Source organism: Sphaeramia orbicularis, chromosome 11 (genome assembly GCF_902148855.1).
Source record: "Sphaeramia orbicularis chromosome 11, fSphaOr1.1, whole genome shotgun sequence".
In the NCBI taxonomy this organism is placed as follows: domain Eukaryota; kingdom Metazoa; phylum Chordata; class Actinopteri; order Kurtiformes; family Apogonidae; genus Sphaeramia; species Sphaeramia orbicularis.
In genome coordinates this window covers 19,799,025-20,087,382 of record NC_043967.1, presented here as the reverse complement: position 1 = coordinate 20,087,382, position 288,358 = coordinate 19,799,025, and the positions used below count along the sequence as shown (strand labels likewise).

At 36.8% G+C, this 288,358-nt stretch overlaps 4 protein-coding genes across 5 annotated transcripts; 2 read left to right on the top strand and 2 right to left on the bottom strand.

The window, feature by feature from the left end:
* The first annotated feature begins 72,834 nt into the window (after positions 1–72,834).
* Positions 72,835–206,659, top strand: LOC115428563 (retinoic acid receptor beta). The gene is made up of 8 exons (XM_030147676.1): positions 72,835–73,077; positions 93,330–93,478; positions 137,927–138,068; positions 162,035–162,195; positions 181,524–181,700; positions 197,883–198,087; positions 201,611–201,769; positions 204,547–206,659. Exons 1-8 carry the CDS (start codon positions 72,921–72,923, stop codon positions 204,852–204,854), a joined length of 1,458 nt encoding a protein of 485 aa, XP_030003536.1. The 5' UTR covers positions 72,835–72,920; the 3' UTR covers positions 204,855–206,659.
* Positions 206,660–214,432: 7,773 nt separating this feature from the next.
* top2b (DNA topoisomerase II beta) lies at positions 214,433–237,609 on the bottom strand. 2 transcript variants are annotated; one of them, XM_030147110.1, is made up of 36 exons: positions 237,080–237,609; positions 235,281–235,442; positions 233,147–233,237; positions 232,333–232,396; positions 230,697–230,842; positions 230,517–230,614; positions 229,412–229,624; positions 228,951–229,124; positions 228,761–228,862; positions 228,541–228,678; positions 228,288–228,426; positions 227,153–227,310; positions 226,507–226,632; positions 225,726–225,836; positions 225,479–225,584; positions 225,278–225,387; positions 225,081–225,173; positions 224,840–224,954; positions 224,539–224,660; positions 224,281–224,429; positions 223,894–224,125; positions 223,051–223,185; positions 222,756–222,956; positions 222,458–222,653; positions 221,843–221,934; positions 221,578–221,730; positions 221,385–221,468; positions 220,570–220,764; positions 220,203–220,329; positions 219,748–219,906; positions 217,544–217,754; positions 217,284–217,366; positions 216,139–216,234; positions 215,895–216,026; positions 215,712–215,800; positions 214,433–214,911 (listed from the first exon to the last, which is right to left on the bottom strand). In XM_030147110.1, exons 1-36 carry the CDS (start codon positions 237,119–237,121, stop codon positions 214,747–214,749), a joined length of 4,809 nt encoding a protein of 1,602 aa, XP_030002970.1. In that variant the 5' UTR covers positions 237,122–237,609; the 3' UTR covers positions 214,433–214,746. The 2 variants fall into 2 exon arrangements, with proteins under 2 accessions (XP_030002970.1, XP_030002971.1); XM_030147111.1 differs by having other exon boundaries at positions 215,895–216,023.
* A 160-nt stretch (positions 237,610–237,769) lies between these two features.
* On the bottom strand, positions 237,770–243,486 carry ngly1 (N-glycanase 1). The gene is made up of 12 exons (XM_030147878.1): positions 243,386–243,486; positions 242,745–242,859; positions 242,445–242,663; positions 241,889–242,051; positions 241,575–241,794; positions 241,302–241,423; positions 240,924–241,069; positions 240,607–240,717; positions 240,335–240,520; positions 239,599–239,784; positions 239,077–239,254; positions 237,770–238,973 (listed from the first exon to the last, which is right to left on the bottom strand). Exons 1-12 carry the CDS (start codon positions 243,484–243,486, stop codon positions 238,798–238,800), a joined length of 1,923 nt encoding a protein of 640 aa, XP_030003738.1. The 3' UTR covers positions 237,770–238,797.
* A 292-nt stretch (positions 243,487–243,778) lies between these two features.
* On the top strand, positions 243,779–246,459 carry oxsm (3-oxoacyl-ACP synthase, mitochondrial). The gene is made up of 2 exons (XM_030148206.1): positions 243,779–244,961; positions 245,593–246,459. Exons 1-2 carry the CDS (start codon positions 243,967–243,969, stop codon positions 245,993–245,995), a joined length of 1,398 nt encoding a protein of 465 aa, XP_030004066.1. The 5' UTR covers positions 243,779–243,966; the 3' UTR covers positions 245,996–246,459.
* The last annotated feature ends 41,899 nt before the right edge of the window (positions 246,460–288,358 follow it).

The following is a 288,358-nucleotide window of genomic DNA, read 5'->3' as shown; positions in this document are numbered from 1 at the left end:
TACATACATACATACATACATACATACATACATACTGTACATACATACATACATACATACATACATACATACATACATACTGTACATACATGCATACATACTGTACATACATACATACATACATACATACATACATACATACTGTACATACTGTACATACATACATACATACATACATACATACTGTACATACATACATACATACATACATACATACATACATACATACATACATACTGTACATACATACATACATACATACATACATACATACATACATACATACATACTGTACATACATACATACAAATTGCAGAAGGTTGAAAGGTTTAAAACAAATGTTCTTTAAAGACACCATATGGATACTTAATTTGAGCAAATATCTTTTTTATTTAAAGGATTAACATGGAGCCCTTATTTGCATAAACTCATCTGGTTTACTTTAGCCCTCCTATGTGGAGTACTACTGTATGTACTGTAGCTGTCTCACAAATGTCATTTAAAACTACTGAGCAAAAAGAAAACTTAATGTGGTGCATGTCCAGAAGTGCTGTCAACTTCTTTCTCTGAGGCATGTGTGAAAATATCCCTTTTATGCTCTTGGTTAAAACTTGATTTGGAGAATTTTCCATGTCTTAAAAGAGAACTGTAGTGATTCAGGAATATGCAGCTCTCCTGACGTGATAGACATGATTGTTTTAAAAAAAAAATGCTATCAAAGTCAACCAGAGGCACTGTCTTTTTATGTAAGTGCTTCTTTTCTTAGTCAAAAACCCAGCAAGTCCCAGAAAACCCTTTTTATGTTGGTGTGAAGTATGTCTGACACACTCTCACTGTGTGATATGCTTTTATAAATACCAGTTTATGTGAGAGAAATGGTGCATGCATGGTTTTCGTGCATATGCATCATTTATACATTTGGGTGGAAATACGGAGGATGGAATAATGATAATGTTTCTATCTGTGGTGATGATGTTTTCTCCAGCGGTGGCATATCTAGCTGTGATGTTTCTATGCTCTGCAATGACATTTTTATTCATGGTGATGATGTTTCTTCCTTCAGTGTTCTATTTGTCCTGATAATGTGACTCTCCATGGTGACAGACCTGACAAAACATTTCTACCAGTGTTGATAAATGGATCTGGATCCAGCAGCGGTCCCATTTTCCATCACATGGAAACACTGTACGAACTTTATGTTCACCTGTCTTAAATTTGGAGTTGTCTGTGCCGTTCTCTACTCTCTGCTATTTCTCTCAGTGGTATGGTGGTCGTTAATTACAAAGTCTGGTTACGTGTCACTTTAATGTCCTCCTGACTGCAGATTAGAGCATTATGACCGCCATTATATCGTAACAGTTTATAACTCCGCTAAGGAGAACTCAACTGTGAAGACTGATGACCCCTCAGCTCCTCCCCACTCATCTTCCCTGTCACCCACAGCCACAGCGGCGACCTTGGTGTGGGCAGAGTGTCGATGGACAATGGCTAGTACAGGCTGTGGATTTATGATGATAAACTTTCTGTTAGGAATCTCTTGGATAGTATATTCATACATTTTGGCCATGAAATGCATACACTTGGAGTAATGGGCTTGTTTTTGTCCTCATTCAGAAACTAGAGTCTGCATTAGATCCTACTTTCTATGTGTTAACCCTTTAGAGGGTACTCATAGAAATACTCTGAAATTCAGAATTTCAACCTTAGTGTGTTATTGGAGGACCTCAAAAGACTTTATTTCTTGCTTTTTTTTATTGTTGTATAGAAAATCAAGGTCAATGAAGTTACCAGATTTAATTCCTTAAGTGGCAAAAAAAAAATCTAAGAAAAACAGGAACATGCATTTTAGAACATCAATTTTAGAACATTACATCTTAAGTGCTGATCCAGACCCCTGTCCACATCCACATTATCCCTTTGAACATCATTCCTTACATTAGTACCATTACTTCATGGTACCGAACAAAGCACGTACACTCACTGTTCATGCAGAAGTGGACCTTACAGACCCTGTAGACCACATTGGACCTGAGATTGTTGACTCACTGTCCTCACTGTAACTGTTGCTGTCACTGTCTAGTTATGCATGCAGAAAGTACCAAAAATAGTCACTTGCCCGATAAAGGGTTGATATCATGTATACACATTGCTGGGTGTCTGGGTAGCTGAGTTTTTGCATTTCATCCACATTAAAACCCGTTCTGGTCACAAAAAATGATTATCTCTGAAAACTGCAGCCAAAGTGGAGTGATCTACCTCTAATCTCATGATAGCACTCTATGGCATATTTATGAAAACTTTTCTGAAAACGATCAGGGACAATAATAAGCATTTATTCATTTTCTGAACCTGCTTTATCCTCACTAGGGTCACGGGGGTCACTTGAAGCCTATCCCAGCAACATAGGGGCGAAGGCAGGTACACCCCGGACATGTCTCCAGTTCATCACAGGGCTGAACATATAGAGACAAACAATCACTCTCACAATCACACCTATGGGCAATTTAGATTAACCAATTAACCTATCAGTACATGTCTTTGGACGGTGAAAGGAAGCCAGAGTACCCGGAGAGAACCTACGCAGACACAAGGAGAACATGCAAACTCCACACAGAAAGGTCCCACCCCCATCAACTGGTGTTGGAATCAAACCCAGGACCTTCTTGCCGTGAAGCACAAGTGCTAACCACTGTACCACCGTGTTGCCCTAATAATAAACATTATCAAGTAATTACCTGCGCCAGGGAGGTTATGTTTTTGCCAGCGTTGGTTTGTCCGTCTGTCTGTGTGCAAGATAACTCAAAAAGTCATGGACGGATTTGGATGAAAATTCCAGGAAATGTTGATACTGGCACAAGGAACAAATGATTACATTTTGGTGGTGATCGGGGGGGACACTGATCTGCCTTGGCGGAGGTCTGTGCTCTCTGAGTGCTTTTCTAGTTTCAGATAATTAATCATACAGTCATGTTTGATAACTATTGGAGTTTATTGATCTATATATTTTGATGGTGTTTGGTTACACTCACAACACCATCAAATCTTACCATACCAGTGTTTGAAGTTGACTGTTTTCCTAATGTTTAGCATTAGTTCACCCTTATATTTCTTATGTTTGATTATGGTCACCTATGACCACCGTAGACTTCTAGTATTAAAACAGCAGTGAGTGTCAGAACAAATGGATCCCATCATGGAGGCTCCATCTGCGTCATATGAACAGTCTATAACCACTGCATCAAACTGATCCTGCCGACTCCTTCAGATCTTGTTGCCACCTCAGGAGAAGACTAATCTTTGGTCTGATAGTGATATGAACTGAAGGAAGATAAGACCAGAATAAATCTACAGTGTATGTCAGTTGTTCTCTGATCTGGATTTGACAGCTGTGAGCATCACTCGACTGTACATGAGTAACCAAACAGCAATGACACAGAATTGGGCAGCAATATACGCCAACCTGGATATATTCAGCTGGTTCTGATAGTGTTTATGACACAGCATGACTGAATATGTACTGTGTGATCATTTATGGCCTAAAATTAAGACCTGACTAATAACTTAATGTTTTATTTCAGTGTTCCTGGATCAAATATCTGAGTGCCTCTGGGTGACACCATACGCCACCACCATGCATCTCTGGAGTGCCGCAGTGGTACGACGCCTGCTCCAGACCCTCTAACTGCAGCCAGGGGGTCACCCGATGGCCTCCCAGCCTCCCCTCGCCTCAGCTCGCTCCGTGCTCCCGCCGGCACCCCTCGCCCGCCGCCGTGATGAAGACAGCCAGCCGCGCCCAGCCCCGCAGCAGCCCTCCACTGGTCCAGATGAGGCGCTACACCCCCGGGGTATACCCTTTCCTCTTCCCGTCAGTCATCAGCTCCCTGCCACAGCTGCCACCGCCGTCACCACAGCGGCTGCAGGTCCAGCAGCCGTCCAGCAGTGGCAGCACACCATCACCTGTTGGTGAGTGGAGCCTCCACACCAGTTTTATCTCATTTTAGTTCAGGGGTCACATACAGCCCAACATGATCTGAAGTGGACCAGTAAAATAACAACATGAAAATGTATAAATAATGTCAGCACCAAACTTTTCTCTGTGTTTTAGAGCAAAAAATTTTACATAATGAAAGTGTTTACATCTGCTAATCATCCATTAAAAAATGTGAATAACATGAACAACTATGAACAAAGTGCAATTTTAACAGTTTTATGCCTCTGCTTATCATTTACACATGCACATTATAACTTGCAGGTCACAGTGGATCTACAAAGACACAAAATGTTTAGTAACAGGCAGAGTATTGTTCAAATTGCACTTCCTTCTCTTAACCCTTTATAGGGCGCTCATTGAAATACTCTGAAATTCAACATTTCAACCTTAGTGTGTTATTGGAGGACCTAACAAGACTTTATTACTTTTGTGAAATTTTTCAAAAATTTTTTTTGTAGTGTAGAACATCAAGGTCAGTGAAGTTACCGTATTTGGTTTCTTTCCCATAAGTGGCAAAAAAAAAACCCAAAACAAAACAAAACAAAACAAAACAAACAAAAAAAAAACAAGAGGTAAATTAAAAAAAATAAAAAAAAATACAAGAAAAACACTTGTATGGTGAAAGGAACATGTATTTTAGAACATTAGACCAACATAAGTGCAGATCCAGACCCCTGTCCACATCCACATTCTCCCTTTGAACATCATTCCTTACATTAGTACCATTACTTCATGGTACCTAACAAAGCAGGTACACTCACTGTTCATGCAGGGGTGGACCTTACAGACCCTGTAGACCCCATTGGACCTGAGATTGTTGAATTACTGTCTTCACTGTATCTGGTGCTCTCACTGTCTTGTAATATATGCAGAAATTACCAAAAATAGTCACTTGTCTGATAAAGGGTTAAGACATTCAGGTTGTTCATATTTGTTCAGGTTATTCACATTTTTGTGAAAGGATAATTATTTTTTTTTTGTTTGGACTTATTATTTATAAGCTATTTTGATTTTACTTTTTTTTATTTTTTATTTTACTGGTCAGAGCCATTGTATGTGGCCCCTGAACTAAAATGATGTTGACACCCTTGACTGTTAATATCTTCAGTGTAAATTTTTCATTTCACAAATTCATTCCCTGGACCAGACTGGACCACTTGGCAGGCTGGTTTTTCCCACGGGTGCATTTTTGACACCCCTGGACTAGACAGTGAAAATATAGTGAAAGATGCCACTTAAGTAAAATGTTGTTGGCATGACATCAATATATGACTATCAACAGAGTTTTCACAGTCTATATTTACCACAAACCATCTGCTTTAAGCATGAAAAAAAGGCTTCAGTCCTTTACTCTATGTGAATATAAGTGCACTTTTCTTGCTTGTTAAAAGGGTCACGAGAGACAATAAAAGGATGAAGAAGTGTTTGCAATACAAACAACAGTGTAGGTATTTATGGTAAAAAAAAAAAAAAAAAAAAGGTGCTGCTGGTTTTGGATGAATTAGATTATGGTCAGGTTTAGCTTCATCATACATGACACTAACATCAATGATTAATCCAGGTAATTCCACGGCTCCTGGATGAACATCTCCACATTGTAAGAGGACCCTGGTGTTTCCCACAACTGCAGCAATATTTTGACACACTGTGGTTTGTGTTGCCTCAGCCTCTGCTCTCTGGTTTTCAACCTTCAGCTCCACATATTTTCTCCCTCTGTCTCCCCTCCGCCCCCCTCCACCACATCTAAAAGTCTGCTCTGACATGAAAACCAGCAGGCAGGTTCACCCGGGGGGGATTCTCCTCCCAGTGAGGGGCTCATGTGTGAAGCTCTGAGTGCTGCTGAACTCTACAGAGTAAACAGACAGTACACAGGGAGCCAGGCAATTTCAATATTAGTCTGTTTTGCTGTGAACAGTTTTTACTCTTGTTCAAATCACGGTAGTTAGACTGAAATCAAATATAATGCTCAATTGTGCAAAACAAACTGCAAAATTTCCATTCTCATATATGCATTTGGGCTGAAATGGGCTAAAATTGATGGATTGTCAGCAGAGATCAGTGAGCAAATACACTCTGAAATGAGTCTATTTCAGCCTCGCAGACAACAGTAAGCACTATTCGGACTGGATTAGTTCTACATGGGCACGTGGGGTATATCCACTTTACCACAGGACGTTGGTATATTAATGGCCAATTTGAATAAGAAATATCAGTAACACTACCAAAAGAGGGAGGGGTAAATCCATTCACGCACCACCGTCCCCTCCTGTCGTCATGTGCATATGACGTTACTTCCTGGTATCACTGCCAAGAATATTAATGCTGCGTTTCAGGCCAGTTTTTGAGCCCGTAAGTCACGACTTCAAACCATGACTTTGTAGCATTCCTGACAAGTCATGTCAAACTGCCTGAGTGCAAGGAATTGTGGTGCAAGGAATTGTGGTAGTTAGATGTAAACAAACCGTACGTTATGCTCATTTACAATCATTTCTATCGCCAGAGGTGCTTGTTCTTTGCTCATTTGAGGGAAACAGTGGAAATAAAAATGGCGCATAGGGCAAAAGAAGCTGTTATACCTTTTATGTTATATTGTTTGTTTATTTAGATATGTATTTGGTATTAATTTATTCTTGTCCTCAATGCACTGAAAACTAGCTAACGCTAGAGTAGCTGCTGATTTTGCATAACATTTGTGGGGGTGGCCATGGCTCAGGTCCAATAACCGAAGGGTTGGCGGTTCGAATCCCAATCTGTCCTAGTCAGTCTGTTTTGTCCTTGGGCAAGACACTTCACCCACCTTGCCTCCAGTGTCACTCACACTGGTGTATGAATGCATATGAATGTTCGGTGGTGGTCGGAGGCGAATTGGCAGCCACGCTTCCATCAGTCTGCCCCAGGACAGCTGTGGATACAAACGTAGTTTACCACCACCAGAGTGTAAATGTGAGAGCGAATGAATAATGGATCCATAATGTAAAGTGCTTTGGGTGCCTTGAAAAGTGCTAATCTAATCCATTATTATAATTATTATTATTATTATAAATAACATCAGAGCAATACCTTGTTTTAATAAACAATTTGCATAAACACCACATCCATGGGGGCCGCCATTGTTGTTTCACAGGCTATGTGACATCAGAGCTCGGAACTGGGAGTACATCAATCTAGTATGAGTTCACGGGTGGGGTTTGACTGCCATTCCAGTGCATTTTCACCGGTAGAAGGTTGGAAAAACACATGTTAAGAGTTGCCTGGAATGCAGCATAATATTGTCCAACAACAGGATGATTAAGCTACTAACATTTTTATTAGCCACATAGCCCTGCTAAGTTGCTTAGCTTAGCTTACTTTACTTAAAGCAATCAGAAGACCACTCAAGTGCTTTCGACCTTCTTTTGCTTCTTAATCATGTCTGTCATACGCCAATGCCGACAGTACATGAAGTTTCACACGCACTTGTTCAACTGCTTACTGGAAAACTGAGTGCTTCTCCAAGAGCCTCCATGCTTGAAAATCCACAAAAAAACACCACTTTTAAACAGGATATGATGGAATATCTACACACATAATAACTACTGGTCTATTTGCACAGGATTAGTATTTCCTGGCGTCATTTTCCCTGACCCTTTTACAGAAGGTAAAAGTTGCCATAATCTTTACTGACATTGTGCGGTAATGATCACTGACGTAGCACATTCGGATGATACTAGAATCTATGGTGATTATTACTTTACCCCCACATACCTATGTAAAACTAATCCTGTCCAAGTAGCACATAATATACAATAAGGTTTGAAGTTGTTACATCATGTCTAAGTATTTCTCAGATAGATATAGAACGTATGAACTTAAGAGACAAGTCTTGATTTGCAGATGCTGAAAAATGTAATGATTTGATGAATTGATGATTTCCAAAACTATGGTCTCATACTGTGCTAAACCTTTTTATTCTTTCATGTGAAGTTTTCACATTGAGGGTAAAATAAGAACAAAATTTTACCTATAATTCTATTTTCTGCAGCTGCATGTTGCATTGCCTTTATGTTGCTGTGCAGCTTTAGTTTAATCATTTAGTTTTCACTGATTATAGTGATGTATGTAAATCTCCTCCAGATCCTCCCAATCATCTGGTTATTTCTTGCCATGCTTTGGTTTTTGTTATTTTCTTGTGCTTACTGAATATCTTTTTAGAACATGTATTGAAGCATTTTGGCTTTTTTTTTTTGTTTGTTTTTTTTTACCTTCACCAAGTGTAACAGCAGAGGTTATGTTTTCAGCAGGGTTTGTATGTCTGTTTGTCTGTTAGCAAGATAACTCAAAAAGTAACGGACAAATTTGGTTGAAATTTTCAGGAAATGTTGAGACTGGCACAAGGAACAAATGATTAAATTTAGGTGGTGATCGGTGAGTGTGTGTGTGTGTGGGGGGGGTGTTGTTTGTTTGTCTGTCTGTTAGCAAGATAACTCAAAAAGTAGTGGACAAATTTGGATGAAATTTTCAGGAAATGTTGATACTGGCACAAGGAACAAATTATTAAATTTTGGTGGTGATTGGGGGGGGGACTGATCTGCCTTGGTGGAGATCTGTGCTCTCCTCTCCAAGTGCTTTTCTAGGTTTTTATTATTTTGTTGAAAATACAGAGAAAACTAATGCATGTGGTGTGCACACGGGTCAGCTGGGGTGATTCTAGGGGATCCCAGAGTGATATATGATTGTTCCTTGATATTACAAATGTATGTATAGTAAAACTATATCAAAACAGTTTTCTAACAATACCTGCTCATGCTGTTGAAAGTGAGATGAAGAGCGTGTCAGTGCTCTAATACGACGTGGTCTTACTTGCTGGGGCAGGACAAACTTTAGACATGAAATATGCATTCCCATCCACAGAGATAATAAAAACAATAACAAAAAGTAGATAAAAAAAGAAGAAGAAAGAACAGACAACGGGTACTGTCTTCTCCTTGATGGTCCTTTGGTGTGTGTGAAATAGACTGTATTATTTACAACATTAGAGACAAAAGAATAAATCCAAACCTGTGTGATACACATCCGTCTGAACTGTGGACATCAAGGAAATCCACATGAAACAAACAGGAAGGTAATGAGTGTTGCAGGGAGTGTGATTTATGGATTCACACAAATAATCCAGGCTGTTGCAGCGTCTCCAGGGACGCACTCAAACGCACGCTGTTGTCGGGTCAGCGGTCCGGTTTGCCCCGCCTGCTGGCTTTTACCTCCACTGGGGGGATTTGCAAAGGAAACTGAACTCCACCACAAACATGGTGCACCTCCTGGGAACTGCGGCGGCCCAGTCAAATTCACAGACAGGGAGAGTTACACCCAGATATTATAATCAAGCGCACTCATTAATACATTAATTCCAAATTCTCACTCTCACTGCGACTATCACCCGTCTACACAATGGAGCTTTTAGACTGAAACTGTTGGGTTTCAGTATAATATGTTTTGAACAACTTTTACATCAAGTACACACCTGATCAAAATTTTAAATCCAGTTGAAAAATTGCATGAATTTATATTTTGCACTGTTGGATCTTAAGAAGGTTCTAAGTAGAGCTTCAAAATGCAAAAAGAAGAAATGGGAGTGAGACCAAAAACTTTTTTTGAGTGAGCAATTTACTGAAAACAACAATTAAACTGAAATAGGCTGTTCATCAGCCTATCAAAAGTTTAAGACCACAGCCTTTAAAAGCAAAAATCTGTGCAAAAATGTGGATTCAGTGTCATTTTGTGTCAGGTATTCACACTGTCATGACCTCCTGATGACAAGGGCTGAAAAGCTTTTTCTCTTTGAACGTGGTCGGATTGTTGAGCTGCATAAGCAAGACCTCTTACAACGCACCATCACTGCTGAGGTTGGATGCAGTTAGACAGTCAGTCATTTTGAATTTCTTACAAGATCCTGAGGGTTATGGAACAAAAAAGTCAAGTGGTAGACCCAAAAAAGACACGGGATGATCCTCGATCCAAATTAAAGCTGTTACCAATTAAACTTTTGATCAGCTGACGAACAGCCTGTTTCAATTTAACTGTTGTTTTCCATAAATTGCTCACTCATATTTTTTTTTGTCTCCCTCACATTTCTTCTTTTTGCATTTTGAAACTTTACTTAGAACCTTCTTAAGATCCAACAGTGCAAAATGTAAATTCTTGCAATTTTTCAACTGGTCTTAAAATTTTCATCAGGAGTGTATAATCTGATATTAGCACTTTTTAACACTTTTAAGGACTATACCACGTGGTTCTGAAAGTGTTCATCCGTTACATACAATCATATACATGTAAGCAGTCATTGCATTTAAGCATTATGCAAAGAAACTGTAGCAGAAATGTAAACATGTATTTTCCCATAAGTTTCACTGTTAATGCAGTGCTGATTTGTTTTCACCTCTGTGGCTACAACACTATGTTGAATTATGTGACACAAATACATGTCAGTATTGTTACATAGGGAAGGATCATTATATACAGTATTTTAGACATTATTAGTCTTATTTAATGTATGATATTACTGACAAATTTTAAGGAATTACTTTTCATAAACATGAACTTACTATTAAAATGGTAGTACACACACATATGATTTTCTTTTTTCCTTGGTTTAAAAGAAGCTCCAACAGGAAAATCAGGGAATGACTCCAGTAAACACATGATACAGTAAAATTTTTTTTAAAAACTAACAAAAAAAAAAAAACATACATCTTTTAGAAATCTCCTTCAAATATGGTGTATTTAGAAGTGAAAACATGCTGACAGATATTTTTGTTTTGTTTTGTTTTTGTTGTTGTATTTTCCAGAACTTCTTTTGTTTAATAGTAAATTATCAAAAGACACAAAACAATGGTGAAGAATCTTTTGCATCCAGAGCCAGACCAGGTCCTACTAGGTGGGCCAAAGACCAACCTTGTGTAAGATTAAGTCAGAATGAGTGATACAGTTTAAGTATAAGAAGAGGGATTTGTAATAGTTTGCACCAAAAAGTACACTTTTCAACAGACTTTGAAGAAATAATAAGTTTGATGTTGTGTTAAAGACATCAATGTATTATGATGGAGAGGAATCTGCTGTAGTTCACATGCTAACCAGGAAGCTCCATCCTGTTATAATTCCACTTCACATCTAAAGAGAAGCAGTGAAGGACTGTAGCATCCAACTAACAACCTCTTAAACAGAAGTGTTTAACATATACTGTGACTTTTATGGACTGTCTCCATCCACTCTGTATCAAACTACAGTAATTTACTGTAACATCTTGAGGTCATTCATGCATTGGATCGCTCTCTCCTTACTATGTTGTCAGTTTGATTCCCCAGACCGGCAGAGAAACTGTTGGCTGATGTGCCCTTGAGCAAAAAACTTAACCCCCATATGCTTCCCAGGCTCCTGTCATTGAAGCCCACTGCTATGAGTCTGTAGTGTGTGTGTGTGTGTGTGTGTGTGTGTTGTGTGTTCCTGCATGTTCAGCTGGTGTTGAATGAAAGACACAGGTTCATTTTCAGAGTGTTGAATGTATAAAATACTGCCAAAGAAAGATTCCTCATCTTCTAAGGCATCTTCTAAGGTTCCCAACCTTTTTTTTTTTTTTACTCGTGACCCCATTTTAACATCACAAATTTCTGGCGACCCCAGACATTCAAAACAGAGACTTTTTTTTTTTTTTTTTATCAAGTTTTTGATCATGTAATAGTTTGCTATACTATGTTGCAAATAAAAATTAATTTTAGATGGCAATTAGGCTATATAATGTATATTATTATATTATATATTATAGTGTGTAGTACTAAAGTGAATTCCAAAAACAATGTATCTTAGTGAAGAAAATGTCTGAGGGGAGGGATAGGGTTAATATCAGCCAATTAATCAGCAGTTTACCAAACTATAGTTATAATTAGTCAACCTAAATCAGTGGTTTCCAACCTTTTTTGGCTCGTGACCCCATTTTAACATCACACATTTCTGGCGACCCCAGACATTCAAAACGGAGACTTTTTTTTTTTGCTAAAATTAATGTTTTTGGTCATGTAATAGTTTGCTATACTATGTTGCAAATAAACGTTAATCTTAGACACATTTAGTCTATATAATGTATATTATTATGGACAGAGGCAGAAAAGCCAGGTGTAGATTACTGCACAAAGTGAGAATTTTATTTTCCTTGGTCAGGATATGTACAGTCAGTCCAGCTTGGATTTACAAGGCTGACAATTAATACTGAACAAACAAGAACTCAAACTATGAATTATGAAAGAGCTGCAGCATCTGAAACCGACCACAATGAACATTTGAAAGATAAACAGTGCTACAGTGCTTCAGTTTCAGCTTCAGAGTTTGTCATGTTTTTTATGGATTGTGATTGTCTCTCTCACCATATATTTTATTATTATTATTATTATTATTATTATTTTTTTTTTTTTTTTATCAATTACTAGAAATTTCAGGCGACTCCTTTTGAATTCCAGGTAACTCCCACTGTTCTAAAGTAAATGCATGTGATGCTCCACACCAATACTTTCCTTTGCTTCACCACATCTGCAGCTGTGCGTCTGATTTTTCCCTCCACCTTTTTTCGATCCACCTCAGGTTCACCGTGTATGATGCAAGAAGACAAAAGTCGGTGACACTGTCTATAAAAGTTGTTTGAAGCAACAATTTGGTCTGAAGCAAAACAAAGCAAACCCCAGTACAGGCCTTAGTAGCAGAGAAAAAAAAGGCATCACACATGTCAGGAAGCTGCTTAATGGGTCCTGTCATTCACACACTTCATCCTCTCCCCATCTGTCGTATCCCCTCCCTGTACTCTCCTCCCATCTGGCCTTGAGGGGAACAGGGAAGGGGATACCTGTACTTCCAACCTGTCAGTGTCCTCCCCGCTTACAACCACAACATCTTATCAAAGCCTTCATCTGACAGGGGAATGTTGACACGCTCAGCGATACTCGCACAAACATTCCTTCCACTTCACCAGGAAATGTTTCTCTCTCGAGCAACAACGTTTGTAGGACATATTTATGGCAGAGCTCTATGCAAGCAAAAATTTACAACAGCTCGTTCATTTAATCCGGATAATCTACAGGTTCCAGCAGTCTTTACTTTTTACACAGTTTTGCAGTTTCACAGCTAAGGTCAATAAAAGGACATAAATACTTATTTATCTGCACTGTTTCTGCATTGGAACGTCATGGCTCATCATGTAATTCAGTCATTTTAACATTTTATAACCCATAAAGATCCAAACATCCACTGTCGACCAAAAGCATCTATTGATCTAAACTGTTGAGATCCACTAATCCTATCAATACACATAAATAATTGGTGTAAAATGCAGTTTGTCATCTTTTCATGGTCATCAGATATGACCCATTTGGATGTTCAGAGGCTCCGTAGTGAACGTGGAAACACCGTCATCTTCTACAACACTGATTCACCAGTAAAACCCATGGAGCTGGATCAGTGACAGTGGATGGAGACACTTATTTTATGCTCAGTTTATGATATATTTTGCAGAAAAATGTATCTTTTTCTTCAGTCTTCTCTGTGTTGGATATAATAGCCTTCGACTTTAATCTAAGCTTTCATAAACATCAACATAATCAGTACATTAAATATAAGAAAATACCAGGTTTTCACATCAAAATGCAAAATACAGAGGATAATATTAGAGTAAATGGTGATAAATTAGTTAAGAATGGTTAAAAATAGAGAAAGCTTAATTTGAGAACTGCCACAAAAATAACATTGGATTATTTTTATGGGTTAATATTTAAACCATGCATGGAGACACTGGGTTTGTGTTCAGTTAATGAGAGATTTTGCTGAACAAGTCACCTTTTCTTCACTTTTTTCTGTTTTGATACAATAACCTTTGACTTTACTTTGATCATGAAAAAATGACAAACTGCATTTTACACTAATTATTTACATGGATTAGTCGATCGACAGTTTATATCAGTAGATGATTTTGGTAGATGGTGGATGTTTGGGTCTTTATGGGTTAAATTATTATGACACAATACTCATCCTGTGTCCTTTAACACAACTGAACAAATTTAGTTAATTTCAGAGTGAATGTGTCCCCTTTCTGCCACAGAGCACCACTAAAATACATGTGTGTGGTTCCAAAAATGTTTGGGGATCAGGTGACTTGAGGCTGTGATCTCATTGGATGATCAAAGAGTCCTCATAGGGCATCGTTTTAGAGCCAAAGGGAACTGCTTTTATTTTCTGATCCTTATGTGACTGGATCATTTTTGCAGGGATGCAAAGTGGCTTTGAGTGAGATAGAAACACTTTAATGAATCCAAAATGAACATGAAGCAGATGATGAACCTGCTCCAAACATCATGTGTAACAGCGTTTAGTCCTGTTCAGCCTCTTACGTCTCCATTTAGTCTCAACAGACTATGAGGCCAAACACCACTTACTTTACTATTCTGCTCCATACTGCAGGTAATGTAGGAGTCTAGACGAGCAGCTGGTCAGTGGTGAGGTGGTTCAGTTGTGGGTTCACCATGTGGAGACGCATAAGATTGAATTCCATGAGTAACATTAACTTTTCATTCCTCTGTGGAGGCAGACCTCAGTCAAACATTAAAATCAAAGGTGTATGAAGCTTACAAGCACCGAAACATTAACCGTAACCCATAAAGACCTGGTTCTACTTTTGTGGCAGTTCCCAAATAAATTTTTCTCTCTAATTTAATATTTTTTGAGTGGTTTATCACCATTTATTATAATATTATCCTAGCATGTTTCACTGTAAATTCACAGTTTTATGTATATTTTTCATGTATATTTTTAGTGTGGATGTATGGCTGTGATTTCTATTTTGTGTAAGTTCTGCTGCTGTTGCTGCCTTGGCCAGGACACACTTGAAAAAGAGACTTTTAATCTCAATGACCTTTGTTTCTTGATTGAATAAAGGCTATAATAATAATAATAATCATCATCATCATCATCATCATCATCATGTATTTTCCTATATTTAATTTAGATGTTCATGAAAGTAAATTCAAACTTTATCATATCAAAACAGAAAACTGAAGAAAAAGTTACCTTTTCAACAAAATATATCAGTAACTGAACATAAACCAAGTGTCTTCATCCACAATCATTGATTAAACTCCCATGACTTTTTCTGGTGAATCAGTATTGTAGAAGATGACAGTGTTTCCATGGTAACTCCATGGTAACTACGGAGCCTTATAAATTCCTGATCAAATATGTATAATACATGAGTATAAGTTACTCTGCTTACATGATAGAGACTGTTGAACACGAAATGTGTCCACGTTTTACCGCTTGATCAGACCCTGGAGTGAAATTTCTTTAGAGTATTAGTGGGAAACTTTGCAAGAGGTTTTACAGAATACCTTACTAGTAATCGTTTATGATCCAGCGTCAGCCAGTATTTACAGTTACCAACCATGTGATGATACCATCACCTGTTATGGCTGCTCTCTAATTTTCTTGTCTCACACTACGTCTCTTTACAGTCTTTTCTCCTTTTCTTTGCTTTTAATAACTATTCATAACATCCCACCGGTGCAAACTGATTGATAATATGTAAAGAACTAATTGTAACTGATGTGTATTTTCTTGTTTTCAGCAATATTACGACACTTTTTCGTAATTACAGCCTCATGTTTACATGAATTACCTACTTGGAAAAATAAAAGGCTGCTCTGGGAAATGTATTGGATCTGTAAAAAAAACCTGACATGTAGAGGAAAAAAAGGCTGCCATTTTATGTTCTGCAAACTATGTATAATGTCAGCGGAACTTGTCAAGAAATGTTACCATTGTACGTATGTCTCTGAGAGGATCTGCAACTTTTTTGCTTCTACCTCAACAGACAGGCGGTTGCTGGGGTGGAAAACAGATACACAAAATCCAAAAGTTTGCCAAAAGTAACTAAAGTTTGTGTCCTGTCTTCCAAAAGTTTTTTTGGTTTAACAAATAAATGTGGTATGGTTAGAGTAAGCAATATATTGAAGCATGGTTTAAATATTAACCCATAAAAATAATCCAGTGTTTTTTTTGTGGCACTTCTCAAATGAATCTTTCTCTATTTTTAACCATTCTTAAGTAATTTATCACCATTTACTCAATATTATCCTCTGTATTTTGCATTTTAATGTGAAAATCAGCTATTTTCTTATATTTAATGTACTAATAATGTTGATGTTTATGAAAGCTTAGATTAAAGTTGAAGGTTATTATATCCAAAACAGAGAAAACTGAAGAAAAAGATACATTTTTTCTGCAATATCTATCATAAACTGAACATAAAAGACGTGTCTCCATCCACTGTCATTGATTCAACGCCATGAGTTTTACTGGTGAATCAATGTTGGAGAAGATGACGGTGTTTCCACGTTCACGATGGAGCCTCTGAACGTCCAAATGGGTCATATCTGATGACCATGAAAAGATGACAAACTGTATTTTACACCAATTATTTACATGTATTGATAGAATTAGTGGATCAACGGGTATTAAACATTTTATATCAGTGAATGATTATGGTCGCTGGTGAATGTTTGGGTCTTTTTGGGTTAATACAGCATGATTAATTTTTTATCACGTCTTTTTTGTATATTTCACTAAAGCCAAACAAGCTCTGTCAGAGCCTCAACAGAACAATCACTAAACAGTAGTGATGTGCAGATCAATACTGTAACATTGATATCTCCGATACCAGATCTTTACATTCTAGAATCAATTCGCAACTCAAAATATCAATACTTTGATACTTTGAGGTCATGTATATCAGGAACACAGTGCAAAGTAGCTAAACTATTGGAATCTTGTCCAAATGATACGCGATTGGTGGGAACTACTTCTTCTTCCGCCTGGGTAAGTGTGTACTGCGTCACGCTTCTCCGTCAGTCAACTCTGACTCAGTCTGTACTGAGCAAAAAACAGAACAGACTAAAGGGGAAAACAGTAAATATGCTGTTGTTCCTAAACAAAAACTTGTGAATGAGGGAAAGTGTCAGTGTTGGATCCTTTTGTTGAAGTGTTACATGTTTGGTATTTTCATGTTTCATGTAATGTGAATTAAATATGCAAGTTTTCATTTTTATAATAGTTCTTAATAATTAAACAATAATTACTCTCATGTCTTGTATTCTTTATGAAGCTGTTATTTGAAATACATTATTTATTTATTTATTTATTTTTATTTGTTGCAGATTTTCCAGACATTAAGTGTATTTGTACAAAGTATCAGTATGAGATTGATATCGCCAATACCAGCCTGAATTTTACGTGGTATCGCATCGGAAAGGAAATCCATGGAACATCAGTACTAAACACTATACAAGTGTAATTACACATACACACTCCTAAAAATGTTGATGTGAAACATTTTGGGGAGTTGGTTGCTGCAGACATGGTATGCATAACAAATTAAACAGTCGCTGCTGCTGAGTGGCTTGCAGCCTTTGGTTTTCATAGTGTATTGTTGCTTCTATCCCATACGCTGTAAAAGATGCCAGTTTGCCAATAGGCATGTTGGCATGCTCTGCTGGAGACGTCTCATATGGACAGTGCATTCTGGTAACCTCTTCTTCCTTTTTGTTTTGTGTTTGGCGTGCAAATGGAAGCATAATAGAGACAGTTTAGTGTAAATATCTCATGAGAAAATTCAGATGTGATGTGGAAATACCTCGTAAACACAGCTCCCTGCATGTATTTTTGTTGTTTCTTCACATGGGTGTATATTTTTAGAAAAATAAAAAGCCACACTGCATTCTGAGCCGCATGTCACCTTTAAAGTGACATTTTAAGTGTGACATATTACCAAGGAAATTTAAATCGCAAATGCATAAAATAAGAGCTTTTTCAACATATTTCCTTGCAATAAAATCCATCTGCGCAGCACTCGAGCTGCAGAGATGATATATCTATATACTGTACAGTGACATAAATGCATGTACATATATTGCACACGGCATTTGCTTTAATGCTCTTTCCAGTGCTCTAATAACAGGCTAATACAATATCTCTACGCAGCAACTTATCTTAAAAGATGCTCGACTGTCAGTTTGCTCTCAAATTTGGCAGATGCACACTTACACACCTACATGCTACCCCCCCCCCCCCTTTGCCTCCCCTCCCCATTATTTATCCCTTCCTCTCTGCCTACCCCCTCCCTTTGTCTACCTTGCTCATTTCAAGTCACTGTCTGTCTGTCAGTGTTGTTATTTTAGCATCCATTGCAGGGTATTTAGGTCACATGTGGTTTCTAGCCCTGGCAAAGTATGAATAATGTAGACTTCTCTCATTACACCATGTGCTAACCCTCTGGATTGAAAATCAATGTGCACTCAAGTGGCGGGCAAATGAATGGAGCTAACTCGCCAGCCGCTCCGGTAAGAGAAGCAATGAGAGCCGAGGTGTACCCTAAAGGTTTAACAGCATTTTTATTTTAACAGGTTCCAAGCCTTTACCAAATACAATATGCTTTTCATCTGCTGTCTGTGTGAGGCGTCTTGTCTTTATTCACTGAGGGCTGAGTGTGATGAGAACAAGACATGCGGAACAAAAAAAAAAGGCAAGAAAAAGATTATTGGTCATTGACAATGCATAGAGGAATGTTTGAGAACGAGACCATTGTCGGCCCCTATGACTGATTGAAGAAGGGCTGGGAGTTTTTTTTACCCCCACTGCTTCCAACCTTTCAGTGCACTCCCTCCTACAGTTCAACCATAGTTCACATTGCCAGGAGTCTCCTCACCACCTACCCACACCCCCACCTTCCCTTCGCTGTGTAGTGCTTGGGAAATCCTATGCATACACGCAGCCGCACATTCCATACATAGACAAGTGTGTTTACAGCGCAATCCTGCGGTTTGTCTCGGTTTTGTAAAGGTACTCAAGCTGCTGCGAGCGATGCTGGTTACCCACTGTGATTACATTGGCCAAGGGTTTTTTTATGATATGGTTTTTCTTCTTTTTTTTTTTTTTTTAATAGCAGAGACCCCCCGACATCTGGCACACATCTGGAGCTGTTTAATGAGAGGCTCAGTCTGCTCCGACTTAGTCTACTTCAAGCCCACCATCAATCCGTTGCGTTCACAAGCTGTCAAGAGACTTCCACCCTCATCTCCTTTCTGGCAAAGCCAAACGATGTCGATACATAAATGATAAGAGGATAAATCAGTAAAAACCTGCAAGGGGAAAGTTAAAACTGAGCAAAACTAATTGGGAAGGATTCAATTTAGAGATGCATCTAATGGCATTTACTCCCCGAAGCAATAAGCAACCTGTGATGTGAGCTGTGATGATTGCAGAGCTCGCTGTAGTTTATTGATATGATTTCTGTGCCTTGCACCTGTGGGCAGGCCAAGGGCTTTTTCTGCACTTTGTTTGTGTCTCCAAGCCATGAGAATCTGCTCGATAACGGGTAGGAGATTGTTGCTGGGACAGAATCCAAACTCATTTTCGATTGCTCTTCTGGAAAATAAATTGACTCCCTACTCAAACTGATGCAACACTTAAAGCAAGTTCAGTGTTTGGTTAGTTGTCAGAGGCAAATATCCAAATGCACATCTTAACATATGGCCTCCCCTGCCTGTGGTCACAGTGGATTCTCCATGGTAGCCGCCCCTAAATCAAGAAAATGGCTCCTTTTGTATGTTCATTAATAGGCCCAACATGCGTCCATACAAAACTCCAACTATTCTTTGAATGGACTTTGATTGAAAGCCAGCTTTTTTAACAGCGGCATTCTTATTCTCGCCCTGTAGCAGCTTGTCTAGCTGTCCGGCCTCTTATTTATTACCCCTTGAAGATGAGACAATGAAAAAGCAGTTCTCAGAGCTCTGTTTGCGTTGAGAGGCCTGGAGCACAAAGCAGCCGGAGAGCATCTCATTGTTCGACAGGGCCGACAGAGATGCGGCTCGCTTCAAAGATCACTTCTTTTTTGGTGGTGGTGGGTGGTAAAGGGAGTGGAGGAGGGGCTCCGAACTCAACCACGAGGACTAGATTTCATCACAGGAAGGGATGTGGGGGCAGGGAGAGCTGGGTGGAGCCGCATATCCAGGAGTCAAACACAGGCCAACGTGAACTTTCCAGAGCTAAATTTGGTTCACATCTATAGGAGGCTTTGCTGTGCTCAGGTTTGTGCCCTGCAGAGGATGCAAACACTTTGGAATATGACCAAGGCTTGAAATTTAGATAAACGATCACAGGAAGTATATCCTGCTGTTGCAAGTGAGGGTTTTTTAAATAAGAGCCTTAAGTGGAATTGCAAAAAGAGCCTGGTCCTGGCAAAATGAGGAGCAAAGTCCAGTTTTCACACTGTTCCTCTACATTTGATGTGGACTCTGAAATGGAAAAAGAGGGCCTGGAAATGACTAGTATTCTTAAGCCTCCCACAAAGAAGCTATTTAATGTATGTCCGTGAGTTTTGTGTATGACCCTGCAATTATGAGGCAGAGAGCCCAAGTCTGCACTCAGAGATAAGTTGGACGGAGGCTCGCTCTCATTCATAGAGAGCCAATGCGCTTTACCTCGCTAAATGGGCTACGGATACTCCACAACATGCAGCCTGACTCTGAAATACATGCAGATGGAAAACATGAGGATATCAGTGGAAAGGCTCAGACTTGCACATACTCATAGTTCATTATAATTTGCATGCACAGTATATCTGGTGTCATGGAAAATGACTGAACTGAGTATTAGCACATCCAATGAGGTTAAAAATTTCCAAATAATAATAGTAATAATTAAAAAAAATAAAATAAATAAATAAATAATAATAATAATAATAATAATAATGAAGACATTACTGTGATCTCACGTCTGCACACAGGTTAAGGCTTAAGTTGATAATGTGGTGTTAAACAGTTGACATTTCACATATCCCACACATAAGATGCAGCTTTTACATTTTTGCTCTTAACCCTGTAAAGCCTGAACCATTAAGTCATTCACAGAAAATTCCAGTTCTTTGAAACTGGAGCCTTCATTGGTCCCTCAGATCAACCAAAAAAATGTTTTTTCAAATATCCATTTCCATGTATGAGTTTCAATTTTGTATCATATTTGTACATCGGGTCTCAATGCTCAAATATTATTATTTTTTAGTAAACAAAAACATAATATAACACAAACATGTCTAACAAATTGGTAATTCCTTTTCAAAATTGGTAAAGTTCTGCCTCCATCCTCATTAATGACACTCATGTAGTGTCACTGGAAAGGCCTCTGGTGAATGAATTCCTCCCCCCTGGTGGATTATCCATGTATGGCATGTATCTAATTGTATTTATCAGGTTTTTCAAGAAAAAAAAATATCACACTGATCATGAAGAGGGCTTCAAAACTCATGTATCAAATATGATACATTTGGTGTTATAGGGTGAATCACCCAGTTAATTTAAGGCCAAGTTTACACTGATTATAACATTCACTGTGTTGGATTAGGTGATCTATCACAGCCAAATGACAAGACTGACTACACATTGCTTGTTCCCTAAGCAATTTCCATTTTTCATGATGTACATGATGTAATTAGGAGGTAGGTGCTAGTGACTGTCCACAAAAAAGGTAAAAATATATTGTCAGACGCCTGGCCAAGATCTTACTTTAACGCTACTCTTTAATACTGGACATCATGTGTTGGAAACAAGATGAAAAAAGAAACCTATTATAGACTAGTGAGCATTCTTGGGTTGCACAAAGCGGACAGTATAGGCTATAATCCTTCAAAGAGAACTGAAAGTAACAGTACTTATCTTGTCATGTTTAAGGCTGTTGGCTGCACACTCCTCTGTGCTCCTATTCGTCAGTGTCACACTAGTGTCTGAGCTCACTGTGAAGAATCCAAACATGCCAGACTGGTACCTCATATCACATAGTCTAACCCCAGTTCAGTCCTAAATTTACCCAATGCAAATCTCATGATGCAAATATGATCTTTTTTTCTCAAAATCGGGTCATTTAAAGTTTCTGGAACAGTTCTTGAACATTTTCCATTTTCCACTGAGCTCGGTTTTGATCTCTACCAGCGCTTGAGAAAAATGTCTGTTTGTGTAACTGCTAATGTCTTCCTATGTTTATGTGCTAATTGCAACCATCAGCCATCAGTTGTGCAGTGTTGGGCAGTGTAATGGCAAAAAACAAAAAACAAAAAAAACAAAAAAAATGAAATGTTGAATGTTTATTTATTCGAACTGTCTCTGACAAATAAAAAAACACTAAGTTAGGATATTATAAGGCCAGGTAGCATTTAGAAATGAGAATATGGCTACTTCCCACTGACCGCTCATTTCCATCAGGTCTGGAAGCATTTAGTTGTGCTGCGTCACGACCTCTAGAACTGATCACAGTCAGTCTGCACAGTCCTCATGTTTCCACTACAAACTCTGTGGTGCATGTCAGAAGCATCGAAGAATCGGCGAGATACACTATTTATGTACGAATGGCATCAAACAGTAAAATGTACAGGGTTCTCATAGGGTCATAAAAAGTCCTAAAAGTCTTGAATTTTTAAATCTGCATTTAATACCTTGAAAAAGTCTTTAAAATGTATTAAATTTGATATGGTAGGTCTTAAGTTATGTTGCCATGAACTTGTTTGCTGTGATGTGTTTAAATGTGTCTGGGAAATATCCAATCTGCAAAGAAAGTAATGTTAGTTCCACCCGTTCCAACTGAACAATTTATATCGAAATTAGGAACCAACTATCGTTAACTTTGCAGCCCCTGGTGAGAAATGACTCGGAATGGTAGGAATCAAGACACTGAAGTAAATAAATACATTTTCCTAAATTCTAGGTGTCACAAATTTTTGTCAGTATATTGCCGTGAAATAAGTTATGAAATGGACTTTAAAATTCTGTCGTAGAAGTCTCAAGGAGGTCTTAAAAAGTCTTAACTTTAACTTGTAGAAACCTGTAGGAACTCTGGATGTAGATGAGACAGATAGGATGTCAGATGCAAGAAAGGCACAGAGAATTTGCTCCATTTTTTGACATCAGAATGTACAAAACAACTTCATAAACATCAAATATCATATCAGTGCTTCTATGACAATGGTCCCTAAAAACAGGACAGAGGGAGTAAAAATTCAAACCAGTTGTAGACTGATGTTATGAAGCAAGTTTGGAAGCACTTTGGGTCTATTTTAAAAAATAAATATTTACTGAGATGAAAGAGAAACTATTTTTCAGATAAAACACATTTTTATATTATTTTCTACATAAAAATCTGCATGTAACACAGTAAAAAGGACACAAAAATTATGTGTTACTATTTTTTTGAATATCTCTTTATTCTCTCACAGGTACATTTTGGGAATCGAACTAATTATGCAAGGCAGAGTGTTTGACAAAAATGACTGCTGGTGCAAAATCACTTATGATTTATTTGTGTTTAACTGGGCAAGTTCTGCATGTAACACAAATGGGTTACACAGGAAATCTGGAATAAGACTGCCGATTCATGAAAAACCTACTTGTCTGGATTAGAGAAACCACTAGGATCGTCACATTTAACACAGTGTCTTTATTTATAGTGGCATATAAGACCATTTACGACCATGTTTTCCAGATCAAATGCACTGACACCTAGGTAGCTTTTCCTGTCCTAATTTTGGTACTATTTTTGGCCCCAGTATTTTATTAAAAATTCATTAATTATGGGATGGAGTATAATTTTTTTTTTTTTGCATTTTTCTGAGGTCATCATTAGGTACATCCTGGGGGGAAATATGTCTAAATTTCTCTTTTATTATTGGATCTAAAAAGTGCCAGATACCAAAATGAATCGACTTTCATAGAAGCACAAATATGTATTTCTAACAACATAAACACAGGCATAAATATTTGATCCTGTCCTTCTTAACTCCATTTAACCGTATTAACTGACAAAAATAAACCATGTAGCTACGCAGCATGTTTTATCTGTGGTAGAAACACAAAAATCAAGTAAAAATCACCAAATCAGGAGATCAAAAAGACATGACATGCCACTTCTGAAACACTCGGCGTGGACTGAAGCCCTGCAGAGGACGGAACTAAACCACGTCAGAGCCGTAACACGACGCAGCTGCTCCTGGTGGAAAACAGGGGTGAGTCCTGCTGTCTCCGCTGTGAACTGTTCTGTACTGAACGGCTGCGCTCACAGTATGTCCATACCATTGTATAGACACAGAGTTATATTTAGCCCCTGGTCACAACTTAGCTCCTACCTTATCAATTACATTAGGCTGAGCACATTCAGTAAGCATGTGGTTGTTGGTTTAGCAGTACGCCCAAGCGATAACATTATCAGAACTGGAGAGCCATCGCATAGGAGCTGCTTTCTTCGATCTCTCCATTTGCTGCTTGGCTGCAGGTTCCTGGCCTCCACCAGCATGCACAACCCCTTGAACAGATCCTTCTAATCGAGTGAGTTTATCTTGGGGGATAGCCAGCAGACTGTAGAGCCTTTTTTCTTTTTTTTTTTTTTTTTGGTCAAGAGCATGAACAAAAGGTTGTTTATGCGCGGAGGCTGTTCTCTCATAGAGGGAGTCGGCTTGGCTGTGTCTGTTAGTGCCAATGCAGAGAGGAAGGCTTTTGAAAGGCGCTAAGCCACATACTCCTGGGTTCTACACAACAGCAGCAGCAGTAGCAGCAGCAGAGTGTAGAGCTCCAGTGACTGATTAACAACCGCTGGATGTATGGAGCTGAGGCAGAAAACAGCCATGAGAGACAAAAGACAGACGGAGAACAAACAGCTCAGTGACAGATTGATGGCTTCACTCGCAACAACATTGTACTGGACCGGTTCAACATCATTTAAAAAAGACATTAAATGATTTCAATGAGGAATGGCTGACAGGAAAATTGAATACCAAGGAATGATATATCGGTCTGATATTGATTTATTAAGAGCAGACTATTGCTCATGCATTTTTTTAATGTCAGTTTATATCAGAGAAAACCTCTGTAGTTCAGTCAGAGTATATATTTACTCCATCTATTTTCCATCAGATTCCAGACAAAGGTTTGACCCAGTGTCCTGACCTTGTTCATGACTGAGAAACCAGAAAAAAAACCTGTATTTACAAGGCCATATGTACTAGCATTAAGGTAAATGCAGTGGTGGAATGTAAGTATTTGTACTTCATTACTGTTCTCAAGTTAAAAATAATAATGCATACTTTTGATTTTAATTCATTACATTTTGTGGCGATTATCTGTACTTTCTACTCCACTACATTACAATTTATGCCGTTACTCATTACATTTTATGAACACAATCTCATCAAAATCAAAAGTCTGCTCCTGTCTACTTAGGTGCACTAATAAAAGCTTATGTCGCCCCACGACCACTCCGCTCGTCTGGGGAACGTAGTCTGGTGGTCCCCAGACCTTGTACAAGACAATCCAGGCTCTTTTCATGGGTCGTTCCACGTTGGTGGAACGCTCTACCAAGTGCTACAAGAACAGAGTCATCCCTGCCTATCTTCAAGAAGCTCCTGAAGACCCAGCTCTTCCGAGAGCACCTCCTGTCCTAGCACTTTCAAACATTCCATTTTAAATATTCTAATAAGGTTTTTCCCAGGACAACCACAGATTCTTTCACGATTATCTCTGGACCTGCTGCGGTGGTCCGGCCTCTTCCCTGCCCTCATCATCACCACTCATTTATCCTCAACCGCCTCCATGTGTCTCCCCCTACTCCCCCCTTCTCCCCCTCTCCCCCAGTCCCTATCTCTATCGCTCTCTCTTTTTCCCCTTCTCTACTCTCTCTCTTTAACCCCAACTGGTCAAGGCAGATGTCCATCCTCCAGGAGTCTGGGTCTGCTCGAGGTTTCTGCCTGTTAAAGGGAAGTTTTTCCTCGCCACTGTCACCAGTCACAAGTGTTTGCTCCAGGAGGATTCTGTTGGGTTTCTGTAGAATTGACTTAGAGTCTGGTTTTGACCAACTCTATATATAAAATGTCAAGAGATAACTTTTTTGTGATCTGGCGCTATATAAATAAAATTTGATTGATTGAGTGATTTAATTGGTTTTCCCCTGTAAGTCGCTTTGGAAAAAAGCGTCTGCCAAATGCGTAAACATAAACATAAACATAAACATAAAAAATTGATTAAAGGGCTCTGAATGGCCCTCACACCTGTACTGCCATATTGTTGACAGTGCCAGTGCACCACTAGTGTTTGGTCACTGTTGTGTTTTCCTTTCACTGCTCTTAACAGAACACAATGTTTTGAGTAGTTTTACAAGTAAATAAAGGATTTAATCACATATCATGTCTTAACTGGTTTAACTTCATGATAAATTAGTAGGTAATACCTATAGATAACTTGTCCTCCACAAAATTATGAGTTAGAGTACATACAGTACTGCAGAGCACACACACAATAAGTACACCAACCTTTAAAATACACATATACTGTACAGTTGGTTGTAATTATTACAGCAGTGACATCAGCAGAGGCATAAGTCAGTATGTGTACATTCTGTATCAAAATGACACAGCTCAGACATTGAGACAACCCATTGCATGAGTACTTTTACTTACAAAAATATTTTAAATTAAATTCAAAATTACTTAGTACTTTTACTGAAGTAATATTGTTGATATAGTACTTCTACTTTTACTTGAGTATATATTTTGCAGGATATTTATACATTTATTTGAAGGAGTGATATTTTGCTTTTTTTAAAAGGAATTCTGCATATATTTAAACATTTCCCTGTGGTCTACATAAACTGTAAATGCTATGCTTGAGTCCGAATTCTTCATTAATTCAACTCCACAGGTCCATCTTCAACCCTATTTATATGTAATAACAGGAGAGAGGTCATTTTGAGCGCTGGCCCTTTAAATGCAAATAAGCTACATCATGCCCCACCCCCTCCAGGTTGTTGTCTGTGCTGCTCTGTCCCGTTCAACCAACAACTGAACATTTAGGTAATCGGCTTGAAGTTTGGACATATTTTCAGTATGGACTACAACTGCTGCTGCTGATAAACAAATATGTCGTACTCTGAGAAATGTTCGTCAGAAGTCTTGACCTTATATGTGCAAATGTCGTGGCGTAACTAGTTATAAACGTAACAAATTAAGCAGGAATTAAAACGGGTTGTAGAAATCCACTTGATTTTTGCCAAAATGAATATAAAGATAGCTTTGCGGCACCTGGAGGGTTCAAATTCAAACTTTTTGAACTATTAGGGTCCAAATACACAAATAAATGAACCAAAGACTAATAAAAGTGAGTTTAGCAAAATATGACCCCTTTAAGTACTAAGCTTCAGTATTTCCTCCACCAGTGGTTAAATGTAGTGAAAAATGGTGATTTTAAAAGAATAAACATCAGTAGTGTGGCTTTTACTGTATGGTTCAGGTTGCATGAGTCATTTGGAGATCTAATACACTAGACTAATGTGACAGACATGAAAAAAAAAGTTTGTTGGATTTTCAATATGAAGGTGTTTGAGAATCCTACACCAAGCGGAAAGTCTAAGGAAATTACGAGCCAAAAAAAATGAACAACATGAGCAAAAAGGGAGAATAGTATGATGGGAAACAGGATTGTGGAAGACAGCTTGCCGCAAAGGAGAAAAATGAGCGTGGAAGGTTCAGTGTCGAGGTGGGGGTGAGGGGAAGTTAGCCATCCTCTGGGCAGGGCTGTAGTCCGGGTCACTGTTGGCCCACAGGAAGGCCCTTCTGCATTCCTGTCCTCTGGGTGACCCCTCTTCTAGGGCCACAAGACTTATTGGAGTAATCAGCCCCTGTCAGCACCTTGGTTATGCTGCATGGACTCAATCCAATAAATGTGAATGGGACGTGTAATAGCACCTGATGAAAAGTAAGTTTGTTTGCACTGAAAGGAGTCCCTCTGAGTTTTTCCTTTTCTGACCACTTTTTTTCACTCCATGTTTTTGCTACGCTCCCAATAGAACTCTGTGTTTGCTGCAGGAATGGGAAACTACTGGGAGAACAGTCAAAAACAAATCCATGCACCCTTCTGTTGCAAAACCACATTTGTAGGCTCCCACATATTGGTTTCAAACAGATGAAAAATTGTATAAAGGAGGTGTTTGAGGAGGGGGGGGGGGGGGGGGGACCCACTGTAATACCATAGTGAATTATGCTGTAGATGATGATACAAGTTTATTCACCTGTCAGTCAACTATATAGCACTCAGGAGAGAACTGGACAGAAACTGCTCATATTTTCATACCAGAATTTCCTCTTGCAAAACCAAAAGTGTGAATGCAAACCAAAATATAAACTGAAAGTTACTGAGACGAATGAGACATTTCTAGTTCTATGAGCTGCCTTCGTCTGCAACCCAAGTATACACTTTTAGAGAGGATACGTCAAACTCTTTTTAATTCAGGGGTCAAATTCAGCCCAATTTGACCTCAAGTGGGCCCGATTAGTAAAATAACAGCATAATAACCTATAAATAATGACAAGGTTTTATTTAGTTTTAGTGCAAAAAACAAAACAAACCATTAAATTATGAAAAAAATCACAATATTTACAAACTATCAAAACAAAAAGACATTAATAACCTGAATAAACTGAAATTGCATAAGAACAATTGGTAAAATTTTAACAAAATAATGCTTCAACTTATCATTTTTACATGTGCATTCTACACAATGTTGCACAAACATTTGAAAACAGGAATAATATTGTTAAGATGAACTTTAATCAACATCTTCCTTTTTATTTAAAAAGCATCTGAAAAGGACTCTAATTTACAAAAAAAAATGTAAGGCTTTATATCATTTGATTTGTTTATACTTTAGATTATTATTTCAGTTATATTGTATTTTTAATTTACTTGTTTTTCCTGTGTATTGTTTATTTCCGGAGAGATAATTAAATAAGCCTTTTTTGGCTTCCTCTCCTGCACAATGGAGTTACTTGCATGAAAGTTGTTTTTTTGTTGTTGTTTTTTTCTCTTGCTGTCTGTCGTGCAAATAAATCTAAAAAAAATGTAAAAAAAAAAAAAAAAAAAAAAAAAAAAAAAAGGTGTTTGGAACTGAAATAAGAACAACTTCTACAATATTACGTCTCAGCTTATTATTAATATAACTTACAGATCACATTGGATCCACAAATACACAAAATATTTAGTAAGAGGTAGAATATTGTTAAAATTGTAGGCATTCCAGGTTCATATTTGTTCAGGTTAGTCACATTTTATCGTTAAAGGATAGTTTGTTAATGTAAATATTTTCATAGTGTATTATTTTTTTCACATTAAACCATGAACAAAATTTGTAGTTGTCATTATGTACAGGTTATTATTCCATTATTTTACGTGAGATGATGTTGTTCTGTTTGTGGAACCTGTACTAAAACAAGTTTGACACCCTTAATGGTTAATATCTTCAGTGGAATTTTTGGATTTCACAAATTCTAAAAATACTGCAGGCTGGATCGGAACCTTTGGTGGGCCAGTTTTGGTCCACGGGCCGCATGTTTGAAACCTCTGAGATACGTGTTCATGTATGGTCAACTTTCTACATTAACGAGTAAAATTTTTGCAAAATACTGAAGTGGAAATATATTGAACATCATAATGAGGCAAAATGGTTTGAAAGATAGAAATAGTGAAGGCCAATTTCATAAGCAGACCTTCAGACCAACCAGAAAAAGGTTTGTAACCCATAAAGACCCAGTCCTACTTTTGTGGCAGTTCCCAATAGAATTTTTCTCATTATTTAGCCTTTCTTCAGTGGTTTATCATCATTTATTATAAAATTATCCTCTGTATTTTGTGCTTTTTCTGTAATAATCATGTATTTTTCTGTATTTTATTCACTGGTCATGTAGCTGTTCATAGAAGTTCAAATTAAAGTTGAGGGTTATTTTATTAAAAACACTGAAAACTGCAGAAAAAGTGAGTTTTTCAACAAAATCTACCATTAACTGAACATAAACCCAGTGTGTCCATCCACTGTCATTGATCCAACTCCATGGGTTTTACTGGTGAATCAATGTTGTAGAAGATGATGGTGTTTCCACGGTAACTACAGAGCCTCTGAATGTACAAATGGGTCATATCTGATGACCATGAAAAGATGACAAATGTATTTTACACCAGTTATTTACATGTATTGATAGGATTAGTGGATAAACAGGTATTAGACAGCTTAGATCAATAGATGGTTTGTGTCACCGGTGACTGTTTGGGTCTTTATGGGTTAAGCTGCTGTGTCCTGTACCTTCTATATGTATGAACAAAACACATGAACTAAAAAAGTTGAGAGCATAATAAGACAATCTGAGTAAAATGCTCATGTAACAATTGAGAAAGTCCTGATAACTGTCAAATGAGGTCTCTGTTTTTTATCACTGTCAATAGAAGCAACTACCTACAAAGACGACTATCCGAAAGAAGAGTGGAAGGCAAAGGAAATAGGGTACATGTGTATTTGATGTATTGCACTGATGAACATGAAATACCAAGAAGCAGTAAGAACAGCTCAGCAGAGACAAAGATGGACAACCATGACCTCTAAATACCTGATTTGAAACCCAGATGATATGTATCAAATCATACTGCTTGTTATTCTTATTAAAACATTCTGGTACTGGAAACTGAATCCTCTACCAGATTGACTTTTTTCTGAATGAGAGCACATGTGGATATGGTTGTACTTTTCTGGAAATCTTTTCATCTTTTATTCATTCTCTGATCTGTTTAATCCTTGGAACAGTCACAGGGACGCTGGAACCTATAGGAGCTACCGACAGGCGACGACTATCACTGGTTCATCACAAGGGTGACGTATAGAGATGAACAACCATGTGCTCTCACATTCACACTTGTGGGTAATATACATTTACTAATTAAGTGTATTTCTTGCTGAGAGGTGACAGCGCTAACCACTGCAATGCATTTTGATCTCACCTCTGTGAAACTGAGATCAAACTGCAGTGAATATAAACATCAGTCCTGTTTTCTGCTGCTTTTGGTGTATTTTTCCATCTTCAGTTTTACAGACATCATAATGCATTGTTTTTCAATCTTGGGGTCAGGACCCCATGTGGGGTCACCTGGAATTCTAGTAGGGTCGCCGGAAATTTTTAGTAATTGATAAAAATTTTAAAAAAACTTAGAAAAATAAATGTTGAGTTGACAGAGACAATCGCAATGCATAAAAGACAAACTGTGAAGCTGAAACTGAAGCACTGTGGCACTGTTTATCTGTCAAATGTTCATTGTGGTCGGTTTCAGATGCTGCAGCTCTTTCATAATTCCTAGTTTGAGTTCTTGTTTGTTCAGTATTAATTGTCAGCCTTGTAAATCCAAGCTGGACTGACTGTACATATCCTGACCAAGGAAAATAAAATTCTCACTTTGTGCAGTAATCTACACCTGGCTTTTCTGCCTCCGTCCACAATAATATACATTATATAGATTAAATGTCGTCTAAAATTAATGTTTATTTGCAGCATAGTACAGCAAATTATTACAAGATCAAAAACAAATTCATTTTAGCAAAAAAAAAGTCTTTGTTTTGAATGTCTGGGGTCACCAGAAATTTGTGATGTTAAAATGGGGTCATGAGCCAAAAAAAGGTTGGAACCACTGTCATAATGTGTCACATATGTTTGTCTTGATGAATGTCCCAAATATCACAAAAATCATTGTGTTGTGATTCCATCATTTTCGTCAAGGTCAAGTTTTGTTTTTGAGGTTTTTTTATATAGCACATTTACAACAACACAAAGTGCTGTACAAGGTTATAGGTAAAAAGACAAGATATAATAAAAGTAATAAAAATATATAGATATAGAAGATATACTAAAACTGATCAAACAGATACACAATAATAGGATGAATAAATGGTATCTAAAAATATAACCAGAAGATAAAAATAAATAAAAGTCACACACTTGTATTAAATCAGGATGTTTGTACAGGTCTTGAAAGTCTTAAAACATATGTTTTTGAAAAACGATTTATCAGACCTTGAAATGGTGAAAATTTGGTGCAAAAGTCTTAATAAAGTATGGAAAAAAGTTTCTCTCATAGCTGAATTTTAGAGTATGCACAAAGGCACAAAATCGTGTAAGATAAGGAAAGCATAGAAAAAAACTTGATGTGATTTCACTAACTGGTCGGTACTGGAATGATTCTAGTGAAACTTGTTTGTGTGATATCCATGCACTTTTATGATTTTCATATGTTTTGAAAATGTTTCTTTCAGTAAAACATAATTTCCTGTGAATTATACATTCATTCATATGTTTATTAAAATGAACTTTTCTGCTACACAGACCAGGTACAATCTCAACAAAAAAAGTAGGAACACAAGTATGAAAGTACATAAAGTTAAGGTCTACGGGGAAAAAACTGCAGTTTTGAAAAAGTCTGGAATTTTTATTTGGATAAAGAACAAACACCTGTAAAAGCCAGTGCAAATAAGTGTGTCTTTAACATAGTATAGACTGGTATTAAACTTGCATTGGATAAGATTGTATTTCTGGCATTTTGTGATCTCCACTAAAAAGGAAAGGCTCACTTTTGAGTTTGTAGTCAGGATCTTGGATGTTCATGTTCCAGATTTTGTTCTGGATGTTTTCTTCTGTTGCCACAGTCAGCCCCGACCCAAACAGATTTTATAACAGTTCAGCCTCAGTCCATAATGTGGACGACCTAAACAGATAAAAACAGGGCAGAAACACCAACTAACAATGTCCAAATAATATCTGATTTGAGTTCAGTATGATAATCCCCTTCTGGTTGATGCTGTGCTCATTGGGTCTGTTTGGTTTTTACCCCTCAGCCAACTTCAGGCTGAAGGGAAATTGTAATCATTTTGTCATCTATCCGTCCGTCTGTCCACCTGTTGGTCCATTAACGCTGTGGCGTATTAGTGTGCAACACGTTATGTTACCCATTTACACCTGAAAACACAAACCTGCAAAAAATATGACCCCACCTGAAGTGAAAAGAATGAGTTGAATTTCTTCAGAAGTGAACAGAACAGTGAATACGTCTAAAATAAAACCTAAATCGAACACTGAATCCTCTGGAAAATATGTGTTCTTGCTGGCTTTGAAACAAATTTGCCAATGTTTGGAAAATGATTTTTAATCCACTGCATTGTTAATTACTTGCAATATTTGCACAGAATCATAACCGGTACCATTATACCTCACACAAAGCCATTGGTTTTGTCCACATTGTATATTGTATATTTTGAAAAATTTGATAGCTCACTATAACTCCATCTTGTATATTCTCTTTCTTGTTTATTTTTATTTTATTTTATTTTATTTTATTTTATTTTATTTTATTTTATTTATTTTATTTTATTTTATTTTATTTTATTTTATTTTATACCTAATACTTCTTACCTACTCCATGTTCCACATATGCACCAAACCACTGAGGCACATTCCTAGTGATGTCAGCCCTGTTTACTTACATGACAATAAACATGATTCAGATTCTGATTAATACATTAATGTTAACACCTTTTGATCGGTTAAACAAAGACAGCAGTCATCACTGTTTCTTATTTCTAATGAATTATTAAAGTGCTTAGAAAAAAACAGTCTGGTTTTATTCACTGTATCTGTGTTAAACAAATTAAATTAACTTCTACTTATCTAACCCTGTGGGAAACCTCCTTACTTTAGCATTAACCAGCGAAGGTGCAAACATATCAGTAAATGTTAACCTTGTGCTGATACTAGAGGGGAAAAAGTGTCTGCACAGTGGTGTATGTTTTTACTCTGTGCTTCCAGACTGTACACCGCCTGCTCTTGTTATTGTTGACTGTACATTGATGTCTGAGTCCTTTTCTTCAGACTCATGGGGAGAAAACAGCAGAAAAGGAGCACAGCTGAAAAGTATTGATTTTCTGGCACCGCCCTGCTTAGATTAAGAAATGCCAATACGAGGATTCCACCCCGACTCTCTGGTTCATGTCGAGTTCACTTGTCATTTTCTATAATTCTGACAAAATCAAGATGCTTAACCGTGATGTAGTTAGCCTTGCTGGGCCGCCCTAGGGCTTTCTGATTGAATTAGGCGTCTGTGTTCTGCCATTTGGTACCAGTCTGAAGTATTCCCAACACTTAATGGGGGCAGAACTTATTTACTGTTTTCAAAGAGGGGATTGAAAAAAATGAACAATACTACTGTTTATAAATCCACCAATTAGGAGTCTCACAGCTTTCTTACAGCTAATAGAACTTACTTTACCTAACAAACCATGATGTACAGTATCTGTGTACAGTCGTAGAAAAAATTATTAGACCACTCCTTGTTTTCTTCAATTTCTTGTTCATTTTAATGCCTGGTACAACTAAAGGTATATTTGTTTGGACAAATATAATGATAACAACAAAAATAGCTCATAGTAGTTTAATTTCAGAGCTGCTATCTTGTCATTTTCCAAGTTTTTTTTTAATAATAACCAAAATCCCTTCAGTTTTTACATCAATATCTATGACATTGTACTGACAAAAACAGGGCTTTTAGTTATTCCATGTTTTCTTTTCTGTCTGTTTTAGTCACATGATACACACAGGAGTTAGTACTTGATTGCATAACCATTATTTCTGATGACTTTTGATGGTCTAATAATTTTTTCCGTGTCTGTATGTGCGTCACACAACAGCAGAGATTCATGTAGGATTCACCGACAAAGGCTTATACAATGTTGCCATTTCTGAAAATTTAATAAACACAATTCAGAATAAAATGTGGATATAGTGGTTAGCAGCTCCAAACCTCACAGATGCATTTTTGTCCAATATTTATAAGTAAAATAAGAGTTAAAGCATCTGAGTCCAATGGGTGAATAGAATTTGTAGAAAGATATAAAGATACAACTAGATATATAGATGCAGATATCAAGTGTCACTAAAAATTTTAATTTACATTGCAACAAGTTAAAAAAAAATGATGACAGAGGAGAATGGCCCTTTATAAACACTATCGAACACAGGTGAAGCAGATGTTTTAAAGTCTTGCTGAAAAACTGTAAATATATAAAGTCTGTAAAGTTTTCTATTACTATTATTACTTTTTTTTTTGTTTTATATTGTTTATTTTTTTTGCTCTATCTTGTTTTTTTGCACTATCTTTTGCACTTTTTCTCTTGCGCTTTATTCTGTTGCTGCCTTGACCGTTAAATTGCCCCATTGTGGCATCAGTAAAGTCGAATCGAATCGAATCGAATCGAACCGAACCGAATCAAATCAAATCAAATTAAATCAAATCTAATCTAATCTAAGCAGATTCAAAGAATATTTATGTTCTTGTTATAATATAAAATTTTGATAGGTTTTCGGACATTTCTTCCCACGAAAAGAAAAGAAAAGAAAAGAAAAAGACCTTAAGCAGTCAGTTTATAGGAAAATGGGTCCAGGACTGAGTTAATGAGATTGATATCAGTGGAGTCCAAATGCGATTATAGTATCTTCAACTGGAAGAACAGCCCTGTCCAAACACTAACCAAACACATCTATCAACATCCTTAAGCTTCCAACTTCATATGCATCCTTATATAACCTTTACTTGAATAGAAAAATAGCTGTTTGTGAATGTGTGCTCTAACAGTTTCTTGACAAACAGGTTTATCCAACTACTACCTAATGTGGAAGTGTCTTTGTTCAGACCTGACATGTATTTTCATTTCCACTAGACCCATACTGTCCATATGTCAACACTGACCATTTCAGTAAAAGGAAAACGGAGCATTGATCCAGTCCACTAAGACAGGACCAGACAATTACTCATTACTCATAATATATGGTTTTGAGTGGTTTGAAATTTTGTTGTCTTTACTGTGACATGTTTGGTGCTCTGACTTTTATATAATTTCTCATAATATCAACTGAGTAGACCATTTTGCACAACATAACACCAAGCAATTTCAGTACTTTGCGATTTGGCTGCCACCATGTTGTCTTTTTTGGAGCCAGAATTGACCACATTTGGGCAAAAAGGGCAGAACTCTGGGAACCTCTACTTTCCCTGACTGATGGAGGACAAAGATGGATCCAAAAGTCCAAATAAAAGGGATGAGGCTGGAATGACACCTGGAAAACATATACTGACTTAGTATTTTTAGAGGGAAAATTCAGTGTAACTGTGTGTTTATGTGTGTGTATGTGTGTGTGTGTGTGGGGGGGAGGGGGGGGCATCCCAACTGTTTTTTTTTGTGTTTTTTTTTTTCAGCTTTCAAATACTTCCTCAATAGTCACTTTTCCGTTGGACATGTGCGCAAAACTTTACTGATATTTACTAAATGTCGAAAAAACAGAAGTGCGTAATGTCGGTTTTTCCATTACATCACAAATGCAATGATTTGTGTATTTATTATCATAAGATGACACAAGAAGTCATTCCATAAACATGACGATGAACGTAAATATGGTGTTGATTTATAGATATATTCATTATTATTATATATTACCCCTGTATCCTGTACTAAATTAAAAAATGATTGGGTTTTCTGGTGTGTCAGCACATACTGCGACATGTTTCTTCTTCTTCTTCGCTTGTTGTAACGTACGTCAGCATCCGTTTTTTTAATTCACCTGACTCTAGTTGTGAAAAAACCTCTTTCCATTGCATTTTTCTGTGAAATACCATTTTTGCTACACCTGAAAAACCACCTCTTGCCAGCACAAAAACTTTTTATCAAAAAATGAGACTTTTGGTGAAATTATCATTTTTCCATTAGGCAAATTTTTATGCACAAGTTATATTTGCGCAATTTGAGGGTCAATGGAATAGCGACTATTGTCTTCTTTTTGGAGCTGAAGTTCCTGTTGATCCTCAGTGACTGTATCTTGATGCTTTTGACTGTGTTCATACTTTGCATCAGTGCTGGCCTCTTGTAATTAGATCAGTCAGGATGTATTTTAACCCATAAAGACCTAAACATCCACCAACAACCAAAACCGTCTACTGATCTAAACAGTTTAATATCTGCTGATCCACTAATTTGATCAATACATGTAAATAATTGATGTAAAATGCAGTTTGTCATCTTTTCATGGTCATATAAAAGTCACTTTTTCTTCAGTTTTCTCTGTTTTTGATATAATAATCTGAGCTTTATGAACATCAATATAATCACAGTACATTAAATATAGGAAAATACCTCATTTTCACTTAAAATTCCAAAATACTGAGTATAATATTATACTGAACAATGATAAATCACCTAGGAAAGATTAAATATAGAGAAAAATGAATTTGAAAACTGCCACAAAAGTAGCACTGGGTCTTTATCGGTTAATCCCAGGTCTGAGCGGGGCCCATGATGGCCTCCACTGTGGCGGTAGGGTCTTTGGAAAATCGACAAAATGACGGAATCCAGATGTTAGCCACCACAAAATAGCACCAGCCCACTGTCCTGCTATAACATCCCATTGATCTTGCATTTCTGTTTGAATAGACTGAAAAAAACACAAGGGACATTTTGCATGTCAGCATTTTATTAGACTTTTGGAATTATTGTAGGTGCATTTCTGAACTGTGGAAAAGTAGGCTGATTTCATCCTGATTTGCTTTGATTTGCTCATGTCACTCTGAGAAAGTAAGCAAAAAAAAAAAATCTTAAAGGGGTCATATTTCACTAAACCCACTTTTATTAGTCTTTGGTTCATTTATTTGTGTATTTGGACCCTAATAGTTCATAAAGTTTGAATTTTAACCCTCCAGGTGCTGCAAAGCTATCTTTATATTAATTTTGGCAAAAATCGAGTGGATTTCTACAATCCATTTTAATTTTTTCTTAATTTGTTACATCTACAACTAGTTATGTCACGACATTTGCACATATAAGGTCAAGACTTCAGACGCACATTTCTCAGAGCACAACATAATTGTTTGTCAGCAGCAGTGGATGAAGTAAAAGCTGAAAATATGTCCAAACTTCGAGCCGATTACCTAAAATGTTCAGTTGTTGGTTGAATGGACAGAGCAGCACAGCCAACAACCTGGAGGGGGTGGGGCCTGAAGTGGCTGATTTGCATTTAAAGGGCCAGCACTCAAAACAACCTTTCTGGTGTCATTACTCTGAAATAGGGTTGAAGATGGACCTGAGGAGTTGAATTAATGAAGAATTCAGACCCAAGCATAGCATTTACAGTTTATGTAGACAACAGGGAAATGTTTTAAAATGCATAATTCCATTAAAAAAGCAAAATATCACTCCTTTAATGAAAAGTTATTTTAAGATCTTGCAAAAATAAAATTGAATTTGATGTTTTTATCAGACAGCAGGTTCTTAACCCTCTATAGAGCACTCATAGCCTCCTCAGACCCAGCAATGCATTTTTTTTTCCTCTGTAGTGGACAAGAGTTTCACAGCTTTATTTAAAATAAAAAATTACATAATGTCCACTAAAAAGGACATTATATATAAAAAAAAAAAAATGTATCTGAAAAAACCGTGTCATCATGCTGTTTCTAATTAAGGCAATTATTTAATGTAAAATGGCAAAAAATGTTTACATACTGGGTGTCAGGAGGTTAAAAATACTCTAAAAATAAAACCAAAATTTCAACGTTATTGTGTTATTGGAGAACATAACAAAACTTGATTACTTTTGTGAAAGCAAAAAAACTATAAATCGTATTGTCATGTTGAAAATCAAGGTCAATGAAGTTACCATATTTGGTTCCTTGCCTGTAAGTGGTGCAAAAAAAAAAAAAATCCAAGAAGTATGTATAAAAAAACAGAAGAAAAATTCATGTGATGTGATAGGAACATGCATCTTAGGAACACGAGAACAACATTTTTAGAACATTAGAACAACATAAGTGCTGACCCAGACAGCTGTCCACACCCACATTATCCCTCTGAACATCATTCCTTACATTAGTACCATTACTTCATGGTACCTAACAAAGCAGGTACACTCACTGTTCATGCAGAGGTGGACCTTACAGACCCTGTAGACCACATTGGACCTGAGATTGTTGACTCACTGTAACTGTTGCTGTCACTGTTTTGTAATGTGTGTGGAAATTACCAAAAATAAAGGGTTGCTCGATAAAGGGTTAAAATTGGTGAACTTTCTTGCCAACTTGTTGACTCTTCGGTGTGATCTTACAATACCTGTTTGATATAATTTCACAATTTGACATGTCATTTTTCTTTCTGTGTTTCTATGTGTGTGTGTGTGTGTGTGTCGTCTGAATACCAGTGTGTACGTGCGTTCATGTTTGAGATGGCCATCAATAGAAAGAGAATGGAAGGAGAGATTAGGCGACTTTGTGTGCTAATCCCTGTGAAATCACGGGCCCCGGGGGTGAGGTGGGGAGATAGGCGAGTGCATCTCTGATCAGACGGGCTGTGGCTCACCATGTGAAGCCGCCTGAATGCCCGGTAATCCCTCCCCAAGCCACAGAGAAGCCCGCCTGACTGATGGGCAGCTCCCCTCACTGCAAACACCAGGCTTCTGCCTCTAAAACAGTTCATCACAGCCAGGACTGGGAAGACTACAGGCGGGTTAAGGAGGTGAGGCCTGAGGTGATGGTTTAGTGGGGAGAGCTGAGGAGAAAGTAGATTTTCTGTCAAGTAAGGGGTTCAATTACAGTAGTTCTGCTTTCCTTTTGTTCAGTTGAACTGTTTCCTTTCTGGATAGATTTGAAGTAAAGCTTGTTTCATTTTCAAAACAATGATCATGTTACTTTTATTTTTGCTGTGTACTTCTGTAGATTCTGGTGTTTTTGTGTAAATTTACTCAGTTGTGAACAGATCAGCCTGAGCACAATGTCAGGAAAGTTATTTTTGAACTGCAAATGGATATACAGGGTGGGGAAGCAAAATTTACAATATTTTGAGGCAGGGATTGAAAGACAGTGTATGACCAATTAGTTTATTGAAAGTCATGAGAATTTATTTGCCACAAGAAAATGTACATAATAGAAAATGTTTTTATTCTATGTGTCCTCCTTCTTTCTCAATAACTGCCTTCACACGCTTCCTGAAACTTGTGCAAGTGTTCCTCAAATATTCGGGTGACAACTTCTCCCATTCTTCTTTAATAGTATCTTCCAGACTTTCTCGTAATAGTTTTGCTCATAGTCATTCTCTTCTTTCCATTATAAACAGTCTTTATGGACACTCCAACTATTTTTGAAATCTCCTTTGGTGTGACGAGTGCATTCAGCAAATCACACACTCTTTGACGTTTGCTTTCCTGATTACTCATATGGGCAAAAGTTTCTGAAAAGGTATGGATAATAGTGTTAGGTATGATTATGACATCAATATATGTTTGGTTTCAAAACAACTGACGTAGTGCCAGCTGAGAAAAAACAACTAAATGTTCATTGTAAATTTTGCTTCCCCACCCTGTAGATTACCAATAAAACTGTCAAAAATGTCACATTATCAAGTAACAAAGGTGGGTAACTGACATCACCTGACATGACTTAACCCTATAACGCCAAACATATCATATTTGATATATGAGTTTTGAAACCCTCTACATCAGAGGTGTCGAACATGTGGCCCGGGTCCCAAAACTGGCCCGCCAAAGGGTCCAATCCGGCCCGTGGGATGAATTAGAGAAATGCAAAAATTACACTGAAGATATTTACAATCAAGGATGTTAAAATAATTTTAGGTCAGTTCAATCTAAAGTGGGTCAGACCAATAAAATACTATCACAATAAAGTATAAATAATGAAAACCACAATTGTTTTTCTTTGTTTTAATATAAAAAAGTAACATTACACAAACATTTTTACATTTACAGACTAGCCTTTTACAAAAAATGTGAACCTGAACAAATATGAACCTGAAATGTCTCAAGAGAATCAAGTGCAATTGTACCAATATTCTGCCTGTTATTAAATGTTTTGTGTATTTGTAGATCCACTGTGATCTGTAAGTTGTAATAAACACATGAAAATGAGAAGCCGAGGCAAAATAATGGAATAAATAGTTAGATTTGCGCTTTTTTTCCTTAATAAATTTCATTTTGTTCATGTTTTTCAAATTTTTTTAAAGGATAGTTTGTAGATGTAAACATTTTGATAATATAGTTTTCCTTTTTTCACTCTAAAACATAGAAACCAGACATACAAATTTTAGAATTTATGCTATTTATATATTATTATATTAATGTTTTAAAGATCTGTCCCACTTCAGGTCATATTGGGCTGTATGTGGCCTTTGAACTAGAATGAGTTTGACACCCCTGCTCTACATGATCAGTGTGATATTTTTTTTTCTTGAAAAACCTGATGTATACAATTAGATACATGCAATACATGGATAATCCACCAGGGGGAGGAATTCATTCACCAGAGGCCTTTCCAGTGACACTACAAGATTGTCATTAATGAGGAAGGAGGCATTAATGAGGAACTTTGCCAATTTTGAAAAGGAATTACCAATTTGTTAGACATGTTTGTGTTATATTGTGTTTTTGTTTGTTCAAAAATAATAATATTTGAGCATTGAGACCTAATGTATCAAATATAGTACAAAATTGAAACTCATACGTGGAAACTGATATTTGAAAAAAAAACAAAAAAAGTTTTTGGTTGTTTAGAAGGACCAATAAAGGCTCCAGTTTCAAAGACCTGGAATTTTCTGTCAATGATTTAACGGTTCAGGCTTTACACGGTTAAGTCAGACTTATTTGACCTTTTTATGACTTGAGACTTAATTGACTGACAGTGACGAAAGGCACGGCTTGACATAGAGTTAGTATCTTCCTGGCTTGCAGCAGATGTCTTGACAAGTCATCCTGTTTAAGAACATATGGAGAAGTCATGTTTGAGAAACTGGAATATGCTAAGGTGATTTCTAATGCACTGTGTGTCAGTCACTGTAAAGCAGCAAACAGTCGAAATATGGGACAGAGAGGGAATGAACCATACTATTAAGACACCACTCACCATTATTGTTCATCTGGACGTTTGACCAACAGCTCAGCTTTTCATGTAGAATAGATCATGAAAAGTTCACGATTCGTCGTTTGTTTGACCTGAACTTCACTTGTCTTGCTTTGCTTTTAGCAGCGATGCAACTTGTATTTTTTACACCATAGAAACACAGAACTTGATTGAGATTTAATGGTTAAGAGTTAAGACTTATTGTTTGCATATGTATGACTTATTCCCACTTCTTTAACCCTTTATAGAGCACTCACAGAAATACTCTGATTCGCTAATTTTAACCTTAGTGTGTTATTGGAGGACCTGATAAGACTATTATTTTGGTGAAATCTTTCAAAATCTTTTATTATGTAGAAAATCAAGGTCAGTGAAGTTACAATATTTGGTTTCTTACCCATTAGTGGCAAAAAAAAATTTCAAGAAGTAAATAGTAAAAAAAAAAAAAAAATGCAAGAAAAAAAACATGTAAGGTGAAAGGAGCATGTATTTTAGAACATTAGACCAACATAAGTGCTGATCCAGACCCCTGTCCACATCCACATTCTCCCTTTGAACATCATTCCTTACATTAGTACCATTACTTCATGGTACCTAACAAAGCAGGTACACTCACTGTTCATGCAGAGGTGGACCTTACAGACCCTGTAGACCACATTGAACCTGAGATTGTTGACTCACTGTCCTCACTGGAACTGTTGATGTCACTGTCTTGTAATGTGTGTGGAAACAACCAAAAATAGTCACTTGCCTGATAAAAGATTAAATCACTATTGCCACACTTTATCACATGTTTATTATCACACGTAATTGCCTTTTAAGTGCCTTTCAGACTTTTTTTTTTAGAAAACAACAGAACTGAAAAGTCCAGAAAACATCATGTTAACCTCACCACAGTACCCAACACTGACTGGGTACTGCACAGTAATCTTTGTTGATTTCAGAAGAAGTATTGTTAAATTTTCTGCACTGATAAACAGTCTTTTCCAGTGAAACATCTACAGTTGTGGAAAAAATTATTAGACCACCCTTGTTTTCTTCAATTTCTTGTTCATTTTCATGCCTGGTACAACTAAAGGTACATTTGTTTGGACAAATATGATGATAACAACAAAAATAGCTCATAGTAGTTTAATTTCAGAGCTGATATTTAGCCATTTTCCATGTTTTCTCGATAACCAAAATCACTTCAGTTCTTACATCAATAGCTATGGCATTGTACTGCCAAAAACAGTGCTTTTAGGCATTCCATGTTTTCTTTTCTGTCTGTTTTAATCACATGATACACACAGGAGTTAGTACTTGATTGTATTACCATTGTTTGTGATGACTTTTGATGGTCTAATAATTTTTTTTGTGACTGTATGTGCCTTGGTGAGGTCGGAAGGTTGTGCCAAGTCATGATGAACTCACGTCGCTTAGAGCAAAGTACATGTATTTGAGACAAGCTGGTGAATTAATTTGTGAGTTTCAAGGCACAGTGGATAACACTTTCACCTCATGGTAAAAAAGTTCAGAGTTCTGTTCTGTGTGAACTTTGTGTTCTGCTCATGTCATGTGGGTTTCCTCCAGGTCCTCCAGTTTCCTGCTGTCAAAAACATGCATGCTAGATTAATTCTCCTGTCAGGGTCCTGTGACCAAGGTCTTGGTTTATATCTTAAGTTGATCCCATGGCAGCTTCAGTGCTCCTTGTGTGCTAGGATGGGTCAAATGCAGAATTAAAATTTCCCAAGAAACTCAACTTTACTTTACTTTTTATTTTATGAAATTCAAACCAAAAAAAAGAAACAAAACAATGGTCAAACTGTGAATGAATGACACCAAAGATGCAGAGATGATGCCTTGAAAGTCCTACCACCAAAAAATCTGCCAAAAAAAAGGAAACCCCCAGACACAACATGATGAAAAACTGCAAAATAACATAATGAATGTCATATTCTGCAGACATTTTTATTGAAAACAATATATCCAGATGCAACCTCTTCAATTTCAGGAAAAAAATAATTAGTGCCTAATAACTAACTGTTTTAAATGTATGTTGTTATTTAAATTCTGATTAATAATTACACTGCATTTACTTTGTATTTTTGCTGCATTTACATGATGGTGCCTATGAGGAAACTCAAAGGCTTACAGCCAAGTGGAGAATGCATTGAAGTTTGGCCCAGACTAGACGTTGTCTTCCTGATATGTGAACAGATGAATGAAAACTTCTTCAGAACCTCCTTCCTGTGTTTACTTACATGTTCCTGAACCAGACACATCAAACTTTAGTCTGCTTTAATTTTTTTTTTCCAATGTAAACATAATGCACCAACTTTCTGTGAAGTTCCTGGATTGATTCATACCAGAATACATCCGCTAAATATCTGAGAAGTTTGAGGAAGACCCTCATACTTTATTCTTGACATTATACTGGACAATGACGTCCAAATTTGGTAGAACATAAATAAATGCTGATACATGAGTCCCATAGGCTTACGAATAGAATCTTTGACTGAATAGAATCATCCCTGGCTATGAGCTGAAATGAGCTGATTGAAGCAATTATGCTATGAGGCTAATATGTCATATTTACCATGTTCATCTTCCTGTCGTGGTAGCCTTTTTGTCAGCTGTCTTTCTTGTCACCTGCCTAGGGACTACAGATGGAAATTAGCACTGCTGCTACAATCTAGCATATTTACAGCTGTAATTGTTGTAGCTGTTCATTAATATGCACTGTTCCTAATAAATAAATAAATAAATGTCGGCATTCACTAGTTTGGACTAAAAGCTGAGATAAGGCTGATGAGGAAAGTCAAAGGCATTTTGTCATAACTACAATGTGGAACAACATAAAAGTGTAATCTGATGGTACAAAATGTCACCAACTCATGAGGAGATTATAAATGCCTGTGTAAATGCTCATGGCGGTGCATTCAGTGGCTGCTGCAGAAAAGTGCAATAAGTGTAATGCAACCAAAGGGCGAAAAGCAAAATATAGAAATTAAAAAATCAAAACAGATTACCACATTAACCAATTTTCAAGTAAGCCTTTGCCAGAGTGGAAGCAAACAAATTGCGTTAGCTTCATGATAACGTTTTATCGCATTATCTTGGCTACAATATGGAGACAAATACACCCACACACTCATCCACATGCATGTGTTGACACACATACACACATCCAGATTTGATTGGAAATGAAAATGATCCGTCAGCCTGTGTTTTTGCAGGAGACAGAAAAGTAAACAATGGAGGCAGTCACATTAAGACACTTAGACAGAAGTGTAATTACTGCTCCTCCATCGACCCAAATTTCTAGCAGGGGACCCATTGCTGAAGGTACTTAGGCTGTTAGGAGTAAATGAGCTCACTTTATTGCCTTCTAGTTTGTAATGGGTCTCTCTTCCATACCTCTGGCCAGCCGTACACGTCTTTAACCAATCACAATCAGGCGGCACAGTCAATGTTTATTAGCTACTGTCTTGTACTGAGCGGACTGTAATGTGCACTTGACGTGAAATGCCCTGTCACGGCCACGGGAGGCTCATGCTTAGAAGTTCAACTTAGCACAGTTCAAGTGTGCAGCTGAGTTTAAGAGGTGGTTTATCACATCTCTTGATCCATTTCCTCCACACGGCAGCGAGACTAATATATTCATGCATGTGGTTCTGCTTTTGTTTTTAGATTTGTTGGACTAAGAGCTTTATAATGTCTACCACCACCACACCCTGTGGAGAGGGTGAGGGAACAGTACTGAGACAGTGAGCGACGTTTTACAAAAAGTGCACTGGACGGCATAAAGTGTTCTTAAATCTACATGTGCAAAGTATGTTTTTATGCGCCTGTGCAGATTTGTTTCATTTTTTATTGCTGTGGAATAGGAAGCTGAAACCTGACATTAAGATGTTTTAGGAAATGCACAGTAGACTAATGTCGGTGCAAGAATGAAAAATTGCTCAAATTTGCAGCCCAATCAAGCATTTTTGTGTGAACAATTATACAGTTTTCTGCCATTTTATCCTTATACCACACTAGAAAACCCTTTTATCTTCAGAAATTTTACTGTCACCTCCAAAAAAAAAAAAAAGCGGTTGTTTTCAGGAACATGCCTGCTTGTATTTGCCCTCCAGATTTGTCTTCAGTCATGACTCTGGCAGTCCCTGAGTACTTAAGCAAGGAGACTTTCACTTGGATCTTACTCCATTTATTGCATATTATCCTCTTTATTTTGCATTTCCCCAATAAAAATCAGGTATGGTCCCATATGTAATGCGCTGATCATGTAGACGTTCATAAAATCTCAGAGTAAATTCAAAGGTTACTTTATTAGAAACAGAGAAAACTGATGATAAAGTGACTTTTTCAGCAAAGTATATCAATCATTAAACATAAACAAAGTGTTTCCATCCACTGTCTGTTCAGATGACGCCTCATTTTGTCATAAGAGCATATTTTATTTTCCTGTGGATGCCCAATCAGCAATGTGCTTATGCATTAGGGAATGCATACTCAGAGCTGATCAGATCATCAGTACTGAAAATAAAGCATATATACAGTTTTAAGAGTTTTGGCTTGATCAGGAAAGTAGTGGCAGATCTAGAAGTTGTACGTAAGGTGGTAAATGGGTGGCAAAGGGTGTTCACAGAATGAGGTGTGAGGATGGTATGCAGGAATCTCCATATATATGTATGTACATGGATTCAATATGAGATCCACATAAAGTATTTTAGTACCACAAAGACCCAAACATCCACCATCGTCCAAAACCATCTACTGATCTAAAATGTTCAATACCTGTTGATCCACTAATCTTATAAATACATGTAAATAGTTGGTGTAAAATACAGTTTTTCTTCTTTTCATGGTCCTCAGATATGACCCATTTGGACTTTCAGAGGCTCCATAGTGAACGTGGAAACACCATCATCTTCTACAACACTGATTCACCAGTAAAACCCATGGAGTTGGATCAATGACAGTGGATGGAGACACTTGTTTTTATGTTTAGTTAATGATAGATTTTGCTGAAAAAGTCACATTTTCTCCAATTTTCTCTGTTTTTGATAAAACAACCTTTGAATTTACTCTGAGCTTTAATGAACATCTACATGATCAGTGAATTTAATGCAGGAAAATACATGATTATCACAGAAAAAGCACAAAATACAGAGCATATTATTATAATATATGGTGATAAATCACTACCACAAAAGTAGGACTGGGTCTTTATGGGTTACAAACCTTTTCCTGGTTGGTCTGAGGGTCTGCTTATGGAATTGTCTTCATTATTTCTATCTTTCAAACCATTTTGCCTCATGATGTATTATATATTTCCACTTCAATATTTTGCCAAAATTTTACTTATTAATGTGGAAAGTTGACCATAGGTACATGAACATGTGTTCCAGGGTTGTCAATTATGTGGCCCCGTGGACCAAAACTAGCCAAGTTTTTTTACAGTGTTCTCTGTTTTTGATATAAAAACCTTTGAATTTACTCTGAGCTTGAATCAGTGAATTAAATATAGGAAAACAGATTTACACTGAAAAATGCAAAATACAGAGAATAATATTGCAATAAATGGTGATAAATTACTTAAGAAAGGTTAAATAGAGAGAAAAAATCATTTGGGAACTGGCACAAAAGTAGGACTGGGTCTTTGTGAGTTAAAGTGTGTTTTAAGAAGTGATTTAAAAGTGGTAACTGAGTCTACATTTCTTATGTCCTCGTAACCAGGACCCAGACCCAGACGTACTTTAAAAGTGATCAGTAAAATCTTAAAATCACTTCTAAAACAAACAGTGAGCTATTGCAGGGAAGCTAATAGCGGGGTGATGTGAAGCCAGAATGCTGCTGAATATCATCCCTGTTTCCAGACAGTGTAGTGTGTCTAGAACTAGAGCTGCAGTGTACTTTACTAACAAAACAAAGTAGGATAATTATGTTTGAAAAGAGCCTCATTAATGTGTAATCAGTGTAGTTTATGTTTTCTTGAGCTGGAGGGATCTGCAATAAAAATATGAAGCATGCTCTGTACTCTATTATAATAATACCTTCCTAGATGCTTTGACTTTTTGGGATGTAACCTGGTAAATATGTGCTGATATATCTGATAAAGTACGGTGCAGCACCAGTTCACTCTTTTGTGTAAATAATAACTATGTGCTGTAAATAATAACTATGTGCTGCCTCTTTTTTCAATTACCCAGTGCTCTTTAGTGCCTTTCCTCAGCTTAACCCATAAAGACCCGGTGAAATTTTTCAGTAGATTTAACTTTTATTAAATGATTTATCACCATTTATTATATGATCCTCCATATTTTGCATTTTTTTCCATGAAAATCATGTATTTACCTATATTGAATTTACTGATCATGTAGATTTTAATAAAAACTCAAATTAAAGTTGAGGGTTATTATAAAAAAAAAAAAATGGAACAAAAAAGTGACTTTTTCAGCAACACCTATGGTTAACTGAACACAGTGTTGTATAGTAACAAAATAATAATACTTCACAGCTGTACTCAAGTATATTTTGGGAGAATTTGTACTTTACTGAGTATTTTTTATTCTGTTTACTTTCACTTTTACTTCACTACATTTCCTAACTCAGTTGCATACTTCTACTCCAATACCTTTTTAATGCACAGTATTGTTACTCGTTACAAAACATTAATTAAAGGTGTTTTCACTGCTTAGATTACCGATGACTGCAACAAACTCTGGAAGATAATTTGTCATTGGACCAAAAAGTGCAAATGACGGTCCACACTCAACCTGTCAGATATCTGCTGATGTGAGCAGCAGCATGATATTCAATATTCTGACTGCCTTTGGTTGTTATTAACATTTACATATACTTTTGCTTTCATTACTTGAGTACATTTAATTGTAGATTACTTGATATACTTAAATACAGTAAATACTAGATACTTAACCTTCCTTATGTGTTAGGGTCGGCACTGACCCACTTTAGGTTTTAAATGCATAAATGAACCTCAAGGCTTTTTGACTTTGTCAGGAGCCTCTATTTCAGCAAAATAACAACCCCCCCCTAAATTATTAAATGCTTTGGTTGAAATTATGACCTTCGTGTTGTTATGGTCGGTTTGGACCCAGTTATAAAAATAAGATTATAAAGGAGTAATTAGAGCCAAAACTGAAATCTTATGTGTACTGTCAGCCAACACACTAACAGCCAGCTCCTCTAACAATCATGTGAGCTTTTGAGGAATCTCATTTTGTCTTGTTATCCAGTATACCTGCACAAAAACAAAACAAGCAAAGATGGGCATGTCCACACATGTGAGGTCAATTCAGTACAGAGCTGGTGACTGCAGAGTGCACATCGAGGGGTATACTGACAAAAAAAAAAAAAGGCCCAGAGGCCCACATCAAAAATATTAAAACCAATATTTTTATGGATAAGGAAGCCTAACAAGGTAACCAAGAGATGAGAAACAAATTGGATGATAGTGTATTTTACAGCTGATTTAAGACAGGGGTGAAAACTGACTCGTTAACATAAGAGATGGTAACAGAAAGCTAACACAAGAGAAAAGATACAGACTTTAAGTTTAGTAGTATTTCAGTTGGTAACTTGAACTTCTACCAAAGTAATTTTATGGTAGGGTACCTGTACTTCTACTCAAGTGTGATTTTCCAGTACTTTATATAACACTGACTGAACATAAACCAAGTGTTTCCATCCACTGTCATTTATCAAACTCCACTGGTTTTACTGGTAAATCAGTGTTTCCACATTCACTACGGAGCCTCTGAACATCCAAAAAAGACACGTGATGCTGTTGAAAAGCTGAGAAACTGCATTTTACACCAATTGTGTACATGCAGTGATAGGATTAGTGGATCAACAGGTATTAAACAGTTTAGATCGGTAGATGCTTTAAGTTGCCGGTGGCTGTTTGGATCTGTATGGGTTAATTCTCTGGATTTTGAGGATGTATTACCTAGGGAGCACTACATAACACCGCTTCCATTTGCCTGCTTTTCACTATCTGCAAGCAGCAGGGACATTCACAGTTAGGAAAAAGTTAATAATGTAACAATATTGTCAGGGTCACTAACCCTCTTTGGGCTCATCACATCCTCTCATGCCAAATAGGACAAAATAACAAAGCCACTCCTTCATAATTAATAAAGCCTAGGTATCCTGCACCACATTACTCTTAGTGTAATAAATCCCCGCAGCCATCAAACAGCACAAGCTTCCTGTGCATTTAGGCATGTGGCACATCTGTGGTAAATTTATTACTCACCCTATTTTTAATGTTTAATTATGTGGACATGATGACAGCATCGCTCAGTATTTAACAGTAAGTGGTTGGGACTTTTTTATCCTTCAGACATGGAAGGTGTTCTACTCAGACCTCCTTAGGTTGGGTTAAAGCTGTGAGGACATTTAGTTTTTGAAAAGCTGCTTGTGTTCATTGTTTAGTCATCATGGTTTACATCAGGGGTTTCCAAAGTGGGAGGTCACAAGATGATTTTCAGAAGCTTCTTAATGTGATCCCTGAGGTGGTTACAACTGATTAAGGGCAGTACTGTTGCACCAGTAAATAGTATGAAGGATGATGATGTTAGGAGTTGCATAGCACATGGAAAGCACTTTATCTTTGAAGGAGCAAAGGTCTCATCTCCATGGTTTGAAAGTCAGCTTGATAGCAACAAACAGGTAAGGCATTGTTCAGGCTAAATATTTGACTAATGGTGTCACACTAATAAAAATAAAAACAAACATAACTAGAAAAGCAGTCGGAGAGGGCAGACCTCAGCCAAGGCAGATCAGCAACCCCCCCCCCCAATCACCACCAAAACATAATCATTTGTTCCTTGTGCCAGCATCAACATTCATTCATTCATTCATTTTCTGAACCCGCTTTATCCTCACTAGGGTCACGGGGGTCGCCTGGAGCCTATCCCAGCTACATAGGGGCAAAGGCGGGGTATACCCTGGACAAGTCGCCAGTTCATCGCGGGGCTCAGCATCAACATTTCCTGATAATTTCAGCAAAATTTGCCCAACCGATCACCACCGAAATTTAATCCTTTGTTCCTTGTGCCAGTATCCACATTTCCTGAAAATTTCATCCAAATCCATCCATAACTTTTTGAGTTATCTTGCTAACAGACTAATGAATGAACAAACAAACAAACAAACAGACAGACAAACCCTGATGAAAACCTCTGCCGTTCCTTGGTGGAGGTAAGAAGGACAATAAACACTGTAAAACAGACACACTAACCTAAATAAACTTTAACATAACCCCTCCCCCTTGAACCCCTGCACATAAAACAAAACACAATGAGTAAAATAGTACCCACAATGCAGTGCACACAATTTTTTTTGTTTCCGTCACTTCGGGGATAGTGGGGGTCACCAGTCTCTGGCACCGTTATTTTGGGGGTTGTGAGTTTAAAAGTTTGGGAACCCCTGGTTTACATGAGAGTGTTCACATTACAACAAACCAAACAAAGACAAACCACATATGTTTTGAGGCATGAACTGGATTCTGGATTATGTATATTATATATCTGTACTAAAGTGTCATTTTGTACCTTCTTCATACTGAACATTACAGTTTATTTCTGCATCTTAACCCATAAAGACTCAAACCTCCATCGGTGACCAAAAGCATCTACTGATCTAAAATGTTCAAGACCTGTTGATCCATTAACCCTGTCAATCCATGTAAATAATTAGTGTAAAATACAGTTTGTCATCTGTTCATGGTCATCACACATTTGGACGTTCAGAGGCTCCATAGTAAACGTGGAAACACCGTCATCTTCTACAACATTGATTCACTAGTAAAACCCATGGAGTTGGATCAATGACAGTGGATGGAAACACTTGTTTTTATGTTCATTTAATGATATATTTTGCTGAAAAAGTCACTTTTTCTTCAGTTTACTCAGTTTCTGATCTAATAGCGCTCAACTTAAATCGGAGCTTTCATGAACGTCTATATGATCAGTCAATTAAATGTAAGAAAATACTGGATTTACACTGAAAAACCACAAAATACAGAGGATAATACATTTATTATTATAAATATGTATCTATAATAAATGTTAAGCTTTATAGTATATTTTGATTACATTTCAGAGTCCACTTTTGCTGCACTGAACAAGTTGAATCAGTACTTCTACTTTTCTCAACACAAGTACCTGTGCTTCTACTGGAGTCAGGGATACGTGTACTTTTACTGTCCCTCAAACTCACTTTGTAATACTTATTATAACTGCAGAAGACACACTGTACAAATCACCAAAATCAAGACAAAAAAGACTTTCCATAACAGACTGAAGTACACTAGTTTATTTTTATGTTCTGTTTTGCTAAATAATGCCTTCCTCAGTCACAGGTTGTACTGTTTCACAATGATATAGCAGTTTAGAGGAAATAGATGTGTGTAGCAGATCAACAAAAAGCACTGAAAGCGTGTTTTTATTATTGCTGAAGTGTATTATTGTCTCGCAGTCTTTGCTGAGTGAGACGGAAGGGGACACGGAGCCCCTCCAGGGTCAAAGGTCACATGGAGCTGATGAATTGTACGACTGCAACTGGTTCCTACAGTATGTTGTTCTCAGAGGGTGACTAAACCAAGCACACACATAATCACTGGACAGGGTTCACAGCACAGACACACACCACATGATGTAAACACACACACACTGTCCAAAAAACACAACCTGAACTGAGCTGGATGATGTCAATGGCGTGTATGTCTTCTTGTTTTATTAATATAACGGTGAACCAATATGTTGCAACAAAGTAAAGCTAGTTTATAATCTAAAATATGGTTGTTGTTTTTTTTTTTTTTTTTTTTTTTATAGTGCTCTGGAGCAAACTACAGTGATATTATAAAAAGTCTAAGCAGATTCTGAGGTTCTGTCATTTGCTACTGTGGCGTACACAAATATGTGCAACCACATTTGGTATAATATATATTGTATAGTAGAAAAAACCTTTTTATTTTAATTTGATTTGTGCAAATATACTCTGATAATAAAGAGCATTATTATTTTACATTTGCGGGATGTAGCCCTGTGTGAATATTAGTGTGTAAAGGAGTGTAATGGTTGCCTATTGCAGACCCATTTCCTGTTTGGCTTCAGACATAATCTGGAGAAAGATACGGGTGCTTCTGTTTTTCTTGCTCTCAAACTCCACCTTTATTTTACAGATTCTATTCTTTTGTCATTGTGGTCACCACACCTGGGACCTGTAACACTACAGTTATTGTTGCATGTCATATATATTCCTCACATCAATACTATAAAACGGAAGTGGACTGTGTCTGTGTGTCTCGGGCATCACACAAAATCTGGTAAGAGCTGTCTGCTGCAGTTTGACATACTTATGTATTTTTGATTGAGGAAGAGACTAGCGAACACGGCAAGTTGATAGGACCAATATTTTGGGAGATATTAGTAATTTTGGAATACAATTGCCAATCACATTGCTATGCCCAGAATCATAGAAGTGGGTTACCTAGCAACAGATAAACAATAGGGCCACGTTGCCATGGTGTCAAATTTCATGTGCAGAAACAGACATGCCAGCTGAGAGGTTATTTAATGGAAAATGGCAATGGAATTTATCAAGAAAGTAAAGAAAGTAAAGGAATGAACTGTATTAGAGGATCTAGAACGTGCTAGTGTTAATTTGAGCTTCCACCACCACATAAAAAGACAAAAAATTGTATTTGATTTTTATTTGATGAAAAGAAAAGAAAAGAAAAGAAAACAAAACAAAACAAAACAAAGGAAAAGAAAAAGGAAAACCAGTAAAGTCAATTATTTACACAATGGTCAGTATATGTTCAGTATGTGGTCCATCTAGTCTGTCATCATCTAAGGCACACAATCAAACCTTTTCACCTTGAGACCCCCCCCCCCCAAAAAAAAAAATAAAATAAATAAATAAAATAAAATAAAAAATAAAATAATAAAAAGTGAAAAAAAACAACAACAACAAAAAAAGTAAAATTACAATTAAAAAAGTTTCCATGTCTCATAAATTTACCAAAATTTACTGTTCATATCATGAAGTGCCATAATATCTTAATTTTTACTGCCTGGTCCAGTGCCAAAAAAGAATAGAATTTAATGCAATTTTCCATCTTTTTATATCTTTTACATGTTATTTGACATTGTTGATTTTCTTTTCCTTTTATGTTGTTTTCTTTTTTTTTTTTAACTTAAAAAAAAAAACAAACAGTTTTGCTATTTTCTTGCCAATCACACATTGTAATTGGATTTTAAATTGAGTTTTCTTAATTTCATCTTCGCACTTGAACCCTCTACTCTTTGTCTTTTTACATGGTCTAAAGGGTTGGGGAAGGGGCTTTGTGAGAAAGGGGTTGCTGGTTTGATTCCCCAGACTGACAGAGAAATTGCTGGCTGATGTGCCCTTAAGCAAGGCACTAAAATGCATACTATCAAAAAGATATCTTATTCTTTACATGTTAACTTTTATAATTTACCACATTTTAACACTTTAATTAGGAACATGCATTCACATATCATATATTATATTATAACTTTTAATCATTTAGCAGCAGATCTTGGGTCTTTTGTTTGGGAAAGACGAAGGTGTTAAACATTCTGATGTACAGTATAACAGGAGGAAGGATCAGCTGTAACATTCAGTCGTAGTTGTGTGTGTTGTGAGGTTAAACATCCACTCAGCTGCTTCTCTAGTTACCACCAGGGTCCTCGGTACTGTAAGTGATTAGCCTATTTAACAACAGCACTACACCTCCTCCTTTATTTCTGTATTATTCCAACACCTGCGTACTGCCTAGGCTTCATTTCATCATTGTAATGTGGTGATACTCATCTGACTGGAGATCTGTGTATTAATTGTTGTGATGAGAACTGAGGCATACATTTCAATGTCAGCTGAACTGTAATTAAAAGACATAACAAATCCACAAAGACAGATAAGACTACTGTTTGAGATAAGGAAAGGAAAGGAAAGGAAAGGAAAGGAAAGGAAAGGAAAGGAAAGGAAAGGAAAGGAAAGGAAAGGAAAAGTAATGTAAGATAAGATAAGATAAGATAAGATAAGATAAGATAAGATAAGATAAGATAAGATAAGATAAGATAAGATAAGACAAGGAAAAGTAATGTAAGCTAAGATAAGATAAGGTAAGATAAGATAAGGAAAGGTAAGGTAAGGAAAAATAATGTAAGATAAGATAGGAAAAGAAAAGAAAAGAAAAGGAAAAATAAGATAAGAAAAGGAAAGGGTAAGATAAGATAAGATAAGATAAGATAAGATAAGATAAGATAAGATAAGATAAGATAAGATAAGATAAGATAAATCTTTATAGTCATTGCACAGGCATACTAAGTACACGGTATAGTGAAACTGAGTACAGCTCCTCATGGTGCAAAAAAAGAAGGCACACAACAATAAAAACAGATTAATGAACAGAAAATAAGTGGAATTTTAAAAGGAAAAAGTTACTGTGACAGTTCGATGTTAGAATGTGTTCAGTTCATATTAAAACATGTAAAAGCTTAAACATTGTAGGGTTATTTAATAACTTATCTGGAAGGAGATTTTATTTGTCCCAAAAACACAATATGGATTTGTGTTATTGTAGTTATACTTGAAAATAAGACAAATAACCTCCAAAAAAAAAATCATCTTTTGTTGGCGTTATTGGCAGTTATAAATTTATAGACTAAGACAGACAAATCATTTGAGAGCTGAAGCTGGTTTTCTGAGTTGAAGGTAAATCCACCTACACTAACTCCTCTCGGCCTCCACATCCTCTTCCTCCACAGGATCTCAATGTCAAACTACTTCCTGACTTTACTTGAGTATCCTTCACTTTATGTTTACCTGATGGGAAAATTGACTGGTTCTCAAATGTTGTGCAGGCAACACTTTTTTTTTTTTGTAGAAACAACAAAGTTTACAAAGTTTTGGGGAGACTGTTGTTTGCTGGAGCGTGTTCATGTAGTCCTGCTGAAAAACACAACATATTTGTGAAAAAAAAAAACAGACAGTAGTGATGGGATGATGATAAAATATTCTTCCAGCCCTTTGGGTTTGCTTGCATTGTGATTTCAGAACAGAGCCTTGTTGTGTTTTGTGTGTCTCGTCAGACTCACTCCCTTACTCCGACTTGTATCTTTACTCACCTGTGTTCAGCTTGTTTGAATGAGGAAACCAGCCCAGAATAATAAAACACCGAGAGATTTATCTCCCTATATGGATTTATTTTGTTTGTTTTTTTCCCACATTTTTGACAGTGACAGTACTATGGGATTATTATGGGGTATTATGGGGTTAACGCAACTTATTTGCAATTGCTGCAATTTTTTTAACCCATAAAGACCCAAATATCCACCAGTGACCAAAACCATCTACTGATCTAAACTGTTTAATAGCTGTTGATCCACTAATCCCATCAATACATGTAAATAACTGGTGTAAAATACAGTTTGTCATCTTTTCATGGTCATCAGATATGACCCATTTGGCTGTTCAGAGGCTCCGTGGAAACACAATCATCTTCTACAACATTGATTCACCAGTAAAACCCATGGAGTTGGATCAATGACAGTGGATGGAGACACGGTTTATGTTCAGTTAATTATATTTTATTGCTGAAAAAGTCATTTTTTTCTTCATTTTTCTCTGTTGTAAAATAATAACTTTTTAATCTGAGCTTTTATGAACATCTCCATGATCTGTGAATTAAATCTAACTGAAAAACGCAAAATACAGAGAATAATATTAGAATAAATGGTGGCTTAAGAAATATTAAATATAGAGAAAAATTCAGTTGGGAACAGACATAAAAGTAGATTTAGGTCTTTATGGGTTAATGCTTACCTGAGTTTGGCAGGTCAGGTTTTTTTTTTTTTTTGGTCAGAAAAAACAGATACAACACCGCAACAGGTATTTGATTGAGATTTTATTTATAGTAAGAACAGAAAAACTGCTTCCTGCTCCATAGTGAATGTGGAAACACCATCATCTTCTACAGCATTGATTCACCAGTAAAACCCATGGAGTTGGATCAGTGACTTGGGTTACTGATATCTTTGCTGAAAAAAAAAATCACTTTTTCTGCAGTTTCCTCTGTTTCTGATATAGTATTCCTCAACTTTACTCTGAGCTTTTATGAACATCTGCATGATTAGTAAATTAAATATAGAAAACCACCTGATTTTCACTGAAGAAACGCAAAATACAGAGGATAATATTACAATAAATAGTAATAAATCCATTTAGAACTGTTAAATATAGAGAAAAATTAACTTGGGAACTGCCACAAAAGTAACACTGGGTCTGTATGGGTTAATATAACAAGTTCATAGCGTTAAAAGCCAGAATTGAGTTATCCACTTATGTGAGGAATCAGTAATATGAATCAAAATTCTTCAGAGGAACGAGAAAGGAACAATGTGTTGATCCTCTGCCAGCTCACACCTCTGCATATGCTCTGCAACCATGAAGATAAATACACTGTAGATATTGTTAATGGTTATATATATCTCTGCATTTCATTAGTGTACAATAAAAAACGTCTGAAATAGCAAGGTATTAATCCATAACAGCCCACTAACAGTATAAATATTAAGTACTATTTATGCTTAAGATGTGTACTGAAATTAATCCTAATCTTCAGTTTCATTGTGTGGATCATGTTGCTTCACAAAGGCATAATTCTGTTGCACGCTTTGGCATGATACACAACCCGGGTGGAAAATATATTTGCTTCTGCCACGCAGCTTCAATTAAATTACCAATAGGCTAAATGCAAGTGTAACTAAATATAGCTGTTTGAACGGGGTTTGACCCAAAGATGAATTACAGGCACCAAATTCAGCTCTCCTCATAAATATGCCATGGAAAAAGAGTTTCATGTGAAAATAAATGGAAATGAAACGTGTACCTGTAGCTGCAGATTAGTTGGTTAAGTTATCCACTTACTGGTTGTGTTGAATGTCAAAGCAGAGAGAAAATAGCAGCCGCTGCATGTGTGTCGTACTCGAAGCTGTCAGGCTTTACCCGGCCTTATTAAATGATCAGCAACGCTGTGTATTGTCACAGCCTGGTGAGTTTTGGCAGCGGGGGCCACGAGCTGCGGAGCACTGATGCCAAAAAGCGGCTTATCTTGATGGATGGGTTCATTATCACCTTCTAATTACAGGTGGATTTTCAGGTGTATTCATTACCTGCGCTGACCGGGTTGTGTGTACGTGTGTGTGTGCGTGTCCGGGGTTACTGTTACACTGGCTGAACTGCAGGGGGTCAGCTGGTGTGTGTCGGGGGGGTCCAGGGGTTCCTGTTTCAGCTCTGCTGTAGGCTTCCTGCAATATTCATGAGCTCCGTGGGGATCAGTGTGCTGTGCAGCGCCGAGGCCAGCTCTCCCTCTCAATCGCCTTCTTTACTTCATCAAACACTATCACAAGTGTTACCGTGCACCTGGCTTTGAGCACGCTCACTACTGAGCCCACTGTACAACACACACACTGTACACTGGGAAGATGTTCACACACACTGATGTTTCTGGAGGTTCTGACCTGGGTCTTAAATCAGAGAATCAGATATGTGTATAGTGTGGCTGAATTAATCATGGGGCGATTAAGAAGATCATAGAGTTTTAAAGTCACTCTTAACTCAATATCAAGTGTTTATTTCACATTTCACTATGATATTTGAGTTTGTGCAGAAAGATGTCCTGGCACAGTTTGGCACAGTCAGTCCACTGTCACTGTCTTTTTTTTTTTCTCCAAACTTGAATTCATGGTGTGTTTACAGGCTCGATGTTACCTTTTATAGCTCCAAACAATCAGCTCAGAATCAGAAGAGCTTTATCGTCATTGCAGAATTAGAAAGAAAACATCCCATGGAATGTACTCTCTCATACCTGACGTAAAAGTAATAAATACTAAAACTCCAAACATACACGACACAAAATACATATGGAAAATAACCATAAAACTGAATAAAAGCCACAGCACTGATGCCCCCCTATTGCACATTTTACATAAAAGGATCAAGAAATGATCTGGAACATGTGCAATTTTCATGTGAAATGGACTTAAAGTGTAAAAATCTTACTTGAAAATCATTTTATTTCAATTTTTAGAGATTTAGGCTTTTTCATTGACAGAGTTGCCATTTTAATTTCTATCGGGTTATTTCTGTTTGTCACGCAAAAAAGCCCAATGTTTTCATTTTACCTTAAGACTGAAGGACATCTGTAAGAAATTAGTGCCAAACATTTAATTATACATATATTAGTTAATTCAGTTTAAAGTTTAAAGGGGAGTTTCATACATTTCTGTGACTCAGAAGACACAATTTCAAGTGAAACATTTAACATTTATGGGAAACAATGATATGTATTCAACACCTTATTATTATTATTATTATTATTATTATTATTATTATTATTATTATTATTATTATTATTATTATTATTATTATTTTGTTTTTTGTTTTTTTTAACCTACATTCATGATTAAAACCTGTGCACTGATTTTAGTGAAGATGTTGTTCTACAATTATCCTAAACTCTGTTATAACTTCATCTAGCATTATGTGGGAAATGGACTAAACTGAGTGCAACACAAACTCCAACACAAACTTCCCACAGACACACCAGCACATGCAAATACATATTGTGATCACAGCAGCAGCACAGATACCCAGGCTAGAACTTCCTAATATGGACGATACTCTGAACAAACTGGATCTTTCACTTCCCACACTGTAGCTCAGTACCATTTATAGCTTTTCCTTCTCAAACTTGTGAAAGGTCATTGCTGGACTAGGATGCAGACTACACATACTATACAACACAATGAAAAGGTGAAGGTCATCCATGCTGCGTATTCCAACACGGTTTTCTGTTAAACAGGAGTGTCAAGCTCATTTTAGTTCAGGGGCCATTTTTTAGCCCAGTGTGATCTCAAGTAATAAAATAATGACATAATAACCTATAAATAATGAAAGCTCCAAGTTTTTCTCTTGTTTTAGTACAAAAAAAAAACATTAAATTATGAAAATACTTACATCTACAAAAAAAATTGAATAGTCTGAAAAAACTGAGATTTCAATGGAAAAATTTGTGCAATTTTAACATTATTATGCCTCAAGTTATTATTTATACATGTACATTACACACAATGTTACACAAACATTTGGCAACAGGCAGAATATTGTTAAAATTTTGGAGTTTGGAACTAAAATAAGAACAATTTCTAAAATATCACATCTCAGCTTATTATTAATACAACTTGAATCACAGTGGATCTACAAATACACAAAACATTTAGTAACAGGCAGAATATTGGTAAAATTGCACATTTCCGGTTGTTCATTTTGGTTTTTATTTATTTATTTATTTACATGTTATTGTGAAAGGATAGTTTTGCAACAGTAAATATTTTCATAGTGTTATGCAATGTTATTTTTTCACGTACATTTTTTCCAATTTTTCAATGAGAAAATTTGTAGTTGTCATTACCTCCACCAAGTGTAATGACGGAGGGTATGTTTTCATTGGGGTTGGTTTGTTTGTTTGTTTGTTTGTTTGTTTGTTTGTTTGTTTGTTTGACTGTTAGCAAGATAACTCAAAAAGTTACGGACGGATTCGGATGAAATTTTCAGGAAATGTTGATACTGGCAAAATTACATTTTGGTGGTGACTGGGGGGACTGGGGGGACTGGGGGGGGTGGGGTGGTCTGCCTTGGCGGAGGTCTGCTGAGCGCTTTTCTAGTTGTTTTTGGTTTGGTTTGTCTCTTTGTTTGTGAACACTCTAGCAGCAAAACTATTGATTGAATTCATACCAGATTGAGTTTATAGATTGCTAGTGACCCAGAATAGATCTGGTTACATTTTGAGATAAGTAGGTCAAAGTTTAAATTTTTCCTGAATTTTTAAAATCTTTTTTCTTCTCACATTTACTTATACTGGGCAAAATTTCACATCTATAAAAACATTAATTTTGTTTCAATTTACTTCAAACTTGGCACATACAGTCACAGAAAAAATTATTAGACCATCAAAAGTCATCAAAAACAATGGTTCTGCAATCAAGTACTTACTCTTGTGTCTGTTATGTGACTAAAACAGACAGAAAAGAAAACATGGAATGCCTAAAAGCTCTGTTTTTGGTAATACAGTGCCATAGATTTTGATGAAAGAACCGAAGTACTTTTGGTTATTATCAAGAAAAAATGGAAAATGGCTAGATATCAGCTCTGAAATTAAACTCTTATGAGCTATTTTTGTTGGTACCTCCACCAGGAGGTGTTGTGATCGCTTTGCTTTGTGTGTTTGTTTGCGTGTTTGTTTGTTAGCAAGATAACTCAAACAGTTATGGATGGATTTTGATGAAATTTTCAGGAAATGTTGATACTGGCACAAGGAAGAAATAATTAAATTTTGGTTGTCATTGGGGGGGGCACAGATCTGTCTTGGCGGAGGTCTGCACTCTCTGAGTGCTTTTCTTGTTATCATTGTATTTGTCCAAACAAATGTACCTTTAGTAGTACCAGGCATTAAAATGAACAAGAAATTAAAGAAAACAAGGGAGGTTTAACATTTTTTTCCATGACTGTATATAGAGGCAATTGATAAACTGACATCAGCTGGACTGATGCCAAAATAAGCTGCAAAATGTGTGAGGGGCGGGGTTTGTTGTGCCTGGCACCACTTGTTATTACTTTGCTTGAGATCACATTTGTCTGTACATGGAGCCTGAACCACAATGATTTTGACAAGGTCAAATAACCCCGAGGACATCATGGGTTCTTTTCCAACAAGCCTTATGATGAAGCTCCACATGAATACTCCTCTGTGTATGAAAACCATCATCTATAGAAGAAGAGTTTAATATGATGAATCGCTGCAGTCATCCAAAAGAGAAGGAACAAATCAACTGAACTAATGTTGTTTTTAGCTGGATTATCAGCTTTATTAACCTTCATGATGAGCCTTTATGCTACCATGGTTACATTTTAACAGGTATAGTTTTACAAATCCACACAAACAAACCAAATAATTACCACAGTTGGGTTTTGCTTAAGTCCTTTGTTGTAGGTACATAGCAGGCAGTGATTAAATGATGACTGAAAAAAAAACTCAGCAAGGTCTCAGGAGCAAATAATGTTTTATTAACCCATAAAGACCCAAACCTCCACTGATGACCAAAACCATCTGTTGATCTAAAATGTTTAATAATTTCTGATCCACTAATTGTGTCAATACATGTAAATAATTGGTGTAAAATACAGTTTGTCATCTTTTTATGGTCATCAGATATGACCCATTTGGACATTCAAAGGCTCCGTAGTTACTGTGGAAACATCGTCATCTTCTACAACATTGATTCACCAGTAAAACCCATGGAGTTGGATCAAAGACAGTGGATGGACACACTTAGTTTATGTTCAGTTATTGATATTTTTGCAGAAAAAGCCCCTTTTTCTTGAGTTTTTTCTGTTTCTAATATAATAACCCTCAACTTTAATCTGAGCTTTAATAAACATCTATATGATCAGTGAATTAAATGTTAGATAATACTGGATTTACACTGAAAAAACACAAAATACAGATGATAATATTATAATAAATGTTGATTAATCAGTTAAGAAAAGTTAAATATAGAGAAAAAAAGTAGCAGTGGGTCTGACAACAACAGTCTCGACACATTCTGATTTCTCTAGTACCAAAAAACTTAAATTCATGTGAAGTCAGTGTGTGGTACGCAGTCAGTTGCATCTTTACAGCTATACCTTTTTATATCTTCAGCCAATTTTTGCAAACTAGGAACTTATCATTAGTGTTAATGTCCCTGGTGGCTACATGAAAGAGAAAAAGCTCTAAGAGATCTCATTTCTTGGTATAACATGAAACAATGATCAGCATGTATGTTGTATATTCTTCAGCGGGGAAAGCTGCATATGTTTCACTGATTATAGGATCACACTGAATAGCCTATTAATGAATTATAAATGGGTACATGGCCAAGTTAGCAGACAGTGTAAACATGCACCTCCCTCCACTGGAACATTAATGGAAAGCTAGCTTCTGAAAATACTCCCTTAGCAACCCAGCTAACCAGGAAATTAACATCTCCCTTCCTTTTTGTTAAAAATGCATAAGCGGAGAAACAACATGGTTCTCAATGTCTGATATGTCCCGGAAGCTAAAAAATGCAGGAGCTTCCATCGACACAGGATGCAGGGGGTCCAGTGTTTGTGAGGTAACTAGCACACTTACTGAAAAGTTACAAGTAGTCGCTCCACTAAACCACAGTGACCTTTGTGAACACTTTTGGAAGTTGTTGCCAATGTTTCAGCATGTTGTATGTAACTGTTGCCTGTGTGAAGATTGTCGTTTGTTGAAATTACAGCTGTCTCCACTGCCCACAGCTGTATTTCCAAAAGTTGGAGACCAAATGGGTCTCAAATGGAGACTAAAATGGGTTGCAAAGTAGAGGAAAATACTGGTTCATAACAAAAATATGACATGTGAATTGTTTTTTTTAATTGCACGGCTGTTAATTTTTTTAATCTATTCCTGTATTTTATTCTTTAATTCAGGTTTTATCTATTCTTCTGTATTTATTTATTTATTATTTTAATCTATTCTTGTATTTTACTCTGTTATTTTGGTTTCTGTTTATTTTTCTGTACAGTACTTTGGTCCACTGTGGTTGTTTTAAAGTGCTTTACAAAAAAAGTTGGAATGGATTGTATTTCCCAATTAACCCATAAAGACCCAGTGCTACTTTTGTGTCAGTTCCCAAATGAATTTTTTTTCTATGCAACCTTTTTTTTAGGGATTTATCACCATTTATTATAATATTACCCTCTGTATTTTGCTTTTTTTTTTCAGAGAAAATCAGGCATTTTCGATATTTATTGTACTGATTAAATACTTTAATCATTATTCTGATATTACATTTGAGGGTTATCATATCAAAAACAGAGAAAACCTAAGAAAAAGTGACTTTTCCAGTAAAATATGAAATATCATTATTTGAATGTAAAAAGAAATGTCTTCAACAACTGTCATTTATCAAAGTGCATGGATTTTACTGGTGAATGAATAGTGTAGAAGATGATGGTGTTTCCATGGTAACTATGGAGCCTCTGAACATCCAAATGGGTCATATCTGATGACCATGAAAAGATGATAAACTGCATTTTACATAAATTATTTACATGTATTGATAGGATTAGTGGATCGACAGGTATTAAATATTTTACATTAGTAGACGGTTCGAGTCACCGGTGGTTGTTTCGGTCTTATGGGTTAAAAAAAACGTAGCCTTATGAAATCTTTATAAATATTGATTAGTATATGATACTGATGTGAAATGCAGAGGAGAGGCATAAGTTATAAAAGATATAACAAGACAAAAATGAAAAAAAAAAAAAAAAAATTGAAATAATAAGATGTAACAAGATGAAAACGTCACAGGACAAAAATGAAGAAACAATATGGACATAAGATAAAAGACAAAACAAAAACATGATGGAAGGTGTATCACAGTTACAATGATGTAAGAGAAACAACATGGCAAAGGTGATAAAAAAAAGATGAATAATTATATCAGACACATCAAGATAACAAGAAAAGCACTCGGAGAGCGCAGACCTCCTCCAAGACATATCTACCCCCCCCCATCACCACCAAAATTTAATCATTTCTTCCTTGTGCCAGTATCAACATTTCCTGAAAATTTCATGAAAATCTGTCCATAAATTTTTGAGTTATCTTGCTAACAATCAAACAAACAAACACGCACACACGTAGAATGGTAAAAATAGTGTAAGACATAAACAAAGTAGAAAATGAAAAAAATGGACAGTATTTTAACAGTGAATCAGAAAATAAAAGTTTGAATTAAAATTTCAATAAATCGCTGAAAATTCTTCATATATTCCTAAATTTAGGGTCAAAGAAGGTTCCACATTTCTCCAAAGAAAGGTGACATTAAGTACAACACAGACTCCAACACAAACTTCATATAAACACACATCAGTCTTAAATATTAAATCTTTAAAAGGAGATCAAGTTTAGACTCTTTATAGAGTGATCTAAAAGCTAATCACTTACCTCTGCTCATTAAAATGCATGCATTATCGACACATTGGTGCATTTATGCTAGTGATTATAGTGGCGCTTTGGGCTAAAAAATTAGTGTCGGCCATAATGTTAACATCCTAATATTTTGTTATCTATGGTTAAGGTCCTAAAACGGGGTGAAGAGCTGTTTATATCAGGGTGGCCCATTGGCAGAAGAAAATATGCAGCAATAATATGACATATAAGCTGAATTCAAATGATTAAAGTGTTCTCTGGAAGAGTTATAGTCAAGGTCAAGGTCAAGTTCATTTACATATCACATTAAAAATCACACAAAGTGCTCTATGTGCTGTACAAATCTACAGATACAAATACAAGATATGCTAAAACTATTAAAATAAGAATAAAACACAAGATATACTAAAACTGATTAAAACGGATACACATGGAAAAAAAATTATTAGACCACCCCTTGTTTTCTTCAATTTCTTGTTCATTTTAATGCCTGGTACAACTAAAGGTACATTTGTTTGGACAAATATAATGACAGCAACAAAAATAGTTCATAATAGTTTAATTTCAGAGCTAATATGTAGCCATTTTCTATGGTTTTCTTGATAATAACCAAAATTATTTAAGTTCTTATATTAATAACTATGGCATTGTACTGACAAAAACAGTGCTTTTAGGCATTCCATGTTTTCTTTTCTGTCTGTTTTAGTCACATGATACACACAAGAGTTAATATTTGATTGCATAACCATTGTTTCTGTTGACTTTTGATGGTCTAATATTTTTTTCTGGAACTGTAAAACACAAGCAGAAGATAAAAAAAAAAAACAAATAAAACACACACTTGTATTAAAAACCAGTGCAAACAGATGCATCTTTAAAAGATTAAGTCCCAGAGCCAATAAGTTGAAAATGACAAAAACAGAAAGACATGAAATAAAAGACATAAAAAGGTAAAATTATGCAGCAAGTTGGACATTATGTAAAAGATGCAACAACATAAAACTGAGATTAAAGACAAAAAAACATTAGATTTGTGAAAGAAGCAGTAAAAATTTTGATTTATGGCAAATCACGATTTATTTTTGTAAATTTGCAGACACTACATTTCTATTTTTTGTCCTTTAAAGAAGTTTAATGTTCTCTAATGTACTGTAGCATTATGTGTGATTTTTAGCTTAATAACTATAGCTAACACTGCCTTATTGACAATTGGCTTTTGACACCTAACATGAGGTACTCAATCTGAGCTCTATTAAATATTCCACAAACCGTTTCATTATGTGTTAGAATGGGGAGCAGTCACTAGATTAAGATCCATGCAAGGTTAACCCATAAAGGCCCAGCGCTACTTGTGCAGCAATTTCCAAATAGTTTTTTTCTCTACATATAACTTTTCGTCAGTAATTTATCAAGATTTATTATAATATTGTGCTCTGTATTTTGTGCTTTTTCTGTAATAGTCATGTATTTTTCTGTATTTTATTCACTGATCATGTAGATGTTCATAAAAGTTCCGATTAAAGTTAAGGGTTATTATATTTAAACAGAGAAAACTGTAGAAAAAGTGAGTTTTTCCACAAAATCTACCTATAACTGAATGCAATATTTGCCTTTTTTCAGTGAATATCGTATATTTTCCCATATTTAATTCACTGATCAGGTAGATGTTCATTAAAGCTCAGATGAAGTTGAGAGTTATTATATCAGAAACAGACTCAACTCAAGAAAAAGTTACTTTTCCAGCAAAGATATTCATAACTGAACGTAAAAACAATCATCTCCATCCACTGTCATTGATCCAACTCCATGGGTTTTACTGGTGAATCAGTGTTGTAGAAGATGATGGTGTTTCCATGGTAACTACCGAGCCTCGGAACATCCAAATGGGTCATATATGATGACCATGAAAAGATGAAAAACTGCATTTTACCCCAATTATTTACATGTATTGATAGATTTTGTGGGTCAACAGTTATTAAACAGTTTCGATCAGTAGATGGTTTTGATCGTCGGTGGATGTTTGGGTCTTTATGGGTCAATAAATAAATGCAAACACAGGCTTCTTTTTCTCCCTTTAGTGTCTTTCGAACATAAGAAGTTACTAGAAGTGAATTGTTATACCACAATTACATAACATTTGTAAGGTATGATATAATAGGTTACTGTATTTTATGTGCATTATAGGATTATTGGTTCAGAAATGATTCAACATTTTAGATCAGTAGATAATTTTGGTCAGTTTTGGCTGTTTGGGTCTTTATGGGTTAAAATTTTATGGAAATTATACAATATGTTAAAATGTGATCATTGGTTAGGTATTAGTAAATATATGCCCATTTTTGTTGTTTTTCCAGAATGAATATACGAATAGTTTCAAAAGTTTTGGGTACGTTTTGTATGCAATATAAGACTAGGAACAGAAACAGTTTCTTGCTTGTTACTGCTGTTCTGATTAAATGTTGTGTGGTTCCGCTGTGTCCCATGTGGACAGGAGGGAACGGCGACCGCTTGAACAAACTCTGTGCTCTGTGAAGAAGTACAGAACAATTTTTTTTACTCTGATTTCAACTGGAGGGGAAAAAAAATTACTCTAAGTTTCAGACTCAGTTACTCTTCATCTCAATGAGTGTATCCACTTTGCAGATGGAGGGGTGGGATTAGGAGCAGGGGGCTGCAGATTAATTGTGCCCCTGGACCTCGAGGGTTAATCTGATTCTGGACGTTTAGAGGGGATTTCCACATTACTAGTATATTTTCAGATAGTTTTCTATAGAAATATATTAATGTCTTTTTCTGGGAAGTTAAAGTCACTACAATACAGCGGTTGTACTGGGTTTTACAGAATGACATTCTTTAACCCATAAAGACCCAAACATCCACTGGAGACCAACATCATTTACTTATATAAAGTGTCTAATACCTGTTAATCCACTAATCCTATCAACACGTGTAAATAATAGGTGTAAAATATAGTTTTTCATCTTTTCATGGTCATCAGATATGACCCATTTGGACGTTCAGAGGCTCTGTGGTTACCATGGAAACACCATCATCTTTTACAACACTGATTCACCAGTAAAACCCATGGAGTTGGATCAATGACAGTGAACGGAGATGCTTGTTTTTACATTCAGTTATTGGTATTTTTGCTGAAAATGTGGCTTTTTCTTCACCTTCCTCTACTGTGATATAACCACTGACTTTACTCTGAGCTTTTATGAACATCTACATGGTCAGTGAATTAAACAGTTTAAACGTAGGAAATTAAATAAAGAAAAATACATGATTTACAGTGAAAAATGTAAAATACAGAGGACAATATTATAGTAAGTGGTGTTAAATCACTTAAAAAAGGTTAAATAGAGAGAAAAAAAACATTTGAGAACTGTCACAAAAGTAGCACTGGGTCTTTATGGGTTAAATTCTGGGCTATTTGGCATAAAAATACCTCAAAGTGGTGGCCAGCTACAGCTGATAGTAACATCCAACCTGCAGTTCATCACATCACCTATGGAATGAATCAGATTATGATTAAATAAACACACTATTATGTGGATGATGTGTCACTTTCTGATGTTTAGTTAATGATTGTATTGATAGAAACTGCCACTAATGCATGTCCCTATAACCCAGTGTTTTTCAAACTTGGGGTCAGGACTCCTCGTGGGGTCGCCTGGAATTCAAATGGGGTCACCTGAATTTTTTAGTAATTGATAAAAATTAAGAAAAACTTACGAATAAAAATATATGGTGAGTTGATAGAGACAATCCCAATCCATAAAAGACATGACAAACTGTGAAGCTGAAACTGAAGCACTGTGGTACTGTTTATCTGTCAAATGTTCATTGTGGTCGGTTTCAGATGCTGCAGCTCTTTCATAATTCATAGTTTGGGTTATGGTTGTTCAGTATTAATTGTCAGCCTTGTAAATCCAAGCTGGACTGACTGTACATATCCTGACCAAAGAAAATAAAATTCTCCCTTTGTGCAGTAATCTACACCTGGCTTTTCTGCCTCTGTCCATAATAATATACATTATATAGACTAAATGTGTCTAAAATTATCGTTTATTTGCAACATAGTATAGCAAATTTTTACATGATCAATTTTTTTATTTTTATTTTAGCAAAAAAAAAAAAAGTCTGTTTTGAATGTCTGGGGTCGCCAGAAATGTGTGATGTTAAAATGGGGTCACGAGCCAAAAAAGGTTGGGAACCACTGTTATAACCCCTTACAATGAGATTCTGTTAATACGTCATCAGCCTCTACATAAACAGAGTCATGCAGCTTTTTATTCATCTGACTTAGTTCATGCATTGACTGCTCCACATAATGATCCATTAACCCCTCATGCTGATGCAGCTCAGTGAGCAGCACCAACAATGAGGATGTTTCACACTTAAGATGTAAGTTATGTTAAGACACAACACTGCTAACAATGACTTTACAATGAGAGCTTTAGTATGATCTTAAAGGGACAGTCCACAACGTTTTTCTTCATTTTTCTTTCTTTCAAAATAAGGCAGTTTTCTACATTTTAGGATTCATATAATGTCATCTCAGCTGGAGTTTTGAACAGAAAGTCTGGATCACTAAGTTGGGGTGTGGCTGTTGAAAAATGGGGGTAATTACTGACCGGGGAGGACAGACTGAAGACTGGATTTGCACTGCAGGAAATGTAGCTTCCAAATTTTCACCCATAGGAGTTAAAAATCCTGATTTATTATTCCCTGTTGTTTTGACTTTGGGCAGTTGTTGTTGTTCTGTCTCTTCTGAAGCAGCACAAATTCTTGCAGTTTATGGAACTCACTGGAGTAACTTTTAAAAGGCAGCATGTGATGCATGTGGAAGAAGGTAAAACAAAAGTGGTTTTCTTCTCCAGTGTAAATGAATGTTTTTAGTCATTAGCCTTAGACGGATTACGCTTCAAATTATTTACATTTTTCCACTTAGTAACCTCTTATATCATACCATATGTTATGTAATTATGATATAACTATTCTAGTAACTTCTTATGTTAGAAAGACACTAAAGGGAGAAAAACAAGCCTGTGTTTGCATTTGTTTATTGACCCATAAAGACCCAAACATCCACTGACGACCAAAACCATCTACTGATCTAAAATGTTTAATAACTGTTGACCCACAAAATCTATCAATACATGTAAATAATTGGTGTAAAATACAGTTTTTCATCTTTTCATGGTCATCAGATATGACTCATTTGGACGTTCAGAGGCTCCGTAGTTACCGTGGAAACACCATCATCTTCTACAACACTGATTCACCAGTAAAACCCATAGAGTTGGATCAATGACAGTGGATGAACACACTTGGTTTATGTTCAGTTAATGACGGATTTTACTAAAAAAAAGTCAAGTTTTCTTCAGTTTTCTCTGTTTTTGATATAATAACCCTCAACTTCAATCTGAGCGTTTATGGACATCTACATGATCCGTGAATTGAATATAGGACAATATTTGATTTATACTTAAAAATGCTAAATACAGGGCATAATATTAGAATAAATGATGAGAAATTAGTTAAGAAAGGTTAAAAATAGAGAAAAATCCATTTTGGAATTGCCACAAAAGTAACTCTGGGTCTTCGTGGGTTCATTTCATACACTGAACACTATTAAAATAGTTTCTAAAAGCCAAACTGCAGCACATACTAGTAGTGGAATAAGAACTGGGAACATGTTGCGTCTATAAAAGAGTGCAAGAGTATGAGGTCAGACAGCAAATATTCCATAGAAGTACCAACAAATTCTGCTGTTTCATAACGGATCATAAGTGGAGCATTCATTTATATGCACTAACCTGGAGACAGTTTCATTCGTGTGTTGGTACAGCTGCTTTGTAAACTTTTTGCTTTTCTTTTTCTGTGTTAAATTCAGCAGTTATATGAATCTAATTAATCTAAAATGTCCGACAGTGGAAGTATATAAGGTTATATGTTATTATTGAGTAGCAATTATGTTGTAATATCTTGTGTTTTTTCCAGTGTCTGCTTATGTCTAATGATGAAATAGCATTTAATGATAAATAACATAAAGTGTGGATGGTAATTAAATCCTGTTGTGTTTAAAGCTGTTTAGAGATTTAAGAAAATTCACTTCATTACTCCAGTCACCTGTGTGAAGTTTAATACATTCTATCTGTACGCATTAAAAACATGTTCTGTAAAACGTGCTGCACCTTATGACAGACAGCATTAAACCACTATGAAAACACTGAGCAACTCACTGTCTGGAAACACATTTATATGTTCAGTTAAGAACCCACTTCCACATGTTACTCTTTTTGGCTTTTCCTTTGGTTGTAGTTAAAACCTTTTAGACTGAGAGTCATTTTTGTGGCAACATCCAACTGTTTTTTTCCTCTACATTTAATCTTTTCCAAATGATCTTTCACCAGTTTCTTTTTTAATATTACCATCTGCATTGTGTGTTTTCAGTGAAAACAATATTTAATTTAATGATTATATTGATGTAAATTCAATGGCTTTTACATTAAAACTGAGAAAACTGGAGAAAAAGTGATGTTTTCAGGAAAACACATCATTAAGTGAATATAAGAACAAGTGTCTACGACCAGTTAAACATTAAACATAGGTTTTATTAGTGGATCAATGTTGCAGAAGATAATGATGTTTCCACGTTTACTATAGAGCCTTTGAACATCCAAATGGTTCATATCTGATGTCGGTGAAAAGCTGAGAAACTGCATTTTACCTGAATTATTTACATGTATTGACAGGATTAAGGGGTTCAGAAGTTCTTAAACATACGTTTGGTGTTTGGCAGCTGTTGGAGCTTTAAGAAGTCCATATGTTAGACTTAAAATAGATTAATGAACCAATTTTGGAATAAAATTCTCATTAAAAAAAAGGTTAATTAAATAAACTCTGCTTGTTAAGTTAGTGGTCACACTTGGAGTTTGTGCTGTTGCCCATGCAGCTCAGAAAAAACAGTATTATTTATTAATATTTATTATTAAGTGTTTTAATTTAATGGGTGCATAAATCCCTATTTAGCGTCATATATCTGTGGTGGACCGGGCATTTCCCTGTTGTGGAGGATCGCCGTGCGTAAAAAAACCCCCAAAACAAAACAAAACAAAACAAAAAAACGCGCTGACAGACAGAGTCGACGGGTTCTTCTCCAGCTTTAAATAAAAGAATCCATTTTTTCCCATTTCTGGGACTATTGCTGTATTTAGTTTTTCGGGGAGAAGCGCAGATCTTTCTTCTTCCCCTGCGTTTCTTCTCTCCGCCTTGTTCCGCGCTGCGGAGCTGCAGTGATGTCAGCCTGCCTGGGTCATTTGAAGGTCAGCAGCCTCGGAAGGGTTCATACAAAGTTCACTCGCATATATTAGGCAATTCAATCTTTCATTCTCTGTGGCAAAACTAGTTGGAAATGAGCTGCACGGGGGGACGGATAACCCATTCGTCATCCGAGAGGAGAACGCGTGGTTTTAAACGGCGTCCGTGTTATTTTTGATATTAGAAAAGCCAGCTCCAGCACTTCAGGCGGGCTTTAGCGCACAGGACTGCCTCCTCCGGTGTCGCAAACCGGGACGACTCACAGACAACACGTCGGGATATTGTTATGGAGCCTGTCCCGCACGGACGTCCACGGCAGCGCGCACTGTGGACACGGTGCTAAAAATGCCAAATGAGCGTTTAGGAGACACCGGGTTTTATCCGAAATAATTCATGATTCCGGTGCGGGACGAAAGAGAAGAAGAGCAGCGAAATCTGCCAGAAGAAGAAGAAGAGGAGGAGGAGGAGGTGGCGGAGGAGGAGGAGGAGGCGGAGGAGGAGGGGGGAAGTAGCAGAGTTTGATGGAGTTGTGTGCGCTTATGCCGGTGATTTTTATCCATAACGCACAAGAAGACTAGTTGAGCCGTAGCGAAGCGCCGTCATCATGTTTGACTGCATGGACGTGCTGGCGGTGAGTCCCGGACAGATGCTGGATTTCTACACATCCAGCCCGTCCTCCTGCATGCTGCAGGAGAAGGCTCTGAAAGCCTGCATCAGCGGACTGGCGCACAGAGACTGGCAGCACCGCCGGAGCGCACACTGTAGGTCCAACTTCTCCTCATCTGTTGTTTGTTGTTGTTGCTGCTGTTGTGTTTATTGCCTCACTTAGGATGATGGTGATGGGGCTGAGGCTGAGGGTGTGCTCCACACTGTTCACAAGTAGTTGCCATACGAGGCCTGGAGCTACAATTATTTACAAACTGGTGATGCAAACTTAAGTTTGTTTTTTTTTTTCTTTTTTGGCTGAATTACGCATGGATCAGTAGGATATGAAGTAGTCAGAGGAGTGATTATTAAGAAACACATCTGCACATGATCCACATGGAGGGCTATTTAGTGGAGCAACACATGGACAGAGTAATTATTTAGATGCTTGACTTATTAAAAAAAGTTTTCCCCAGATATAAAAAAACAACTTCAAACTCCAAACGTCATATTTCACTCCTACCGTGCGCCTCATAAATTCTCAGCAGTGGAAGCAGCTCCGACCTGCTGATTTATGGCTTGTCTCAGATCAGTTGAGTTCAGAGCCCCCCGGTCAGCCCCTCTTCTCTCTCCCCCCCTCTCTCTCTCTCTTGTCCCCTCTCCCTCTCTCTATCTCCTCGCTGCTGGCTGGAGGAATGCAGAGAGTAAACACAGGCGGCGTTTCCACACCTCCTCCGCGGCCGCACATGACAGGAGGGGCGGCCTGCCGAGTCGCGACCTGCGCTCTCTGACACTGATTTAGATAAATGACCCCGCGGACTTTTCAACAAGATTAGCGGGCTGCTATCGGAACATGTCAGCCTCTTGCGTTTAGAATCGGCCCCGGCTGATGGATCGGCTGCTTCTAGTTTTTGTCCAGGAGAGTAAGTGGATGCACTAAGGGCAGCTGCAACTTATTCCTCCTGGTGCGTAAAATAACGCACGCACAATAAACCTATTTAAAATAATAATAATAACAACAATAAAACTATTAAATAAAACTGACACTTTTAAGATAAAATCAGAACTTTATGGCCTGAAATCAGAGAAAAACAAGGACATTTAAAACAGGGGTGAAAAGCCCACAGGAGAAATTTTACCAAAAAAATTAAATAAATAAATAAAAATCCTGCACATTATATGAGCATGTAAACGCACCTTCAGATGTGCGTAATTATAAGCAGTGTTCATAAGACACTTGTCGGTGTTTGTTTTTCTCTGTCCCCCTGCTGCTACTCCGTGATTTATTCTCATCAGATAAACACCAGCCTCCAGCTGTCATTCCTCAGGAAGTGTTTGCTCAAGGGCACTCAGTCAGAAGTTATCAGTGGAGAGAAAGTGCAGAAGAGACGACCTTTAACAGCAGCTACCACCTATTATTATTATTATTATTATTATTATTATTATTATTATTATTATTATTATTATTATTATATAATTTTTTAAATAGTAATTTTCTCAGTTAAAATGCCACAGAAAAGAAAAATATAGAAATAGCTGCAAATTAAGCATTCAAGAAATTTATCTTGAAAAAAAAACAAACAAAAAAACAGTTCAATGATAATGTTTCAGCAATATTACAATTTCTTTACTCACAAATATTATTAATCTTTTAACAGACCTTTAGTATTAACATCACACAGTACTGAGCCCAGACTTTCTGTCATTTAACTCTATGATAATGGTACTAGAAGAAATTAATATATATAGATTTTTTTTTATGTGAAATGCAGAAAATTCAGTGTTAATTGTAGATCATTGGTCCAATCTTAAAAGAAGCATCTATTTTTTTTTCCAGTATTCTTTTGTAATTTTGTTTTCCTTTTTAAAAACAGTACTGTAGGGTTTTAGAAATGAACTTTTTCATCCGGTTACTCTCAGTGTTGACCAGACAAAAAAAAGATTTCTTACTTTTGGACTTTTTTTTTTTTAGGTTTATCCAGTTTTCCAATAAATCTAATTTAACATTTGTAAATTCTGATCAGTTTGTAAAATTTCATATCAGGGTTTAATCAATAATTGGCCATTCAGAAAAATTGCAGATCTGAGCTGTCATCAATTAACCCATTTGCTGATTTTTGATGAAAAAGCTGCTCTTTAAAATATCTGAAACCTGCTTCTAATGTCATGAGACTGTATAGAAACAGCAGGAAAATATCCATGAAACACCTTAAAACTGCATTAATCATCCCTTAAAAACACCTTTTATACATGAACATTCTCTTAAATCTTACCGTTCAGTTCAATACAAAGTCAGATTAATTTAATTTAGCTGTAATTACTGATCCAGATTTGGAAAGTTTGCTTGTAAACGCAACAAAAAAAGAAAATAAAACTGCAGTGGTTGTAGCTCTTTGACAGGGCCGTATCCATAACTTTAGATGATACCCACAATGCACCTCTTATCCGCCTTTTACAATGTTACAGTGATCAGTTACAGTTCAAATCACTCAAACTGACGCTGAATATTGTCCTGTGATTCCTCTGATATAGACATATTATGTGTAAATATCTTAAAAACAGTCGCCGTGCTTCTTATTTGATTAAATTCCCTTCATTATGTTGTTCCCGTCGCTGTATAATTCAATCAGACCACGAAACACATGCTACGTGTCCTCGATGTATTCAGTATAATGTTTCATGTACACTGGCTAACCAACTTATAGTCATTTCAGTGATCTTCCATGAGCCGACTAATTAAATAAGCAGCACACTTAGGTGCGTTTGATTTGCAGTGTAATTAGAGAATCATTGCCCTTTAACACGTATGCTCACATTGGTGTTTTAAACCAGGACTCGTGAAGTGTCAAATGGCACAGAGGAAGAGGAGGAGGATACTGTTGATTTTCTTTCTTTCTTTCTTTCTTTTTTTTTTTTTTTTTTTAAAGTTTCCTACCATCTAACTCGTCCCAGGCCTGCGTAGCTGCTCTTTGGCCTTTCAAGCCGCCACACAGGACACCCCTGCACTCCTTCCTGTATGAAAACGACCCTGTTTAAATTACACTTTGATTCGTGAAAGCCTCTCCCAGGGTCACCGCGATGCTGCTTTATTCATTTATTTATTCAGGATAATGGAAACCTCCTGGGTGTTAATTAGCCTCATTGACAAGGAGCTGACCATTAACGCACTTCCTTTTCCAGTTTAGATGTTAATTAAGAATGATCAAGGACCTCCTTTACACTGATAAAATGGGCTTTACTGCTGAGGGATTGCTGCATTTGGTTCCTGATGCATGTGCGAGGAAACAAATGATTTTCAGGTTAAAGGTGTGACTTTCATTTTATCTCATCACAACAGAAAGCGGAAAGGGTGATCAGCTATAAACACTCAGCTCCTGTGACTTAAAAACAGAAAATGTGACGTTTCGGTGTGATACGTATTGTACAGCTGATGTGTGTTATGGGATAATTGGGGCTCTTTTTGTCTTCAAGGCTTAAGCGCCTCTGATATGGACATGAAAGGCCATTAGCACAGCTTGCACACTAGGATAATTTAGTGGGCGTGTGAAATGAAAGGCGGACGGGGGGAAATAAAAAGCCATGTACAAGAGTGAAATGAAAGGAGAGTTGTCTGATGCCAGGCTTGTTTAATCGAGATGATTAGGACAGTGTGAGGGTCCCGTCAGGGTTACACTCATACTGCGTATCAGGAGCAACACTGGCCTTTTAATAAATAACACAGTGGAGTAATCACATTCCATGTGTTTTATTTTAATGCTCGGATGTTTTAAGCCTTTAAATCTTAACTATACTTTTCTGCACAGTTTGGCATCCTGGTGATGATCTAATACCTGTATCAGAGGCTTTTCCACTCAACCTATTAAAGAAAAAATAAATAAATAAAAAGACTCAGTTTGGGGAAAGGCAATGCAGGTTTATTTGGAATAATAAGGCTTCTTCAGAGAAACTTATGAAAAACATGCAACTGAAGAGTTCAATAGGAGACAAGATGAAGTTAAAACTAGTATTAATTTAATATAAAGCATAGAAGGGATTTCAGCCTAAATATCAGTCAACCAGTAGTTCTAGTACTGACAGACCTGTAAACCTGTCCTATTACACAGGGCATCCAGAAATGTAGATATCAAGGTCTCATTCATGGAGTTTTTGGCTTTAGGTCTGTGTTTTTCAACCCAGGGGTCGGGACCCCACGTGGGGTCACCTGAAATTTCTAGTAATTGATAAAAAAAAAAAAAAAAACAAAACTTACTAATAAAAAAATATATTGTGAGTTGAGAGAGACAATTCCAATACATAAAAGACATGACAAACTGAAGCTGAAACTGAAGCACTATGGCACTTTTTATCTTTCAAATGTTCATTGTGGTTGGTTTCAGATGCTGCAGCTCTTTCATAATTCATAGTTTGAGTTCTTGTTTGCTCAGTATTAATTTTCAGCCTTGTAAATCCAAGCTGGACTGACTGTACGTATCCTGACCAAGGAAAATAAAATTCTCACTTTGTGCAGTAATCTACACCTGGCTTTTCTGCCTCCGTCCATAATAATATACATTATATAGACTAAATGTTGCCTAAAATTAATGTTGATTTGCAACATAGTATAGCAAACTATTACATGATCAAAAACAAATTGATTTTGGCCCAAAAAAAAAAAAAGTCTCTGTTTTGAATGTCTGGGGTCGCCAGAAATGTGTGATGTTAAAATGGGGTCATGAGCCAAAAAAGGTTGGGAACCACTGATTTAGGTTGACTAATTATAACTATAGTTTGGTAAACTGCTGATTAATTGGCTGATATTAACCCTATCCCTCCCCTCAGACATTTTGTTCATTAAGATACATTGTTTTTGGAATTCACTTTAGTACTACACACTATAAAAAAAACTGGAAAACTGTTGAACTGAACATCTTAATGAAAGTCGTAAATACATAAATCAGTGAATCTAAATTGCTGATAAAGAAACAAACAAAAAATCCAGATTGGAATGAATTTAATAAATAAATAAATTAAATAATTAATTAATTAATTGTTTTATTTGGATTTTTTTTTTTAGCTATTATGTGACCTTAAACTTTTTTGTCCTGTTGCTGTCAGTATTGACCAGACAAAAAAATGTATTACTTTTGGACTTTTTTATGTTTATCCAGTTTCTAATAAATCTAATTTAACATTGTATATTCTGATCAGTTTGTAAAATTTCATATCAGGGTTTTGGTCTTTTGCACACTTGTCAATAATTAGCTATTTAGAAAAATTGCAGATCTAAACTGTCAAAAATCATCCTAATCCCTGTTTTTTGGTGAAAAAGCTGCTCGTTAAAATATCTGAAATGTGCTTCTAAGGCCATAACACTGCGTAGAAACAGCACATGCAGGAAAATATCCATAAAACACTTTAAAACTGCATTAATCATCTGTTAAAACACCTTTTATATGTGAACATTCTCTGTAAATCTTACAGTTCAGTTCAATATGTCAGATTAATTTAATTTAGCTTTTATTATTGATCCAGATTTGGAAAGTTTGCTTGTAAATGCAACAAAAAAGGAAAATCAAACTGCAGTGGTCGTAGCTTTTTGACAGGGCCGTATCCATAACTTTAGCTCATACCCACAATGCACCTCTTATCCGCCTTTTACAATGTTACAGTGATCAGTTACTGTTCAAATCACTTGGCTTTAGGTCAACTCATTTTTAAAGGCCTGTAATTATAACTATAGTTTGGCTGATTAATTGTTTGGAATTCACTTCAGTACTAATCACTATAAAAAATATATATAAAACAACTGAACGGAACATCTTAATCAAAGTGATAAATACATAAATTGCTGAACATGAAACAAACAAAAAAATATAGATAGGAACAAATTTAATTAATCAATTAATAAATTTTTTTGCTGTTAAGCAGTCTTAAATTCACTATTTTCACTGTTGGCATTGACTTCTGCCAATACAGATAGTTCAGAAAATGTCACTACACTAGTAATACAGACTTATACTCAGCAAAAGCAAGCATATTTTGGTTCCGCGTTAACTACAGTTACAATTACAATTCTTGTATAATTTTGTGGATTCTTACTTAATTAAGGGCCAAAGTTTACAGCATCATTATGACAACCATTAGTTTTACCTGTTACGTCTAGTGTTATCTGTGGGGTTTGATTTTGGTTCTTGTTTTACATGCAATTACGTGGTGAAACTTGAAACGCTTTCATTATTTCTAATAAAGTGTGGATGTAAAGTTTTAAAGTTTTTGGTAATACTCAAACAGCCTTAAAGTTACAAAAGCCTGACGTTTTTTTTTTTTTTTTTTTTCTGATTTAATGCAGCTTTAATATAACTTGATGGGCTTTTCATCATCACAAAAACCTTGAAGACTTTTTTAATAATTCATTGTAGAGATTGTGAATACCTGCAGGGATTTCAACAAAGGCTGTGATGTTAGTGCAAAAGTGTCATCCCCAAAAAACAACCAAACAACTTCTGGTATTTTTGTAGTTCTCAGTGAGCATTGAACTTGGTATTTGGGCTGATTTCTCATTTAAACATACAACAAATCTGGATTTTCCTATAAAAACATGTTTTGTCAGTCTTGTCCCTCTTTCTTTGAATTCCATTTTTTCTCGGTCGCCACACCCTCCTCTCAACTCCCAGTTTCAGCTCTTTTTACGTCTTTCAGTGTTTTCTAACAGAGCCGACATCAGCATCGAGTTACATATAAAAGTGCTGGCAGGCGGAGAATAAAATCATAGCGGTGCTGCGCTTTTAAGGCCGCGAATTCCTACAGATTAAAAAGAAACCTATCGCATTTCTTTCCTCAGCCACAGCCGCGTTATTCCTCCTCTGTCATCTACTTTTATGGCTGTCTTAGCTTCTCGCTCAGGTTTTATGGAAGCTTTGAAGTGGCCTGCACCTGTTGTGTCAGAGTCGGCGAGCGCTGCCGCTGCTTCCTGCCGATGTGCACCCTGTCTCCAGTTTGACCCCGGAGCCGCAGCCTCCTTTCGGGGTCATGGAGAACGGTCAAAGGGAGGGATTAGGTCACATGACTGCATGGGAATTTCTACACCCCAACACCTTTGGGCTAATAATATCTGTCAGTGGTGATTTGGAAGTGCTTTCTGACAAATATAGAAAAGATTTGGAAGCTTTGATGAAAAGCAGATACACCTCCCTGCTCTTCCATTCCTCCGGCAGACGTGAAGTCAAATGACCGTTCCTCCTGGTTATTTTCTTTTCCTTCTCTGTTTAAAGCTCTTATAAATATCCCCGTCCATAAAGCGCATTGGAGAGCAGAGCAAAGCTGCTTCTAATTTGGTGTACTCTGGGTGAACTTTGACCATTTCCTCTGACTGGGCCTGGTGTATGTGAGCTATGTGCTGGGTGCTCCTGCAGAGAAAACCTGGAGGAAAAACACTTCCAGACTGGATGGAGCGTCAGCTGAGTGGACGAAAAGGAGGTGGAGGAGGAGGAGGAGGAGGAGAAGGCTTGGATCCACCGACTGGGAGTAATATTCCTCTAATCCTCCTGGGCTATGCCTACCGCTCCACACCCAAATCACCACAGCTTTCTCCTTTAACACAAACCAAATACACAAACACCCAGAGGAGCTTCAGGAAATGCCTCTCCTCCTCCTCTTTCTTGTTTTTTTTCCTCATTCTCTCCAGTTTCTGGTCTGTTCTAATCGTCAGGTTTCCTTCCATCCGCATGATCTATTGTTCTATCACACGACTAGAAGACATGAGATTTTTCCTTAAATTAACCCATAAAGACCCAAACAGCCACTGGCAACCAAAAGCATCTACTGATCTAAACTGTTTAATAGCTATTGATCCACTAATCTTATCAGAACGTGTAAATAGTTGGTGTAAAATGCAGTTTGTCATCTTTTCATGGTCATCAGATATGACCCATTTGGACGTTCAGAGGTTCTGTAGTCAACGTGGAAACACTGATTCACCAGTAAAACCCATGGAGTTGGATCAATGACAATGGATTGAGATGCTTGTTTTAAAATTCAGTTAATGATATTTTCACTGAAAAAGTCACTTTTTTTGTCTCTGTTTCTGATATAATAACCCTCAATTTTAATCTGTGCTTTTATGAACATCTATCTGATCAGTGAATTAGATATTGGAAAATACCAGATTTTCATGGAAAACTGCAAAATGCAGTGGATAATATTATAATAAATAAATCACTTAAGAAACTTTAAATATGGAAAAGAAACTGCCACATAAGTAGCACTGGGTCTTTATGGGTTAAAACCATTTTACACACACCTTTCCTTCTATTATTTGAGGCAGAGAGCAGCTTTGTCCTCATTTCCAAAGCAGCATCATTGTGTTAAATAGCCTGTGTTCAGCGACAGACTTTGCTTCAGGTTCTTTGCCATCTGTTGGTCATGTGGACCATGTGGGCTCAGTTTTACATGTCACTGATTTTCAGACTGGGGGACACTGGATGTAAGGACGGGAAGGGCATGGAATAGAAATATGACGCTGCAGCTCGCCACATTATTTCCACTTTACCTCACATCCTGCCTCAGAGTTAACATTTTGGACTCAGCTAATGTTAACACAGGTCTTAAATATGAAGATTAAAATCCAACATGAATGTCTAAATGTCACAAAAAATAGGTTCGCTCTACCTTTAAGGACTTCGACATTTCCATTGGTCTGAACAGGAAATTAAAGCCATCATAGAGGACCCCTCTACAAGACAAATAACACCGAGTCTACAAAAAATAATATATGGAAAACCCTTCAAGCCCATAGCTGATAAAGACCTACTTTTGGGTCTAATTTGGACGAACTAATCTAAAACTCATATTTATCATCCACCACACTCATTTATCATTTAGTGTTTACACTCAGTCATCCATCTGTGTACGCGCTTCTTCACATTATTTTGGATTCGTCTAATGATCATCTGTGTATTTTATTATTGTTAACCACAGAGCTTGTCCATGAACTTAAAAAAAAGAGATTTACAGACTGTTAGACTGGGTGATGTTTTCTACAAACTCAGTGTTTAGATTTAATCTCACACACACACAGTCCTGCTGCAGAAAATACTTATGAGGTATGAAATATGGATTAATACGCAGATGAAAATAGTCCCTAGCGCAGCCAATTCATCCTGTTTTCAATGCACCAGTACGTTACTACTTTTGCTTAGTAGTAAATATGTAATAGAGTAATAGAGTAATAGAGTAAATATGTAGCAAAATATTTGCATTTTGTTAGAAAAAAATGCATTGTAGATTTAATCATTGCTTCAGTGTCTACATTTTGGCACCAATATTTAACCCTTAAAGACCTAGAACTGTTTTTGTGACAATTTTTACATTTATTTTTCTCTACATTTAATCTTTCTTGTGTTATTTTTCACAATTTACTGCTTTATTCTCAGTGTTTTTCAGTGAAAAGTAAATATTTTTCCATAAACTATTTAATTTACTGACCGTGTAGATGTTCATAAAAGCTCGGAGTAAAGTCAGTGGTTATATCAGCGTAGAGAAAGGTGAAGAAAAAGTGACTTTTCAGCAAAATACATCATTAAATGAACTAAAACACAACGAATATCATTTATCAAACTTGGGACTCTGACCATCCCAATGGGTTGTATCTGATGCCAAGGAAAAACTGAGAAACTGCATTTTACCTGAAGTGGTTAGTAGTTAGTTATTAAATATTTTTAATCAGTATATGCTTTTATTTGCCAGCGGCTGTTTAGGTCTTTGAGGGTTAAGGATTCTACAAACTACAATAATGGAATTAGACAGAAAACAAAAACCCAGTAGATGTTAAATATATGATTGACTGAGTTTAGTGAAGATGTGTTTAATGTCTAAGATGGTTTGGATCAAAATGTTTTATTTTGTTTTGTTTCTTTTAACAATGATAAATCTACATGAACTTATTCAAATTGGCTTCATCTGTGAATTCTTTGAACTAATTTTGGCATGAATTAACATTTTATTTTTTATTTCTTATTTTTATGGCCATTTCTGCATCACCTTATATTAGTAAGCCAGTCATTTCAAAGAGATGCATGTTTGATTAACCAAAACTTTTGTCTGAGCGTTATTGAAAACGTACACACAAAATGCTGTACAAGCAAGATAAAATAAAAATTAACAGACTCCACACTGTTCTGTAATACTAGATCCAGTTTTAGAAGTACAATGATCAAAATCACAATGAAAAACGTGTATTACTTAAACTTATTTGAATTTCAAATTTGGTGACGCACAGCTCAGTCTTCAGGGATTAATGGTTTCAATGATGTGTTAACACTGTAGATTGATACCACCCATTGGAATTTGAAGCCTGGAATTAATGATTTGGTCACTGCCATGGTAGTTTTTTTGCAGCCTCGATAGATCTGGACACATATTTGGAGTAAATGGCAGAATTTGAGAGCTAATGCTAAATGCTCGCTTTATGACACAGTAAGACATTAACTCATTTCTGTAACAAAATTATTTGACAGTTTTGTTGGTGTCACTTACCTACAGCTACGGTCAAAAAATGTCTTATTCATTAAACAGAAGTTCAAAAAATCAGATATGGAATTCTATTATCTCTAAAATATTAGTGGAGCTGTAGTTTATGTAAGGACCACCAGTACTTACTAGAGTAAATAAATAAAGCCAGTGTGACCAGAATCATCCATGTAAATATATTTGACTTTGTATTTGTGCAGAAATGTTCAGTGGGAGTCTATTCAATAACATTCAGACTACAGTTTTGTCTTACAAAGCCTCTGAAATGATGCCTCAGTTTATGTTTTAACCCTTAAAGACCCAAACATCCGCGAACAACCTGGAGCTTCTACTGATCTAATATGTTTAATACCTGTTTATCCATTAATCCTATCAATACATGTTGGTGGTGTTGGTGTAAAATGCAGTTTGTCATCTTTTCATGGTCATCATATATGACCCATTTGGACGTTGAGAGGCTCCGTAGTTGCTGTGGAAACACTGTTGTCTTCTACAACATTGATTCACCAGTGAAACCCATAGAGTTGGATCAAAGACAGTGGATGGAGACACTTGGTTTGTGTTCAGTTTATGACATATTTTGCAGAAAAAGTCACTTTTTCTTGTTTTCTCTGATTTTGATATAATAACCCTAAGGAACATCTATATGTGAATTTCCCTATTGTGGGATCAATAAAGGAATATCTTATCTTATCTTATCTTATGATCAGTAAATATAGAAAAATACCTGATTTTTACTCAAACAATGCAAAACACAAAGGATAATATTACAATAAATGGTGGTAAATCACTTCAGAAAGGTTAAATTCATATGGGAACTGATACAAAAAGTAGCACTGGGTCATTATGGGTTAATTGAAATTCTTAAACTGTGTTGAATGTGGCCATCATGGTGTGTACATGATGGAAACAGTGATGTTATCAGATCCAGATTATAAGAGCTTATCCAGTTAGATAATGTCATTGTGTTCAGAGTCAAAAGAAATTTATAGTTGTTCAGTTTTTCGGAGCTCATCCGGCTCTGTACATTGGCAGACTCCCGGTGTCAATGAGCCAATCAGGAGGGCTGTTTTCTCTAGTCTTTCCCCTCATTCATGCTGCAGCCTCCAGCAGGGAGTGTGTGCTTTCCTGTTTGACCTCACCGGCAGGTTCAGCCAGAGGCTAAGGGTTCAGCAGCCGCCGCAACCGCACATTTTTCTCTGCCTGCTCTTAAGTTAGACCGAGATTTAGCGAGTGCTTGTCTGTCACCAGCCTTTATTCCTCTAATGGCGCTTTCTGTGTATGTTAACATGCAGGGAAGTCGACTCAAAGTTTAATCAGGCAGAAAATGGAAAAAGGCTCCCCTGTACCTGATAGGGCCTAAACACCGCCGCTGTACAGGTACCCATTGACCACCCATCCCCCCCATACACACACACACACACACACACACACACACACACACACACACTCACTCATAAACACACACACTGAGGGGTGTAATGCATCTCCATTTATGCGTCCCATCTGTCTGCAGGTGGCCACACTGCCTCCCAGAAGCAGCCATGAGTTTCAAATAGGCAGAATTGTTGGCGCTGCCTCTGCTCTGTGTGAAACTACCCAGCCGTCACAAATGCTCCTAAGGCATATCAGTAGCAAAAGTATTTTTCCTCTGGATGTATGTTAAAGTGTGTCGCACCACCTGGGGAAGGCTAATATACATTGTTTTTGTGCTCTAGTAGTCACACATACTCATCACCGTCTCATGTGAACACCTTGTTTCACTTATTACATGTGTGATACGGGGCGTTTGATGATATTACTGTGTAAAAGAGAAAGGATGTGTGTCTGTAGTGGAGTCAAATGTACCTGGCTTGTATCTAAAGTACTGTAGCTACAGATAGGTTTCGGAATTTAGGATTTGGACTCTTACTGGGGATGAAATAAAACACACCAACGGAGCACAGAAAGAAAGGAACTGTATTAATTAAGCTGACATTGTCCTAAGGGGTATTGTTTTGGTTCAGTTTGTTTGTTAACACTCTAGCAGCAAAACTATTGGTTGAATTCATACCAAATTGGGTTTATAGATTGCCAGTGACCCAGAATAGATGTCATTACATTTTGGGAAAAGTAGGTCTTAAAATTTTGTATGAATTTTTTAAAGTCTTTTTTTCCCTTCCATTTACTTATAATGGGTGAAATTTCAAATGTCTATAAAAAACAGCAATTTTGTTTCAGTTTACTTCAAACTTGGCGCATATATAGAGGCGATTGATAGTCTGACATCAGCACATGCATAGACATGATGACATCAGCTGGATCGATGCCAAAATAAGCTACAATACATGCAAGGGGTGGGGTTTGTTGTGCCTGGAACCACTCATTCGTCTGATTATGGGTTATAGGGTGGACCTTAATCCTCAAAGACCTAAACAGCTGCCAACAACCAAACTCATTTACTGATCTAAAATGTTTAATACTTGTTGAACCACTACAACAATACATGTAAATAATTCAGGTAAGATGCAGTGTCTCAGTTTTTCATGGTCATCAGATATGACCCATTTGGACGTTCAAAGGGTCTGTAGTGAATGTGGAAACACCGACATCTTCTAAAACATTGTTTCACCAGTAAAACCCATGGAGTTTGATAAATGACAGTGGATGCAGACACTTGCTTTATGTTCAGTTAATTATATATTTTGCTGTTTTCTCTGCTTTGAATTTTTTCTGAGCTTTAATGAACATCGACATGATCAGTAAATTAAATATAGGAAAATGCCTGATCTTTGTTTTTTAAAAAAAGGAAAATGCAGAGGACCACATTAGAATAAATGATGACAGATCATTTAGGAAAGGTGAAATGTAGTCAGAAAAAATTTATTTAGAATTGCCAAAAAATGGTTCTAGGTTTTACAGAGTTAATAGTTTTCTGACACTAACCAAAAACAATGGCTGAGTTTTCAGTTAAATGTATTATATGCAGCTTTTCATCAGATTTTTCAACATTTAAATCAGTCTCGAATGGCAAAAAATTGACTTTTTACTGAGTTTGGACAATTTTTTCTGAGCCTTGCACCTTGAATAAAGTCATCATCTACCCACACTATAACATAATCATAACTAGAAAAGCACTCGGAGAGCGCAGACCTCCGCCAAGCGCAAAAATTCCCCACATAATCGGTGATACAAATCCTACATTTATTTTTTTTAAATAAAATCCGCCTTCTGGATCAGATCCAGATCAGCCTTTGAAATGTGATAGAGGACCCCATTGTCAATTCCTGAGTTAAATTTCATGAGTTTTGGTCAATAATTAAGTGAGATATTGGGAAACGAAAATTTTGGCCCCATTTACCACAATGTTAACGAAAATTTCAAAGTGATCCAGAATCCAGGATTTCTTCCGGATCACCCCCAAAAGTTAATCATTTCTTCCTTATCCCATTTCCAACAAACCCTGAAAATTTCATCCAAATCTGTCCATAACTTTTTGAGTTATGTTGCACACTAACGGACAGACAAACAAACAGACAGACAAACAAACCCTGGCAAAAACATAACCTCCTTGGCGGAGGTAATCAAGTACAAGAGGCGCTCTTTTGCTTTTTGCCTGGACACTGACTGCACTTACCACATAAAACACTGCAGCATACACACTGGAGCTTTATATGGTTTATGTGAGCGCTACAGATAATGTTGCATCTCATTTCTTCTTATGTATGAGCTGGCAATAACCTGTTTGGAGCTTTTATTGAACAAGTGCTGCAACTGTTGCTAGTTCACATCACCACTGGTCTGAGCAGTTCCCTCCTTCTGTCCATTTTCCTACCTTATGGGCGAAGGCGGTGGATGTATCAACAGAGCTGGTTTCAGAAGTTTAAATGCTAAATATTTCCCATATAATTTATGCATCTTGTTGGTTTAAATGCCGCATTAAAAAAACAGATAGAATTATTAAGTTGTTCAGTAAATATAAGAATGGAAACTACACACCTGAACCACCTCTGGATGTAGTAGAAGATACATTCCAGCTAAAGTACAAAGGTCTGTAAAGTAACTTTCAAGGAGGAAAAGCTTTAAGATTCCTGCATTATAGATTTGTACATTGTTGTCCATAAAGTTGGAATTTTTTTTTTTTTTTCTCTTCTGAAACAACAATGATAGTGTGATTCATTCTTGGTAGTTGGTAGATAAAGTAACTGGGACTCAATATGTAATCATTGCACTGGGTCAAAGGTGAATACTGATGTGTACAAATAAGAATAAAAAGGAATGTGATTGAAAACAACATTATTTCAACTTCACGGACAAAAGTGTAGCTATTGTGTTGGTTCTCCTTGATCATACGTTTGTTAGCTCGACTGTAGATGGATGTACCAGATGTGATCACACTGTGTTTTGCTGTGTTCTTATAAACTCAGAGTATTGCTCATTCATTCTATGACCTTTGATTCACCAACAAACATGAGGTCAAGGACAGGGGTCGTCTTCACAGAGAGACCTCACAACAATGAACATATACTCACAGAAAAGGGTTATTCTTGCTACAGCTTTGGTAATGTCACTAGAATGGTCATTTTTATTGTATGAGGAAGACTATTTTCACTTTAAGGTAAGATAGGACTTTATTTATCCCACCATGGGGAAATTTACAGTTAGCAGTAACATACAACATACAATCACAGAGAGAAAAGACAGGTAGAAAAAAAAACACGAGTGAAAATGAAAAAACGTAACGTGAAAATTAAAATAATATGTATAAATATTTATATACATGAAGAAATTGAATTAAAAATTAAATATTATTTACATATTTACATCATCATCATGGCTGCACATGTACATGGTGTGATATAAGGGATGGGGGTGGGGGTCACTGGGAACTGTTATAATCTAATGCAGGGGTGTCAAACTCATTTTAGTTCAGGGGCCACATTCAGCTAAATTTGATCTGCAGTGGGCCGAACCAGTAAATTAATAACATAATAATATATAAATAAAGTCAACTCCAAAGTTTTCTCTATGTTTTAGAGCGAAAAAAGTAAATTTACGTTATGAAAAGTTTTATGTCTACAGACTATCCTTTCAAAAGATGTGAATCACATGAACAAACTGAAAAAATAAGTGTAATTTTAACAATATTATCAGGCAGAATATTGTTAAAATTGTTCTCACTTCTCTTAAGACATTTCAGGTTGTTCATATTTGTTCAGGTTATTCACATTTTTTGCAAAATTATACTTTGAGTGAAACAGAAAAATTTGGAGTTGTCATTATTTCTGTGTTATTATGATAGTATTTTACTGAATTCCGCCCACTTGAGATTGAATTGGTCTGAATGTGGAACCTGAACTAAAAGGATTGTTAATATCTTCGTGTAATTTTTGCATTTCAAAAATTCATCCCAAGGGCCGGACCGGACCCTTTGGCCGGCCGGATTTGGTCCCCGGGCTGCATGTTTGACACCCCTGGTCTAATGCAGTGTTTTTCAACCTTAGGGTTGGGACTCCTCATGGGGTCGCCTGGAGTTCAAATGGGGTCACCTGAATTTTTTAGTAATTGATCAAAATTAAGAAAAACTTACGTATAAAAATATATGGTGAGTTGATAGAGACAATCCCAATACATACAAGACGTGACAAACAGTGACGCTTAAACTGAAGCACTGTGGTACTGTTTATCTTTCAAATGTTCATTGTGGTCGGTTTCAGATGCTGCAGCTCTTTCACAATTCATAGTTTGAGTTCTTGTTTGTTCAGTATTAATTGTCAGCCTTGTAAATCCAAGCTGGACTGACTGTACATATCCTGACCAAGGAAAATAAAATTCTCACTTTGTGCAGTAATCTACACCTGGCTTTTCTGCCTCCGTCCATAATAATATACATTATATAGCCTAAATGTCGTCTAAAATTAACGTTTATTTGCAACATAGTATAGCAAACTATTACATGATCAAACACAAATTAATTGTAGCAAAAAAAAAAGTCTCTGTTCTAGGTTCGCCAGAAATTTGTGATGTTAAAATGCAGTCACGAGCCAAAAAAGTTGGGAACCACTGGTCTAATGGCTGTGTGTCTGATGGCTGTGGGGTTGGCTATGGGTGAATATGAAGAAGGCTTTCAAATTGTTCAGTGTTTTTTCTTTGCAATTGCATTTTCCCTTATAGACCCTTTATATGTTTTTGTTATGTGGATGACCAGCAGTAGCATGGGCTGCACATCATTCAGTATGTAGTAAGGTTTTTCGTAGACTACCACAACCAAAACGGAAGCAGCCATGTTGTCTAAAAACATCCCCCCCCCATCCACACCTCTACAGTTGTGTCTGTTACATAATTAAATTTGTGCAAGACACACAAAAAGCAAACATTACCTCCCCCTTCAAATGTGTACAAATATCAGCATGTCTGCTCTGTTTCTGCCTCCGCCAGCAACTGAGGGAAATCGTTCGGAGCATTCAGAGTGATGAGATGACCTGCCTACAATGAAAACAAATGTCTGTCTGTCCGTCCTAATCAATGAAACCAGGTCGCACTGCACTTGTCTAAATAATGGAGAAATAACATGGATGACTCGCCTTACTCAAGTTGTTTACTCTTCAGCTGAAAACCACTTGAGATTCAGTCTGGCAAACTTTTTAAATCCTAACGCAGCACCATTATGTCAGCTTTATGCAAGGCTACTTAAAGATTCTGCAGAAGTTTTAAGCAGTAGATGCTGTCACTGTTTCATAACGAGTCATAGAGACTTTCTCCTTGCTGCCCAAACTTCATCTCAAGCTCAGATAAGAGTGAGAATCGATAGGTTTGTAAAACATCTTATTCTAATTAACCTCTGCGGTCATCTCACTTTTCAGCCAAACGGGACGCTGACTTGTTAAGTCTTCCCTCGAGCCGCAGAACTCGCTGAATGCAAAGCTGTAAAATTTTTGCAAAAAGTCACACAGGGTGAATGTAGCGGAAGATTAGATTAAACCATCAGGGAATTCCATGCAAGGACGAGGGTCCAGTAATTATAAGAGCTTGTCCCTTACCATCAGTAATTGAGTTTATTCTGATGAAGTACGGAAGAATGTAATCTAATCAGTAGAGATGCTGGAAAGACTGTTTTCCATTTTCTATGCAGATAGGTTGTGTGCATGTGGGCAGCAGTACGGTGGTTCTGGTGCAGATTCACTTCAAGGTGCTAAGTGCACTATGATTGGTCGGACCTGTCTGGAGGGACATTAGTACCTGCAAATGATGACGATATCACCCCTATATAGTACCTGTAGATGTATTAACCCTTTCTTTGACACTCACTGAAATACTCTGAAATTCAAAATTCCAACCTTTGTGTGTTTTTGGACATTGTCATCTACCTCCTCACCGGTTGGCATGACAACAGTCTCCCTCCTCTTGCCGTAAAAAACCCAAGCAGCACTTGCTAAAAAGTAAACACATGCAATAAAACAACTCTTATAAGGTCATAAATTGACAAAAATCACTCATATTCACTATTTGCAGCTTCAGAATTTCTATAAAATCTCTCTTCTTGACCTCACTGCATCACAGGATTGGCCCCATATTTTAAGTTTGTGGAAATTACCAAAAATAGTCACTTGCTCGATAAAGGGTTAAAAGAGTCAGTCACCCTTTCTTCAATACACACAACTTTTTTTTTTTTTTTTTTTTTACTTTTTTCACATTTAAATGCACACATTCATGTCTGTATATATATACACAGAAGGTGATTTTTACATTTACATTCATGTTTTGAAACTCAGACTCTGTTATTTTAGTCATATAACTACAGAGTAATTACAGAAATTGTGTGTGCAGATACTTTGTTGGAACACATTCCTTAAAGACACCAGACCATAGACTCAAAAAGCTGCTTCTGTTCTAATAACATGCTATTGTAGCTGCTTTCACTTGTATAAACATCATGTATGGTGAAGTTTCCAGCTGCTCTGTCCTGTTCAACCAACAACTGAACATTTTAGGACATATTTTCAGTATGGACTACAACCGCTGCTGCTGACAAACAATAATGGCGTACTCTGAGAACTGTTCGTCGGAAGATGAAATGTTGTGATGCATCTAGTTATAGATGTAACAAATTAAGAAAGAATTGAAACAGGTTGTAGAAATCCACTTGATTTTTTGCCAAAATGAATATAAAGATAACTTTGCAGCACCTGGAGGGTTCAAATTCTAACTTCATGAACTATTAGGGTCCAAATACACAAATAAATATACCAAAGACTAATAAAAGTGGGTTTAGCAAAATATGATCCCTTTAAAATGATCTTAGTTTGAGTTAAGTATTTCAGTCATAACCAAGATTTGCATTGGGTAAAAAACTATTAGTGTTCATCACAACAAATCTTCTCAGTTTGATTGGGTTTGTATAAATTAGAACACAGCAAAATTTGCATTTGAAGTGCGTCTGTATTTATTTTTTTTTTTTTATCTTCATGTCATATGTATATTGTGACGTTTGGAATGAATCTCAGTTTGCTTACATTAAATTTTTTGTGCTGCTCCTTTTCTGCTTCTGCTTCTAATTATCTGGGTATAGATATTGTCTTTTGTGTGCAGTTTGAAGCTACGGTGCATCGAGGTCTTTTGCTGTTTTTTAAATTACTAAGCATCCAAGAGAAATTATACAGTTAGCCTTGTGTGAAATGGATATTTTTGAGATGAAGTTGTAGATAAAAACTACATGACTACATTTGGAATGGCTTTATTTTTCTCAATATTTCTTAATGACTTTTTTTTTTTTTGTCTTCTTTTTCTTGTAATGACTTTATGATCTTAAGATACAATTACAAAAAAGTCAGAAGAAATAATGGTCACAGTTAAGCAGAGCCCATTCATCTAGACTGTCAGCCTTTTGTAACTTCACACCCTAAAACCTGCATCCTACATTTCCCACAATGCAACAAAACCAGACCCCCTCATACTGGAAAACCTATTACGTTTAAATGTGCAGCTACTTTCTGTAATCAGTGTATAGCAGTTTATGGAGTTTAAGTAAAAAAACTTTTACCACCTCAATAATTTTGAAATAAATAGTTATACGTATTTTTTATATTTATTTTTTATTTTTGTGGTCCAGCAATCAAGCATTTACTTCTGCCAACATTAGCAGGTGAGCTAATAGCAGCTAACGTTAGCATGTTGCTTTGTATTGGAAAACTCTATTGGGGAAAAAAAAAAAAAAAAAAAAAGGAAAACTCAATAATCTTCTTAGCAACATATTTTATATGAGATAGCCAATCCTTATTCTAAGAAGGAAAAAAAAAGTTTATAGGCACTAAGACTACTTTTTTAAAACCTAGAAATAGCTGTAAATAACTTTCATAGCTACTGGTGATGAAAAACACCTGTATTTTTTTTTTTTGTATTTTTGTATTGTTATTTATTTATTTTAGAAATCAGGTGTCTGGAATGGTTCAGGTGGTGAAAAGGCCTTCTCTACTTGATAAATATTTGTGGCTTTTGACTCCTGATCTGTAATGAGTCTCCAAGCCCACGTCGAGACATTACAGGTGACATCACCAGGGTTACATTTCTCATTTCGAGCCACAGGAGACATTTTACAGCTGTTTTTATAGACTGATTTTGACATGTTAAACCTGTGGAGTTCCCCTTTGCTGGTTAAAGCGGTCTAACCATTACCATTCAGGAATTAGTCTGTAACAGTATCCACGTCTATAAAATGAACATCTGAACAGTCTTTTTTGGAGGCCCGGGCAGTTTTCACTAATGTCTTGTTTTCTCGTTTTAAATGCAAATGCTCTTCTGTAACTGTAGATGTTGAAATGAATGTTTTAATCATTTGAAAACCAAGCATCTTCATCTTTCTCCCTTTCGTTTGCGTTTCCTACAGCCATTGAAACACAGAGCACCAGTTCTGAGGAGCTCGTCCCCAGTCCGCCGTCTCCACCACCCCCTCCCAGAGTCTACAAGCCCTGCTTCGTCTGCCAGGACAAGTCCTCTGGATACCACTATGGGGTCAGCGCCTGTGAGGGCTGCAAGGTATGAATGACAAGCTGTGTTTATCCTCTCTGATGCTGAGACAAAGGCTATTTGTTGTTTTCAGTTTGTGGTAACAGGTTTTAATTAGCTTTCTGAAATGGAGCAGCAACATCGAACTAAGAGGGGTTTTTTGTTGTTTTTTTTTTTTTCTTCTGTCTGGTTGGGTAGTTTCTCTGTGGGCTTATTGTAGATGCATAATGATCTGGTAAATTAGTTGCTACAATGAAACAGCATCTGCAAAGTTCCAAATTCATGAGTAGTTTAACCCTTTGTAGGTCACTCATATAAATATGAAACTCAAAATTTCAACCTGTGTGTTATTGGAGGACATTACAAGTGTTTCTTACTTTTGTGAAATTTTTAGATTTTTTTATTGTTATGTAGGAAATCAAGGTGAATGAAGTTACCACATTTGGGTCCTTACCCGTAAGTGGCAATAAATAAATAAATAAATAAATAAATATCCATGAATTATATATATATATATGTATATATGTGTGTGTGTGTGTGTGTGTGTGTGTGTGTGTATATATATATATATATATATATATATATATATATATATATATATATATATATATATATATGTATAATTTTGTTGTGGTTGTAAAATGTTGAAAACATCATGAAAAAAATACTGGAAATACAAATATTACAGTCAAATAGCATTCACACAATGTCTTTCAGTGTTTTACACCTTAATAAAATACACTATAGACATATTTATGAGGCAGTTGCTTAGTGTTAAGTGCAAGATGTGGATATGGTTGGAGTTTAACACAGAAAAAAAAAAATTCTCTGAGTTCTTTGAATTATGTGTTTTTTTTTAACATTAGAACATCACTTTTAGAACATTACACCAACATAAGTGCTGATCCAGACCCCTGTCCACATCCACATTATCCCTTTGAACATCATTCCTTACATTAGTACCATTACTTCATGGTACCTAACAAAGCAGGTACACTCACTGTTCATGCAGAGGTGGACCTTACAGACCCTGTAGACCACATTGGACCTGAGATTGTTGACTCGCTGTCCTCACTGGAACTGTTGCTGTCACTGTCTTGTATGTGGAAATTACCAAAAATAGCCACTTGCCCAGTAAACGGTTAACATGCATTCTATTTACAGATGACATGTCACCAATTGTCCCTAAACTGATTCCTGTTAGTGTTTTGCTGTTATATATGATGTTTTTGGATTCATATTATTGCTGCATTAATGCGTAGGTAGCATTTATCACTGCACATGTTGAATTTTGTGGTAATGTTAACAACTGTGCTGTTCTATCAGCACCAACACACCATACTCTATATAATCATCACATGTTTGTAGCACTGCTGTCCCATGAGAACCATTGATCTCTTAAAGGTCAACTTTTCACAAGCTCTAAAAAACAGGCCTGGTTTTAGCTGTGACAACACATTTTCCATAGAATCCAAACCAGCTTAGTGGAACATTTTTTTTCTAAACACAAGAAGGACCACTTGATCCTTCAGTTTATCACAAAATCAACACATTTGGAGACACATGTTTCTCACTGGACAAGGAAAGGAACTTACTAAAGTGGTCAGACAAGAGCAGTGGAGTCAGCAGCTGAGATATAGTTGAGCAGAAAAGTACCTCAAATTTAAGACAGTTACAGATTATAGACCCTTTTCTCTTCATCCTATGTCCACCACACCGAATAACCTATTCCACCTAAAACCCTTAACCCATAAAGACCCAAGCAGCCACTGGCAACCAAAACCATCTACTGAGCTAAACTGTTTAATACCTGTTGATTCACTAATCCTATCAATACATGTAAATAATTGGTGTAAAATACAGTTTGTCATCTTTTCATGGTCATCAGATATGACCCATTTGAATGTTCAGAGGCTCTGTAGTTACCATGGAAACACCGTCATCTTCTACAACATTCATTCACCAGTAAAACCCATGGAGTTGGATCAATGGCAGTGGATGGAGACGCTTGTTTTTTGCTCAGTTAATGATATATTTTACTGAAAAAGTCACTTTTTCTTCAGTTTTTTCTGTTCATGATATAATAACCTTTGAATTTACTTTGAGCTTTTATGAACATCTACATGATCAGTGAATTGGATATAGGAAAATACATGATTTACACTCAAAATAAAGAGGATAATATTACAGTGAATGGTGATAAATTACTTAAAAAAGGTTAAATAAAGAGAATAATTCATTTGGGATCTGCCACAGAAGTAGCACAGGGTCTTTATGGGTTAAAACTTACTCTAAAGATGTGGATTTGTGTTTCTGTCACCAATTATTGTGAAGTTACCTGGGGTAGAACAGATGTGATTTAGACATCAATACTGTTCTATTATCAGAGTGTGTACGAAAATGAAGAAGAGGAATGAAGAGTGAGTGGAAATGCCAAATCTGAAGTTACTGCCTTCAAAACTTGGTCAGAAACGCCCATCAAATATGACAAATTTAAGTGAAAATATGCTTTCAGTGTTGGATCAGGAAGACCCGGATCATGCTGACAGATACTGTCATGCAGCATGGGTGTGATTTTATTTTTCTTTAGAGGAATAGCTGCCCTTATTTCAGTGAAAATGACAAAAATGTCCAAAGGTGTCCCAGCAGTGAGGAATCCTTATCTTAAAATATAAAATCAGGATCCTGACATGCTTTGAAATAAGGTAGAGCCCGCCTTTTTATGTCGAAATGTGTTGACGATTTGGAGTTATAAGTGTGGACAGAGAGATATTCACACATGCAGACTGACAGAGGCCTTTGTAACACCCTTGTGGGGGTAAAAGGAGCACTTACATTCCAAAGCTCCTAGTGAAGATTCATGTGTGTGTATGTGAGTGATTGGAGGAAGTGACCCTTTACGTATCTTCTCTGCTGTTCTTAAATGCTCTACTTTTAGAAATTCCTTCCAACATCTGTCCTGCCAACACTTGTCTGTCTTATCCCACTTACAGCAGCTGTTGCCTAGCAACATCACACACCCGCATGCACATAGATGTACACATGTACATAAACAATATTTAGCAGTCTGCGAACTGGCTACAAAATATGCATTTTAAAGTGTTTTAGGGCCCACTTTATATGTAAACAAGCTGAAAATAAAAAGTAATGCTATGTGTTATGTTGGGAATAATAATGGATTATGGTAATGTCTTCAGAGTTGCACATGCATTCCCTCCACACAGCCTGCATAATTTCTTCCCAGGCGATGCTGCTTTCTCCCATGCAGCCAGGCTGTGGTGTAACGGCCCGCCTCTGTAATTGAAGCGGTGGTATGCCAGGAATCCTTTGGAGTTTTTGGCCCAGGGGGAGGTGGTGATCAGCTCACTCACTAGGCTTTGGGTCAAACTAAGTTCTCCGTGCGGACTCCCATGTTGTTCATGTTCCAATATAAGCCTCATCGTAAAAAGGCCTGTCATGACCTCTGACCTCTGTGCTCTTGCCTGCAGTTAAGTGAGGCCCACTATAAAAAAGATGGAATTTATCTGCTCTGTTTGTAAAATAAATAGAGCAGTGAGCGCTGTGGTAGATAAGTGAAGAATCATCGCTGTATCATTGGATCACAATGCTCTGGGGCTGAGCAGTGTGAGCGCAGATTGTGCTTCGCTAATGACAGATGTGGATGTGAATGCAGTGAAATCACAGTCGGGGGATACAGACAATGTGGCCGAGTTTCATCCCATCCCATCCATCCATCCGCCTGATCGTGCTGATGTAAAAATAGTTCAGTTCACGGCAGAATGGCCTTGATTTTTGTGACATCCTGACTCAAGAGGATTAAGCGGCGGATTATAGTTTTTCTCCTGTGTTGCATTTCTGTCTCCATGGTGAAGGCATTGTTGTCAGTGGTGCGAGGGGCAAGCCCCTTCTATTGGAGGGATGCAACCAAGCATGCTCTACAGCTGTAGGCTTTTAGCCAGCAAGAAGAGCCTTTTACTGCCCAGTGAATGTGCCAATTAGAGCCACAAATAGACTCAAAGACGGACCGAGGGAGAGTGTCTGAGTGTTGTAAGCTCCGTAAACGGGTGTAAGACGCACTCAGGAAAGACAATTCATACACGTTAACATGCAGGCAGGATTAAATAAATGCATTTTCCATATAGGGTTACTAGCAACTCTGTAAATAATTAGTAATGTTTTAGCAGAGTGTCCAAACATTTTCTGTTTTTTGCACGTCACATAGGAATCATGTGATTATTTCTGTGTAAATGGGACAAATGTAGAATACAGACTTCCCACAGAAATGGTCAGTGATGTTTACCGTCGTTAACGCAGAAGACATATATTACACGACTTTAACTGGATGCCTTTTACTGCTTATTCTGATAAATATCCATAGTTGAACACTAAGAAACCGGGTAAAAAATGAAAGCTGCACTATTTGGTGGAAAAGTTATTTTGTAATTACTGTGGATAATGTTGTGATCATGATTTTTTATTTGATCAAGGTCTTTTTTATTTTCAATTTTCAACTACACAACAAGAAACATACAACTTGAACATGAAACACTTGTACCCAGTTCCTATCCTCCCACCCACCCCACCCCACTCACCTACTGGTCCTTCGTTAAGTTTATGTACAGCCAGACATAATATACTTATGTACAGAAATATATAAACCCCCTTCAAACACATACATACACAATGTGATCATGATTTTACAAACTTGGTTCTTATGGGAAATTCATATTAATAATGTAGACATGTCAGGTCAAACATACAAACTCAACTAGGATAAAACATTTAATTAACTACAAGCACTCGGAGAGCGCAGACCTCCGCCAAGGCTGATCAATGGGCCCCCCTGTGGGCCCCCCCACCCCCGATCACCCCCAAAAGTTAATCATTTCTTCCTTATCCCATTTCCAACAAACCCTGAAAATTTCATCAAAATCTGTCCATAACTTTTTGAGTTATGTTGTACACTAACGGACAGACAAACAAACAAACCCTGGCAAAAACATAACCTCCTTGGCGGAGGTAAATATAAGAACATCTTTCATTTTGCATGTTTTACTCTGATCTGTGTCATTTAATCCAAAACATCCCCATATGACACACATTATCTGTATTAAGTCTTTTTTTTCCTCCATTTTTTAAAAAATATTCAATTTTGACATCAAAATTTCTAAAAGCTGTCTGTTTCATTCAGCTATGTTGTTTGTTGCAATGTTATGACTTTGGTGCTTAAAGGGTTAAATTACTCTTACTATGATATAATTGCACAGGCAGATATTATGGTTGGAATTTGATTAATTGTGCAGCCTCATAAAAATATAATGACACAAACACTGCAGAGTTTCAGTGTAATTAATGCTAACAAGTTAAGATTGATACAAGTTAATCATATCTTACCTTAGATTCCGACTCTTGAACCTGAATTATGTTTGAAATAATAGTTGATTTTGGAAAACTACACCTGATATGTTAAAGCAAATAATATCCAACCAGTAAAAGTGATGAAACTATGACATCCTTTTTTCCTACCAATGCAAACTCTTGTGTTCGTTCCGAGCTTGTATGACTTCAGAGCGTTTCCACAGGCTATAGAGACCCTATATAGAGCCACATCATCGTGTCACTATATATATCTGTAGACATGATTGCTTTACCAGCAGCACAAGTCCCAACTTCAAGTACAAAAACAACAACAGTGAACTGCAACATCTCTACAGTGCTGCTTACATTTCAGATCCAGGTTGATGCGTATGTTTTTCTTGTTTTCTTGGATTAGCGGAGTCGACCAGAGTCCTGCTCCAGGTCAGATCCCTGTAGGCACCTGTTAGATAACACTGGTCTAGAAATTCTTTTTTAGAAATGATCTGCTTCATAGATTAAATGTGCTAAATCTTACATATTTTAATAAGAATTGGAAAACAAATGACAAAAGTGCTGGTTTGCTGATGTTTTCAAAGTATATGATAAAGTGTTATTGCATATAGTCACTGAAAAAAATTATTGTACCATCAAAAGTCATCAAAACCAATGAAGTACAAACTCCTGTGTGTATCATGTGACTAAAACAGACAGAAAAGAAAACATGGAATGCCTAAAAGCACTGTTTTTGTCAGTACAATGGCATAGCTATTGATGTACGAATTTCAGTGATTTTGGTTGTTATCAAGAAAACATGGAAAATTGCAAGATATCCACTCTTGAATTAAACTCTTATGAGCTATTTTTTGTTCTTATCATTATATTTGTCCAAACAAATGTACCTTTAGTTGTACCCGGCATTAAAATGAACAAGAAATTGAAGAAAACAAGGGGTGGTCTAATAATTTTTTCAGCAACTGTATATATTGTACATTTATACAGTAGATTTATAAATCTTACACAAGATAGAACCTGTAAAGTGAATGTATTGTCATGTGCAAACAATAGTCGCTTTTCCATTGACCCTCAAATTGCGCAAAAATAACTTGTGCATAAAAATTTACCTAATGGAAAAACAACAATTTCGCCAAAAGTCTCATTTTTCGATTAAAAGTTTTTGCGCTGGCAAGAGGTGGTTTTTCAGGCATAGCGCAAACAGTATATCACGCAAAACTGCAATGGAAAGACCTTTCTTCGCAACTAGAGACAGGTGAATTTAAAAAACGGATGTTGACGTACGTTACAACAAGTGAAGAAGAAGAAAAAACACATCGCGGACACACCATGAAACCCAATCATTTTTTAATTTAGTAGGAGATAGAGGGGTAATATATAATAACAATGATATATTTGTAAATCAACACCATATTTACGTTCGTCGCCATGTTTATGGAATGACTTCTCGTGTCATCTCGCAATAATAAATAAACAAATCATTGCATTTGTGATTTAATGGAAAAGCCGACATTACGCACTTCTGTTTTTTCAACATTTAGTAAATATCTGTAAAGTTTCGTGCAGATGTCCAATGGAAAAGTGACTAGTGTTATGAAGTAGATCTGGTAGCTCTGAGACAAATATTCCTTTTGAGTTAAACACATTTTCTCGTTAATTCTCGAATTTTACATTTTGACCTAAGACTGCATCTTGGAAATTTCATCCAACCAGCATTTTTGACTGGATTTTTCTTTATCAGTGACTCACATGTGGCAAAATTTCACTACTTTTATTCTGAAACCATTTTACTTGTAGACCAGTGTAACCTGCAAAAAAGTTGTATACGGGGTAAAAAAATAAGTGTATGTTAATTCATGGGTATGGGTAGGGTTAAATGAATTCAAAGACAGAAATGGCAAATCTAAGGATGTGTTTTTGTGATGAATTCAGTTAAATTGAAGTGAATTTAGGTTTTATGTTGGTGTGGGAGACATGCTAAAATGGAACTAATTGGGCACATATTGTAATATTTTAAGATATATCTTTTAGTATGACTGGATTTGGGGCTCAAAAGGCAAAATATGCTGCAAAAAAAGGTGTCTAAAAAGATAAAAACACTAAATCTGGGTTAAAAGGTACCCAAGACAAATGAAATTATCTGTCCATAAAGCAAGATAATTTGACAATTTGACAAGACTCTTGAATTAAGATTGCAAATCTAGAAATAAGCATGTCTACAGATGTATGAACACTTAAAATAAGACTCTTAAAATGAGATAAACTATCTAAAACTTCTAAATCTACGTTTTTGTTTTTGTTTTTTTTATTTTGGTAAGAACTAAATTACTTGTGTACATGATGAATCAAGGATTGACAGGGATATTCTGTACTGTAACCTCAAGAACAATTAAACACCAACATAATGTAGCAATAGGGGCTTAATGTTGCATTCAAGTGCACCTTGTAAAGTCTGAAATCTCATTCATTTTATGCATGAAAACATGGATGCTTTCGGATTTGATGGAACATTCAAATGCATGTTGGGAATTCAGAAATTTCTGGTGAAATAGCCCCAAACACTGTACAAAACTGCAAACTTTGTCTTTTTTCTCCTTCGTTTCCTTTATCTAAATACTTGGGCTTGTATCTGTCATTACACTGCTGCTGCTTTCTCACTCCCACTTATCAGCTCAACTCACTTTGACTCAGCACAGCATTTTCTGCCTTTCCATTACATGAAAACAGGGACCACCAGATACTGTTTCTACTATCAGCATCCACAAGGGTCCAAGTGAGCTAACGAGATACTGAAGGTCGACAAAACACCACATATTTGGTGTCTAAACAACTAAAACATACAGTGTTGCCTCACTCGTACCTACAGTCGTTCTGTAGATGACATCACATTATTTTTTACATTGCATTGCTATGACAACCAGCCATGCTGAGGGGGTCCAGCAGAGGAAATGTAGCACGTTCATAGTAATCGAGTAAATTCAAGGCTAATTCAGCAACAACAAATTTGAATAAAGTTTAGCCAATGAACCATCTTTATTGAATATTAAGGTATTATTAAAATACCCTCCCAACTGGCAGCGTTATCAAATTATATATTGTAATTTCCAGTATATAAGCCGCTATTTTATTCCACACGCTGTGCACCCGTGGCTCAAAAATGATTTAATGATTAATTTAAGTTTTCCGGGCTAATGATCGATCTGGCTGTTGAAGAAGGAAACAGAGCTGCTGCACATAAGCTTGGCATCAATGACTGGATGGTGAGACGTTGGAGACGAGGTGGGTGCGACTTATAGTCAGGTGCAGCCAGTAGTCCAGAAAGTACGGTATTGTGGTTAATATCCATACTAGGGTGGTCCAAAAAAATTTTTTTTTAAGATTCTCTGGATTAGAACCTTGCATTTGGTTCCATATCTGGCCAAATTATGTCGGTCCAAATTTTATGCAAATTAATTATTATTTAGAGGTTGCACAAGACACATGAAGGTTGCTCTATGTACTATAACATAACTAGCCAAATGAATAAGGCATGTTAGAATAATTTGTAATTTTATTCTCAAAATCAAACTGCAATTCGAATAAAACTGTTACTTAGAAAGTCCAGCAACCACTGTTGCTTTATTGAAATTATAAAAAAATGTTCCTGTGTTCTTTGACAACTTGGAGCAAGTACTGTTTCTGATCTTCATTTTTTGTTCAGCTACAGTTGAAGTCTTGAATAAGCTTCACCCCTCTTTCAGCAACATCATTAACAACTTTTCTGGAATGCACAGTTTTAGCAGCCTTCTGAAAGTCTGCATCATCAGCCCAGTCTTCTGGAGGAATTCTGAAGAATGTTTGTGGCAGATCCAAAGTTTCAAAGAAACGCATGGTGCTGGTGGTGACAACATCACTGATCTGCTTCCCTTCATAATCTGCTTTATTAAGGGCATCCCAACGCTTTAGTGGAACCTCTGAATTCATTTTCCATCATGTTGTGAACCATCACCTGCTTCTGCTCTGGTGTCACACTGGAGTCCAAGAATGCCAGGCCACCCAATTCTTCACTCAAGTACCAAAGATATCGGCGGCCTTACTTAATACATATATTGCTAGATGAAACACTAAAACCTTGGTTTTGATAGTACTGCTGCTTCTGTTACAGGTCAGCTTGGCTATGCTGAAAATGCAAAATTAGTCAATTTCCAGGAAACTTCCAGCAACTTGTGCAACCTCTAAAACATCTCTTTTTTCTCCCAAATTTTTTCCTAAATCATCTTTTGAATGCCAAAACCTAATGCAGGGTTCTAATTGAGGTTATCTGAAACTTTATTTATTACCATAATTGTTGGACCACCCTAATCCATACTGATCAATATGTATGCCATAAAAACATGTTTGACACAGTGATTGATTCTGCAAAAATGTTTATAACGATTTTGCTTAATATTGTGAAAATGCTGAATTCAAGATTTAGTGATCAGTTACTTTTAGTTGGATACTTATCCATCCAGATTTATTATTTTATTTTATTTTATTTTATTTTATTCTTGAATTTTATCTCTTTTTTATCCTTAAATCATTTTCTGAAACCACTCGACTATCTTGCTGTCATGGAAGTTAAACTGAACAAGCACCACTTGGCTCGTGTTTGTTAAGGGATTCACTACTTTGACATGTACATTTCAACAGTTACTCTTCAAGATAAAGATAATTAATTTCCAACAGTCAGTTGTTTTTTTTTTTACATGGGTTGATATCAACTGATTAATCGGCTGTCGGCCTCTTTAATTAATGGTTTTATCCTTTCAGCTCTGACTTAACTCACCACCCACGGTAAAAACAGTCTTATCTGGTCAGAGCACTTTTAGCTGTGTTTGATTCCAGCACCGGTTTGTTACTGCAGTTCCTACCCTCTGCAGATTGTCTGTATGGATAGAGCTGATTTGAATTGTTAAAACAAGGTGCCGGCATATGGACCTCCAGAAGCACATGCATATATGCAACACATGACAGTTTCATCTGTGTCGACCCAAAGTCAAGGAATCCTTTAAAGTCAGGGCAGCCTTCACACTCTGTCACCCCTACACTTCCTGCTCAGTGGACAACTTTAACACTGTCCTTCAACTAACAAAAAAAAAAAAAAACACTCTACAAACCAGCCCTGGTTACTGTGGGACCCTTTTAAAGATGCCTGGACCAGTGTGATTCACTCTCTGTAACCCTATCTGAACATGATGGACTGGGCTTACTGTTAACTGTAACTGAGCCTGTCAGCTGGTCATACCAAAAAGGAACGCATAAAGAAAAAGCTAAACATGAGCATCAGTCTGGGCTTCAGATTTAAGCTCAATTCTCCACGCATGAGGAAGTTGTTGCTATTAGATTTCTTTCCCTGTTAACTTTTGCATTTCGGGATCATTTCCTGCAGTTAGTGTTTCACCTTGAGTTGAATGTACTGCAGTTCTCACAGAAGATGAAGGAATAAACATGTATAAAAATAAAACAGAAGCATTTCTTTTCCAAAACAGCCTTGGTCATATAAACAGTTTTACACTTTAACTCAGTGTTTTTCAACCTTGGGGTCGGGACCCCACGTGGGGTTGCCTGGAATTCAAATGGAGTCACATGAAATTTCTAGTAATTGATAAAAAAAAAAAAAAAAAAAAAAAAACCTTACAAAAAAACTTACTAGTAAAAAATATATGGTGAGTTGAGAGAGACAATCCCCATACATACACAATACATGACAAACTGTGAAGCTGAAACTGAAGCACTGTGCTACTGTTTATCTTTCAAATGTTCATTGTGGTCAGTTTCAGACGCTGCAGCTCTTTCATAATTCATAGTTTGAGTTATTGTTTATTCAGTATTAATTGTCAGCCTTGTAAATCCAAGCTGGACTGACTGTACATATCCTGACCAAGGAAAATAAAATTCTCCCTTTGTGCAGTAATCTACACCTGGCTTTTCTGCCTCCGTCCATAATAATATACATTATATAGACTAAATGTCATCTAAAATTAACGTTTATTTGCAACATAGTATAGCAAACTGTTACATGATCAAAAACAAATTAATTTTGTAAAAAAAAAAAAAAAAAAAAGGCTCCGTTTTAAATGTCTGGGGTCGCCAGAAATTTATGATGTTAAAATGGGGTCACGAGGCAAAAAAGGTTGGGAACCACTGCCTTAAATACTCAAAGACTCTTCTGCAAAAGTACATGAATGGATCTCATGTCAAAGATTTGACCTAGAACTCCAGAAAACTTATAACAGCGATATGACCAGACCTGACCTGCAGCACTTCAATCACATGTTAAATAAACAATTTTTATCAGATTTAATACAACTACAGTGGAATCAATTAATATTTTATCCACTAAAAATACATTAATTCAGCATGGCACAGTGTGATTGAGTCAAATTTAAGGTGAGTTATATCCCTTTGCAGCAAAAAGTACAGTATTATAAAGTGTATTTTTGTTTCACTTCATTGTTACTGCTGGGATCAAATTAGAAACACCCAAAAGCCCCTAATATACCATGTGATCACACAAATTACTGTATTTTATGCTTTGAAGACTTGTAACCTGCATTGTGGGGCACTTTCACCATATTGTTATGCTACTGACATTATTTACATTGTTCATATTGATTGGGGGCAACACGGTGGTGCAGTGGATAGCACTCGTGCCTCACAGCAAGAAGGTCCTGGGTTCAATTCCAACATGGGGGGGGGGCTATCTGTGTGGAGTTATCATGTTCTCCCCGTGTCTGCGTGGGTTCTCTCCAGATACTCCGGCTTCCTCCCACCATCCAAAGACATGCACTGATAGGTTAATCGCTTAATCTAAATTGCCCATAGGTGTAAATGTGAGAGTGATTGTTTGTCAGAACTGCGATGAACTGGTGACATGTCCAGGGTGTACCCCGCCTACGCCCATAAGTAGCTGGGATAGGCTCCAGCGACCCCTGTGACCCCAGTGAGGATAAAACGGGTTCAGAAAATGAATGAATGACATATTGATTTGGTGTTTAAGGGATGTTTTAGTTGTTTTGTTTGCATACATTAGGGTATTTTAAGATATAGCATCTCTTTGATTGTGTGTTAGGGCCTACATTGTGCCTTTTTGAAGCCAAAAACCACCAACTGAAATTCTGCTAAGTGTCTGCATAATGACTATAAAGAATTCCAACGTCTTATGTCCCAACATTACCTGTCACTCACCATTTCAACCACCTGAAATACAGAGCACTTCTCTAGACATCAGCTGGAATGATTACAGTTATGATCTTATGCTGAGGAGAAAAATTAACAATGCAGAAAATGATATATGATGTTGAAAATGTAAGCTACAAAGGTCACATTATATATAAATAATCCTGAAAAATAGAGGCCAAAACTGTATAGCTCAAATATGTGAATGTCTGGGAGTTGTACCTGTTAGAGCTCTCTTTTGTCATATACCCACCCAGTACGTGCTTCTAGCCATTCTCACACTTAAAAGAAAATTCACACGGCTGTGAACAATGCTGTCTAAACCCTCACTGCTCATATAACAAGGTCATGTATGCACTGACAGGAACAGTGTCCCTGAGGCAAGTAATGCTAATGCTAGCAGCTACTTCCTCATGGTAACTAAAGCCTTGAACTGTTTTCATTCACGGATGCTTTGACATTTTTTTAAAAAGTATCAAATATGAATGAAAAACACACCTGAAAAGTAAAGTGAATATTACCGTAGAATGTAGAAGCTTTGGTGGTTTTTTGACAGTAGCTGTTACAGATATAGGTCTGCTGCTTCACATTAAAATGTAAGTTGTAGATATTAATAAAGACATTTGATGAAGTGTGTAACTGTGGTGCTTTCGGAGAGATTTTTTCAGTCCATAATTGGGGGTGTAAGAAAATATCAGTTCTGCAATATATTGCGATATTTCATGTCACGATACTGTAATGAGATAAAAAAGTACTGTATCAATATTTTTAGGTATTTATTCAAATGCAGATATGGCGGAGGTTCATTGTTGTTTTTTTGTTTTCTTTTTTGTTTAGACTTTATTCATTATTATTTAATGCTGTTTTATTAAATAATGGTTATTTGTAAAGTAAAAGCACTTTTTATTGTCTGAGAGTGGCAGATTTTAGTTCCTTTGGAAACTAGGAGAATTAGAAAGATTTTGTGGTGTAGTATTAAATCCTGTTCTGATCAAATAAAAATGTGTGTAGTATTTGTACATATTTCTGGTGTAATTCAATTCTTCCAGAAAATAACCTCAAAAAAAAAGAAACAAACAAAAAATTGCTTTTTTTTTAACATTATCATGATATATCGTGATATATTGTATTGTGATCCTAGTATTTTGATTTGTATTGTATCGCCAATACACACCCCTATTCATAATAGTGGGGAGTAGCTCTATTTCTGTGTGGGCCCAATATTAATGCAAAATAGTGAAAAATTATCCCCATAAACTACTAAACATGGTACATTTTGTGATGTTTACTTCTGTTGAGCATGTAAAATAGGTCCTGTGTATTTATGATTTTAGCGTTCAAAGCACAGAGTGTAACTAATTAGTAGAAGGAGGAACCATGATGCCACCCTTTGGTTTCTGAAATGCTGTTCTGAGGTCAGTAGTTTTTGATTTTGGTCACTGACATGTTGGCATTTTTAGCACCAGAAGTGACCATATTTGAGCAAACTAGTCACCACTAAAACAGGAACCTAAGGGATCAGAAATGAACTAATTGCAAACACAAATAAAATGGATGAGTCTTAAGTGAGTCCTAAAAATAACAACAACAACAAAAAAAAAGAAACCTTTGTATTTTTAGTTAATTTAAGTTCAGTGTAAGTCTGTGAGAGCCAGTATGGCTTTTCGGTAGTACAACTTTATAAAACTACCTAGGGATGGTTAAAGTATCTTTAAGATTTTACCGATATTACTATTGTTGTATATCCAGTGCCTTAAAGGTTTTCTTTTTCTTTTTTTTTAACTTGTCTTGTCCAGCATCATAACAGCAGAATGGTGGTCCGGCTGCCTTTTGGTGCTGAGGAAAGTATTTGAGGCTCTCAATATTCTGCTGTCTTTATTTTGAGTTTTGTTGAATCACATTTTGATGCCGGACCTGACATGAAGGAACAAGGGGAAGGAGAAGAAAGGGGGGAGAGAGAAGGGGGGAGAAAAAGGAAGAAGGTGGCAAAGACCCTCAGAAGAACATATCAACAATACTAACAATAACAACCATGGTGATGATTAGAATGGTAATAATAACTAGAACCAGAACTGAGTAAACTAGAAAGAAGAAAAAAAAAAAAATTCCAATAAAGTAAAATAGAATAAATAAGACCTATTAAATTAACAATACAAGAAAAGAAAACATGAACAGAATATCATAAACAATGACAGCACAAATAATACCAGCAACATAGCCACAGAGCATCAGTTGTTCACATTAATCTCTCGCGACAGAGTGACTGCACCCGAGTAAAGCAAAGAGAAAAAGGCAAAGAGACTGAGGTTTTCTTATCCATTCTTTTTTTAGGTTAGGGTTAGTGTACAGTTTAGCTTTCTTTTTTTTACGGTTCTACCTGTAGTGTATATTGCTAATATAAATAATATTCTTTATTATGGAAGTGTAAAAGCATTGTTTTGAACTAATCACCGTCACAGATTTTTATGTTTTGAGTTATAGTATTATGAAACAAATATATATATAATTGTATACTGCAGCAGAAATGTCCTCCATTCAACATTTGTACGGATAAAACTGGGCTGTCAGTATCTTATCTATGAACAACAGACCTGATGATGCTCTGACCAGTAATATCACAGATGTCTTAATAAGAAACACAGCTGCTGAGAAAAATTAGCCAAACAACTTTTTTACTATCTTTTCTCCAGTATCGTTATCAAAATGCTAACATCTGATCTTATTGATACTCAGTCTCTAATAATTTGGCCTGTTTAGTACAGGGGGTCAGTACCTATCTGTAATACTGCATCTCTGATTTCATTTTGGACATGAAGCCCTTGCCCCTTGGCCTGAAGTAAAACTTATGAAAACAAAGGATTCACTAGTAATTGAACTGATTACAAATCTACACAGTGGAGTCTTTGCAGACAAAAAAAAAAAAAACACAAAAAACCCCTGAAAATATGCACCTTTCAGCATACAGAATACCAAATACTATGCCACACAAGCACTAAATTGTCCAACTGTGTCTGAATAACACTGTGATGTGCATTTACATTTACAATAGTGCATTTGAATGCCTTTTTTTCCTTGTGATACCAACTCCAACTTAACTTCAATTTTAATTAATTTTATTCACTAGACTACAATCAGACAAAAAATAATTTGTGTACAGTTGAGTATGAGTAGACATGCTAAAAACATACTAGTTATTTAGTTTCTTTTTACTAAGTGTATGCAGAACAGTTAAGAAAATGACGTCTAAAAGTTGTTTTGCATAAGCCCTGAAATGTCCAGAAAGGGAGACAGCTTAAATCTGTACGCATGTCGCTGGTGCTGACAGCCCTTTGGGGACCAAGACAAAACTTTGTGCACCGAGCGCTCCTCCCCCTCTCGCTTTTACTTGTTCGGGTCCTGAGGTGGTGACACAACAGGATTAGTTTGATGGAACTGGTTTGACAAGCGGGAGACCATAACCTCTGTGAATAAAACACAATTCAGAATACTCACATTGAGATGAAGAAAAAAAAAAAGAAAACCCACATACTCCTCTTTCTGAAAACCGGCACTCTGGGACCTTGTTGTTCCATCTCAATGGGGATGGAGGAACAATCTCGCCTACATCACTGATTTCTTAATAAACTACCATTTTTAGGTTGGTACACTTACTGCAGGGGACAGGGGATGCTAACATGTGGCCCCTCATATTATTATTAAAACACATGTATTTATGGAGTTGTGTTAAATTAATCCTAGACCCAAATATTTGTAATCATAAGACCATTTTGATCAAATTTGTGTCAGTAATAATGATAGACTTGGATATTTTTACACTATATCCATTAATCTAACAGCCTATGACACGGGGTTGACTCTGTTTGAGTAAATCTTATAGGTGAACTGGCACACTGACAGATACATTTTTACTCATGTACATACAAGTAGAAAGTGTGTAAAAAACCTGTGGTACGTTTGGGTCTGATTCACTGGAACGCTAATTCTGTCCTGTAGCTGTCTGAGTATGACACTGTAACAAGGACTTAATGGTGTGTTCGAGTGCACCTTGTAAATTCTGAAGTCTGCATCATTTTGTACATCAAAATATGTGAACATTAGTCACTTTTCCATTGACCCTCACATTGCACAAATATAACTTGAAATATAACTATCCTTCTTACTATGCTTGTGTTTCACCTTTCTGCACGAGACATAAAATGGATCAGATGTCTCATCCCACACATTTCAGTTATCATAATATTTTAAAATGTTGAATTATGCCTTTAAATGTTACTTTTATTTTAGTTTAAAGTGTGTATTCATAGTACCATATGTTATAGATTAAATACGCAGTGAAAGCACCAATAATAGACTCCCTACACTGCAATAATAACTGTTCACAAAACATTTAAGATGCCAGCTCTACGTGTGGGTAAGTGTGGCTGTAGTTGTGCAGGCTTTTGCACATATAGGTGATTTCAGAATAATATAATCTAAAATTAGAAAGCACTTAAAAGCATGGACACAATACCTCTGTCAGGGCTACTAATAAATACATGTAGTATGTTACATAATACATTTGATTTCTGTTTAGACCTACATCAGAAAGGACATCAGTTTTACCCTGATATTGCTATCCTGGATTATACAGCAGCCAAGACAGTTAATCTAAAATGTCATAAGCATTTATTTATATGCATTAATGATTTATTCTATGATCCATGGGCTGTTTTCACTACATTTAAGTGAAAATTGTTGGCAATCCTCCTGACTAAAAAGCAAAACACAAGCAAGACCAAAAATATAAGCCCCTATGGTGTAAGAAGTGTAAATCAGGTAACAAAATTGCATATTTATATTTCTGTTTTTGCAGTTTTTAATCTGCTGTGTCAGTGTGAATCACCCCCAGGTTGAGCACAATTCTTTACTTTTTTGTCTCCAGGGATTTTAGGTTCTCATTGGTGGTGTTGAAACCTTCAGCCGTCCTGTTTATTTCTCTGTACTGTACATTAACCCTTTCATGCATAGTGGTCACTACAGTGGACAGCTATTCTACAGCTGTTCTCTTGTATATTCATGGGTTTTGTTGTTTTAGTTCCATATCAGCCAACACAGTGGATGCTCATGCATCATCTCATACACTGAAATTCATACCATTATTCTAACTTTACTGTTCTTGATAAAGCTGATCTGCAGTAACATGTTTAAGTGTAAAGCAATTGCTTCTTATTGTTATTAGACTGTAATTAACAACAAAAAGGTTTTCTTTTGCACATTATCTCCGTGAAATGTGTAAGGACTAGTATTAGAGCAATGTTTGCCTGGAATTCAAATGGGGTCGCCTGAAATTTCTAGTAATTGATAAAAAATCAAAATAAAAAAAAACTTACTAATAAAAAATATACGGTGAGTATAGAGAGACGATCACGATACATACTGTACTTTCTGGACTGTAAGCCGCACCCACCCTGTTTCCAGCGTCTCACCATCGATTCATTGACGGCAAGCTTATGCGTAGCAGCTCTATTTCCTTCTTTGACAGCCGGATCGATCATTAGCCCATAAAATATAAATTAGCCTCATCATTTTTGAGTCACAGGTTCACAGCATGTGGAAAAAAGTACCAGCTTATAGACCTTAAATTATGGTAAAAGACATGACAAACTCTGAAGCTGAAACTGAAGCACTGTGGTACTGTTTATCTTTCAAATGTTCATTGTGGTCAGTTTCAGATGCTACAGCTCTTTCATAATTCATAGTTTGAGTTCTTGTTTGTTCAGTATTAATTGTCAGCCTTGTAAATCCAAGCTGGACTGACTGTACATATCCTGACCAAGGAAAATAAAATTCTCACTTTGTGCAGTAATCTACACCTGGCTTTTCTGCCTCCATCCATAATAATATACATTATGTAGACTAAATATAATCTAAAATTAATGCTTATTTGCAACATAGAATAGCAAACTATTACATGATCAAAAACAAATTAATTTTAGCAAAAAAAAAAAAAAGTCTCAGTTTTGAATTTCTGGGGTCGCCAGAAATGTGTGATGTTAAAATGGGGTCACAAGCCAAAAAAAGTTGGGAACCACTGTATTAGAGTATGTTAAAATGTGAGAAAACATTGGATTAGCAGCATTAAAAATATATTTATTTCATAGTTTTCACACATTATATCACTAAATACGTGTTTCTTTGCTTCAGAAATTAAACACATAGTGTCCAACTGAGTGGACATTTTTGCAACTTCATGAAAAATAGGTTCATTAAAAAAAAAAAAAAATCAATCACATTGTTTTTTTCTTGCCTAAAGAGAAATAAAAATACTCAGGAAAAAAAAAAAAAAAATCTTGATTAAGGTTCTCATAATTAATGTATGAAAGGATTAAAGTGCGTGGTCCAGCAGCACCATCCCCAGATCTCCAGAGCCTCCTCCTCCCTTGTCCTTTTCATATCTTTATTTACTCCCTGCTGTCCGCTGTTGTTGCAGGACGGTGATGATGAAGAGCCCAGTTGAGCTGACAGTTTACTGCAGAGATAGAAAGCAAAAAGACGACATGGATCTGCTGGGGCCTTTCTGTGCCTGCGTTCTGCCTGTCATGATAATCTATACAGCTCCCCCCGCTGCTAACACACAGTCCATAATGTGATTTGTCAACGTTGTACAACATAAAAGAAGCGTGAGCGCTAATAGAGAGAGAAAAATCAAATGCAGAGGGTCAGCGCTGCTCGAAGCTCGCAGAGATGTGACGCAAAATGGATCTGATGTGGAATCCACCGCTCCACTGGTGGAGTTAAAACACATGGCTGTTGGTGTGGTTGTGTATTTAGACGGAGCACAGGCTGTTAGGAATGTGTGAGTGAAGTATGTGAAGTGTCCTTTCACATATTAACTGTGGAAGGTGATGGTTTTTGTTTTATGTTTGACAGCAGAATTAGGCCAGGCTTGTCCAAACAGGGTTTACCAGCTGTGAATCATGGAATTTTAGAGCTTTAGTTCAGTCTGGAGTTTATCATTAAAGGTACCCTGAGCACTTTTATTTGCTTTTCTAACATAGAAAGTAGATTAGAAAAGTGATGTAGTACTATATAATGTTGCACAAGAAGTAAACTATAGTGCAATAGCAATAACATGCAGATTTGCTCATATTTGGTTGTAAACTCTTATGTTTTGTTATACTACTTTCTAGTCTTGTATAAAGCAAGGTTAATATTATGAACGACAGCTAATGAAATGATGAAAACTAGAATTTAAAAAACATTTTCATTAATTGAAATAAATAAAAACTATAATTAAAAGAAAAAAATATAACTAACTGAAACTATATTGTGTGCTTACAAAACTAACTAAAACGTTTACAAATTATGAATAAAATTCCCTCCGTTCTTTGTTCTTGTCAGTGTCAGATTGATATGAAATCAATTTATTTAGCTCGCAGCAGTTTTAGCTGGCTTCTCGTCCCCACTCTACCTGCAACATGGAGACTAAAGTTGGGATAAAGCAGCAGAGTCCTGTATGAGATTTCTTTGAATTCAATGGCGAGGAACATAAAAGATATGAAAAAACTAAAACTAAACTAAAACTAAGCATTTAGAAAAAAAAAAAGGAAACTAATAAAAACTAGCAAGCCTGCTGTAAAAACTAATTAAAACAAACTGAATTAGAGGAAAAAAAAGTTAAAACTAAATAAAACTAAACTATGATGAAAAATCCAAAACTATTATAACCTTGGTATAAAGTACTGGAAAGTTACAGTTGAGTAGAAGTACAGGTACTCTACCAAAAAATTACTTTGGTAGAAGTTCAAGTCACCAGCTGAAATACTACTCAAGTTAAAGTATTTAAGTATCTAGTATTTACTCTACTTAAGTGTATCAAGTAATCTACAATTAAATGTACTCAAGTAATGAAAGTAAAAGCACAAGTAAATGTTAATAACCAAAGACAGTCCGAATTTGAATATTATAAAGTTTATCCAGGATTTTAAAACATGGTAAAGTCAAAAACAAGAAGTCAAAATATCGAAAGTGATGCAAAAACCTAAATATTAGTAAACTACTGCTGTTATTAGAGATGTCAGAATTAAACAAGAAAAGCACTCGAAGAGCGCAGACCTCCGCCAAGGCAGATCAGTCCCCCCCCCCCGATCACCACCAAAATGTAATCATTTGTTCCTTGTGCCAGTATCAACATTTCCAGAAAATTTCATCCAAATCTGTCCATAACTTTTTGAGTTATCTTGCTAACAAATAAACACACAAAGCAAAGTGATCACAATACCTCCTTGCGGGGGTAAAAAAAAAAAAAAAGCTTATATGGCACCTCAAAACATCTAGCCTACATTACACTTCATGAGCAAGGAATTCAAAGTCTAAACCACTGATGTAAAACCAACCTGTTTATGGCAGAGCTTTATTCAACTCTCCCTCACATCAACAGAGATCCGACAGGTTGAGTATGTGGACCGTCATTTGCACTTTCAGGCAAAATGACAAATCATTTCCTGACTCTGTTGAAACTTCGTGAAAACACCAAATTACTTTTCATTTATTTTTTGTCAGGCATAGTATATGCCTGATTTTTTATCTTCATGTGTGGGGTCTGTAACAGATAAAAAATCTCTTCAGATTTAGAAAATGCTAATGTGTGTACCCCGCTTAAGCAGGAAAAACGCTGTATCTAAAACCCTTATGTTGCTTTCAAACTGCAATAACACACATAGTTGCAATGCTACAGACATGAGTCTATCCATAGAGATTTAGCAATACAGATTACACATCATTGTGTAATCTTGCATGGTTTCACATTATCAGGATTCCAGCTGCCTTGTAAGCAGAAGTGAGTGGGACAACATGACAACATGGCTGCGTAGTGTTAAAAAAACAGCTCAACTCACTCAACTTGGATTGAAGCTCAGCATATCATTATAAAACTCGACGTCCTGCAATAGCGGATTTTAACCGTATCATTTTAAGGTTTGACTAAACTCTGCCTGCGTTTTGGTTCTTTTGTGAGAAAAGAAATTAAAGCTTATGTAACTTCCAAGAACCAAATCCTGGTGTTCCAACTGACAACCCTGCATCCAATTCACTTAACGACAGACTAGCTGATATAACATTACATATGTTGTTGACATTCTAAGTGATGACTCCTGGACTCGCAATAAAGGAAGTCAAGCACCCACAGAGGAAAGACTCAAAAAATCCACTGCTAGAACTATTTATAGACTTTTAAACAGATTTCAGACTTTTAAAACAGATTTTTAAAATAGTTTTTAAAATGCACTGTTATTTTGCATGTGTCCTGGAATAAAGAGATCTATCTATCTATCTATCTATCTATCTATCTATCTATCTATCTATCTATCTATCTATCTATCTATCTATCTATCTATCTATCTATCTATCTATCTATCTATCTATCTATCTATCTATCTATGTTTTGCCTCATCTGTTAAACTACAGTTGCTGCATCAAACAGAAGAGATGGAGGCAACTAAACAAGTTTAACTTTGTCTGTATCATGTGCAAGTGTGTGCATTTCATTTAGGACAACTTGGCAACCCACCCTCCAGTTTCATAAGGACAAGGAAATAAAAATTATTTTGAATGGCTCTAGGGTGTAACTTGATGTACAGCCTCACGACACTTATTTTAGGGTGTACATACACACTCGTTTGACCTGTTTGTTCCAACCAGGAAGTGAGCATATTTACACAAAAATTAAGTAATTACAGTAAAGACTTTCTGCAATAAAAATCATGAACCAAGGACAAGTATTAAATCAGAATAGTTCAAACATTTAATGAGAGAAAAAGCTTGTTGTGCTTGAGAAACCCAATCAATTAGGCTGTTAAAAATAGGATTCTACGGGGTTAATTTTCAAGGTTTTCTACCTAATGTTTTTCCATGGTTGTCATGGTATCCCCTTAAATGTTCCAAGCCATTTAGGAGGCTGTTTACATCTAATGACAGGTCAGTCATCTCCATGACAACTGAGCCAAGACCAATGAGATGTGGTTGAAAGTATAAGAGCTAAAATACATAGATATTAAGTTAAGATTTATTGACTTGTGCTCAGCTATAAGGGGACACAAACATATACTATATGAAGATACAAATCCTGTATTTGCTGGCTTTGCGAATCCTAACATGTGACTGGTGGATCACATGTATCCATGGATTACAGCATCAAATGCCTTTCTAGGTTTTGCTTATAGTTTCAAATTGTGGACTCTTTCATGGAACTTGATATTGGTATTTTCTCTCGATTAAAAGGGATTAGAAACAGAGTCGGCTGAATCATTGTCAGGCTTACAGTTCAGTTAGCACCTGGTGGTGGAGCTGATGGTGTAGTAGAGTCATATGCAACACTAATGAGGGTTTACAAAGATACACCGACCACAGTTTTCACAGTTTCACAGACTGTAACAACTAAAATCCTTATTAGCTGGAAAGGCAGCTCTAGATGAAGTAGGAAAACACCAAGTTATGTAATAGTGGTCATTTTTATTGTTAAATATCTAAAAATGAACAAATTAATGTACATTCTCCCAAAACAAATAGCTCTGGAACTTTTGTGATGTATTTACATTATGGGAAACCTCTTAAAGCTGCAGTACTTGATAGATTTTTGGCATCACTGGACAAATATTCTGAAACTACTTTTGAGCAAAGTGGAAGTCAAGTGATGTGACAGTCATCAAGTTCATCTAGACTCTGTTTTCAGGCTAGAGAACATTTACCCTGTGTTAAGTTTTGGTGTTTTGTAAAAAAAGTCTGTAGATCTGTATTATGGTATGATCAAGTTTTCTTCTTCAAACAAAAACTCAGACAGTTATTTTGACAGTCATAATAAAACGAGGGATGTCCCAATCCGATCTAAAGATTGGTATTGGCTGCTGATCTGGCATTTTTTAGAAGATCAGATCAGATTTAGTCATGAGCTTGGGCCGATCTGGGCCTGGTTCTAGGTGGGGGCAATGCCCTCTAAAGCAAACGTCCTGCCCCCTGAAATGAAAGTTTCTGAAGGTAGGGAAAAGGAAAATGAGCTGCACAACAGCAGGAGACTTAAGGCTCCCACAGGGTCAGGTGTACTGTGCGCATACTGTGAGCGGCGTGGACTCCACGTGCGCTGTCCGCAGACATTTGAGGTTTCATAGTTGAATGTACCAATTTCACATTTAAAACAGGTCAATGTGAAGACTTCCCGCTGAGCAGTCTATTGTATGACACTTGCAGCCCATATGGTCGCAAAAATTGAGCTTTGCACGCACGTGTCTGGCACAGATCCTCTATGAGTCCGCACTGAGTCCACCTTGAGTATGTGCGGATGTCCACGGAGTCAAGTACTCTGTGGGGACTATAAGTTTCACTTTCAGTTTGTACGGTTGTATGGTCTGCGTGTACTCATTGTGAGGTACGTACGGCATGGAACGCACCCCCGTATAATCCTTGGATGGATCTTTCCATAGACGCACTATAGCAGGGGTGGCAAACATGCAAAACCAGCCTGCCAAAGGTTCTAATTTGACCCACAGTATGAATTTGTAAAGTGCAAAAATTATACTAAAAATATTAAGAGTCAAAGGTGTCATACTTGTTTTAATTCAGGGTCCACATTCAGCCCAGATGTGATCTCAAGAAAAATTATAGCATAATGACCTATAAATAATGACTCAAAATGTAAAGAAAAATTTCATTGTAAAAAGGATCAGTATTGGATTGGTATTAGCAAAACCAAAACCAATCATAGAAAAAACTGAATCGTATTGGAAGCAAAAAAATCCAGATCAGGACATCACTAATTAATACTGTGTTTTATAGTCTTCACTTTTCTGATAGTTGACATTATAGCTCTGTTAGCTTAGTTCTGTTTTTAGGCAGAAAACAGCCACAGTAAAACCACAAATCACCTCTGTTTTCTGAACAGTTTGTGTTGTCAATAGCTGCACTAAAGATCTGTTTAGAAACAGGACTGTGACTGTTTAGTCTGAGTCCTGGATCAACAAACAGTGAACTTACCAAAGATAATAACATCCCATAATAACTTTATACCTTCATAATCAAACTCACCTGTGTAGAGCTGAGTCCAGTGGAGAAAACAATAACAGTTCCTCTAGATTTGATCACTTTGTCCGTTTCTTTGACTCTAAAAGCTGTTTTTTAATGGTTCTCATCCCATATTGTCACTTTCTGACTCTTTGGTCAAAGGCTTCGTGGGGTTAGCTTTCTTCACCCAGACAGACCTGCAGAGTGGCTCGCTACTCCCTCTAGTGGTCACATAAATCCGCCGGACAAGTGGTGTAAATAAATGCACTTTATATCTCTGTAATCCAGTTCATTGACGTCTTTGGCAGAACGTCAGAGCTCTTTTCTTCTAAACACTAGGTCATTAAATGAAAATGTTTTCCTGTTTTAGTTGTATTCAAGGAGCTTTTACCTGTCCAAGCAGACTCACAAACACACATATTCACACACCAGTGACTCATCTCAGATACTTAAGGGTTTAGAGTCTTACCTAAAGACACTTGGACATTTGGACAGATCCATTAGACTGTCTGGCTTGTGGACAGTCCTCTTTACTTCCAAGAGGCTGTGGCTGGAAAGTGAACAGTTCAGGAGAGTTTTGTACTGTTTAGATTCGGTCTCAATTAACTCATAAAGACCCAAACATCCACCATCGACCAAAAGCATCTACTGTTGTAAATGTTCAATACCTGTTGATCCACTAATACTATCAAAACATGTAAATAATTGGTGTAAAATGCAGTTTGCCATCTTTTCGTGATCCTCAGATATGACCCATTTGGACGTGGAAACACCGTCATCTTCTACAGCATTGATTCACCAGTAAAACCCATGGAGTTTGATAAATGACAGTGGATAGAGACATTGTTTATGTTCAGTTAATTATATTTTTTTTGCTGAAAAAGTCACTTTTTCTTCATTTTTCTCTGTTGTAAAATAATAACTTTTGAATTTAATCTGAGCTTTTATAAACATCTACATGATCCGTGAATTCAATATAACTGAAAAACGCAAAATACAGAGGATAACATTAGAATAAATGGTGATAAACCACTTAAGAAAGGTTAAATATAGAGAAAAATTAATTTGGGAACAGACATAAAAGTGGATTCGGGTCTTTCTGGGTTAATGCTACCTGAGTCAGGTTTGTTTTTTTTTTTTTTGGTCAGAAACAACAGATACAACACTACGACAGGTATTTGTTTGAGGTTTTGTTTATAGTAAGAGGAGAAAAATCTGCTTCCTGCTCCACAGAGGTGCAGAGAGAGATAACGCACTGTTGATGCAACACTTTATTTCTCATAGAAAATATGTTTTACAAAAGGTCTTCACGTGGATGTCGAAGTGAAATTAAAATCTTGTTGTCATTTCTTTATTTTCTCTTTATGGGAAGGATAAATTTGTGAAGCACTTTAGTTATTACTATAGTTCTTAATAAAACAATATAAATAATGATAATATGAACAATAATAACTATATGAATAAAAAGAATATGAATAGTAATAAAAAAAATAAAAAAAAGAGTTAGAATATGCCATTACTCCACCATGTTTCAATGGTGGTGAGAATACTATGTATCCTGTGTCTTTAAAAAAGTGAATTACTGATCAATCCCCCTCAGTCGTGAATCATACATCAGTATTAGCCTAATTCTACACATGATCCATGACGATGAAAACAAAGAAAATGCAAATGCATTGCAAGGAGAGCGTATCATTAATGTTTTATATGATGTTTTAGAAATTTCATATATTTTCAGTGGAGCTTGTGTTTCCTCTAGAGCAGAGTCTTCGAGGGTTCCCTGTAGTTTGCACTCTGGTGCTTTGTTTTTTGTTTTTTTTTTGAATGCAGTTTTCCATTAAAAAAAAAGGAAATAGAAAAGGAAGGATTTTTCCCACTATATAGACAAAAGTATTGGGACACAGTGAATTCAGGTGTTTCTTTTCTAACGGGTCTGGGATACGAAAACAATACTGAAAAATATCATAATATAGTTTTATATTTTAATAAATATCATTGCATTGGTTATTTTGGTTTAAATTATCTTTGCCTCCAATATGCCTCATAGATCATTTTTACTTACATTCTGAACACTGATTTTGCTTCTTTTTTTTTTTCAATTCATGACTATGATTTTAATGTTCTACCTCTAAATTTCTAAAATATTCATGCTCTGTCTGTAATTAATAATTTTCTACCATAACTAACCATCTATTTTCTTAACATCTCACTTAGGAAGAAAAATCTCCCATTAAACTTTAAGGAAATATTGATGTTTATATATTATATGGGCAAAAATATTGTGACAAATCATGGCTACAGCTCATAAGATGACGTGCTCATGCTGATTTGAGAAATAAACATCAATATTAATAAACAATACGATATATTTCTCATTATTGTTTTGTATCCCAGACCCCTGTTAGAAAAGAAACACCTGAATTCACTGTGTCCCGATACTTTTGTCTATATAGTGTATAATTTAGGCTATTACGCTATGAGGCTAATGATTTACCAAAATGTAAACATACAGTAAGTCCTTGCAGACAGAGGTTAGTGCAGGACGGGACGGGTCAGCGACAGGTCTGAGTGTGGTTTGCAACAGCAGACAGAAGACTTTCCATCCCATCGACCGGCGACAGGGCTTAAAGATGGCTTCTGATCGCTCCGGGGGCCCCCGACAGGTCTGGGGGCCGAAAGACGAGCGCTGAATAGCAAGCGGCAACCTGAAGAATAGGGCCTCAGTGGGACGTCTGTGGAGGACCGGGTGATCTGAAACCTCTTCATTCTCTGGTCCGTTGTCTTTTATGCCTCTCGCTCTCCAGTTCTCTGTCTCTGCTGCTATTCAGAGCAGGTAGGCTGAGTCACACAGCTCCTCTGTTCAGGCCTCTTACTGCCTGTCTCGCTCTTTTCTTCCTCCTCTTGTTCTCTTCCTCTTTTTTTCTGCGCCCTCTCCCTTCTACTTTTCCCTTATTCGCCTTTCAGACTCTACTGTATCTAGTGCTCCATCTGTGGACTTCAGGTGCTCGGATCGACCGATAAGCTCTGATTAGGTTTCGGGGTGGGGGGGTGGGGGGTGGGGTGGTTGTGTGTTGTTGTGGGGTGGAGATGGAACAGAGGAGAGGAGTGGGGGGTCTGAGAGAGCTGTCTCTTGTTTTCCGTGTTGTAGCTGTTGACTGCCGCTCTGTTTGGCCTTATCTGTTGAGGTTTCACGTTTGCCACAGTAACAATGCGGGGCTTTGTGCGGCCCTGGCTTCTTTTTGTCCTGTTGTTCTGTATTTTCAGTCGATACACCAGGTGAACCACAACAACACCGCTGTCCCTAGTTTGTGTTTCCAAAATGTCAACTTTTAACCTTTACAAAACACATATCGTTAGCCTCATAGCATATTTATTTACATAGCATAATCTACAACAGTTCCCTCCATATCACTCCATATACATGTGCAGCCATGATGATGCAAATATGTAAATAATATAAAATTTTTAATTCAAAGTCCTTATTTTTACAAATATTTATATAAATACCAAATTTGGTATTTTTCTCTTTATATTTTCATTTTCACTTGTTTGTGGTTTTTCTATCTGTTTTTTTCTCTGCACTTGCTTGTTGTTTGTTGCTGCTGTTAACTGTGAAATTTCCCCACAGTGGAATGAATAAAGTTTTATCTTATCTTATCTTATCTTATCTTATCTTAATTATCGAAGTCATATTTTGTGACCAAATTGTGATATATGCATACATTTATTTTCCTAACACCGCTGCTTCATTTGCATCATTGGCAATGACCTGAAAAAAATACAACTTTAGGCAATTAAGCTACGAGACTAACGATATGATGCACTTGACACTGATGCAGACATTTATTTGTCTGTTTTTTTAGTATTTGTTGAATTCATCTACATATAAAAACTAAAAACTATCCTATAATACACCCATAGATTAATTTATATAGCAACTTTACCAGTCATCTTTATTTGTGGCACTAGTTTAACAAATACACACAAAAATCTAATATTTGTATACACATTAACGAAAACAAAAGTTACCTAGAGACAAATAGTTGTTTCCCGACTCTGATGACTTTAAAGCAGCTGGCATTTTTTAGGAAATGAAGGAAAATTCCAGAGGTTATTATCCCACACTCTTCACTTCTGCCTATTCTATGGATGCTGTTTGTGACATTAAACTTTCTCTATTCAGTGTTAAACTCCATCGTCTATGGCCACATGTTGCAAATGTAGTATCTTCTGCATTTATGTTCATGCATGTGTACATTTATTCAACCAGTTAGGATGAAGCTGAGACTCAATTTGCTGTTGACATAAATTATTGTGAATATTATTGTTTGTTTTATAATTTTATAATTTTGTTGTGGTTGTAAAATGTTGAAAACATCATGAAAAAAATACTGGAAATACAAATATTACAGTCAAATAGGGATCACACAATTAATGTCTTTCAGTGTTTTGCACCTTAATAAAATACACTATAGACATATTTATGAGGCAGTTGCTCTTTAGTTGCTTAGTGTTAAGTGCAAGATGTGGGTATGGTTGGAGTTTAAAACAGAACAAAAAAAAATCTCTGAGTTCTTTGAATTATGTTTTTTTTTTTTTTTTTTCAGTCTTTTGTTGCTGGGCCCTTTTACACATCAGTTAAGTCATTTTTGGGATGGACTAGTTTTATCTTTCTTTTTACAAAAGTTCTGGGGATTACACAAATGGATTCTTTGCTTGAATGTGATTTATTTGTCAATGTATTTCTTTGAAACCATTCTAATGTTTCTAATTGAACTGAAAACAAATGGAAATTAAAAAAAAGAGAGAGAGATTTCATTCTTGCACACCTTGCAGTTCCATTTCATTTTTTGTTGCTGTTGTATTGTTCATAATAGCTTTTATTTAGTTTTTGTGTCATATTTGCTTCTATTTCAGTTCAACTTATTTTTTTATTGCTACTTTAATTTTCGATCATACCTTGCATCAAAAATAATCACACTATAAACAATAAAGTGAACATAAAAGTTTCTGCTTTTTCTTATTGTTATACATTTTATTAATAATAGTTAGTTATGTTATACTTTTGTGGATCATTTCTATATATAAAATCATTCATCGTTGTGACTTTTTTCTTATTTTTTGGAGTTTCAAAATAAAAAAGTTAGACTCCAGCTGTTACTGCCCTATTACCTCACATTACAAACTCAGCCTTCATCATCTTTCCTCTTCTTCATCCTCTCTCTTTCTCTCTCCCTCTCTCTCTCTCTCTCTCTCTCACCTGTCTATTAACCCATGCTCGCTCGCCCGCCTCGGTCCCTTCCCTGAACTCTGTTGTGTCTTTCCAGTGAACTGCAGGTGTAAGTAATAGCCTGGACTGGATAAACTGGATAAATATCACCCCCTCCTCCCCCCGTACCACTGCCCACCTCTTCCTACTCCGACCCGTCTACCTCTCCTCCTCATTTTTCTGGAACCCCCTAGGGTCTCCAGTGTCCTCTCCACTTTCCACGGCAGTGATAAGATGTCGACACGATTAAGAGCGAAAGCTAATCCGCCTCTCTGCCTCTCTCTCTCTCCCCTCGGCTGTACTGAATGCTCAGGCAACACAAAACGCTGCGGCGGAATCGAAAGAGCTCGGACAGCCAGTCGATGGCAAGAGCAGAGAGAGAGAGAGAGAGAGAGAGAGAGAAAGAGGAGGAGGCCAGGTGGACAAGGGGTTGGATTGTAGCTAAATAATTAATGGGCGGCACTTTCGTTTTTTAATCTGTAAATGAGAAGGCCTAAGATGGCGGGGCCGTCCTCTGACATCCTATCCCTGGCCCATTAAGATAACAAGATGTTGGATAATGATCTCAGTTAAGGTGCAGTTTATCAGTCCAGGGGGAAGTGGCCTCGTCTCCCAGGTGGCTAGGCCCGTGTCCCCTGATGCCCCGACGCTACAGCTCAACCAGGTCTTATCTACAGAAACAGCAAAGATAGAGAGGACTGGGATGTGTATGTCCAACAACCAGTGGTCTGAATGGAAACTCAATGTATCGAGCAGGGGTGTCAAACATACGGCCAGAAGGCCAAAACAGGCCCACCGAAGGGTCCAATCCAACCTCTGGGATGAATTTGTGATATGTAGTAATTACACTGAAGATATTGACATTCAAGGATGTCAAAGTCATTTTAGTTCAGGGGCCACAAACAGACTAATTCAACTGGGTCGGAACAGCATATACTATTATAAAATTATGCCTATAAGTAATAATAATGCCAAATTTGTCTGTGTTTTAGTGTAAAAATGTAAAACGACATGAAAATGCTGACATTTACAAACGATCCTTCCAAAAAAATGTAAATGAATATGGACAACTTGAAATGTCTTAAGAGAAATAAGTGCAATTTTACCAATATTCTGCCTGTTACTAAAAGTTGTCTGTCTTTGTAGATCCACTGTGATCTGTAAGTTGTAATGTACATGTGTAAATGATAAACTGAGACATAGTACTGGTAAAATTACTTAAGAAAAAATTACTTAATTAATTAAGTTGCTTGTGGTTGTTAATGTTATTCACATTGTTTAAAAATATACTTTGTAAATGTAAACATTTTCATCATCTGATTTTACTTTTTTCACCACTCGAGATCATATTGGGCTGTATGTGTCCCCTGATGCCCTGACGCTACAGCTCAACCAGGTCTTATCTACAGAAACAGCAAAAACACAGAGGACTGGGATGTGTATGTTCAACAACCAGTGGTCTGAATGAAAACCCAATGTATAGATCAGGGGTGTCAAACATACAGCTCGAGGGCCAAAACAGGCCCACTGAAGGGTCCAATCCAACCCCTGGGATGAATTTGTGACATGCAATAATTACACTGAAGATATTAAAATTCATGGATGTCAAAGTTATTTTAGTTCAGGGGCCACAAACAGACTATTTCAAGAGTAATATACTATTATAAAAGTATACCTATAAGTAATGATAATGCCGAATTTGTCTTTGTTTTAGTTTTAGTTTTTTTTTCCTAAACCCACCACCACTACCCCTCTTCGGAGGACAACTGTATTTTTACTTACAGCTTGTGTTAAGTAACAATCTCCGACTTCATATTCACATGTTAATTCATTCCTTGCTTGAATACATATACATAGGGGGAGGGCTCATATAGTCCAAAGTATACAGAGACTATACATTGTTTTAGTGTAAAAAAGTAAAATGACATAAAAATGCTGACCGTTACAAACTATCCTTCCAAAAAATGTGAATGAATATGGACAACATGAAATGTCTTAAGACAAATAAGTGCAATTTTACCAATATTCTGCCTGTTACTAAATGTTGTCTGTCTTTGTAGATCCACTGTGATCTGTAAGTTGTGATGAACATGTGTAAATGATAAACTGAGACATAATACTGGTAAAATTGCACTTGTTTTTTATAACAAATTTCAAGTTGCTCGTGGTTGTTCATGTTATTCACATTTTTTAAAAAAGATACTTTGTAAAGGTAAACATTTTTAGGATCTGATTTTACTGTTTTCACTACTTGAGATCTTATTGGGCTGTATGTGGTCCCTGAACTAGAATGAGTTTGACAGCCCTGGTATAGAGGCTTAAGGTGCACAGAGAAACTGTCAGATACCAGATGATGTTTGATGTTGGATTACATCATGTGGGTTTTAGTCTTACCTCTGTCCATGGTTTCCTATGCAGTGTAACAAACCATTTTTACTCTGAAATCAGTATTGTCTTACATAGTTGAATTTTGAGGAAATGCTTCTGAAGACCACCTCAGACTCCACCGCTGTATAACAGAGACTTAACCTTTTTTTTTTTTTTTTTTTTGGGGTGGGGTGGGGTGGGGGGGTTGCCTTAGAAGCTTCTTCTTCTTTGTCTCTCTCTCTCTCCACTTCAGTGCTTTCTCCCCATTTCACCACTGATCAAACATATTTCCTCATATGCAAAAGTGGGGCTACTTTCCTTTTTTTGTCAAACTCAACCCTTTACATAGACATTACAAAGTCAGAAATAAGGAAATGAAACTGATTAATTGGTCTAAGTTGAAGAAACAAAGTAAAGAAAATGAGTGGTGAACAATTAAAGGTGCTTGTTCAGAGCTTAAAAGCTTTTAAAACTGAAAGAAAGTTCTTATAAAACTCTTACTGTCAGACTATTCCAGCCTCTTAATGCAATAAAATGTATAAAACAGAAGTTTAAACATTATTTTGAAAAATGTTTAGTCTGTGAATTGTTTTCTGAAATATTATAAATAGATACAGAAATAGAAATTGACTGATTAATATAGTATGAGAAGACACTATTTTGTTGTATTTTTGTCTGTCCAACAGTGTAAAACTCAAACACATTCAGTCAGTTTTCTTCCAAATAAGACAGGAAGTCCAAGATAGTGTTTTCCATGGGTTTCTGAGGTACACTGAAGAGCAATTAGAAACATTATATAGATCTTAAAGCTGCTGACAACGTTCAGAGTGCAGAATTCTGACCACAGCACTCAATACACAGGACTGATACAGAACTGAGAGGTCACATGGCACACTGCCACATCTAACATGTAGCTCCGCCCACCTTCTCTAGCCTCACTGACTGCACAGAGCAGAGAACACCATAAAACAACATATAGAGCATTTCTAACAATAATTCTAATTGTATACTATATACTGTCACTAATTTGTCGTTTCTTCCATCAATTGCCACAGTACTGTAGTAGCAAAATGTACAAAAGAATGCACTGAAGTATACATCATATATCACCAAAATACTATGGCAACAAGAGGATAATGAGTTCATGTAACAGTATCCATGATTGGATCTAGTACAATTGCTAACATTTGATTGGTATGTAGCAATAGACAAACTGATATTTTGTGCCACAGTACTGTGGCAGTACCCATTGTCTTAAGTTATTGTTATTGGTTAATCTAAATTGTCCATAGGTGTGAATGTGAGAGTGATTGGTTGTTCGTCTCTATATGTCCAGGTCATTACTGAAATCAGTTCTCAACTAACTTACCTGGTTAAATAAAGGTTAAATAATAAATGAATAAATAAAGCAGTTGTGAAGCATTGAAGATAAAATACCAGAACAACACACTTACACCAAACTGAGATAGATTTTAACACCACATCTTTAAAATTGTACCTGTAATATTTATGCACAGATATATTCCGAAGAATTCTGAAAGTTGTTTATTGGACACATACTCCAAAAAAATCTTGCTTTCTTAATGTTTACACTTCTTTTCAGCACATAGAGCAGGCACAACAGGCTTTCCACCTGCAGAAGCGACTGACTTCCTGTCAGCACCGTACACATGTGTAGAAGAAAATAAGGCTCCTCTAGATTGTTGATAATATCAATTTCCTCAGTTTCTAAAAAAAAAGGTGTTTGGATCCACAAACACCATTCAGTGGCTTCACTACAATATTAACATTACCTTGAAGAAATAACAGCGGTTGAGGTGTCGTACTGTACAGGCTTTAGCAGCTGTGGCCTTCTCTGCATGCCTGTGCTCATGGGATGATTCATTCTCAGTGTGTCCCTGCAGCTGAAAGCTCTGATCCTATCATTTATTTAGCCCAGCAGCAGCCCCCCCTCACTCTACCTAGGTAAACACCACTGAACAAAACTCAGCTCAAGGGTGTCCTTTGGTTGCACATTTATAAGCTTCAAATGAGTAAACCCACAGGACAAGCGCTGGCAAGTATCAAAGTGGTCTGCAGTCTCAGGTCAACACTGCTCTGTCTTGTGGCAGCGGAAGGGAATGAAAAGAGAAAGAAGGAAAAGACGAGACAGAGAGGAGATTAAGTACTGATGGACGGAAAAATAAGAAAGACGAACAGGAGGGGGATAAGACAAAGGAGCAGATGTGATGATTGTGTGTGTCTCCGTGTCATCTATGCCACTGATGGTGTTTCCCTGGAGGCTTGTAGAGATGAAGTGCTCTGAGTCACAGCATCTGTTCGCCGCTGCTGCTCGGAAACCATCGCAAATACAGCATGTTACACAAACGGCCTTTTCTAACGCACATCAACGTAATTACAGCCTGTACACTCTGCCCACTGTACCTACAACAACAACAGGCAGTGGTTGAATTCACACTCAGGGCCATGGGTAACAAAGGTAGAGACCTGGTTGGATGACAGGTTTTTATTTGTCTCTATAGTTATGTTTACACATAAAAGGGTATCTGGCAAAACTGAGATTTTTCTCCGCGTTTGTGTTTATTGTTTACACCAGTGGCTCTCAACTGGTCTGGTTTCAGGACCCACTAACACCCCTCAATGACAAGCTGCGACCCAAAATGATAAAAGTAAAACGTCTCAAATGTATTTAATGAAAAGATTGTGTGTTTTGAACCTGAGATAATGCAGAATATCACAGTATGAAAACACAAAGGACAAGTTTAATGATAAGTCAAACTGACCAGGAGGTGGTGATGATAAATATGGAAATATTCACTTTAACACTAAATTAGGTCTATTTTAACCAAAACTATGAAGTGTACTCAGTTTAAAATTGAAAGTGCATTCAGTCACTTATTCAAGCCTTAATCGTAAAGCTGACATAACAATCAGAACATTTCAGTAACAGTCATTTTTAACATGCTTGGTGTTTTCATGCAAAAGGAATTCAATTAATAAAGTGAAACTAGTGTTTCTTAACATAAATTTTTCCCCCAAGGAAAAGGCCTACGACCCACTGAAAATGGGTTTGCGACACACTTTGGATCACAACCCCCCAGTTGAGAATAACTGGTTTACACAACAAGGACGGGTACGTGCACCAAAAATAATGGTTTCTAAAAACTCTGGCGAAAGTTGAGTTTTCTGCAAATCTCCGTTTGCGTGTTTGCGTGTAAACAGAGGGAAACGGAGATCTCAGACGGACGTTACAGTTTTCAAAGGAAATATTCTACCACTTCACATATGATGATGCAGTTTAGAGGAAGAGGATGGAGCTGATAAGTGAAGTTACATGTAATAAATAAGAAAATAAGAGAGTTTGGTGCAAGTGAATGTTAGCATCTTCGCTAATTTTCGCCCACTGCATCTGCTTAACAGGATCTTGGTGTATTTAGTTCATATAGAATAAGGCTTTTATGAGGTGTTTCCACATCTTTGTACTTCATATTTTATTTATTAGTCCTATATTTGTTCTGTCCAGTTCAGTTTAAAATAAATGAAGTAATAATTTATGGTCATGCACAGCAGTCTTCATGAACTTAAGACAAAACCTGACTGAGGCAGTTAACGACTACAGAACTAACATGGTTCGACTCAGCAGAGTTCAAACCCTTTGTCATGCACTCTGGCACATCAGAAAAGCAGTTTGTGGTTGTAAAAAGTCTTCAGCTCAGACATTTGCATTGTAGGTTCCCTGTCTCAGATTCGTCTGGACCCAAAACTAAGAAAACAAGTGACGGTTACATCATCACTTACAGCTCCACAGGTTCATAATTGAAGTAACATTTTGTTGTGATTCTTTTGAGGATTCTGATTGGTTAATGGTACTCAACCGTCTCACTACATGACCATCTACAGGCCTTACATGTTCTTAACGGTGTAGATTTACAGGGCCGGGTAAGCACAGGTTTTTCTGGAAACAGTCACATGTGCACAAAGTTGTTTTTTTTTAAACGGAGAAATACCCAGCTTCATGTAAACATAGTGTATATCCAGTGTAATGCTTCAGTTCTAAGACTGGAATGAGCTGAGTGTTTTAGAAACAAACACCAAATGGATTTCTGTGTGAACTCAAGCATGGTTACTTAGTAAGAAAACTGAAAAATTGATAATTTTAAGAAAATACCTGGAATGGAATGAGCTCAAGTACAATCAGAAAACTACATACAAACAGATCTGATCTGTTGCTGTGCAAGACATTTCTAAAAGGAATCTACAACAAGCAAAATTTTCTGGACAAAACACCAAAATAGAAAAACAAGCAGATCTAGAACATTTACATACGATGGCAAAGGAGGATGGTACTAGGGAATCCCCGTTTACACTGTTGCCTATGAAGTTGGAAAAATTGTGTTTTCAGACACATTCCTCTTTTTATTCCCGTTCATAGACATCTGTAATCACCTTTGACCTGATACAGTGATTACATACTGAATCCATTTAATCTATCAGGAATAAATTACTTTGTCTCAATCACTTCATTAGAAGAGGTAAATTATTTTATTTCAACTTTATGGGCAACAGTGCAAATGGTTTCACATAAGAGAAAAAGCAGCATTTAAACAAAAATATGAAAGTCTTAAAAAGTAAAATGTAAAATAAAGGTAACAGTTACTGGAATAGATTGATGTAACACTTAAAAAAATCACTTGTGATCAATTTATTGTTCATTTCAATGCCGTAAGAAGGTCTGTTCTTCCACGTACAGTTAGGAGAAAACAGAAAGTAAGGGGGCAAGGCTTTACAGTAACTCTAACTCCCACCCCACCCACCCCCCAGTCCACCCCAGTACCCTGACACTAACCCCAGATGAAGAGCTAAAGACATTCTACCTTTATTTACAAGAAGTAACATGACACAGTACTTGGATGAAATTATTTCATTATGCCGTCAGCCTTAATCCTACAGTGATATCAACCTTGAAGATGTGTTGCCATAATAATAATAACACATGTTCACATAATCAGATATTAAAATGTCATTGTAACTATAGTATTTTACAGTGTGTTGCATTCTCTGTTGTTTGTAGCCTTAACCCATAAAGACCCAGAACAATTTTTTGTGGTTATTTCTACATTTAACCTTTAAAAAGTGATTTATTCCCATTTATTATATTATCCTTTGAAGTTTTTCAGTGAAAATCAAGCATTTTCCTATATTTAATGTAGTGATGTTCATAAAAGCTCAGAGTAAATTCAAAGGTTAATTTACCGAAACAGAGAAAACTGAAGAAAACATGACCTTTTCAGCAAAATGTATTATTAATTCTGCATAAAAACAAGCATCTACAACCCCTCAATTATGAAACTACAAGGATTTTACTGGTGAAACAAAGTTGCAGAGGGTGACATTGTTTTTGTGTTCTCTTCAAACACGATGGATGCATCAAAAAAAGACATCTAACGGTGAAAATGTGACAAACTGCATCTTACCTCAATTATAGGATTAGTATACAGGGTGGGGAAGCAAAATTTACAATATTTTGAGGCAGGGATTGAAAGACAGTGTATGACCAATTAGTTTATTGAAAGTCATGAGAATTTATTTGACACAAGAAAATTTACATAATAGAAAATGTTTTTATTCTATGTGTCCTTCTTTCTCAATAACCGCCTTCACACGCTTCCTGAAACTTGCGCAAGTGTTCCTCAAATATTCGGTTGACAACTTCTCCCATTCTTCATTAATAGTATCTTCCAGACTTTCTCGTAATAGTTTTGCTCATAGTCATTCTCTTCTTTACATTATAAACAGTCTTTATGGACACTCCAACTATTTTTGAAATCTCCTTTGGTGTGACGAGTGCATTCAGCAAATCACACACTCTTTGACGTTTGCTTTCCTGATTACTCATATGGGCAAAAGTTTCTGAAAAGATATGGATAATAGTGTTAGGTATGATTATGACATCAATATATGTTTGGTTTTAAAACAAGTGACGTAGTGCCTGCTGAGAAAAAACAACTAAATGTTGATTGTAAATTTTGCTTCCCCACCCTGTATAGTATTTTTTAGTATTTATTTATTTAGTTACAGGACAGTGTGTATTGGCATTAGTTGCAAAGAACAAGATGCGTGCACCAGATTTAGCAGAGAAGTTAATGATAACTGTTAACGGCCTATATAATAAAGCGTCACATGAATTACGAAGTACTAATAATACTGGAAGAAAGGTCTGTGGATCAAAAGGTACTAAACATTTTAGATCAGGAGATGCTTTTGGGTCTTTAAAGGTTGCTATTGCAAAGGTATTTCAAGTCTGTAGAAATATTCCATCCTGAATTTATTAGTAACTGGATCTGTTGAACTGAACATCAAATTAACTGTAAAGAAAAAGAGGTGGTAGAACTATTATTTCCCCTCAAAGTCATAATACTACATCAGCCTAATGTTAACCATCAGTAACTATCGGAGCCATGTTCTGCCAATGCTGATAATTCTGAAAACATCCTATTAGTGCTGATTAATCGGTCAAACAAATGAATCTCTAATGTATAGTGAGTCTCTTGGAGTAAGTCAACTGTAAAATAGAGTTTGTCTTATAATCAGGATTTTTATTTGTCAGAAATTGCCTCATGAGAGTGTAAAAGTGTGGAAGTATTTTTTGAAAAATCTTGCAATCTGCTGTTATTTTCCTGAAACAGCTAAATGAAGTGAAAGGAGGAATGGATTATCAACATACCATACAAACATCTATCTAAACCATCATGTCTTATGAATTACTCAAATACATCTCCTCAGGTTGGTAACTTGACCTAAATGTTTAGTTTATGCAAATAACAGATGACTATATTTTATTTAATTCCCAGCTCTTTCTACACTCTTGTATCTGAATGTTCAGGTTTAATGTGTTTTTAACCTCATTTCAGTAGAAGGTGCTGAATTGTATTTAGCTGATTCAGTTCCAACATTGTATAATTATTGTGCCTGTGCCAGGGCAAGCTGTCAAAAACGATTTCTTTGGTAGAAAGAAGTTCCAATAAGTACTCTTCACCTTTTTTTTATAACCTGATTAGGTCTGATTCCAGCTGCAAAGATGTGCAAAAATGCAGCTAATGGTCCTGTCATAACAACGACAGGTTAAACTAACTAAGTCATTAACTGGCTGCAAAAGCTGCTTCTCTCTTAATATAAGGCAGAAAACTAAACTTGTGGAAAAAGTAGATAACCTGTAACTTTCTCCCAGTGTTGTGTATCTTTTCCCCATCTGTATGTATAATGTAATACATCCATAATGTGAATGAGGAAAGTTTAAATGAGGAGCATCGCAGCTCAAGCCTTGAACTGTCAACAAACCTTCCACAAATGGCTGAAGCTCACAAAATGCAAATCTATCTTGGGAAGTAGTCTGCGTTAAGAGTACAACACACTGCAGCAGCTCCAAGCCCCAGCAAACTGTACCGCACTTATCACGCACACATAGATTTCCAAGGCTAAGTGACCTGCATGCTCTCAGCTTTGAATGACATAAGTACCTGAGCAGCCTTGAGTTCTGCGCCCAACCTGAACACACTTATATGGCGGTTGATGGCGATGCAGGCCTCTTCCATGGTCATCTATCAGACCTCTCTGGTAATGTCTAAGTACTCACTCGGCTTACATCAGCCAGGATAAAGGCCTCTATTAAGAAAATGAATAATACCAACTGAGGAGGTGACCTCAGACCTGTCACATGTCATCTACGCTGGGACACGATTGGCTGCTTTTCGCCCCTATCTGCTACCGTGGGGGCGGTCCGGCTGTTGACGGATGCTCGAGGCCGAGGCAAGATGGGCTACAGAGTCAGCCGTTTCAGTCCTGTGATCTAATCTGTTACCCATCATGCATCCTGCCTCGCTAATGAAAAGGCAAGGTCCCATCAGTCACAGGCAGCTGTGTAAATGGAATTTTAACCCCCCTCTCCTTATACCCGACGAAGCTCCTCCGGCACAAACGCCCGCAAGCGTGCAAAAAGGGTCTGGATGATGGACGATCATTGCAAAAGACCCCAGAGTGGCAGCAAATTAATATCAAGAGGAGAAAATCAGTGAAGATTCTTGCTTCCTGCATATGAATGCTCCTCTGCTTTCTGTCACAAACATACTGAAGACAGCTCTGCTTCTGTTTCTGCTTTACCGTTACCGTCCAGCGAACAGGGAGCAGCGTGGCTTTGGAATGTTCCAGCACATGACTAAAGGTGTTTCAGGACAAGTGGCTGGTGTTTTCTGCAGAATAATACCTTGTAAAATAGTTTTGATCAGCGTATAATTTCTGTCTTCATTGTGACATAAACGTGAGAAGCAGAGATTAAGGAAATTAATTTTATTTAGACGCTCAGTGGGTGAAAATTTGATCTCAGATGGAAGTGGCTCTCAGGTTCCCTTGGATTAACTGATGTCAGTGGGACTGCAAGATTAATTTGTTTAAGTCCAATCATATTTGCAATACTGAATTATATTTACATAAAATGCATGTCACAGTTATCATTGTCCTTTTGGGGTCATCACATCCCTACACTTATCTGCTATATTTAAAAACGGTTTAAACTAAAGGGATGTAACTAGTATTTGTGCTGTAAATAATATTATCATAATCCCTTCATGTAAGACTGAATTTTTAGATTTTGGTGCACAATGACACAACATTTTTTCTGTCACAAGAATCAGAACTTTTCTGTGCTTTGCATTGTGGGGAAAGTACCATCTATCACCCTTTTTAACCCTTTGGCCTCTTTTCACTCGCTCACTGGAGCAAAAACAATATCTCTGAACTTCAGCACAACCCAGCAGCAGGCTCTCTGTTAATATTAAGCTAAATATTAATGAAAATGCACAAAAAAATTATGTATTTCATGAAATGTCAAATGTAGGAGGGTAATATAAAGACCCAAACAGCCACTGTCGAGCAAAACCATCTACTGATCTAAGATGTTTGATACCTGCTGATCCACTAATCTTATCAATACATGTAAACAATTGGTGTAAAATACAGTTTTCACGGTTATCAGATATGACCCATTTGGACGTTCAGAGACTCCATTGTGAACATGGAAACACCATCATCTTCTACAATATTGATTCACTAGTAAAACCCATGGAGCAAAATCAATATCCAGTAGATAGAGATACTTGATTTTATGTTTAGTTAATGATATATTTTGCTGAATTTTTTTCTTTTTCTTCAGTTTTCTCTGTTTTGACCTCATAACCTTTGAATTTACTTTGAGTTTTCATGAGCACCTAAATAAAATATAGGAAATTAAATATAGGAAAATACATGATTTACAGTGAATAGTCAAAAATGCATAGGATATTATAATAGTGATTAATCACATAAGAAAGGTTCAATAGACAGAAATAAAAAAAAAAAATTTAACAACTGATTCAAAAAAAATCCCTCAAATCCTAGCACTGGGTCTTTATGGGTTAACATTGAAAAGCCTTAATGTTGCTTTAATCTGTATGTATGTGATGGTGAGCATTTCTTTTAGTAACAAATAGATGAATGCTTCTCTCCACTTAGGCTGCAAAGATGTTTTTTTTTTGTCTTTTTTTTTGTTAGTTTCACTATCCACTGCTGCAAAATTCCTGAAATTAGCCCACTGTTCATTTCCTGTTCAGTGTCGGCATTACACAGTCTTAACTGAAAAATGAAGTGGTTAATTCAGCTGTTGATGTTTCAGACATTTCCTGTGGTTGGTAGACGACCAAATGAAAGAAGAAATGAGAGGAGAGTCTTAGCTATGTGTCAGGTAGTCTAAGACATTACTCATGCCTCACAATGTTTTTACCCCACCCCTCAAAGGGGAGGCAAGGGGTGTTGTTTTTGGTTGTGTTTGTTTGTTTGTTTGTTAACATTCTAGCAGCAAAACTATTGGTTGAACTCGTATCAAATTTGGTTTATAGATTGCCAGTGACCCAGAATAGATCTCATTACATTTTGGGAAAAGTAGGTCAAAGTTAAGATTTTTTCTGAATTTTTAAAATCTTTTTTTCCGATTTACATATAATGGGTGAAATTTCAAATGTTTGTAGCAGCAAAACAATTGGTTGATTTCATACCAAATTTGGTTAATAGATTACCGGTGACCCAGAATACATGTCATTGCATTTTGAGAACAGTAGGTCAAAGTTTTTATGGATTTTTTAATCTTTTTTTTTTCCATTTACTTATAGTGGGTGAAATTTTAGATGTCTGTAGCAGCAAAAGTGTTGGGTGAATTCATACCAAATTTGGTTTATAGATTGCCAGTGACCTAGAATTAGATGTCATTACACTTTGGGAAACGTACATAAAAGTTTACATTTTTTATGAATTTTTAAAATAATTTTTTTTTCCCTATTTACTTATAATGGGCAACATTTCACATGTCTGCAGCAGCAAAAGTATTGGGTAAATTCATACCATATTTGGTTATACATTGCCAGTGACCCAGAATAGATGTCATTACATTTTGGGAACAATAGATCAACGTTCAAATTTGTTATGAATTTTTAAAATCTTCTCATTTACTTCTAATGGGTGAAATATGTGCGAGGGGCGGGGTTTGTTGTGCTTGGCACCACTAGTTAGTTATGTGCAGCTTAGTCATTATTAGAGTTGGAGCTGTTTTATCAATAACTGTTACTAGAATCAGAATCGTGTTTATTGCCATCTAAGTAAACTGGGTTCACATTACTAGCAATTTGTTTCAGTGGTTTGGTGCATACGTAGAAGCATGCAGTAAAAAATAAAATAGAATAAAATAAATAAACAAGTAAGATAGAGTTAATTTAGCAAAATATACAATATGCAATGTGGACAAAACCTATGAGTTTGAGTGAGTTTTAACAGTACCGGTTATGGTTCTGGTGCAAATAGTGCAAGTAGTTAACAGTACTATATGGGATTGGTGATGACATTCTATAATCTCTTATAGAAGATTACATCATCAGGCTGTTGTTTGAATAACAGTGTTCCTGTGCCATATATAATTCTAACCATAGAATCTAATGGACTAGAGGCAATAAAATCCCATTTCGATTTAAAAAAAAAAATGAAGTCATATTTTTTGACAAATAATTTATGTATTTTTTCCATTAGTAGCTGTGTAATAGGTGGGATAATGTTCACAGCCGTCATGAAGCCAGTCACTGATGCAAAATAAACCCCTACAGGGTGATTTAAGACCTGTCATCACCCTGTCTGGCTTTATTTCTCAATAATGACCGACCTGTGTGTTACCCCTGAAGTGTTACCTTCCATTTTGTAAAGAAACAAAATGTCACCCAGTGCAACAAAGAGGCTCGGCGATGGGTTTTTATTTGTTTTGGGGGAAAACAAAGGACGAATAAGCTGGAATAGTCAGGATTTCACAGACAGCGCTGCTTTGTGGAATGAATTCACTGCTGGTGTGACTTTCCAGAGTTTATTAACAATAACACAAGTACGGAAACTCACCAAGACTTTTTCCATTTCAAGTGATTGTTTTTTTAGTGATAGCACATGACCAGATAGTTTCAGGTAATACAGTGGCCACAGAGTGACTCTCATATAGTGAATCTAAAGCCTTTAGGCCCCAAGGAATGATTGATGTGAATCCCTGAGCTCAACGTCCACATTCCAAAGATCCCATTTCTCAACGCAGAGCTCTTACGCTATTGTAAGTGTTGATGGCGCTACATGATTTTGTACTCACGCATGTCTCTTAACACTGAATGAGCCCAATTAAGACCCATCACTTCAGTATTCTACCTCTGAATCACAATGAAAGCATTCATTTGAAAGACAAAGGCTTTGGTCTTTAACAAACGCTCAATGTCACCTTGTCAAGTTCAGACGTGATGTTCCAAACCAAAGTCCTCACTTATTCTTCCATAGTTACACCAGCAGCCTGACTGTTTGATACCCTGAGGTTCTCCACTCTCTGTTCCCACTAGTACCTTGTTTCTGAGCTTAAATCCAGCATTTGAAGCTCCACAGATCTCCCAGCAGGGACGCACTGACTCTTTTCTCTCAGCCTTAATGGCAATGAAAAGGAAAAAAAAAAACATCTAGCACATTATTATACTGAGTGTTGTGACATTATGATATCCAGTGGCAGGAGAATTTTCATTGAGCTGTGTGGATGTTTTAGAAAATAGTCTGCTACAGAAGATTAGAAGCAAAATGAGGTTAACGTGACAGTCTTCTTTTCATGAACCAACCCCTCCTCGTCTCTGCCTCTGTGTCTGTCTCCTCAGGGTTTTTTCCGCCGAAGCATCCAGAAGAACATGGTGTACACATGTCACCGGGACAAGAACTGCATTATCAACAAGGTGACAAGGAACCGCTGTCAGTACTGCCGCCTGCAGAAGTGTTTCACAGTGGGAATGTCCAAAGAGTGTGAGTTTCAGTCCCAGTTTACACTATTTCCTTAAATGGACATTTTGATGTGCAGTAGTACAAAAATATCAAGGGATGAAGCAATTTATCCAGTACCGATAACTCTGCACGTTCTATCACTCCAAGGTAAAAACAAACAAACAAACAAAAAAAACTTGGCTATGTTTGAGACTAAAACACTGATGTTACTTGCATAAACCTGCCTTCCCAAACTTAAGGTCAACTGTGTGTAGTCTGTCATTAGTAAAATACTCAAAGCCAGTGAGATGTGAGGAAACCATGTGAGGAACAGATTAACCATAAATACCCAGTGATACCTTTGTGGCAGTTCACAAATTAAGTTTTCTTTATATTTAACCTTTGTAATATTATCTTCTTTAGTTTGAGTTTTTTTTCAGTGTAATTCAAATATTCTCCTATATTTAATTCACTGATCATGTGTTCATTAAAACTCAGAGTAAATTCAAAGGTAATTATATCAAATGCAAAGAAAACTGAAGAAAAAGTGACTTTTTTTTTTTTAGGTAAAATCTATCATTAACTGAACATAAAAACAAGTGTTTCCATCCACTGTCATTGATCCAACTCCATGGATTTTACAAGTGAATCAATGTTGTAGAAGGTGACGGCGTTTCCACGGTAACTACTGAGTGTCTGAACGTCCAAATGGGTCATATCTGATGACCATGAAAAGATGACAAACTGCATTTTACACCAATTATTTACATGTATTGATAGGATTAGTGGATCGACAGGTATTAAACAGTTTAAATCAGTAGTTAGTTTTGGTCTCCAGTGTCTGTTTGGGTCTTAATGGGTTAATAGTGGAGAAGGAACCAGGGCAAACAACATGAACCCACAATTAAATATGGTATCTCCTGAAAATAAATCTGTTATCAATGAACCCTCAACAATTGCTAGTGATTAAAAGCATCTACTGATGTAAACCGTTTAATAAATTGTTAACTACTGATCCTGTACATTGGAGTAATTCGGGAGAAATGCAGTTTTTCAGCTTTTTTATCAGTAGCATCAGATGGTCTTTTCTGGACATTCAGTGACTCCATAGTGAACATGGAAACACCATCATCTTCTGCAACACTAATTCTCCCAAAACAAACAAAAAAAAAAACATGTTGCAGATGCTTGTTTTTATGTTCAGTTAATGATATATTTTGCTGCAAAAGTCACTTTTTCTTCAGTTTTCTCAGTTTTGATGTAATAACTTTTGAATTAACTCTGAGCTTTTATGACAACATACACTGCAGGTGAATTAACTTTCACTATTAAAATAGAATAAGAGTTTGAGAACGCCTGCTGAAATGCAGAGGAGCACCTTGGTCATAAAAGGCATACCAAAACAAAACAAACACAGAATAATGTAAAAGAACAAAACAATGTGAAATATTAAAAAAAAAAAAAGTTGTAGAAATGATGTAAAATGGAAACAAACATAATGCAACATGATGATAGGCTTGTTATCTGTGATTGATAGTCTGACGGTTCAGTTAGATTGTATTGTGTGTTTGTTCATTTGGGTTCTGAGGGGAAATGAAACTGATCATCGGAATCTTGAGCTCAAAAGTTTAGAAACCACTGGTATAGGGTGGCACAGTGGTTAGAACTCTAGCTTCATATCAAGTTCTGAGATCGGTTACCACTTGGATCAATGTCTTTCTGTGTGGAGTCTACATGTTCTTGTGTTGTGTAGTCTCTTCCAGGTACTGAAGTTTGCCCCTAACCAAAATTATATATCAATATATCAAATACATGTATGCTAGGTTTATTCTCCTGTCAGTGTCGTTAAAGCTACTGGTTTAGATCTCTCCTTGTACTAGAACGTAAGTGTCAAACATCCACCCCCGGCCCAAAACCAGCCCACCATGAGGTCTAAGCCTGCAGGATGAATATGTGAAATGCAAAATTTACACTGAAGATATTAACAATCACCGATGTCAAAATTATTTTATTTCAGGTTCCACATACAGACCAATATGATCTAAAGTGGATCAGACCACTAAAATACTATCAGAATAACAAGTCCACATTTTTTTCTGTTAGTGAAAAAAAGTAAAATTACATGAAGATATTTGCATTTACAAACTATCTTTCCTTTTTTTTCTTTTTTTTTCTTTTTTCTTTTTCACATGTTCACAAACATAAAATACAGCAAACAGTGCCGCAAGGCCAGTTGAGGATTACAGTATTCACCAAAAGATATCCATAAATAATACAATAAAAGGAAAAAAAGGGCATCGCATTACCATTTCATTGCTGATATCTTTGTTTTTAAATCCAATCCATTTGTCCCATTTTCTATCAAACTCGTCTTTTTTTAATCTTAAGGCATAAGTCATTTTTTCCATTACCCATATTTCCTGTACTATATCTAACCATTGTTTGTATGTAGGTGGGTCCGTACCAACCCAGTTTCTTGCTATGGGCTTCCTGCCAGCTGTGAGAAGAATTTTGACTAAGTAATTATCTTCTTTCAGAATAACTGTACTTATATTTCCCAAATATACAATATATTTACAAACTATCCTTTCACAAATAATGTGAATAATCTGAACAAATATGAACAACCTGAAATATCTTCAGAAAAAGAAGTACAATTTTAACAATATTCTGCCTGTTACTTAATGTTTTGTGTATTTGTAGATCCAGTGTGATTTGTAAGTTGTAATGCATGTGTGTAAATGAGAAGCTGAGGCATAATATTGTTAAAATTGCATTTATTTTTCTTAACACATTTCAGGTTGTTCATGTTATTCACACTTTTAAGGAAACTTTGTAGATGTAAACATTTTCATAATGTAATTGTACTTTTTCCACTGTTATTTTTCTGGTGTGGTCTGTTTGAGGTCATACTGGGCTGAATGTGGCCCCTGAACTAAAATCAGTTTGACGCCCCTGTACTAGAATGGGCTACATGCAGAATTTTTTTTTTATGAGTGAAGTCTAAATAGATTTAGATGTCATTTAATATTCTCAAATCAAGTTTTTCTTGTGACAGGAAATACACTGTTGCCCAGAAAGTTGGAATGGAATATTTTACCTCCGCTATGATTGTGACAGTGTCATTTATTTTTGATAGGTGAAGTATAAGTGGGACTCAGTATGTAATCATTGTACCTGGTTAAAGGTAATTACCAATGTGTATAAACAGGAATAAAAGAGGAATGTGTATGAAGACATACCTCATTATCCCAACTTGTGTAGATTAATACTTTTAGATTGAATGTTGAGGCCAAGTTAAAGAAAAGAAACACCCTCTGGTCACTTCACATAATTATACACATCTGTCTTTTTATGTACAGTCACGGAAAAAAATTATTAGACCACCCCTTGTTTTCTTCAATTTCTTGTTCATTTTAATGCCTGGTACAACTAAAGGTACATTTGTTTGGACAAATATAATGAAAACAACAAAAATAACTCTTAACAGTTTAATTTCAGAGCTGATATCTAGACATTTTCCACGTTTTCTTGATAATAACCAAAATCACTTCAGTTCTTACATCAATATCTATGGCATTCTACTGACAAAAACAGTGCTTTTAGGGATTCCATGTTTTCTTTTCTGTCTGTTTTAGTCACATACTACACACAGGAGTTAGCACTTGATTGGATAACCATTGTTTTTGATGACTTTTAATGGTCCAGTGATTATTTCCATGACTGTACGTAGGAGCATTTTATTGAAATCATTTAAGTCTGAAAGTATCAGCTTTATCAAGCATGAGCTCAATCCTTTGTTTTACAGCAGCTTTTATACAGGTGCCTTAAACTAAGAGCTCAAATACAGGAATAGTGGTAGTAATAATAGACATGGAGGTAACTCTTAAACAACAGAGATATTTCAATTAGTTTCAAAGTTTGCAAAGTTTTACTTCTGCATTGGTTGCTGCTGCATTGGTTTCTTGCTTTTTTGGTTGAGAAATAGAGCTACTCGGGTATCAAGAATAGACACTAAATTGAGAGTCTAGTATGCAGCTGTAATTATTGAGGTACTTTCAGTATTGGGTTGTGTGAGTATTAAGCCATAAGGACCCAGTGAGACATTTGTGGCAGTTCTCATTAATTTTTCTCTATGTTTAATCATCTTTAAGTAATTTATCACCATTTATTGTAATATCATGTTATGTATTTTGTGTTTTCTTCAGTGAAAATCAGTCAATCAATCATATTTCCCTACATTTAATTTACTAATCATGTAGATGTTCATAAAAGCTCAGAGTAAAGTTGAGGATTATTATATAAAAAAAAAAGAGTGTCTCCATCTACTGTCATTGATCCAACTCCATGGGTTTTACTTGTGAACCAATGTTGTTGAAGATAACGGTGTTTCCACGGTAACTATAGAACCTCTGAACATCCAAATGGGTCATATCTGATAACCATGAAAAGATGATAAACTGCATTTTACACCAATTATTTACATGAATTGGTGAATCAACAGGGATTAAACCGTTTAAATGAGATGATTTTGGTAGATGGTAGATGTTTAGGTCTTTGTGGCTTAAATTGCTGGAATTCTGCTCAAGGATACTTGATCCTGACCCTCATCTGCTTAGAAATACTGTATATCAGTCCATTGTAGATTATAATGAATACAAAGCAGTGATTTGCATTGAGATACAGTAAAACATCAGTGAAAAGATGCTCCACATGCTAGGGATGCACCGATCCGACTTTTTCAGTTTTGATGCCGATACAGATGCTGCTGCCTTGTGTGTCGGTCGATACTGATCCAATATCATAGTTGATTTAAGAAGCTACAAGCCTTACCTGGTGCAGTGTTTCCTGTGGAATTGATCTCTCGGTGCACATCTGCTGGTTTCTGTACTACTTATTCAATAAGTAACCCGTGCGTACCTCACAATTTCATCTACAGCACTGATGTCAGCCATTTGATGTCCATAAGTGTCCCATACACCTCTCTCGCTCTCTCTCTCTCTTCCTCTAATTTCACAAGGTATGCAGAAGCCGTACGAACGGATAGCTGCAGATGCCAACGGTGGGTGAGCCATGGCAAAACCTCACCAGCGGAAACATTGCTGGTGTGGTAAGCAGGCCCAGTTCTGGGGGTGGGGGTGGGGGTGGGGGGGCAATAAACAAATGTCCTGGCCCCTCAAATTAAAGTTTCTGAAGGTAGGGAAAAGGAAAATGAACAGCACAACAGTGGGAGACCTAGTGGAATTAAGTTTCACTTTCACTTTGTATGGTTGTATGGTCTGCGTGTACTCGTTGTGAGGTACCCCCACCCCCCCCTTCCCGAAGGATTAGTCTTACGGATTGGTTCCTTTTACCGATCCCCTATCCAGCTAAAATGTTGATATCAGAGCCGCTATCCAATCCTAATATCAGATCGTGTATCCGTACCACATGCCCACCACAAATCTGTCTGATCATTCATCATTTGAACTTTGCTCAAGTGGCGTCACCAAACTCCATCCTCCATCTTGAAAAACTATTAAAGGTGTAAAGTTTCCTCATGTTAACATAGTATCGAGACGGTCACGGAGATGCCAGTCATTCAGAAAAGAACTGATTAGGTCTAAGTGTTAAAAGAGGAAACAATATGAGGTCCAACTTCAAACTTTCACTCAGGATTTGATGCATCGGCACTTTCTGATACTGTTGTGTTTTCTGCTGCAGGAAAATCTGCATGATTCACCATTGTTTACAGTTCAGAGGGAAAAATGGTTCCAATAATAGACAGGGAGGAAGGAACTGGGGATTAGATGCAAATAAGCTCCTAATAGGAAAATATAAAACTACAGACAATCTGCAATTCCAATAGTATTGTTTAAAAATAGCTTTTGATCTGATTCTTTTCTGAACTACTTTTGTAATTAGATTTTCACTTGTTTTAATTTTTACAGAGTAAATCAGCTCTGGCACATTGGAAAGATGATAGCGATCATTTAGTCATTTACACTGAATTATCTTCCAATGGGTTTGCTGTTATCAGACAGAGATGACTCATTCTGAGGAAGGCGCCAAACTGATCTTGATGATAGCGCGGTTGATTTCACTCAAAGCTCCTTCAGTTATGATATATGTGCTTCGATACCGGCCAATATTTCAGCCAGAAACAGGGAATTGCATCATTCTTCCAAGTTTTGCCATTCAGCCAGTGAGATCTGAAGAAATCGTGTCAGGAACAGATTAATAGTATAGAAGGAACAAGGGCAAACAACATGAACGCACAATAAAATATGGGATCTCCTGAAATAAAAACCTGTTATTGATGAACCCGCAACAACTGCCAGTGACCAAAAGCATCTACAGGTCGAAAGTGTTTAATAAGTTTTTAACTCAGTTGCATCAGATTGGTCTTTTTTTGACATTCAGAGGCTCCGTAGTCAACATGGAAACACCATCATCTTCTGCAACATTGATTCACCAGAAAAACGCATGTTGCAGATGTTTGTTTTTATGTTCAGTTAATGATATATTTTGCTGAAAAAGTCAATTTGTCTTCAGTTTTTCCTGTTTTGAGATAATGACTTTCAAAATAACTGAACTTTTATGAACATCTACATAATCAGTGAATTAAATATGGGGAAATAATTGATTTTAACTGGAAAATGCTTAATGCAGAGGATAACATATAATAGATGGTGGTAAATCACTTAGGAAAGGTTAAATGTAGAGAAAATGTATTTGAAAGCCACCACAAAAATAGTTCTTGGTCTTTAAGGGTTATAAGGTCATCTTTGACACTAACAAATAAAAATCTCAAGTACAACCTGTCTTATAATGTGAAAATTTAACAAAGTAATCGTTAATACTGTGATCCACTGATACTATGACACAATGGTTGCATCTGTTTCATTCATTCTATTCCACTTTGGTTTTTTTCGTTCTTAACCCATAAAGACCCAAACATCCACCGGTGACCAAAATCGTTTACTAATGTAAACTGTTTAATACCTGTTGATCTATTAATCCAATCAATACATGTAAATAATTAGTGTAAAATACAGTTTGTCATTTTTTCATGGTCATCAGATATGACCCATTTGGATGTTCAGAGGCTCCGTAGTTACCATGGAAACACTGTCATCTTCTACAACATCGATTCACCAATAAAACGGATGGAGCTGGATCAATGACAGTGGATGGAGACACTTGGTTTATGTTCAGTTAATGATAGATTTTACCAAAAAAAGTCACTTTTTCTTCAGTTTTCTCTGCTTCTGATATAATAACCTATGATTTTCTACGAGTTTTAATGAACATCTACATGATCAGTGAATTAAATATAGAAAAATATCTGAATTACATTGAAAAAGACTCAAACTAAAAAGGATAATATTATAATAAACTGTGATAGTGGATAGTGGATGGAGACACATGGTTTATGTTCAATTAATGATATATTTTGCAGAAAAAGTCACTTTTTCTCCTGTTTTAACAATAACCCTCAACTTTAGTCTGAGCTTTAATGAACATCTATTTTATCAGTAAATTAAATACGGGAAAATGCCTGATTTTCACTGCAAAATACACGGCATAATATTAGAGTAAATGGTAATAAATCACGTAAGAAAGAATAAAAATTGAGAAAAAATAATTTGTGAACTGCCACGAAAAAAGCACTGGCAGACCTACAAATATCCTTCCCCAGAAAAACCCCATTAAAAAACAAAAGGTTTCCATCTACAGAATCCCTTTTAAATTTGACGCAGTTATGACCAATAGTACCTCTCAAACTGTGGGAATTACAGAGGAGGTACCCTGTTACCTCCTGTAGTTGAGGTGAATGGAGGCTCTACTCACTATTTGAGGAAATAAGGTGTTGCTACATATTCCTGTGATACCATATTCAAGCATTATCTTTTTAGGAAACCCAGTTACTTGCTGCTGTCAAAGCCTTCATCTTCCCTCCGCTCCATTGTCATCCATAGGAACAGTTTGCATTTCACAGGTTATTGGCATCCTTTGATTGCATCAGCATTTATAGCTCAGGTCCACTTCATGCTCCATTACCCTCAGGGGGGGACATTCCTTTCTCTTATGCTGTTTCACACCTCAGCAGAGGAGTCATGAAAAAGATGATGTCTTGATATCCTCGGGCTAAACCCCCCCACAGGGCCACTGATGAGAAACAGGACTATATTCATGGATGGAGGTTATGTAGCGCTGTCCTCAACCTCTAACTCTGAACGTCGACTCCAGAGGATCCACATGGCCTGGACATTACTCTCAATACAGGGACCATAGGGTTTATGTCTGCCTCACAATTCTGTTAGCAACCACGGCAGACACCATGAGGGAGGCCGAGGAGTCTGACTGAACTAAAATGTTAAAATACAGGCTTTCGACATAGAATAGAATAGAATAGAATAGAATAGCCAGTGATAGTGCTCTTACATCTAAATAACAGCACAATGAGATACAGATATGTTACAGGGTTCCTACAGGTTTCTACCAGTTAAATTTAAGACTTTTTAAGACAACTTAAACAAATTTAGTGCCCATTTCTCAGTCTATTTCATGGCCATATTGGCAAAAATTTGTGACTCCTAGAATTTAGGAAAATGTATTTATTTACGCCAACGTCTTGATTCCCACCGTTCTGAGTCATTTCCCACCGGGGGCTGCAACGTTACAGATAATTAGTTCCTAATTTCAATATAAATAGTCGAGTTGGAACGGGTGGAGCTGAATAGACTAATGTTACTTTCATTGTAGCCTGGACATTTCCCAGACACATTTCAACACAATACAGCAAACAAGTTCATGGCAACATAACTTAAGACCTACCATAACAAATTTAATACCTTTTAAAGATTTTTTAAGGTATTAAATGCAGATTTGTAAATTCCAGACTTTTAAGACCCAGCAGGAATCATTTATATCATATTAGAAAAATATAAGATGTAAAGTAGTGTGCAATCTAAATATGTGCAAATTAGAGATATACTGTTTGAAAGGGTAGAGTTAAGGATGTAAGAGTAGTACAAAATGTGCAAATGTAACAGAGTAAACACTATAAACATCCTTGTAACAGTATGAACAGTGTAGACCAGGGGTGTCAAACTCATTTTAGTTCAGGGGTCATATTCAGCCCAATATGATCTCAAGTGAGTCAGACCAGTAAAATAATATTTTAAAAAAAGCATTTAAAAAAACAAAAAGCAAAATGTCAACTTAAATTTTTTCTCTTCATTTCATGATGAAAATGAGAAAAAGTAAGTGCAATTTTAACAAAATTATATCTAATATTCTCGTTTATACTTGTGCATTACAACTTACAGATCACAAAGGATCTACAAATACACAAAACATTTAGTAATAGATGGAATATTGGTAAAATTGCACTTACTTCTCTTAAGACATTTCAGGTTGTTCATATTTGTTCAGGTTATTCACATTTTTGTAAAAGGATAGTTTGTAAATGTAAAAAAATTCATGTAATTTCACTGTTTTGCACTAAAACAAAGAGAAAAATTGGTAGTTGTCAGTATTTGTAGGTTATTCTGATAGTAATTTACTGGTCTGACCCACTTGAGATTGAATTGGGCTGAATGTGGAACCTGACATAAAATGATTGTTAATAACTTTTTATTTTATTCTTTTTAGTTTTTGCTTTTTTTTTAGTTTAGTTTATTTATTTATTGTTAATATCTTCAGCGTAACTTTTGCATTTACAAATTCATCCCATGGGCCAGATTGGACGCTTTGGCGGGCTGCTTTTGGCCTGCGAGCCATATGTTTGACACCTGTGGTGTAGAAATACATGTTACAGTGTAAACAGTGTAAATGTAACATGGTATTACTCAGTGGACCTGAAGTCAACTACTTCTGGTAATCAAATAATAAAAAAGACTAAAGTTAATTATCATATAATGAAGGGGTAAGACACTGTCAGCTCATATTATGACTACAAATGACAACAAATTATTATTATTATTTTTTTGGAAACATGATGAGTCTTTGAAAATCAACCCTGTTTTATCTGCTTTGCTCTCAATATCACAACAAAAACTGCAGTATATAGTCTGAGTTTCACTTGCACTTTCTCTAAATTTAATTTAATTTAATTACCCAATCCCACTTTTGCTCATATGTGTCTTTTTTTGCTCCATTTTCTTGCAAGTGCTTGATAAGTACCACACATGTGCAGGTCACAGAGTTAAAAAAAGAGATAGCTCACTCCTTAACTAATTACAGAAAGCACACCATGTTGAATTCTAATTTAGTTCAACTGAGTTTCTAAATTTAGTTACCCTATCTTTATTACTAATTATAGACCAGACAATTCTTTCACATGTAAACAGTTTCATTTAATGTATATAAATTGTGTTTTTGTGGTTTGTATTACTGTCTACAGCATATTATTGCAAGCTTGGGTTTGTATGTGTCACATTATCTTCCTGAAAATGTGATTTTTATTTAATTGTTGTTTTTATGCTCACTATTTTCTAACATTTTTTGACAGCCATGCAGGACCTTATATCAAGATACATTTATTTATCACAGAATGAAACCGTAGTTGTGAGTTAAAACAGCCTACTATGTGTGTGTGTGTGTGTGTGTGTGTGTGTGTGTGTGTGTGTGTGTGTGTGTGTGTGTAGTAGCAGTAGTAGTGTTCAGAAAACACCACTTTTTAGCTCATGATCAAAAAAAGAAATGAGGTCCCAAGCTTCATCATGAATTGCCGTGGAACCTTTTTTCCCCTCTCACATTCACATATCAGGGCATTTATAAGATAAGATTTATAACATAGACTAACCTTATTTTGTTGATGTTGATTTGATTAAGCTTGATTAAATTAACATGAGCAAAACAAGCATTCAATCAAGAAAGTGAACTAAATAGTGAAGGACTTGAAAACAACAGGAAAATGATCAACACTGAACAAATGAATCTAGAAAACAAGCAAAATGGACCGAATAATCAAGAAATGAAAAATATGAACCCAATAATGAAGAAAGCATATAAAAATTATCAAGAAGGCAAACAAACGTGAAATAAATGAAAAATAAAAGCACAATAATGTACCAAAATAAGTACACTAAACAGTCAAGAAAATGAACAAAAACAAATTAATAAATAATGAAGAAAATTGAACAAAATTAGCAGCATAATGCACAACACAACAATCCAATAAAAAGGCTCCACAACCCAAGTTTTTAGGAGGCTGGTTTAGATGCATGACTGACTGTTTCTTTCTGTTAGATTTTGTACAAATACTGTAGTTTTTCTAGGGTGTTTTTTGTTTTTTTTTTAACATGCAGTCACTTGAAGATAACCCACATTTGTAGTTTAAGCTTAACCCTTTATAATTCACTCATAGAACTACTCTGAAATTCTAAATTTCAGCCATAGTGTGTTATTGGAGGACATAAGACTTTATTACTTTAGTGAAAGTTTTCAAAATTTTTTATCATTATGTAGAAAATCAAGGTTAGTTACCATATTTGGTTTCTTGTTCATAAGTAGTGGGGAAAAAAAGAAAAGAAAGAAAAACACATGTAAGGTGAAAGGAACATGTATTTTAGAACATTAGACCAACATCAGTGCTGATCCAGACCCCTGTCCACATCCACATTATCCCTTTGAACATCATTCCTTACATTAGTACCATTACTTCATGGTACCTAACAAAGCAGGTACACTCACTGTTCATGCAGAGGTGGACCTTACAGACCCTGTAGACCACATTGGACCTGAGATTAATGACTCACTGTCCTCACTGGAACTGGTGCTGCCACTGTCTTGTAATGTATGTGGAAATGACCAAAAATAGTCACTTGCCCGATAAAGGGTTAAAGTTTGTTCACTTTTCACTTGATCTCATGTGAGTAATTACAAGGGCCGACAAGGGCCAAACACATTACAACAGCTCAGTTAGAGAAAACAGCTTCAAGTACAGAAACAATGCAAATTCACAAACTCAAACACAAGTCTAAACGAGGTACAAAAAGAGGAATGTGGTGCAAATGAAAAATGCACCGGAAGACACAAAAACACATGCATAATCATCAGATGCTCTGCAAATAGAGAAACGATGGAAAGCACAAAACGATTCAAACCAAGAAAATATCTGCAGTTGAAAAACGCTGCATAACCAGTCAGTACAATGGAAGTACTCCAAACCTGTAGGGGGCGCTGTCAGCAGAACAGCTCAATGCAGAGACACACAGGATGGTGAGAGAGACGGAAAACAGCTGACTGACTGTTTCAAACTACAGTGGGAACAAATTGAAGTTACAGCGTAGCGTGGTCATGTGACTTTTGTTTGATTATATTTGACACTAGTCTTTTCTCTATAAACGCTGCCCCCTGCAGGTTTGGAGCACTTCTGTTGTACTGACTGGTTATGCAACATTTTTCATTTGCAGATTTTTTCTTGGTTTGTATCGTTTCTTTACTTGCAGAGCATTTCATGATTATGCATTTGTTTTTGTTTCTTGCAGCTCATTTTTTTCATTTGCACCACGTTCATCTTTTGCACCTCGTTTAGACTTGTGTTTGAGTTTGTGAATTTGCATCGTTTCTGTACTTGCAGCTGTTTTCTCTTAACTGAGATGCATTGGGTCGTTGCAATGTGTTTGGCCCTTGTTGGCCACCGTAAGTTATACTGTCAGCAGCAAGACCCAGACTGACAGTTTGCAAAAAAAAAAGATGTGTTTTATGTCCATCAGGTGACTAGAAACATACCTCCAAATGCTTGTTAATGGGGCTTTTTCTGTGCTGTGGTACTATCTGTTTTGCTCTGTCTACCCAAATGACTAAAACAAAACAACTGGGCTAAAACGGCTTTACATTTACAAAGATGTCTAGCTAAATAAAGACTTTATGTTACTTACTACCAGACAAGCAATGCTAGCTTTTATCGTCTAAATCATTCTTTCATAAACACATTACCAAGCCACAGATTAGCATAATCAGTGTAAAAATCACATTAAGTTTTTGTTTTCTGTACAAGTGAAAGCTCATCCTTGCTTTTGTTTACCCACTGCTGTCCCTAGGGTTGCAGATGTCCAATGTGAGGGCCCACTACTGAAAACCTGTTGTGCGAGTCATTTCATTAAAGCAGTGTGTTGAGAGCTCAGTATGAGTCAGAAGATAGAACCGAACATCTGCTTTTGGACAGCAGACTCGTGCTATCATGTGCCTCTGGAGATAACTGAACTGCTGCTTAGACTGGTACACAAAGAGAGGCTTGTGTCGTGTGTGTGCATTATTGTGTCAGCCAGTGTGTGTGTGTGTGTGTACACTGCAGTAGCAGATACGTGATTGAATGCACAAGTTGCGTCTTTGTGTTTTTTCAGTGATACGTGATCATGAGTCTCCTAATGTCATGAGTAATGATGTGATCCATAATTAATGTGAAAATGCACAGAAAGTAGATGAGGAGGGTGGACTGTGTGTCTGTTGTTATCTTAGTGTGTGTCTGTGTTTGGTCTGTGACATGGGTCTCAGCTTGTCAGTGAAGTCATGTGATACAGAGGAAGTTGTATCGAAACTGGGTTTTTGGACTGAAGTGTATGAGAAACTTACTCTGGGGTTTGTTTGGTGGATGAGTCCAATGTGGAGGTTGTTTCGCATTCATATCCAAAGTCAAATCATAAGTGGTAGTGACTGAAGTAGGTTGGTCGATTCTGTGTATAAACTATGGACACTGCAAGGAGTCTGAAGAGATGGGAAAGTGGACGGAATCATCGAAACACCGTCCACTGAGTCAACCTTGAAGTTTAAATGTTCTTCAAGGTGTCCCTGGATGATTTTAGGTCTGACATGATGAAATGTTGGTCAGTGGTAACTAGTGCAAAACAGAGAAAGAGAATATGAAGACAGCAGTTATGAATTTGTGTGTCAGATTGTGATGTTTTTGTGGACATCAGAGGTAAAGAAACATGACTGCCTACCCAGTAGCAACCTCAAAAAAAAAAAAAAAAAAAAAAAAAAAGATAACCTGAAGCCATATATTACCTCTGCAAAAGAAAGATCAACGATTTAACAAAAAAAGAAAAGAAATTGTTCTAAACATTCATGAAAATGAACAAAAAAGAAAAAAATGACGGTAATGATTAAATATTAACAGCATAGTGCACAGTATAGTGAAGAAACATGACCGCCTATCAAGTGTCAACCTCACGAAAAAAAAAAAAAAATGAAAAGAGGTGGAGCATGTGTTACTGGCTGAACGGGATTAAAGTTTTTTTACTTGAGACATTTGGAGCAGGTTAATTGTTTGATTTGTCTTCATTCTGAAGCCCTAAAATTGTCTGTATCTCATTTACAGACACTTGATATTTGCAGAAAGTCATCCAGTCACATGATTCTTTAATCCTCCAATGAGAGCACAGCTTCAGGTCACCTGTTCACCAAAGGTTTTGAAGCCACATAAATTCTTCTTCTTCTTCTTCTTCTTCTTCTTCTTCTTCTTCTTCTTCTTCTTCTTCTTCTTCTTCTTCTTCTGTACCCATGTCCCACAACTACAAAGTGAACACATTCACGCAAAAAATTGGTAAATACAGTTGAAAACCACTTCAATAAATGTTGACATGAACTACAGGACACAGGGCAAATATTATATCATCATAATTAATGTCCTAGGACCCACTGTCCACATTTGTGGACAAGAGTTTCACAACTTTATACAAAAAAAAGAAAAGAAAACTGTCCACCACAAAGGACATTCCATAAAAATTTAAAAAACTGCATCTGAAAAAACTGTTACATCATGATGTTTCCAATATAGGCACTTATTTAATAAAAACAAAAAAGCTTGTACTTTGCTGACATGTCCTGGGTCTTAGGAGGTTAAGACACATTTTTTTCATTTCCGAGAGATCTTTGGTAAAATTGCGTTCAAATAGCCAAGTAAAATTGTGCCCCTGCGCCACCTATGGACCATCCACCTATGATGACAGCCATCTTTGATCTTGAAATTAAAGTGTCTCAATGCTGGAACCCCATGTCAAACCCATATTAATCATCTGATTCCAGGTTCTGGTTTTCTGCTTTTTTTTCCAAATAAGAACACAAGCAAATAACAGGCAAAAAAAGCATGTGTTAAAAAAAACCCTGACACAGCAAATGGGATCTGAGTTACATACATACATTATACACCATGATTTCCATCCTATTGGAAGGTCACACTTTGACAGCGCAGGTTTCTTCATCTGACAGCCTCATCCACCCTCCACCCCCTGCCCCATAGGACCCTTTAGCTTAAACTTGGCAGTCTGGCAGCAGCAAAGAATTATCATTGTTCCTCGACACCCACCTGGTTAGTGTTAGGAAGCTGCCATGTTAAGTGCTGTGGCAAGCGGCCCAGGTTGGACCACGTGGGCTTCAGATAGATAGTGTTTGTTTACTGCTGCATCTGTTTCCTCAAAGAGACTCTGTGCAGAGCTTGGCAGCACCCAGATGGCTGGCCGGCGGCTTCACAGAAAACGGCCGCCGTCCACGCCTGCTGCCACCGAGCCACTCAACATCTCACTGAAGCAGCACAGCAAAGGAAAAAAAATGGAGAAAAAAAAAAAATAGCGAAGCTGCACCAGGGGCCTAGTGGCAGCTGTGGAAAAATAGCGAAAGAGGAGGACAAAAAAGGCAGGGTGGGACATCGCTCATTGACTAAAAGAGAGTGGGATGTGTGTCTTGGAAAGCAGAAGGGTGGGAGTGTGACAGTATGTATTGCTATGAAGAGCGTATTTAACTCCGCTGAATGACCCTTCATCCTTTGGTGTAACACTCAGGAGAGCACTTGAGAAACACTCACTCTCAAAACCACACAAAGAGGCTTGGTGGAATGTTTTCATGGCTGCGCTAGCAAAAAAATACAAAACAAAGCCTAACACATTTTGCAGCCTTGAGGTTTTACACTGAAATCTGGTGCGTTCAAGGAGCCAAACCATCTCCTGATAAACCAGTAGAAACAAGAATGCAGTTGCTTTCCATTTGCGAGTGGAGAGTTGTGATCAGCAGTTACATTCTGATGAGCTTCCCCTCGCTGGCTGGGTTCCCCTGGCTCGTTTTGTGGGTATTAAAAAGCCATATATTTTCGTGGCCTCTTGTCCGATGCATCATTTGGATGTATCTACTCGTGCCCGTGGTAATTTGCTCAGAGTGCAGCAGTAATTGATTGCCCTGGGTGGGTGGGTGGGTGGGGGTGCTCTTGCCACGTCGCTGTCTTCCTAAATCACATCTTGTGGTTCGTCGGCCTCTCTGTGGATCACAACCCCCTTTGCCAGACACACTTTGTCAACACTTGACAAATGACATATACACACACGCTCACGAACAGATTGTGTCCCATCCCCCATTATTCCATACCATTATTCTGCTCATGCTGTTTTTGTGTGTTTCTTTTGTCTGCTTGTTTGTATTTCTTTATTTGTTTGCAGTTGTGTAGTTTGTTTTTTTTTTTTTACAGCAGTTCTTCATCCTCTCATTGTAACTATGAATTAAGGGACTTTTTAACCTCCTAAGATCCAGCTATGGGTTTTCTGTCCACATTTGTGGACAAGAGTTTCACAGCTTTATACAAAAAAAGAGAAAAGAAAACTGTCCACCACAAAGGACATTCCATAAAAATTTTAAAAACTGCATCTGAAAAAACTGTTGCATCATGATGTTTCCAATATAGGCACTTATTTAATAAAAAAACAAAAAAAAGCTGGTACGTTGCCAACATTTCCTGGGTCTTAGGAGGTTAAAGTTATATATACAGATGCTTTTAATCCTCTATTTTGAGCTCTTAAGTGAAAGTTTGCCCATGATTTCACCTCCACTTATTGATAATATTCTGCTACAATGTTACTTGGATTTATCAAAGAAGATGCAGAGATTTTTTTTCATTAAAGATGGGAAAACAGTGGATATGCATTAATACTTAAGCACATTTGCATTATCATTAATATGGAAAGCATTGACGGAAACATTAATATGTTTGAAGACCACAGACAGTTATTTAATAGGAAAAGAGGTATTTTGGTTTAACAGTATGTAGATGTAAAAGGTGACATAATATCTTTAATAATGCACATAAAACCATTTTTAATGTTGTTAAATGTGTTATTTTTTCAATTTGCCATTTGCTCCTCAAATGTTTTATCCACAACCCACAGATGTAGACAAGTAGTCAAAGTCCTGCCTCTTCCATTTGCACCCCATGGGAAATTATTTTAGAAAAATACTGCATTTATATATTTGCATACATGATTTTTGTCGGTGTAAAGGTAATTTTACAAGTCAAGAAAATTTCAGTTTGTGATAAAATCATTGATCTTTGAGATTAGAAAAACATAAATGTAAAAGACTATGCACCTACAAGTCACAGAGGTAACTTATCATAACCATCTCTCCCTGTTCTGACCCGAAGATGTCTCTGCAGCTTCAACATGACCAGATTGTCATAACTTTCTCCTCTTTGAATAATTTTTCACCTCATTCTGGATAAATGAGGTAAAATGTGCCAGGACAGCAGCTGTTTTAGTGTTTGATGTGCACTAAGTGTGATGATAGATGCAGTCCATTCAGCTGTTTATCACAAAATGAGATCTTTCTCTAAGATCTTTGGCACAAGCCAAGACTTTCTTCTCTTATAAAATTATCCCTTAAAGCAGTGTTTTTCAACCTTGGGGTCAGGATCCGCCTGGAATTTAAATGGGGTTGCCTGAAATTTCTAGTAATTGATAAAAATAAAAACTTACTAATAAAAAATATATGGTGAGTTGAGAGACAATCCCAATTCATAAAAGACATGACAAACTGTGAAGCTGAAACTGAAGCACTGTGGGGCTGTTTATCTTTCAAATGTTCATTGTGGTCGGTTTCAGATGCTGCAGCTCTTTCATAATTCATAGTTTGAGTTATTGTTTGTTCAGTATTAATTGTCAGCCTTGTAAATCCAAGCTGGACTGACTGTACATATCCTAACCAAGGAAAATAAAATTCTCACTTTGTGCAGTAATCTACACCTGGCTTTTCTGCCTCCGTCCATAATAATATACATTATGTAGACTAAATGTCATCTAAAATTAATGTTTATTTGCAACATAGTATAGCAAACTATTACATGATCAAAAACAAATTCATTTTAGCAAAAAAAAAAAAAGTCTCCGTTTTGAATGTCTGGATTCACCAGAAATTTGTGATGCTAAAATAGGGTCACGAGCCAAAAAAGGTTGGGAATCACTGCCTTAAAGTGACAAACATCATATGTGGAAATGGACACAGTTCCAGTGGTATCAGAAATATGTCTCTTTCCACAGATCAATGTTCATATTTTATTGTGTACCGTGGCTCTGTATTCATCTTGTTGACCTGGAGGAGTCAAGAAATGCAGAAATATAAAAGGATACAATCAGAAAATGTTTGCCTTTTTTCAGTCTGATTGGCAGAATCTGATCAGTGATTGGCCATTACAGTTGTCAGTCACACATTTATTACCTTCTCCACAAATGTTAGCATAGATAGAGTCCTCTGCCCGAAGTAACAGAAGGTCATGGATCTTGGCGTCTCCCCAGTTCAATATCTTTCTGGTTGCGTTGATATATACATGGTCATTTTTAAAACCCTCTGGCATGGGGTTCGCACACACAATACGTCATCAAAACATAGACTTAGACTTTATTCGTCCCAGAAGGAAGATTTGTTTCCACATGACTACATAGAATTGTCACACAAACACACACAACGACATCAAATAGAAAAGAAAAACATACAGAAAAAGGCAGACATATCGTAAATACACTTAGTTGTGATGAACATGGCAACAAATGCGGCGACAGATATGAATGAGAGGTTATTACATAGCGTTCCAGAATCATGATCCCACCTTTATCACAGCTCTGTTACTACCTCCAGAGGTGTTACAAAGCTGTGATAAAGGTGGGACCAAATGATCCCACCATTTCGTTTACACAGACGTTGTTCTGGAATAAAGGCGAAATATTCCCATAACACAAGCGCTGTGTAAAAGGGGCTTGTATAGTCTTGTGTAGTAATGGAGGCTTCTTTCTATAGAGCAGCGATAGAACAGGACCCAAGGCTCTCTGTGCTCTGTCAGTCCAATCCCTCCCACTGCCCCCACACTGACACTATAAACCCACCAACAGACAAGGTTGACATCAGTCCCTCCTCCCCTCGTTTCATTTGGCGTCTTTAAAGATTACTGTGTTATTGTAAAACATGACATACCACTCCAATTTGATATCAAGACTCAGAAAATTGGTTAGCCTACATCATTGATGCTGTTTTCCTCTGTTTCATTGTTAAATTAAATCATTGTTGTTTGTCTGACTCTCAATTGAATGTGCTCTGGTGAAGTAATTAACATTGTCACTGTCCAGTGTTTGCGTTGCTGACCGCATAATAGGAGCTGATGTAGTGGAAAGTTTCCTTGTGCATATGTACTGTATACTGTCATATAACAGACAGATAGGTCACAGATGTAGGTCAGAACGTATAGAGTGATTAATATCAGCATATTACTAGCGCCCTGTAGCAGTGACAGTCATCACCATTAAGCTGTGGCTGACCAAAACACCCTGTCTTATTATCTGAAAGAGAAAGTCATACTCACTGTTCTTTTATTTGTAAGTGCTGAAGACTGAGAATAAGATGTGGAAGTGAGAAATTTGCATGACAATATGCATTCTACCTAAGTAAGCATAAAAATACAGTTTCTATTCTGACAAATTGTGCAGCCAGCAATTTTAAAAATGCCAATGAGCTATTATTAAAAAAAAAAAAAAAGCTAAGCTACTAATACTTTTTCAGGGGCTCCGTGCCACAAATATGTGTTTTTGTGACTTGATGTAGTTACTGTCCATTGTTTCATCCTGGAGGATCTGACTTCAATATGTAAAAGCTCTGTTGATAAAACAGATGAGAGTCCATCCAGGGTTAATGCCTGATTATGAGGATAAACATCCCAGTCTGTCAACATGGCAACCCTGTGACCATCAACACTCGATGTCTAGATGGGGTCTTAATGCTGCTGGTGGAAGGGGTTGGTTGGATGTTTGCATAATCAGGAACTGAAGCAATGTAGTGTAGATCCACATTTGGCTGCCAGAACTGATAGAGAGTGTTTATACCCATGGGAAGTACAGAAATGAGTCTTGTTCCATTGGCATATTTATTTAGCTTGAATTAAGCAAAAAAAAAATCTTGAATTAAGCAAAAAAATAAAAAATCTTACATTAAGCAAAAAAAAATCTGCCAGTGGAACAAGTGAAAATTAAAATTATCTTAGTAAGATTTCTTGACATGAGATTTTCAAGATCTATTGTCTAAAAATAACTTCTTATATCTCACTTATAAGTTACTCTTTAGGTGATGATGTCTTATTTTAAGTGTGATGAGATATTTTGACTAGAAATGAGAAAAATACACTTGGTAAGATTTTGATTTTTGCAGTGCAAAGCAACCACAGACATGGACAAATTAGGATGGGGTGCTGTCATTTTCAAATTTGTCCACATAGATACAAGCAAACTTGATTTTTGAGAAGTCTTCTGGAAATAATTTGTAAAAAAAAATCTCTATTTCTGTGACTTAAAATGCTGTTCACATGTGGATGAGAGGCACAAACTTAGAAAAAAAATGCTTGTAAAATGCTTACTAGTGTGGACAGGGAACTAGTCACATATTTTTAAGATCTATAATTTTGTTCTGATGTGACAAACGTGTAATATTTGACAGTCAACCAAATGAAACAGACAATTAAGTTAAATAAATTTATCAGTTGCTCTGAATTTAATGATTATTAGAAACATCTGATGTAGATACAAATGAGCTTTATTGATCCCCAGGGGGAAATTCATTTTCTTAATCAGCTCAATAAAATAAAAAAAGAAAGAAAGAATGACTCATTATACTGACGTGTTGTGGACATTGGCCATGAATGATATTCTATCAGTCAGTCCTGCATCTTAATGAGGTTAGATACATAATCCAGATCCAGCAAAATACACAAAAGCGTTACAGGATTTTTACCTCTGCCAAGGAGGTTATATTTTTGTCGGTGTTGGTTTGTCTGTCTGTTTGTTTGTCTCAGTCTGTCTGTCTGTGTGCAAGATAACTCAAAAAGTTATGGACATATTTGGATGAAAATTTCAGGACATGTTGATACTGGCACAAGGAACAAATGATTAAATTTTTGTGCTCTACGAGTGCTTTTCTAGAAAAGAGAGCGCAGACCTCCGCCAAGGCAGATCAGTGCCCCCCCCCAATCACCACCAAAATTTAGTCATTTGTTCCTTGTGCCAGTATCAACATGTCCTGAAATTTTCATTTAAATCCGTCCATAACTTTTTGAGTTATCTTGCACATGGACAGACAGACAGAGACCAAGGGGGGGGGGGGGGGCACTGATCTGCCTTGGTGGAGGTCTGCGCTCTCTGAGTGCTTCTAGGTGTAGATGATTTAAAATTGAAACATGACATTACATATAGCTTTATCAATTTCAGTGTGTATTTGTTTGTCCAGCTTCTTGGCCTTGAATCTCAGGAACCCATTCACCAAACAAAACAAACAGGTACAGTTGCTGGGTTACACTGTGGAGCACAAATATACTGTTAGTTTCACGCGAAGCATTCAGTGGTGTTTTTCTCTGTGGCCTTTGTGTGTGTTTCAGTGAATGAATAAATGCACTTGTCGCTGGGGTGCCTCTGCAAACACGAGTTCACAGCTGTGATACACTACCTCTCTGGGTTTCAGAACATGATAATGGTGGTGAAACAAGGAGAGCTGAGACAAGGTTTTGTAAGCGTCAGAATTTTCCTATACTTTAAGTAGGCCACCGTTTACAAAATCCCTCACAAACACATATATATACACACATATATATATTTTTTTCTCCATTTGTATTGAAGGATTCCAACCCCAGCTTTAGTGTGTGTGTCTGTGTGTGCATATAAAAGCTTTTATTGTAATCTAGGGCAGAGGATGTGACTGTTGTTTTGTCAGCCAAAGAAGGTCCCTTGGGTGTCTCAGCACTGACAATAGGCCCGGCTCTGTCTCTGCAGCTCGGCTCCTTATTATTGTAAAGAGGAGTGTGCAGCTGATCAGAGACCTGTGATGTTGGCCTGATCATGCTGTGTATTGAGTAATAAACCAGGTTGGTTTGTTTAAGTCTCCTGCTGCGACAGACTTCAAAGATGTGCACCTAATGAAGCACAGGACCCCGTGGACTCCGGCCTCTCAGGGTGCACTTTACACACAACAAGCACAATAACATGGGCTTTATTGGAGCTCCTGTCTGCTTTGTACAATGTGATTCAGGTTTCTGTACCTGTCTATATTGGATTTTGTAAAACTAGATCCTATTTGTAGGGTTTTATTCAATGCAGGGGTTCATTTTCACTGAGTGGAGACATGGACATGGCAAGTGTCCTCGTACTGGTTGGTATTATCTATATGGAAGGTCTAAATTAAGGACACAATGCTCATTTAGGTCATATCTAATGACTATCATATAGTCCCCGCAAATATTTATTTATTTTCTATTATTTTCACCAGAATATATTTTGCATTTCCTTGGACTCTAATAAATATATAGAATATTTCCCTTTTTTTGTAAAAAATCAAAAATGTCTTTCAGTGAATGTTTATCCCAGTTTTTTTGTTTGTTTGTTTGTTTTGTTTTGGGCATTGTCACAGTTCTCCGTTAAACTCTCATCAACACTTTACATATTTACAAGACAGCTTATGATTTAATAAGATCCCAACTTTAAAAACGTTGCTCCAGAACCTACTTTTAAATGTGTTATATGTAACAAAATTAATATTATATTAGTACTAATTTTCCAAACTCTCTAGAGCAGAAGTCCCAAAGTAGAATACTTAGGACCAAAACCATGTATCCACAGACTGTATTACTCACTGAATAGAATTTAAAGCTCATTATCTGCAAACATTTGTATATGGTATCATCAAGTTTTTTTGTTCCTGTATTATAACTCATAGCTCGTAGACCTAAAATGGTCATAGAGCCTTTTTTTTTTTTTTTTTTTAGAAGAGTCAAATACACAACCATAATATGTGATATAATAATTGTTTTAGTAAATATCAACCCCAACAAAGTCATATTAAATTCAAATAGGCCAAAAACAATGTAAAAGACAAGACAGACATAAAAGATGTAACAAAACAAAATTGATACAGTAGAAAACGCTGAAAACAATATAAAACACCAGATAAAAAACAATTAATGCCACAGCATGACAAACTGCATTACAAGAAAAAAAGAGTCACATGTTTATTTAATGTACGTCACCATTGGATTTAATTCTTGTGTGTCTGTTTGTTACTGTCTAACAGACACAGTAACAAATATTTCTAATTAAAAGGGATTGTTACCACTATCTGAGACATTCCAGCAAAGTCATGTGACAATGGAAGAGTTGGTAAAACTCTAGCAATTCATGGTGTAAAAATAACATTTGTCTTTTGGGTCCCGAGCTGAAAAACTTTGGGGATGATGCTTTAGAGGTGAAATGTTTGTCATCATAATGTTCTACATGAAGATTGGACTGTGTATCCCATCTGTGTACATTTTAAAATGGAAAAAGATAAATTGTAAAATGGCTGTGTATTCATCTGCAGTTAGACGTCTGCTTAGCTGTTAAGGGATCAAGGAAATTATTTTCCTTATCGTTAACACACTATTCATTAGTGAAGTCATTTTGTTTTCTCCCTTTCTGAGACTTTGCCAGTGGCACTAAGCTGACAGATACTGGTAGAAGTGACAGAACAGACTGCAGCTCAAAACTTTATCCTTATGTAAGGTCTCACTTCATAACTTACAGCATCTGTGAAGAACAACCCAAAAAGTACTCAAATGCAACAAAGTTCTTTTGTTCCTCTTTAACTTATTTTATTTTGTTTCGACCCACTAATATATTTACCATTACAGTTGAGTCTTGCAATGGTTAAAAAACAAAATCATGGTTCATGCTAATCCTTAATCCTGTGTTCTCCTTCAGCGGTTAGAAATGACCGGAATAAGAAGAAGAAGGAGAGCCCAAAACCAGAGCTGGCAGAGAGCTACGAGCTGACAGCCGAGTTGGAGACCATCATCGAAAAGATCCGTAAAGCCCATCAAGAAACCTTCCCCTCCCTATGCCAGCTTGGCAAATACACCACGGTGAGTCCAGTGCCCCGCAGTGGCTTCTGCAACCATATATCTATACAGCAGATCAATGAGCAGGTTCAACTTCTGCTCTTCTTTTGGAGTTATAAACATAACAGAGCTTCATCGTATCTTTGACTCTGTGACACTGAATTGGCAACGGTGCGGTGTGTTTCTTTGATCCAGTCTTACACCCTGGCCATGAGTGCAGAGCTCATAAAGATAATCAATCCGATGTACTGTACTCTAAATCCTCCTCTAATGCAGCTCCAGAGCCCAGATGTACACCGCTGACTGTCCAGGCAAATCCTGCCAACACTACTTCTTCTCCTTCTCCTCTCAATAGCTATTGACTGGACATTAAGTGTGATGGAAAGACAGTAAAAAGCATGCATCATAATAGCGCTGCGCAGCAAATACAGCATGACGTCCTGCTTCCTCTGGTGTGACAAGTCTGAGATAGAGCAAGATTTGTGTAGCCTGGACTTGAACTGTGTACATTGCAACAAAAAGAATAGAAATTATTTTTAAAAAAAAGAGTCGTCATGAAAGGCATTGGAGCTGCCAACATGAGCACCCAACAACTGTCTGTCAGTCTGTCTGTGGCAGGCGACGACTTAGCTTCGTTTAGGGCTCTAGGCTTGGCATGTCAAAGGCAGAATAAATGCGGCTAATCCAACTTGCGACATTATGTGCTTTCGTAATTCAAGACGGGCATGGAGGCGACACATCCACGCGCCGATGTGCGACGGTTTAAGCTCGGCGTCGTGAATGCCTGTCACTTTGAAGGCTTTATTCCCAAGCAGACATCAAGATTGAGCTGGAGCTACAGCGATGCACCGTCCCCGAACCTTCCCCCAAAACCCTCAAACGCCAACCCCTCTGCCCGCTGAGCTAACAACCCATGAAAGGCCAAATAGCAAAGGGACACTAATCCATGCAGGACCTTGAAGCAGCTCCGTTCATCAGTATCAGTCCAGTCTCAGAGCTGCCGACCCTGCACCGTACCCACCTCTCATCCCGGTGACAACGAGGGTTTGTTTTCCCCCGTAGACTCGCCCTGCACTCATCATATCTCAGTGCAAAAGTTACAGGTCATACAAATGTCACAAAGACCTTAACGGTGAATTCCGGCACGTATGAGGCACTGGAAACCTGTGTTTGGTGGAGTTTTGTGATGCTTTGACAGGCGAACAGCTGATAGCTTGAGAACAAGTAGGGACGGCGGCGCTGTGATTGACATGTCGACATGGCAGCGTTGTGACAGCGTCTAATGTGTTTGTTTTAAAGTTGACTTACATATAGATTACAGTTGGCGGGAGTGAGTCATGATTGACACCAGTGCTCCACAAATTTCTTCTGTAGGGAGTGTTTGAGAGCAGGAGGGGGGAGGTGTATGTTTAATGATTCTGTGGTGCTAGTTTGGAAAATCTCATGACACCTGTCAATCATGTACAATACTGTTTATACTAAGATTAAAAAAAAACTAAATACACTGAGCTGCTTAATATCAGTTATGTCTCTCTTGTTGCAGTGATAATATCATTCAATCACTGAAACTGAATACCGGGATGGTTACAAAACTAAACTAAAATGGAGCAAATTGGGAAACAGCCTTCAGCGTTCTGCTGTGTGCAGCTGTTACAGTAAGCTTCCACCACAGTTTCTTTATAACTCTGTATTTTCCTCCCTTTCAATCCCATCACAAAGCTCCTAATCACTGTAACCCTTCTCTACTCCGCCCTCATCCTATTCCCTCTCCCATGAGACATTTCCTGATTTTACAAAATAAACATTGTGTATTGATGCAAAATCCACAGCTGGAAATAGTTGAGCATAATAGCAAAAATATTGCTCCCCGGTTATGATATAAGCCAGTGTTTGCTGTTTGTTGGAGTGGCAGTCAGGCCTCAGATAAAGCCTTAATCTGGATCAGTGGTAATTATGCTTGCTCACAGACTGTGAGAAGTTCCTCATTATTACAAGCGATTGGATCCTGATGCGCCTTTTGAGTCCTCCTCATCGGAAACAGAAGAGGAGCTCCCGCGCCCCTAGATTAGGTTAAAGCTCCAATTATGCTGTGAAATATTCAAATCCTAGTCTGCAGTGATTTAGGAGTTCATTGCTGGGTTAGTGGAGATAGCTGCGCAAGTGAGAGGGCTTAGCTTGACAATGAATAACGTTTCATTGACAGTGATGGTGATAAAAAACGAGGCTGGCAGTTTCAAAGACAAAATAACACATTAGTGCTCAGCGGGGCCGGCAGCTCCGGGGCGCAGCGGCAGCAGTGGCAGTGGTGGCGGCGGTGGTGGCAGTGGCTGCTATACAGTACACAGCACAGCCTGGAAGTATTAGCCACATTACAGCCGCTGCTATTAGTCACAGGTGCTGGCTGCTTTTACTGCTTTTCTGCTTGTGCATGTGTGCAGACGTGCTGATGTACTGCACAGGCTTCATTTCTACACTGCGAGCCTATATCCTAATGTCACAACTTGTCTAATTTGTTTGGATAAATGTTCTTAAATGAAATTAGAAATCCCCGGCAACTTCCTTGTTTCGCTCTATTGAATTATGGGACTTGTGTAATTGACTGAGATTGCAAGAGGGGGCTCTAAAAAAAAGAAATCCAACTACGAATTATCTCACCCTCCTCCCTCCTCGGCTCCCCTTTTTCTTCCCTTCCTCTCTCCACCCAGAGGGAAGAACAAGATAAGTTGCTTTAATATCAGCCGCCACCACCCCACCCCAACATATGTGCATTGTGCAAACACACACTCTCTCTCTCTCTCTCTCTCACACACACAGTTTCAGCCTCCACCTCCTCCTTCCCCATCAAATCGGACGTCAATCAGTGGAATGTGCGTCCGTAGGGCTGTTGTGTCGACTGCAGCTCGTTGTCTGTGATTTAAGCACGGCCTTAATGTGCCTCTCACTTAACCCTGGATCATATTTAATGATCTCTCTCTCTCTGTCTCCCTATATCTCCCTCCCTCTCGGGTGGCCACACAATAGATTGTTTCCTCCTGACAGTGTCCAGCAGTGGTGGTACTAACTGCCTAACAGTAACAACCCCGGGGGGATTGATGTGCTGTGAAGCAGAGGGCCGCTCCGTCCATCTCCACAGTCACTTCAGTGGGCTCCGAGGGGCCGAAGGGCGCCGCTGTGTCCAAACCCTCACACATCAACATAGCTCCCAAGGCTTGGGCTGAGACTGATGTTCACGTTTGCCAGTTTTTATTGAGTACATATTGGATTTGCAGTAGAGGATCTGATGTTTGTGGATCACACCTGCTTTTCATCCTTCATTCCCTGCTATACCTTTCTACATTAACTTTAACCCATAAAGACCCAAACATCCAACAGCAACCAAAATTATTCACTGATCTAAAATGTTTAATACCTGTTGGTCCACTAATTCTAACAATACATGTAAATAACTGGTGTAAAATGTAAATGTAAAATTTCACTGAAAAAGTCCCTTTTTCTTCAGTTTTCTCTGGTTTTTGATATAATAACCCTCAACTCTAATCTGACCTTTAATTTACATCTACATAATCAATTAATTAAATGTAGGAAAATACCTGATTTTCACTTAAAAATGCAAAACACAGAGCATAATATTAGAGTAAACTGTGATAAATCACTTAAGAAAGGTTAACAGTAGAGAAAATTTCATTCGGGAAGTGCTGCAAAAGCAGCACCAGGTGTTTATGGGTTAACCTCATGTAGACTACTGTCACACAATTGCCTCAATATTCCACTGTTTGTATAATCAAGTGCTGCTCAACACTCTTTGTGAATGTACATACTGTATGTTACCTGGTTACCTGTGATCCCTGATGTTCATGGATCAATTTCAACACCCTGTTTAGGTAACAGTTTTCAAAGTCAGCTTTATTGTCAGTTTTGTATGTACAGTACATACAGAAGACTGAAACTGCATAGCTATAAGCCCACAGTGCAGTAACATAAGTAAAGAAACTATAATATAACTATAAACACAGAATATAACTATAAACAACAAAGAGCTGAAGAGACAAATAAAACTCAACTTAGGACACCTAATAGAATAAAGTTACAAATTTCAAAATTAATTTCATGACATTCTACTGATTATCGGATTTTTTTTTTTTTTTTCATTGAATTGGAATAACTGGTCAGTAGTAACATCAATAAAATAATAATATACCTGAAATTGGAAATTTTTTTAATTACTATTATGACAATTATGCCTAATTTTCATCATAGGTATTTAAGGTGGTATATTAAAATTAACAGCCTCCACCTAATTCAGCATATGCGTGACAGCAACAATACAAATAATTTATTTTATATACACATAACTATGAATAAATTTAGGCATTAAAGGGTTAGGCTATTGCGTTGTCTTGTACTGTAAAGTATCAGGATTTTTAACAGAATTGTTTTGGAATAAAATGTGTTTCTCAACTTGAAGTTCCCCCAAGTATCAGTGGACATGGACACACTAGCTTAAGCCTAGATTTAGATGAGCTTCATTTATTTATTTGTTTATTACACACAAAGATTTGACATTACAGTGAATTGATTTTCATAGATTTCACTGTATTTTTTCCAACTTCATGTATTTCTGATCTGCTGCTGTTCTTATGTGCTGTGGGTCCCTTAATTATCAGTCCTACTATTTAGAGACTTCTGCCTTGTTTAGCCATTTTCTGTCTACAGTACATTATACAGTGTAATTGTTCTGCAGCAGCTGTCACTGCCACAATGGATAACTGTATATAAAGATGGACAATACTGTGTTGCTTCCTACTACTCTGGGAAAAAATGCAGACTAAATAAAGTGGTTACAGGAGCTGTCTTTTGCAGTCGGAGGCTGAACAGTCATTACAGAGATCAGTCGCCTCTTGTCATACGTTCATAGAAACTATCTGATCAGATGCTTGGAACAATAGAAATACAGAAACTCCTTTGACCGATGCTTTATTCTGTGACCATATAAAAGTGCATACACTGAAGGCCTTGGACACTTCTCAGAATCAGCTGTGTTTTTTCATGAAGACCTTAGATATTATTTCAAGATGGATCAGGACAATAGCTGCAGGGATATCATTGCATTACCTCTGCACTGTCTAATTTATTTGTTAAGTTCAGTGCTGAGATTTGCTCAAATTGAAGCAATAACCTGAGTGCCCATTTTGAGCTTGAATAAACAGCTGCAGATCAAATAGGCCTATAATATACAGTCTAACCTTAGTACTTGTGTGTTTTGAGCCTCATTTCTCTCTTAAGTCACTCTGTTTTTACCACACAGTGTTAACAGGATTAACAGTAGTAACAGTACAAACTTAAATTTTCCTCCTTTTTGTTTTGCTCCTTTGTTTATAAATATAAAATGATTGAAGTTCTAGGTTTGAAGAGGTTTCACATAATTCTCTTGTGCCTTGACCCACCTTGGTCTTGGGCTTGACTTGGGCTCCACCCCTCAACGTATCCGTCTTGCCTCAGTCTCGATATATTCTCGTCTTGTTTTTAATTGATCTTGGTTTAGGTGATGACACATGCTGAAATGTAATGTTCTTGGCACTTACATTTTATTCACTTAATACTTGCAAACACAAGAATAAAATCCACTTTCAACACATGAAAAACTGAATGCTTTGTTGTCCAGAGTCCAAGAAAAACACTGGTAGGAGGTGAAAAAAAACATTCCATGATGCTTCATTGCACATTTCTGCATTTGTTAGCTATTACGCCTTCTCAATACAATAGAGAAAACTAATTTTACCTAAAACACTGCAGAGTAATGCTGCATTTTATTTATCACTTCATATAGGCATTGATCAAAATTTGAAAATAGCACACTAAAATGAACCTGTGTAAATGTAAATCATTGATTTAGAAGATTGTAAATAACAACACTGGTTGGTTGGCTGGCTGGCTGGCTGGCTGGTTGGTTGGGTGGCTGGTTGGTTGGCTGGCTTTTTGGTTGGTTGGTTGGTTGGTTGGGTGGCTGGTTGGTTGGTTGGTTGGTTGGTTGGTTGGTTGGGTGGCTGGTTGGTTGGTTGGTTGGCTGGCTGGTTGGTTGGCCAGCTGGCTAGTTGACTGGCTGGTTGGTTGGCTGGCTTTTTGGTTGGTTGGTTGGTTGGTTGGTTGGTTGGTTGGGTGGTTGGTTGGGTGGCTGGTTGGTTGGTTGGCTGGCTGGTTGGGTGGCTGGTTGGTTGGTTGGTTGGCTGGCTGGTTGGGTGGCCGACTGGCTAGTTGACTGGCTGGTTGGTTGGCTGGCTTTTTGGTTGGTTGGTTGGTTGGTTGATTGGTTGATTGGTTGGTTGGTTGGTTGGTTGGTTGGTTGGTTGGTTGGTCGGTCGGCTGGCTGGCTGGCCGGCTGGTTGGCTGGCCGGCTAGCTGGCTGGTTGGTTGGCTGGTTGGTTGGTTGGCTGGCTGGCTGGTTGGTTGGTTGGCTGGCTTTTTGGTTGGTTAGTTGGTTGGTTGGCTGGCTGCTTGCTTGCTTGGTTTGTTGGTGTTGGTTGCTTGGTTGGTTGGCCGGCTCGCTGGTTGGTTGGTTGGCTAGATGGTTGGTTGGCTGGCTGGCTGACTGACTGACTGGTTGGTTGGTTGGCTGGCTGGCTGGCTTTTTAGTTGTTTGGTTGGTTGGTTGGTCAGTCAGTTGGTTGGTTGGTTAGGTGGCTGGCTGGCTGGCTGGCTGGCTGGTTGGTTGGGTGGCTGGCTGGTTGGTTGGGTGGCTGGCTGGCTTTTTGGTTGGTTGGTTGGTTGGTTGGTTGGTTGGTTGGTTGGTTGGTTGGTTGGATGGTTGGTTGGCTGGCTGGTCGGCTGGCTGGCTGACTGGCTGGTTGATTGGTTGGTTGAGTTTCAGTTTCTCTCAAAAGTTTGATTTGTCGTGTTCTCATCAACTGGCAGAAACTTAACCCCCATCTAACTACGTACATCATCAGTCTCAGATTTACTTTGTCTGTCATCCTTCATTTGAAATTGACAAGACGTAAAATCTAAATAGCATTTTCCACAGTGACACTGCTGATCAGAGAGCCTTATATCATCACAGAACCACCCAAAAATGTCATTAGCCTGTGTTTGTCTATGGTTCTGTGGTTTTCAAGCCCAAACAAGACATCAAGTTTGATTAAAATGGGTTTTTTACATAACACCCCTGTGGCCTGATGTATCAGAAATATTGTAATCTGTGTGGAAGATGACAAATGTGAATGCAAGGTGTTATGCACTGATATTCTTTAAGTTCTGCCTTTAATATTCTCCTTATTCTGGATGTGATATATAGTAGCAGTGTAATGCTCTACTTTATGTGTGTGTGTGTGTGTGTGTGTGTGTGCATCTCCTCATCTTACAGTTTTATTTATTCATATGTTTACTCACTTGTTTTAAAATGGCAAAGGCTGATAGCAGAGTTTATTGTGGTTTTCTGTATAAAAGCGAAAAAAAAAAAAAGTCAGATATGTCAACATTTATAATGAATGTAGGACATCTTCAGATGGGACATGATAATAATATTTGCTAAAGTACACATGGAAGGCTGTGTTTTTGTCTGTGATCACACAGTCCTGTCTGACCAGTGTGAATAGACGGTCTTGCCTTTTGCAGTTGAATTCATTACAGTTGTTTATGCTGAGTGAACAGTGTCCAAGGAGTTTGTTTGGAGACACAAAGCATTGTTTGTCAGGGTCTCTTTGCAGTTGAATTTATGATCTGAAAAGAAAAAGGCCATGCAACAGTCAATTAAAGCTGCACAAAGGCTTTGGTTCCATCTCTCCTAAGGCCTATAAATCATACTGTGTACACTCATAATATGTCAGAATGCATCTGCAGGCCCAGGCCGTGGTACAGACCCTTTTGATGCTGTCAAGACCACTTTTCATACTGATGATGTTTATTGCTTGTTTATATGCTGGAGGAACAGACTCTAAAGTGATTTACATAACAGAAAAGAAAAGAATAGGAGATCATCACTAAGCATAAGCTAACTAATCTGAGTGTTTTGTAAGTTTTCAGTAGATTTGTCATTGCCTATAACTTCTATTCATGCAATGTAAAAGGTGAACACACAGTTGCGCTGCATTGAAATCTCATTGACAGTATTTAGGTTCTAATTAGGGCTGGGACATGCACCCAAAAATTATATCATGATAGAAATACTCATTTTGGTCACAATAAGTGTCAAATCACATAGACTAATCTTTGAATACTGAGTGAAACCTGGAGAAACCAGATGCCTTTGTGTGGATTTCAACTATTTTTTATGGAGGAACATTCAAAACCAACTGATGAGAGGTTTGTTCAGCATCATAAAATGTGTAAAATTAAGTTCAACATTAAAACACTATAAACTTTATAAACTCTGTAGACAAAAAATATGATCATTATCATTATCTAAAACAATATTATCATAATTGTAGCCACTGATGTCCAACAAAAATTAGCAGCACAATAATTATTATTAGTTCAGCCATTGTGTTATGACCTAAGCCTACAGTAGTTCTACTTTATACCACATGTATTATTTAATAGTCTACGCCTGTATTATGCTATAGCATATCATACACTATCTCATAAAGGCCTAGTGCTACTTTTGTGGTAGTGCCAAAATATTTTTTCCTCTATATTTAACTGTTCTTAAGTGATTGATCTCCATTTAATATAATATTATCCTTTGTATTTTGCGTTTTTTTTCCAGTCAAAATCATGTAGATGTTCATAAAAGCTAATATTAAAGTTGAGGATTATTATATCTGAAACAGGGAAAACCAAGAAAAAGTGATTTTTTTATTTTATTTTTTTTTTATAAACCAAGTGTCTCCATCCAGTGTCATCGATCCAACTCCATGGGTTTTACTGGTGAAACAACGTTGTAGAAGATGACGGTGTTTCCACATTCACTACGGAGTCTCTGAACGTCCAAATGGGTCATATCTGATGACCATGAAAAGATGACAAACTGTATTTTACACCAATTATTTCAATGTATTAACAGGTTTAGTGGTTCAGAAGTTATTAAACATTTTAGATCAGTAGATGGTTTTGGATACCAGTGGCTGTTTGGGTGTTTATGGGTAAATGTATTATAGCCAATGCAAAATGGATATATGTCTCTACGTTTGGGCGTCTTGTTCTTTCCAAAGTGAAGATTTTTTTTCTTTTTTTTTATTTCAAGCTCTGTGGACATGGCGAAAGGACTGGGAAACAATAGCATCGCATCACATTTTGTGCATGTCTGTTATTGCTTTGTGTGATGAACATGCACCTGAAACATTAAGTCCAGGTGTATGAATCAGTGTATGACCTGCAGTAGATGGAGGTCAGCACACAAACCTTTGGGAGGACATTAAAGACAAATCCACACCATGTGAAGAATACACTTCAACAACCCAAAGTGACTTAAATTTAACACATGTTGTTGCTGCTTATCTTAATGACAGGTTAAAATACAGTATGTCTGCTACATCCTGTATTATCCACGGTATCTGCAGCTTAAAGACAAATAGAAGAAATGGTTTGTTCAGGTGTTTTTGCCAGTTTGCAGTTGTTTTTGTCTTGTGTGGCAAAGATATATTGTAATATGAAGGTCATGTAGACAGAATTTTAAAAAAAAAATAAAACAAAGAAAGAAAATCTCTGTTTAGAAAAACATCCATGTTAGTGTAGATGGGGTATTTCTCTGGTAAAATGCGATAATGGTTCATTTTTGGCACTGTTTATTTGGCCAGGTAATGCCACTCAGGTGTGAACCAATGAGATTATGGCCTCTCAAGGGTCTGTTTGAGCCCCAACAAACTCTGCACGGTTATTTTATGGTGGGAATATGATCCAGCACTCGCTCGGCCCAACTATAAGGTGTACAGTGCAGGATTATTGGCTTGTGTAGAAATACTGTTAAGAGACTAAATATCTGAATAGAGATTTGGAGTGAGTGTTTGATTCACTGGGATTTTTCTGTGCAAAAATAAACTAAACCAAGGGGGGGAAATTCCAAGATTTCAAAATCATCAGCCTATTTGGACCAGAAACAATAAACTAAATGTGAAAGGAAAGGAAACTGGAAATTAGACCAAACTAATGCTAGTGCTAGAAGTCAGAGCAGTACATGTCAGGTGATTGTACTGAAACAAAAAACAGCTCATAAGTGGAGGATTTTAGCTCATTAATACATTATCTGACCGAAATTGTCATTTTTCAGATATAAATTTGTAGGACGGAGAAGAAGGAGGTGATGAGTGACCATCTGTGGCAATTAGTGTTCAGTTTGGCATAAATATTACAAATTAAAGCAATGCGAAGAAAAAAAAGAGGTGTATTTAACCCATAAAGATCCAAACAGCCACTGACAACCAAAACCATCTACTGATCTAAAATGTTTAATACCTTTTGATCCACTATCAATACATGTAAATAATTGGTGTAAAATACAGTTTGTCATCTTTTCATGGTCATCAGAAATGACCCATATGGATGGTCAGAGGCTCCGTAGTTATCGTGGAAACACCGTCATCTTCTACAGCATTGATTCACTAGTAAAACCCATGGAGTTTGACCAATGACAGTGGATGGAAATGCTTGGTTTAAGTTCAGTTATTGATAGATTTCACTGAAAAAGTCACTTTTTCCTTCAGTTTTCTTTTTTGATATGATAGTCCTCAACTTTAATCTGAGCTGTAATGAACATCTACATGATCAGTGAATTAAATACAGGAAAATACCGGATTTATAAAATACAAAATACAGAGGATAATATTTTAAACAAGTAGTACCAGGCACAACAAACCCCGCCCCTCACACATATTATAGCTTATTTTGGCATCGATCCAGCTGATGTCATCATGTCTATGCGTGTGCTGATGTCAGCATATCAATTGCCTCTATATATGTGCCACGTTTTAAGTAAATTGAAACAAAACTGATGTTTGTGTAGACCAGGGGTGTCAAACATGCAACCCGGGGGCCAAATGTGGCCCACCAAAGGGTCCAATCTGGCCCGTGGGATGGTTTTGCAAAGTCAAAAATTCTGCAGTCTTGAATTGAATTAAGCAAAAAATAAGTAGCTTGATTTAAGGGAAAAATGTTGAGTTAAGCAAAAAAAATTTCAATTAAGTAAAAAAAAAAAAAGTTGAATTAAGCAAAAAAAAAAAATCTTAAATTTAGCAAAAAATCTTGAATTAAGAACTTAATTTTTTTTTTCTTTGCTTTAGTGGAAAAAATAACATAAAATCATGAAAATATTTACATTTACAAACTATCCTGTAACAATAAAATGTGTATAACATAAACAAATATGAACAACCTGAAATGTGTAAAGAAAATTAAGCACAATTTTAACAATTTTCTGCCTGTTCCTCAGTGTTTAGTGTCTTTGTAGATCTGATCCATAATGCACATGGACAAATCAGAAGTTGAGGCATAATACTGTTAAAATTGCACTTATTTTTCTTAAGAAATTTCTTTTTTTTCAGGTTATTCACATCTTTTTTGTTTGGATAGTTTATAAAAGTAAGAATTTTCATAATTTAATGTTTTTTTTTACCCTAAAACAAAGACAAAAAATTGCAGTTGTCATTATTTATATGTTATTCTGTTATTATTTTACTGGTCCGGCCCACTGGAGACCAAATTGGGCTGAATGTGGCCCCTGAAAGAAAATGAGTTTGACACCCCTGGTATAGACATTTGAAATTTCGCCCATTATAAGTAAATGGGAGAAGAAAAAAGATTTTTAAAATTCATTAAAAAAATTCAGAGTTTGACCTACTTTTCCCAAAATGTAATGACATCTATTCTGGGTCACTGGCAATCTATAAACTGAATTTGGGATGAATTCAACCAATAGTTTTCCTGTTATAGTGTTAACAAACAAAGAAACAAACTGAACCAAAAACAATACCCTTTGCCTTTCCTTCAGGGGGGTAATAAATGCTGATAAATCATTTAAGAAAGGTTAGATATAGAGAAAATTTCATTTGGGAACTGACATAAAAGTAGTCCTGGGGTCTTTATGGGTTAAGAAAATTTAGTTGAAGTGAGTCTGTTAAATATGTACAAGTTGCAGCATTCTAATATTCTGATAAAACATACAGTATTGAACAGGACATTGGCACATAATAAGTACCTCTGCGTCCTCCATTTTGTTTATTTCTTCACTGTTATTTATTTCTTCCCTGTCAGAAAACCTTGTCGGTGTGAGTGTGTGAGCTGTGTCCTTGCTACATGTGGAGGCTCATCCATGTAGAACAGATGGGCTATTCCATGTACACCATCAGAAAACAAACCAATGATCATCAGATACTCCAGCTCCACCACACCATGGCTTTCCTCCCTCACTACTCCCAAACAATTCCCCAGCTGCCACTCATCCTCCCCTCTGTCTGTCCATCACACGCCGGCTCCACTTCCCCTCCTCCTCTGTTTCCTGTCATTTCCTCTTCCGAATAGTCCTTCTCTAAAATATGTCTTTAAAATGAGGTCAGACTAAGCACAGTGTTTTGCTTGATATTTACTTTTTCACACACTTTCCAATCTTGACCAGACTGCAACATTTAGGAGAAACTGAACACCTGAAAATTATTATTATTATTTTTTTTTTTCTGCAAGTTTTGGATGTTATCGAAAGCAGATAAGCAGCACAAAACAAATCCTCATGTTTTCTGACTCAAGTAAAATAACATGGCAGATATGTTGATGCATATTTCAATAATTTGTTGATTATTAATGCCATGATTTATGCCAGAAAAATGCATTTATTGTTTCAAAGTTGGCTGCTTTTCTCTGGTTAATATTTATGAGTTTGTGCAGTTTAATGATTCCACAGCCTTTCTCAGCAGATAAGGTTTGTCTATTACTCATTACTGATTCTTTGATTAATCACTATTTGACGTAGTAACGGACTAATGCAGAATCACCACTGTGAATGCTGCTTTTATCCATCCTTTCTGTCATCATCCTACTAATGAAAGAGCTGAAAAATAAATAAATAAGAAGAAAATAGGAGAGAGTGTTATCACACTGTATAAACATAATCCGACTGTTGGCCTGTTGACAAAGACAGACACATTTGTAGTCAAACAGCAGAATGCTTTGTGTTCTGGGTGTGTGTAGTTGTGGCTGTAAATTACAAAGGCAGAAAACACAAACCTGTTTGGAAGACAAAACTAAAATTAACACTGAAATTGCCTGTTGTGAACATCCATCACTGGTTGTGGATCTGTTTGTGGTTAAACGTCGACCTTCTGCCTAGCTGTATGAATAGGAAGGACATTTCAGACATGATAATTCTTTTTTTTTTTCCTCATATTAGACCAGAGCTGCCCACTACCTCCTTTTTTAAATGACCAGATTAAAACCCATAAAGACCCAGTGTTACTATTGTGTCAGTTTTCTAAATCTCTATTTAACCTTTCTCAAGTGCTTTATCGCCATTTATTACAATATTATTCTCTGTATTTTTCATTTTTCAGTGTAAATCGTGTTTTTGTTTTGTTTTTTTGATTTAGTGATTTATTCTGAACATGCAATGAAATTTAGCATATATGCGAACAAGCAAAACATGCATAATAATACAAATATCTACAATCATTACAACAATCAACCATTAGACAGAAGAACAGTACAATAGTTCCATTTACATGCCCGAAAAGGTATTTTCCCCTATCTGATTATGTAGATGTTCAAGAAAATTCATAGTAAATTTAAAGGTTATTATTTTACAACAGAAAAGACTGAAGAAAAGGTGACTTTTTCAGCTAGGATATCAATGACTGAACATAAAAACAAGCTTCTGCAACTTCTGTCATTTGTCAAACTCCATGGGTTTTACTGGTGAATCAGCGTTGTAGAAGATGACGGCATTTCCATGGTAACTACGACGCCTCTGAACGTCCAAATTGGTCATATCTGATGACCATGAAAAGATGACAAACTGTATTTTACACCAACTGTTTACATGGATTGATAGGATTAGTGGATCAGAAGTTATTAAATGATTTAGATCAGTAGATGATTTTGGTCGCTGGTGGCTGTTTGGGTCTTTATGAGTTAATGTGGGAAAATAAAGACTACTGTCCAGTTATTAAGGGCTTTTACTTCCCTCACCTGTCTCTTTCTCTACTTACTTTTCAGAGTAAAATGAACAGTTCCAAAGTGTCCCTCCATATGTACCATCTGTGGAATATCAATGACAGATCAGACCTTACATATGACACGGTGAAAAAAGCCCCCCCCCATTACACTGCATGAAAAACCAGATTAATGACCCTGTAAATGCCCGCCAACTTCAAAGATTCCCGGTAATTATCGTGAGTTTACAGAGAAGTTCAGCGATATCAGAAACTGCCACAAATGGAGCCAACGGGGGGTGGGGGGTTAACACCTCATAGGTGTGAATGGCCCTAATTTACATTTGAATGTCCCTGGTGCCTGCCATATCTGGCCTCAGAAACAGCCATTGGATGTTTTTTTTATTTTTTTTTTTTCTTTTTATAGCATCCCATTGGATGTTACCACAGACATTTCAAAGGACAGCTCACATGTGATTGGCCATCTGTGCAGCATTATAATATGCCCCACCCATTAAAAATATTATTATTATTTTTAATGTTTTTATTATTCAGGTATTTATTTATTTATTTATTTATTGTTGCAGGGTAATAATTCACATACTGAAAACATCACCACCAATATCAATTAAGAAAGAACACGACTGCCAAGATCATGTTAAAAAAATAAAGGCAAGCTTTATTAAAATGCAGAATGCAAAAAGCACACTTACATATTTAAGAAAACAGTGCCAACACTTTTAAATTAAAACAAACTTTGAGAATAAATAAAAATTGCATTTTCAAATTAAAACTAACTTAGAATTTAAAAAGTCAGTATGTTTTTGGTTTCTTCTTGGTCTAGCTCTCCCATTATCCTCCTGAGACCCAGCAATGTATTTTTGTCCTCTGTAGGGGACAACACATTCACAGCTTTACAAACAAAAAAAAAAAGCAGTGTCCACTGCAAAGGACATTCCATAAAAAACAAAATAATATTAAAAAAAATGTATCTGAAAAAATTGTTGTATCATGCTGTTTCCAATCAGGCCAATTATTTAAAGTAAAAACCCAAAACTTTTACAGTCTTGGGTCTTAGGAAGTTACAGCCCTTCTCTAGTCGATATAAATTGGAAGGTTAAGTTGTTCACTTAACTCGCTGGAGTTTTGCAGTAGCTCATGTAGTTGTCGACCACACATTTAACATCCTGTGCATGGTGACCCTGTGTCGGAATAGAGGAGATCTCAGACTGGACACCCTGTATATCAATAAAATGACAAACACCATAATTAGGATAAATGATAGACAGACATCCAAAATCTGTAAATGGCATGTGATCGATCTGCACTGCCGTTGTGAGTGACAGGCCGGTTGTGATAGACGTTTTTGCTATTAGGAAAGTAAATTTGCAAAAAAGTCAATGTAAATTCATTAAGTTTGTGGATTTTTTCAATCAGATATCATGCTGCAGAAACCCTTCCTTCCAGCTGTGTACTCCTTCTAGAAGAGAATGAAATGGATTATAGAAAACTGTTAAAAAGCTTTGAGTTTGGTAATTGGAGGTCACCGTCTTAGGGACTGTGCAGCCTTGAGTGACCATATTTGGACAATGTGATGGAGCTGAAGGAGTGAAACACCAACCACGCTGTTAACCTGAGAATATGATGTTCAACACTGATAAATAAGTGTGGAACTTTATGTAATAAACACTAAACTAGCAGATTGGCCTATTTAGCATGCTAGCTAACACACCATAGAGCCAAAGACTGTCCTTTTACAAACATAATCAGAGTATGTTTGACCAATGATATGAAACAGTTCACATCCTGTCTCTGAAGTGGCCAGTCATAGAGGCTGGCAAAATTATGGGCATTCATGAAAGTAAATAAAAAATTAATTAATTAATTAATTAAATAACAATGCACTAGTCATATGTTCAGCAGCTATCCAATATAATTTTATTTTAATTATCATTCATCTTTTTCTAGGTCCTTTGTCCTGCTTCAGATGAGATTTGTTTTGCCAGATCCTGTGAGAGTTTGTTGCTGAAACAGAGAAACGCCTCAAACAAAGTCAACTTTCTCCTGATTTGTGTGTCTGAGAAATGTCATTTTGATGCCAGGATGTTCACAGAGGATATGGTTTGTGGAAAAAGGGTCTAATATTTACCTCAGTGACTTGGAATCAGTTGACGTCTGTAAATCACATTCACTTCTCCCTTTTGAAAAGATGGGACTGGATTTGCCTCTAGAGAAACCACATGATTCTAAAACAGGAGGTCATTATCCAGTGAACTGTTTGATTCTTCAGCATCTTTGACACTAATACGATATTATATGAGTTTGTTATCAGGCAAGGAAATAAAAACTGCTGATTTATTATTGTTAATGCTTATTAGTGTAACTTCTTAAACGTAAAAATAGCTAAAAAAAAACAAATAAATAAAATAAAATAATAATAATAATAATAATAATAATAATAATAATTTAATTATTTCTCTTTAACAAACAAAAAAGTGTAAAAGTCCAACTCAATCAGAAAGTGACAATTAACCCTTTCATGCAGTACATTACTACAGTGGACAGTTATTCAGTCTTTAATTAAACCTGTATAATTTGCAGTAATGAGTCCAACTCTTAATTGTTGTGCCATTGACTTTTCTCACTTTACTGTAAATACTGCTATGACACTTGAATTTCACCACTGTGGCATAAATAAAGTCTTATTTTATCCTGATATATTTATATTTATCCTGATATATTGTTTAACTGAATCCCAAACATGTGGTTACAAAGAAATTAGCTGTTAAGCTACAGTTTAGGGAATTTATTCACAGTTAAATCCATATGGTTTTTGATATTTGGGGTCAATGAATTAAGTCTCACAGAATATAATCACGGATTCATCATGGTGGACAGTTACATATTATATTGAAATGATATGTTTTCTTAATTCAGCTATATATTTTCTCTATTGAAAGAGCTTCATGGATGTTTTTTTGCTTAAAAAGTTAATACCATTACATGTTAAACTGCTGATGCATGGAATCTACTTCAATAAATAGCTGGGTATTATGCTAAAGAAATAAGATGTTGAAGAAATCCAATTGGATATATTTTATGTCGAAAAATATCACTATTTTATTAACAATTCATGCATGAAAGAGTCAATTGTCACACGGAAGAAACCATAGCTGTCTCTTCCTACTTGCCCAAAAAATCTTACCAATAATTTGCAAAATGACCACTTCACAGTCCAGGTAAAGTAAATGAGATTAGAATGACAGTGGTATTACGCTTTAACCCATACAGACCCAAACACTCACCACTGACCAAAAGCCTCTGTGGATCTAAAATGTTCAATAACTTCTGATCCATTAATCCTATCAATACATGCAAATAATTGGTGTAAAATACAGTTTGTCATCTTTTCATGGTCATCAGATATGACCTATTTGGATGTTCAGAGGCTCCGTAGTTACCATGGAAACACTGTCATCTTCTCCAACATTGATTCACCAGTAAAACCCATGGAGTTGGATCAATGACAGTGGATGGACACACTTTTTTTTAACGTTGAGTTATTGATATCTTTGCTGAAAAAGTCACTAGTCACTGATATAATAACCCTCAACTTTACTCTGAGCTTTTATGAACATCTGCATCATCAGTAAATTAACCCTATAACCCCAAACATATCATATTTAATACGCGAGTTTTGAAGCCCTCTACATGATCAGTGTGATATTTTTTTCCTTAAAAACCTGATGTATATAATTAGATACATGCAATACACAGATAATCCACCAGGGGGAGGAATTCGTCCACCAGAGGCCTTTCCAGTGACACTGTGAGATTGTCATTCATGAGGAAGGAGGTAAAACTTTGCCAATTTTGAAAAGGAATTACCAATTTGTTAGACATGTTGGTGTTATATTGTGTTTTTGTTTGTTCAAAAATAATAATATTTTAGCATTGAGACCCGATGTATCAAATATGATACAAAATTGAAACTCATACATGGAAATTGATATTTGGGAAAAATTTTTAAAAAAAAAAAGATCGACGGTTCAGAAGGACCAGTAAAGACTCCAGTTTCAAAGAACTGAAATTTTCTGTCAATGATTTAATGATTTAGGCTTTACAGGGTTAAATAGAAAAAATATCTAGAAAAATACATGATTTACACTGAAAAACAATATAATGTTACAATACATGGTGATAAATGACTTAAGAAACGTTAAATATAGAAAAAAATAATTTGTAAACTTCCACAAAAGTACCACTGGGTCTTTATGGGTTAAGATACTGTTATTTCCACATAACAGCTTAAATGCCAAACCGCAGTCGTCGCCCCATGAAACCAGCCTCCAAACTCTAAAAGTGCATAACTGACACATGCCACTTGCTTTTTGTGCAGTCTGTAGTCGCACTAGTGTACTGCTCCCCAGTGATGAGCCTTATGTTACGTCTTTTTCAGGTGTGAGCCAAGCTAGCATTGTTGTAATCATGAAAACAAACATGAAACGAACATCAAAACTAACAACCATAAAAACACATCAGGGGTGGATGACACCGGCTGTCATGCATCAGCCCCGTAAATCAACGCGCAGGTACATACAGTCTCACCTTGGCTTACACACCGTCTCCCATGAGAAAAAACTCGGAGCATTCACACACTCCTGCTTCTCTCCCCTCCCCTTCCCACAATGCCTCACTGCTCTTCCACACTTAACTTTTTCCCTTTCATGTGTCATTTTCTCTTTCTTTCCTCTCTGTGGTGTCTTACAGGACTTTTACCTCCACTTTTCCCTCTTTCGGCACATTGCGGTTGTCGGTGTCTTTATTGCTCCCTGGCTTCCACCCATCCCCCGCCACAGTCTGGTGTTTGTGTAGGTTCTGGACCGTATAGCTGTATTAATGGCACCTCTGGCTTCAAACCGCTCTGTACTACCTGTCACAGCTCTGTTTCTGCATCCCATCATTGCCAAAGCATCCCACTGACACTGTTCGGCTCATTATCGCGGGCCCGGCCGACCGGCTCAGCACAGCGTATTCACAACAACAATCCTGCCAGTGTGTGTTTTTCTTTTTTTTTTTTTTTTGAGCGCTCAGGTCTTATGGAGCCTATTTACTGTATGTAAGTGTGACACATATAGAGCAGAGTGAAGAGAGTGCACTGAGGAGATCATTAGCAGCAGTCTGTGCAGTGACGAAAGGAGCTGCCTCTTTGCCTGACGTCTTCCTCTCTCTTTGTGTGTTCTTTTGCGTGTGTTTGTGTGTGTGTGTGTGTGTGTATGTGTGTTGCAGAACTCGAGTGCAGACCACCGCGTGAGGCTGGACCTGGGCCTGTGGGACAAGTTCAGCGAGCTGGCCACTAAGTGCATTATCAAGATCGTGGAATTTGCCAAACGAGTGCCTGGCTTCACGGGGCTGACCATTGCGGACCAGATCACGCTCCTGAAAGCTGCCTGCCTGGACATTCTGGTGGGTCAAAGTGTTTTTATACCCAGGACCAGGGGGGCTGCATGTCCTCCTGAGACACAGCAATGCATTTTTATCCCCAGTAGTGGACTTAAACTTTACTTAAACTTTACTCAAAAAAAAAAAAAAAAACACTTTACGCTGCAAAGGACAGTCTATTAAATCATAAAGACCCAGTGTTACTTCTGTGAATGAATTTTTCTCTCTATTTAACCTTTCTTAAGTGATTTATCACCATTTATTATAAATATTATTCTATGTATTTTGCGTTTCTTCAATAAAAATCTGGTATTTTCCCATATTTAACCCTTTCATGCATAGTGATCACTACAGTGGACAGTTATTCAAAGCTGTTCTCTTGTATATACATGGATTTTATTGTTTTAGTTCCATATCAACCAAAACAGTGGATCATCCCATACACTGACATTCATACCGTTATTGTAATTTTGCTGTTCTTGATAAACCTGATCTGCAGTAACAGGTTTGAGTGTAAATCAGTTGCTTGTTATTATTATTAGACTGTAATTAGCAGGGTTGTTTTAAATAGTTGGGTTTTTTTTTGCATATTATCTTCATAAAGTGAGTAATAACTAGTATTAGAGTATGTTAAAATGTAACAAAACATCAGATTAGTGGCATTTAAAAAAAATGATTCCATATTTTTCACGCAGTATGTCAGTAAATACATGTTTCTTTGCTTCAAAAATTAAATGCATGGTGTCCGGCTGAGTGGACATTTTTGCAACTCCATGAAAAATAGGTTCATTAAAAAAATGTCAATGACATTGTTTTTTTCACGCCTAAAGAGGAATAAAAACACTCAGGAAAAAATCTTGATCAAGGTTCTCATAACTCATGCATGAAAGGGTTAATTTACTGATCATGTAGACCAGGGGTGTCAGCCAAATTTGATCTGAAGTGGGCCGGACCAGTGAAAAAATAACATAATACTATATAAATAATGCCAACTCCAAATTTTCCTCTATGTTTTAAAGCGAAAAAAGCAAAATTACGCAATGAAAATGTTTACATCTGCCAACTATCCATTAAAACAATGTGAATGACATGAACAAACTGAAATTTCTTAAGAAAACTAAGTGTAATTTTAACAATATTATGTCTCAGTTTATTATTCACACAAATATAAATTACAACTTACAAATCACAGTGGATCAAAAAATACACAAACATTTAATAGCAGACAGAATAATGGTAAACCTCCACCGCAGACATTTCAAAATGTTCATATTTGTTCAGGTTATTTGTGTTTTTGTGAAATGATAGTTTGTTTTAGTGTAAATACAGTAAAATGACATGAAAATTTTTACATTTACAAAGAGAAAAATTTGGAGTTCTGAGTATTTATAGGTTATTATGACAGTATTTTACTGATTCGACCCACTTGGTCTGTATATGGAACCTGAACTAAAATGATTAATTTCTTTAGTGTAATTTTTGCATTTTAGAAATTCATCCATGGACCCTTTGCAGGCTGGATTTGGCCCCTGGGCCGCATGTTTAACACATCGGATGTAGACGTTCATAACAGCTCAGGTTAAAGTTAATTATCATAATATCAGAAACAGAGAAAAATGAAGAAAATGTGACTTTTTTAACGAAATCTATCATTAACTGAACATAAACCAAGTGTGTCCATCCACTGTCAGTGATCCAACTCCATGGGTTTTACTGGTGAATCAGTGTTGTAGAAGATGATGGTGTTTCCACAGTAACTACAGAGCCTCTGAATGATTTTGGTCACCAGTGGTTGTTTAGGTCTTTATGTGGTTAAAAAAAAAAAAGAAACATTATTGAAAAAGCTGTTGCATCATACTGTTTCCAGTCAAGGCCATTATTTAATGTAAAAAAGCCAAAACTTTTTCTTTCTTGGGTTTCAGGGGGGTAAGGGGGAGAAAAGTGAAGGGCCAATCTAATACTGGGTGAGGTCAAGGGCATCACAGATGGACAGCCCACTACTTTTTGATTCTTAACTTTTGAACCAGACTAGTTTAAGAAAAATATTACACATAATTGGAAAGGTTTCAATGCCATCTTAAACATACTCAAAGGGCAAAATTTAGTTTCAAACATTTTTTAATGAAAAATATCAAAAACTACTGCGTCACGAATGGACAAAAAAATTAACGTCTATTTTTTGCAAGAATTACAAAGTTCTCAAAAGTGAAGTTCCCATGACATTTTCATCCTAAAATGTATTCAGTGTATACCTTAAACCCTCTATTTTACAACTTAATAATTGGTTAGAGGAAAAAAATATTTTATCATACCTAAATAGCAAGAGGTTTGACAAATGGCAGCGTCACGGATGGACAAAGCCAAAAGTATTATGAATGGATAACAAAGTAAATTTAAAAGTAAACATTTTTTACTTCAATTATCAATATCATATGCATTTTTTTTTACAGTATTTACAACATATAAATAATAACATTATAATCAAATATATTTTGCATAGATATATGCATTTATTAATTTTAAACACTGTGTGTTTAGAGTATGACTTAAGTAATATTATAGTCAAATATTAATGTATTTGGAATAAATGTAGTTTATTTATGAGAGTTTATAAAATGAACCCAGAATGACGGCAGAAAACTTTGTCATTTTCCAAACATTCACACTCATAAAACTCCTCAAATTTTTTTTCACAATTTTTTTCTCATTTCAAAATAAATTTTTCTGAAAATGTAAGTAATTACCTACCCAAAAATAGAAGTTTGGTGTAGATTATTGCAATTTAATTGTTTTTGATCAGATGTTAACCTTCCCTTGACTTCGCCCTACTGTTATCAGTTGTAAATAAATAAATACTTTTCCCTTTCTCATCAAACTCATAAAATCTATTATGAGCAGTATATTGATGCATGTCTGCACACTGTTATATTTTAGGGTTTGCATGGTTTGCATATTGAAGTGCTGGGGCCCGAAGTGATATTTTTTTATAGTGCCCCAAATCCCTGGACAATCCTTGTTATGAAGAGTTACAGTTTGTCTCACAGTGCAATTTTATTCAATGCATTCATTATCCTATTTTTAACCAATTAAAATCCACCAGATTGGCAGCCCACCGAATTAGTATTAAGGTCTGAGGAAGCCAGTGACACTGCAAACTGAACACTCACAAGCTGCCACGAAGTTTGCCCTCAGGTGTGAGTTTTAGTCAGATGTAGCTGACACGGTGTACAGGGTACGTGGTGATTTTCATAGTTGTGACACTGAGCATGGCCTCATTAAGGGTACTCAAAAATGACTTCCTGAAGACAAAAAAATATACTTTAGTTTGAGCTGATGTAGTGCAGGGTGTGTTTTACCTGTTTCTTTTGTGACAAGTTTTCATATTTAATTATGGCAGTGATGATTTTTTTAAATGTGATTTTAAGATGGCACTGACCTTAACAACCCTCAGCTCTATGTATTGTAAAAGATGGCCAGAAAAAAGCAACTATATATTGCATTAAAATCTTGTATAAACTGAGAGAAAAAAGTTTGTATTGAGCAACTTTCAAGGCAACCAGACACAAACAAAAATACTTTATTTGGTGTTTACTTAAAACTCCCCTGCAAATATGCATTCACTATAGTTCTTTTGTCAAACAATTTATCATTTTTTAAAATTTTTTGTAGAAAAGTTCTAAAATCACCCTTTACACAAGCATGTTTCTACGATATAAGCCTGGGTCTATATTATCACTTCATTACATTTATACAATACTCACAGATACTCAAAAACAGCCCATCCAGACTATCTTTCACCCCAAATTAAATTTTCTCAAATGGAGCCCCCTCCCTCCACCTCCAGCTGAGTAATCCATTTACAAAATGATTGTTCCCCTGATATCCTCCAACTCCTTAACAAAATCTGTCTCCTAAACATTATACTAGTCTGCAGTGTGTGTGTGTGTGTGTGTGTGTGTGTGTGTGTGTGTGTGTGTGTGTGTGTGCGTGTGTGTGTGTGTGTGTGTGTGTGTGAACCAGAATGGAAGCATAGTTTGCAAAAAGCAGACTACTTAAAATTTGAATAAGTTGAACTACATATGAACTAAACTAGTTTGGTTCCAAAAAAAAAAAAAAAAAAAAAAAAAAATATATATATATATATATATATATATATATATATATATATATATATATATATATATATATATATATATATATATGTATATCAAATGGCAATCCACATGCAGTATGAAAGTATAGCAATATAATGAAAACAGTGAAATACTAGGGTTACACCGAATTTATGGTGATTTATTTTACACCTGAATTACACAAAGGTGAAGTGAGTGGTGTCATTCATGTATGTCCTAAAAATTCCTATTTGTAGTCTCAGTAAATAACTATACAAAAGAGCACTTGAATGACTATGTCAGTATGAACGTAGTTGAACTATTAGTAAATTAACACACACATTTGCATTTCTCAGTCTCTGTATTAAACATTTCATGCATAAATTATGAAAAAAAAAGGATGTAGATCTTTTTTTAGATTGATTTTATTACTCAAAATTAGGCTAAAGTTGAAGTGCATTTTGAATTTTTTTTTTTAAATATGGTTTTATTTAGAAGATATTTAACCTCTTGAGACCCAGGAAAGTACAAGTTTTGGCTTTTTTAATTAAATAATTGCCTATTTTGGAAACATCATGATGAAATCTTTTTTTCAGATGCATTTAAAAAATTTTTATGGAATGTCCTTTGCAGTGGACTTTTTTTTTGTATGAAGCTGTGAAACTCTTGTCCACAAACACGAAAAACCCATAGTTGGGTCTTAGGGGGTTCACTTTATGAGATCACAGATCAGTCCAAATTCTGTAACTGAGATGATCTTTTCTTCATTGTATTGCTTAGGGTCTACAGAGACTGCCCCCATGTGGTTTGGAGACTATTGCCCTTGAAGTGAGCTTAAACTATGTGTTCATAAATATGGACGTCAGACAATGAAAGGGTTAAGATACAATCTGACATATGTGAAGTATGTACAGCAGGAAAAACAAAAGTTTGAAGGAAAAAAACAGCTTCTGTGAACCAAAGTGGTGATATTTAGTGTGACCTCGATATGCACTTATCATGTCTTTAACCCTTTGGTCCAGACATATTTCATTCATTTTCATTCATTGTTTTATACCAGCTTTCATTCTACACATGTCAGATGTTTTGAACTGTTTGTGCTGCTTCTTGTCATGGGTCAGAGGTTCCATTAAATAATCACTTTTAGTTTTAGAGCCCATTTAATTCAGTTTTTCATGTGTCTTTTAAGGCTGTGCACATATTTCTTGTATTTCCTTGTTGTATCTGAAGAAAAGAGAATGAGAAATAAACATGTACCCTCATTTCAACCCTGTAATAACTACAAATATAAAGTTTGTCTAAGTCTTCCGCACAGTGCTGTAGATTTCTGGAGTTTCTGGGAGTTTTGTACCAGAATACATTCATTCATGTCCCTTCAGATCCGTTTCCACCAGTCTGCATTATCTCTGCACTCGGGGCTCTTTGATGCAGTTCAGTAAAAGAGGCTTAATGTCTAATTATCAAATCTAAAGACAGATTTTAATATTCCTACATGTAACATTCCAATTTGCATCTGCAAATGAGTATCCCAGATGCCTCTGCTGTCCCTCCAAAGACGGGATAAATAATCATAAAAGAATCATAAACTGAAGCTTCATGTCACTGAATACATTTCTAATGTTGGAGTAAGTCTGTGTCTTCACATAATGTTTAATCTGGCTCCAAAAAATGTGTATTATGACATTACTGCTTGGTTCCATGTCCTAGTCTCTGTCACTTTCCCACCTTTTCATGCACATTAGTCATTATATGCTTCGGTTTTGCAGTAAGATGATGAATCTATTGTAAATGAGCTAAAATCTGCTCACATCAGAGACATAATGGAGTTACATAAACATTAACCCATGACGACCCAGTGGTGTTTGTAGCAGTTCCTATATAAATTTTTCTGTATTTCTGACCTTTCTTAAGTGATTTATTGCTATTTATTCTACTATTGTGCTCTGTATTTAGCATTTTTAAGTGAAAATCAGGTATTTACCTATATTTAATTCATTGATTATGGAGGTGTTTATAAAAGCTCAGATTAAAGTTGAGGGTTATTGTATCAAAAACAGAGAAAACTGAAGAAAAAGTGGCTTCTTCAGTGAAGATATCAATAGTCGCTTTTCCATTGGACATATGTGCAAAACTTGACCAATATTTACTAAATGTCAAAAAAACAGAAGTGCGTAATGTCGTTTTTTCCATTAAATCACAAATGCCATGATTTCTTTATTTATTTTCACGAGATGACACAAGAAGTCATTCCATAAACATGGTGACAAATGTAAATATGGTGTTGATTTACAGATATATTCATTATTATTATTATATATTACCCCTCTGTCCTGTAATTAAAAAATTATTTGGTTTCCTGGTGTATACACACATACCGCACCAAAACTCTTCTTCTTTGCTTGTTGTAACATCCGTCAACATCTGTTTGTGCTTTTTTTTTTTTTTTTTTTTATTCACGTGACTATAGTTGCAGAAAAAGGTCTTTCCATTGCAATTTCGCTACACCTGAAAAACCACCTCTTGCCGGCCCAAAAACTTGTCATAGAAAAACGAGGATTTTGGCAAAATTGTCATTTTTCCGTTTGGCAAATTTTTATGCACAATTTATATTCACACAATTTGAGGGTCAATGGAAAAGCAACTAATAACATAAACCAACTGTCTCCATCCACTGTCATTGATCCAACTCCATGGGTTTTACTGGTGAATCAGTGTTGTAGAAGATGACGGTGTTTCCATGGTAACTACAGAGCCTCTGAACGTCCAAATGGGTCATATCTGGTGACCATGAAAAGATGAAAACTGTATTTTACACCAATTATTTACATGGATTGATAGGATTAGTGGATCGACAAGTATTTACATGTACATCAGTAGATGGTTTTGGTCACCATAAATGTTTGGGCCTTTATGGGTTAAATAAACATTTTCCTTTTTTTTTGCACCATCAGTTGTTTCTTCAGTTCCCTCTTAAATACTTTTGGTTTTAGTGTTTGATTGTTTCTCCTCAGGGTATTAGGATGCATTCATTGGTAGGCTCTGTGACCAGTCAATAGCCTCAGATCTGTTGGAGATCGGTGGGTCTAACCTCAGACCAGCTCCCATTAGACCAGTCCTCACACCTTATTGGATGACTTACTCCACTGGCCAATGGGAGTCTGGAAGATCAGATTCATCGATCATGCCAGTCGATTCAATTCTTCACGTCTGTAGCGGAGATGAGATTACACACACTCAGGCATATTTTTCATCCTCTAATCTTTTTTTTTTTTTGGGGGGGGGGGGTGGTCATCTATTTTGTGTTTGTTTTTCCTTTAATATTCAGCAGTCACTTGCATTGCGTTTCTTAATGAGACTGTGTGTTCTTTATGGAGTACAGATGCGGAAACGTCTGCACGGTCGGCCCGGCTCCATGTTTGTTTGTTATTTAGGAGTTGTTAAGTGGAGCGATGTGCTGTACTAATGTAGCTGCAGTAATGAGACGGAAAAAGGCAAATGGCTGTGTCTCTTCCTCTTCTGTCCGTCTCATGCTGTTGTGCAGTGATTTGATTATCACTCATTGCTAAGACAGAGAGGAAGAAGAGAGGAGGAGGGAGAGGACTTAGTTTTATTTCATGACTCTGATGTCTGTCTTAGTAAATGACTTTAACTCATTTTAGTTCAGGGGCCAACTCAGCCCAGTTTGATCTGAAGCAGTAAAATAAAAGTAAAATAAAAGCATAGTAACCTATAAATAATGTTAACTCCAAATTTTCTCTTTGTTTTACTGTAAAAAAGTAAAATTACATCATTAAAATATAACTAGCATGAATGTACAGTTTCAAATAGAACAATATTATGTCTCAGCTTATCATTTACTTATTGTTGCTGTCAGGCGGAAACCTTGTAAGTCCATTCTTGGTCTTTTTTTTGTCATGAAACGATTCTGTTGGTCAATCTTCACATTGCCCTAACGGTTTTAGAAATATTTAATCAATGAAAAGTGTTGAAAATGGCTTGGTACTACATCTCTTAACGCCATTCATTTATTTAGAATAGACAGCGTTTTTCCAGTTTCCTAAAAAGAAAAAAGATTTTGGACATATGAGGTTTCCACCCGACAGCAACAATATGCTCATTACATCATTACTACAATCACAGTGGCTCTACAAATGTACAAAACATTTAGTAACAGGTGTAATATTGTTAAAATTGCACTTTACAATTTAATGTTGATCATATTGGTTCAGGTTATTTGTAAATGCAAATATTTTCACAACGTAATTTTACTTTTTTTTTACATTAAACCAAAGACAAAATTTGGAAATGTCATTATTTATAGGTTATTATTCAATTACAGTGTTGGTCATGAAGTTGGAATAAAATATTATAACCTCTTCACATGAAATGATTGTGACAATGTGTTTTATTGTTGATAGATAAAGTGTAACTGGGACTCAGTATGTAATCATTGAACCTGGTCAAAGGTGAGTGTTGATGTGTATAAATAAATAAGAATAAAAAGAGGAATGTGTATGAAGACAAAATTATTGCAGCTTTGTGGGAAACAACATATTTTTACTGGTTTAACCCACTTGAGATCACATTTAATTGTATGTGGCCCCTGAGTTAACCCATAAAGACCCAGTGCTATTTTTGTGACAGTTCTCTATTTTTAACTTTTCTTAAGTGATTTATCACCATTTATTCTAATATTATGCTCAGTATTTTGCATACTTAAGTGAAAATTAGGTGTTTTCCAATATTTAATTTACTGATCATGTAGATCTTCGTTAAAGCTCAAAATAAAGTTGAAGGATACTGAATAAGAAACAGAAAAAAACTGAAGTAAAATATATCATTAACTGAACATAAAAACAAGTGTCTCCATCTGCTGTCATTCATCCAACTCCATGGGTTTTACTGGTGAATCAATGTTGTAGAAGGTGACGATGTTTCCATGGTAACTACGGAGCCTCTGAACGTCCAAATGGGTCATATCTGATAACCATGAAAAGATGACAAACTGTATTTTACATCGATTATTTACATGGATTAATAGGATTAGTGGATCAACAGATATTTAACTTTTTATATCAGTAAATGATTTGGGTCTTTATGGGTTAAAATGAGTTTGCAAATTCCTCCTGTATATTTGACACCCCTGGTTTAAATAATCCAGGCTCATATGCTTTTATCAGGTTAAAGTTACTCTGTTGACTCTTATATCGTGTAACTACCTTCTTTAAACATCATTTTAGGAAAAAGTAAAATGTGAAAAGAGAAAACAATGGTCAGTGGGGTGTGTATGCGTGTCAGAACCCTGTATGTTGTGTCCATAATCCAGACTACTCTGAATTCTGGACACTTACTACACAGTCCTTCTAGTTATTTTTACTCCCAGTATTTACTTAAGCCTCAAAGCTTTGGATTGAACTGCACCGTCTGTACTTATGAGGCAAGTGCGAGCTGGTTCAATCTGTAATTCTTTTAATTAGAAATTGAGTTCACATGCTCATTTTTGTACTGTTTTTTCTTTGGGATATTCTTTCTTTTCTTGTTTCTCAGATAAAAGCTGCAGGGTTTTCCTCTCAGTGTGAGAAGTACAAGCTGTATAATGACTTTGCTGCATTTAATGTAGGTCTAGTCTTGAGCAGAAAAAAATGGAAGACTATTTTTTTTAACATTGTTATTCATTGTTGCCCATAAAGTTGGATTAATTTTATTTCAGACAGTATTCTTATTTTTACACATCAATAGTCACCTTTGACACATTGATTACATACTGAGTCCCAGTTACACTCTATCTAAATGAATGAATGAATGGTTTATTTTTGGTTTGTACAGTAATCATAACCACAATAACACAAAAGCAAAAAAAAGAATAGGCTAGAAGCAAAAACTTATTTTTTGCCTATCATTTTCACCTGACAAACCACTTATATTAAATTAAATGTGTACATCATCAAGGATTCACATTATAACACAAGAATCAATATCAACAAAAACACATTTACCATCTTCACTTAATATTCCTGAATGATATAATATTTAAGACATTTTTTAAACTTTGTCAGAGAAGTGAACAACTTAAATTCATCATCAAATCCATTCCATAATTTCACACCCACAACCCAAATACATCTGGACTTCACATTTGTCCTCACTTTCATACATTTAAAAATATAAAGACCTCTTAAATTACAATTACTCTCTCTTAATTTAAAGAACTCTTGAATGGTATTTGGAACAATATTAGTTTTACTTTATAAATCATCTCTAATATTTTCATATATATATATATATATATATATATACATATATATATATATACGATATCTGGCAGTTGAATAAATAAATTATTAGTTGCTTCAAAATATCCTACTTTATTAATTATTGTGATAGCTCTTTTTTGTAATTTTACTACTGTATCTATACTAGTTTTCCTGCATTTCCACATTATTTCTGCATAATATGTTAAGTAGGGCATAACCAAAGAACAGTATATCATGTATAGGCTGTTTTTATTTAGTTAGTCCTTTAATAAATAAATCACATTGTCACAAACATTTCATGTGAAGAGGTAAAAATATATTATTCCAATGTTACTGGCAGCTGTAGATTTTATAATAATTAAACAAACTGCAATAAGCCACTTAAAATTCTCAGTAATCAAAGTTATTTATGACATTTCAGTGTAAGTTAGTAGAATAGAGGTCCTGCTACTACTAAATGATAATAAGTATTTACTACTGCTTAATTTATCAGGAAACAGGACAAGCTGAAATGTAGTCTGAAACTCTCAGATCATTCAAATAAAATGGGAATGTTAGGAATTATTTGTCATTTATAAGGAATTGTTACAATGACCCATTAATTCTTCAGTATGAATGTTGATATACTGTTAATTCAGAGAACATAGATTTACTGCATTTACAGAAGATTAAAAAAAAAAAAAAAGAAAACCCGCTCACACAGTTCAGTGATGTTTGTTCTTTAATGAAACACCAAATGTCTAATGTATTTGTGTGTGATCCAGCTCATCCTTAAAGTAAAACATGGCAGTTGGTTTGGTCTAAACTGAGTGGAAATCATTACAGTGATAGAGCTGTCTTGTAGTTCTAATAAATCTGTGCTTCCAAAAACATCTGGCCTTTGTAAACAGCTGTTGTGTATAACAATCCACCAGACAGCTGTAGTTTCCGACCCCTGCTTCATAGAACATAGCGTCACCATGGTAACAGATGGCAGACAGTTAAGTGACACCTCTGACTGTGGTTGTAATCTACTATTCTTACATGTTCTGAATGTGGCTGTTTGGAGTAAAGTTACACACAGAGTTAAACATAAATGTGTCGGGGAGGAGCGCATTGTCGCCCTGCTTTTCACCATATACTTTTTAACATGTCTTTTTCTATCTTTTACTGGCTGTCCCCTACATCCAGGATTACATAAGTGGTAAAAATAGAAAATTTATGTCTGTGCAAGTTGATTTTCAGCTCCCTTTCAGACTGTGACTGTCTGGGAGACTGGAAAACACCCTCAGCAGACTGGTATTGGTTTATTTTGACGTAGTATTACTAGGATTATTACCCCGCCACCCAAAGAGGAGACAAGGTATTTTTGGTTCCGTTTGTTTGTTTCTTTGTTTTTTTTAAACTTTAGCAGCAAAACTATTGGTTGAATTCATATCAAATTGGGTTTATAGATTGCCAGTGACCCAGAATAGATGTAGTTACATTTTGTGAAAAGTGGGTCAAAGTCCAAATTTATTATGAATTTTTAAAATCTTTTTTTTTTCCCATTTACTTATAATGGGTAAAATTTCAAATGTCTGTAGCAGCAAGACTGTTTGTTGAATTCATACCATATTGGGTTTATAGATTGCCAGTGACCCAGAATAGATGTCATTACATTTTGGGAAAAATAGGTCAAAGTTTCAATTCATTATAAATTTTTTAAATCTTTTTTTTCCCCCAATTTACTTATAATGGACAACATTTCACATCTGTAGCAGCAAAACTATTGGTTGAATTCATACTAAATTGTGTTTATAGATTGCCGGTGACCCAGAATAGATATGATTACATTTTGGGAAAAATAGGTCAAAGTTCACATTTTTTATGAATATTTAAAATATTTTTTCTTTTCCCATTTACGTCTAATGGGTGACATTTCAAATGTTTATAAAAACATCAATTTCTTTCAATTTACTTATAGAGGCAATTCATATATATGCTGACATCAGCACACACAGACATGATGACATCAGCTGAGGCTACAATACGTGCGAGGGGCAGGGTTTGTTTTGCCTCACACCACTTGTTTTATCAAGATACAGGTGAAAATTAAACACAAACCTTTCTAACTCCTGATATGTATATTATTATTGATTTTTTTTTGTTTTTACCATTTACAGCAGGAGATGTAACATTTATTAAAGTGCTTTGGGCACCATGAAGGTGTATAAAATGTGCTATATAAGTTCAATCCATTTACCATAATATTTTAATTACAGCAGTAGCCCTGCTTTGTTACCTATAACATATAACTAACTCATATAGCATCAGTCAAATGTGTTTAAACATGTATGACCTGGTTTGTAAACATTTAATGACATTTGCCATATTTGCTAAAAGGTGTATAAAATTAAAAGAAAAGAAAGAAAGGACACAGGCAGTGGCAGTATGATCTGCATTTTGTTGATGAAATTGAACATCTATGATTAATGTATGAGATGCATATGAATGTGAGGTGTAAATGCAAAGTAGCTATCATTTTAGGACACAACCTGCATATATAAATGCTGATTAAGAGGAATATTCTGCTCTAATTTGCTGAACATGCACTATTTGTTTGTTTTTTTTCTGAGTGGTTTGGACTGTTTGTCTTCAGTGGCCTTATCAATGGATAGATTGGCTTGTATTGATTATTGACTGCATCCACTATAGGACTATTGAGTCATAGTTGTCAGACGTGACAAAGCAGCGGAGTGAACTCGCAGGGACACGGGGGTGAGAAGTTGAAGGCTGCTGTGATGACTTTTCTGGCTCTCGCTCAGTCATCAGCCTCCGCTCACCAGCACATTTCTACGGTGAAGGGCGTTGATATTGTGCACAAGGGCTGGGTGAGGGAGTGTCAGAGGGAAGATCAAACACTATATATATATATATATATATATATATGTGTGTGTGTGTGTGTGTGTGTGTGTGTGTGTGTGCGTGTGTGTGTGTGAGTACGGGCCTGGCCAGCCGGTGCGAGTCACCGCCAGTAGCCATGTTTTATTCTGTTTCATGTTGCAGACACGCCTGCCACTCACTGTCAGAGCCAGCCCACTCAAATAGCTTCAAAGGCTACTGTAGGCATCACAATCCGAGTTGATTCATTAGGTGTACGCACACACACACACACACACACACACACACACACACATGCAGTGCAGCAGGGGGAACTAAAGGTTATTCTCTCTGAGTGTGTGGAAGGTCATTGTTTTGGTTGTACTTGTTGTCTCTGCTGCTCTTTTTATGAAACTTGTTAGACCTGACTCAGAGTTGGGGTCTGGTTGTAGAGGCGTTGTGAGCGTTTTGTAGTCGTGTGTTCAGGTTTATAACACAACAGTGGTGTTCTGCTAAAAGCCTGGCATCATGACCTCATCTTTGTATGATTTGCAGTTTCCAATAATGTCCAAATGTTGGTGTTGACTTGGGCTTTTATTTTTATTCAGTCTCTCAGTTTAGTTTTAGTTATTTATGAGAGTATATATGTGATTAAATGTTGAGGAACTGATGAGTTTAGTTTTTATTTGGTTATAGTTAGGGCTGCACAATATATCGAAAAAATATCATTACCACGATAACGGAGTGTGCCATATTTATATCGCAAAGACGTGTAATAATTAATTTTCTTTTTTTTTTTTTTTCATTAACTTACTGTTTACACACCATGGGGTACCAGAGTGGTTTTCTTTATCACTCTAACATACTAGTTTTTCTGGGGGAAAAAAATGAAATAATGCTACTGCTGCTGGTTGAATGCAAGTTTACATGTTATTAGTGTTGAAAAGATGTGAGTATTTTCAGAGCACAACTTCTGGCAAGGCCTGAACACTTCTATTTAGAGATTTTATTTTTATATCCAGTCTAATCCAATCTAATCCAATCCAACTTTATTTGTAAAGCACTTTAAAACAACTACAGTGGACCAAAGTGCTGTACAGAAAAATAAATTAAAATCAAAATAACAGAGTAAAACACAAGAATAGATTAAAAGACATAGAACAACTGTTAAAAAAAATAAAAAAAATAAATTAAATAAATAAAAATACAGATATGCAGTATTTATCAAACCAGGCAAGCAATGGAATAGTGTTTTGTTAAAGTTCTTACTCTGGGACTTTTCTTATTATGAAATACATCCATGTCATTTACACATTGTTATATGTGAATAAAATGATAAAATATTTGGCTATGTCTGTGTCTGACGGTCTGTGGTAGCAGCATCACCAGGTTCTTGGACAGAATTGTGTTATTGATTGTAACAGTACAGAATTTTGTCTTAAATTATAAATATTTGAGTCAGCATACAAACAATTGGCTCATTTTAACATTGTTAAGGAACAGTTTTCTCAGTAGATGAAATCGATATTTCTTTAGGTGAATGAGAAATATCGCAGTATTAGTGTTATCGCAATGCTATACACACATATTGTGTATCACAAGTTTTGCCAATATCATGCAGCCCTAGTTATAGTATTAGTTATGATTCCTCTGATATCATTAGGAAAGCCTTTATTTATAGAATCTGAAAACGGTTAGATAGAAGAATGTCTGACTTAACGCAGAAAGACCCAAAAGCATCTGCTGATCTAAAATGTTTAATAACCTGCCAACCACTCATCCTGTCAATATAATTCAAGTAATATATAGTATGTCATCTTTTCATGGTCATCAGATATGATCCATGTGGACGTGCAGACACTCCGTAGTGAACGTGGAAACACCGTCATCTTCTACAACATTGATTCATCAGTAAAACCCATGGAGTTGGATGAATGATAGTGGTTGTAGATTCTTGTTTTTAAGTTCAGTAAATGATATATTTTGTTGAAAAACATTTCCTCATTTTTTTTATTTGATCGAATAACCTTTGAAATTACTCTTCAGCTTTTATGAACATTTACATGATGATTAAATTAAGTATAGGAAAATACTAGATTTTCACGTAAAAATGCAAAATGCAGAGGATAATATTATAAATAATGATGATAAATCACATAGATAAAACAAAAAAAAAATCATTTGAAAGTTGCAACAAAAATAGTTGTGGGTCTTAAAGAGTTAAAATGTGATTTACGAAACCACTGTTGATTAATGGTCATGAGTGGTTAACTTCATGAACTTGCCTATTAAGTTGGAATATTTTTGTTTTCAGACACATTTCTTTTTTTATTCTTGGATATACACATCAGTAATCACCTTTGACCAGGTTCAGTGATTACATACTGAGTCCCAGTTGCACTTAGCCTCCTGAGACCCAGGAAATGTCAGCAAAGTACAAGCTTTTTTTGTTTTTCATTAATTAAGTGCCTATATTGGAAACATCATGATGCAACAGTTTTTTCAGATGCAGTTTTTAAAATTTTTATGGAATGTCCTTTGTGGTGGACAGTTTTCTTTTCTTTTTTTTTTGTATAAAGTTTTAAAACTCTTGTCCATAAATGTGGACAGAAAACCCAGAGCTCGGTTTTAGGAGGTTAATCTGTCAGGAATAGATCACATTGTCACAATTAGTTCAGGAGAGGACTTTATTGACAACAGTGTATTAAACATAACATTATAACATCAGCATCTCAAATCAGTAGTAAATCCAATCTTTCGATGTCCTAACAGATGTATTTAGACTATATTAAGGTGAACATAGTGTCTCTGTTCAAAGTCAGTACAGTAAATAAGATGAAGTGTGGGGTTGCACAGAGAGATTATTCTTGATATGTAAATACCTGCGACTAATGAACCTCCCTTTACATCTAAGGAGACCCCCTATGAGCAGTACATCACTTCCAGTTTCCCATCCACTACATCCCTGCTGACTGAATGTGTCTCTGCCTTCCTGTCAGATCCTGCGCATCTGTACGCGGTACACCCCCGACCAGGATACCATGACCTTTTCGGATGGGCTGACCCTCAACCGGACGCAGATGCACAACGCTGGCTTCGGCCCGCTCACTGACTTGGTGTTCACCTTTGCCAACCAGCTGCTGCCCATTGAGATGGACGACACGGAGACAGGCCTCCTCAGCGCCATCTGTCTCATCTCGGGAGGTGGGCGAGCCAGGGCAGAGCGTTGGGCATTTAGTGAAGGGAGGAGGGGAAGGGGGAGGGGGACGGGACAGTTGGGAAGAAGGACAAGATGTGAATGTGACTCAGAAAAAATGAAAGACACAAGTGTCAGTGAAGATCACTTCTTCACACAAGAGTGATGTTTAACTTTGCATAGGGTTAATGCTTAATTCCAACTGAAATCTATCTTGATGCATTACAAAAGAGGAAAAAAGGGATTTGAAAATACAGAATACATTAGAATATATTAAAACATTAGAAAGAGTCAGTGTCAGAGATGCTCCTTTATCCTCTAAGGCACTTGGTTAACAGGCTGGTGTCAGGGCTAACAAAAAAAAACACCTCCCCCATTTACTGTAGCTTAAAAGCCAATACAGGTAGTATTTAACTACAGGGACTATTAAGAATAAGAATAGCACCAATTAGCAGGAAAAACTGATCACCCTGATATTCTTAGGTGTGTGTTAGAGCTGCTAAATGTGCAGAAGGTGATTAAGTTATTAGCCAGCTACCTGAAAATGAGCTTTAGATGGGGCCTTTTACTGTAACTGGGCTGGTTGGTAGCAATATGAGCTATTTTTTCAATGCTATTTCATAAAAAGACACCAGGTGGCAAGCTAACATAAGCTAACATATTGTATATGTTGTACCACAGTTGCTGGTTTTGTGTGATAAATGTTAAAAGATAACTTGCTTTATTATCCCCATAGGGAGTCTCTGCATTTCACCCATTCTAATACACACACAAACAGTACCTACTGTTAGCATTAGCAATTAGCATCAACATCAAAAAAAATATTACTGTGATGACTGATGTCTCACAATATATTCATAAAACTATCCAATACCTAATAGGTTCTTTGGTTACAGGTTAAAAAAAAAACATATTTCATAAGCAACAGGAATTGCTCAGTTCAGGAAAGATTTTTAACATTAACTGTTACAACATAATTAGTCAGCTACGAATGATGGGCAAGGACCTCAGTTCCAAAATGAAGCCAGTATGGAAGTATCGTATAGGTATAATACCACTGACAGCCACTTGAATTGGCTCCAAAAGCTCTGACTCCCATAGACTCAAAAAATTTACATCAGAAGTCTCTTTAATGAGAGATGAAACTTATTCAAAAAGAGCTAAACCAGTCCAGTTGAACCAAGAAGAACTACAAGAAGAATGATGACCTGGGCAAATGAGAACCTACACAGACATCTTTACATCAGAAGCCTTTTTCCAGGATTTATTCCAATCTCATTCTTTTTATTAACTGATCTGGTGGTTTATCTTTTAGTTATTGCTTGGCTAATAAGATCTCATTTCAAATAGAGATGTCTGTGATGTTGGACTATGATAAGCAGGTGTGTATGACAACTCGCTGTTCTATAGTTGTGGTTAATAGGCTCCTTTTTAAAATTCCCAAAGCAAATAACTGTTAACTTTGGAAACCTTGTGAAAAAATATACACCTACCATTATTTTTCTTGTATTACTATGAAACGTTACTGGCTGTATGCTGTATAAGGGTTCCTTTACTACGACAAAATATGTGATTTTGCTTAAAGTTTTAAATAATGTCTGCAGTAAATACATAACCAGACATCGTTATGTTCTTTCCCCTTTTTAATATTTAGCAATCATCTAGGGGCCTTTGTTTACTACCCCTCAGAGGGGTCTCAACTAGTTCATGTAAAGATTCAGGTATCAGCAGCTTCATCCCAAGAAGGATCAGTATCAGGATGTAAAAGGTTGTATTACTCTACCCTCTGTTAGATGGGTATATCAAATGAAGGATTTTTGCAGCTTGATTACATCCTATATTTATTAGAATAAACTCAGATGTAGAGATGTAAACACAGGTGATTATGTAGTCACAGAACAGCCACACATCAGGTGGAATAAATAAACTATTCCAATCCACATTCAAACCGTGCTCGAGTGCTCTCCATTCAACATAGTCAGCCCGTATTGATTCCTCCAGTTAAATATTGAGTGGAGCTGCAGCCCAGTTTGGGATGAAAGTAAGCCGGCCTCAACGGGAGTCTGAAACCAGGTCAACCACAGGTTGCTTATCAGTGAGGCAGCATTATTCTGACTGCCAAACAAGGAAGGAGAAGGGAAAGGAATGATGTACAGGTATGTCACAGCAGCATCAGCAAGCCGAGGGGAATGTTTGAACTTCCCTCCCAGAGGAAATGAGCCTGCTCTGGTTGTTTTCCACCAAGATACCTGAGGCATGACTCACATCAGGGTACACACACATTAACACAAGTCTGACTCTCACACACCCTCAGCTAAAGTTTTACTGTACGTCCACCAAAACTTCCACTTTGGCTTCAGCTTTCATTATCACTCTCCTTTCTCCTCCTTATTTTCACTGGTGAAATTCCAAAGCTATTGGGTTTTTATTCTACAATATATATTTATATACAGAATCCCCGGGGCCTTGGCGAATATTACAAGCTCTTGCATAATCCATGGAAAGTACAAGACACCTCTGATTGCATCTGTAATCACACACCTTTACTGCAGGTCCAGCCGCTGAGCTGCACATTCTAGTGCACACACTGCCACCTTATGGTCTGAAGGAGGAGGTTTCTGAGTGTGTTCAGTGGAGACCCTCACCAGAATATAGTCTTTACAGAGTTAGAAGTGGCATGTTGACAATCAGACCATACACATTTTGTACTTGAAATATTGTGGGCTATAAAAAGAGCATGAAATAATACATTTACTTAAACTTAGGGTATCTGCAACAAATCAGCTAAATATATGCTCAGGATATTAATCATATTCTTTGATATTTTTCATGGCATTCACTTAATCTGCAATCTGTTATGTATTTGCACAAAAATCTGACAAATTAAAAAAAAATCAAACTTTTTCTTGTAAAGATGTCTATTGACCTGTCACTGGATAAACTGGGCTCAGACTAATACTGATCACAAATCCATAATAACATGGGCTTAAAAGACATGCAGTGTGTTTTCTGCTACAGTGTACATGTTGAAAAAGAGTGAAATCAGTGTTTGGTCTCCTCCACTGTGTGTATTTTATGTCAGTGGAAAATGAAAGCCTCAAAAGGTTGATTTGATAAAAATCTCTAAACATGATGAAGTGCACGTGCTGTGATCGTGGGGGATTTGAGCTGCAGTGTCTGTTTAAAGAACAGAGGATGTGGTGCATTGAGCGCTGACTCACTCTAATAAGGCTTGTGCACGGAAAAGAACTCTTTAGAAGTTTTTGATACGGTTTCGTACCCAAATGACTCAGTTTTGGCAATCTCTGCAATCTCTCCTCTGCAGCAAATGAGTTGACACAATGAGATAAACTCTTCCTTCATAATCAAACCAGGCTTCATGCTGTGATATATGTATTATCCTTTGGATTGGTCTCAATCAGATAACGCTAAGGCATGGATTTGTCACAGTGGAGCCTCAGCTCTGACTTTCTGTGCTTGTGTGTGTGTGTGTGTGTGTGTGTGTGTGTGTGTGTGTGTTTTGTATTTCAGACCGTCAGGACCTGGAAGAACCCTCTAAAGTGGACCAGCTTCAAGAGCCGCTCCTGGAGGCTCTGAAGATCTATGTGAGAAAACGTCGGCCAAGCAAGCCTCACATGTTCCCCAAAACCCTGATGAAGATCACAGACCTGCGCAGCATCAGCGCTAAAGGTAGAATTCTACCTTCCATGTACCGACTCCCCAGAGAACTGACTTTAAACTTTAAATGCACGTTCCTGACTGGCTGTTGAGCCTTAAACCCCCTATGAGCTGAATGTACTTTAAGATCCTGCTGCACTTCTATCGACCTGGGCCCTTTGACTTTGAAATGACCCGCCTAAAAAAGTTACTGTTGACTTCCTTATTCTTTAACTCTGTTATATCTCTTCTTAAACCCCATCCTTTATTCGTGCCTTTTGGTTTATTTGGCTGCAGCATAAATACTCACTGATGCTTTTGCTCTCATATGATGTTTTTATCTCTCGCTTTTTTTATTTAATTTAGACCAAGGAAGCAACTATTTATTTATTACTTATTTTTTATTTAGCACAAAAGGCTCTCAATAAATCTGCAGGACAACAACGATTTTGTTTGAAGAGCTAATCCTCCGAAACAAAATAACCACTCCTTGCTTTTAAAGTGAACAGGAATTGTATTTAAAGTACAGAACAACAGAACCGCTCTAGTTCTCTGTCATAAATTTACGACATTAAACCTTGAATACTAGCAAAGTACTACCCGTTTAAGGTTGTTTTCAGATAAATAGGCAGGGAAATACTTACAGCATATTGATAAAAGAGAATATTTCTGATGAAGTGCTTTTACCCAAGAAAAAAATTGAGCCATTTTGCTTCGACCAATGAAATTTAATTCAAAATCATGCTTATATATCTAGAGAATAAGTATTAATTATTGTCCCTTTCATTCATTTCATTCATGTCCACATTGATAGTTATGATAAACTAAAGAATGAAGTGTTCTTTCATGGATCTACAGCAGTAAAATTTAACCATAGCAGTAAATGAATTAATGAATGAATCATAATGGTAAAATATTGAATACTGGGACCATTTTACTATTCATACTTTAAGTATATTTTGCTCATAATGACATTAGTGAGTTTTGAAGGCAGAACTTTTTTTTGCAGTGGAGTGTTTTCACAGTATTGTGTTTTTATTTTTACTTAATGGAGCCAAAATCAGGGAGAAAAAAAACATCAGAATTTGAAAATATAAATATTACCTCTGCAGCACTCTCCATCCAAATCAGAAAGCCAATCAAAAGAGAAAGGTGACTTCATTTGGAAGTGAAGACACTTTTCCAAGTTTCCTTGTAGAGTAGTAGGGTCACGTCTGACTGAATCTGATCAGTGATTGGTAATTACAGCTGTCAGTCATGTATAAAACCACACTACCGTTCAGAAAACAGCTGTGATTAGACAAAATCCTTGTGCCATGAGGTGGATTTTCTTCAGCCTGAAAACACAGACAAAGAGTAGATGCAGAAATCCTCTCAGACCATTTGAATTACAATACACTAAAAAGAAATAGTGGCTTTTTTTCTCTTTGATGCTGAAAAACTCAAACACTGCAGTTTTAACCTGTTCAGCCCTAAGCCCATTTCTCAACCTACCAACTGAAAATGACATTCCCAAAATGAATGGAGTGTATTTCACAAACAAAAACGCTTTTTCACAATACATTTGTGTTCAAAACAAAGGTAACATCTGTGAGATTGAAGTAGAAGTGTCAGAATCATTATCAAATGTACTGTTTACCAGTGAAAATGCAGCAAACCACTTGAAAATCATGGGTTGGTATCCCCAGTCTGAACAGGTTAAGTAAAGATCTCAATACATCTTCTATCCTAACATGAACTCGAATTTCATTTCACCGTGTACATGATGTGCAATGACAATAAAGATTTATCTTATCTGAATTACAAATAAGACAAAGCTAAAAAAAAAAAAAAGGCTATTATGATATAAGAAGACAATAACTATGCTTGTGTAATCAAAAACTAAGGCAGTCACAGCATACCTGTACATTTATACAGCATTAGAGTAAGAATACAGTGAGGCTAAAGTGGGAAAAAACAATCCATTCACCCATGTAATAATATGATCTATCCTCTATCTAAGAATTATACATATTTGTTTTACTTTATTTTGTGTACTTCAACACACCTGGTCTTATTAATCAGAATTTACTAAAGTCAGATGTCTCTTTTACTCTCATTACTTTTACTTTCATTGTTGCTTCTAACATCGGTGCAGAATTTCTGTCTAGGCCATACCCTCTGTACGCCCTTAACACTAAAGTTCTTTTTTTTTTTTTTTTAAATTGAACTTGTGAAAAAAATACAAACTCACTGAGGACAATAACATAGTAATACAAATGAACATAAATATAATAAAGTACAAAAATTATGGGGATATGGATGGCAAGAACAAAAAAATACATTCAACTACAATACACTAAATAATCTGGCAATTTAAATTAAAGTAAAGGAGCAGAGATGCAACATAGAAGACTTTTTAAATTAAAATAATAAGTAATGATCAATGTTTTGGAACACTTAAGTTCTTTAGTATATGGAATAATACCTACAAAGACACCCCCCCCACACACACACACACACACACACACACACAGGTTTATAAGTCTAAATTTCCCCACCAGCTATTAGAACTGAAGAAGTCTCTTGGATTAGAGACAAAATGTTTTCAAAAGAGCTAAACAAGTAACTAACCAAGAAGAACGATGACCTGGGCAAATGAGAACTTACACAAACATCTGCCAGAATATACAGTATATTTTTATTAAAAAAGAGGAACTGTAATAAGAAATGGAATTTTTGAGGAGCTTTTTGTTTTTTTGTTAAAAAGAAAAAAAAGTCTATTGTTTAACTCCCTTTTTTAAATTTGTCCTTTCAATGTCGTCTCACAGGCGCAGAGCGAGTTATTTCTCTGAAGATGGAGATCCCTGGATCCATGCCGCCGCTCATTCAGGAGATGCTGGAGAATTCGGAGGGCCAAGACGGGAGTGGCAACAGCAGCAGCAACAGCAGCAGCAGCAAGAGTAACAGCGGCAGCAGCAGCAGCAGCAGCAGCAGCAGCAGCAGCAGCACTTCGGCTGAGGCGGGGGCCAGCCCCAGCAGCAAGGGCAGCCCCCATGAGGACGCCACGTCTCTGGAGTCGCCAGAGTCCTTGGACACCGAGGGGGCCATGGCCACCCCGCCTAGCGACGAGCCCTAGGAGGCGCTTGCAGGTGCCTCTTAGACTCTCTGACTTTTCCTTTGCACAAAAAAAAAAAAAAGAACAGCCAGAAAAGGCGCCGACCCCCTATAACGCCCCCCTACCCCTTCCCCCTGACTCCTTCGCTTGGTATTGCGTTATCTTTATATCCTTGTCCTATTTTTCTCTCCTATTCCCCTTCTCTTAAAAAGAAATCGTCGACACGGAGGCCTCAAAGGATCAGTGCTTTGTGTATAATTTTAATTGAGCTCTTATTTGGCGTGGTGTCTCTGGGACAGGAACTGTGACAGGAAGGGGCGTGGCCCTCGTGAACCGCCTGGACGCAGAGATGATACTCCTCAGGTCTCCTGTGTAAATTCTTACCTGCATGACGGGAGTTTGATAAGTGGTTTTACTCCTCTCTCTCTCTTTCTGTCCTCATCTCTTTTCATTCCTCGTATTGTTGGCATACGTACATTGTACATACCATTGTATGGTTAGATCTCTGTTTCTATGATGAATTTGTGGTGCTTTTTTCATTGTCTTAAATATTATCTTTGAGGCGATACATCAAGGTTTAAAGCAGGACTAATTGTAAGTCCTTCATAAAGTTATCTAGAATGTTATTGCATATAGACATTATGGAAGTCTAATATTTTATATTTGTTCCTATATTTAAAACTGTTTTGTCTTTTATAACACTTATTTGTTCATGTCTCTACATGAATGAGTGTACATTCACACCACCAGAATGCAAAGCTTCCCTCCACATTGACAGCCGAGTCTGTCAAACTGTTTCCTCAACGGAGGGAAGCAAAACAACAGAAGCCTTTGATACACACTCATCAGACTGACCCGAGTCTGTTTTCACTTTTCAGTCTCGACTTGAACCGCTGAGACCTGAGACGAGACAAGATTAGATTTCGAAGAAGCCGGTCTATGAAATCAACTCATTTGGTGTCTGTGTGTCCTCAGTAAATCAGTTTACTGTACTGTCAAAACACATTGGGGAAATTACGTCGGAGATAGATGCCAGAGATTTTTCTGCATCAGGCTGTGATCACATGGGACGCCCTCTGCCAACGTATCCATCTTCCTCTTCAACCCGACCGTGATTGAACTTTGACCATGTCGCACTTTATTATCTCCGTCTGGTCAGTTGAGAGGTTTCACAACTTTGACAAGCTAGTCTTGTTTACCTAAAATCACTTTTCCAGATCGGCTCACACCTCAACAGACCTGTTTCTTGCCACACATTCTGACATGCTGAGGTAGAAAACACACTGGTGTAATTAGTATCTTTAGGGAGTGGCAGCAACCTATTTAGATGCATGGGAATGGTGCATGTTGGGTAACTGAAACAACCTCCATGGGCTGAATGGATGTGAATGGAACAGGGCCACTGGGTTATCAGCTTTAAAATGAGCTACATCTTTTGTTCACTGATTCAGTGAGAAACATATCATTTGCAGTCATGGAGATTCATGGACACCTAAATGAAAATCATACATCCCTAGAGATTCTACAAGACGATAAACAAAAATTAGCACAAAACCAATGAACTTCATTTCAAAGTAGATTCGTAGTAGACTGACTAGCTATCACTGTTGGCTTCTGGTCTGCTTTAAGGGTCACCAACTTAACCCATAAAGACCCAGTGCTACTTTTGTGGCAGTTCCCAAATTATCTTTTCCCCTCAATTTAACCTTCTTCGTCTTTCTTAAGTGATTTACAACCAGTTATAATAATATTATCCTCTGTATTTTGCATTTTTTTCAGTGAAAATCAGATATTTTCCTATATTTATTCCCTGATCATGTAGATTTTCATAAAAGCTCAGATTAAAGTTGAGGGTTATTATATCAGAAACAGAGAAAACTGAAGAAATAGTGACTTTTTCAGCTGAGATATCATTAACTGAACATAAAAAAAGCATCTCCATCCACTGTCATTTATCAGACTACATGTTTTTAGCTGGTGAATCACAGTTGTAGAAGATGATGGTGTTTCCACGTTCACTACGGAGCCTCTGAACGTCCAAATGGGTCATATGTGATGACCATGAAAAGACAAAACAACTGCATTTTACCTGAATTATTTCAACCTATTGATAGGTTTAGTGGTTCAGAAGTTATTAAACATTTCAGATCAGTTGAGTGTTTTGGTCTGTGGGGGTTACGCTGAACTGCATCAAGTGGGAAATAGGGAATAAACATAGTCTAGCAGAGGCACAGAGTAACCCTTAATAGTGCTTTTCCTCCTCAAGTACCACTTGAATCCCCTTTTTTTGGTTTTCAAAAGTTGTTAATAGTAGTTGGTATCTCTTGACAGCCATTAAAACAGAGTGTCCCTGCATCATTGTTGTGTGAGACAGGACTAAATTAAGCTGCCCACTTTTTTTATGTTTTTCATCTTTTCGCTGCCTTCAGCCTCTTCTGAAACAAAATTAGTTTCCTCACCGTGACAGATGACTACATATCAGATGCACAGGATCAACAACAGCGTTCGTCGATATATATCCTCTGTTCCCATGTGTGTCCTATCATGTCATGTTCCACAAGTCGGGTACTAAATCTGCAGAGGAAAATGAAGTGAATGAGTAGAGTCAAGTCGAGTGAAGTCACACGACAACTCAAAAACACCAAAAAGTTACCACGCATTGCAAGATTATGAAGGTCACCACTTAGATTTTAGTTTCGTAGTGTTGGCCATCATTTTTGTAGTTGCATACATAGTAACTGCGAATATGTGAGTTATTACTAGTCCATCACCTGAGCAATAAACACAAGCAAATAGACAATCAGCCAGGTTGAGAACAATGGGGACTAGACTTTAAAACCACTTTATTTGGAGGTCCAACTGAGTGACTTCACCTCAAATGTTCATGATTATTTACATCACAAGAATGGGTCAAAGTTGGCTGAAAATGAATTATTTTTTTTAAGATGAGATATGGTTAAAAAGTGGCAATGTTTGTCATACCGAGATCTCACTAACAATTAATACCTAAAACTATGAAAACATGAGCTCCAACCTGTTTTATCCATTACATTTAAAGTCCCAGATTTCATTTTTATAGTAGTGTCACTGGTGAACTCACTCTGCTTGTCTAAAAAAAGTGGCTTCTTTGGCAATTCCGCGAAAATACTTTTTGGTTTGTTTTACCATGTGTATTCAGTTTGTCTTTTTTTATGAGGTCTCAGTCTATAACCCGCAGCTTTAGCCTTTTATTTGGTTTCGGTCCAGTCGAAAATCCTTGTGTCCTTGTCCATGTTTTCCTCCGTCGAGCACCGTTTGAGTCTGTGCTTGGGCTTCCCCGTGTGATCACAGCCGATAGCAGTTTTGACTCCACGAAAGATGCCTGAATGTCGGCCTAATGAGGGTGTATCCACCGCTAACAGCATGTACTACCAACCGGGCTCTATGAACGCACTTGGGCTCTGTTATGGCCTTACGGGCAGAGCTCCTCAACCCGCTTTTCTTTCCTTTCAGAAGTGTCTTGTTTTAAACCGGTGAAACACAGGGGCAATGCAATCCTTAAACCATACCGATGACCAAACCGCATGGGTCAGGACGATTGTACACTAATGTAGAAAGCACACGGAGGGGTGGGACGAGAATCCTCCCCGAATGTTCGCCTTGCTCTTCAGACTTGACAGTGTAAGCTACATTTAATGATGCAAAAGGAGATTCCAGATAACCTTTCACCCCCTCTGAGTAGTCAAGTAAAGCTTCTCCTTGGACAGAAGATCCAGCTGAGCTCTTAATCTCATTGGCGGTGTGTCTTACATCGGATGAGGTGGTCCCGCTGAAATTTAAAGACGATCCCACAAAGAGGATCTGAGGGCACACGTGATACCGAACAATAAGAAAATCACTCCATTATATCCTCTTATCGGGCCCAGATCCCTCGCTAGCCCACTGTCATTTGTGAATAACGGCTTCATTCACTCTGATATCAAGCAGTTGTTCACTTCTACCATTAACTGAAGCACTTAAACACAAAGACCCTTTGAAACACAGCAGTAATACTGAAACTTCACCATATGAGGACTAACAGCAGTGCCTCCACAACCAGAGGAGGAGGTCCAAGTTCAACTTTCAGCTAATTAAGCACAAAAACTGACGAAACATTTTTAGAAATGGACCAAGTAGGTTTGGATGAGAATGTTTAACCTTTAACCAGGTGTGTAACACTTTGCAAAGGATTAAAAGAATATTTGTGCTAGCGACAACTGGATTTTAAAGGTTCAATTTGCCAGGTTTACACATGTTCATGTCCTTATGTGAAGTTTGTGCTGCGTTTGTGCATTTTTAATACAGTACAGATCAATTTTATCAGTCACCAGAAAGAAATTCAATGTCCATTTACTCAAGAAAAGTAAAGAAAGAAAATTAAAAGTGTTGGCTAATTGCATTTCTAGGCTAATGGCTGTCCTGGTTGCCCATGTCCATGGTAACAGCCTATTCACTGAGTTCCATGACAAGGATTCTGGTCTGTTGTTTCATGACAGTTCTCATGTATGCGCCTGAGCTCTTCAATGCCTCTTCTGCTCCTCTACAAGTGGCAACAGTGTACATCATTAGCCAGCATTAGCTTGGGGATAGAGTTAGCTAACATCAACAAATGAACACAGACTCCAACACAAACTTCATCTAAATCTAATTCTTGAATATGGAACTTTTAATTCTGGAATGTGAAAATCTGTAAAATTGAACCATTTCAGAACAGTCCCCATTCAAAGTCCATTTTCTCCATTATTTCTTATTTCACATATTCAAATCCTCTTGAATAAGTGCAGCAGCATGTTGCCCTCAAAAAAGTCAACATGGGACACTATGTTACAACAGTACAGAGAGATCAAGTCCCACCACTTCCAGTGTATTTCAGAAAAAAAGAATGGATGCCAATGATGAGAGTCATGCATCATTTACAGACAATACAGATGTTTAACTATCTAAAAAATATTTTTACAAGTCAAGAATGTTGGAAATGGTGTAAAAATAGTACTAACAACTTAAGACGTCACAAACATACAACTTTGTGGCAATCCTGGACTTGTGTGAGTCACAATATGCATCTGAGAGAAACACAACAGTAGAATTGATTTCTAGCGGCAGCAAAATGAAGGAAACAAAGCTTCAATTAAGGAAAAATGTAATCGAATAATTTTTTAATGGATTTGACTTGATTAATTGTTTCAGCTCTAGTGTGGAGTATTTTTATGTACATATTTTTAATGATACGTCAACAGTTTTACAGCAAACCACACCTTTCTTGACTTGTAATATTAGCATTAACTACAGTAGTTTATATATATATATATATATATATATATATATATATATATATATGTCTATATTTATGGTCCCATGGGGTATAACTGGAAGGGGTGGGAGGGTTTCACCTCTCTGTAATCTGTGTGCCAATTGTAACTAAAATTCCCCCAGCGCATTGTGTTACTTTGCAACTATTACAAGCATTTGACGTCACACAAATTGCCACTTAATTCTGGTACCTGCTGGCATAGATTCTTATTCATAACCTACATCTCTGGCTGAAACCTCATTCTATGAAGATATAAGCTACACATGTAAGTGACGCAGTGAAGAGTTAGAGTTTGTTGCATTTGAGACTTAAAAGTCAGTCATGGGTTCTGGGTCACAGCACATAAAAGTATCTGCATTCCATCCCTGCTCAGATATACATATCATAAGGGAAACCGGAGCTGTTTTAGTTTTTCGTTTTAACGTGTTTGAATGTAAATAATGTCAAGGAGTCTGTCAGAAGAATGATATGCAGTGTTAAGGAATACTTACTTCTATCTCAATGTAACGTATAGGACATGCTCTCCCTTGGTTCTCTCTCTGTCTTGCTCTCCTGGTGAGAGATGAGGGGAGGCATCTGGGTGTTTCTTTTTCTTTATTAGTTTCTTTTTGAAGATGGAAAACCTTCACAGCCGAAGAATGTCCACATCCACCCCTGAAGCGCCGGGGCCGGCCCTTCAGGCCCCCGGACGCGACAGGACTGTTATCTGTTCCGTTAGGAAACAACTTCACATTGCTGAATTACTTGTTTGTTTCTGTTGAATGTTGTACCGACGTAACTGTAATACTCTACTATCTAGCTCACTGCAGAGATGTTATATAAATGGTGTGTGCTTTGCATTCCAATTGGCAGCTCTGTGGAAAAGACGCTCTGTTATTTTTGTCCTTGGGAACATCAACTCACATCCAAGTGTAAAGAAAAACAAAAGGAAGTGCAGGCTGATCTGGGCATCCACCATCTGGATAACACAGTTTACTCACAGGACAATGAGGAAAGAAAAGCCCAGGATGACCAAGTCACCTCAGCACCCGACCTGTCAATATGTTTTGTTCCTGTTCTGTGTCAAACAACAGAGCTGCTTCCCCCGTTCTCAGCCAGAAAGCCAATCAGCTGTCAATAATCAATCAAACCCAATCAACTGACAGTGATTTGGTTAAATGCTGAACTAGGGTCTGACCGATATGGGGTTTGGAAACTATTGCAGCATTTTTAGAGGAAGACACTGTGGCAGATTTGTTTTCCGAATCTGGAGTTAATGACAGATGATCAGACAAATGCAGAGTTAAGTTGTTTCGTTTGTTTTTGTATAAATCCTTCACATGCTTCATCTATCAGATTTCCCAGAAAGGTTTTCACTGGGAAGATTTTAAAGCTGCTTTAAACATTTTCATTGTCAAAAATAAATAAATTTAACATGTTTTTAGTAACTCGACATTGATAGCCAGTTTAAAAGCTGTTTTCAGTAAAAAAAAAAAAAAAAAAAAAAGAAAAGAAAATAATTAGTCTACACAATCAACCAACAGTGGACAACAGTAGCATGTTAATGTTAGCTAGCAATAGCAACAGAATGCTATTGCTAATATTGCTCATTTCTGGTTGTGAAGGAAAAAAATATTCTGTATTTAACACTTCTGTCATTAGCAACAATGAATTTAATTATTTTTTCAGGAACTCGTTGACAGCAACAGCCAATTTAAAAGCTACTTTCAGGAAAAAGAAAAAGAAAATAATATAATTATACTACTATATAAAACTAAGTAGCATCTATACCAAGCAGTAGCAGCAGAATGCTATTGCTAGTGTTGATCCTTTTCTGGTGCTTGTGTAAAATGCAAAAATACGTACCGTTAAACACTTTCATCTGCAGCAGAAACGAAATAAATGCAAATTTTTTCAGTGACTCAAACATATCAATTGCCAATTTAAAAGCTACATTCAGAAAAAAACAAACAAAAACAAAACATGTTAATGTTATGTAGCTGACACAAAGGTAGAGACACTAAATGCTAGCGCTTCTCATTGTCTACTGGTTGTGTAAAATAGAAAAATATGCTTTATTAGTTTTAAATATTTGAGTCAAAGTTGTTCCCTCCCCCTAAGTGGCTGAAAAAATTAAAATAATTAATTCCCTAAATGCAGCTTTAAAATGTTATTTGGTACCACAATGAGCTTCAGGGATGAGGGTAAGGGCTGTTAGCTTGACACATTTCTGTCTGTATGAATAAAATTGAATTACTTTCTATATATTTACTTGGTATTTCTCCAAATCTTCAATGCAAGGGTTCTGTAAATTGACACAAGTGGGTCAGTGAACAACAGCTAAAGCCCCCAAAAACTGAACAAAGCATTAGCAACATGCTTAGCTAATGCTGTGCAGAGCTGCTAGCATTAGCTGTCATCTGTGCATATCGGTCATACTCTAGATTTTGTCTTAAGAGCCAGAAATCAGACTGTGAACCTCAGTATCAATCATCGACAGTAGCTCTGTTGTGCTCCGTCCTGATGGTGTTCTTGGTAGACATCCCTAACTGTCCACAGTCGCCTTTTTTCCATCAGAAAACACCACCAGTCATATGCAGTGTTTGTGTAGTTGTGTTAATATGAGACATGATCACATGTTAGAGTGTGAGGGTGGAGGGTTTGGCCCCTGATGCCTGGCTCCGAGGATTGAAGTGGACCTCAGGAGACGCTCCGGGCTCTGAGTTTTGATGCGTTTCTGCTCTCCATTTTAAATATCGTCTTTGTTTGTACATTAACATATGCTTTTTATGTTCATATACTGTTTAACTTTACCATGAACTGTCCTGGCAAAGTAATAAAATATATTTATTTTAAAATACTTGAGTCACATGATTCTTGATGAACATGACCGTACAGTTTGTCCGACATGAGGAACTTGAATTTGAACACTGGGAAAAATCTAAATCTCACCAAGTGTATTTTTGCCCTTTCTAGTCAAAATATCTCATCACACTTAAAATAAGACATAATCAGTAAGATATAAGAACTTATTTTTAAACAATAGATCTTGAAAATCTTATTTCAAGAAATCTTACAAGATAATTTTCACTTGTTCCATTAGTAGATTTTTTTTTTTTTTTTTTTTTTGCTTAATTGGAGCAAAAATATCATGTATGCTTTTTTTTTTTTTACTTGAGTTTAGAGGGGCATTTTTTTCTACTCAGTAAATCTTATTTCAGTAGTAGTATCAGCAGACCAATGCCTTCAGAACTCACATCCAAGAAAGTGACAACATGTTAAACTCAGAGGGGATAGTGTTTGTTATTTAACACTAAAGTAAGTATGAAGTGATGCTTAGCCTGAAATTGACTATGAAACCTCTGTGTAAAAACATTTTTTTAAGGTTCATTCAAGAGATAAACTGAGTAACATGCTGCACATTTTTAATCCCCCTCGGAAAAATATAATGTAAATTTTTGTTGAAAGTTACTGCCTTATAATTTCGATTATCTTTGTGTGAAACTTATTACATGCATTTATATTTGAAAGTACTCAGATATTATAACTGCACAAGGCCATTTGACCTTGAAAACATAGGTCAAGGTCACCTATTTTCAATAGGCTTCTGCTCCATGCCAAGATGCATCCACAGAATAAATTTGATGCAGATATCGCAATGCGTTCCTCAGACAATGCGATTATGTTATTTACAATACCGCTTCAGCCAGAAGTTGGGATAAAAACTTATCCCAACTCTTAAACTGATGCCAGTTTAAGGTTTTACATTATAATAGCACAGTCATGGCCAAAAGTTTCAGGAGTGACGCAAATTAACTTAAATGCGATGAACTGGCCAAAAAAACATCTTTGAAACTTATAAAAGGCTTGTAATTATTCAGCTTATCTCAGAAACCCAGATTAAAAAAAAAAAAAAAAAACGCTAGCTAAGCTTGCAAAAGCAAAATCTGCCACAACTTTTGTAACTATTGTCTGTAAAATAATAGTTTATATCAATAGTATGATGGCTTCACAGGAGTCATTACTGGAATGAAATTAAATCTAAGAGTAAAAACCACACCAAAAATCACCTGTTTCAGTGAGTTTGATATTCCGTCTGATTTTTTTGATGTTCAGTGATGTATATTTACTGATTTTTCTGATTTCCGTGTTAAGTTCAATGTTATTCAGTCTCTAGCAAAGTCAAAGAGCTAATTTCATCTAAGTCAATTAAAAAAAAAAACAACCAGAACTATTAAATGTCCTCTTCCTTGTGAGTTTGTGCAATACTTCAGTCACCAAACACAAACACTGACATTTCATTGTTTACTTTCAACTTCATGTTCAAAAAGTTACATAGTATTTTAACAATTAAAATGTGCTAAAGCACAGCATTCTAAATTTCTAAAAGCTGCTTCAGACAAATACAGAACATTTCAATGAGCATTAAAAAAAGAAACCTGTATATGAATAATAAAAAGTGTAAAACACCTACACATTAAAAATCATTGAACATCACCATTAATGAAAAAAATGAAACAGGAAATGTACAAAAGTCTGTGGGAACACAGAAGTGGAGGAACCTTCCATACGAGGGGAGTGTTTGAACGGGACCTAAGAATTGCTTTAATCGAACATGTCGTCGTCGTCGTCTTCTTCCTCGTTGTCTGACTCGACGAAGTACTTCACTTCCTTTTTGGCTCTGCCTGGCCGGTCGCGGGACAGCGCGTTCATCACACTCAGGCTGTTGTTGTCGTCGTCCTCATCTTCAGATGGAGGTTTTTGAGGCTTCTGTAATTAAAATGGATTCGTGTTAAAACATTCTGGTAGTTTTAAAGTTAAAGTGTCAATGCAGTGTGGGACGGAGTGGTCTAAACATCATCACCATTATCAAAGGTGTACAACTACTGGAAAAAAGATTTGATGTCATTTTTGAAACAGGACAACTAATATTATTAGCATTCCTAGTAAGTTACGAAAAATGTTTGCCGTGTATTTCCACCAAATACAGGAAATCTTTCCCACCACGTTCTTTTTTTTTTTTTTTTTAATCTCCATATTTTACGATAGACAAAATAAACAAAAAAAAAAAACAAGACAGACCACAACAATTACAGACAGGTTCAGGACACCCGCCACATGTTCTGATGTTTAAACTCTGGTCATAAACCTAATGTCACTACATGTACGGGTCATTTTGAACCTTCATCAAACTGAACATTACAGTTTAGTTTTTGCACCTTACAGTTTAATTATCCAACTTTTTTCTCTTTCTTTCTTTCTTTCTTTCTTTCTTTCTTTCTTTCTATCTATCTATCTATCTATCTATCTATCTATCTATCTATCTATCTCAGTAGAGTCATTTCCTTGACGACGGAGAAAACTGGATTAATAGATAGGAGATGGTGCTAAAACATCAGGAAACAGGAATCAGGACGAATTGCCTCTTCAATACAGAAAACTACAAACTACTTCTCAAATCATGTGATGAGACTTTACTGAAGACATGTGGGTAAAATATCTCCAAACATAAAACACGTCAGTAGTTCAGTGAAGCTGTTTGCATCGTCATTGCGTCTTCAGATACTCACTCTGCCGACTGGTTTTGCTGCTTTCTTCATCGGACTGTAATCATCATCCTCAGAGCCGGAGCCCTTCCTCTTCTTCCCCCTTCCTTTACCTGTAAATCAAAAGAACACAAACATAAAATGACCCCAAGTCCACGAGCGTGAGTGTTTTCTTTCATTTGTGTAAACTCTGACTGTTGGTCGTACCTTTGAGAGCTGGTGTCGGTTTCTTGGATCCGGTGTCCGAGTCCGAGTCCCAGATGGATTTATCTGGCTTCTTTGCTTTCGGTGCTGGTGTCTTCTTGGGTTTGGGTGTTGCATCAGATGGCTTCTTAGCTGCTGCAAATCACCAATCATACAATCAATATTAGACTCATGGAGAAGTCTGGGACTGTGCTGCGCTGCATTAGCTGCATTAGTGCGCCCTCTGCTGGACACTCTGAAGCATTACCTTTCTTGGCTGATGACAGTTTGTCGAACGCGGAGCTGCTGGAGTAGGTGGAGAACACGGGTCGGCTGTCGTCGTCACTGTCGGACCTGGACCCATCTGTAAGACAAAAACAAACACACAGCTGTTAAAGTAAAACACACACACGGTCCACATCATGACTATTAATGTATTATGTCAACTTGTTTTTCATTTAATATCCACATCTGTTCCAAAGACAGTTAGATGAGGACACAACTATGATGTAACATGTCTATTAGATATTTTACTTCACTTTGGGTTATTTTATTTTTTATGCATTTTCACAAAAACTGAATCAACTGTGACACACAATAAAACTGTACTTTGACACGATACAGGAACTCATGTCTTATTGTTATACATTCAGTTATATGAACCTGCCAAATCAGAACTTTTTTTTTACACTTAGTTTTTATTAGTTAATTACAATGTTTTCATACAGAACATAAACAATTGGCAATCTAATACTAATAATTTAGGTTACAGTTATCAAGTTACCTAATTAATTTAACTTTTAGAGCAGCAGTTTATATAGCATTTCACAGGACTATGAGACAAACCACACATTAACTGTATTTAAAGAAAGTAATCCATTTGCCCCATCTTATTATGTAAAGTTCAGCTTGCAGCCTCAACATAAATGTTAATGATATCAAATCAGAACTATTTTCTAACTGTGCACCATCGCTGAGTGACTATTTTTGGTGTTAATGGGTAAAACTTCCATTATTATTTTTCAACACACTGGAATTGATTAGTTGGAGAGAAAACACGATTTCTGTATGGTTTTAATTATTGATCACTGATAAGATTTTGTCTGTCATAAAAGTAACATGGCAGCTCCCATTACCTGGAAAGTTTTTGCTTTGCTTTTCTACAATGAAATGGAACATCAACAGATCATCTAAATTTATGTTTAACCTTGAGATTTGGACGAGGAGTGGTGATGGATGCAGATCAAGAGAGATGTGCGTTATCACATTTTGCCGACTTCAAACTCAAACTGTCCTTGTATTTTGTTTTTTCCCCCTCTGTCAACAGTGTGCAGAGGTGATTTCATGACTCCTCTGAATATGTTATTTGGGTAAATTCTCAGTTTACTGTGTCTGTGCTGATTCACTACTCACCACTGTCATTGCTTTTTTCAGAGAAGGCTGACTTAGATGAGAAGATGCTGGTTGTTTCCTTCTTTTTAACGACAGGTGCAGGCCTTCAGGGGGAGGAGATGAAAAGGAATTTCAGTTTTTTTCAGATATTTCATGTATTTTTGCCTCAGACAGTAAACAGGTGACAGGAAAGGACTTAAACTTAGTGCACAGTGTGCATTAATCAGGTGACCTGTGACTAAAATAACTTTCTGTCGTGTTCACAGAGCTCCAATTCTTACGTGGTCTTTTTTGGAGGAGCATAGGAGTCGTTGTCGTTATCGTCGTCGTCATCGTCGTCATTGTGGTCGTTGAAGCGGCTCTTGGGCTCTGAGGAGGTGAAGTCATCTTTGAATGACCTCACAGGGGAAGACGCCACGTCGTCGTCTCCGTTCTCCTCCTCGTCTGCCTCCTCTTCCTCAGAGAAGTCAAACGTGTATTTTGGCTTGGATGCTGTAAGACAGGAGTGTGTGTGTCAGAGCACATTATTCCCACTGTGGGCTCTCGTGTCTCGCACAATAATCATCCGTGTTGCTGAGGAGTTGCATCAGACACATGAAGCTGACAGAGGCTAATCACACGGTAGAAGAGGAGAGTGGCTTCGCAAATTATTTTTGGCCTCGGGCACCGTCCAGTCAAGGAGCTCAATGTGGAATTAAATTAAATGCTACGAGTTACTCATCTGATTCTGAGAATACAGATCAAATGGAAACCTGCTGGAAAACATGCGCTGCATATGATGACACAAGCCAAGAACAGGTTTGTGTGAAAACAGAAGTGACGTGACAGTGAAGTGGACTGTGGATGTTCTCAAGTCTTACAGTGGAGCTGTGTTAACAGGGGATTACTGTAGGAAGGGCTCAGTCCTTAGAAGAAGGATGATGTCAGCCGCTAAGAAGCCTTCTCTACATACATGAGGGTGACAAATTAAAGGAAAAAACAACAGTGTCTAACATGTTGCTCCACCATGTCTCTGGAATGTCTTCTGTACACCCTGAACTCGAATGGAGAAATGAACACCATTCTCCATTTCACATTTTGATGACTAGTGAAGAGTTGAGCTGAACTATTCGAATATTATAGATATCGTATCCAAACAGGCTGAAAAAATCCAAATACAGCACAACAAACTATGAAAACTTAACCATTGTGATGCTACAGAGATGCATTAAATTCTTTAACTACAGACAACATGGAAAAAATAAATCACATGAATATGTTGGCATTATTGTCTGTGAAAACAGTGGACAAATTACCCTTCCCACCAAAACAGTCAACCCTGGCATGGAGCTGTTGAACCCATCAGCCCAAAACCCCCGTTTGGGTGTCCAATCATTTGAGATCTGGGAAATGTGATGGAAACAGTGCATGTCTCGCATCATTTTCACACTCAAACCACTCATCTGAGCCCTCAGGCCTTAGGTATAGACAGAATCATCTGGGAAAAGACCAGTTCAGTCGCATTTTCCTGTTAAATTTGTCACCCATCTATGCTTGTGGTGTAGGAGTACTTCACACACTTTACATTATGTAATAAAATACATACACAAATCCTTGGATGATGCCTCTATTTAGTATCATTCTTGCACAGAGGCTCCTGCAAGCATGCCTTGTTTATAAGTAAGATCAATGTGGCTTTGAAAGGTCACATTTTTATCAGAGCTGAGACAATGACATTATTACTGAAAAACATTGTTTCATTGTAATTCATCATAACAGCCCTGCGTCATTTCAGCACTCTGCTTTTCTGCTGTATTACTAATGTTCTCCTTAAAAGACAATAAACAAAATATTCTGATAAAGGAAAAACAAAGGTAAATTAATGTAATTATTTAGTCTTATGTGGAAATACATTTTGTCTGATATTAGAACCATCAGAGAAACAATGTGTAAGTGTTTTTCATGATGGTAAATAGTGAAACAGTATTTTGGATTTAAACTCTTGAAAAATCACAGCAGGACACTTCAACATTACAAGTTCTATCCAATTAAGTAAAATCTGCATTTATCAGGGACGTTTATCGGATTAGATCAGGCGACACTGAGTCCAAAACAAACCCACTCCTAGTTACAGTAGAAACCGTGTAACATGTTTACATGTACTGCTGTAACCTTGGTACTTAAAGACCAGACTTAAAGCGTATACATTGCAGGTAATCTGAATCTAATCTGATCAGGTTTCTTTAATCCTCTTCATTGATTAAAGTAGCCATGTTTACAGTTTACATGACAGGAAAGATATCAACTGACGCGAGGAAGACGACGGGTCCCTTCAGTGCAGGTAAATACACTGAATGAGGGACAGGGCTGCAGTGGGTGACATGTTCTCAGTTACTCAAGTTACTCTGTTTTGTTTTTTACATTGAAAATACAGATTGGAAAACTAAAACTAGTCTCCTACAAAAAAACCTCTTCTTCGCGCTCAGCAGTCATCCAGCTACTGTACCTGATGCCCTCTGGGACTTGGTTTCTCTGGGAATGATAGGTTTGCTGTTCTCCAGGTCGCTGTCAGACTTGGACTCGTCATCAGACCAGGGGTTCCTCTTCTTCACCTTCTTAGCTGGGGATGCTTTGGGTCCTGGTGTTTTCCTCACCCGTGGAGCTCCTACAGCAGAGTGAATAACATTAGCAGGCTGTCGGTTTCTCTGAGGAGCTGCTTATTTAATAATGGATGAAAGACTCTCTTCTTCTGTAAAGAGTCTGAAAGGTTTTGGGGAAGGTCTACTTTTCAGAACAGGAAAACAAATGCTATGTCATCTATGCAAAGTAGTACCATTGTGTAACCAGTAAATAGAAACGTTCTTTCATTTTGGCCGTCAGTTCCAAACACAGATACTTGAAAATAAACTGGGAGAATTTTCCCAACAGACTGATGGTGTTGATGCAGATAAATCTACTGACCAGGTTCTTTCTTTTCTTTCTTGACTCGTGGAGTCTTTGGTTTGGCTGCAGGGTTCTCTCCTGTTCCTCCCTCGCCGCCCAAACCATCGTCATCAAACTCCATCTTTGTCGCTGAGTCTGACTCACCCTTTAACAGAAATATGAACTGTATCATTCTGGAGTCCACGTCACTCTTTACATTTACTTCAGATGGGAAATTTGGGAATATATTTCAGTGTCAGTGAGGACGCCATGGTGTTTTCCAGCCCTTCTGAACAGTATAAATACTGTTGGTCTGACCATTTAATTCATGACTATGTTTTCAGGAGCTCTACTGGAGTGAAATGTATTGTCTAGATGTTTCTTTGCAGTAAAGAGCAGCTGGTACCTTCTTCTTTTTGGTCAACTTCTTGGCTGCATCAGATTTGATTGCTTGAGTTGGGGGCTCAATCCTGCGGCCAAAAGGTGACGGCATGGTCTCCTCCAGGTTCAGCTTCTTTACTTTGGGTTTACCTATTTTCCCCTTGACCAGTTTGATGGCTTTTCCGGCACTCTGCTCCTCTCGCTCCATGGCCTCCACATTCTGACAGGCAAAAACACATTCTTAGATTCACTAAGTAGTGTCCGTTTTATTTATACAAAAAGCCCCAACTTTTACATTAAGGCCAAAACTTCTACTCTCCTGCAATGAATTGCTAATGCCTTTCAAAGAAATTCAAAGTTTCCTTTCATTTAACTGTTTCCAATTGAAAAGGCAAAAGGATGAGTTCATAGTTTACTACATTTCACAGCGGCCATTGACAGGCTTTGAAGCAGTAAAAACATCAACAATACATACGGTATAAAACATATACAAAGATAAAAGGAAACTTTTCCAATAAAGTGTTGAATTTAAAAAAAAGAATACATTATTTTAAAATGAGCAATAAATCCATGATACAAAATTCAGTCTGATTATTTGAATTATGCCTTTTAATTATACTATTATACTTTTCCAACTGGTTGCTTTTTAATTAACTTACATTTTAAGTTTTGTAGATTAACACTGAACTTTACACAGACCATGCAACACATATATTCATATGTCATTAACTGCTTTACCACAGCCTGACAACTATTCAACAAGAATAAGTTAAAACATTCCAAGTATCATGAATTCAGACGACTAACAGGCTAGACACTAGCATGTGCAGTATCTCTTACATCCAGTTCTTCAATGAACACTGCCAAATCCTCTTTCCACAGATCCTCTGAAGATTTCTTCTGCAGGTCATTCAGTTCTCCTCGCTGTAAATCACAACACATTCACTGATGTTAATGAACAGGTTAACTGAACTCAGTGAAACACTTAAGTACAAATATCCTAGTAAAATTCTATTATCAGAGTAATTCATACCTTTTGGTCCCTCTGTTTGAGAAGCTCGTCCACCTTCTCTTTAGTCAGGCACCACAGAGGCATGTTGAGGATGTAGTTGAAGTTCGGCCCTGATGCGGATCCGGAGTCTACTGAACTGTCGCTCTCATTTCCATCACTGTCGTCTTCTTGAGCCTGTTTAAGAAAAATGCACCATAAGATAACTCATGCTACGTTATCTGCATATCTTTATAGTTATGGCAGTGTAGAATTGTGTGCAGATGCAAGTCCCAGTGACTAACTGTACCTTCTCCTGAGCCTTTGTCCAAGCAGCTACTGGGTCCGACTCGTAGCCTTTCTGGACCAACATGCGGATCAGGTCACGCTTTGACTTGTTCTCTGTGATGATGCAAAGGTAAAAAATTAGAAAGCAAAAAGATCAATAACTAGAAAAGCACTCGGAGAGTGCAGACCTCCGCCCAGGGAGATCAGTCCCCCCCCCCGATGTCTGTCTGTCTGTGTGCAAGATAACTCAAAAAGTTCTCAACGGAATTTGATGAAAATTTCAGGAAATGTTGATACTGGCACAAGTAACAAATAATTAAAATAGTGGGGGGGGGGGGGGGCTGATCTGCCTTGGCAGAGGTCTGCACTCTCTTTTCTAGAAAAGCACTCGGAGCGTGCAGACCTCTGCCAAGGCAGATCAATGGGCCCCTGTGGCCCCCCCACCCCCCCCACCAATTTAATCATTTGTTCCTCGTGCCACTATCAACATTTCCTGAAATTCTCATCAAAATCCATCCATAACTTTTTGAGTTATCTTGTATACAGACAGACACACAAACCAACATGCACAAAAACATAACCTCCTTGGCGGAGGTAACCAGGAGGTGCAGTGTGAAATTGAAAATGTTTCTCTCACCGATTGTGATTTTTCCCTCGATCTTCTCCAGGACAAAGCGGGCCTGATTGGATAGTTTGGAGGCCTCGGCACCCAGGCTGCCTAGCAACCAGTCCTTCCTCAGTTTGTAGTAATGCAGACGGAGCTCAAAGAACTCTTTGAGGATGTCATTGACTGAATCGTATCTCTTCAGACAACCCATGTGATCAAACAGCACCTGTGATTAAATGATTAAAAACATCAAATCAATATCACACATGATATCTGATGCGTCAATGTGAAACTGTCGCTGAGTTTTTAATTTCAAGTTAATGTTCACCATGGAGTTGCATGTGAGACTTGACTGCAGCTTGAAGACTTTGTGGAGGCCAACTGACTCGGCCTGGGCCAGTTTCTCCTCAGACATGCGGACCACGAACTTGACAGTGGCATCTGTGTGGTATTCTTTATAATCATTTATCAGAGCTGGTGTTTTGTCCGTGCCCTGCAGCATGGGCTCCAAGACAGACTCCTTATATGCCTACAGACAACAGTGAAGGAACAATTATTCACAACACCGTAACATATGACCAATGAGGTTTTAATAATCAGAGAAAAGAGCAGAAGGTGTGTACCTGTGTCCATGTCCGAACAGGAAGTTCTGTGATCTCTACAGTGTTTTTGTCAATGACTGATATCTCTCCGCTGACCAGGTACTGGTTCTGACCCAGTTCATGGATCACACCTTTGAAGTTTTTGTAGCTTGGAAGCTGTTTGACACAAAACACAAAAAGAAAAAATGAGTGACTAATCTGTAACAAACACTTTAGAACTGGATAAGAGTAAGATTGTAATTCCTATTGTAGGCAACACAACAGTGTTCCATGATGAGCAATCAGGGAAACTTAAATTTCTAATTTTACCCCATCTCTTCTGGTTTGAGCCAATTAGTTTGACATGTATTTACTGCCTCAATTACTTTCAATTATTCTTTTTTTGGTTTTTTTTTAAATGAACTGCCGTCCACTGTTTTTTGCTGTAACTGTTTACTGAAACTCAATATTTTGAGTTGATTTTGATTAGAATTTCTGGTCATTCTTGCATATACTATAAAAAGTGAGCCCTGTCTTTGTTGTAAATTTTCCCCAATCTTTTTGATAGTTTTATCTCCAGTAAGACTTATCGGATGAAAATACTCAAAGTAGGGCAATTATGTACATACTGTCTACCAAGCTCTTGTTACTGAGTTTGAGGAGATGTTACATGCTAAGATAAAACAACACATGGAATATCAGTGACAATACCAGTACTGGTTTGGAACATTCCCCTAAATGGCCCTGAAGAGACAGCGAAGAGAGAGTTATCTGTGCGTACCACAGTGTCACAGTAAATATATGATTATGAGACCAAACCTACCCAATCAGCTGCTGAGTCAAACTGGAAAAGGCTATTTTTTTCCTCTCTGTGTGAGCTTTTACCATGGGCAGCGGGTCCTGGTGGTTGAGCATCCGATTGATATTGTTGACGATCTCTCGGGGGTCGTAGTTTGGAATCTTACACGCCCAGCCAGTGCCGATGCCCTCAGCACCGTTCACAAGCACCATGGGGATGATGGGAATGTACCACTCAGGCTCCACCTTCTGGTTGTCATCGAACAGGAACTTGAGCAGATTGGAGTCCACTTGTGGGAACAACAGCTTGGCGAGAGGACTGTGGGCAACATGCGAAAACTTTTTCAATGCTGCAGTACTTTACTAAACTACTTTATTAATATATTGTAATTTTTTGGAATATCCAATGGTGTACATGTTTATGAAAAGAAGCAGACAGTGTAGAATGCAGTGAGATGTGGTGAGCAGTTCTACCTGAGCATGGTGAAGATGTAACGAGGGCTGGCAGCGTCTTTGCCGCCGTTGATACGAGTTCCAAACTGACCCAGAGGCTGCAGGATATTCACATTGTTACTGCCCACGAAGTTCTGCGCCAAGTTCACGATGGTCATCATTAGGGCTTGCTACAGGGGTAAAAGGAAAATGGCAAATTAGTCATAATATAAACAGTTGGAGATCAGCTGATATTTCTGTTGTGACAGTTGTTGCAGGTCTATATTAAGCTGAAAGTACCTCTCCGTGATGGTAGGCAGACATCTCAGCCACTGAACCAGCCAGCTGTGCTACTTTCACTTCCCTCTTGTCGTTTCTCTTAAGGCAGGTGAACAGTACCTTCCTCTGCCCTGGCTTTAAGCCTGCGTCACAACACATATATCCCGATTAATGAGGAACAACAACCTCACACCATTCAATACTTACAAGACAAAAAGTCAAAACACAAACTGATGAATGTTAAATTTAAAGAACGGTGTTGTTAGTGTAGCGTTAACAGGGATGACACCGAACAGCTCATAGGTTAAGTACGTGTACAAACCGTCAACTAGGGATGGAATGGATCTCTCGTTATCCGAATTAGAAAACAGAATTAGCTCTTTGTTGATGAAGTCATTGTAGGACAGGTGCTTGGTTTGAGTTCCGTATAGGTATTGCTGAAAAAACAAACAAACAGACAAACAAGAGGAAAAAAAAGTCACTCAGAGCAGTACACCAAAAAAGCCAGTATCTACAGATGTGCATTTTAAGTGTCTCTCAAAGGTTTCATTAAAGCCTCAAACCTCAGGCAGACCGTGCATCCTCCTCTGACGTCTGTCCTCCATAAAGTTAGTGAGCCACTCCTTCCTGTCATCTGTCTTCTTCTTACTAAAAGCCTGGTGCAAAGATAGCAATGTCAAAGAAGAGCCAGTAATTTTTATTTGTCAAAGCTCTAAATAATTCCTGCATAACTGACAAAATACCAATAAATTACACTCACAAGAGTTATAGCGGCGTCATCCTCTGCTCCTCCATATCTGAATGTGATGCGGTGTCTCTCCATGTCAGCAAAGTACTCCTTTGCTTCTTTGCTTGTACTTGTACCCAAACCTGACACATAATATTAATATTTAGTTTTATATAATGAAAAATTGAAGTGCTATTTTTTTTAACAATGATTCTTAGTGACTGAAGAACAAACCTTTGTAGTACTTTATATGCCAGGTTTTAAAGTTCTCTGTCTGTTTCTTCCACTCATCGAACTCTGGAATGCTGTAGAATGACAGCTCCTGCTTGTTCTTTGTCACCTGCAGACAAGATATCAACACAAGTTGAGTCATATTTACTGTAAAAGTTTAATGTGTTCATCAAATAATCAATGCAGACAATCTGAACAATACACATGTAGCAAGTCCAAAACAAAAGTCCTCCAAGTATGTGTGCCTTACTTTGACAATGGGTGTGATAAACTCCTCCAGGAATGTGTGTTTCAGTAGGGACGGCCAGTTGTGGTGGAAGAAGTTGATGAGCAGACCTTTAATATGGGAGCCGTCCTGGTCCTGAGACACAAACAACCAACAGGGTTAGTACACATTTACCTAAGTTAAATTCAAGCACTTTCCAAGCACTTTTAAGGGCCCTTTCAAATTTTTCCAACACTGCACCTTACCACTGGGGTAAAATACATATCTATAGGAATACATATACTCAGGATTATTTCTTTCCACTTTGTATCACTATGATGTACATTGTCTTATGCTATAAACATCTAAAATCATGTTATAATAGCAAAAAGTTTAGAAATTCAAGGAGAAAACAAAGTTCTATCCAAAAAAAGGAAAAAAGGGAAGCCACCAAGCATTAGATGAAGATAAAAATTTACCTGGAGTCAACCTGAGAGCACCTTGTAATTTTGTTTTTTGACATCAAGTTTTATTTTTCAGAATGTATCACCTCTCTGCTAATAGCTTTAGCTTACCATCTAACCTAGCAGAGTTAATATGAAAAATAAATAAATAAATCACATCACAGAGTTATAACTGCAAGCACTTTCAAGCACTTAAATTAATTTCAGACTTTGAAAAATACAACATTGTAATTCAAGCATTTTCACAGATTTCAAGCACCCATATGCACCCTGAACAAAAAAACAAACTGAATTGTAAAAATGGCTGAAGATGACGGCATATTAAATAAAATCAGAGACATAATGTCCATGAGGCAGGTCACCTGATCAGTCATGATCATGATCTTGCCATAACGCAGGCTCCTCAGAGACTCAGCATCGTCGTAGCTCTTCTTGTACTGGAGCCCAACGATTTTGATGATGTTGTTGATCTCGGCATTTTCCATGATCTGTAAAAAGGGTGATTTTTAGGCAATAATTATTACAAATACAGTTATAACAATGATAATAATAATTACGTAAGAAACAATTTACTCATTCTGTGAAAGCCAAATATATTTTCACAGTTTCCAAAGATTCCAGATTCCTACAAAATACCAGAAACCATTGTAGCAAATTAAACTAAACTGAGACTGCTTCTTTGAACAACCATGAGGTTTTGGCATATGTAAATATGGATATCAAACAGTATCAGAGCACACACTAAGATATACTGTCCTTCAAACAACTACAGCTTTTCAACAATTCTACTGGGCAGAAATTGTATTTGCACTCTCCATAAATATTCGCCATGGTTTTTGATCCAGTCTGGGAGGATTTATGAAGTTATGATGTCTTAATTGAGTGTGTACTGTATACTTACATAAACATTTATGCATTTCCTGTTGTTTTGTTGCCAGATGCAGATAATCGCTGCTACCTTCCTCATATTTCTCTAACTGAACCCTTGTCTGATAACCATCTACACACCTGCTTATGTGTTGCCTCTCGCACATTTAGGATTTTTCCTCTGAGCGGAAACACTCCGTATCGATCACGGCCGATGACTCCCAGTCCAGAAACGGCCAGAGACTTGGCTGAGTCTCCCTCAGTGAGGATGAGTGTGCATTCAGAAGAGTGTTTGCCACCTGGGACACAGACATGATGAAGATTAAATGGTTTATTAGTGTATTGGCCATGATCCCCAAATACACTAGAGTTAATCTGGTGAATTTCTTTTGGCTAATTTTTAGTGTGAAAATAGATGGACAGAAGTGCTGGGTTTTGAGGCTTGTGGACTTCTACAGGGTTCCTACAGGTTTCTACAAATTAAACTTAAGAACTTTTATAGACTACTTCGAAAAGAATTTAATGCCTATTTCATGGTCTTACTGGCAAAAATTCATGACTCCTAGAATTTAGGAAAATGTACTTATTTACTCCAACGCCTGAACTCCCACTGTTCAGAGTCATTTCTCACCAGGGCCTGCAAAGTTAGCAATAATTGGTTCCTAATTTCAATATAAATTGCTGGGTTGGAACAGGTGGAACTGAGTTGAACAAAATTACTTTCTTTGCAGCTTGGACATTTTACAGACACATTTAAACATAACATAGCCAACAAGTTTATGGCAAAACAACTTAAGACTTAACATATCAAATTCAATACCTTTTAAAGACTTTAAGGTATTAAACGCATGTTTGTAAATTCAACCCTTTTAAGACACCTGCGGGAACCCTGTTTTAAGAAATTATGTAGAAATATGTAGAGAAGCCAACGCTGTCAATAAGGAAACAAAGATAGAAAGATGTCCAATAAAAAATGAGGAGAAATTATACTTTTTAAACAGGCAAAAAAAGACTTCAGGCCTGTCTCTATTAAAGGCTTTGTAGCTGCAGTAGCTATGAGTTTATGTGGCATATGTATTATTCACTATGTTTCGTAATCGCCAAATAATGTCCTTGTGTAATGCTGTAATCACTCACAACACCAGGAAAAGTGCTCTGCTAAACTATTAACTATATGATTTGATTTGAGGCCTCAGTCGCTTTTTGACGTATGTGCTGGACATTCAGGGTAGCACATTCTCCTATACATTAATAAATAATCCCACTGTTAATGCACCAGCATCGTTGGCGTCATCGAGCTTGGGGATGCCTTTGATCTTGCTGTGCTTCACAGATGAGCACTTTTTATTCAGTTGTGTCTGAGCTTTGAACTTCACCCAGTTGAGAATACTCTCCACAATGCCGCAGTTGGTTGCCTGTGGGTGACAAAGAGACGAAATTCTTTCATCGCTGTTGCTCAACTACTTTACATAAGAAAAGGAAACTAAAAACAAAGTTAGGGGGTGAAAGCAAAGGAGGGTCTTCCTTACAGCCCTGATGAATTTCTCTGACAGAAGGCACTTGGACCCAAAGCTCTTCATCTGGAGCGTCATGTTCTCCTTGGTCTGGGAGTCAAATGAGGGGTTTTCGATCAGTGCGTTCACAAACACCCAGATGTGATTCTTCACCTGATGAACAAATGAGAGTATGATCACTCAGCCTGCAAGACACAACTGATGAAACTACCACATTAAATGTCTTTCACAGCACCTGGAAGGGCTTGACTGAAACTCCTGCTTTGTTCTTCTTCTTCACCACTTCGATCAGTTTGGCCACTATCTGGTCCACGACATAGTCAATGTGTCTGCCACCCTGAAATGATCAAGTACCAACACATTAACTCTAATTCCATTGTATCTTACATTTGTTTTCTACACTATTCCTGCTGATATCTCGGTACCTTGGTGGTGGCAATGCTGTTCACAAAACTGATCTGTTGGAATCCTTTCTCGCTCATGGTGAGGCAAACCTCCCACCGCTCATTCACAGTTTCATTTACTACCTTCAGGGCCACACCAGTCTCATCCACTTTGTCCTTCACATATAGATCCACATAGCTGCGGAAGCTATTCACCTGAGAAACAGCATACAGAGACACAGATTAAAGTCTGCTCACATCTTAAAAAACATGTCAGACATTAAAAAATGCTGTCAGGTCTGTTTAGAGTTAAGACCACTGAGGGTTAAGAAAGAAAATCACATCAATTACAGTGGGAAAATTGACAAGAATGCATTTTTCTTTATAGTTAACACTACAAATATATTACTAATATGTAACATTGATGAAAATATAATAGCTAGAGACTTAAAAACACCTTGAAGTTCAAGGCATCATCATGTTACAAAATGGTAGAAACTTACAGGTAATTTTTTCCCGTTCAGTGAGACTTTCACCCCCTTGCAGGAGCCAGCTACATCATATGCCCTGCGGGTGAGAAGTGCTACAATATCCTTGTCCAGTTTCTCCATCTTGAACTTGGACAGGTCTGGCTGGAACGTCACACAAGTGAAATCATCCCCATCAAAGAACTTGATCTTGGGGTCAGAAGTCTTGCCCATGTTGTTCTGCCACGTCTGAGAAACAAAAAACATGTGATTTAAAAAAAAAAAAAAAAAAAAAACACACAAGAAAAAGCTGCTGTCCGAAAATCCTATCAACTCCCAGATTATTGCTTTTATCATCTGAAGATAAAACATAATTACATAACCACAAGGGTTCATTTGTTTATAGAAACAGTTTCATCAAGAATTCCCAATGAACAGTGAAAGGAAACAACACCATGTGATTTAAGACCAGCGCTCATCCAATCCAAAAGGGTGCCACCACCTAATATGGTGATAATATACATAACCTACCTTATATACAACATCACATGTCAAAAACCTATAAAACAGCAATTACAGAATTTAGACGCATGGTACTATGGGAAAACTGAAATGTGATAATACTTTTGACACGCCATCACTGACACACCCCGCACATATGCAGTTTGGATGGCTGTAACTCTTTTGCGGTTTATGCAATTGGAAAAATTCCAACGGTTTCTGAAACCTAAGATGTTGCGCTTTACAGGTTTTATTGGGTCATTACGGTAATTTCACTCACGTCCGTACTAGAAGCTGGAGAAGAAGCCATTTTAGCAGTATTATAACATACAGTAAATTGTAAATGACCGCTAGATTTTGAAAGGTCTGGGAAAAAAGTGCTCTGGAAAAATGGGCAAACGGAATCACTCACAGAATATTTTCTAACCTTTTTATCGTCAAAATAAGAAAAAAAGTCCAGGTGGACCATTTTAGGCTTAGGGTTTAAAGGGTTACTGTACTGTATATAAAATACAAAACATGAAATCAGCACAGTCTGACCTGCAAAGCCAGCCAAGCAACAAAGCTGTCAGAGAAAGTCAGAGTTACAGAACTCCCATTTGAAATACAGGATTTACCACATTGACCTTTGCAGCCTCACCTGTTTGAAGCTGTGTCTGTATTCCTTGCAGGCAGTTTCCACTGTGAACTTGGTACTGAAGATGTTACAGAGTTTAGCACCGTAGCCATTCCTTCCACCTGTAGCAAAATAAACAGTTGCAGAGGTCAACACTGACTGACTGTAACAACCACTGACGAAGTTTCAGGCAACTCCTCTGACCTGTGACTTTTTTCTCATCATCATCATAGTTGCTGGAGGTTAGGAGGTGGCCAAAAATCAGAGCTGGGACATACATCTTCTCATCCTTATGCTCCACCACAGGGATACCTTTACCGTTGTTCCAGATGGTAATGGTGTTGGATTCACTGGATTAGGCAGAGCAGAAATTAGACAGCGTTTATCAATAGAACCTGGACCTGGTATCACATCTTCGGTGCCATAAGTCTGATGAATGTCAGGCTTTGAGTTGTGGCTACTTATTGTTATATTGATCAGAAAGTTTCCGAGTTGAATGACAACTACAACCATGTAAATTTTAAAGACTGGTTTTTGTTTAAATCAACTTAACCCTTGTGGGTCTATGATCATGCCAGCAGGATCAGACCACATGACATTTTCAAACTGCCTTGTCACCTGAAGCGATGCGGCAATCTCACTTCAAAGTAGAGATTTGAAACTCTCTCCCAGTTTTTGTTTGATGTTGACAGAACATGTAAAGCATTTGCAACTAATGTTTATTTTTTAACTTACAAAACAGTTCATTGTGCCTGTATGTGGTTTTTAACTGTAATAAATACTAGTGTATTTTTTCAATTTAGATATGATGATTTTGGTGCATTTTTGGGCCAAATATGTTAATAAAACAGGTTAAAGTGTAAAAATAATAATCCAATCATATAGGTAAAGTTATGCTGAAAAAAAGATACCACACACGGGTATAGTAAACATTTCATATGGTACATAAAGACAAAATCAGAAGTATTCAAAGACAGGCAAAATATGCTCAGACTAATCATCTATTATCATGTTCTAGAGAATAACCAAGAAACACTGCTCAGAATATGCTCAAATCAGTAACAATAAACTCTATGAAGTTGCTCCTGTTGATGCTACTTGTGTTCATTTGGCAGATCCAACACAATCATATCTGAACAGGTAGTGTTTGGCAGAGCTGAGGTGTATTCCTTCCAGCAAGACATGTCAGTTATTCAAGGCAGACGTGTTTGTCAATCTGAATTTGCTGAGTCTTTTTTAATCTAGCTTTTATAACAACAAAGTCTATCTCAGAGTGCTGGGGTGCCGACTTTGTACTCCTATTCAAATGTGTGAATCTGTGGTTTTAAGATAAAGAAGGGTGTTAATTTGTGCTTTTACAAGCACCTGTCAGTGACTTGCTCCTCTGATGCAACGGGGCAGTGATATACGAGCGATAAATAAGCTCACTCACAAAACAGGCTGAGAGAAGAAGAGCAATAACGTCTCTATAAAAGCACATTAGCAGCAAAGAGCAGGGTGAAGCTTAGCTAATAGTATCATTTATACAGCAGGGGACAGGGGCTGAAGGACACACTGCTGTTTAAGTACAAACATGCTGCAGTTGGCAGGCTGGAGGTGAACCCCATATAAAACAATAGCCCAGTGCATTTCATGAACAATGAAAAAGACATGGTTTATAAAGACTTGAGCGCCCAGCCAATGAGCAACATCACAGGTAACAGACGATGAAAACATCAGTATCACACAGGGGAAAACAGATCCTCCTTCCTCTGCAACAATACCTCTAGTATTGTGAACAGTACTGAATGTAGAGGTGATATTCTGATACTTGTAAACACATATCAAACACTGTACTCACGGGTCTATGGTGATCTTAATGGCAGTCATGTTCTTGTCCCGTTGTTTATTGTCTGCTGCATTGACTATCAGAGAAAATGTGATAAAAAATAAGACATTATACACTGGGAACAATCCCAACTGATTCTATATTAAAGCAGACAGCACCATATTATTACTTTCAAGTCTACTGATCATTACTTACAAAACGTCAAAAAAAAAAAAAAAAAAAAAAATCACAAAAGAGGCTCATCAAGATTTCCTGGAACTTATTGTCATATTAGTTTTGTCCATCTTTCCAAACCTCAAACATATTGAACCCAACATGACACCTTCATAAACACAGTTTTAAGAATCTGCAGATGAGAGCAGTCATCAGTACCCAGCGCAGCATTCAGCAGCATCATTTAAATGCTGATTACACTGGTTCACTTTACCAGCAGAAGCATTACCCAAGCACTGCACATTACACTGACTCACTGATATGCCTTGTAACGGATAGGGTACTTTATTAACCTTTATTTCAACAGTAAGAGCTGACAGAGCATGCCTGCATATTTCCATAAAAAATAAATAGGACTGCAGCTCTGACCATGGGCTGCTACAGCTACTGAATTGACGTGAGTGTCTGTCCTCAGGCTGGAAACCGAGCGCACAAACACACTGCTGGATCACTAAAGCAGACTAAAGCAGAGCTTGAGCCAGTGAATGACGCTATCATCTTTATAGCAATAATAAGCCTTGAGTGATGGAAAGGACAATCTGAGATGACAAATGAGCCATAATATTAACTGTGAAAATTAGAATGTCAGAGAAGATGAACAGTGTGGACTCACCAAGAATTTCATCAAAGATTTTGTACAGCCCAGGAACATAGGTGATTTCTCTCTGGTTCATTCCAACGTCTTCGTCAAAAACCCACATTTGCTGCAACATTAAAAATAAAGTGTTGTGTTCAGGCTCTAAAACTTAGTGTAAACAGTAAACAGACGAATATGGCTTTTAATAGAAGGTGAAAAAAATACATTTATATAAATGTTTTGTTTCATCAGGTGTGAGATACTGGGTGAAGAAATGTAATATTTTTACTTGAGAAAGATTTAAAAGAATAATTTCACATTATTTATGCACATCAACATTTCCAGTAATTATTCAATAAAGGCTTTAATAAATTAGAGGTGGTGTGTATTTAAAGTTCTGTTAATCCGTATTTAACAACACTCTGCTAAAAAGTCAAAACACATTAATTCAGATCCTTGTCAAACAGACTGACACACCAGGCTGAAGGTGACTAATGAAAATGAGAGAGAAATCACTACTCAATTATTTTATGAACTCATTAAAACTTTATTAACCTTTATTGTAAACATTACAGTCTACAGTGATGAACCTGTATTACAGTGATGGATGAGATGAAGCTCGGCCTTTTCACTACATCCAGCTGTTAAAATAACAGTTCTTCCTATATGTTTACAGCTTTTACAGACAGTTTTTTTGTGCTGTGCATACAACACAATATTTAACATGTGAAATGCAGGGAACTATATGTAATGTTAGCTACATGATAGTGTTGATGGCAGGGACTGTTTACTGTAATATAATAATGTTGTTCCTCTTGTGTAGCACAAAACAGTTGTACAAATGGATGCACAGATTGTGAAATTCAGTCATAACATATTTTAAATAACACTGGGTCAACACCAATGCTGATGCTATTTTCTATTTTTTTTCTTGGTATTTATTCCCTGTTTGATTATTTTCTTCAATGAAATAATGAATGTTTTGAAATATTTCAGGCCCTCAATCACACTAGCTTTGAAGGAGCACAAATTTAACAAAACAAATTTGATCACTGAGATCTTGGTGATTTTATGATTAATTACAAAGCAAAAACACTGTGCACACAAATGTAACCTTTTGCCTCTCTTCTGTCTAATTCTAGACCTCGGCCTAAGGCATAAGATTTAGACCAACACACATCTGTGATATAATAGCCCCTTTTACACAGCACTTCTGTTATGGGAATATTTCGCCTTTATTCTAGAACAACATCTGTATAAACAAAATGGTGAGATCACCTGGTCCCACCTTTATTGCTGCTTTGTAATGCTTCTGAAATGGTAGTAACAGAGCCTTGATAAAGGTGGAATCATGATTCTGGAACGCAATGTAAAAGGAACACCTCTCGTTTTGCAACCAAGGTGTGACGTTTTGATGACGGTGACCCCCGTGCTAGAGAGACAGCTGGCGCATATGGAGGCACTGGCATGGATACTGCGGCAGCCACCCCAGGTGCCATGGCTTCATGCCACGGGTGCCACTGGTGCTGCAGCTACATGCCTTTTTCACCCATGGCACGAAGCTGCAGCACCTGGGGCGGCTGCCGCAGAATCCACGCCAGTGCCTCCATATGTACCCGCTGTCTCTCCTGCACCGGGGGGATTTATAAATTAGCGTGGGCCGTGTACAGTAAACAAGCACATCAACGCAACCAGAAAGATGTCGAGCTGGGGAGATGCCGAAATCCATGAGCTGTTGTCACTTTGGGCGGAGGACTCTATCCATGCTAACATTTGTAGAACACTGAAAAACAGGTCAACTCTGGAGAGGTCAGCAACACCGCTATACTTGGGGTATTTCCGACGCGGAAGTGATATGTCACACTATACGCTGCCCCTTTGATTCCATCTGCTGTGTAGAAGTCCAGCCTGTCTCACCTCTGTTACTCCTTTGGCTTGGCAAAGTAAATTGGTCAATGGTGGAAAAAAGGTGGGACCACCATCTCACCTTTTTTCCAGGATCTCTGTGTAAAAGTGGCTAATGTTACAAAAGTGTTTCTGGGTGCTCACTAAACACGCTGCTGAAGCGATGTTTGCAGAGAAATGGTCAAATGTTATTGTATAACTACAAGACCAACATGTAAACTTCATATCCATGCCCTAAATCCCAGGCGGTCTGCTCTGGACTCACCTGAGTGATGGGCTCCACAGAGCCGATGTACGTGTCTGGACGGAGAAGGATGTGCTCCAACTGGGTCTTCTTCTGGTACACACGCTCCACAGACAGCTTACCTGCCTTGTCTTTCTTGGATCCTTCCATCCTGCCGGCATCTCCCCTACCATTCGCAGCCTCCTGTTTAAGCAGGACAGTATCAGTTGGCAATGGACGGAAAACTGTTTCAAACTCTTTAAATCCAATGAGTAGGTTATTAGTGCCTGCTGTGGGTCCAGGTCCAAGCTCTGGCTTTGACATACTAATGATACATAATCAACTGCCATTCTAACTGCAGGAGTGGCTCAAGATGTGATAACAGTGGAGTGAACTTATATCTGTTCAGTCCATGTGGCAAAGTTAACATCAAGCTTGCAGAGATGGTGAACACACAGTAAGATAAGAACAAAAAGGGATGGACTAAAAGGTTGTACTGAAAAAAAAAAAAAAAAACACAACAAAATAAATACACTGTTGCCCCTGAAGTCAGAATAAAATACTTTTACCTCTTCTCATGAAATTATTGTGACAATGTGATTCATCCTTGCTTAGATAAAGTATAACTGGGACTCAGTTACAATATATATTATAACACATTTATTGAACATCATTTAAATCTCAGACATGAAAACAATCACTGAATCTATAAGTTCTCTGCAAAATTTCTCTCTAGAAAGCACCTTTGAAACATAAATCCAATGATAAAGACATTATCCTGAACCCCAGTCTCTTTGAGTAGAAAACACAGACCTGCATATCTTAACCTTATACCCTGACAAACTGTAAGACGCAACTTTTCCAAACACATCAAAGGTTGTTCCAAGTAAAATCCACCTAAACCAGCTACGAGTCAAGAAAATATCAATCAGTAGCTCACCATGAAATGCTTCAGTGTTTCCAATCCCCTGTTACACATCACGTACCATATGGCGGGGGGATTACAGATATAGTACTTGCTGTATTGGATCTAGTCTGTAGTAAGAGTCCAAGTGTGCAGCTATGTGCAGATAGGTCTGCAAATGCACCAGTGTGTTCCTGAAGAGTTATCTGTTACTGCAGTATGTGGTATCACACTAAAAACCAAATACTTCACAGCTCCTTCAACATACCTGAACAAAATACACATTCATTTTTACATTGATTCTTTACCTTGTTTTGCTGCATGTCTGACTCAAATGTGATGCGTTATATCCCAGTGCTGCTGAAAAAACCGGTTCACAAGGCACCGGGAGGCTTTTAATAAACAATGATTAATGTGAACTCGAGTGTAAAGAGGTAACTGACTTTATTTAGTTAGGTTATCACTCAGAGCTCAGTTCATTACAGTATTACAGGAGCGTTTAGTGGTTAAAGACCGTAATGCTCAAGTGGGAATTACTCTCAAAGTTTTCTTCTTCTAGTTCAGTCTTTATTTTGAGGAGAAAAGTATGCAGCGTGGGATGTTGCATACCAACGTTGTTTAGATCATTTTGTGATAAGAGATAAACTATTATTTATCAGCTTTAGTTAGTTGGTAAACTATCTGAGGGTCCCGCATCAGGGCAAAGGCCTTTGTGTCCTGGTCCGATTTAAATGGAAACCGCAGCTGGGTGGTCTTTAACACACGTATGAATGGAGAGGCTAACAGTCATTAGTGAGGACTTGCTAGGACATTTAACTACAAGCTAAAGCGGTAGACGGAGCTACGGCCAACGCACCACGTACCCAAACTACAGTAAAAGCACTCACACGTTATAACAAATCAATAAGTTAGTTAGTTGTGTAACAAAGTAACTTACCAACCAAGCCAGACCCCCGCTTCCTGCTGCGCCGTTGGACATCTTCCTTTGTGATCCAAATTTTTCTTGTGATGGAGCTCGCAAAAATGTCTTCAATTCCAGCGAAATTAAAAATCCGTCAACATACCAAACGTCTCAGTTGCCGTACGCTACCAAAACCAGCTTATCTCCCATGTTCTTTCTTCTTTTGCAGTAAAGTTAATCCTTCAAATGGTATCAAAACAACCAGAGAGGAGGGGACTGTATCGCGGCTATTGTTAAAATCGACAAGCGGTGGCACAGTAGGCCTAAACTTCCAACAAAGATGCTAACCGGGCTACTAGCGGCAAAATAAATACTGTACAAAACACGCACATTAAATAGGCTTAAAAATTCATGTTAAAACTGGATAGAATAAAACAGGAAGGTGGGTGAAATACTCTGAAAACGGTGTATTTAAATAGTTTTAATTTAGAAATAAAAACGGATATTGGCTAGCTGTAGTACCCGCTGTCCGGCTCCGCCATCTGCAAGATAGACGGCGAATCGTCTCGCAGATAAACTGACCAATCAGAGAGCTGCTTTTCAAAGGCACCGGTATTTCAACCAATAGAAAAGGACGTTGTTAACATGCCTGTGGTCTTTGTCTCTATCACCAGATGGCGGCAAACACACACAAACCCCACATCAGAATGGACTCAAACGCCAGACCAGACTGCAAAAATACCTTTAATACACCACACATTACAGACATTCAGCCCTTTCAATTACACCAACAGGGATAGCAATTTGCTCCATTGATAATTATACACATGAATATAATAACTACTCAGGTCTTTAGCCCAGTAACACACAAACATTTACATAACAGGAGAGTTGGCTCAACCAGAGCCCAACTGCCCCTGTTTACAGTGTGGAATATCCATGCATCAAAAAAATTAAGATACATCCACAGTGGAGGCAAACATTATGTAAAACTCTATGGCTTTTTTTCTTACAGCACTGCATGTTTTATAGTTCATTTGGCCCTTAGTAAAATCAAGTTTAAAATGATAAACAATGATCTGTACCCTGTAAGATATGTTTAGGACTAAAACAAATATAGTTACTGCACTCAATTGTCAAAATACTGTACTGTGCAAAAGTCTTAGGCCACCATTAGGTTTACTGTTATAGCGGCATGATAATAAGCGTACATATGCAATTCTCAGTCTCTGTATTATAATACAACCAGGAAATACACATAGTAGTAAACACAAAAGTTTCAGGAACAAAAGATTCTTCCAAATGTAAAGTGTTTAATGTGACCTCCCTCATTTAACGTAGCTAACTTTGTTGTTCAGACAATATGAGATTTAGTACATTAATTTTCCACCAGGATTCATTCAACACATTAGATGTTTGTTACTGTTAAACATAAAGTCATATTATGTACAGATTTTAGCCTGTCGGGGCCATTTAGGTCTGATTTTTTGCATGTTTTTAATATCATGCACATATCTCCTGCATTTTATTGTGCCTCTGTGGAAGAGACTGAGAAAGAAATATGAATGCTCCTTAAAACCCTACAGAAAAAACAAAATTAAAGTGTATATAAGACTTTTGCACACCACTGTACATTGTGTCATCGTGGACCGTACACCTGCCAAAGTGTTGTCAAATGCTGAAATAGAGAGCTCAACATTAAAAAAAATTACAAAATAAAATCAGGGCTCTAGTGTATATGAGTAAAGTAGGTGTTAAGCATCTTCTAAATGAATGAGGATTTCAAATGAAGACTCCTCTGTCTCCTTCAAACTCTGTCTGAAGAGTTGAGCATGCTGCCATGATGCGTCCCCTTCGCCACCGCTGAGTTCTGCTACAATGATGAACTCTGATGATCCAGAGAGATTCGGGAACAGCTGCATCTTGCCATCTGTAGGTTCAGACACAAGAGAGGAAACCATCAGGAGGGCCAACACCATGCCACACAATTATATCTGGTGTGATTGATCAGAGTATCCATTACATAACTGTACCTCCTGAGAACTCTGTAGTAGACTGGCCTGATTGCAGACTCCAGCAGACTTTACCCGAGTGGAAGGTCTGGCTATTGGCCATGATTGTAGCAGATTTTATCTTCATTCCCACTGGAGAAAAGTCACACTTCCAGCTGATTCTTCCAGAAGAAGATTCCTCTGTTCGAGCAATGTACACCTGGAGGAAAGTGTATGAAACTGTATGTTAAACAGGCTTCACCATTCTGCTTCCCTGTAAGTCTTGCAAATACAAAAAGTATCCAAACAGACATCAGTACTCAACGGGATGTACGCTAATTAATATTTAAAAAAAAAACACACACAGCAATGAACACAGCATAAAATAGCATCAGTTACATAATAGGTCAGGCCTTGCAATACATTTCCATAAATTAATCATGACAGTAACTTCATTTACATCACAGCTTTGGATTAAAAAAAGGCACACTGGTGGTCCTGCTTCTTGTAATTATTAACACCTTTTTCATTTTTTTTTTTAAAATCTTCAAGGAGAGCACTTACCATCTGCCAGTCATTCTCCACCTTTCTAAAGACTGACTCCTTTTTCCATACACAATTATCCCAGCTGTGAATGACCTCACAGCTGTTGGAAACTCGACAGTATTGGTCTTTGGAGGCACTGTAGCGCACATGAAGGAACTTATCACTCTTCTCTTTCTCAGTGGGAGTAAACACATAACCTGTTGTCTGAGGAAAACACAAACATTGTAACACCCACAAATTAGAATTATAGCTGTGACTATATTATGAACAAAAGACTGATGAGTTTGTAGCTCCTTCCTCTATTCTAGTGTTTTGTAATATATATTAGTGGGTTTATATTCTTATTTTTCCAAAAAACAACAACGTGCTAGATGTCTCTGAAAATATGAATATGTGAGTTTCCTGGTCTGTGACTCTTACCCCTGAGTGCAGTGCAAACCCCCCCAAAAACTTTTGCAAATCCATGGCATCACTGCAGTCTTTAAAAACCTTTCTCCAGCAGTAGGAAACAGTATACTTTTAGGGTTATTTTTAGCCAAGGAACAATCCAAACATTTTATGGTACTCTTTCGATGCATACTGTATGGGGGATACTGCATTTACTTTCAAAATTAAACAGTTAATCAAGAAATAGGATATTGTTGGAGAAAATGGTCACTCACACAGCTTAAAAGGAAAAAAAATCCAGACGATAAAAGCTTATTAAATAATCTTAACTCTATTATGCATGTCACCAGCATCTTATATAACATACCTGTGTGGTGGTTGCCGTATCGGTCCCTTTGGTCTCCCCTCTTGCTATCCTCCAGGCCAAAGACCCAGAGTTGCGTCCACCCAGATCCCCAGGTTTAGCTTTTTTGGGAGAGATGAATTCCACCAGCTCAACAAGCAGCCTCTCAGTCAGCTCCTTCTTTCTCTGAGGACTCAGAGACTGCTGCCTCTGCAGTGTATGAATGAGTTAAAGGTGGGTTGAATTACCATCCCTCTGTAGTTAAATTAGGGTGAGTTTAAAGGGTACACACTTACAGCTGCATTGAGATTGCTGATGGTGTGCAACAGCCAGGCCTCCTGAACCCTGGTCCGTCGTGATAAAACCTCTGGATGTTTGCAAGAATATCTCCAGGTCACATCAACCACCTGCATCACATGCAAACACATTAACAAAGACTAAGCAAAGATTTCAGGATCTTAACTGCCACAATATCTCAAAACTATCCAAATGACTTATCTAACTGGAAAAAAGTAAAGGCAGACAGATACCCAGAGTGTTACAGCTAAAAGCCTGCATAACATTACTACATTAAATAGTGGTTACAGTGGTAGCAGATATCACTTTCACACACCTGGTCCTTAGAGAATGCAAGTATGTAAGCCAATTTCTTTCCCCAGCCAACTTCATACAGCAGAGGCTTATCACAGACATTTTCACACGAGTCACAATGAAGCCAGCGGCGCTGAGAGGCTGAATAAATCTCTGTCCAAACATGGTCTAAACAGGGACGAGGAGAGAATCCTTCAAATACAATTCTGCAAAGGAAACTTGTAATATAATTAACATCCAACATGTTTCCAAACAGTGAAATGGAACTAAAAACTATACTTTTAAACTTAAAGTGTTGTGACAAAGTGAAGGAACTCCACAAACAGAAGTTAAATGCTGTAAAGGAGTGATTCTACAAAACAAGTTCTTCAGATACCACATCTGACAACTATGCACATACCTGTGCTATCCCAGATATACCTGGCCTCAAGGCCCATGGCTCTGCAACACAGTGTGAAACAGTTAGCCCACTCTCCACAGCGCCCCCTCCTGGTTTCCAGCAGCTTCTCAGGATTGTTGTACCTGAAAAAAACATGGGCAATGGATGTCCAGAACCTAATTTGCACACATGTGGCTTTAAATTAAATAAACATATCATAAAACCTAGGGAAAAAAATGCATGCCACTGTTTAATCAGTCTTCAATTACTGTCAACTTATCCTGGATTTCAAACCTGGGGAATCTGGTAGAGAGCTTGCAGCTTTCACAGTAGTGGTTTTCCACTCTCTGACCTCCCCAGCGCAGATCATCGGTGCTTGGACTGAGGGAGCCAGCATTCTGGGTTGGGCCTCCACAACGGCCGCAGGGCAGACAGTCAACCCAGGAGAAGAAGTCCTGTTTGAACCACCTGAGCAGCTCCAGCACCAAAAATTCCTCCTTTCCAAGTTTACATTCTACCAAGAGCACAACAAATCAGCCCACCACTTTAAAACTACAACACTATCAAGTTCCTGTGAATCCCTGTGAATATGTGACTAGACTTGCTACCTGGGTCGGCTTCTTTTGCCTCCTTTAACTTCTTTTCAGCAGCAGAGGACAGCTGCTGGTGAGGGATGTGCCTCTTTGCTTCTTGCTGCAGCCCAGGGTTTTCATACAGCATTACATGTTGGAAATTAGACTGGAGGGTCACAAAGAAGCTCATACTGCTCTCCTGACAAAGAAGAAAACATCCAGATAAACAACAAAATGACTGGAAGATACATGTTATTTTACATGTGTCTTTTTATATAAAAGTTTGGAATTTGTAAGCAGTTATTGGTTTCTTGTTGGTTTCATTTAATAACTTTTAATTCAATTCAAAACATTTCCAGAAACATTAAAGGACTGAAAAAAATAATCCATCCTTGTGATAAACCCATCCACTTTTCAGACTTGTCCAAATCAATTTTAATCTTAGGTGATAGCTATAAAATGTAATTTTGACACAGAAATTACATTTATGAGTCATCCATTTAGTGTCTGTTGCCATGATATTACTCAGAATACTACACATATTTTCTGTATCTACTCCTTTCATGTATATTTGGATTGAAAGTATCCTTACCAAAGATGATGGCTGTGGTGGAGGAGGTGCTATAGGTAGGCTGGAGGCACCTGAGCTTTCTGGAGCTGGAGGTGACCCTGAGGTTGTTGCAGCTTGAATGACAGGCTGGACAGGCTGCCCTCCACGCAGCCTCTGATCTCTCTCTGCTGCAATGGATTCCCTGATGCGCTTCAGTTGGTCCACTGATGCAGACTTGGGGAACACCAAATGTGTCTCTGCCTGAAGATAAGACGGAAACCCATAAAGTGGCTGAAATTATAACAGTAAACACTGATTACCTCCTAATAAACTGTATGTTACCTCCTCAAATCCCATCTCAAAGAGGCATTCCACTGCTCCTTTGATAGGCAGCAGCTTGGTGGAGAAAGTGGGATTGCCTATACGGATTGATCTGTACTTTTCCTCATTGGGGTTCCTGATGAAGAGACATAATAGGAGAGTAGATAAATATCAGCAAATGTCTTTCACATCTGTCAGTGTAATCTAAAAGGTTGCCATTTAATGCTGTGTATAGAGCATGTGTATTTACTTTACAACACAGTATTAGTTACTTTTAAGAGGTAATTCTGTGCTAACTATGACAATAGAGATTTTATTGAATCGACAGCACTTTAAAGTGAGTTAGTCTGACATATACTTAACTACAACACTCGAATGACTATTACTAATGTCGTAGATTGAATGTGCGTCCTTTCATATGTTAAATAATGTAAAATTCGTGATTTATTGTCAAGAATTTGATGTATTAAACCAGCTACCTATAGCTATTGCTAACTTTACCGTTTGCAATGGCTTCTGTTGATATGTTTTTTTTAACTAGCTGGTATGATTATTTGCAGTGCAAAGTGAAGAAAAAACGTTTCTAATACAACCCCAGTGAACAGATCTCGCTTAATATGAGACACTTCTGGTATATTACGTGAATAACTTCGTTGCATTACCTCAAAATATTGTCCGCGTACGTAAGTAACAATTTGGCGACGTCTAGGAAGACTTCATTTGGATTCTCACACAGTGTTGTGACTGCTGATGACGCAGCCATACTTTAATTCTTAACAATTAAAAGTCCTTTCAGTTTAGAGTGGGATAGCAAATGCTAACATTGCAGGTAAGACTGTGTTTTGGGTCCTGAGTGAAGGTGCCTTAATAAGCGCCTGAATAAAGTTTCGTCTTTTTGTCATCTGTAAGTGTGATTTGTCATTGTTGTTTTTCCCAGAATCTTATCTGTGATCAGTTCCTCTGTATTTTTATTTTCATTTTTATTTTTTAAAACTGTTATTTGCAGATAAAATAAAACAGGCGTGTGAGAGGACTACCTAAAGTTATCTCCAACCAAATGCAAGGTTGAACTCGTGTTTTTAGTCAAAACACATTTAAATATGATGTAGTTTTTAACTGGGTGCGTTACTGGATTAAGTGGCGCTATTTCTGGACACCATTCAGGTTGTTTACTGAATTACTACTCTGATATTGTAAGTACTTCACGAAACTTATAAACTAGCAGTGTTAAACAGTCAGCAGTATGTCAGCTTTGTCTGTATGCTGTTGGAATAAACTGCAGCTCAGACCACTGAGACTGAAGGCATTTCTTCAGAACACTGTCTGCATATGTCTTCATCGAGACTCAAGATTCCACAGCTCTGGGCAGCAGAGAAGGAAAAGGGTTGTTATTACAGGAATAGGGCTGGTGTGTCCTCTGGGCACAGGGACTGCTCTGCCATGGGACCGCCTGATTCAGGGCCACAGTGGCATTGTTCCTCTTGACCCTGAGGAGTACAAGAGTGTTCCTTGTAAAGTGGCAGCATTGGTGACCAGAGGGACTGAAGAAGGTCAGTTTAAGGAGGAAAGATTTGCATCTCGTGGGGAGATCAATAGCATGTCACCAGCCACTGTGATGGCTCTTGGAGCAGCTCATCTGGCTCTGGAGGACTCTGGATGGTACCCCAAAACCACAGAGGAACAGCTCAGTACCGGTGTGGCTGTAGGCATGGGCATGGTGCCACTGGATGAAATTGCTCGCACTTCCACCGCCTTCCAAGAAAGGGGCTACAACAGAGTTAGTCCCTTCTTTGTTCCACGCATCCTTGTCAACATGGCTGCTGGACACATCAGTATCAAACATAAGCTGAAGGGTCCCAACCATGCTGTGTCCACTGCATGTACCACAGGAGCACATGCCATAGGTGATGCTGCCAGGTTTATTGCCCATGGTGATGCTGTTGCAATGGTTACAGGGGGAACAGAATCCAGTGTGTGTCCTCTGTCAATAGCAGGATTTGCTAGGGCACGCGCCCTTGCCACCAAATGGAATAATGACCCAAAACTGGCATCAAGACCCTTTCATCCTGAGAGAGAAGGCTTTGTGATGGGTGAAGGAGCAGCAGTGCTCCTGCTGGAGGAGATGGAGCATGCAATGAAGCGACAAGCCAGAATCTATGCAGAGATCCTGGGCTATGGACTGTCAGGGGATGCCAGTCACATCACTGCACCTAGTGCAGATGGGGATGGAGCATTCAGGTGACATATTTTAAGGTTTTCTCATGCAGACAATTATTTCCTTAGTTTAATCATGTGAGAACAGACAGTTTCTTACTAGTATTCAGAGCCACCAGATATTCTGCAAACTTTTGACATTCATTAAAACAGTGGTTCCCCCTCTCTGGGTAGGACCCCCTGAAGCAGTTGCATATCTATAGATGTAAAAGAATAGAAAAAAAAAAAAAATTCTTCCACATACTATTATGTAAATTTGTGCATTACTTTTGGTTTTAGGTCTTCAGTGGCTGTGTTCAGTGGAACAATGAGCAAAGTTGGTTGCAACCAATATATATCCAATGAATGTTGTTTTAATCAGATATCTTTTTCCTTTTTTTTCATTTTGCTTTAAGGGGTCAGATGTAAAAAAAAAAAAAAAAAAAAAAACTGAAAACTTTTGGAATCACTTACTGTAACTGGGCAGAGAAGGATCATTAACAACATAGTGGTTGCTGCTGTTTCACTTGACCAACGAAAAAGAAAAGGAAAAGAATCTAACTAAACTGCCAGTTCGTTTGTGTTTTGTGTTCATACTGTTTCAGCACAGCTTTATTTCAAAGTAACTGAAATAAACCTGAGTTGTATTCTGACTGTCTAATCACTGCTTGCACAGGTGTATGTCAGCAGCTCTCAGGGATGCTGCCATCTCGCCGGCAGAGGTGACGTACGTGAATGCCCACGCCACATCCACACCTTTGGGTGATGCTGCAGAGAATGCAGCCATCAAGAGACTCTTCCAGCAAAGCATGGTGAACCTAGCCGTCTCCTCCACCAAGGGAGCTACGGGACATCTCCTCGGGGCCGCAGGGGCTCTGGAGGCAGCATTCACTGCATTGGCCTGCTATCATGGTGTCCTACCCCCAACCCTGAACCTGGACCGCACTGAGCCAGAGTTTGATCTGAATTATGTTCCCTGCACAGCACAGCCATGGCAGACCCACGGCAGACGCGTCGCCCTCACAAACTCATTTGGATTTGGTGGCACCAATGCCTCATTGTGTCTTGCCAGTGTCTAAACTCTTCCTGAGATGAAGTGGAAGCTTTAAACTTTTAAACTGTAACGAGAAAGTTGTAAATACAAATAAATTAATTCTACGTTTGTATAATAATTTTTGTTTTGTTTTGTCACATCAAGCACTTTTTGGATGTGTGTATTTACTTCTAGGATTATAGTGGTCTGTTAGTCAATTTGAAATCTCCTATTTTCAGTTTTGAATGAAGATCAATATAAATAAAGTCAATGTAAAAAGACACTTTTAGAAGCCGTTAATTCACAAAATTTTGAATAGTACAGTGAACAAGATGATAAAAACAACTGTGCAAAAACTCAATATCCTCACCACTAACAGTTTACATGGTATGAGAAATTAGCTGCTTGCATTACCTGTAGACAAAAATTTTGCAAACACTGAACATTTTGCATCCCATATTACGCAAGAAAATATTCTCACAGGTTTAGATTCCATAGAATATATCCCCTAAATAAAAATTTGAAGTTGGATCTATCTGTTTCTATTTCTTCACCTCTCACTTGGTTGAAAACAGGTCCTTGGATGTTACTCTTATTTATGTCATTCTATACACCTTTGTAATCTTTGAATTTATTAATTTTGTATTGACTGGTGTGCCTCAAAGTAAGGATTCATTCTCAAGGGACTTTCTGATTAAATAAATAAATAAAATACATTTCAAGGATTTGTATGTGTAAAAATAGAGAACACAGAAGTAAGTCATCAGTCAAAAAGCGAGTAATCGTAATCATGAAATATAGTCTTCTTAGATTAAAATCAGTAAAAAAAAAACAAAACTAAACATTACGATTTTTTATATCATTATTATTTGTCTTAAAACTGTTCTTCCCAAAAGAGCAGAACTAGATTAGCTGTGTCCGAGAACCACAGGTCTGAACGATATATAACAGCTGTTTTAACATACAGTGTTGTAGTCCAGGAATAAAAAGCCACTGTTATGTTAAATGAATATGAAAATGTCATATACTGGTTTCTAGTTTTGGACAACCCCTGCATAAAGGACATGAGGTCCTCTTCCACTCCTAACAATTCATTCATTCCTGATAGGTAGGTACAAGACCAGTTTCAGATCCAGTTCCCTTAGGAGTCCTGGTAATCAAGTGATGAATCATGTGGTTAAGAGAGGTCAGGGGTGACTTTCGTTTCCTCTCTCTGTCTCTCTATCCTTATTTCTCCTCCTCCTCCCTATTTTTCTATTGTCAGTCATAAAGACACAACATGACCAAAGACGTGTATAAAAGATTATGATTAAAGCACCATCAATGACTGTACCTCCCCATCACTGTGCAGAGTGCATGTTTGTACCAGCAGGTGGCACTGGCTCACAGCAAGACATAAATGATTCTTTTTTTTTTTTTTTTCATGTCCAGTACAGTTAAGATTCAAGGTTTTGGATAGCAATTGTACTACAATAGAAACACCAGGTTCTAGTTATTATTGCATCTAAAATGATTGAGGACAGATGCTCATTGTTCTTCATGTTGTCCTTATGTGACCTTTCAATAATCCCACGATGCAGAAAGAGACAGAAGACTTTCACTAGCATTAGAGCAATCACACAGGAAACCATTCCATAGAAGATTTTAATAAGCACAGCCTAATTGTATTATGGATGCTGTTAACTCATATCCATTTTTTAAAATATATTTTCCTGGAACTCCAAATACCTTGGCCAAGTCTCTGCAATCTAGACAGTAAGTGGTGCCATAGGTGCATGTATCTGCCTTTAATAGCGTACTAATGGACACATGATCTCACATTAGTGCCTTTTGTGATTGCTTATGAATGTACTTTACAAAGCAAGACCTCTGACTCCGATGCCAACTTGTGTTGTGTTCTATTTTGATGTAGCCTGGTTTAGCCTTTTACTTCAGGGATCAACACCGAAGGAGGATGAGTAAGAGGGGTTAATTGGAAACAAAGTACCACTATGTCAAGGTTGAAATGAAAGTAATAGGCTCAACTATCCCCTAAGGGTAAAGGACACGTTTTCAGATTGCGTGAACAACAATTATTCTGCAACAGAGGGCCCATTTGGAAGCTTTTATGCCCCTGCATTTGATTTTTGAGGGTGTACTGTAATATGTGTGCTGAAAGTAACCCATGAGAATTATTAAGGCAGCAGTATCAGAATGAGTGCCAGTTTAATGAAAAAACAAACCTCACTTAGTCTAACAGTGAACTAGAGGTCAGTAAGAGAAAAGAAATCAAGTTAATGTTACCTGCTTATGTACAATCCACATCTAAAGGCACCATTTGTCACTGAAATGTGCAACAGAGCATTAAAGAGTTGAAGTCCTATTGCATGTTGATAAGCCTCTGTAAATCTTTCTTGCATTTCATTTGGCAAAAAATATACCTTTACAAACGCTCTAGGCTCAAATGGAATCATCCACAACATTAACAAGATCCCAAAACCTCTGTAATCCTTGAAACAATGAAAGATTGTTTTCTTATAAACAAAGACAATGCATTATGTGTATCATTGAGTGCATTTCTGTCCTTATAAAACACCTGCAAAACCATTTTTAAAGTGCTAAGACTCTAGTATTGTTTATACCCAAATCCCTAGCTTGCAGTCTTCTTATTTTTGTTCTTTTTTATCATATTGTTGCAAATCTTGGTATACTGCAACCATCCTTAGATCATTGGCATAATATGTTACTGTGTAGACATGTTTATTAAGCCATCCATATGCCTGGGTATTATTACAGGATAATGATCATTGGAACATTAAATTTCTTTTTGTGAAGCGCCACTCATCCTGTATCACGTAATAACAAAACTCAAACACAGCAGTTAAAAAATGTTCACTCAGTCTCACTTTTACCCCTATAATGGACTGCACCAGTACACCATTATTACCAACAGGTACAATGTAACTAAAAGGTCATGGTATGATGGCTTAACCCTTTACAGGGCACTCACTGAAATACGCTGAAATTCTAAATTTCAACCTTAGTGTGTTATTGGACATCGTCATCTCCCTCCTCTTGCCATAAAATTTCTGAGTACCACTTGCTAAAAAGTAAACACATGCAATAAACATCTATAAGGTCATAAACTGACAAAAATCACTCTTATTCACTATTTACTGCTACAACATTTCTATACAATCTCTCTGAATCATGGTATAGTGTTAGAAAAACCAACATGCATCTTGACCTCACTGAGGCACAGGGTTGGCCCCATATTTAATGTTTGTGGAAATTACCAAAAATAGTCACTTGCCCGATAAAGAGTTAAGTCCTTCAAACCAGTCAAGGGTCAGTGTTTAAAATAGTTTACTGACACTTAAGAGAAAATGGACTGATTTTAACTTAGAGCACTGACCTCTGAACCCGTTTACATACACACTAATAATCAATCAATCAATCAAATTTTATTTATGTAGCACCAAATCAAAACAAAAGTTATCTCATGACACTTTACATATCGAGCCGGTCGAAACCAGACTCACAAGCCAATTTACAGAAACCCAACAGAATCCTCCAAATACTCTGACCATTATCCGATTTCTGGAGTTATCAGATTATTCAAGGGATCATGTAAACAGGATAATCTGACATGTTTTATCAGACAACAGCAGTAATCTGATTATGAGAAATTGGATTAACACATCTGGATTTCTCCTCAGTACGCCAGTGTCCTCCTCCATGTACACAGGTTAAACTGATTTATTTTGTTCTTTTACGTCTGCACATGTGTAAACACAATTAAAATCGTAGAAAATAGACATTACGTAGTCAAACGTGAGCGGAAGACAATAACAAGAATTTGAGTCTACCATCACTATGTGCGAACATACTCTGATAGAAATCTGACAATAGGCTCATGGATTATCATATTTCTACTCTCAGTTATTGCATTTTTATGGTCATATAAATGGGCTCAATAATCCACTCTTCTTAGTTTTTTCTTCCATCAAGTTTCATGAAATTCGCTAAAGAACTTTTTTTTTTTTTTAAGAAAATAAATGCTAGCTGGAAATGTTTAAAGAGGTGATTTATAGTTGGGATTGTTTTTTTTACATGAAGTGTGAAGAAGTAACAGTTCTGAAATCATGTGAGACTTCAGTATATTCTGTTGAAACACTATATGGACAAAAATATTGGGACACATCATATCTGCAGCTTGATGTTGATTTGAAATATTAAATGTTCATGTCAATCATCAAAAATTCTCATTATAAACTCTGATAACTCAAAATTTCATTTAAGTTTAAAGGCTGATTTGTTTAAAAATTGTCCTCAATGAGAGTTGAAAAAAATGAGATGTTACTTGTTTCAAAACATTATTTATTGTATGTCACGGTAGAAAAAGACATCACTGCTTTTATCATTCTTTTGGAATGTCATAGGATACTCTGTTTGGAAATCTCTTATGTGATCATCTGAGTCTGTCTGAGTTTTAAAAAAATTGCGTTTAGAGGATGCTCTGATCACTAGACCTGAGTGCTAGACCTTAATTACCTCCGCTAAGGAGGTTATGTTTTTGCCAGGGTTTGTTTGTTTGTTTGTTTGTCTGTCCGTTAGTGTGCAACATAACTCAAAAAGTTATGGACAGGATAAGGAAGAAATGATTAAATTTTGGTGGTGATCGGGGGTGGGGGGGGCCCACGGGGGGGGCACTGATCAGCCTTGGCGGAGGTCTGCGCTCTCCGAGTGCTTCTAGTTTCATATTTTAACAGCCTGTGTGTATTACCTTATGATTGTGATCCTGATCAATTGTGACTATTTGTGTGAAATGCTATTATTAACATTGTTTTTCTCATTTATATTGATATTTTATATTCTTTTTATGGAGTTTTTTTAAGCTACATATGAAATACTGATGAATGGACAAGTAGATATGTAAATCTCAAATTACTTTAATGATTTTTAAAAAGAGTTAAATTGAACTCATAGATGGCACTCTAAGCAAACCCTAGAAGGATATAAAAATATTGATTGTAAGGATATTTATCGCAATACAACTTTATATAATGACAATTGTTCCTGTTTGTCATAAAGCACCTGGATACACCATGTCCCAATACTTTTGTCCATATAGTATATCTACTGATGTTACCGTGCTAATCAGCTAGCCTTGTCTGTCTTGTTCTCCTCATGGTGGTGTAATGAGTCCCTGGAGTATCCAGTTTGCCCTCAGTCCAACATGAGAAACAATTTAGCCCAGAAGGTGTATGCTAACTCCCTGACAGTCATGTGGTCTGAAGGTAACAGAACAATAGTCAAAGCAGAACAAAACAATGGCAGCTAGAGTCAACTCTTACCACGAAAAAAAATAAAGTTTGATGCTGAATTTCTTTTATACTCATTTGTTGGATGTATATTAGCTCATAACAGTGGTAGCTAATTGTATGCTGTAGAGTTATTGATGATATAAATTTCTTTGTTAAATTGGGTATTTGTTGATAAATGGGTCCGAAAAAATACTTCAAACATCACAATGTTCCAGTAAAATTCTGCCTCGATCGGGTGGAGGAAATTTTTGAATCTTAATTTTACACATTGCCCCTTTAAATTGACTGGGTTTTATTCTCTCTGGAATAAACATTAACCCATAAAGACCCAAACGACCACCACTTACCAGAAGCATCTACTCATTTAAACAGTTTAATATCTGTAAATTTACTAATCCTATTAATCCATGTAAATAATTGTTATAAAATACAGTTTGTCATCTTTTCATGGTCATCAGATATGACCCATTTGGACGTTCAGAGGCTCCGTAGTGAATGTGGAAACACCGTCATCTTCTACAACATTGATTCACCAGTAAAACCCATGGAGTTTGATTAATAATAGTGGATGGAGACACTTGGTTTATGTTCAAGTAATCATATATTTTGTTGAAAAAGTCGCTTTTTCATTGGTTTTCTCTGTTTCTGATATAACAAAACACAACTGTAATCTGAACTTTTATGAACATCTACACTGTATATGGTCAGGAAATTAAATATCGGAAAATACTGATTATAATGATGTAATAATGATAGTTATGATAATGATGAGGTAATGATATATTTTGCCAAAAAAGTCAGTTTTTCCTTCAGTTTTCTCTGTTTTGTAACAACCATTGAATTTACTCTGAGCTTGTATGAACATCTACATAATGAGTGAATTAATTATAAGACAATACATGATTTTAACTGAAAAAAAAACTAAGATACAGAGAATAATATTATAATAAATGGTGATAAATCACTTAAGAAAGGTTGAAATAAAGACAAAAAATCATTTGGGAACTAGCACAAAAGCAGCACTGGGTCTTCATGGGTTAAATATAGTGGTATTCATTGTTTACAAGTGGCTGTGTGATCTCTCTCTTATCTGTGGAAGTGCTCCATATTTTACCAAATCCTGACACTGACACCTTTGTTTCATGTTCTATATATGCCAGGCCTGAACCCTTCGCTCTATATTTCAGCTGATTAATAGTTTTTTCTGTACTCATCGATGTAAAGCGAGACCCAGATGATAAATTACCACACTGGGGAATATCTATGCAGGCCCATTTTTAGAGATTACGTTTTATTAACTATTCTTGATGTCACATCCAGTTAATGAATAAATCAATTATTCATTCATTTTTTAAATTTGAAATCATTCGACAGAGATGAATGTGAAGTCACAGGATTTTTTTCTGCTTAGAAAGGAATGCCCAGAATGTTCATGGGGATTATTTTGGCCGGAGGACTGGTGCATCACCCTGTTTATCCTGATTACAGTATGTTTATTTACATATTTGTTTAGTATTGGATATATAATAACATGCATTGCTTTGCACTAGGTAACAACTTATAACACAGGATTACATTCCTCACCTTTACATAAATAACAAGTGCAATGTCCCCATACAGTCTGTTGTATCATTATCAGGCTGTTTCATTGGCCTTTGAACCATACAAGCTAATTGTACCAATTTCATCACTTCATATCAATATCGTCTCAGCTGGAAAGGATCTATTGATTCCTATTCCAGTAATGATGATGATTCTGGTCCATCCCTTCCTCTTAATTAGAAGATATCCAAGCTGAATTATTATCACCATGGCAACAGAGTCACCATGCATTCCCTTTGATATCACCCTGTCCCACAGGGAGCACAGCTTATCACCAGGTTTCTAAAATTAGCCCACCTCTCTCTTTCCGTGGCACCGACTGGATGGCCATCATTACTCGGGTATGACCATTACATCGTTCCAGTTGTAGCCATTTGTCCAATTATTTAAAATTTAGGAATTTTATTTGATTAGTAAAATTGACCAAGGATGATGTATGTCAGACACATTCTGATGCAACTGAAGCATAAGAGCATGTCCTCCTGTTGAAAATGTATCCATAGGTCATTTGAGTAAGTGGATAATTACGACCTATAGTTAAGTCACGCAGTGGCTTCAAGTGATGTGACCACATTGTTATAGAGGGAGGGGAACAACATTAGACAAGCCCATCCTCAGATGTGTGAACTTCTGTAAATGAAGCTGTTGCTTGTTACTGAACCATCAGGCTGTATTCACAATATTTTATAAAAAGGCTACTATGAAGATTAATTTCAAACTCAAATGCTTTACAGCTAGTGAATCATCATATTATGAGGCCATTTACAAACAAGCTTGCAAAAGTTTAACCATTAGTTCAAATACATGGTTCACAGTTTGCAGTACAACAGTTAAATAAACATGTCACACAGTGACACTGTCATGTGACACTGAACGATGACTATATTTTCCAAAGGGCAGACATAAACATATGTGAAGAAAGGTGAGTTGTAAATTCTAAGCAGTAGGTCAGCGCACACAGAGGAGGTCTAGGATTACATGCTGCACATGTCATGGAGTTCCTGGTGAACAGATGAAGGACGTGGTGTTTTGTAGTGCTACTACAACTACAACAGAACTTGTGATTTCTTCAGTGGTGTTGGAAAGAGTGGAGGCGTGACTGATTGACACATGCATTATAAACATTTTTATAATGAGCCATAATAATAAGCTTTCTCAGCAAAGACAAGTGTTTATGGTCTATACACAAAGCTGGGTGTAACGATAAGCCCCGTTCCCTGTAATAAAAAACACATTTTTATTCAAATATGACACTGAATCCTTTCTCTTGCAACTTGTTTTGTCACTCACACCTGTGAGGAGTCAACAGACAGGAACACTGACTTCACCAAAGTATTAGTAGGAATTTACATTCATTAAAATTCTGAATGCTATTTGGCAATACAGCAAAACAGAGTGGCTGCACTATTTTTGTCTTCATGCCAGCTTTGAGGCTTTGATACCACGTAAACAATGTGTCATTGCAGTCTAACCCTAACAGCCTTGTCACTATGGTGTAAATATTTAACAGGACTGAAAACCACATTTCTATGTTTGTCAGATTACCTCAATAAACTCCCATTATCTGAACAACATAATGACATCCATATGGTCCAACATCGACACTGACTGGAATCAGCACTAAACCAGTGTTTGAATGGGACAGTGCAGTTCAGTACTGTGCTACTGGAGCGCATGTTGGTACAAATGGAAATAAAAAAAACATTGTGCATCCATTTTAAACAATAGGTCAAAAAACAGGAGAAAAAAGCAGTTGCATAAAGATGTGTCAATAAGTATGAAAGTCAGTACCTGCTTACCCACTAATACAACGACTAGGATGAAGAAGAAGTGTGGAGGATTTTTTAACCTCCCAAAGGAACTTGGAAATGACAACTGCTATAGTATTTGCAGGCCCTGATGGAATCCTATTAAAACGACTTGTATCAAAGCCCTGTATATGTAAGCACTGAGAACAGTAGGGGGCTGATGGAGGTGTAATGATCTGGCACCGGACAGTAACCGGCTGCAAAGTCTGGACAGAAGAAGCAGGATCAGGTTCATTGTCTCCGTTACATTTTCTTGGCAGTCCTTCAAATGCCCCCATGCATCATGGAAATAAGTGCCACAGTTTATTAACCTGTCTCTTTCCTCAGTTGGCGTGGGATTTATGAGGGCAGTGTGGGACAGATCCTGAAAGCAGGTGTGACCGTGTTGTAATTATAAACTGTAGTTGATTTAATAGACCTGTGATCGAAATGGTTCTAGATATGTAAAAAGGTGTACTGTCTGAGCTGTGGGGGCATTTAGTCTGTGCAGTGCTTTGAGGTAAATGATAGTGACAACATACATGGCAGTAAGTAGGTTAGTCTTACTATGTATGAATTAGTAGTGTGAATGATAACGTTTGATAATAAGCATTCAAACAGAGGCTAATGGGAATTATTGTAATTGGTTTTATTAGTTGTTCATCAAAATCCACACATTTTTGACTGGCACCATAATACAGAAGGATTCGTCATCTGGGGAACATGCATGTGACACTGATATCCACAGAGATGGTCAAGTTGTGTACACAATAAAGTAGAGATAGATAGATAGATAGATAGATAGATAGATAGATAGATAGATAGATAGATAGATAGATAGATAGATAGATAGATAGATAGATAGATAGATAGATAGATAGATAGAGTCCAGTGACCTGTTTAACACAAAACTAAACGTCTACAATCTTTACAATTATCTGTGACTTTTGTCATCTCATGAAATTAAAATTTTACTTGTCAAATATCAAATATCATATGTGCAAATGGTGGCCCAAATTAACCAGGATATAAGAATTATTTGTCTGTTGCTATTGACAACCATTCATATTTTTTCCAACATTAGGTCCCATGTGATGCATAAGAAGGGAGGATTTTGGCTCAGTCCATCAGTCCCCAAACACCAAATGTCCACAACAGCAACAAAAATATGTACAAGCTGTTCTTTCTTTCTTTCTTTCTTTCTTTCTTTCTTTCTTTCTTTCTTTCTTTCTTTCTTTCTTTCTTTCTTTCTTTCTTTCTTTTTGCTTTAATTTAACCCATTTAACACATTTTGGTTATGCAATGTAAACACTGTCAAATGAATTTATTCTAATTTGGTATAGGCCTATTTTGTTCTATTTTGTCCATTGTTCTGGCCTGAAGTCGAAGGACAGGAGTGAGTATTTAAAATGTTATTATGTTAAGTTATTTGATGATGAGAATGGGGGTGGGATTAAATAAGTTTTTCTTCTTCCCACTCCTTTTCGAGTATAAATGAATGATTTTTTTCTTTTTTTGTGTGTGAATTTATTTGTATTCTGTAAATGCTCGAAATAAACAATGAATGATGTTGATGATGAACCCCACTATTTTGACTAATTGCTGGGTGCAGTTTGATTATTTTTGGCCAATCTTCCATTATTTGAGCAAGGAAAAAAAAAATCCACTGTTTTGAACAAAATGCATCTTTTCTTGACAGATAACCTTATTAACAGGTTATATGCTGTCATGTTTCACAAAGCTAATGCAGACATTAATTCAGTGTTGCATAATATGGTCTGTATCTGACTATACATACCCACATGCAACTGTAAAAGTTTGCAACTTTCCACACTTTTTGGCAGCTTTACCTCTCATGCAAATATGGTGACTTCTAACTCCAAAAAAACAAAAACAAAAAATAAAAGATTTCAAATACTGAGGCTTCAGATCAGCAGTATCTAAACAAACTAGACTATGTTTCTCCAAAATTAGAGATACAATTGTTTGGAAAAACTGTAAGATTATTACCATGAACCCTTGTACCATCCAGAAAGCAGAACTACATTAGAGCATTATGAATAAAAGATGTCTGGATCCACCACCCAGTAAAACTCATGAACCACAGTGGTGGGTTATGAAACTGTTTTTTTAAAGTTATCTCTGTCCTGAAAACTAAGAGTAAAATATGACTCTCTTGGGCTTTCAGAATGCAGCTCCTCATTCATATCCTCAAACCAAACATCGCTGCAACACTCCCTTAACCTGAACAGCTGTTGTATATCATTAAAAAGCCTTAAAACACCAATTACATTCCTGATGACATCCACATGAGATGAGCTGTAATCATATTTGCTAATTATCTGTCATTACAACCACCGTATGTAGTGTAATTAGACAGTTGAAAAGTGTTTAGTACAGTATTGCATTCTGTCGTCTTCCATGCAATTATCTTTCAAAGGAGAATATTTTACCTTGTACAATTATAGTCAAGGACTGCAACAATTTCTTTGCATGATTTGATGAGTCTCAAACCATAGTGAAGTCAATGAAGTCAACACAGCTAGAACGTACTATATTGTATTGGAAATATCTGTTTATCTGTAAAATATGATGTTAGACAGCAGATTTTCACCGAACCACATCTCAATACGGTATAAAAAGTAAAGATCTGCATGTTTGACAGCAGCGTTGTCACATATTTCTTTACACACAGGGAACAAAGTATTTGTCTCATCTTTACCGAACACTGAATCAACCACAGAACAAACGTTCCTCTTGAACAGACCAATAAACACTGCCTAATTAACCAAAATGAGTGTTTCTTCTGCAGATCATGAAAGCCTGTAACAGCTAATAGCTTTTGGTGCAGCATTCTCCTACTGGGACATGGCCAAGAAACATCTTCTCCATCTTCTCTGTGGATAATTTGACTAACAGATTGCAATGAGTGGAAGGAAAGATGAGAGGCCTTCACCATCTGCTGTTCCTCGTACATGGAAGAACAAGGCCTCATGAGATTATGCAGAATTGTTAAACGCCAGCCGTCTGGACGCAGCGCCTGCCTCGCTCATTGTTGTGCTATGAAACTTCATATAGCACAGTACACTCACCAAAATTTCAGCACATTGAATTGAACTAGATTTATAAAACCAAGACAGGGCATATCGCTCCTTTTCTTTTAAGTGTATCCAGGAAAATGACAATGGCCTTTTGACAGTGTCTTCATATTTATGAGGCAATGTTCTAAACCGATAGCAGCGCCATTGTACTGTGAATGTTTAGTCAGCCTCCACAAGCTGTCAGGAATTCAACAGATGCTTCTCACATAGCACAGATTGAAATATTTTTCGAGATATTGTGCCTCAATCCAGTATCCTCAGCACAAACTGCTTTCACTCTGCTGACTGCAAGGACTTTAAAGTGAACCTGAAACAATGGACAATATCAGTGGGGTTTATTTTACCTTAGGTAATATATGGCACTGCTATTAGACTTGTCATTCACTTGGATTTATCAGAAAACTAGATCGTTTTTCACTCTGTCGACAGTAATAGTCACTCAGTTGAAGTTACTGAAGTAAATGCATGATTATTGTGATAGCTATAGGTCATAACTCACATTATATGTCATTGCAACATGCTCATGTGATACCATTCTATAACACAGGTGTCAAACATGCGGCCCGGGGGCCAAAACCGGCCCGCCAAAGGGTCCAATCTGGCCCATGAGACGAATTTACAAAGTGCAAAATGCAAAAATTACCCCAAAGATATTAACAGTCAAGGGCATCAAACTCAAAAATAATAGCATGATAACCTAGAAATAATGACTCCAAATTTTCTTCTTGGTTTAATGTGAGAAAAATAATATGACATTATCCCTATAAATAATGGCAGCACCAATTTTTTTCTCTTTGATTTGATTAAGAACATTAAATTCTGATATCCTTTAACAATAAAATGTTGATAACCTGAACAAACATGAACAACCTGGAATGTCTAAAGAAAAATAAGTGCAATTCTAACAATATTCTGCCTGTTTTGTGCCTTGGTAGTTCTGATCTATAATGCACATGTAGAAATCATAAGTTGAGGCATAATATTGATAATATTGTACTTGTTTTTCTTCAGAAATTTCTTTTTTTTTTTTTTTTTTCCAGTTATTCACATCTTTTTTGTTTTGGATAGAAATAGTTTCATCATCTAATGTTACTTTTTGCACAAAAAAATTTGGAGTTGTCATTATTTATAGGTTATTATGCTGTTATCTGAATGGTCCGGCCCACTGGAGATCAAATTGGGTTAAATATGGCCCCTGAACCAAAATGAGTTTGACACCCCTGTTCTATAACATGCTAATATTACAGTGATACATTAACTCATAAAGACCCAAACATCCACTGGTGACCAAAATCATCAACAGATGTAAAATGTTTTATCCCTGTTGATCCACTGATCCTATCAATACATGTAAATAATTGGAATAAAATACAGTTCATCATCTGACCCATTTGGACATTCGGAGGCTCTGTAGTTACCGTGGAAACACTGTCATCTTCAACAACATTTATTCACCAGTAAAACCCATGGAGTTGGATCAATAACAGAGGATGGAGACACTGGGTTTATGTTCAGTTAATGATAGATTTTACTGAAAAAGTCACTTTTTCTTTAGTTTTCTCTGTTTTTGATATAATAACCCTAAATTTCACTCTTAGCTTTTATGAACACTGATATGATCAGTATATAGGAAAATACCTGATTGTCACTGAAAAAACACAAAATACAGAAGATGATATTACAATAAATGTGATAAGTCACTTAAGGAAAGTTAAATATAGAGAAAAAATTCATTTGGGAACTGACACAAAAGTAACACTGGGTCCTTATGGGTTAAATAAGATTACAGTTAGTGTGTATCTAAAGGGACCAGATATTGTTTGATCATATTACATCCTGTTATTATGCCATTTATGTCAAGTTAAATAAATGCACCCAGCTCAGAGTCTCAGCTCAAAGTCCTGAGAGAAGTCTGGAGTGTTCCTGAGGCAGTAAAAATTGCAGTGAATGAACTCGACAGGAAAAGAAATGAACAGATCCTTCAGCTACTGGATTGTACTGATACTTTTTCTACCTCTGTATCTTCATACTGTTGTTGTAAATAACTGTTGACCTTATTTATCTGGTTAATACCTTAGTTAGACACTTGTACTGCTTGTGACGTTACTATTAGTATGTCTGTTGGAATCTCTAAGGTGTACATCCTCACAGTGTTCTTTGATGCACACTAGAGGGTTTGGTTTGCTGCATCCATTTTCTGTCTGGCTCGACTGCTAATGCTTTGTCAGCTTTTTCACCAAATGTCAACTCTACACTGAGTATGTACTCGTGCTTGTACTTTTTCATGTTGGTGGTGTTTTATTTTTGGCTTATATGGCTGTCTTTGACGGCAATGCCTGTGATGTAGATAGAATAGAATAGAATAGAATAGAATGCCTTTATTGTCATCATACATAGGTACAACGAAATTAAAAGAGACAATTCTCTTGTGGTGCCTAGTGCAAAACAGTTTAAAAGAAAAAAGTCTAAATATACAGAATAAAAACGAGCGTGTTAACCAGCCAAGAAACAGTAGAGATAAATATATGTTGCATATTGTCCCTGGCAGGACAATAAGGATATATGTTAAATATATATCTTTATTTTAGGTATTGTCACTATTTATGCCAAAAGATGCCAAAAAGAAAAAAATAGTAGTATCATGTTTTCTGTTATGACGAGACATTAACTTTTTTCATCATACAACCTCGCTGCATTACAATGTGATAACTTATGTTGCTAATATATGATACCTGATCTTCTTCAAATGTGACAATGTTGCACATTTAACTGCCTGGTAAACAGTAAAGCATATTCTTATAGGGTGGGGATTGAAATCACTGAAACTGAACTGTTGCACAACATTTTTCATGAATATTCTCTCTTTAATTAACGTGTGTTGAGTTTGTCAGTGTGGTCAAGCACCCTGATTAAAGACTCAAATATGTTACCATACAAACTTCAATTTCTGCAGATTTATGCAATCAGAAATAAAAAATTTCCCTCTGTTCTAAGTGAAAGTATAAGTAATTGTATAAATACTGGTGTAGTAGTGTATGCAGATCTATAATATGCTATGACTAGGACACATCAAGGGACTCTCAAGTACAATATATGTCAATTATTTCCATATTCCTGCCACATTTTTGCATTACACTGGTGTGAAACATCATCTAGGTTTAATGTTTGGGGTTAAAGTACTTGAAAAAATGCTTTTCTAAAAGAAAATGAGGATGTGACCCAGTCACTTTAAATGCTAGCAAGGAATGGTAAAATTTGTTGAAGGCCTTCCCTCCATTCCCATCTGGAAATCACTGATCTTAGAAGTGGTGATCCTAGTAAAACTAAAACAGAATATTAACCAAAGGACCCACATTTTCCTGCAGAAATGGAGGAAGCCACTGGAACTTTTGGGAGGGCAGTATAATTTGGACTTAAATACATAACATGATAGATATCTGTCACTTTTTGTTTTGTTTTGCTTTTTTTGCTTGTCTTCCTTTTCACTTTGTAAAGAAATAATGTTCTTGACTGTTATACTTATGTGTTGTATTTTACTATACAATAGTATAGAGCTATTGTGCAAACATAATGTACTAACTCAGTGTGCTAGTGATGTTGCTCATGCATATATTACATAAACTAGTCTTGTAGCATCTTTGTAATTCTAATTTTACCAGCTGCTTTTTTTGTTTACTTTTTGTAAAGTTGTCATAAAACTTGAATAAATAGAAGTAAAAAAAGAACTTGAAAAAAAAAAAATTAACCTTTGCGACATGAAAGCAACTTAAAATATTGGAACATTGTAGAATACTGGAAGAGAACTGCAAATACTTGAAAATGTGAACAGGATGGCATTCATATGATTTTGTCAACTGTATGATATTAAAGAAAAAAATGCAAACCAAGACAACTGAGCCTCATATGAACTGATGTCATGAACTTGTGTTAGTTTTGGTCTTATCTCATGAAGTGAAGCTTCATTATTTTAAAGGAACCGTTTGATTAGTGAAGTGGGACCAAGTTTCATTACCAAACCGATCCAGTATTCAGTGCCTCGAAACAATATGTCTACTCTCAGTCCAATCCAAAAAACCCAATGGAGCTTTCAGTCTTCTGGTAGTGGGGATCAGAGCTGTCCATTATGCCCAACAGCATCTGAAGAAGTCTTTTTTAATGTTCCATGAATCATTAGCCTAATTTCTATAATGTAAAGGATTCACTATCTTGCATGAATTATTGATGCTGCCTCACAATGCCTCACAACTCTGAGAATCCAAGGTCTTTCACTGTGTGCAGAAGTACCCTCACACAATGACTCAGTGTCGACACAACCAGGAAACCTTCATCTTCTATGAGTCAAAATACACAGGGTCGTCTGTTTGGCTGGTTGACAGAATACTGTCCATCTTCTGTGTTGACATCATTCTAAAAAAGAATGTACGTCCGCTGGCTACAAATGCATGTTATTGGACTGTAACTGTGCAACATAGTCTGGGCTGACTTCAACGTGTGACAGTTTCCCATCATCCTTTTGTCTCTATCTGGTCCACAAATTAGTTACACTCGCTAACACTGCATGCCAAGCTCATGCAGTTCTTCTAAAAGCCTACATTCAAGATTAATAATAATAATAATAATAATAATAATAATAATAATAATAATAATAATAATAATAATAATAATAAATTTTTCAGGACACTCAAGGTCACCATACAAAATTGTTAAAAAAAGAAAATTAGGGCCTTCTATGTGAAGAAAGGGAAATAATTGGAATTGTATCTGATCATAAAAACAACAGCAACATCTGTGCCATTCATTGCATTCCTAGACATTTTCAAAGTATGAAAATTGTACAGTACATGTTTATTGATTGCAATTTCATCCAACACAAGAGTCATATTCATTTTCTCAGTGGTTTGTCCTATTTTCTCCAAGTCCAGCATGATGGTGCAATCAGCCTTGGCAGCCATAGAACTCATCCACCTTCATAAAATGAAGTAGTTCTTAATGTATTTAAGCCAGTGTTTGTCATGAGTCATTAACTGACATGAAAAATAACTTTATAGTGTAAGTGAATGAAGTTCACCTCAGATAGTCCTATAATTTAGACCATGTGGGAGGAGAGTGAAGCCAAACTGTTTCTGGTCTTTTGTGTAATCACAGCCCTTTTCTGACAGGAGGTCTATGGGAAGATCTGCAGTTCATTAAGCACAGACTAATCAAACAGTGCTGTTGAAATAATAACTGGAAGTCTAACAAAGATTGGAAACTGTGAGCATAAGATTACTGTTCTTATTTTATCTGAATAAAAAGTGAGCCTTACTCTTCAGATCCTTGCATTTACCAATATGGTCTTTTCCATTCCACTTAACGGAGTGATTTTTTTTTTGCTTTTTTAAATGCAATTATGCATTTTAAAACATTTCCCTGTGGTCTACGTAAACTGTACATGCTATGCTTAGATCTGAATTCTTCATTAATTCAACTCCACAGGTCCATCATCAACCCTATTTTTGATTAATGACATGAAAAAAGTTGTTTTGAGCGCTGGCCCTTTAAATGCACATGACCCCACCCCCTTCCTGGTTATTGGCTATATGCTCTGTCCCGTTCAACCACTTGAGTTTGTTAATACAACCAACAACTGAACATTTTAGGTAACTGGCTCGAAGTTTGGACATATTTTCAGTATGGACTAAACCACTGCTGCTGACAAACAACTATGGCGTACTCGGAGAAATGTTCATCGGAAGTCTTGAACTTCATGCAAATGTCATGATGTAACTAGCTGGAAACGCAACAAATTAAGAAGGAATTGAAACAGGTTGTAGAAATTCACTCAAGTTTTGCTGGAATGAATAAACATAGTTTTGCAGCACCTGGAGGGTTCAAATTCAAACTTCATGAACTGTTAGGGTCCCAAATACACAAATAAATGTACCAAAGGCTAATAAAAGTGGGTTTAACAAAATATGACCCTTTTAACTCTATGTGAATGAAAAATAAAGTTTTCATATCCAACATGAAAAACAAAACAAAACAAAAAAAAAAAAATCCGTATTAATCCCATTGTTTCCAATTGGAGAAGGGCTCACAGCTTAAAACAGTTTGCCTGCATCCGTAACTCCAGCCTGCACATTGGACTCTAGGGGACTTTTTCGCAGTCAGATTTGATTATTAAATTGTCTTAGTCTAGGGTGACCATATTTGGATTTACAAAAAAGAGGACACTCAGCTCTGCCTTGAGAAACTGAAATGATCACATGTTTTGTAAGTACTGTAGTATTCTGTGCAAACTGTCTATAACTCTGGAGAAAATATTTAATTGAAACACACTGCGTCATCATCATAGAAATAATAGACCATTTTCTCCGTAGACTCTTGGTTTGTTAATCAATAAAGGCTTGGATGTTAGTGATAGCATTAACAATGGCTCTTCCATTTTGTTGCCACAGAAATTCAGTCTACTGAGTCAACATACACAGTTCCAAGACCAGAACCAATGCACTTTAATAACAAACCAATTGTGCCTGCGTTTCCAGCCTTAACAAGTTAGAATGACTACTATGAAAAGGTCTACTGAGCAATAAAACCATAGATTTTTAATAAAAGTGAAATCTGAAAAGGCCAAAGGTTGATACATCACAGAGGGCTGTGCGAAACTAGACAGATTTGTGGTCCTTTGAGGTGGATGGTTTTTACTGCTAGCTGACTACATCTGTAACCTGACTAGTGTTACACACAATTGCAGCTGTAAAAGAACAGAATCAAGAAACTGAAGAACTCAAGAGCAAATGAAACCAATTCTGCCAAAAAAAATCCTCTACATAATCTCTTGCATAACATAGTGTACTCCAGATATTATGATAAATGTTGTCACAGGGTAGTGAATGAACAGACTCATGCGTACACAGTGCCGAAGGGAGAAAGTGTTTATTGAACAGAAAAATAAGAATAACACTAACAAACAAAAGCCTGAGGGAAGGTGGAATCAGAGTCCACAGGGTGACGAAGAACAGGATGATGTAGTCCAGGTTCTGACATCGCACAGCCACAGAGGAGACCCTTATATGCACTCCGAAGGTGGTGTGGCTGTGTAGCAGGTGAATTAGATTGTTCAGTGGCCATGTCGGAGCGGACCGTGACAACTGTAAGTCATAGAGATTTGTGAACAAACTGCTGACTCCCACCACAGAAAGCACAGTGGTTAGTACTTTTCCCTCTTTGCAAGAAGCTACATATAACTCTAAAAACAGGTATATGTTGGTTAATTCTCCTACCAGTGCTCCTGACCATAATGCTGATGAAGATCTGGAGTTGGTCCCCATGCACCTTCAATGGTATCTCACTTCTCTCAATATGTGCTAATGCTAGTGGTGCAGTTTGTTATGAAATCACAAGGCTTGGACCCAAATGCACGAGACTGACACAGAGCAACTTAGTTTGAGTATTTACTACTCAAATAAAAAGAACAAAAGAATCTTCACAGAAACAGTTAACACAAAAATCTTCTCAGTTGAAGAATCAAAAAAATACTAACAAAAGATTCTTCACAAGTGTGGAATCAAAAAAAATTAAAAAGATCTTTTCAAACAAGGTATTAAAAATTCTAACAAAAGTCTTCACAAAGGTGGTTTCAAAAATCTAACACAAAAATCTTCTCATTCAAGGAATCAAAGTACAACAAAAACTCTTCACAAAATGTGGAATCAAAAAACTTAGAAAATGTTTCAAGCAGCACAGGAGAAGGTTGAGGGAGTTCTTATCTTGACAAGCATGAAAGACACTGACAACAGACATGAGGAGAGGAGGAGAGGAGGGTTTATAAAGGGTGGAGAGATAATAAGTCCCAGGTGAAGACAATCAGGGAATCAGGGAGGATGCAGACAAGACAGACACAGTGCACACAGACGAACAAAACCCCTCACCAAAATAAAACAGGAAATAAACGAAACCAACTAACATAAATTACTAGCACTGCTGAGGGTGGTGTGTCACACAGAGACTGAATGTCCCTATGGGGATAATAAAGACAATTAACCTTAACTTTAAAAACTGACTTTGACACAAATGTCATGGAAGCACACAAGCCAGAATGATTCTTCAGACAGCATTCAATTATTTCAAAATTACAAGTTCACTGAAGATTTAGCTCTTTTTAGTCGGCCACATACTGAACATGGAGAACATAGAGGGCTTTATGCATCCATATGATGTGTTACCTAGGCAACTAATGCCTGTGCTTTCCCCATTATCCATTTTTCATATGCACTTGACATTGGTCTTGACTTTGTGTTACTGAAAACATGTCTCTACAAGACCTCACTTGCTATGGGACTTTCAAGTGAAATGAACAAATAGTGCAGAGAGGAGCTATGCTACTGAAGATTCCACTGACCTCAATCACCCGCCATACGAAATGGAAGTGAAATATTGAAGCTCAGTTTGTCTTGTGTTGTTCAAAAATCTAAAATGGACAGTTTGGTAAAGCATATGTTGTATCTAAGAAAAAGTAGCAGCACATTAATCTTGCCATCACAGTACATCCACCTTTTTATTATAAGCTTATCTAATGGGTAAAATAGTACTGGATTGCTTTAATAAATCAACAGTTAGGTTAAGGCTGTTAGGTCACACAGGCTGAAATGATTTAACCCAAAGTGCAATGATCTCAGCTCCACAATGGAACTGATGTGAAAGTATCTTGAGGTGTAGTACCACTGGAAAAAAAAGGCCTGGCTCCCATAGACTTGCATTGAATTTCTTTTTAAAAACACAAAATCAGCGTTTTTCCATGATTTTCTATTCCATGTGCTTCATTTGGACCCTCTAATAAGTGCCCTAGTGTTGTATCTTTAAATTAGTGCTATTAATAAGATTTCTGAATAAATATAAACCCCCAATCAGGAAATGGTACATGTATTATTTCCACATTAACTGGGCTGAAAACATAACCCAGCATGTTTGGTCCAACCCATTACCCAACATGCTGGTTTATAACAGCTCATGGTTGGGTTGACCACTATTTGATCTAGTAAAGGGTTACAGGAATTAGCCACATTTCATCATTATTAGTCCAAGAGTTTTTAGAGCACCCTTTTGAAGGCTAGTGTTCATGCTCATACTAATAGGATCCTATTGGTTTTAATCAGTTATCCATGAGTCCCTAATTCTAAGGAGGGCCAAGGACTCCAGGTTCACTGGGATCAGCCCTACGTTCCCCTGTACCTATGTTTACATTTAGCATGTGTTTGTTTATAGGATATAGGGAAAGAGCAAGGCCTAAGAACATAATCTGCTGCTAATATACCTAGTTAGCTGTTCAAAAATTGTACTGGTGAACATAATAAACTTTTTAATTTGATTTCCTCTATAAGGTACCAAATAAATTATAGGCCTATCTAGATTTCTAGACCTGGAATGTCTAGATCTATTATATCAATTTTCAAAACAAAAATTTTGTAATATATGAAACAAATTTGAGCTATAAATGTAGGTAATTAGTATTGGATTTAAATTCTTTGTTTTTTCAATACTCTTATATATTATATTGCCTTCGTCTCTGATGAATACAGCAAAGTGTAATATTATTTATTTATTTATTTAGAAATATGCAAAGAAACAAATGAAAACAAAACAAAGCAAATTAAGACGAAAACAAAATAACATTTAGATGAACAGAATCTATCTTCAAAAACATCCAAGTCTGAATTTTGCATGGTCGAAAAGGAGTAGGAAGAAGTATAAACTTGTAATCACATAGATGAATATTTTGTCTAAGGAGAACAGGTATGCTCCTGTTCACTGTGCTGCCATTACTTTAGACCTGCAATGGACTGGTGACATATCCAGGGGGTACTCCACCCTCACCTGATAGTAGCTGTGATAGGGTCTGGCCCTCAAGAGGCCCTCAAGAGGATTAAGTAGTTCAGAAAATGAATTAATTTTGCTTCTTTGAGTGCACAACCACATCGCAATCTAACATTCTCATACTGTATAGCTACATCTTTAAACACTCAAACATTTACACAATGGACTAAAAACATTATAACGAGAAGCCAGATACCTTTCATAGAAGTTGGTGGTGACTAAAACTGAGCAAATAAATGAAGTACTTAAGATGTGAGAAAAAAGGATGTCTGCTGGATAGTTCAATAGTTTTCTGAATCACTAATTTAAAGCTTCAGATTGTAACTTTTATGAACATCCAGTTCTTTGCAGAGTCCACAAGGCTGACATACAAAATATAAGTGAGAGGAAATAAAATCTTTAACTGTTAACCTTATATTCTTTCACCATCAAAGCGGGGTAGTATTTTTTTTTTTTTATATTACGGTGATTTTATTGAACACAAAGCTGCTGTCAGTAATGCATAAATAATACATTTTGCAATGGTGTTGGTACTGTGGTAAGATTTTACACATATGATTCTGTTTTAGTTGGAGGAAAAATGCATCTCTGTATTGCTATCTGAAAGTAAAGAGTGTTACATAACATAACATTAGACACACATAAAACATAACTGTACTGCGCACGTTCTTTCATTAACAAAATATAAGACGGAGTTTACTGCAAAGATAATTTATTCTATAGCATCACTGATCATTTACAGGATGGGCTGGTGAGCTCCTAATCACTGCTGATGAGACTAGAGTCTTCCATCCTGATTACATTACAGTACAGAATACATCACCTATTTGCTATATCTCTCTTTTACATCTGCCTTAGCCCATAAAGACCCAGTGCTTCTTCTGTGGCAGTTCCCAAATGATTTTTTTTTCTATCTATTTAATCATTCTTATTTGATTTCTCACCATTCATTATAATAGTATTCTGTGTATTTTGTGTTTTTTCAGTGTAAATCATATATTTTCCCATATTTAATTTTCTGATCATGTAGATGTTCATAAAAGCTCAAAATAAAGTTGAAGAATATTGAATAATAAACAGAAAAAACTGAAGAAAAAGTGACTTTTTCACTAAAATATATCATTAACTGATCATAAAATAAGTGTCTCCATCCACTGTCATTTATCAAACTCCATGGGTTTCACTGGTGAATCAATGTTGTAGAAGATGACGGTGTTTCCACGTTCATTACAGAGCCTCTGAATGTCCAAATGGGTCATATCTGATGGCCATGAAAAGATGACAAACTGTATTTTACACCAATTATTTACATGTATTGATAGGATTAGTGGATCAACAAGTGTTAAACATTTTAGATCAGTAGATGTTTGGGTCTTTATGAGTTAGACTTACACAGATGTAAAGTAAACAATCTAACAATAAATAAATGCTCATCATTGTTCAAAAAAAGTAACAGTAACAACTTAAGATGCATACTGTATGATCTAAATAATTAATCCAGGACATTTTCATCGCTGCTGGGTGAAAGCCTTTTATTTTCATGTGACGGTTACATGATTCTTAATGGGTGACTGTTGCATTTAACCTCAAATTTTGGTAAATGTATTATCTGCATTTTTAAAAATACAAATCATACAGCTCTTTGCATTTGCATTTCTGCAAATCATGCACAGTGCTCTTCGCCGGATTTTAAAGTGAAACATTTATGACAAGGTCAAAATGTATTCTCTCCATATAAAGCTCTCAATAATCATACAAAATGTATTGGGCTAATTTAATGCAAAAAAAAAAAGAACATAATCAGTGAGCAAAACAAACTGCCTGCACAGCTACAGGACTGCAGGAGAATTACACAGAACACAGCAGAATTCTATACAACTGAAGTCTGACCCCATGGGATTTGAATTCATTGGTCAGAGACAATTTATTCTTTGATTCCATTCGGATTATGCCATCATTTAGAGACTGAAAAAGAATGAATACAAAGGCTAAACTGAATATAACATTCCTAATTATGATTTCATTAACATATAATCACCCCAATTTAAGAATAATTGTATCTTTTACTTTGCAGAGTATTTAAAGTAAAAACACTTTAAAATTAGAAGCAGCATTAACATTAGCACACAGCACATATTAGGAGCAGCGACCTGGGGATACAGATGGGAGAATTAACTTATATGAACCAGTTTTTAAATGTTTTAAATGTTTAGCATGTAGAATTTAGAGGATATCACAACAGACAGTGAGAAAGATAGAGATAGTGATTGTGATAGGGATAGAGATAGTAACAGAGATAGTGATAGAGATAGTGATTGTGATAGGGATAGTGATAGAGATAGTGATACTGATAGAGATAGTGATAGTGATAGTAATAGAGATAGTGATAGAGATAGTGATAATGATAGAGATAGGGATAGTAATAGAGATAGTGATAGAGATAGTGATAATGATAGAGATAGTGATAGTGATACTAATAGAGACAGAGATAGTGATAGCGATAGCAATAGTGATAGAGATAGTGATAGTAACAGAGATAGTGGTAGTAATAGAGATAGTGATAGAGATAGTAATAGAAATAGTGATAGAGATAGTGATAGGGATAGAGATACTGATAGTGATACTGATAGTGATAGCGATAGTGATAGAGATAGCGATAATGATAGAGATAGGGATAGAGACAGTGATAGTAATAGTAATAGAGATAGCAATAGCAATAGCAATAGCAATAGTGATAGAGATAGTGATAGTAATAGAGATAGTGATAGAGACAGGGATAGAGATAGTGATAGAGATAATGATAGAATAGAGATAGTGATAGTGACAGTGATAGCGATAGTGATAGAGATAGTGATAGAATAGAGATAGTGATAGTGATAGTGATAGTAATAGAGATAGTGATAGAGATAGTGATATAGTGATAGTAATAGAGATAGTGATTGCGATAGTCATAGTAATAGAAATAGTGATAGGGATAGAGATATTGATAGTGATAGAGATAGGGATAGTGATAGGGATAGAGATAGCGATAGTAATAGAGATAGTGATAGCAATATGATAGTCTATTTTTTACATCAGCATGAGATGTTTTTATCCACAGATACTGGGTCCATTCCATATTGGGTGACCATGTTGCTACAACAGATCAGAATAAAATTGGAGGAATTTTTTTTTTTTAAATTATAGTCAGTGGTGGGAGACAAATAATTTCTTAACCTATTTGAATTATGCATCATTTACACATGTGATGTTTATCAGTTTCAAAGAAATTTTTTTTTACTGTTTCATCCATTTTTTTTTTTTACAGTTTGTTGTAAAACTGTTGAAGTATTAGACTGTGAAAATGTAAAGACTGCACATCTGAAAGTTGCAGAGGTGTCACTGAAGGTGTCTCTGCAGATTCAACACAAACAGCTCTGTTTAAATTTTCACCTCTTTTAATCCTTTTTCACCTCACTCTTGAAGATTAACCCTTTAACCCCTGACGTGTCTGTGGTGAGTGCTCATTTGAAACATTTCAAAACATGCTGATAGAATAGACCTTGTTCTTTCCATAGACATCTGAGCATGCTCAGTGCACCCCCCGCCGCCTTTGGAATAGGAGTCAAAAAACAGAGCAGTGACACCAACTCGCTATAAAAATAGATGGTTTGGACTTCTTTTTTTTTTTGTCTGTGTTGTTTTTTTTTTGGCTTTTTGTCTTACTGTTGTTTGCAGTGTTGTCAGTATTTTTCTTAATTTTTTTTACTGTGTTTTTACCCAGTTTTGAACATGTTACTGCTTTTTGGAGTTCAACCAGGTGCCAAACAGCAGTTCAACTGATTTAGAGAAAAAGAGCCCCAAAACAAAAACTACTGGGCCACAACTCAAATACTTGTTGTTGTTCAGTGTGTTTCAGTTCACAGTTCACATTCAACATCCTAAATTTCTTATTCATGTACATTCTGAGTGCCTTATTTAGTAAAAACCTGTCAAACTTCAATTCCTGTCTGTGTATTTTTCTGATATTCTACCCTATTTTGACTCTTAAATACACAGTAAAACAAAACCACTGGAGAAAAGGAACACAAGCAGATTTTATGACACTGAAACAGATGCAAATTCACAGCAGCACGTTTACCTGGAATAATGTTTCAGAGGTTTAAGGGTTAAGGTAAAATATACAAAGATATCAGCCATTTTGGGGTTAGCAACATCTATCCTGTACCACAAAACATGTGGTGTTTTCAGCTGTTTGACAAAGGATAATAGTAATTATAATCATAATATAATTTTTATTTTTATAGCACATTTAGAACAGCATTTAGAAAGTGCTTTGACAGCAAAAGGGACATTCGGAACAGTCGGTGCAACAGCGTTACCAATTAACCAAACAGTAGTGAACCAGATAAAAACTTTTGGAAAAAACTGTCACAAAGAAAAATTACAAAGGCAAATGTGGAATTACTTACTTTAAGTAATTAAAAGAAAGTAAAACAAAAATCAGTAAGATCAACACCCAATCCTGATAAAAGTGTAATAGAAGAAAAGAGTCTTTGCAGCAAAACCACAAAATCCTTTGCTTGTAAAATTATATCATATTTGTAAATGGTGGCACAAATCAAATAGGATCGACCGCTGTTCATACTTTATCTGAAGTTAAGGTCCATGTGGTACATTAGAAGGGGCAGGGCTTATGGTCTCTATACTGAAAGGTTCACATGTAGATATGCATGTTTAGAGTTTGTGTTGGAGTCTGTGATGGGCTGGGAGCAGCTTATTTTTTGACATTTTGTATTTCTGAACAAATGGGAGCTACTGTTCTATGCTATAGAATGAGCAGAAGAGAGGAACCTAAAGGGTGCTCCGAACATGTAAGGAGTGAAAAAATCTGATATTTGCGTTAAAATATAGGGAATAAAATGTCAGAATAATTAATAACTCAAAGAAACCTGAAATTAATATACTCAGGTGCAGTAACTAAATATTTGTAATTTGTTAAATCCTTTATCTTCTACTTGCACAACACAAGATTTCAATGTAAATTTCACACAACTACACATAAATCTCACATACTGGACCTTTAAGTCAGTGTTTCCCAACCACTGTGCCGCAGCACATAAGTGTGGTGTGAGAAATCTTCAGATGTGCCATGGAAGATTATCCAATTTCACCTGATCGGTACTGTAAGCGAGCAGCGTGATATAGATACATGCGACTGCACGCACCAATGATCCACTCTACAACAACAGTTTCCCTTTGAGTGAAAATGAAAGTAAACAATGCGGTGCATTCTGTTGATAAAGCTCCCCTCACTAGGGATGTGTGGATCAGCAGGTTACCTGCAGGACCTGCGGTTCGGGTTGGGGCGGGGGGGTATGCCTCTATTATACGGCTCTCAATCCATAAGCCAGAGGTCCATCCGAGGGGTCGCTGATGCACCCCTCTCAGCTTTGTCATTCCAAACGCCCCACGTCTTTCTTCAATTCCTGCAAGAATTATCAGCTTTGTGTTCAACTAAACAGGCCCAGGTTTCACACTGAGTGAGTAAATTGAGACTGGATTTGCATTGTATTTCAATAAATATACTTTTTTTGACATTTGTGTTTGGTGGTGTGCCTTGTGATATTTCTAATGTAAAATATGGGCTCAAAAACGTTGGAAAACACTGCTTAAAGTAATTCCTGTATTCTTGCTTCTCATCCAAACACACACATTCCGTGTGTTTACATGACAATTTTTATTCCTGGTTTAAACTGACTAAAGGTTAGATCCTATTTAAGATGCCCATGTAAACACCTCATTCCAGTTGAAAAAGAAAACTTCGGATTAAATTTAAACCCGATTAAAGTCACTAGTTTAATCCCCTTTTAATTCCAATCTAAATTATTCCTCGGACATGTAAACCCTTTATTCCATTTGGACTTTATTCCTTCCATTCTGCACAAGCTCGTTGTCTTGTCCTGTCGCGATGACACACACATTCTGCGCTGGCGGAAGAATATGCAATGCAGTCTAGTCAACCCAAACTGTTCCAGTGGGCTATTCTGATGGGATCTACCAGCCTGGAAAACCCTGAAGGAATAGTTCACCACCTGTTTTTTTATTAATTTATTTGTCATGCACTAATGAGTTTGATAAGTGGGCAAATCAGTTTGCACTGCAGTGCACCGATTGCCTTGTTCTCGCAGCCCTTCCGTTAGCTTAGCTTAGCCAAGCTTAGCATAATCGCTTCATTCCTATGGTCAGACGTAGCCAGGCTTTTATAGGTGATCCGTAGTATTTTATGAGTGATTTTGTGAAATTCAGTTCTCCCTAATCATTCCTTTAGTCCGGTGGGGTCAATATGATCACAAATTGAGGCTCAAATCATGGCGATGTGACTTACTGCAGTTATAAAATCTTTGGAAATAAAAACTAATGCAAAGCTAAAACGGTAAAGCAAAGCTAATTTAGCGCATGCATCCCTTCCAACAAAGATTTTCCAACTTCCGTCAACACAACAGTCCCAAGATTATATGATTGCAGTAAGTCGCGGATCTAAAGAAGTAATTAGGGAGAATCGGATTTCAAAAAATCACTTACAAAAGACAACAAATCACCTTTAAAAAACTGGCTACGTGTGACCATGGAAATGCAGTGACTATGCTAAGCTAAGCTAACAGAAGGGGTGCGAGAACAAAGCAACATGAGCACTGCAGCGCAAACCCTTTTACTCACTTATCTACCTCATTAATACCTCATGTAAACCCATTTCCATGTAAACAGAAGAGAAAATACTTTAGTTCCGAATTAATTTCTTCTGGAAAAATAAATCGTATTTAAAAAACATTATGTAACCGTACCCATTGTCTAAACTAATGATAACTGTCTTCATTTCACATTGCACTTATGTTCAATTACAGCTCTTTACTTGTAGTCTAAAGCACCCAAGGTTGGAGCAAAATTTCATTTGAGACACATTTTTGAGAGTCTTGGCAAAAACATAGTTAGGACAGCAGATGAGCGCAATCAAGAAGCTGTAATTTCAATTTGCATCCAAGGATAGGGCAGTTAATGTGTGTGAGGATGTGAGACTGTGATGTGGAGACAGATGTTTTTAATACAGCGCTGTGGATGTAATAAAGAGGGTGAGGAGGGGGTGGGACAACTGGAAAGCTAAAGAGGGAGGTAAGGGATTTAGCAGAGAGCTACAATTAAGTCTTTATTTCCGAGCTTCGCCCAGGAGGTTTAAAATGATGAACTTAGTCATCATTGATCCTGATGACAAACTTCTACAACTCATAATTTCCAATCACTGTCAAGCAGAGGAAACTCATTATTACATCCGCTAAGGAGGTTATTTGTTGTTACTTCTACCAAAGAGGCTATGTCATCTGCATCTCTGTGTTGGTTTTTCTTTCAGCAGGATTATGCAAACTACTGCTCCGGTTGTCATGAAATGTGGCAAGGCACGGGCCAGAACCCATTACAATTTGGTGCAGATTGAGAAAAAAAGGACAGATTCTGTAATCGTTCTTTCTTTTTCAATTGGTTTTATTGAATTACAGGACTACAGGGTGGGGAAGCAAAATTTACAATGAACATTTAGTTGTTTTTTCTCAGCAGGCACTACGTCAATTGTTTTGAAACCAAACATATATTGATGTCATAATCATACCTAACACTATTATCCATACCTTTTCAGAAACTTTTGCCCATATGAGTAATCAGGAAAGTGAACGTCAAAGAGTGTGTGATTTGCTGAATGCACTCGTCACACCAAAGGAGATTTCAAAAATAGTTAGAGTGTCCATAAAGACTGTTTATAATGGAAAGAAGAGAATGACTATGAGCTGAACTATTACGAGAAAGTCTGGAAGATACTATTAAAGAAGAATGGGAGAAGTTGTCACCCGAATATTTTAGGAACACTTGCACAAGTTTCAGGAAGTGTGTGAAGGCAGTTATTGAGAAAGAACGAGGACACATAGAATAAAAACATTTTCTATTATGTACATTTTCTTGTGGCAAATAAATTTTCATGACTTTCAATAAACTAATTGGTCATACACTGTCTTCAATCCCTGCCTCAAAATATTGTAAATTTTGCTTCCCCACCCTGTATGCGCTGAATTACAGGACTATGCGAGTCTTTTCAGGGTTTAATAGGCACAAACATGTACAGAATATGACAAGGATACTAATAATTCCTCTTACAACATGAAACTTCAAGTTATTACCACTTTTAGTAGATAAAATGACTTAAGAACTAGAATCATAGGTTAATGTACGGCAACAATAAACATATTTTTGTACAAACACACAACTGAATAGTACTGCAGTGCTTGAAATCAAATTACAGTAATACATAGATGTCAAAAGTCAAAATAATATATTTTTTTCAAGCTAACTTGTAGCATTGCTCAGCTTCTGACAGTTTAGTGACCCCTCTCTGTGGGGGTTTTTCGTCCAGGCTAGTGTGTTGCTCATTGTGTGCTAGCATGTCAGGCGTTATTAATGCCGGTCGGGACGGGCGAAAAGGAAAACCACAGCTGCAAGTGTCAGTGCCGGCAATGCAGAAGTTATTACACCAAATATCAGGGGACACAGCCTGCCCTGCTCGCCATGAGACCCTGTCAGTCTCGGCCCTGCTGAGAAGGTCCACATGCCTACTGTGTACACCAGTGTGTACTTTAACCCTTTCATGCTTGAATTATGAGAACCTTTGTCAAGATTTTTTGTCTAGAGTGTTTTATTCCTCCTTAGGCATGAAAAAAAAACAATGTGATCGAGTTTTTTTTCATGTAGTTACAAAAATGTCCACTCAGCTACACCATGCATTTAATTTTTGAAGCAAAGAAAGACATATTTAAAACCCAACAGGTTCAAAGCACAGTAATGTCCCATAAGAGAGCGAACTTTAATTGATTGCCATTCCAACATTTATGTCAGTATAAAGTAGCTCCTTGTTTTGGATAATCCCTTATGGTCCCACTAAAGCAAAAATGAATTTAAAAGTAAAAATGTAGGTTATTTAGCAACACTAATCTGTCGAATTGTCTCTAAAATGTCCAGTCAGAGAGATTTCGAATATCGTGTTTTGACCCAATAGCAGAAAGTGATATGAAAAGAATGAAATTAAAACATTATTAACTGCTGCTAATGTGATGTTTTCTCACATTTTAACATATTCTAATGCTAGTTATTACTCACTTCATGGAGGTAATATGCAAAAAACCCTGTTTGTTTAAAAAAAAAAACAACAACAACAACTGGTAATTACAGTCTAACAGTTAACAGTTGATTTACACTAAAACATGTTAGTGCAGATCAGGTTTATCAAGAACAGCAAAGTTATAGTAATGGTATGAATTGCAGTGTATGGGATGATGCATAAGCAGCTGATATGAAACTAAAACAACAAAACCCATGAATATACAAGAGAACAGCTGCAGAATAACTGTCCACTGTAGTGACCATGATGCATGAAAGGGTCAAAGGACTCTCACATGTGAGCGCTTACAGTCCAGTGAAATACAGACCTAAATATGCTGATGATTTCTATGTCACTGACCTGATCTGTGGTGGTATGTGTCTGCTGAAAGGTCAGGGATTGACCTTTCTGTAGGACCACATGCAGACAGAACCAACCTACTGTTAGGTCACTAATGGTGTTAATGTACATATGGTTTTCAAGTGGTGTATATTATGCTTTATTTAATAGACCCACTTTCTTGGCTTTATATATACAGCATGGCCAAAGAAAACATTTTCCGATCCTTCCATTGGATAATTATTACTGCAGTGATCAATATGTTTCATCTTTAACTGATACAGTGGTTTCTCATTTCTTAAACAACCATCAGTTTAATATAGAGCATAAACACTGGACTGTGTTTCAATGGATAAGGGTCATGTGGTCTGATGAGTCCAGACTGACCCTGTTCCAGAGTGATGGACACATCAGATTGAGAAGAGAAGTGGATGAAGTGATTACCCATCATGCCTAGTGCCTACAGCCTGTGGGGGCAGTGTTGTGTTCTTGTGTTGATTCAGTGAATTTTTCTTTCCAGATGACACATGCATGTTCTAAGATGAAAATGCCAGGTTAAGGGAAAATGGACTCCAGCCCACATACACATGCATATGGAGTGACGTTATTCCTCCTTTGTGCTACTAGTTGTCATGCTCCATAAAATGGGCAAGAAAAATAACAGGACAAAAAAAAAATGAAGTCCAGCTGCTTCTAGTGTCCTGTGGTACCTAACTTTGGAAAATAAATATGAACAGCACTAAATGACAACAGACAAATATGTATTTTTTATTTGCACATATGTTAGTCAATTTCAAAGAGAAGCCAAGAACATTGCAGTTTGTGTTAAATGGGTCATATTTTGCTAAACCCACTTTTATTAGTCTTTGGTACATTTATTTGTGTATTTGGACTCTAATAGTTCAAAAAGTTTGAATTTGAACCCTCCAGTTGCTGCAAAGTTATCTTTATTTTCATTTTAGCAAAAATTGAGTGGATTTCTACAACCTGTTTCAATTCCTGCTTAATTTGTTATGAACAGACTATGAAAGGAGAAACTTACAGTGTCTCCTCCATGACTTTTGAGAGTGTAGTCTTTGCACTTCCATATTTTCAAGGTCTGATACTTCAGCCATTTTACAACAAACTGTAACTGTCTCAACTTGTAAAATTTAAAATTGATAAACGTTATACATGTATTCATTCATTATCTGAACCCACTTTATCCTCACTAGGGTCATGGGGGTCGCTTGGAGCCTATACCAGGTACTTACGGGTGAAGGCGGGGTACACCCTGGACATTTCACCAGTTCATCACAGGGCTGACAGATAGAGACAAACAATCACTCTCACATTCACACCTATGGGCAATTTAGATTAACTGATTAACCTATCAGTGCATGTGTTTGGATGGTGGGAGGAGCCAGAGTACCTGGAGAGAACCCACGCAGACACAAGGAGAACATGCAAACTCCACACAGAAAGGTCCCACCCCCTGTCGACTGGTGTTGGAATCAAACCCAGGACCTTCTTGCTGTGAGGCACAAGTGCTAACCACTGCACCACCGTGTCGCCCTGACATGTAAATGACACATAATTCAAACACATTGACATTTATTTGTCTAACCTTTGACTTAAGTATATATATTTTTTATTCTGATCTACTGTAGACACATGGTGACCCAATATGGCATGGAACTCACTATATTTGTATTGATTTAAAGAAATTTGATTATCATACTTGTATGAGTTATTGTGTATTTAAAGTCACTTATCCTTATTTAAAAGTTGCTGTTAACCTAGAATGATTTGCATCACCTGTCCAGTGATATTGCAATTGGTACGCTATATAAACAGCCGTGTGTCATGATGTGTCCCATGTCTGATGAAGGGCTGTGGCCCAAAATGTCACTACATGTGGTGAATAAAAAAATTTTTGGGAACTCACAGGTTGTGCGGACCTTATCTGATTCTTTCATCTACTGTTTCTTTGGTATCCTACACACCTTTTAGTGACCAGATGTGTGTGTCATCACCTCTTTTTGTGGATATAAACATCTCATTCTAAAGTAAAAGACACTATCCTTACTTTGAGGTGATTATATGTTAATGAAATCATAAGTATGAATACAATATTCAGTTTCTGCAGTGATGTCCTCTAAATCCTACATGCTAAACCTTTAAAACCTTTAAAAACAGGTACATATAGGTTCATTCTCCTGCCAGTGCCCCTGGCAACGGAGCTGACGTAGATTTTCTTCCAATGTGCTACATGCTAATGCTATGTGCTAATGCTAATGCTAGGTGTGGCGTGTATTAGAATGGGAAAAATACAGAGACTGAATTCCCTATGGGGATAATAAAGCAAGCTAACTTACCCTTGAAGTAAAGTATGTTTCACGATGGAAATCTAGTTTATTTATTTATTTATTTATTTATTATTCTATTTGGTAGGGACAGCCCACATTAATAAACACCTATTATTCTAGTATTGGACAACATCAGATGTAAATATCCCGGATTTTAGCAAAAATGCTAATTTCCATCTGTAACATAATATTGAGAGAACCACTGCAAAGTTTTTTCCTCTAGTCTTTTAGTCTTCTAAAGTATTTTAAGGTTAGTTTCTGCCATTGTGCCAGGATAGCTGAAAATAAAAATGTGGAGACACATTTCTGGAAGAAAAACAAAACTGCACAAAAGTAACCCTTCTTTCTAAAGTAAACAAAGGCTGTGCTAGTGTTTGCTGAGCTGTGTGTGAGGTATCAACACAATAAAGAATTTCCTTCCGTGAAGCATACAAAATGGAGCTTCTGTTTGCTTCTCTGTTTTAACAGAGGCTGTTTGGTTTGTCTTCGGCTGTCATCCATAACGTGCATTCAGTCTTCTAACACAAATGTTAAGATATGCCTCTAAATATAGAAGAGTCAGAATGTCTCTTATACTTTTTGGCAGATCCAAACAAGACCCAACAAGTCGTTTGACTATATTTCCATTCTGTGAAGTGTTAATGACCTGTAAATGACGGAATGTGTTCCTTAATCTTTCATGCTGAAGTTAGGCTGAGGATGAATATGAGAGTCTTCCCAGTGGAGCGAGATGAGAAGATCAGGGGGTGAAATGGTTGGATAATCATGTCCTCTTCATATTTAATTGCTGTAGGAAGCCAGGCCATTTTTAGCCCAGAATCATCAGAGCAAGTTGAGGTGTATGGCATGAGTGTATGTGTGATTATACTTTTTGCAGATGTCAAGGATAAACAGTATTAGATGTCGCCGCATAATAATCATATAATTAGTCTTGTCATCTACCATGAGGCTTAAAGCAAATCTTGGACATCTGTTTATATCTGTGTGCATGGTCTTTCACTTTTATACTGAAAGACCTTGTAGCTATAACACGAAGCCACTTCAAATGCCTTACAGGGAATGCAGTGAATGTCAAACCCTATAGACTGTACTGTGTATTAAGATGGATGACAGAACAGCTTACTTCAGTGGAGCCAAAATATGGGATTTGTCCCATGGTGGTGGTTGCAGTCTGGGTCATAAAATCCCTCCTAGTCAGTGTTAGTCAGGGGGAGGTTGGACATAAAATAACCCATTATACATGTCTAAAAAAAAATGTTCCTACAGGGTACTTCTGTCTGTTTTAAGTAAATTTTAAAAAGCTGAAAGCATCAGTCTGTTCTTAATCCTCAAAGACCTAAACAGCTGTTGGCGCCCACTCATACTCTGATATAAAATGTTAATTAACTTTTTAACTAATAATCCTATAAATACAATTACATAATTCAGGTAAAATGCAGTTTCTTAGCTTTTCAGCAGCATCACATGTGTCTTTCAGACATTCAGAGGAAAATTCAGATGATAATATAATAATAATTTATGATAAATCCTCACTGGAAATGATAAAAATATATTTTGGAGTCACCATAAAAATAGATGTCTTCACAGATCCATAGAGAGCTGAAGAAAAGAAAATCACAGTTTATGGTGAAACTATTGAACCAGGTTGTACAAAAATGTAAATGTCAAGACTATACACCCAAAAAACACAGAGGTCACCATAACTCTCTATACACAATCTGTGGATATCTGTTGGAGATGTCTCTGCAGCTTCATGACCAGACTTGTATTGGTTTTCACCTTTTTCATCTCTATCTCTCTTTTAATTGCCTCACAGGTTTTCCCAGGATCATCACAGGTTTTCCATGGACCAATTCTGGACCTGTATAGTCATATTGTGATAGTGTTTATTATACAGTTCCATACATGGTCTATTATTTGTACTAACTGTTGTAGTAGTAGTATATCCATTGTTAGTACTTGTATTTGAAGTAGTAGTATTAACAGTCATGGACCTTTGGTCTGGTTTTTAGTACTTATACTAACACCAGCTGATCTACTTTTGACAGTTCTAGTTCAGTTATCTGTGCATCAGTTTCATCCATGTGTCTCCCCCTACTTTCCCCCATTCTCCCCCAGTTTCTCTTTATCTGTCTCTCTTTTTGTCCTCCTTTACCCTCTCTCTTTTACACCAACTGGTCAATGCAGATGACCATCCTCCGTCTGGCTCTGCTCCAGGTTTCTGCTGCTAAAAGGAAGTTTGTCCTCACTACTGTCACCAGTCACAAAGTGTTTACTCCTGGAGGATTCTGTTGGGTTTCTGTAAATTGGCTTGAGAGTCTGGTTTTGACCAGCTTGATTTGTAAAGTGTAATGAGATAACTTTTGTTAGGATTTGGCACTGTATAAATAAAATTTGATTGATTGATTTTTCTTCAATGTTTTTACCACAAACTGCAATTTCCTTGACTTGTAAAATCAAGAAATCATGTGTCAATGGTGGCACAAGTTAAACAGGATCAAACATTTATTTGTCTCTGCAGACTGCTGTTCATATACAGTATATATATATATATATTTTTTTTTTTTTCTGAAGTCAGGTCCCATTGAGAACACCAGAGGGGGCAGGGCTTAGTTAACTTATTTGTTGAGATGGGTGATTGACAGCTGTAATGACCAATCGCCTTCAAGACTTTCACACACATAGGAGTTTTTTTAATTACTGATAAACACCTGCCTGTATGGGGCACAATGGGCTCTGTTATGTCTTAGTAAGCTGTTCTTCAGAGTTAATGTCACCCGAAACAGTTTTAGGCAGAAGTAAACATTACATATACATCATGTAGAGATGAAACTATTTAGTCCTTTTTAACATCTGCCTTAAATCTACATTGAGGGGTGATAACTTTAACAAACTCGTAGGTGTCACTTTTGAATGCTTCACTGATGCATTTATGTATGTAAATATGTACAGTAAAAGTGTTGATAGCAAAGTTAAAAAAGGATGATTTGTAGTGAGGATGGCACTAAATCAGAGGGAATTTCACAGGGCTTTTGACCATTTTGTCTATGATTACTTCCTGGGACAGCACCAACCCACTGGTTCAATAGCTGTACATTTTCATGTGCTGTGAGGATGTATTTCTGCCTTTTAGGTGGATCCTCAGATTTACTCTAAGTAGAGCTCCAGGGATAATGTGGTAATTGTCTGACTGAAGTGTACTGTCACAAAGTCAGCAAAAATGGAGTTCAGTATCATCTAAAGTGGCAGTGGACTGAACTTTAAAATGAGACCTAAACTGGAAGTGAAATTTGGATCACTGATATTTTTTTTTTTGCAATTTGGAAATGTTCTTCTTGGTAGTTCTCAGTTTTTGAAAATGTTTCATCTCTCATCTGACTTCCTCAGTTCTAATAACTGGTGGGGGAAACAGGACTTGTAAACCTGCAGGTGGAGTGGAGAACTACCAACGAGAAGAACTACCAAGAAGAACAGTGACATGGGCAAATGAGAACCTACACAGACAACTTTGAAATGATTTTTCTTTACTTAACTTTTATGACCATTTATTACATATTGCTAACGTTTTCTAATGCATTTTTCATTTTGTGATGAGTCAGTGTGTTTTTTCTTGTACTCTGCTATAGTAATCAAACAATTTCCTGCAAAGGTTCAATAAAGTATCTATCTATCTATCTATCTATCTATCTATCTATCTATCTATCTATCTATCTATCTATCTATCTATCTATCTATCTATCTATCTATCTATCTATCTATCTATCTATCTATCTATCTATCTATCTTTCTATCTTTCTATCTATCTTTCATGTGAGAAGCACATATTTTCTCAAATTTAATTGACTGACCAAGTGGGTGTACACAAAAGCTCAGGGTGAATTTGAAGGTTATTAAATCAAAACAGAGAAAACTGAAGCGAAAAGTGACTTTTTCAGCAAAATATATCATTATATCATGAATTGAACATAAAATAACTGTCTACAACCACTGAAGTTTGTCACTTTTCATGGGTTTTAATGGTGAATCAATGCTGTAGAAGATGATGGTGTTTCAGCTGTCCATTATGGAGTCTGAAAAGCTGAGAAACTACATTTTACCTGAATTATTTAAATATATTGATAGGATTAGTGGCTCAAAAGTTATACAAAGATTTTAATTTAGTGGATGCTTTTGGTCATTGACTGCTGTTTATGGCTTCAAGGATTAACTATAAAAGTATGTTAAGTAACATTTAGTGGCTTCTGCATCTGGCTTTGAGTAAATGTGAATGAGTGGTAACCCATGAAACCCATGAAATATCATTGTGGAAGTCTGAAAACCCAATCAAACAAGCCACTCAGTCATATTTTTTTTTTTTTTTTTTTTTGTTTAACAAACTGAAACATCCCTTGAGCCTTTTCAGAAATTTTGTCACAGAGTGCGTTCTCACAGGTTTAGCAAGACAGCAAGCCAGATCACTACAATGTAAAATTATACAGTCCACCAGGGTTGATTTAAACAATGAATATAGTCGGTGGATGGAGGTAAAGGTGACATCTGGATTCAGCCCTCACCAAGAGACAGTGGAATTGCTACTGCATTGGATTCCCATTCCCACAATGCACAACACATCAAAATTTCTGAAAAGGCCTGAGTGACGTTTCGGGTTGTTATGTAAACAAGTGGACTGTGTTAATGATGGAGTCATCTTCAAAGTTGTTCACTGTGAGGGAAGTGATTAAGTGATAATTAGGCTATCACTGGGGTTTTATAAATTTGAAAAACTTTGTGATGAAAGTCATACGCTGCTTCAACCCATGAAGGCCCAAACATCCACCATCGACCAAAAGCATCTACTGGTCTAAACTGTTGATCCATTAATCCTTTCAATTCATGTAAATAATTGGTGTAAAATGTAGTTTGTCATCTTTTCATGGTCATCAGATTTGACCCATTTGGACTTTCAGAGGCTCCATAGTGAACGTGGAAACCAGTAATACCAATAGAGTTGGATCAATGACAGTGAATGGATACACTGGGTTTATGTTCAGTTCATAATATATTTTACTGAAAAAGTCACTTTTTCTTCAGTTTTTTTCTGTTTTGATACAATAATCTTTGAATTTACTCTGAGCTGGGTCATTCCATATGAAATCAACAGATTTTAAGAAACTTAAGAATGCTGATGCTGGCAATGTGTGGTTTTCCAAGAACTTTGTGGTTACAAAGCTCTAATGTGGTTATAATGTGGGTATTTCAGTAAAACAATGTTAAAACAATGTTGTGAACTATTATCACTAATATACATTATACTGTTATATAGATGCTAAAATATGAGGGCGAAAACGTCCATATTTAATTTGAACATTTAACATAGAAGAATTTATAGAAGTAAGTTGTGCTAGGTGTCAAAATTTAGGGCAATTCCTGTACTTTTTGTGATACTACCTATCCCACATGCTGATATTGACCTTTGAATCTGAAGGTCGGACAGATATTTTTGATTTTAAGCTGTTCATATATCATACATAACATAACATAGAACCTTCATTTTACACAGATCCATTCCCTAAGTAGCCAAGATATAGCACATAAAATTTGTAATGAATATGATGATTAGTTTTTGTGTAATGAGTGGCCAAAAGTAGCATTTTAGAAGTTTGCGATGAATAAAATTTCAACTTTGTCATTCTCTGTAACATGCAATTATAAATTTTAAGTAAATATTTTCACATTTCTTAGGACTATAGATTCCTGTGAAATGATTCTGAAAATTTCAGACCTCTAGCTCTTGTTCAGAAGTTATAGAAGCCTGAAAATAGCCGAAAATTTCAAGTCTTAATTTTGGTCACAATTTTAGGGTACCCCCTACCAATTTCAAATGGCCATAACTTTGGAACTATTTACAATTAAGCCTTGAAATTTTGGATTTTTCTATCACATATAATGTACTAGAAGTATGTAAAAATTTAGAAAAATCTGAGAGGGTCAGGTGGGGACCACTTGATGAAATTATATGGAATGACCCAGCTTTTATGAACATCTACATGATCAGTCAATTAAACATAGGAAAATAGATAATTTTCACTGGAAAAAAATGCAAAATTCAGCGGATAATATTACAATTGATGGTGATAAATCCCTTAGGAAAAGCTGAATAGAGAGAAAAAATTCATTTAGCAACTGCCATAAAAGTTACACTGGGTCCTTATGGGTTAAGTTCAAAGATTTAATTGATAACCTCTGGTCACTATCGACCACATGTCAGGGTGTCACTGACCATTTTGGGAATCATTTCCCCGTGGACCATGATTATCCACAGTCAACGTGATGAATATGCAGTAAACAGCAGAGTGTTGATTTGGACAAAAATGACAGAAATAATGATGAAGTGATGGATCAATATATGGACAGAACAGTTGGGGCTTAGGCATAAGGGACAAAATGCATCTATAAATGAGCATAGATTTATGAAAGAAAAGTGTTTTATCCCTTTCATCCTTGTAGAACTGATAAAAAAAACCTACATTAAAGCGCCGACAAACTGCTCGTAGTCAGAGCCAGTCACAGAAATCCTTCCATCTGCGCTCCACTGTCAAACACTCCTCTTCAGTCTAGCTGCACGTATCGACCACGAGTCACCACTAACTCAGCTGCTGACCTTTCCGTGATAGCATCATAGATCAATAAAGCATTATTTGATGGTCATGTTGATGTTCAAAGATACAGCAAAGGTTCAATGTATCATCTAAACTCAATGCAGTAATGATTCATGAATGATTTATAGATGAGCAGCTCCTTCAGTCAGGTTAAAAAAAAAGCCCTACGTTTTAAGTGATGGAATCGTGTGTCACACTGATAGCGTTCTGTCTGCAGGATGTGTAAATATTTGTAAGATTACTCAGCCAAAAACTGTAAATGAAATGACTCATTCTGTGACATTTCAACAGGAAGCATTGTTTGTGCTTCACACCAGGTAAATGGCATAATGAGCGGTGTATCGGGTTTGTAAAAAGCCTCTGAAGCATTTATTGAGCTTCTTTTTCCTCTGGCTCCATGTGCAGTATGTAATTATCAACTGGATAGAGGAAGACAAACCGCTTTGCAACGACGGGAGCAAAACCGTGACCTTGTTTCCTGTAACTTACATTGTATTAATCTGCGTTTAGCCGCTCTAAACACCAGCGGAAACACACTCAGGGAGGAGTGGCACCATGGGAGCACAGTGGAAACGAGTGTTGGCCCTCCTGCTCTGGGGTAATGACTCATCTGTACTAATGAACATTCTGGAGATGTGCTTTTGTAAATAAATGAGTAGCTCCATTGAACACAGTCAGCCTCTCCTGAGATGAGAATTCACAAAAATATTGAAAGATTTTAAAAAGTATCAATGTTTGTGATTCCACTTTGACTATAGTTTACAGCAGAAAATGAGAATAAATCAAGCTTGAAAATTACAAAGCTGAACATCAGGGAGCCCTAAAGCAGCTGGCTTGTCTAAATTTTGGTATATTTTACTTAACTTTAATCTCTGTAGGTATTAACTATTATTGTTATTATTCAATGACTAACTTTAAACTATAATTTTCTGTTTCAAATATAAGTATCAACAATATTTTTACACTGTGATTTATTCACTTAAGATTTATAATCTTAGTGATGATAATGACATTCAAACTAAGGTTAGGAGTCTTTATGGCAGGAGTAATTTTATCTCTCACAGGTTTTATTTTTGTTCCACTACTGTTAAGAATAAATTTTTCATATCTTTTTGCTCTAATATTTATCTCTGTTATTTATGGGTTAATTTTAAACGTTGTACTGCTCACTCAGTCAGAGTGGCTTTTAACAATGCATTCGGTATTATACATGGTCTTTATCGTAGCTGTAGTGCTAGTGGTATGTTCTGTTTTAATAATGTTTGCTCTTATTATGAGATGTTACGGGAAGCAATTTTGAGTTTTATACTGCATTTAAGTCACTCTAGAAATGTTGTGATTTTTACAATTGTTAACTCTGACTTTTATGCAGATTCTACACTTGTTAAATACTGGGACCAGCATCTTTATACTTGTTATTGAAGATAGAGTGTGTGCATGTGTGTTGTTTATATATATATATATATATATATATATATATATATATATATATATATATATATATATATATATATATATAACTCTTTTCATTATTATTATTATTATTATTTTATTTTATTTTTTTAAATGTTTATCATACTCTATGGACTGTAATTATTTACATGTCTGATACAAATAAATAAATGAAATAAATGAAATGAATGAAATTTCTCCACAATAGATTTTTTTATTTCATACTGTTGACTGCAATCTACCTGTTGTACATTGTACTCACTTGACTTTATTTATTTTTTCTATGCTTAGAGTTAAGTTTATTCCTTTATTTAGTCCAGTTTGGTTGTTATTTCAGTTGTATGAAGGGAACTCGCTAAGTAAGAATTTCGTAACTAGGTGTAACCAGTGTGTTTCTGCTGTGTTTATGACAATAAACCTCTCAAATCTTGAACTGATTATGAACTCTTTGTCAAAACCTTCTATTTGATATGAGATCTGATTAAAGGAGGAAACATTAAAAAATGGACCACATTGTGTATTAGAAGTACCAAATAAAACATATAATACTAGAATGGTTCCTGAAAAAATATAGACTTCCAGTTCAATATAACTCTATAAGAGCCACAGTTTTTTATTTATTTGTTTGTTTGTTTGTTTGTTTGTTTGTTTGTTTGTTTGTTTGTTTGTTTGTTTGTTGGGGGGTAACCCCAGTGGCCATCAGTGGTATTAAAACTTTAAGATACTTTTACATTGGCTTCATTTTGGAGCTGAGGTCCTTACCCCTTGGAGTACATTCATAAATGGACTATGACCTTTATAATACTGTT

What these genes read in the sequence shown, in the direction of transcription:
- oxsm (XM_030148206.1), top strand. Translation starts at nt 243,967, where the DNA reads ATGTCAGCTTTGTCTGTATGCTGTTGGAATAAACTGCAGCTCAGACCA. An exon ending in GATGGGGATGGAGCATTCAG is followed by an intron (nt 244,962 to 245,592) that starts GTGACATATTTT and finishes CTGCTTGCACAG; the next exon opens with GTGTATGTCAGCAGCTCTCA.
- top2b (XM_030147110.1), bottom strand. Translation starts at nt 237,121, where the DNA reads ATGTCCAACGGCGCAGCAGGAAGCGGGGGTCTGGCTTGGTTG. An exon ending in ACAGACACAGCTTCAAACAG is followed by an intron (nt 229,625 to 230,516) that starts GTGAGGCTGCAA and finishes TTTGTTTCTCAG; the next exon opens with ACGTGGCAGAACAACATGGG. An exon ending in GAAAGAAAAGAAAGAACCTG is followed by an intron (nt 219,907 to 220,202) that starts GTCAGTAGATTT and finishes ACTCTGCTGTAG; the next exon opens with GAGCTCCACGGGTGAGGAAA.
- ngly1 (XM_030147878.1), bottom strand. Translation starts at nt 243,486, where the DNA reads ATGGCTGCGTCATCAGCAGTCACAACACTGTGTGAGAATCCAAATGAA. An exon ending in CTCTCTACCAGATTCCCCAG is followed by an intron (nt 241,424 to 241,574) that starts GTTTGAAATCCA and finishes TGTTTTTTTCAG; the next exon opens with GTACAACAATCCTGAGAAGC. An exon ending in TTGCATTCTCTAAGGACCAG is followed by an intron (nt 240,718 to 240,923) that starts GTGTGTGAAAGT and finishes CATGTGATGCAG; the next exon opens with GTGGTTGATGTGACCTGGAG.
- LOC115428563 (XM_030147676.1), top strand. Translation starts at nt 72,921, where the DNA reads ATGTTTGACTGCATGGACGTGCTGGCGGTGAGTCCCGGACAGATGCTG. An exon ending in AGTGGGAATGTCCAAAGAGT is followed by an intron (nt 138,069 to 162,034) that starts GTGAGTTTCAGT and finishes GTTCTCCTTCAG; the next exon opens with CGGTTAGAAATGACCGGAAT. An exon ending in GCGCAGCATCAGCGCTAAAG is followed by an intron (nt 201,770 to 204,546) that starts GTAGAATTCTAC and finishes GTCGTCTCACAG; the next exon opens with GCGCAGAGCGAGTTATTTCT.